The following is a 259180-nucleotide window of genomic DNA, read 5'->3' on the forward strand; positions in this document are numbered from 1 at the left end:
ATTAAAAGTAAAATTTGAATATGTAAAAATGAAGAATTGCACACAAACTTTAGGAGGATAAACCCTTCCAAATAAATGTAAAAATTGGGTACAACAAGATATATTAAAATGGGAAAACATTAAAAATTCTCAAAAATGAATATAAAATAAAAGATAAATGTAACACATGTAAAATCATTAAATTTGTTTAAAAGTTTTAAGATTTTCTCAGGTGCTACATCCTCTTCAGTTTTTTCATTAAATTTGCATCAAACTACTTTTGCCTCAGAAGGTGAAAGTTGACATGCTCAACAGAAATGTGTCCATTGTCAGTGGACACTGGCATGGTATGCTGACTGGTGAAGATTCACCCTTCAGGAGGTGTACACAAGTTAAGCATGTGTTCAATACATGATCGGCATAATGCTTCATCTCTGTAATTTGTTCCATACAAGGAATGTCACTCTCCAACAGCGGGTTTTGATGTTCTTAAATTTATTTGTGGAGTTTTTTATTCCACATATTTTGACACGGATGAAGACCATGCTGATTTATATAATAATTTAAGTCAGTATATGGAATCTTCCATTTGGAAATAGGTGACTGCAGAACAGTCTTGGTTGCTTTGTCTGCCGTTTTATTACCCTTTATATAAATGTAACTAGGCAGCTAACAGTACAGAATATGTTTAATCAGATTGTACGAGTAAATCATGTTCCTGTATGATCTGGGATATTAATGGGTTGTCATATTTAACATTTTGCAAGGCTTTCAGTGTTAAGACTCTGATTTCATTGCATTTACTCTGAAAAAGAAGAGAATCTATTAAGAACGTTTTGAAATGGTAAACATCAAATATAATTACAGGGGGTGCTGGTTCAGGTGACCATTATTGAAGCTGGATAGTATTTACAATGAACAATGTTGATGTGATTCTAACATTTTGTTGATATTCAGCTATTTTCCCAATAATGTCACTATTAAAGACTTAATGTTAGATATTTCTTTTACCAAATTTGAATTTTGTACTAAGAAGTTTCATGACTGCAATGTCAGATTAAAACTATTACTGTTAAATCAAGTCACCTGAACAAATGAAAGCTCTCACCCAACCTCCCACTGCCACCCATCTGTGATACAACACACAAGGACGTGAACATTTTGTAGCAGTAATTACTAACACAATTTATGTCCTAAATACTACAAAAATTCAATCTTTCTGTAATCCCAATACTTAAAACCAACCTGTAAACTAGACATAATGACATAAGCTGAAATCTGATGTTCAGTGTAAACAGGGACTTATTAGGTCACCAACACTAGACATCTGCCATAACTGTATGTCAGGGATGGATGTCACTGAATGACAGACATAAAAAAGGAGTTATTAATCACCTAAATTTAATAACAGACATACACTCCAAGTAATAATTTTAATGAAAAGACTATTTTAACTGAAAGAAGCCTTTTAGTTTATTTGAATGTGAAGTGAGATCTCTAAATTGTGATTTTAATTATTCCTAGATACTCATATTTACTGGCGCCAATAAATAAAAAAAACAGTTTAAATGTCATTATTCACCGATTCATTAGTGTCTTTTTTTAAATACACATGCAAAATTTATTACAATTTCTACATCTTTTCAGCAGATTTAAAATGCTAGAGTACTTATACTAAGTAAATTTTACAGTGTTTCATTTATACAAGGCTAAACATCATGACAATTACCTGTACACAATATGTTCTTGACATCATTTTTGTGGTTTTTTTAATTCCTCAGCATTCCTCATGTTCAAGTGGATTCAAAACAACTCCATCCAAATTTCCTGTCACCATGCTCTCACGACAATATCTATTCCACTAAATTGTTAATAATTTAATCAAAAGATTAAGAACCTCTAGGGTTTAGCAGTATATCAGCACAATATGGGCTATAATTCTGCCAATTAAAAAAAATGTTCTAAACTGTGAAACTTTTTAAAAAAATGAGGAAGAAAAATCTTCAAATAAATGCAAACATTAGTCCTATAAGAAAAAAGGTAAAAAGCAAAAGTGTCACAATTCTTTATAAAGGTGTATAAAATGAAGATTTTTTAAAAAAATCCTAAAACATCAAAATCTGTCATAAAAACCATATTATTTCACGAAGCCTAAGATTTTTCTCTGCTAGTACATCATCATAATGATTCTTAAGTAATTTTCACAACATGAGAAATTTTGTTTCACAAGGTCAAGCTCATACACTTGAAAAACAATGTTCCAAGAATGTGTTCCAGCATTCAACAAGAATGTAACTGAAAAAGTTGCTCCCTTTGCTCTGGATAATTCATGATTATTAGTAATTTCCCCTAGCACGTGACCATTATAAGTAATTTCCTGTATCATGTGACCATCATAAGTCTCAAGATCAACATTAGCTGCTGATGAAGGCAGTGAGATATCGAAATGCTGATGAAGGCAGTGAGATAATGAAATGCTGATGAAGGCAGTGAGATACTAAATACTGATGAAGGCAATGAGATACTGAAATGCTGATGAAGGTAATGAGATACTGAAATTTATAAATCTTAAGATACATATGCTCTGAATATGGGAAATTGCTAATTATCATCAAGAATGTGTTATGCTGTCAGTGGACACAGGTAAGGTAAGAGCTCTAGTTGAGGGCAGCTTTTTGAAGGTAAGGGTCCCACCAATGCAAACTGTAAAAATTACTTTGATTTAATAAAGATGATGATAGATATGCTCTCATTTTGTGTATTATTGACACACAAAAAAACCCAAGGAAAATAGGCCACCAACAAAAGTTTCCAGTCTCTCTCAGCTATGCTGACCGTCACATAGATCAGGATCTGTCCTCTTGTTTTTATTCTAACAATTCAAAATGAACCACAAAGACCAGGAGCAGAGCATTATGTGCCAAACAATGCAAGTCTACTTCATTGGAAGTATGAAATAAGGTACTGTATTGCTCTGACATGATTTGTATCAAGCGTAAACACTGATCCATAAAAACCTGAATGTGAATCATGGATCTGACAAACTAGGAGGTAAATTGACTCCTAATATGGAACTGCAGTTTGGAGCTCTGTGGAGGTGTAAATGAGTCGGGAATGTCGGTCTTATATGCCAGCATCACAATACCACCTCATCTTTGCGATTTGTTCTATATGACAGATGCCACGCTCCAGTGATGGTTTTGATGTTCCAAAGCTTGTTTGTGGACTTTTCAATCCATGTATTTTGCAAAGTATAATAAAGATGCTGATTGATATAAATATTTGAAGTTAGTATATGAAACCTTCCATTCAGAAATGAGAAACTGCAGGGAATCTTGGTAGTGCTATTTCCTCTTTCTTTACCCTTCATACAAATGTAAAAAGGCAGCCAATAGAACTATTTGTTTCTGATTTTATGAGCCAATCATGTTTCTGTCAGATCTGGAATATTAAAAAGTTTAATTTATGGCTTTAAAAGGCTTTCAGTGTGGAAAGGGAATATAAAAAGATGATTACATTTTGTTTGGTGAGGTTTCCATGTAGCTGAAAAAGCTGGGCTACAATTTCTGATGTGGAAATGGAGGCTTTATCCAGTAACCAGCAGCGCAGTGTGAGGTATTACAATAGCAGTTGCAACCTTGCCTCCATCTTTCAAACTGACTCTATTTCGCTTCTGTGTATACATAAAGGTTTTGCATTTTGAAGCCAAATAATGACAACATGCAGGATTAGATTGAACTGAAGATAATGTGGTACTATATCAAATTTTGATCACCTGAGATAATTGATGGTTTATTTGCTTCAACAATTAGCTATCTGAAAATAAAGTTCTTGTTACTCCCAAAGTCCGGGCTGTATATCTGATCAAGCATGTGAGGGTAAGATTTGCAAGCTGATTTGTGCCATAGTCAAGTTCAGAGCTTTCTAAAGTCCTGTATAACCTGAGGAAGATCTTCTGGTGGACTCCCCAATATGTGCTTGCCAAAAATTGTGTTAAGTCCTGTTTTTTTGGCATTTGTTCCCGAGATATCCAATATGTGGAAGGAAGGATAGTTTATAGTCAAAGATAGGTCATACAAAGTTGGTCTTCCCCATCACAGGAATAACAGAACCATCAAGATAGAGTTTGGGGTCATCATAAATTCAATATAATCTGCAGAGTTTCAGATTTGGAAAATTCAAACCTGTTTTCTTCTGGCCATTTTTTTTAACTCTACTTAAGCATATCTGTAGAAGACATTAAAAAGTGTGTGTGTGTGTGTGTGTGTTTGTGTGTGTGTGTGTGATTTTGATTTTTAACTGGGCTACCAGAATGGTTTTAAAAAGTATGCATAATCTTTGATTTATAGTAGATCAAAATGTCACAAACATATAAATGAAGAGTCAGTTCCAGGCTAAAAACATTTTATTATATTCTTAATTTTGATGCTGAAAAGGGTGACAGGCAATATGCTGCCTTGTGGTACACCAATTTTCCTGAGGACAGCTTTCAGAAATGGTTTTCCCAACCTTAACTATGAAATTCTGTATTTAAACTGGATATAAAGATAGGATGGCAGCATCTTGAACCTAGGTTGAATAAATAATTCATTTTTGCATTATTTCCTTTTGGGATTACCTTTCTGCAACTACACAATGAGGAGTACTCTACACACTTTATTAAGAAAGCTTTGAAAGGGTGCAAAATTTTAGAGATTTTGTAGTACACTTTGTTCTGATCCATGTGATACGTATCCACTAAATCTGATGTATTGGCTAGGATTTATATAGCTTGGCAACTTGTAATAATTAATCTGTTCTGTTTGGGGCAGGTACTGAATTTTAATTATGGACTGCTGGCTAATGGTTAGAGCCAAACAGATAGAGCATGATGTTAATGTAAGGTCAGAACGGTAAACTGTCCAGAGTTGATTTAAACCAAAAAGAATTATAGGAAGCTATGGTCCATTTGAAATAGGTGTCGTAAGATTATATTTTTCAGAAGAGTTATTGATAATTTCAGACTATGGAGAACTTTCCGATTTCTGTGCAACTTTAAGAATTTCTGGCAGGTAAATTAGTAATCCTGATTGGCTATGCTAAATGAGGAGGGGGGTATTCCCAGATGGAATTCAGGGTTTTTAGAACTAAACAATCCGAGACTTTCTGCCAAAAGGGTAAGCTGGCTCTGAGATCAGTAGAAAATACACGTCTTGTTAAATAACTATTCCAACAGCCAGAAAAAAAGTTCAAATTAAAACAGAATACATTGATCTATACCAAACTAAACATTGTTGTACCATTAAAAGGAGCAAGTGGAGCACATGTCAATATGGTAATCATGTGACACTAATAAAAACATCACTGACACATGATTAGTACTTCTTGAAAATGGTTTTCTCCACCCTGCTGCAATACCGACAGGTTTCTGGTCGTTGTTTTCAGAATAAGTATGCTGAGAATTAAGTGTGTATTATATTTATTTGCACACATTAAGTGACTTTTATATATTATGTCCAAATTCTATGTACAACAACTTTGAAAATTTGTTTATTGTCGATATCATGTGACTGTATGACCTCTGATATCACTGACATGTAGGTTGCAAGAGTTGTGTATTCACATCACTAAGAATGCAAAGTGCCAGATCCAGGTCAAATTTCATTCAGCAATGATGTACTTTCGTCTCATCTGTCAGCAGATTAAAGATATAATGAATCCTATGATCACAATTTCTGAGAAAATAAATCATATTCCCATCATTGTCATGCAGGTATATTTTGATGAAATGTCATTCAAGTTTGCAGGGCTGGCTAGTAATGGTGTCGGCGAATTCCAACTTTTCTATAGGGAATGGACTCTGACCCTACACCCGAACATAAATGTCCAAATATCAAAAATGGGGTGGCAAGGGTCAGAGGAAATTCAGACTAGCTTTCCACTTGCTCCTTTTAATGGTACAACGATGTTTAGTTTGGTATATACAGTATTTATTCAGATCTTTAGTTCCTAGATGGCACTTAAGTTTCCAAGGCTCCTTTTTCAGTTCCTTGATGTTTCCTGCTTTGTATGTAAAAAAAAAATTCTCATTGAGAAAGTTTTATCTGTCCAAAATCAGTGTGTAATTGCATATATTCTTCACGTAGAATCCACAATGATGGTTTATGATCCGAAGTAATGTTTCTTTGAAATATAATGTTACTCATAGACTAATCTGCTGCTGAACATCATTTTCCAAAAGGCATAAAACATAGTTCTAAGATGGTATTTATTGTCATCATTATCATGCACTTAACCTGAGTCACTCTATCATATGAAATACATCAAATTCTCATAAACTTCAGCTTTTTTCTTCTGATGCCACATTTCAGAATGATAATCATCCATACTTCAAGAAAACAAATGTAATGTAACTGGAAATATGCCTACTAACCAGCTGAGATTTAGAAATAAATCACTTGATACATTTTTGACATTTTCTTTTTCTTTTTAACAGAAAATGTTCAATACTTGGCGTACCTATATTACAGGAATTTTAAAACATTCAAATAGTAAAGTGCAAATATTTGGAGCCATGCCTAAATTAAAATAAAAAAGTTAAGTAATAACACTGCTGATGTATAAGTTTTAAACGTTTTAAATATGTATATAAAATTATTTTTCAAATATTGAGGAAATAATTAGGACAACCGTATATCTTAAAATTGGCAACACAAATCAACATTTCTGTAGCTGTCACATATCACATTTTTTTTCAGATTTTTCACACAGATCTCTAATTCTTAAATTTTAGAATATGGAAGATTTCCTGCCATTACTGTCTCATTGTCTCTTTCATACTGTGCTGAAATTTCATTAGTAAGAACTGCTCACACAAGCAAACATTGAGGCTTGACTAACACTTTTATAAGAGATCTGAAGTGAAAAGAATGTTTTGCATTAATTTACTGGTTGTTGAAAGGAAACAGTATACATGTAATAGGCACCATGCCAAACAATTTCAAACAGTTAAGATTGACCCTGCATTGAAGCAAAGTTTGACTAAGAAAATAAATTATGATGCCAGTGGGTACTTATTCTGTCAAAATAGGGCAAGGAGAGTTTCAGATAAATAAAATAGTTCCTCAAATATGCTTGTTATAGACAAGAAAAGCATCTGTCAGAAAACAGCAAAGTAATCACATCAAGGTAGTACTGAGATTCAAAATGAGTCTCCTTCAAGAATAGGAAAAGAAGTATGCATGTGTGTCACTTTGACCTATTTGTCTTAGCACTTTTGTAACATTGTAGTATCACTATGATCTATCCACATTAGTACTGCAGGTAGTTTCCATTCCAATGCATGCACAAAGCTTCACAACATTTAAAAGCAAGTCAATGGGTAATATATTCATACATAAAATTAATTTAGTCAACTGAGCATACAAAGAAGGTCACAATGTCTTATGTTTGGTACAGACCAAGTACAAATGCAATTCATCTCAGAATTGTTCATATTACTGGTAGGTTTATTAAAAGATTAGGAGTACACAAATAACAAAGCAAAGTAACAAAGTTTATCTCACCTGTACATGCATAAGCAGGTATATCCAAACTTGTACAGACATTCTATCAATCTGTATCTTAACCACTGTACACTGCTATCACCTCTTTTCATAGTAAACTGCAATATGAAATATCAAGACTGCAAGTTTTAAAACAAAAACATATGGAGAAGAGAAAAAATGACAGTAAACTTCTAAAGGATGGAATCAATTGATGAGAATACCTGAATATATCTTCAGAAGCAGGAAAATATGTCCAGAGAGGATTGTTGACTTGGACAGCTCTAGTACCAGACCCCCTGGCTGGACTTCTGGACATCCCAAGGTTATGCACCAATGCTGCTGCTGCTTACATTTCTGTCCTGTGATATATATATATATATATATATATATATATATATATATATATATATATATATATATATATATATATATATTCATTTGTGCAAGAAATGGGATAGTGATTCTGTGATGCATATAGTGTAAACATCAATTTCTTTACAAGAGTACCATCACCAGGCAATAATACGTCCTCCCAATGTTTGATACTTTATGTTTGTACTAGTATAGCATGGATGACTGGCACATGATCCTTTAAGAAACTTAATGTGCAAACCATGACCTTGATTTTTGGAAGTTAAACCCCAGAACTTAAAGATTTCAGTTTTATGCTAAGTATAAGCCATCCCATGAGTTTGGTCGAAAAACTTACTCTTGAACATAAGTTATTTTATGAAAACCCATTTTTTTAAAAAAGTTATAATTATCTTAACTTTTAACATTTTGACTCCAAAATTTAAAGGCCTCTTCTTAAGGTGCAAACCGCCTTAAAATCTAGTTAAGGTACATGGTCTTGATTGAGGTTATTATACAAACACCATTTTGCTTCTTTCAACGGTAGTGACTTTGACCTTTTAACTTTTGACCCCCAAATCTACAGACTTCTATACAAAGTTTAGTCCAGGTCTGTGGTGTAAAATCAAACAATCAGCTACCTTGACTTTTGACCTTTTGAACCCAAAATCAATACACTTCTTCCTTTCCCCAAGTACAAACAAACAACCCACAAAGTTTGGTCAAGGTAGATGGTGTAAAACTAAAACTGTTGTATAGAATTGAAAATGGTAACACTTAAGCAGATGGTGATATGGATGAACACATTGACAGATGGAAGGATGTCATAACATGATATGTTCTGCCTTTTTGCAGGATACAGCATTCATCATCAGGGACACTATGCAATGAACATCCTAAATAACAAGTTTTTATGTAGTTAGTAGTGTGATGGTATATACAATTACAGAACTACATATTTCAATGATTGGCATATACTGTCATGCATGGCTTTTGTGGTGATCTATATTTAACCTAAATCCTTAATATCAAACCAGTGGCTTGATAAACTGCGTCTGATACACCTCTAAATAACTGAAATCACTTCAACAGTGCTGATAAATGTTCACTTCCTTGAAACAGAATCCACTGTCTATGAGTGTTTCCTTAAGTTCATTATATTATTATTTGAGTGGTGCCTAAAATGGCTGACAGTACTTCCTGCATGTCCATAAGATTGTCTACCTACAGACTACACCTATTAATAACAGGAAAATATGTCTTATGATTATCAAGGTACATTTTCAATCAACCAGATACATTTACAGACCAGTTTAACCATTTCTGCCAATATGTGCATAAATTTCTATGACAAAATGTAATTTCTTCAATCAATGTGAAGGTTTCACATCTCATATGCAGAAAAAATTATGCAGAAGAAAATTTTTGTAACACAATAATCAAGTAAATCAAAATAAACCTTATCAACAGATTCAAGTCTGTATGAAGCTGATACTTCCTTCTGTGAGCTCAGTGATGCAGAGTTAGGCCAATAAATCAGCCCCTCACCTGTGATGCTATTAATCAACGGTTGAGGGACTGATATTGCCTATTCATTAAAACCTGCAAAAATCAGTAGCCAATCTTGTCTGCATATATTAGTGTACATTTTATACACTTAACAGTATTATTTGCAACTGCTGAACTACTGTCAGCTGAGGGGATCTTTTGGTGACATGTACATCATATTTCTGGAGCTAATCCAATGTTTGGAGACTTGTAAAGACTGAATGCAGCAAAATTGTACATTTTAATGAGCAGGTGACATCAGACCCACATATTGTCCATCAGTATTAACACAGATATGGGGGGTTGATCTATCAGACTAATGTAGAGTGGACTATTCTGCCTAAATTGAGGCAGCGGCCATGGTGGATTACTGGACAGTGTCAGATTTGCAACTGAAAGGATGTGGGTTAAAATCCTACGATCATATCTGTCTGGGTTGGCTAATGCAGTTTGTCCTTGGCCAAGGCACTTTATTTTAATTACCTTGGCACTATAACCTACACGTGTTGCTGTCCTGTACAACACCAAACCAATCTTCCCAACATTATCAAAATGGAGAAAACTCTTTAGTGAACTGTTCACAAAATACCTTAAGAAATATCTAGAAACTATCTAAATCTCATGACACATTTGCAAAATAAATGTCTGAAAATGTCGTACTTGGATTTGAGGTGGCATTTAAAGTCAAATCACCTGCCAGGTACAAATGAAAAACTGGAATTATACAATGAGCAATACACAAAATTATGGTTTTCCTTGTTTGATGGATGAAGGCTTTTGCATGTCTCCTGACATAGTTTTAAACTTTTGCCCAGATTTATTAGCAGCCTTGGGACTTTCCTCCTCATCCTTGAACTCAGGCTTACATTTAACTCTCAAATCAGCTCCATCATGTTTCAGTTTCATACAGGACATGCACAAATGGCCATACAAGTTGCTTCAATATGGCTAAATGTCAGTTAGGCTAGTATGCAGGTACATGGAATGAAATCAGCCTAAACAATGCAGCAAACTATGTTTCTTACCTTCATTTTGTCTTTATGGTGTAAAAAAAAAGGTCCTGATGCATAGCTGATGTTTTATCAATATTTTTGCATGCAAAACTACACTCCATATGTGGTTGTAAACATGTCTGGATTTACATGCAACAGCCTAAATGGAAGGTACTGCCAACCCAAGATCAGAAGGTCCTGGGTCAGAGTCCTGCCTTGGTCATTATTTACCATATATGCCCTGAAACAATCATGTCCTTTAGCCGAGGCAGCTGTGGTGAATGGGTAATAGCATTTGCTGGGGCAGGGGAACCAAGCTTAAACCTTTACCTTATTGCCACTAGGTCAGGCAATCTTTAACCTTGCTGATCAAACTTTTTCTAAAGTTAATAACCGTAGAGGGTGATATTCTGTTTCATGAATATTTTTTACCACTAAACTTATCCTTAGATAAATGAGTTATCATCTGACTGTCTAGAAGGTTTAAAAACATAATTTGCTATAAATTTACAATTTCAGACATTTAAGATGTTCATTGATTTGTACACAAAGATAAAGTCAAGTTTTTGGAAAAATTCTTATCCAAGCAGTGACTATATGACACCATATTGTGCAAAATGATATCCACATTTTTTAACTCAAATTGCCATTCACATTGACATGGCATTGTATGTTTTATAACAGTTACATACAACCCTATTTAGACTACTGTAATACTGTATGGGGTAATTCAAATGATAAAAATGATAAAAACATATCAAAGCTGGCACATCTTCAAAAAAGAGCATTAGGGCTAATATCAATCCAGAAAGAAAACAAAGAAAAGTTAGCTGGTAAGTTAAAAATATTACCTATTAAAGACCGAATCTGCAGGATATTCCATAATAGTGATCCTGAATATTTACAATCACTATTCCAGTATAGGCTACCTGCTAATACTCCCCACCTGCAATCCATTTTTACCAAACAGTTTAAAATTCCCAAACCAAATAAGGAGTTATTTTAAAAAAGTTTCCAATACTCTGGAACTCTGCTCTGGAATATTATTCCAACTGAGATTAGAAATGTCCACTTTATTTCCTTCTTCCGAACCCAGTATATCCAATGGCTTCAGAGACGCAGCTAAAATAAATAAATTCCTTTGTATGAGGGCCTCAAGATAGATTAGTTCTAGCTAACTGTGTTACCCTCTTTAAATAAGGTCATTATTATTATTGTTATTATTATTATTATGTTACGATGTAAGTACAAGGCTTAACAGCACATCAACACAATCCAGGTGAAACAGTGCAAAGTAAATTTTGGGTATAAAAGACAAAGGAAAAGCCCCAAAGATGCTAAACTTCTTTAAAGACAAAAAGTCCAAATTCTAATTTAAGCAGCAATCTTTAAATATTTCCAAGACCTGCTCTGAATTGGAACATCAATATAGAACACATCCTAGGGACTCTCTTGTCACCTTTAATGATATGCAGGTGGGTACACCAAGCATTCACACTGAAAGGGCGATGTTATTAACAGTAACTGATCTCAAAATTTGAAGTATATATTCTAAGCCTTCAAAGTTTTAAGAATAAAAGTAAATAATTTCAGTTTTGGGCCAGAGATAAAGTACACTATTTACAGAAGTAATTTCAAACAACAACACCTTTTATGTAAAGCCAGACGTAGTTGATTAATTTATAAGGTACGATTTATCTGTGAGTTGATTAATTTAAATGTTTGTTTTGTTCTTCTTCTTTTTAATGGGTATAATTTGTGGTGGATTAATTAAACAAGACTGTGTGCAGGTTTAAAGAGATGGTAGGCAAGTATGCAAGCATGATCACAAGCAAGCATCCATTGATCCACCTGCCACAGTTAAGTCATAAGGAATGCATTATTAAACCATGCCAGCTGTCCTAGAATTCTTAACACATTTATAACAGACACTGAGAATTACCTAGCAACTTTAAGACAAAAAAAATCTTAAAAGTTATTGATACTAACTGAACGAAAATTTCAGCCATGACTACTTTTGTCCCATGAAATATTTATCTATTTTAAATTTTTCACTTAGGTGAAATAATTTACCATAACTGAATTCCTAGTACAAGTCAACGTTTTTTACTCAGAGAATTGTATGAATTCTAGGCCTGGTTTTGCTCTTCTTAAAATTAATAATTTTGTTTGCCATGACAAAAAATTATTAAAAGCTCTCCTCCCTTTCTAAATACAAGTATGCATATGTACATTTTATTATATGCTAACATTAATGCCCCTGGTGGCTGAGTGGTCTAAGGCACTTGCCTTTACAATGAATGACATCTTACTTCTGGGTGGATTCAAGCTAAATGCAAAACCTGAATATAATCAATGGTGTGCAAAATGCAAGTCTATGTGACCTATTTTCAAATAGATTGTAACCATCAAGCAGGGCCACCATGTTTAAAGTTGCAAATGACATCATGTTTATCAAGTAAAGCTGTATTTAAAAAAAAAAAAAACAGTTTAATTAAAAAGAATAAAGCAATGGTGACCTATGGTCTGAACAAGTTTGGAATTCTGGTAAAATCAAAATAGCCAATACATAACAAGCAATCTGCAAATATTTCACAGAGTTAGGAAATAGTGGGGAAGAAGGTACAATGCAGCAGAGTTGGTTTATTCAGGTGGAAGTTCTGGCACAATACTGACTTATCTGATTAACAGATGTAAATATGATCCTTACCCCAAAACCAATTATCGCTTTCAAAACTACCATACTTTTTTCAGTGTCAAAAGTAAAATGGCAAGAGCAGGGTGTCAAGCATCTTTAAGTGATGAAAAGATTGGAATGGTGTTGAAAAAAAGGAACAATAAGCAAGAACAGAGACAAGGTAGATTTACCTTCCTCCAACACTTATCAGTTCACTCATTTTTGCTTTGAATCAGGGCCAGTGCAAGCTATGTATGAGCAGTGCACTTGCACAGGGAGCCATTTCAGATGAAAGGGGCACAAAAACACAGATAAGGGAGCTACAATTAAATAAAACAAAATCTTTGTTTTTTTCTTCATATGAAGATCTTTTTATTTCATCATAACTGTCATCAATTTCTTATGAGCTGCCTTATTCAGCAAAATTATAATGCTAGGGTGGGTGGGTACAAGACATGTTTTGACAGGGCAATGTATTGTCTTGCACCATCACTGTTTAGAATTAAAAAATTTCAAAATCAACATTCAAAACACTTTATAAAATATTAGATAATTTTCCATGACAGAAAGTAAACCAATCTGAGTACATTACTTTGATCATGTCATGCCTGGTGGTAACTATGATCACAGTGAATGCATAGGGTTAGTATTTAGCTGAGTTACATGATCACTATACATGAAAACTTTATTCTTTTCAAACTCAATGACATAAATTTAAAGCCATATGCTGAGTTTTTTTCGCCTATTTGTTACTTAATTATGCACTATTGATACCAATTATAGTAAACATCTTTCCAAATGAAAAAACGTATGGTTTGATAAAGATATCAGTTTTTAGTCTATCTGAAGCCCAACAAACGCTAAATAAACAATGCATGGCTGCTTTGCTGGTCTTGGTATATTAGTAAGCAATTCAATCTGGATCAACACTCTTACTATTTACTGTTTACTTACAGGTACTTATATTTATTAGCAGTTCTGACTGAAAAACAGCTAATAACTAAGCCTAAATTAAACAAAAAATAATATCAAATTACTGAAACACTAAATAAATGATCTGTATGCACCTGGTTCTATTGACAATAAGCATCATGTGTTTGGATTGTCCACAAGTCCATCTGTATATGAGTTGGTGGTATATCCTGGCTAAAGGAACTACTCTGATACTCTAAGAAAGTACTGTCCAACCTTTTTGACACCATGGGCCACTGAAAAATGTTTTTCTTGAAGCCAAGGGCTGCAGCAGAAAACTGAAAAGCAATGACTATATAGCTGCTCGAGCTTTGGTGGGCCATTTAAAATCAGCCCATGGGCTGTGGGTTGGACAGCACTGCTCTAAATTTTTCTTTCTTTTCAGCAGGCTGTATGTCTTCATGTTTTCTCTTTGCAGAACCATGATCTGTCCTGAAGACTTTTCTGTCCAACAGTCTTTTCAACTGTTCAATTTTTCTTGGACTATCTCTTAGATGGTCCATCTCTTTTCTTTAACTTTCAGACTTCCTTGCAGCAGTTTCAGTCATCATTTGTGCTAAACCTGCCTCCCATCATATCTTTTCCAACTGCTTTTGTTAGCTTACTGCTTCCTTCTTTCAATAATTCCTCTGTGATTACTTTTCTGCCCTAACTTCTGATCCTTTCCTCAAAAATTCTTATTCTTTATCAGTGAGAGAGGTTTATCTAATTCCTCTACTTCATCTTGTATCGTCTTTTCAAGTCTAGTCTTTCCTCCTTTTTTCTTCTTTCTTTTTTAGCCTTTTCTTCCAGCAACCTAAATATCCCTGTTTAGTGGAATTAATTTTGTTAGCTTGCTGTTTCCTTCTTTCAGCAATTTCTTTGTGCATTACAATCTTGTTTTAAGTCATAATGTTTTCCTCAACAACTGTTACTCTTTATCTCAAAAAAGTTTTTTCTGGTTTCCTTCTCATCACTGTCTTCTTTTCAAGCTGTTCTTTTCTCTTCTTTCCTGTTTTTCTTTCCAGCTTTTACAACCTCCAACCTCTGAAGTTGATTCAGGCCATTTCTGAATACATTAACAGTTCCCTGTTTATTGGATTTTCTTGGCAATCCAGACTGTACTCAGGATCACAAAGGAGCTGATACACTCCTTTCCACACAAGCAATTTGATAAGGCAGTAACAAAGCTCTAACTAACATTGGATGAAATCTGTATTTAAAGCTATCATTATGCTGCTTCTTTAAGGACACCTGTCTCCAGCAGCCATCACCTTGTTCATATTCTTGAGTTTCATCCTTATACCTTTCAATCATCAATAATATCAGTAACATCATTCGCTTCCAGATGTGTCTAGTTAAACTCTACTCTTCTGTTATAGCATTTCTCTCAAACTGTTTAACATGAGATGAGCAAGCCAGTGCTATTGACAACTTTTCTTCAGATGGAAGCCTGTTGATCCAATACTTCAATACTGTACTTTAGAATGAATGGATTCCCAGAATCTAAGCTCCTACTTTGTCTTCATTTTCAGAAGTTACCTCCTTCAAGCTTCTCCTAGTACAATGTCTTCATCCCTCAGCTGTTTTTTCTTTTGTGTCTTAAGAAGTTCATTCAAAACTTCTCCAAACAATGTCTGTCATCATTCAGTTAATTTTTATGTCAATACTGAGGTCATTCAGATCTGCTGCATTGTAATTCAATGTCTGCATTGACAAACTGCCTCCAGATGGTGTACCTCAACATGTTCATTCTGCCATAAAGGAGGTGACCATTGGTTCATGTAAAAAAGGTGTGCCATTGATAATCACGCAAGCTGCATGAGAAACTTTTCATTGGTATAACTGACAGCAGAAATAACAATTTGACTTTCATATCTGTTCTGTGTAAAGATGATACTCCTTGTCATTGCCATTAAATACTTCTCCAATCTAGTTATATACTCTAAAGCACCTGTCCTTTCCTAAACTATTGGTATATGCTGTAGTGTAGGTACAATGGCCATCCAACTAACCTGTATGTGCTTGACAAAGACTTTATCTGGAAGATCTAGTTGTATGTCCTTGCAATCATCTCTCTGACCTGATGAGATCTTGGACGATTTATTAAAGTCCAAAACTACTTCTTCCATTTCTTGTATATATTCATTTATGCCCTTACTAAAGGCGTTTTTATTTGTGTGAAGATTACATGTATCTATATCAAGAAGGGTTTTCCATTCAAATCAGTATCATTCAAAAAGCCTAGACAGTTCTCATTCAAGTTCTTATGCGAAATATGGTTCATCACTTCCTAATGTGATCCAAGATTCCAACCAACATTGATCAAAAAGATTAGCTTGATTTCTCACCAGCAATTAGTTTGTCTCAGCATACTGCAATGAGACATAATTTGAAATTCTGATATTGGTTATAGTACAAGTCACATGGGTCATGTATGTGCATTTTCTCATTTTAAATGAAATATAAATTGTTGCATTATAATTTAACACTACTTTTCTTCAACCAAAATCCTTTAAATCCTGATTTTTAAATGCTCTGTACCTTAACTGTCTTCAAGAAACTTCCAGACAAAAATTATCGATCTCTACGGTCTTTTACAATGGTGGAAATATACTATATTTCGGGTCAAGAAAAGAGCACTTCAAGTAGAATCTTCACAATATAGGCTGTACAAATTTGTTTATGAATATAGCGTTCATTGTGACATCAAAGCCCACAACATTCAATAGGGATATTATACTGGACCACACCTTAGATTCATTTTGTCCAAAAATCTCTATATACTTTAACATTGATTTTGCCATATGCACTTCTTGGGTCATCTAAATAATGACCTTCAAAAGAAAAGTGGGTGTACAAGAATCCAAATGAAGTGAATACTTGCCACTTTAAGGTGTGTAGAATCAAATTCTAAAAAATGACAGCCATTACTGAAATTGGTGTTTTATGCCTACATGACCTGTATGACTTGTACTTCAGTTTTAATCTTGCTCCTACTGAAACCCTCTGCTTATCAGGCATTTAAACATCACTTTGAAAGTCTATGGAATACCATCACTGGCCGTTATATTAATGTTGGATGATCAACATTTTGCTGCCTGTGGCATACAAGACATATGCTGGTAATATGCAGTTTAAAACTGATGATCATGCCTTTTTTTAAAAAGATTATCCTGCTCTTTAATTAGGTGATCCCGTCATTTCATCCTCTTAAAGTCTACCTTTAGTGACTGGTGCTTGATGGTGATAGCATGGATTTGCTCAGTTTCTTGTGATAATATATCTCTTGGCATGTTTAAGAACTTTTTTTTGTTCATGCAAACTACTGTCACACTTTTTTTGAATCTTGCCAACGGTGTATAATACTGTATGTGATCTAGGTCACTACTCTTCCAGCAGCATGACTACATTTCATTCCAGCAATCCATTAAATCAGATTTAATGCCATGGCACTTCTCACCTGATTTTAGAGGGGTTTTATTCATTTTTAAATATCTACAGCTACCTGAAAAAATGTTGGCAACAAATATACCAGTTTTGTGCCGTATTTTCTTTATTTTTACAGCCAAGCAATATGCATATCACTCAATGGTTTAAAAATGCTTCATACATTGTGAGAAAGCAACTGATGCTGTTGTTGTTATAGGGTTTAACGCCATTTTTCAGCACAAGATAGGCTATACATGGCGGCCAGTATTAATGGTGGAGGAAGAACCTGGGAAAACCCCGGAAAGAACCACCGACCCGCGAGAAGCTACCGGCAAGCTTTCTCACATATCCACATTGGCCGAGCCCGAGACTCGAACCCACGCAGACAGAGGTGAGATGGCAGTGATCCGTGATGGAGAGCGCTTTAGACCACTCGGCCACTCGGGGCCCCCAGCAACTGATGCAATTAACTTCATAGAAAGGTTACAATATTCACCATGCTCTAAAATATTTCAATATGTAAATGGTAATTAAGGGCAGGATTTTGTAAGTGTTATATAGTTATCAACATAATGTGTACTGACGCTATTTAAATGAATACATACAGCTCATGTCATTGGATATTAACATAGGTATCTATTTTAGTTGCAGTAGTATCCAAGTATTTTTATTTTTAATCTTATGAAATATCAAACAATATAACCTGTTAAGTGACTAGGCTGGGCAGGTGCACCACATCTGAAAGAAATATAAAATATAAAGAAAAGAGACAAGTGAATACAAATTAAAGATAAAAGAATAATTTACAATGAAAACAGATAATATATATATACACTTCATCTGAACTTTTCTTGCACCTTGTGCTTACCAAAATCTTTAAAATGTATGAATATCTTAAAAATAGGTAAAATATAGAACCAACCACCCACCCAAAAAATACAGGAAAACATAGGACACTTGACACACTGCAAAAGTACACTGGAAATCTAGCCATGATGTCCGCTTGTGACCTCAGATTTCTCACCATAGTGGAAAGTGAGGGTTTAAAAAGTCTGCACCTGGTTCTTAAATCCCTTTCCAATTCTTATTTTCATTATTCATGTTTATATCTGGTAAATTACAATATGCTTTATGTAGTGAATGTCAGTTTTGTCAGTCTTATCTACAGCAATGCCACATCCTCTAATCTTCCTGAACCATTTTTTCTAATGTGATCTGAGATGACCCCCTGCTGGTGCTGAGCAACACCATTACTGTAAATCTGTAATTAACTTATACAACCAGTGTTCTTGTGCTATGTGGTATGTATATGTATATAGATGTCAAAAGAGAAACTGAATCAATCAATTTCAAATCTAGAGTAACAATCAGCTTTTGATAAATTTAATAAACTTACTGAAATAATTCCCCTGATAAGCTGTTAACTGCTATCTAGGTGTCAAGTGAAAACTAAAGCATCAATGTATTATTCATCTAAAATCATTAAGTTTTATCTGTATGTTGCTGATGTCTGCCAAACTTGCTGGTAAAATGTAATGAACTTATAAACTCATTTTTTTAAACAAGATACTTGTGGACTTTAACAACAAAAATAATTATTCTTCAGCATAAGTGATGGAGACCGATTACCACATTCTTGTTATATAAAGCCATCTTTATCATGGGATACTAAAAACATATGAGATAACTTTTAGACATAATCATTTCTTTTCTTTAATGATGTGTAAATTGGCATAACATTTTTTTTAAGTATGACAGCCCAATATGACAAGAATGTGAGCCAAATCTATAAATTTCATGCTGATGTTAATAATGTTATCAATAACAATCCCCTGGTATAAGTGATAACTTTGTCCTGCCTATGCTTCATAAACAATAAAACTACCCCACATGTCAAATCCAACTGGAAACAACACAGATCCTGATCCCTCATTGAATAATACACCAGCAGATCAGGGTCTATGTTGTTTGTTCTACTGATTACTCCACCAAACTGCATAGAAACAGATCAGCAGGTGCATTAAGTGATGGCAGATCTGGATCTATTCAGTGTGCAACTGGATGCTGCTTATAAATGGGTACATAAGGTATCCAGTATAAGTGTAGAACAAGTAGAGCTCAATCTGGCTCATATCCCAGGTTCTAACAATGTCAACAGAAAATATCTTCATGTCATCAGGTATGGATGACATTAATCTCATCCATAGGGACAGGTAATTCAGATAATTTTCCTGTTATTCCATGCCCACCCAGTGTAATGGTCATTCTAAATCATTGGCATTGCTGGACAATTTGATCTGAGAGAAATATGGGTACTATCAATTACCATATACAATAAATCACCTTTAATTTAAACCTTCAGGTGTTCAAAATATTATGGTATGGATATTCAAAAGGATAGGAATTCATTTTGTTTTGCTGAAGAATTAAAATAATAAAAATTCTTTAAAATTGAACAGCTCTTGTTTCATTGGGTCACACAATCTTCAATAGAACAATAACTCAGAGCTGACTGTCCATATACAAGTTTCAAGTCTGACAGGTGCTGCAGCTAGAGCCTAGTCAAACCATCTTATCTTCAATGTTCCTATGGGAAATGATGTGACTTGATGAGCTTGGGAACTAGCTATGATACCCAACATGCAATAGGTTGCTACTGTACAAGATCTTAGATAAATTGATAAGTTCAACACAAAAAATCGAAATAATCCAAGTAAATGTATAATTATCTTTAAAGGATCATACATGAATGATAAAAATGAGTCTCTATCAGAGATAAATTAAACTACTGATACTACTGATGGAGTAACAAAATTACTGTCGTGCTAGCATGTGATAACAAATGTCCGACTTTCAAGTAAACAATTTAATACAATGGTTGTGAGAAAGGAAAGCTTTTGATCTGATTCTCAGAAACCGCAGATGTTCAGTCGGTGGGTGGCTAGACTTAAGACTTGTAATCCAAAGGTTATGTGATTCATACCCATGTAGACCGGCCCTTGCTGGCTGGTTCTGTGTGCCCTTAGGAAAGCATATACCTCCAACCTTGGCATGATATAGACAGTAATGTGCTGAAAGCACCATTAGAACCAACTAAACAAGTAATCTGATTCTTGGACCTCAGGTTTCTGTCATCTTTTTTGTTTAGTATGTTGTTAAATTAGTCTCTCGACTCCCACATGCTTCCCCATTCTCCTGTGTATCAAGTAATGTCTGATAATCCAAATTATGTGTGAAATTGTTTGAGTAGCAAATCCATCAGTTTATTAATTATTATTCACGCATTGTTATCCGTGAATACAGTAATTATATTACTACTGTATGTATGCACTACAGAATAAATATCCATGTATCAGCCTATGGTCATATTTCCATTCTGGCAAAACCTAGAACCACACTGCAAGTACAAAAGTTTTAAATAACTAACATTATAAAGAAATAGAATAAAGACAAAAAAGAATTTCGAAAGGTTACATGTTTAACAAACTAACACTGGCATATAAAAACAATCTACTAACACTGACTTTAAGTGAACAAGTACAGCATCTGGTCAAACTACATCAGCAGCTATTACTGAGACCATTGGAACAGAGCTGCTCACATCATATGACCTCTGCGTGGATGTGCCATAATGATGGTGTGAGAGCTTGTAAATTTCTGTGTTCCACGTATCTGATACTGTACTTACATTAAACTTTGTAAGAAAGCGCCCCACCCCTTGTAAAGGGTGAGGGTTGATTGGCGGATTGTACCTGCTTTCAAGGTGTCCACTTTATTCGGTTCACGTAATCTAGGAGATGATTGCCCTCTGTGTTATTGCCCGGATCGAGTAAACTTATAGGTAGAATAAATAGAGCTCTGAGCAGATACATAGAACAGAATGACTCGAACTCCCATACATAGAAAATCAAAATTTAATCAATTACATAACCAATGGTGATAACAGAATACATTAGAAAGATACACTTCTTTTGAAATAAATCTTTCACCGAGTTCAAAACACAAATATATTTATGAAAATAGCTGATCTGTTTTACTGATTGAATTAGTTCATCATACGATCGAGGGAACAATCAAAATCATTGCCTCGTACAATTGCATAACCTGCTTATAATCTGGTTCACTCCAATTTCACTGTAGCTGTTCTCTGTCCTTTCACCTTTCCCTTTCCTTCCTTTTCGTTTTTCTCTCCAACCTTCCTACTGTTTCGCCTCCCTTCAGCCCTCAAACTTTGTGTGGGTAGGTGGATATGTAAGCATGTAGATACATATATGCTTGGATACGTCAGTGCGTAGGTACATTTGAGGATACTTCTGGGAATACATCTGAAGAGCTATTTTTCCCTTTTAAAATAAACTGAGAACCAACCTAAATTTTCTGTCGGTTATTCTACTGGGAATAGAACATTACTCTCCTCTCGTTATCAGATCTTCCTATTGGTATTGAAACAGATACCAAAGGCTATTTAATTGAGCCAAGCATGGCAGACCAAAACAAACCTAATTTCGTAAGATTAATGTACTTCCTAATGGCTAATTCATTACTTTGCATTAACACACAAGACTTAAAAGTTCTGCTCTCATCTCAATTACACAAATGAATGAATGAAATTCACTACCTGGCTTTACGTTACGTTCAGCGAATACACACATTAAAGTCATTAGTATACATGAAATTATCTGAGATCGGTGAATTCAAACAGCAACTGGTAACTCATATTAACTAAAGTAATACATGAAATTCTTAGAACCTAATTTCTATAAAAACAAGTCAACAAATTCAAACAATCTGACAACCTTATATAAAGAAGATTATAGTACGAATTCATATATATATAAACTCAACACAGTTATACTTATATCAAGAGAATTGATCTACGAATTTTTACAAATAAATTCATGCACATATTATCAAATAATTAAAGCAAAATAGTACTGGTATCAAAGAATCTCATGAATTTGACGCAAATACTTTTTTCTAAGTGTTTCTCACTTCTACCACCAAAATTGTGTCCGTCGACCTTCCAGACATTTGGTCCCTGGGACAAATGTTTTATGAGAGAATTTCTTCCAAACTGAATCTCGGAGTCCCCTGTACCTTTACTCTTGCAGCAAAGCTTGGACTAGTTAGATTTTTCGATGGGGGAAATATTTACAGCTAGGAAATTTCGTGCAGAAAACAAGCCCCTTATTTAGCATAACCAATCAGGATGAAATATATTTACCACTTTTTCCTCTAGGCGCCAAAATTGGGGTCAACTTAACCTTCCTGGTTTCTGACCAAAAGTTTCTGGAAATTTTCAATTTCGACAGTTCCACTATGAAATCGAAGTTAGCCGTGTCCCTAATAGTCCATCTCGTGGTTAAGTAAACAAATGATTAGTTTAAAATTCATTACCACTACCTAGCAGACATTTGGAATTACTGCAGTATAGTGATTTAACAAGCGCCTGTCCCCATAAATCTAATTAATTGTTCTCTGGCCCAAACTAATGTGCTTTTCGTAGATCAACAGAAATTTGCCCCATCACAAACTGACATATTCCTAATTTGGTAATGTTGGTAGTTACAGGACAAATATATTATAATACTGGATACACTGAAATGAGAAAATTAAAATATCAGTTGTCCTGCCCCTCCCTAGTAGCAAACAAAACTTTCCTCATTTTCAACTCAAGATCAACACACACACACACACACTGACCACAAATTATACATTGTTCAGCATTATAAAGATTTTTTCCCCATTAGTTATAGATAATAAGATGGATAATCTAATACTGCAGCATCTTGTTATACAACAGAGGAAGCATATTGTTCAACTTACTAGTCTTTCACATTTCTGCATGTACTTCTTACCATATATACTCAGTTAAGTCCAACTGCAAACTATACAGACTCTGGTCTGCCACTGCATAATGCACTGGCAGATCTGGGTTTGTGCAGTTTGCTAGGAATAATCAGTACAACAAATGACATAGACCCTGATCTGCTAGTGAATCATGTGAGGTCAAATCAGGGTCTATGCTGTTTCCAGTTGGACTTGTATGCATGAATATATGTTAATTATTTTTAAAAAGATTTTTTGGTATCTGAAAATGATGGCTAATGAATGAATTATGGAAAAGTAATATGCAAAATGGTAGATATTCCCTACTTTCTGTGCATTTTCCCCAAATATATTTGATTTCATGTAATTGTTCTGTCTGCTAAAAACCAAGACAAAAGTAGCGATTTCTGCAAAATATGTGCCATCTCACATGCATTTTCAATCCAATTTAATCACATTTTATCAAATCTTTCATTTACTTTTTGACAATCAGTATATTAATTCCTAGAAACTCATTACATATTAAATGTTCAAACAATGCCAAGCTAGTTCCCTAAGTCTTCCAATGATGTCATTTCCAACAGTAAAAGTAAACTAATGGCACTTGCAGTGCACGAGCTACTGCAGCACGGACACTGTTAGTTTCTCTAAGTCAAATTTCTGTTAAAGTCTGTATGTCCCACTAAAACAAACTGTAAGCATTTACAGTGTCCGGCACAAGCATTAAATTGTGAATTTTTTTTTCTCAACATAAGTCTGAATTCACACAAATCATTTGAAATCAGTAATAAGAATGAAATTTGCTAACACTGTCCATAAGGATGTGCTTTTCAATTCACTATTTGTCCTTACATACTCATTTTTGTGGATATTATGTTCATAGCAAGTCACGTATTTTAATCTCCGACAGGTATCCTTTTGTAGAAACCACAGTATTGCATTCCCAATCCATGAATTTAAAGTTCCAAGAGTTAGCATTTTGTGGAAGCCATAGGAAACTGTCCCCAATCCATTCATCATCCAAGAGTTATCCTTTTCTGAAAACCACAGGAAACCATCCCCAATCTATGAAATGAAGCATGTACAAAAATGTAATTTTTCCATAAACAAGAAGTTATAACCATGAAAACAGATTCACAGTACATGTTGAACTCTCTGCATAAAATCATGCATCAATTATAACAGTAACAAATTCATCAACACTAAAGTGAACAGTATGAATGGAAACAATACCAAATTCATGGAGTGTGTGCGTGTGTGATTAGGATTTTTAACATAGCTTCAACAATTTTTCAGTCATATCGCTATGATGTCTGCAGTGGGGCAGTTTATAGTGATGTCTAGCACTGGAGCATCATGCTGCAGACATGTAGCATGATGTCCCACCCAGTCACATTATCCTGATACCAGGCTGACCAGTCCTAACACGAACCTCTTAATGCTGAGTGCCTAGCGAGGCAATTATTAGTACCATTTTTGTAAGCCTTTTGTATAACTCAGTATGGATTGAACCCATGACCTACCGTTTCCAAGGCAGATGCCCTAACCACTAGGCCTCCGGAGTGGTCCCAAATTCATGGAGATTATAAGTATGGTTAAATATGCCAAAACATTTTTCTCATCATCTACCAATATTTTACTGGAAAAAGCATCTACTTCAAATGTAAGCCATCCTCAAAAATAAGCTTAAGTTACTAAAAATTAATCAAATCCAAGGTTTATTTTCAAACATCAATCTTTATAACCTAATCCATTCATGAAATCATCAAATATTTTAAGTTTTGTGAATTGGTATTTTTTTTAAAAGAAAGAAATATATAAGTTGGATAGCCATTCTCCATTTTCCATGGGAATAATTGTAAAACAAATTGATGTATCAACAGACAGATTATCTATCCCAACAATATCTAACAGATGCCACAACCATATACACAGCTATATAAACAATTAACTAAAAACAATTACCAGAACACGAGTCAGCAAATAATCTGAGATTTGTGACAGGTTGTAAAACATTTTATTACATAAACCATATTAATTGCCCGTCCTATGATGAAAACGAAAAAAAATATTAAAAAGATTAAAAAATTGGGATAAGCGAGTTTAAAGCAAGTTTGAAGATGAAAAAAGAAAAAAGTAATTAAAAAATAGAAAAAAATTAGATGCCACAGCATGTTTCAAGCTCACAACCTCATTGTTGGCAGCTGGGACACACAGTAAGACAAATGTGGGTATTTATATATATAACATGTTTGATAATAACAAAGAGTGTATCATAATATAGAAGATTCACAGGAGCATATCTTGCTGAAATAAACAATATCACACCTGTAAGCTGTGTTATCATTTACAATTTATGACATTTCAAAACTTAAGAGAGAAATGTAACACAAAGGTAAAAAAATTCAAACACTGCTGATGCTGCTAGGAAAGTCTATTCATGTCATACAATCTACTAAAGGAGCAAGACAAACAGCTCCAATTAATTGGATGAACTAAATCTTTAGATCTGAGCGACCACTGACAGTATTCTACCCAAAGGCTTCTCAGTGACTCCTATTGTTATCCTAACAATACCTCCAAGTTATTGTGTCACTCACTTTCCTCTCCAATTTCACCCTTCATTTTCCCTGGTGTCATATGCCCTCTGGACAGGAGACAGTTCACATAGGGTCGCCGATTCCAATCTGACCTGTGGTTTAATGTGCCCCTCTCAGTAGGCATGCAGGTGAGAGGGAATCACTTAATTTTCATTGCTTACTGTGAAAACATATCACTGCATAGAGTTTATCATAAGGCAAATTTGTTTCCCATTAAATGTGAAAATCTTTATCAAGCCAAACTTTCAAATGACTGTGATTTGGTTCAAAATCTGGTGTTCTCAGTTCATTGTTAATAAATTAGAACTTATATCAATTTTCTCCCTCTCTCATAAAGATCACAACAGTTTTCTTCCTACATGATGGCAAATGAAATAAAAATGGAAAAGCTATTTGAACACTCTAGGACATAACTGTGATACCTGTCTGTAAAAACAAAAATTATGTCTGTCGAATGTTTAAACACTGGTGTGTAAAAATAAAAGTATGTCTGTTGAATCTTTGAAAAACCATGTTGGCTTAGTGGTTAAAAGGTCAGACTTGCAATCAGATTATCGTAGATTTCAATCCTGCCACCGTATTCAACCAGGTGAAATGCCATGGCCTTTCCCTGGGCAAGGTACTTCACTCTACTTTCCTAGTCAAGAAACATTCATGTGCTGATGTATCCTAAAACACCAAAAATAAAATCAAGCCTGCCACAGTTATGTCAATTCAATTAATGCATGAGCAGAAATGACATATTTAACCATGAAACAACACCTGCTACAAATGCATCAATTTATACTTTGGTTATTCAATCCATAACTAGGTATACCATATTAAACCTTTGTTAACAACTCTTTGGTCTTTAACTAAGTAACAGAAAAAAGGAAAACCAAGTACTTTAGTAAAATTCAACAAGTATTTTATTTCCCTAGAATACAAGGTGAAAATTTAAATGGAAATTCAGCAGTGGATTAAATCCCAAATAACTCACAACTCCAAAAGTACAGTGTTCCAAATGAATTCCAGTGGTGTTCTGAATGAATTCCAATCTTGAACATTCTAATGTACTAAGTCTTAAATGTGCCAATGTACCAATACTCTTGATGCATCACAATGATATAATCCATATCTTCAAGTCCTCAATAATCCCAACGTAGTGTTTTGTCCAAAATATCGATGAGCATCCAATGCATAATTTTTAAATAAAAGATTCCTCTCAAAGTATATCTGAACACAACAGTTAATACGTATACAGACTGACATTAAAGGAGGAATGAATAATTTTGTTGACAACAAACTTCTCTAAAAACAACAACATAAAAAAATTACCAGGATGAGGGTCAGAAGTTTCCTTCCAGAACATTCTGTTTCTAAAACAAACTAGACCTTGAACTAAAATATCAGTAAACAACCTATAAATAACTTACAAGCTTGACACACAAAAAACAGGTACACACCAAACCTCTATCCTCACTCACGGACAAAGGTCAAGCACAAAATAAATTAAATATACATAACACCATGAAACCAAACCTGCTGCAATGGCATCAGTTCATATTTTCTGGTTCATCAATTTATGACAAAGTATACCATATTTAACCACAAAACCACACCTACCACAATGGCATCAATTCATATTTTAGGTTTATCAATTTATGACAAGGTATAATATATTTACCCATTTACTTAACACACCCAACCATAAACAGCTACAACCCAGATCCTCTGTTGAATAATGCACAAACATATCTAGGTCTACTCAATTTGCTTTAAAAAATGTAGTAGTCTCAAATCTTTCACCCAACATATGGAGCTGGTCTGAGCCTAAATTGTTTACAGTTCAGTGTTACAGGTCAATGTACCAGTGTACGGCCATACAGAAAAGCACAGAGATAAAAAAGATCACTACATGAAGCTTCTGCAAAGGTGTGCTCAACAAAAGTGATTGCTAGATGGAGATTCTGCCAAAGTGTGCTTGACGGAGATGATCACTATATGGGGCATCTGCTTAGGTGTGAGCAACAAAAGTGATCACTAGATGGAGATTCTGCTAAAATATGCTTGACAGATGATCACTATAATGGGGCATCTGCTTAGGTGTGCGCAACAAAAGTGATATAATATCAAGCTTTTATCAATATTTATCTGACAAAAGTGATCATTATAGCTTCTGCTAAGGTGTGCTCAAGAAAAGTAATAGCTATACTGAGTTTCTTCCAAAGTGTGTTTGACAGAAGTGACTACCTTATCAAGCTTCTACCAGGTGTACTTAACAAAAGTGATTACCATTTTGAGCTTCTTTGAAGGTGTGCTTGGCAGAGGTGATCACTATATGGAAATTCTGCCAAGACATGTTCAACAAGTGATCATTATATACAGCTTCTGAAAAGGTGTGTTCAACAAGTGATCACTAGATGGCACTTCTGAAAATGTGATCAACAAGTGATCACTAGATTGAGTTTCTGGAAATGTGTGTTCAACAAGTGATCACTACATAGAGCTTCTGAAAATGTGTTCAATAAGTTATCACTAGATGGAGCTTCTGAAAATGTGTTCAACAAGTGATCACTAGATATAGCCTCTGACAATGTGTTCAACAAGTGATCACTAGATGGAGCTTCTGAAAATGTGTTCAACAAGTGATCACTAAATTGAGCTTCTGAAAATATGTTCAACAAGTGATCACTAGATGGAGCTTCTGAAAATGTGTTCAACAAGTGATCACTATATGGAACTTTTGAAAAGGTTTACTTGGCAAAGTTATTACCATATCAAGCTTTTGCCTTGGTGTGCTTGACAAAAGTGATTACCATATCGAACTTCAGCCAGGATGTGCTTTGAAAAAAATGGTAACTATATCAAGCTTCTGCCTAGGCATGCACAACTAAAGTGATCACTACAATGAATTTCTGCCAAAGTGTGGTCAACAAAAGTGATCTCTATCTCTAGCTTCTGCCATGGTAAGCTCAACAAAAAACTATGTAGAAAATAATATTTTATTGAAAGAAATAATGTCTTTCGCATATATAAATTTGATATACACTATATACTAAAAGATTTTAACGTATTTAAGTCTGTCTGCTAATTTTAGCACTTCAGGTAATGAATCAGTAATTGAGTATGTGGGAATGGTAGGTTTCAAAATACTGCTTGTTTCTGATGTGTATAATGTATGTAACTTGTATAGTTCCATACATACGGTAATATTTCACTGATGTTAATGCTTTCTTCATCTTGTATTAACTCTGTAAAAAAAAGTGGGCAATATACAGAATAATGATGCAGCTACATGTACAATAAGAACACAGCTGTGTAATTTTTCAAAATCACTGTCCAACTACTTGCTTAATGTAACAGATGGGGCACTTGAACAATTAGTTATGTGAGGCAACTCCTGCTAGGGGAAAATTAATGGAGCAGCCCTACCCTATCCCCATTGCATTGATTCTGGCACTCTTGTCTGTCACAAGAAGCCAATGAATGAAAACGATGTTAGAAATAGGAAAAAAATGATGAGAATTCTCATTACTGCTGTCTCAGATTATTCATGTTGGTTAACCTATGTAAGAAGTTTCATATTCTTGTAGTTTTATTCATTTGGGCATAGTGAAGAACCCGATGGTTGGAAAAATATTCTATAAACATGTCCCAACAGGCTTCTTTAATGATACAAGAGGGCCTATGGTGTACAGATTTGATAACACAATGCCACCCATGTTGTTATCATCAAAAACCTTAGCACAGAAATTTGGTCAGCAGATTGACTTGCTTTTGTCTGTTATGGTCCTAAGTTAGATCCCTGAAGCAAGCATGTGCTAACCACAGTACATGACTTTTGTCCATGAATTTATTTTGATGCTCACTGCTTGCCACCACTTAAGCTATCTGCAGTACTTAAATATATATACGTACAAAATAAGAAGGCTTTTTTAATTGTCTCTAAGTGACAAAGTTTAACTTGGCTCTGTAAGTCCCTAGTTGTCCTGATGGTGAAAACTTTAAAACTAAAGTCAAATACTTGGGCAACTGGGTTTGGTTCTGTTGTATTTTTCCTTCTATATTAATCAAATGAAAAATAATAGTGCTCTACAACCATTTTTCTACTCATTTCAAGTGACTTTAGGTACTACTGGACCAGAAACATACCATTTTGAGCCTTTCATTTTCAATTACCATCGATTTACATGTCAATCAAGGAATTCGAAATTAAAATCCCAAAGTGGTAGGTTTCTGATCATTGTCTGGTGATTCTTCTGAAAATGTCTATAAATCTGACTTTAGCTCCAAAGTCCCAACTATCAGTGTAACTAGGGACTTAACAAAGCTAAGGTAAGCCAGTATCATGTCTTTTGTTCCACCCAGTTTTATTCCATTTTTGCAAACACATTAAAAAAATCAGAATTTAAAAAGATACAATTTTATCCATTTAATCTTTTGTAACTCCAAAGATAACCTCCTGAAGTCTTGGGCAATAAATTCATGGATTTCTCAAGGACAAAAGAATTTCATTGAAAAAGAAAAACATTGAAGGCTGTACAGACTATGTAGTAGAGAATGCTTTATATTTAGTTATTCCATTACACAAAAACAGAAAGTAAGAAAGTGTAAGGCTTTCTATTAATGCAAGAAAATCAACAGCATAGTTTATTTGAATCAAAATATACTTTTAAGCAATAATTGTACATGATTGATAGTTAAACCAAAATTTATCTTCTACATTGCATCCGTTTGTTGAAATTTCCACAGAATTTAAAACCTATTGATGATGAGTGTGAAAATACGGTGCTGTAACCAAAACATTCATGTTTTCTCCTGTCCTCTGCTCTGATTCGTTATTGGCAGGAGATCATTTTATCTGCAAGAAATTTAAATGGTTCAACTTAAAGGAAAAATCCAGCCTTCACATTTAATTTGTTTTTTTATGGTTGGGATATACATGGGTCTGTACAGTCTATATTCCTCAAATTGTTTCTATATTTTTGTTTTTATTAAAGGTTTTCTGGCTATTTTTATTAAGATTTATATTAATAATTAAAACAAATATGTATGCAGAAGATTTCCATATTTTAAAAGTGATAAATCAATTCTTCATAAATAATTTCAAAACTTCCATAAAAAAATCTAATTTCTCCATGAAAATCTTGTAAATGTCAGCAACTGATTTCACAAATCTGGTCAAAAGACTGAACAAGGACAGAACAAGTCAATGTTAACTTGTCTCACAATATTTCTTTTGCTGTATGTGACAAACTCTATTTTCTAATGATCAGAGGCATCAAAAATTAAATTAAATTTGTGATTAACATTTCTTCATTGTTTCTAAATGGAACTTTCTTGATCGATTGATCATGCTCTCATTTTGTTATAGAGAGCACATCATTTGTGGTGTGTAACCAGTAAGTAGTTGCTGTTATTGCTGTGTTAATGCTGTCAGATCTTACATCTGAAGATTGGATGGAATACAAAAGATCTGACAGCATTAACACAGCAATAACAGCAACTACTTACTGGTTACACACCACAAATGATGTGCTCTCTGTAACAAAATGTAGATTATCCTGTTACAAAATAGGAAAACAATGGCAAACTAGTGGGACAAATGTGCTCAAATTTTATAGATGTAACAATTAAAGTGAGCTCTAGATATATGAAAATACATTATACCTAGACATGATATTTCCTTTAACAATCATCAATGGACTTAAATACATGTAAAATGACCAGTAAACATTACCAAAGAATGTCACTACAGATGGGTAAATATACATTTTCTATGGACGTTTCTTACTTTCATCAAGATCTCTGCACCCATGTTGACACTTGGTTACCACTGACCTGTAACCAATTAAAGTACCATATTTCCACCACCATAAAAGAAAACCAACCAGACAGAAAATTTCATTTCTCAGATGAAGGAAACTCAAAATCCATGTAATTTATTCCTTGATTTGTAAAAGGCAAATAAAACCCTCATTACTGTCAAGGTAGGTTCTATGGTGAATTATTGCTGTGAGGGAGAAATTATTTTAATGCTAGGTTAATGTTTGATAAAAGATGCTGACACACAAGAAACATGTGGACAAAAATTGAGGTTGATGATAGCAAGAGAAAAGAAGAGAGTGATTTAGTTACAAGAGCTTTATTCTTAAATATTAAAGCATTTCAAAACCAACCATGTTTCTACAATCAAAATATGCTGTAAGAAATGCAAATATACTGAACATGCCAATGAAGATATATAATTTATTTTTTAAATATGTAACTTATTTCAACCCATTTCCACAGACAAAATGGTATGAAATAAAGGTGATACTGAAATTTCTCAAGGCCTTAGTTAAGGACCATCCATTTAGTACATATGCAGAAATCTGGCAAAGTTTGACCCCTCCCCCCCCCCACATGCATAAACATGACCCCTCCCCCTGTACACATGCATACTTTTTTACACACCCACACAGAATGGTCTATATTTAATCCATGCTGAAACAAACAGTCCAAGGATGCTGAATCTCTGGCTGCATCAAAGAAATATGCTGCATAAAATTAAAAAGTTTGTCTAGTGTCCGCTAAAATTCAAACGCCAACTGAACCCAGTCAAACTGGTTATGTATTAGACAAATTATTATTGAGGTTTCACCCACCCAACCCGCAGACCTGCCAACCCTAATGAGCCTGTCTCAGTAAGGCAGTTGATATTTTTCCGTAAGATTGACTGTTTTCAGTAAGGTATATTCAACTGAAAAGTATGCATAGATTTTTGTTTATCACTAGTACAATTGCACAAACTTGACATACTTCTTGGAAATTCTTTTCCATTTCACACGATGACAGCAATCAAATTTCCACCACGAGACATACTCAAATTGGCACATGACATCCAATAAACACAATCGTGTCCTTTCCAGCTTTAATTCACACATATCTGAACATTCCTTTTTATTCTAGAAACTTATTTTCCCTTTCATCTTAAACATCGTATTCTGGATGCCATTTTTTAAAAATTCTATGTTCAACAGTTGATCATGCAGCTGCTTCGCATGAACAAATAGGTGCAGTTTAAAGCATCTGGGGTGTTGCTGTAAAGTTAGTCTGGTTCCCTAATTTTACTAATTCTAAGATGAAACCCGGATCCAAATAAAACACATGAACCAATTATCCAGATTTTTTGGCAACGATCATTTTTCCGTAGATTTTGTTAGCATGCCATAAGTCCGTATTTTAAGGGTAATTTTCGTAAGACTTATGGCAAAATTGTAAGAGTTGGCAGGTCTAAACCGTTTCCTATGCCTACGTACATTATCAGTAGACCACCCCCATACACAAGCGTATGTATTTTATTGTTTTATCAAAAATATAACCACTTACTAGTAAACCTTTTATTAAATAATGCCTGTCCACTAGATCTGAAATATGTATACAACTTCTGGAAACAATAACCAATTTCTCTCAAAAATTGCATTATTTTATGCACAACATTTAAAGTGTATAATTGTTTTTTCTTGAAAACTATCTAACCCTTCTAAATGTTTTTCTTTTACATCTGTGCAATTGTGTTAAGCAAGGTTATAATACAGTGGAACCCTGCTATAACGCGATAATTGGGGTCCACCCAATTGGATCGCATTAATATCGGGGTCGCGTTAATGCGGGGTTTTACAGTATTTTGCTTTTTTGAGAGAACATTGGCACATATATGTGTATTCATGTCTACATTATATGATGAATAGGGTGTCAACACCGTTTACTATCGTGCCGTCATGGCATTCAGTTCATTTATAATGCATGTAATTCCACTGAAAAATTGCACAGAGATTTACAAAATTCAAAAATTTTTTCCCTGATCATTGTAACTGAATTCAACGTCTAATATATAGCATGAACAGAGTATCAACACTGTTTACTTGCCATCTGATATTGTACTGTCGGGGCTTGAAATTAATCCATAAAATATGTAATTCCATTGCAAAAACTGCATACATATTTAAACTATTCAATAATTTTGTCACACATCATTACGTGTCTGAATTCAATGGAAAAAATTAACAGCAAAATTAGGTTAAGAAAGACGAAGCACGTGTACGGTTCATTACATTCCAGGGTCTATGAACGGTGTCTTTACAAATTTCATACTGCTAAAATTTTCTCATATGCGTTTCCATGTACAAGTATCCATTGCAAATTTCCTATAATTAACGCTTGTACACCTATTCATTTGAACGACTACAACAAGAATAATTACAAATCAGCACATGCTTTCAGCTTACATGTAACTTTTACTTCAGATTTTGTGAATATCGAAAGGAACGTGTGAAAACTACTATACTAATCATGGCGCAATGTGCAGAGAATGATTTGCGTTTGTGAACTTGCTTTTCCATAACAATAAAATATTTTTTTATAAAAAATAGGAAATTAATAACAAGTTTATAAACAAACACCATACCCATGTAAAACCCAAGAACTAAGTGCAGTAGGCCTGCAATGGTCACGAGTCACTTTTAAAAGAAAAATGTAAAGCTGAACGCATGTACAATTTCATACCCTTTCAATTTCTAGCTAATAAATCAGACATTATTTACTGGTCAACTGATTGTGTCTAATAACACCACCAAGCCCAGCAAACATGCTGGCGACTTTTTTTGCTGATGTTTAATAAACTACGAGAATCTTTTATCAACCACCGCTTTGTTGATGATGTTGATGTTGATGTTGTAGTGTTTAACGCCATTTTTCAGCACACGATAGGCTATACATGGCGGCCAGTATTATTGGAACCACCGCTTTGTCTGCTGTTTGGTTGTGTATGCAGTTTAAGAAGAAACACATGTTGGCTATTGTTTGAGCACCGACTGTATACAGAATTAATTGAAGACAATCACAAAGATGACTTACTGGCTTTACTCATGGATCAGTAATAAGTAACATTTCCGATAATGTTTATTTTTGGCATAACACTTTAAGAACCTGGTGATATTGTTAAATTTCAGAAACTATGCCACGACTGTATTATATTAAAATTTATATGCAAACTCTTCCCCAAAATGATAATAAACATTTTACATCCTATTTCTCATACTTTAAAACAAATTTTTTTTCCCAGTACAAGAAAAATACACATACATGTATTTAAAATTTCAGGAACCACACCAAGATCATATTAAATTAGAATTCATATGCGATCTCCTCTCCATAATGATACTAGTTTTTTTATACACTATTTCATGTACTCTGAACAAAAGATATTTTTTTCATGTGCGAATATACAAAATTTTGGGAGCCACGACCGTGTTATATGCAAATTCGCGTTAAATCAGGGCACGTTATAGCGGGGTTGCACTGTTCATCAGACATGCCAACTTTCCCAATTTAATCAGGAGTCTCCCAATTGTGTGTAGAACACCCCCCAGTCACAAGCAGGAGCGAAATTCTCCTGATTAAAACAGCATATCAAAGATAATTTTTATTAGTCCTTCCGAGTCAACAGGAAGTTACTGGGCAATAAATAGAAATATATCATGGCTTTTTTTTCTTCATATTTCCAAGTTATTCTGAGTCAATAGAAAGTAACAGCCAAACTTTGTATAAACAAATTGAAATAACTCATTTTTTATAGTTTCCCAGTCAATCCAAGATGACAGAAAGTAACAGGACATCTGCCATATAGACCAATCAAATTATCTTTATTTTTTTCATATCTTCCAAGTCTTAACACATTAACCCCTGCTGCATCGATAACTCATCATACTTTACCTTCCTCATCTCCTGAGTGCCTCGATAACATGGCTGAGTTTACCTAGCTTGTATCCTGGGCAAGTTTGAGCAGCAGTATTTGTCTAGGCCAAATCAGCACAAACCATTGGTTGACTTGAAGCCATTTCCTAATTATGCAGACAGTTTAACCAATAAAATTTTAGCTTAGAGTGAATATTACTGAACAAAGGGTAAAAAATTGACTTCGATAGCAGCAGAAATAGTGAAAATATATAGATCTGAAAGCGATGCAAATTGACGAGAATCAGAAACTGGGAGCAGACTTTTACTTGACAGACTCTGACGGAGAATTTTCAGGATTTTAATCAGACGAGATTGATAGTGACATCGAAAAAGCTACTGGAGATAACAGCGGTAGTGATGAGAATGAGAATGTTGAAGAAAATGGAAAAGAAGAAGAAAATGAAAGAAGAACTGATTGATGGCTCGTAAATGATAAAACACACATTGACAAGAGGCTATACACAGGACCAACACCAGAGCCAACAACGTATTTAGACCCTGATGCAAATGAATTTAATTTTTGGGAGCTTTTTTTTCTTATGAAAGAATCGTTAAATAAATGTTTGGGAAATAAATGTTATTTGCACGAATGTTTATAATTCAAGGTTTGTTAAAAGTTTTATTAGTTTTTAAATTTTCAGTGAGAATTCTAAGGAAGAAAGGTAAGTAAAGAGCAAGTAAAATATACCCATTTGTGTACAGTATTCACAGGATGTTAAGTTTACAAGAGAGATGACAAGTGGAATTTCTATGTACATAGAATAGAATTATTTCATGTGTTGATGGTGTTAATAATTCTGTGTGAATTCATAATGGATTTTATGGATTATTCATGGCAAGAGAAGCAAATTGGCAAGTACATCATTTGTTTTCACCTTCATGCATGAGTTTTATTTCTGCATGTGGCATGAAATTTATACCATTATGTATTTAATTTTATTGAGAACTGCTGCGCCAATTTTCAGCTTAATTAAATGAATACAAATAAAATAACAAATTTATTACAAGTAGCCCCCTCTATAAAAATCTGCAAGCCAAGTGCTGTCAGCAAGTCTCAGGGATACAGGCACTGGTAAGGCTAACACTACTCTAGGTGATCTCTGCAAGTATGCTGTAGGGGACTGTCTAGCTGTTTGGCTCAGGTGTTAATTTGTTAAAAGTGCTTTTTTAAATCATAATTCGCTTATATTGACATCTGGCCTGATTACTGTGTGCTGTGATGCACTCAAATAATCTTGCTACCTGACTAGCTACAATCGACAAACCATTGAAGGCAGGACCAGGAACTGCTACAATCAACCAAATGATGGCTAATTCTTTTTTTCTTCCTCTCTTAAATTTACTAAGAAATTGTTTTTTACTTCAACTTCAAGGAAAACTTAATTTCCTTTGAAGCACCAATTGTTCTGTATAAATACTAAGCTAAATGAAAAAAATATTCAGTATCGTTCAATGTTGTACAATTATTAGATGTTTCTGCCATAAATGAGCATTTGTTTTGTCCTCCAAAGACGTTCTTCAATAAACACATGCACCCTTCATCAATGCAAGCTGACTACAATCTTCAAAATCAAAACAAAACACCTTTCATCAAAGGAAGTCAGCACCAAACTTAAATAAAAGCAATGGAATCTAATAGATTGTTGCATTTTCCAAAGTGACTGGAACAAATTTATCATGCTGTGAAAATTTCTGTTTTGCAGGAAAAAAGTTTATGCTTACTATCGCAAACATGGGCAGCATAAAACACAAATTAAATTTTCAATCTTCTGAAACCATATATATCCGACAGTCATTTTTTAATTTGTTCATGTTTTCATTTCCCTATGAAAAGCCTCAATCCATGGGTAGCCTCAACAAGATGATAGCTTTCTCCAGCTGACCAAAGTCCAGGACAATTTAAGTACATGTAAACAACCATAGCCATGTGCGACTGGTGACAATATCATTGTGAATTGTTTAATGAAAGTGTTTATTGACAATGGGATATAGATCAAATGAGGGCCATCATTTTTTATATACGTGTTATTGGTTTTTTCTAAAGGGATACAACTGATACATGACTTTTACAGCACAACCTATACTTGAATTCATGGATCTTTTCAATACATGTACAGTACTTAATGCATTACGGACTTGACTATACAAATATAAGTTGTCAATATACAAGTGTAATTTACACTAGTTTTTTCTTTATCCAATCAAAAGCGCCTATATTTCTGCACCTGCTTTTATTCCCCATGCCACTCCCTAGCCTTTCCAGCCATTTTTTGGGAAGATGCATCATTTTCTTCAGTTAAATGACTTAGCTGACTAACATGGTTCGGTATATAGCATGGTCAAGTTCTAATAACTGGACCAGAACCATCATATTATAGCTAGGTCATTGTGTGTGCGTATGTGGTGTGTTCCAGGTTTTGTGTACTTTGGAATTTTGTACTAATCACTCAGAATACTTTATATTTCTTCAGTCTGACATCCAAAACTAATCAGGAATATACAAATTCATATATCAAACAAGTTTTTAAAATAAAAAAAACTACCTACTGACCCAACGTTTTCAAGCCTGTTGCAGATACACAATTCTTTATTTCTGGTCTTATAATTTTTTTAAAAACAACTATGTACAGATTAATTTTTTTCATCCTGCATTAAATCAAAACGTATATCAAACAGAAAATAACCCAATTTATCAACTGACAATGTGTATTTAAACAGCACAAATATTTCTGCAAATCAAAAATTTTCTGTCATGTGAAAAATAAATATGAAATAAATATTTTCAAATTATTTTTGTAAATCATGCATTTTAAGAAACATTTTTTGCAGGATGCCCTTAAATTTGTAGTCCTCTGTTCCATTATTAACATACTACAGACGTAAATAACTTTCCTACCATTTTAAAACTTGTGCAGTGACACTAATATAAAAAAAACGACCTGAACCAAAAAGTGGTTGTTAAATCTGAAATTTAATCATCAACTTCTTAGTAGCTATTTTCTCTCTGGGGCATTCACTCTTCATAAATAAGATCAAATATCTTGGTCACAAAAGTGAAGCCATTTTTATTGTTGGCAGTGAAGATGCGTGTAAAACCAATGTCACTCTAAATCTATCCTGAGGGCAGAATATACACCCAGCATTTTCCAAGTCTGCATGAAACAGTATTTGACAACCAACCCTTCCGGTCTAAGGCAGAATTCAGTCTCTTTCACAGATTCAATTTCTGAATGAAAAGGCTAGTGAAATAAAATGTAAATAATGATGAGGTATTAATTTAACTCTAGGTGAAAGACTTTTACACACATCATTTGGGCAAATCCATCCTGCAGGGCTTTAACTTCTTTTCTTGGTGCAGCCTTGTTCTACATTTCACTTCACACCTGTAAATGAAAGTTATTCTTGTGATTTTCTTTTAAATGAATGTTGATACCAATCCAAAATCCTTTTATACCAGTATTTTTCAAATAATAAAATCCAACTGCAAACTACACTGACCCAGATCTGCCACTGCATAATGCACAAGCAGGTCAGGGTCTATGTAGTTTGTTAAGAGTAATCAGTAGAATATGGACCCTGATCTACCAGTTTATAATATGATGTCAGATCAGGGTCTTTGTTGTTTGCAGTTGGACTCAGCTTATGTATGAGTATACTTTGCATTCACTAAATCAAAGACTTTAGAATTATAAGTTAGCATTTCTCATATCATGAAGTCAAGAAGGGAAAAAAAAGGAGAAAAGGTTATCTACACTATTATTCAAGAATGACATTCTTTTGAACTTAAATTGTCAAAAGTAGAGATCATGTATTTAATACCCCCATCCAAAAGCAAAGAAACAGAATTAAACACTCCTAAATTTCAACAAAAAATGACACACTGTACTTGTAAAATATGATGTTTAAAGTCATTTCTTGACTATTTTTTCTAAACTTGTTGTTAGGTAAGTCTCTAAGATTATCTACAACCTGTTTTTTTTATAGTATGTAATACCCCTCTTTCCTAATTAACACAGCATGGACCATTGACAATCATAAACAGTAATTATGCTCACAAATAAATACAAGAGTACTATATATTATTAAACACATTATTAATTTGACTACTATTTACTTTTCTCCATCATTCCTATTTCTTTGTTGTCATGATTATAATTTTCCAGTTTAAGTGAACCTGATTACCAGTGGATCCAACTAATAATTTATTTCAAAAGATTCACCCAGTAACAGATGACAGATGACCCCTAAACCCTTCTTGCCAATTAAGGACCCTTACTTTGTCTCCACTGGTGATCTCTTTGACTGCCTAATTATGACCACACATTTCTAACAACACACCAAAGAAATCAAATAAGATTCATTCTGACCTGAAGGCCAGTTCAAGAGACCATACAGAATAAAATTTCATGCCAAAGAATTATCATACAATCTGCTGTTCTAAGCTCTTCAATTTCAAGGGTCTTTTGAGTTTTGAAAATCCAATAAAATTTTCATCAAAATAGGTTGGATATTACCCATACCATTTATCTAATAACACTAAGACTCTGCAATCGAGAGATGAGCATTTTGTCAATTTTTCTATTCATTCAATGCGCTAACATACAGGTGTTTGCTATGAGTGACAGTGATGTGTGCCTCATCCTTGACAAGCAAATCTTAAATGAAAGGCCGAGTGGACTTGAAGTCACTGATGGAATGACCTCTCCTTTATATCTATCCAATTGTGAAGGGTCTGTGAAATAGCGAGGGAAGGAAACAAGAGATCTAACTCTTTGTCCATGTCCAGCATTTGGACAATTACAACTTTCATTGTGAAACTGATCTTTAACTGTCCTTTAATGTCCAACATGCCTTTTGTGTTGACTGGGCAGAGTTTTAGCCTCAGAGACACAGACAAATTTCATTTTGGCTGCAACAAAAGACATCTAGAAAAAGAGGAAAATTTTATATTCCATCCATTTGCAGCATCTTCAGCAATGTATGTGAGGTGGACAATTAGACCAAGTGATTATGAACATAATGACCGGGCCGGACACAATAATCTGCCAAGAGCTGACGATGACACACTCAGCTCTTCCCATTTATATTGTAATTGTAAACCATAAATACCAAGGTAAAACTCAATCTGTCCAATTAAATTGAGATTTCCTGGTCGTAAGATGGTTTAATCAACACAAAGAGAATTGCAGTGCCATATAGTAGGCATTGCAGATTTGAACTAACCATTGGTCAATGTTGTCTAATGATCTGCTAGATATTAGTTTGAACTCTTGCACCAAGTTCAGGAAGCATGCTGCCTGACAACAATTTGATTTTACTTCAGCTTCTACTGAGTTACTTGTTTTTGTTTCCCTTGTCAAAAACAACATTATTCTCTGCATATGATTTTTGCATAAAATTAATGAAACTTTCCTCTAACGAAGTGAGTAAATAAAACACTAACTTAGGCTAAAAAAAAATTTAAGTAAGTAGTGTTTAAAACTCTGCAAAAAATGTTTGTCCAATAGGGCATAAAGCAAAGGTAAACCAGGCTATTCATGGAAGATCAACCATAAAAAAAGTCCAAATAAGAGAAAATAGACCTTTGAAAATTATTCCCCTAACTCTGCATTATAATAATGGTCAATATAATTATCATCATAATCATCATCACCAGAAAATGAATTGTCAAAATATTTCAAGATTTCAACTGTAAACAATCAAGTTTACTTGCTGTCATTGGTCAATGGCAGTTAGGACACCTAGAAAAAAACATATAAACATAGTATATCAAGCATTCTTATTCAGTGTATCTGCACTAAAAAATAAGTTACCTGGGTACTAGGATGTAGCTCTCCTGTGTCAAACGAGAAGATTTTATCTAGTACAGTGTACAATGATAATATGATCAATATTTTCCAGCTCAAAAATATATTTGAACTCTGAAATCAAGAGATCTTTTAAAAAATCATATTTCTTATTGATTAAATAATGCAGACTGGCTACACAGATTTTTGCAAAACAATCCATTTATTTTGTGCAAGATAATCTACATATGAATAAAACTATTAAGAAAAATTAGTAGAAATCACATAAAATTAAGGAACTTATCTCTGTTATAGTATTGTATGGTTATCTATCCCTAAATTTGAAGTGTTTCACTTACCACAATTGTTCTAGGTTTTTTTTTTCTTCAATTATGCAGTAAATCCATATTTTAGGATTATTCATCAGTGTATCTGCAGCTATGATGAGAAGTGTGTATGGTGCAGAAATTTGCAACATGTGTCAGCCTGATAATGTTTAATTGGCTTACTAATTAAACAGAATGGGTTGTTTACTTTTCATTTTATATGTATATTAAAAAGGATACTCCCTTTTTATGAGTTTATCTTTATTTGCCTAAAAAGTAAAAATCTTTGAGTATATCTAAAATTCATAGTCATTGCCTGATTAAATGTTACAAAATCTACACACAGACAATTGTACAGATCAAATTGTCAAGTTTCTGCCAAGGCAGGCTTGGCAAACATTTATGATTTAAGTTTAGATCGCAACCAAATATTCATCACAAGATTTAAAAGAATTAATCTTGCAGTAAGTGTAAAGCTGACTAGTTTAATGTTCACTGTATACTCTTGTTAACTCAATTGTTAATTAGGTTGTATTTGAGATAAAGAAAACATGAAAATGTGGAATGTGCCATGCACAGAGATTAAACCCATGATTGCTGAGATGCAAAGCTAAGCACATTACTGATTTATGATCCAGGCCCACTGCATGGCTAGATCATCATGCACTTCATTCAATATCTTCTGTTGATGTTATCCCCATGCTAAAGTAGGAGATACTGCAATACCTTTCATTCATATTGTCTGTCGATATCTCTATTTCCTTCTCAACTGCTCTATTCTTCTGTGGAACTTCATACATAGGATGCCGATGTGATAACCACCTGCAAGAATAATATAGTTTTAGGGCCATATACCCTCAAGGGAGGGGAGGAGAGGGGCTCATAGGTCAAATATACAAACAATGCAGTTAGAGTGACATTGTTTTCACATTTTCTTTAATCAAACATTAAACATGCATTCAAAGCACAAGGACACGTAATAATTTTTTTAATGGACCCTGGGTTATGACTCTTTGGTCCAAGGTCAGGTGGATTAACATTAAAAAGCAAGGGGATCTGACATGACATGACATCACACAAACACATACAAAAAGCTTTAAAATATCTTTAATATGAAGTACGAAATCATAAGATTCTTGGCATGGATGAACAGATTTACTGAACAAAGCTACATAGTGTGATTCAGCTGGAACCTAGATACAACAAGCGTGTAATCTTGGTCCCAGAATCAGCAGTGCTGATAATAATAAGAAGAAGAAGAAGAATAATAATGTTACTGAAATCAAAATTCCCTGAGAGTGACATTTCTCTGACCAAAAGCAAATTTTTCTATGACAATATATACTTCATGTCTGACACAGACACACTTTCCATTGTTAAACATATAAAATAAAAGAACTGACCATACTTCTCCAATGAAAGTCCAACCATTCCCCTTCCAGACATTTCAGCAAATTTGTTAGGAAGCAATGTTCTATGAACAGACACCAAACTTTTTCAGTAAATTTATGCAGCTGGCATACTTATGATGGGAGAAATAATGTCACTAAAATTAGCCTCCACCTCTCCTACAATACAACCTACACTTACCATATATATATATATATATATATATATATATATATATATATATATATATATATATATATATATATATATATATATTCACTTATCCATCTAGTCCAATTTGTTATATATATTTAACTTGTACTGCATTGATTTTTTTCCAGGATTATATGGTTATATTGTAAGATCATTATTCCTATTTACAGATGTTGAGTCCAATTCATTTTTTTATAAATTAAGAATGTTCTAGAAGCAAGTTGTTTATGAATTTAATGGAAAATTCCATTGTAAAATGGCCTAGGTGCAGGGCATTTGGTTGTGTCACAAGTCAGGAGACAATCTGTATATTAGTTTGAAGTATATAGAATTAGTATTCCATTTTAAAATCAGTCTTAGTGGAATCAATTTAAGTTGTTTCAGTTGATAGCTGAGAGGATTTATTTATTAAAATTATTCACTGGAATTACAAAGTGCTCAATAATACTATTGGAGTTTACCACTATTTTTAATTACTATAAATACATTCAAGGGCATCTAGGATTACATCACTGTGAATACATTCAAGGACATCTAGGATTACATCACTATGAATACATTCAAGGGCATCTAGGATTACATCACTGTGAATACATTCAAGGACATCTAGGATTACATCACTATGAATACATTCAAGGACATCTAGGATTACATCACTATGAATACATTCAAGGACATCTAGGATTACATCACTGTGAATACATTCAAGGACATCTAGGATTACATCACTGTGAATACATTCAAGGACATCTAGGATTACATCACTGTGAATACATTCAAGGACATGTAGGATTACATCACTGTGAATACATTCAAGGACATCTAGGATTACATCACTGTGAATACATTCAAGGACATCTAGGATTACATCACTGTGAATACATTCAAGGACATGTAGGATTACATCACTGTGAATACATTCAAGGACATCTAGGATTACATCACTGTAATACATCAAGACTGTTGGCACATTAGCATATTTGAGACTACTGGCACAAAAGCACATTCAAAAAATTTTGAATTCATTCAGAATACCAATGGAATTCATTTGGAATACTCTATACTTTTGGATTTGTGTTAGAACTTTCAGGACTATCTGGGATTTAATTCACAATACTGTACATACTTTTGAAATTTTCACATTCTAGGGAAATAAATTATTTGTTGAATTTTACAAAAGTTGTTGGATTGCACTCATTTCTGTTACTTAGTTCAAGACCATAGGGCTGTAACAAACTGCAAACATCATAGACAGTGATCTGCCATCACAAGCATTTTTTTTTTAATTTTTTTTTTAAATGTAGCTTTAACCATTTTAGTCATATCAATATGATATCTACAGTGGCAGTTTATAGTGATGTCTAGAACTGGGGCTTCATACCCCAGACATGTAGCATCATGTGCACCCAGTCATATTATCCTGACACCAGGCCATACAAACCTAATGCTAACCTCTTAAAGATGAGCACCAAGCAAGGCAGCTGCCAGTACCATTTTACAAGTCTTTGGTATGACTCAGCTTAGGTTTGTACCAGTGAACACCAACATCCAAGGCCAACACTGTAACCACTTAGGCCACTGAAGCAGTCACAATACATGCTACATGTCTGTGGTACTGACAGACCAGGGTCTGTGGTGTTTGCTCTACTGATGATCCAGATCTTTTGATGCATCATTCAACAGCAGAACTGGGACTGTTCAGTTTGCAATTGGATTCCACTTATAAGCAAGTAGATACTGTCATTTTTTACCTGGAAAATGCTGAGCGCTGAGTAGGTATGTGGAAAAATAACTTACTTAAACTTTCTGAAAGCATGTTTTGTGTAAATCCAAAACACTTATTTATGTAAATTATAATACTAATGATTGTATAAAGTTACAAAGTGAGAATGAAATTAGTTTAACATTCTCATTTGTTGTTTAAATATAAATATATGTTCATAATAAAATCAAAATAATGATATCCTTTGAACAATAGGTCATAAAGATAGACTGCACTGATTGGTTGAGGAACTGCATCTGCATGATTGAAAAAAAACAACAATTCCAATCTTATACCAAACAATTAACACTGAAGCAAATCTGAAATCAAGGATAAAAAAAAACAGTTCTAGCCCTGCACATAAAACATTACCCCAAGGACTTATCACTATTTAAAATTTTCTGAGAGTAAATTAATTGCCCAATTTTTTCACCTTTGACTGCAATTTTAATTTTCCCATAAGTTTCTGAGACTTTCCTGGAAACTGAAAATTCTCCAACTCTTCCCTGATCTCTAGGATCTATTCTTCCAACAAAGTGTAAGATTTTTCAGAATCAGTAGCATTTAACAAATGACCAAGAGACAAATGTGTATTCTTCTACTGAACATGAAAATAGGCTCTCATGATAGGATTGTGTAGACTTTGTGTAATCACTAAGGCATTCAGCATAATTTAAGAACTTGATTTCACATCCCATTTTTTTCTTGACCCAGTTTAGTACATTGCCACCATTAAAAAAGTCCATTTTCATCTAGACATTTTTTGATGACATTTAAGATGCTGAGCATTCAACAATCAGACTGAATTGACTTTGATAAAACTACATTAGTATTAAATTTCTGATTAATATTGAGTAAATACACCTACACACCTACATTACTACAATGACACACACTTTATTATAGTATTCACATACCTTCATGTTTGTGTTTAAACCCCAACAGTGATTTTAAAAACGAAAAGCATCAAGGATGTAAAAAATGCACAAAACAATTATTTCATTCATTGAGGGGGGTTCCCTAACACTGTTGATTTATTGTCATTTTAATGCAAATGGACACTCTCAATGTAAACAAGCAGTCACAGACTGCTTGCTGTCAATTTCTGGTTTCTAGAATTGTCTATTTCAGTAAAAACTGTATCATCTGCATCCAGTATTTGCAATGTATATGGATAATATTTCTAAAACAAACGGAACAAATAATTAGGAGGAACTCTTGGTACATATTACAAGAGATTTAAATCCAAAATTTATGGAATTATTCGGATTTTAAATGATGATACACTTCATTACATCTGTTGCTTAAAGACACAGACTGATCCATGCAAATATGGCAACCGTGTTGCAAAAGAAACAAGTTTACAATCAGGTCAGAAATTATAAATCAATTTAAAAAATGACTAAGCTGGGTACATTTTTTTATATCCCTGATGCCTTCTGTTTTAAAAATCGGATGGGGGGGGGGTACAAAAGGGACAGTGTGAGAATACTTAGATGGTATCATTAATTATTATCACTTATTAAACCTGATTTAAGTATGTGGAAGCTTACATTTAAAGTACAAATATCAGTGTATGTGATAAATAGTCGGACTTTGCTGCGCTTGGGTACGACAATACTGAGCTGCAATTTTAGCATAAATGCATTAGATTATTTCATTCCCGAAATTATCCTTTTTTATAACACCGATATAGTAGGGCACTCCAAGAACTCTGATTTTCAGAAGAAAAAAAGAACTAAATATATTCATCATATTCATTTATTTGAAAAGCAAAATTTAAAATAATCTGGCAGTAAAGGAACAAAATGGCTTGAAAAAAATTCCCAGGCCAACTCCCTTCCACCGACCCTTGAAAATTAAAAGGTAGACTTCGATAGCCCTTATGAACTAAATAATTCACCTGAAATTTTATCTGCTTGCAGGACAACACTGAAAGGATGATAATTAGGTTAGTGGGGAGTTTACAATTAGTTTCAGGATAAGTTCTTTTGTCCCACACCTTCAGCTGCCACCATCTTCTATTTAGTTCAGACGACACATGGCTGACCATTCACACTTCCGGTGTGTTGTTGGACCGAACATCAGTTGCAACCAACACTAACAAATTCCTGGGGTTGTTCGTTAACCGAGCTGAAATTTATGCATTATGGGATTGCCAACTACCAGCAATATTTACTTACCTCCGAAATTGAAGAGCTTTACAACGTTCACAACTATGCACCTCTGAATGAAGATTTCACAACAGCAATGCTCCAATAAGCATCTGCAATTTTACTCTTTGCAAAAACACATATCAATACACTTGTCTTGTTTAAAAGAAGTATGCTCAGTTTAAAATTACTTCCAAGAGATTATCAGACTGACTTCAGTAAGTCATAAAAATTTAAGTAATGGGGCCATATGTTTGGAACTAATTTGCTGCTCTTAACATACAGACGTGACATCAGAGTTGGTCGGCGTAGGGATAATGTCGAAGCTTGAATAGTAAATAGCCAGATAGCAAAGTCGCTCATCTAGCGACTAAGGCGCCGAGTTTATACAGCTTCGCGGTTTGTCCTGAATCGAAACTCCATTGACCTTTTCCATCATATGCCAGAAAAACCTCGATTTGAACAGCTCTCAGGGACACACGGTACTAATTGTATGGAAAATGGGAACCATCCTGGAAACGGGTAAACATAAAATAGAGTATATATGATTAATTGATAATGAAAGTTATTTTGCAGGGAAAAGAATCTTTTGAGAGCTTATCTTAGTTGTAACTGAAAAAAATAGACACATTGTTTTCTTGATGGAATTTCAGTCCTTTAACAGTCTCGAGCTTGGAACACTCATTACTAAAATTAGCACCTGACTCTTTGGTGAGGAATTAAAAGTACATGCTTCAAAAAACATGTAAGTCCAGAAAATGCCGAGACTCATATCCTTTTCACGGAACCTGTCATCCAGATTTCATTTATACTGATACATGTATGTTTGATCATGAACACTCAGAAATTTAAAGTTATTGAATTTTTAATATCATGGTGTTTAATAGGTTTACTTCTGGAACTGAATTAGTACCGTGAGTCCACAAGCCCGTTGTTGTAATTACGTCATGATAACATATAACCATCGCAATTAATAGATGACGTTTCATCGCTAACATCAACGAAAGCAATAGCAGCAGTCTATTAAAATCGAATAATTTATTCCATTCTTTTAAATATAAAATCACAGGAATAACATTAAAAATGAAATGTGCGTGAATCTTCGATTGCTGAAACGTCGTCATGAGTTAGTATCAATATGTTTTTAAAGTCTGTTCTTTGCACGTTAGCCGGATGTTTATGTGCTAACAAAAATTACCAGTTTGGGAAGTATCAACATGAATAGCTCCGAGTCTCTTTCAGAGGTGTATTTCGACTCACTGGAAAGAGACGAGAACTGTTCTGAATGAGCCAATCATACAAATCATGCCACAAATGCATGTCGATGGTAGTCTGGCTTCCTGACCGATCTCCACTCCGTTACTCTTCGTTCACAATCGCTAGCCAAGATTCCGATATGTTACCCTATGCTAGGGGAACAAAGATCAGATGTAAATAACAACCATTTTGAACTGCTCTCAAGCCCGAGGTTGTAATTATGTCATAATAATTTAATTTACGTTCAGTGAATAGACGATAGGTAATCACGGATATCAAAGTAAACAGTAACTTCAGGTCTTTAAAACCAAATAATTTCTTCAATTACTTTATAACAAAATTTGCAGGACTAGCATTAAAAAGTAAAATTATAGGATTTCATTGACTACTGAAAATTATTTGCTTCAACTCCATGATTATATAAGAATCTGTTTTAGGCGCATATAGCCGGATGTTCGTCCGCCAAAAACTTAACAAATTGGAAAGTATTACCATGACTATACCCAAGGGATATGGTTGTTGTTGCTGTAGGGTTTAACGCCATTTTTCAGCACACGATAGGCTATACATGGCAGCTAGTATTCATGGTGGAGGAAGAACCCGGGAAAATCCCGGAAAGAATCACCGACCCACGAGAAGCTACTGACAAGCTTTCTCACATACCCACATTCGCCGAATCGGAGACTCGAACCCACGCAGACAGAGGTGAGATGGCAGTGATCCGTAACGGAGAGCGCTTTAGACCACTTGGCCACTCGGGGCCCCGAGGGCTATGGTATCGTGGGTCTTAAAGTTTGCGATCGGCGAATACGTAATAAAAACACTTACCCTAAAGATATTATTATGTCTATTTTTCTTTACTCTATATTAAAATGCATTTAATTTCCAGTTTAAATCTGATGACATCGGGACACGATCGATCAAGCAGACTCCATATAGGATCAAGGTCATGCAAGGGGAGTTACTCTGATATCGTGATAATACCGAAATAACGATAATTTACGATGGCATATACTTGTCTAATGTTGGAAACTCGATGTATATGTTGCACAAAGTGTAAATCAGCTTGAAAAACGGATGCTACTTTTATAGCATTCATTTTGCCACCAGTGCCGTCCAACAGAAACTTTTCAGAGGCAAGTCAAGAAATGCATATGTAACTACGTGAGACGGGGAGAGTAGGTCCAGGATTGTCGTAGTCCAATAAATCATCCCCCCAAATCTATGTTGATACTGATGGACGATACGTGGATATGATGTCCCCTGTTAATTAAAATATGTAATTTTGTTGCATCGAGACCTTTCCGGAACAAATCTGCGTATAATTTTGATACATACCGGTAATTGGCAATAGCCATTTCTAGCGCGAAATTCAAAAGGGCCACAGGGCAGAGGGTTATGCCATTTCACGTGGATTTACAAGTCACCAAACATAAGATTTGCTCCGAAAATATAATGAACATGTCACCAAAAGAACCCTTCAACCGACTGTAGTTCCACAGCCGCAAGAAATACCGATAAGGGAATATAATTTACACTGATGTGTGCAGCAAGATTTGCTGCATAATTTTTGCAGGTTTTAATGAATATGTTATATCAGCCCCTAAACTGCCAATCAATATCATCACTGGCGAGGGGCTGATTTATCGGCCTATGATTGTCGTTGAGAATGGACTACCAACATGAGTATGAATGAAAGTATAAGTTGATCGCAGACTGTTTAAACGACTCCCGGTGTTTCAGTGAAAAGCAATAAATGGTGTACACCAAAGTTTTAAAGTCAACACCTGTCAATTGCAAAAACCGTCAGGAGACAACAGCAGTCCATACTTCAAAGTGTGGTTCTTATTTGCTACCTTATATTCGATCTGCTTTGTTATTGACAAATACAGTAATCGTGTGATCTGGCTCTTGCAAAACATCATTTGCCATTATCAGTCGACAAATCGGTTAACCGATTTGTTACTGTGATGGCGATTTTAAGATGATAAATAAATTCTATTTGAGACCATGGGCTACGATCATTATTTGGAAACGGTGTATCTTTAAAATAAAGTACTCGTCAGCAACCCCGACATTTTCCCGAAATCAGCTGGTGATGCAGGACTAGTAACTTATGACCATGTAGTGTATACAATAAAAGTACACGATAGGTGTCCCTATGCAGACAAAAATGTCGAAAAATCCGAATGCCACGATAACATGGAAACTATAGAAGTTATTCAACTCTCATCGAAAAGAGATGGATGTTCCAAATGCACCATACTCCTCACCAGTGGACTGTTGTTGTTTTCTGGCGTTTTTTTTTTTTGCAGTTGACAGATCATACCACTGCGCAACGACGCCAGTTGTGTGGTAAAAATGACACCCGGGGAAAACCGTATGCCTTGATAACTGCATCACACCCAACTCAGACTGCATTTTCTGCGATCGACTGCCTACGGTGGCTGTAGTCCAGAATGTAAACATTTTACCTAATACCTAATTTTACCTAATACCTGTTATGTAGATGTCAGGAATTCCATAACTTGCAGAGACGGAAGACAGTACTGACAAAGTTACAAGGTAGCACGCGACAGACGTCACAATGAAGCGTATCTGAACCGTCTTACATTGTCCGGTTGTTCATACTTCGCTTTGCTTGGCTTTCAGTTGGTAATAGGACCTCTGAGTGGCCGAGTTGTCTAACTGGGTTTCAGTTGGTAATAGGGTCTCTGAGTGGCCGAGTTGTCTAAAGCGCTCACCGTTACGGATCACTGCCATCTCACCTGTCTGCGTCGGTTCGAGTCCCAGGCTCGGCTAACGTGGGTACGTGAGAAAGCTTGCCAGTAGCTTCTCGTGGGTTGGTGGTTCTTCCCGGGATTTTCCAGGGTTTTTCCTCTACCAGTTATACTAGCCGCAATGTATAGCCTATATTGTGCTGAAAATGGCATTAAATCCTACAGCAACAACAACAATAACAGTTGGTAATATTAGATAATAGATGGATCCAGTCACCGTAACTCGTATGTTAATGAGCAAAGTCTATGTACTAAGGTTTAGATTACACTGGGGTTAAAACACCCTTCAGACAGCAATACATTCTGAAATAGTACATAAGCTGCGAAGAGCGTGCAGGTCGTAGATAACTATCAACCGTTATTTTGTATAGTACAAGTAAGCTTGTAGGCATTCAAGACCGACTATTTCAGTAACGGGTGTCATTTTTTAGAATTTGATTTTGCATCCATTTATGTAGCAATTATTCACTTCATTTTAATTCGTATATATCGATATTCCTTTGGAAGGTCATTATTTAGACACACAGCAAAATCAATGTTAAAGTACGTATACATTTTTGGACAAAATTGACCTAAGGTGTGATCTAGTGCAATCCGAATTGAATGTCGCGCTCTGTGGTATCACAATGAAAGCTACGCTTATTGACGAACAAATTCGTACTACCTTCAAATGTGACGATTCCACTCGACGCTCTCTTATTTTGACCCAAGTTTATTACATGGCCTACATTGTAAAAATCCATAGCGATAGAAAATTTTCGTCTGGAAGATTCTTGGTGACAGTTAAGGTGCAGAGCATTCAATAATCAGGATTGAATAGACTTGAGTTTTAAAAAAAAAAAATTAGTGTTCAATTTTAAAAGAACAATTTCTACTTAATTTAAAATGAGTAATTGCGCATACATGACCCATGTGACTTGTACTATAACAAGGTTCAAGAATTGTGTACTTGTTACCCATCATGAATCGGCCGCAATGTGAAGCTACCAACTAAACACTACGTTTTGCGGTGGAGGGTGACGGGGAACTTTAGAGAGGGACTGTATATTATGTTAGTTTCAGTGGTTAGCCGTTATTGGGATTACGTCACTAAAAGATTGGCAGACCAAGATTAAAATGTGCGCGGGCTATGGTGGGGCTTGTTTTGTATTTCATGCGATGTTTACTGTATTATTTTCTTTCTAATAATGTCTAATATTCAAAAGTTAATATAGATACACAGATATGAATAAGTCATTAAAAATATCGAATCATCAAATAAAGGAAGGAATGACCGATGAATAAGTGTACATACGAACCTGATGATGAAGAAATATAAAAATGATATACGGGAAGAAACACAAGAAAAACCGACAAAATATCATGCGCGTTTGACCAACGGAGTATACGTTTTAGGTGATGAATGAGATAGAGAATATAGGTACTAGCTAAAGAATAGATGGAACAAAACAGTGTAGTTACTTTCAAATTAACTTTGTATCACTGATCATAACCAATAACTGATCAGTTTTACATACAATTATTTTATATATTTACTTGTCTAGTTCTTTTTTCCCTCAAACTTTATTTAAATGTATACCTTGCTTAAGCCTACCTACCATGTTGGTTTTTCCACCCAGTAGGGCAGAAATTGTCAAAAGTTTTTTGTGTTTTGTTTTGTTTTGTTATTTTTTTTTCGTGGGGGTGGGGTATGCCTTTTTTTAGGTGAAGTCAATTAAGAAACTTTATGATGATGTACTTACGGAGAAAATCGTAGACTTTTTGATGGAATACAGTTTGTATTAAAAAGATTTTACCCCGCGTGTTAAGGATTTTATATTTCCTTTATCTCTTATTTTGTTTATATTTACAGAATTGTAACATCTTTACCTTTTCTTTTATCTTACAATATTTTATGTTTACGTTTATTTGTAAGGGTTTATCTTCCTTAAGTCTAAGATGCAATTCTTTTTATTTAAATGTTGAGAAATATTCCTTTACGCAGCAACGTATAGACACTATTGTCCTTAATTGCCGTTAAAGCACAGATACATACAGTACACGTCATTATGTAACTCAGGGGAACAATTTCCAACTTTGATTAGACTGGTATTTACTAAGTAAATATGACAATCCTTGTCTCAGCCGATTGCCCCAAGCTCCTAGTCGTTTATCTTTCCGTATAGCCGATAAGTCGCTAATCCCTTCTTACTGAACAAAGGGACAATTAGAAAATTACAGCTTCGATCTTTTATTTGTGTTGTATGCTGAGAAAGTCTTGTACTTTTTGAGGGAATGCGCATTATGTGACAAGTTTTGACTGTGCACATTAGGGATGTTTCATTTGTTATCTTTGTCATATATAAAATAGAATTTTACATTGTACGTTGTGTTTATTTGGAAGGGTGTGTCTCCCAAGGGTTTTGTGGAGTCAATATTTTCTTGTTTTCAAAATTTACCGTTGGTTGGAACCACATGGTCACTATTGTGCTGATGTGCTGTAAAAGGCTACTAATACATATTATCTGTGGAACAGTCTGTACACGGTCGGAACAATAATGATTCATTAGCTGCCTGGGTTTGGGGTGGGGGTGGGGTTGGAGGGGGTCTGTTTGCTGTTGTTTTATTTATTTTTTTCTTTCTGCGTGTGTTATAATTGTTACCTGATGTAATCTTATGTAATTCTTTCTTTCATTTTTTTTTAAAAACTTTTTTTTATGATTGGACAAAAAGAAATATTTTAATTATTTCCATAAGCTTTATCAATGCATTCAAAATTCACAAGGTAAAAATATTGCCCATTATAGTATTTTCACGTCATTACATTTTCAGGGAAAAAAATTAATTAAGCATCAAATGATTTTAAATCTTCGCTAAATGAACAATAATTTGGTGCTCGCGAAGACATTTAAATTCAGTATTATCGCGATATTTCATTTTTGCAAATTTTTATTTGGCATTAGAGATATTGTATACCCATATAGTGCTAATTAAACGAATACAAATATATAAAAAAAAAAATTAAAGAAGTCGTAATTAAGACTTCGCGAAGTGCTAGTGAATAAGTGTGATTTTCAATATATGTCCTAAAATGACTTCGTTGAAATGGACCGGTCAGAAATCGTTCTGTGAATATTTTGCTGTACCGAGTAATAGCTACAATCCATCAAGCAATGTGCATTCCTATGGCAAGTGATAGTCTTGCCCCTTAATATGTTTTAATAAAATATCATTTTACACCATCAAACAAAGAACATGCAGCTACCGAAAAGTAAATCCCATTTTTAATCCCTTCCAAAAGTTAAGACTCATTTATTTTCAGCTTTTTGACACACCGTTGTCACCAATCTATAATTTGTAGCAGGCGGGCATTATTGGGGTGAGGAATCCACTACGCAGACACAAATGCGCACTCGCCTACTCGACAAGGATAAATTATGAAAATATCAAAGAAAAATATATGCTAGCATTCCACTGCCATAGATAATCTTGTTATGATTTCTACCTTGGCAGTTTTGATCCGAAAGGTATGAGTGACACTAAGAGCGTGAGTGATGTACCGTCTTCGACCCCTGTTTTCATTCTCTCTTTGTACTAACCGTAAAATATTTTATCTGATTTTAAAGTCACGCACATACATTTCGATCTTATTAGTATTGTATAATCGTGCTGGTTGGGCTGCTTTGACGACCGTTACTTAAATATATATTATGTTGTGCAAAATTTAAAAGAATATATTTTTGTACGTTGTTCACGTGCCTGTTTTGTACGAATTTACCTGTACCTTCTACCTGGCCTTTCATCGCAATTTCACTAGTATTTGCAGTTACTTTTATAAGTACTTTTTTACCTTTAGTAAAATGGTTAAATTTATTTGTCCAAATTGAGAAGAACAAAACTGTTTGTTTTCACAATTATTTGTTAATGGCTGGTTATCAACAAACATCAAAAACAAATAATAACTTAAAGTTCAAAAGATTTGCTGCGACGGTCAGAAAAGGATTTGAATTCTCAGTCTTTACCTTGGGTTCAAACCTCTTTTCTGATTTTTACGAAAAAAGTATGAATTCTGCAGCTAAATAAGATTCCTATATCGTATGACTGTGGAAAAGAGCTTAATTACGTATCAAAAAGGTGTTTTATACCGTGGAAAAGACCTTAATTACGTATTAAAAAAGGTGTTTTATACCGTGGAAAAGAGCTTAATTACGTATAAAAAATGTGTTTTATACCATGGAAAGTACCTCAATTACGAATCAAAAGGCTACCTACCTACATACATACATACATACATACATGCATTTAGAGAACATTTGAAGGGAAGAATTACCGTGTAGTAATTAAAGTTTGTATGAAAATATACAGAAGCATGAAATATTGTGTGCTTGTATACACCCCAAGCCTGAAAATTAAAATTTGGTCAATAATATTCAGATCGTTCGTGTCTGCAGTCCTTAAAATGCGGCTGCGATTCCGCAAAATGCTTGGAAATTTGTAAGTTTGGTGTTTACATTGAGGCAAGAAACGATTTTACTTTTTTATTTTACTACTTTACAGAGGTTAAAACCTATAATTTGCGTTATCGTATAGTTAGGGGTAAGGCATTATTGGTACATAATTTGTATTATGAAGTGTGATGGTGGGAAGGTTGTGCTTTGTATCTATTCATTCTAGCATATCTAACATGAGATGTCATAGCATGCTTTGGAACAAGAGTTTTCGAGTCTCAAGTGTCCTCACATAGTGCCCATTGTAATTAATACTGCAGGTGTACAGCAGGGATTAAGATACAAGGGGTGGACATAATATTCCTTCCCGACTGGACGCGAGTGCAGTTGCAGAGGAGGGGTTGGTGCTGTCAGCTCCGTCGCAGCTGCATACCCACAGGTCACTTTTTTTTCTCCCGTTCAGTGCCACGTCTGCGAAGGGGATTGGGGTCAGGGTGGAGGTGTGAGAATGGGTATAAGAACAGGAAAGAGATATATGTTAAGGGTTTGGCGGTGAAAAATGACAGTAAATCAAATTAGCATCCTAATGAACAGTATGTCTTGCAAGTAAAATGAGAACTATAATGTTTTTATATAGGTCAACGTAAGTTAATTTACTGAATTTAAACACATGTTCACTATACAAGTGTATTCATTAGCTGCTCCAAGTTCCTCGTGGATTTAAACTCCTTAATTGTGGGGGGAAATTATGGATCAGTTTATCAAGGAATACTCCTTGTCAAAACAGCATTCATAATTTCGACGTGAATCCTAAGGATTATACCTGGAATGTATGTTGCTTGCCGTCATCCTGATCAATTTAACTATTTACAACACAGGACTGACCAAGAAGCTGATCGAACTATTGTTTTCATTGATAATTTTCCAGTGGTAAAAATTGCCCAGGTGGTCCGAACAGACTGCGTCCTTTAGCGCGGAGAAATTTCTAGCGAACAAAATGTATGATTTTTGTGTAAATTACTACGCCGACATACATACGACTCACATATTTGTCTCGCAGAAATAGCCGAAGTAACTCCGAATGGTTCGGCAAGCAGATGAAAAGAACCCGACATGAAGGACAGTTAGTTTTAGATAAATTATAAATCGATGATTTTTTCATGAGTTGTGATTAATCATGATTTTAATCAATTTCAAAATCTATGTAGCTTTCTTGATGTAAAGAATGCACCGTTATTTGTTTCACTGCCGTATTCAAGGCAGCTCAAAGCTCTCATTTCGATTGTATCCCCCATTTTAAATACTTATTGGTATTTTAATAGTGTCATAATAAATGTAAGGTACATGAGTGGATTATTGGTCAAAGACCAAGATTATTTCTCAGCAGAGTGAGATATTACCTTTAATACCCGGATGTAAAATCTGTTCCATTGCAAGTGACGACTATCATAATGATTTCGTCCTTCTTGCGGACAAAAAAAAAAAAAGACACATAGCGAGGCATGATGCGATCTGTCGTCGTCAACGGCGGCAACGGCGACGACGATGTCAAAGCATGGATGATACATAATGGATTGAAACCTCCGAATGATATCGCAAGGCTCTATCAAGAAAATGCATATTTATCCAATCTCGCAAAATTAGCATGAGGGAAATCAAAGAAGAGAACTAAAAGTGCAGATCGCTTACGCCGTTAGTTTTATGACTAAATAAATATTATTTAAGTGAGCAGAACTGTGTTTATTCCTTATTTAAAAATTTAAAGGGATCGTCCGTGTAGTTACATTCATTTAAGGTTTGGTTAAAACTGGTTAAAAGTAAACGAGCTTCATATTTTGTAGGTTGGTCTTCGGTTAGCTATGATACCTTTATCCACAAGACATTTGTATTAGTCCATGTTTTAGGGCGTAATTGGTACATTGACGTAAGATATTGTTTATTAGTTGGAAGTTTGACAATTATTGGAATTGTAAAATGCATGTTATTGAGTTTTAAAGTTAAATGGTTGGTGTAGTTGACAGTTTTTAAAAAAAAATTAACCGCACCCACAAGGCACCAATCTAAAGTGGACTATATATAATCAGAAACGTGAGAGAGTTTTTCATCTCAATATGAATAAGTCACTGGTCAAATAAACATCAGTTTGTTGTGTAAGCCAAAACTCCGCAAAATTCGAGATATAGTACTGAGCCAAAACTTTTTTTCAGCTTTTCAGTTTTTCGGGTAATGTAGAACTCACACGGTTACAAAAACAATGCTCGTTGAGATAGATGCCCACCGTCCTTCTGAGAAGATGGCATTGAACTGGTGGTCAGACTGATTAATGGGCTTGCAAAACTGTATAATCAGTTAAAAGCTATGCGACAAAGGGTATTTTCCCTCGCTTTGAAATTCACTTATTTTGAAACATTGAAGAAAATTTTCTGGAATTTATTTGTTACGCTGCTGCAACATGCACACTCTAGGCACTTTTGGAAGAAGGGTTTATGTTTCAGAGCACTTGATTATTTTCATTAGTCTGTGTTGTATTTATTTTAATACAAAAAGACTAACTGCCGTATCATATAAAATAGTACAGTGATGAGGATGACAACGACAACAACAACAACAATAATAATAATAATAATAATAATAATAATAATAATAATAATAATAATGACTGGGTTTACCTCATTTTATCTGGAACAGTCTTTGGTAGAAAAATGAACATATATGAAATAAAAGAAAAAAACGATGGAAGGAAGTGTTTACTGTTGGTGTTGTTTTTGCTGATGAATCTGCTGCTGTTGTTTTTCGACAGAGACAGTGATAATATTACAGTGACGTAACCAAATACAGACTGGTCAACATTTTCGTGATGAGTTCTTCACAAAATAAGTGGTTCTGCGTTGCAATAAGGTACTGATAGCTTCGTTCTTAATTTGTTAAAGGCTAGAAGTAATCACTTCATCGTTGTTAATATTTACCCATACTGTATATTCGAGTTTGTCTGTTTCTTTTTATGCTAAACCATGAATTTAGAATAGAATTGAAATGTTGTTATTTTCCCACACATCATCAGACAACATAAAAGCTTTTTTAAAAAAAATACATCCCCAACCCCAACGCCCCATAGACCTAATTATGAATGCTGAGGGCCCTTTGAGTCTGTACTAGCAGATTTTATTTAAATAAAAGTTTTGTACTCAACGGCGAGATTTTTTTATCAAGGTTTTCACAAATATTTTTATCTCATTTGTTTCTTCTTTTAGAGGGCTTGTCCAGTCCAAATTTGCAGTGCGGATTAAACCATGTGGAGGCCCTTAGGCAGTCGAAATCTTGCCCCCCCCCCCCATCGCAAATTATCTCCTAATACGTTTTATCAATATTATTTTTATCCGTTGACGCGGGGCCCCTAGGCCGGTGCCTACTCTGCCTATTTGGTAAGCCGGCACAGCAAATTTGCAATTATCAATACTGTACGCAGTATATGAAACCTTCAGCAGTATACATTGCTATCGTTATCGTCATCGTCTTTATCAAGTTGTTTCAGGACAGGCCGCCTGTATAACTCAGTATTTTATTGCCCTCAACGTCGTATTGTTCGTTTTAAATGGCAATTGCTATTCTAAATTCAACTGATGAGTTTTAAAATGACAAAGATATTGGACAGAAGAGTTATTTTCTCTCATTTGTCTTTCAAGTTTGCTCTGCATTCATTCCCGATTCCGAGACCGTTTCACCCTCTTTCCTCCTTGCTAAACTTTTTTAAAAACGCATTTAAGAAATTTGTCTCATTTTATAATCGTATTCAGTACTTCGATTACCTTGATTTTCTTTGTCATCGGGCACAGCTTTCACATTTCTCTATCACTAAGTGACTGAAATTCCATTCAACTTTCCAACAAACTCTGACTTTTATTTCGACACTGTGACAACTATGTGTGAGAATTAATCCCAACCAACGATGTGACGGATAGAGCTGACTGACAAAACCAGCTGGGATTAACGTGGGATTTGGTTCAAGTTTAAATCCCTTCAGTGTTGTGAAGTATTTGTTCTCTATATTGATTTTAAAAGAATCAAATTAATGTGCCACAAAACAGCCTATGAAACGTGAAGATAGAATGGTATAATCATATTGTTCCCAAAGTTGCAGCGGGGAAATTTCAGGCAACCTTTGCAGAGTTATCGAAATTATAACTAAAATTCTTGTTTTTGCTATTTATTTATTTGCAGCGATATTGTACCCTGAAGGAAATACAAACGCACACACGCGCGCAAACGCGAGTTTTACGGACAGCAGAGACGCTTGTATTTGTTGATTTGCGCTTGAGAATGGAGCTTAAAATGTCCAAAGATCCGCAGACCAAGACGTCAATACTTATAGCAAACACGTCTATTATAATTAGCTATTCACCTCATTAATATAATAGTGGTTAGAGCGTTAGCCTCGGATGTAGGAGGTCGCGAGTTCGAACCCCGGCCGAGTCATACCAAAGACTTAAAAAAAAACGGTACTAACAGCTGCCTCGGCCTGGTGTCAGGATAATGTGATTGTGTGGGACATCATGCTACATGTCTTCTGCGGTATGATGCCTCAGTGCTAGACATCACGTTAAACTGCCACACTGCAGACATCGTAGCGATATGACTGAAAAATTGTTAAAGCAACGTTAAAATTCCAAAATCACACACACACACACACACACACACACACACACATATATATATATATATATATATATATATATATATATATATATATATATATATATATATATATATATATATATATATATATATATACTAAGAACGCTCATTTTGTTTTTACAAATTCAGGGATGTCGCCGCCGAATTTCGTATGATTAGTTCGGTCCCTATCCGTTGTGGTGTTTGAGGGAGGAATTCTTCGATGGAAAACAATATAGAACAAGCTGTTTCTACTACGATACATTTATAGTCTCTAAATTTTGGAACAGCCATGACCTTATCGTCCGCAACTGTAATATGAAATGGAAAGGAAAACATTTTTGATAACAGAGATGCATTACCAGATATATAGTAAATGATGACCGCTCCGGTGGCCTAGTGGTTAGAGCGTCCGCCTCGGATGCGAGAGGTCGTGGGTTCGATCCCCGGCCGAGTCATACCAAAGACTTACAAAAATGGTACTAACAGCTGCCTCGTTTGGCACTCAGCATTAAGATGTTAGTGTTAGGACTGGTCGGCCTGGTGTCAGGATAATGTGACTGGGTGGGACATCATGCTACGTGTCTGCTGCATAAAGCCCCAGTGCTAAACATCACTATAAACTGCCACACTGCAGACATCGTAGCGATATGACTGAAAAACTGTTAAAGCTACGTTAAAAATCCAAATCACTCACTCACACACAGTAAATGATGTGCTAGTCAGTCCAGACGTTTTTGTAACGGAGTCAGTCCAGACGTTTATGTAACGGAGACATAGATTTGTTACAAATATTGATTTTGTCCTATCATCTTCATTATGTAGAGCACGAGATCCTCAAAAATATGAATAACGTCCTTCCTTAATATTCCACGTACAAAATAGTTTAGGATTTCACATTTCATCATCAAAGTAATTAAAGACAAATCTTAAAAAACACATTGCAGGGGATCTGGGATTCTTTTTCTACAACTGTTCGATGTCGAGAGGGAGTACTCGTTTTTGCTTAAAATTAAAACATTTCTCTGGTTTCAGTGAAAGTTATTACGAACAATCCCCTGAGTAGTACAATGTTTCAAGGTAGCTTTTTTCATCAAGGAACATGAGCTGCGATCAGCTTTTTCTAGTACAAAATAAAAAGAAAAGAAAAAAGGTACTGAGCTGCAACTAGGTACACGGGTTTTTGGTAATCAAAACAGTTGAATCCGAGAACTGAACTCGAGATCTATCGGCCTCGAGTCTGACGTACCGACTGCTCTTTTCGCTGCTTAAACCAGATGTGTGTAGCCAAATTTAAAACAAAAAATACAATTTAAGACAAAGGAATCTTGAATCGATCTAACTGAAACTAAGATTTTGTGACCATCATGACTCTAATTTATCAAACAGAGAGTGAAACATCACTAGTCATTATTTTGGGGATTATCTTATCGGACCTCCCCGACAACCATTTCCTGTTAATGGGAGAATAGTTGAGTGCAAACCGGTAAATAAACTGTATATAACTGTAACAAAGTCATGATAACATTGAACCAACAGCCCCTTAACTCCCTAATAATACAGATAGCCGACACAACGCTGACAATATGACCAAGATAGCGGCTCGATCGGGTGGCGCGTAACCAGGCTATCTTGTGCGGGTAAAAGTATTCATCCACTTGAAAATAGCCATTCATCTTACTTTTCATGAATTTATTTACATAAGACACTATTGGTCAATTGGAAGAATGATTGATTATGACTAAGGTAACCTCGAGGTGTAAAGGCTTACGTATTAGAAAGTGTTACTGTAATGCATACCTTAGTTTTCGTGCAGGCCCACATATCTGTCCTAAACGAAAAATCAATTGCACATACAGGGTAATTCCTAATGTGAAGTTCATATTATTAAAAAAATAGAAGACCATTTCCTGTTTTTTGTTAAAGAAAACAGATTTTGTTTTTACTGGTTGCCATAATAACTTTCGATGGTTGTTAGTTATTGTTAGTTTAACTCATGATACAGTATTGTTCAATTGACACAATTAGCTATTCGGGCTAAAAGCATACGGTAATGTACTTGAGAGAAAATCCTTCGAATCATCAACATGGGGTCCTGAGATGTAAATGTTCTGTTTATACCTGCTCAATCCCAGATACAAAATAAGAATGAAACAATTTCCCTTCCCCGTAGTCACACCTGGTGTCAATTTCTATCATTGTTTTTCTCTAGGTCTTGTAAACCCATGATTAACTTAATTCCCAGCCGAGACATCAAAGACTTGAGAAAATTATAAATTGAGAACATTTTCCGCAGATACAGGTAAGCCAAACAGGTGAAATTCTTCGAGACAGAAGTAAAGGTAACAAGTGAGTTGCCGATCTATCTATTTTGACCTAATGGGGTTATGAATCGTGATCATTTACTGTCATTAATCTTTGACAGTTTGTTCACTGAAGAGAATGAAAAAGTATACAACCCTCGAAGGGGGTAAATTAATCCCCTTTTGTTCATGATTTGTGAAGGAGAGTTTGATATGCACACAGAGTTGAAAAGTAAGTGTTGATGGTGCGTGTACAGTTTAAAGTAAGTGTTTGCAAGTGCAGGTAAGGTCAGTAATAATTGCGTTAAACTTGGTTAACTGTAGGTGGAAAAAAGAGTCCCTTTGAGTGCTGTAGTATCTCAGGGGATGTTTGGTAAATATATCTGCCTAATTTACCCCCTCATGTCAAATATTTTCTCAACTGGGTGTTTCAGATATTATTTTGTGTTAAGTCATGTTGTACGATAAAATATCATTTTAATTCAGTGGATCAAAAAAGAACTAAAAAGACTGTAAAAACAAAACAAGCATAAAAAACAATAGTTTTAGTGTTGTTCTAGGGTTTAAAACCATTTTTCAGCACAAGATAGGAATAGTTTTAGTTTTAGTGAGCAGCGGGTCACAAATAAGGCTCTGGAAAGTATTTTAAGCAACACTGAAATAAAGCTTAAGAAAGTCGGTTACACTGACACGTTTTGGTTGCGCTACATTCGCTTATCCCAAAAAGCGCGCGTGCACACAGAGAGAGAGAGAGAGAGAGAGAGAGAGAGAGTTGTTGTTGTTGTTGTAGGGTTTAACGACATTTTTTAGCACACGATAGGCTATACATGGCGGCCAGTATTAATGGTTGAGGAAGAACCCTGGAAAACCCCAGAAAGAACCACCGACCCACGAGAAGCTACTGGCAAGCTTTCTCACATACCCACATTGGCCGAATCCTAGACTCGAACCCATGCAGACAAAGGTGAGATGGCAGTGATCCGTAACGGGGAGCGCTTTAGACCACTCGGCCTCTTGGGGCCCCAGAGAGAGAGAGAGAGAGAGAGAGAGAGAATATTAAAGCCCGCACACAATTTGAAACTTGAGTTTAGTTTCTGACATTATTTTTAACAACTCTGAATTGAGTTTAGTTTCTAAACTTTCACCACAAATTTGTATCACAGTGTTACAATTTGAAACTAATATCATGTTATCAGGAGCAAAATTAGTTTTTTGTGAAAACGTGATATCTCAACATTTAGGATCAAAATGTGAGGTATATTAACCCGATAAATCGTTATTGCTGTACATTTTATGAAATATGTTTATATTATACAAAAAATACATTTTGTCTATACTGGACTAAATTGATAGTCTTTTTTTTTCTTCCTTGTTTCGCTTTTTATTTTGTTACAGATTTTCTTGTTATCTAACTGAGGTTTCCCATATATGGTAATTTAAATGTAACAAAATGCGCTCCTAACTGGGTCCATATGTAGCTTATTTTTGCTCGCAGCAAAAATGTTCTGTATTATTCGTCGCCAATTATATTATCTCGTAGTAAGGTGAGGGATATTTGACCAAAGTTGGAATTTCCTTTAAGGTAGCTCTAAACAGTTTTATACGATTGGCAATGGGATAAAGTTATGTCTGAAAATATATCCATACTTTGACTCTCAGTTTCTCCTTTCTTATTTACAGTGGTGTTAAGAATGTGGGGTTTTATGTTGTATGCACAAGTGGTCGACTCAAGAGGAGAAACACATTTGTTCAAGTCGGGTTCGAGATTACGCTTTATCCTGTAATATACATCAGCGGCTACCAGTTTTCTACAAACTCTGATGTAGAAATCTGTGTTTTTAATTTTTAATTTGTTTTGTGGTTGGGGGTGTACTGAAATGTTCTTCATTAATTTGTGAGAAATCGTTCCGTTCATTGTCCACAAACTTAAAAGCAATATTTGGGATGCAAATGCCACCACCTTATATATGAAATATATCCGATTTTTGTTTAGTATTGGTCCTTTATGGGGTTGGGAATCACGATTTTCACACATTGCAGAAGGGATGTTGGCTTGATTTTATTGGGGATGATCAAATAAGGTTCAGCTTTGTCAAACCATGTTTTTACTATAAAACAAATATCATTCTCTGACGATTTCTAAAATTTGTTCATCATGATGGTCATGGAACTTTATTTTGATAGCGGGTGTCTTCAGATGTTAGAGGGTACATCCTCGACCGTTGCCGAAAACCTTTTAGTGCTACCTTAATGAGTTCGACCATTTTGTTCATGCTTTCCTAGCATGATTTTAATTTCATTCTTTAGGCTGGTTGCTATTATTCTTATTCCTAAATTAAAGCCTTCCTCGAAGAAAAGAATGATTAAAAAACTAAAATCGAACAAAACGTAACCCTTTATACACACATTGATCTATACAAAATATGAGTTCTGGTATACCCACTGCACCTTAACCGTTATATGGATACTAATGATAATATCTCTAAGATATTGTATTATAGTGTTACCGGTTGAAGCTACTATCAAAGTTACCAGGATCAAAGGCCATTCTCTATTTTCGATCAACATTTGATATATACTAATTTGATAAATCGAAAATGTTGTACAGCTTAAGAAATATGTTTATATTTTGTATATTAAATAAGAAACTTTGTGTCCTCGGGGCGGGATGATTTCTGTCAAAGCTGATCTCATTCTGTTTGGCAAAGTTTTGAGATAAAGTTACTGAAATGTTTCTGTTTTTTCTGTTATTGTAATGGCGACCGCTTGTAATAATTGATCGGCATAATTTTTAAAACATTAAAAGCCAATCTTGCTTTCCGGAATACTTTCTTTCACGTTTGGTCAAACTCTGTCAAGCAGTTTCTGAGAAGTCGCTTAAAGGTTTGTCAAGTTCTAGCAATGGCGGCCATATAACATGGTGGATCGGCAGCATTTGTACAAATTTAAGGGCACGTAATACAAAAAAGCTTCTTCCCAATTTGGTTAAATTGTGTCGAGCGGTTTATGAAAGAAGTCTTTTAAAGATTTTACTTTATTTAGCAGCGACGGACATATTTGATGGTTTATCTGCATTCCTTGCAAAATCTTTAAAGGCTTTCACACTAGAAATGGTATCCTCTAAGTTTGGTTGAAACTGGCCTAGTGGTTATTGAAATGACGCTATAAATATCCGTTGCTGTTATGACGCACGATGGATGCTGGAACAATATAATATCACTTGGTCAGGTGACCTAAAATAATGTTTGCGATATGAAAGATCGGTCTCTGTCAATAGCAAACGAAAGAATATATCAAAATAAAGCAGCTTTCGGTTGACAGCAAGTTGAGCAAAATTTACAAAAAATAAAACTATTTTTTTCAATTACCACAAAAATATCGTCAAGCAGCTTTTACATTCTCTTTCATCTGTGCTATTTACAGTCTGTCAAACTGCGAAATGTTCGTTTCTGTTCTACATTAAAAGATGGGGGTATTATCACAGCAGCTTTAAAGCTAAACCATTTAATAAGTGTAGACAAAAAGTTTGACTAAACGTAAAGATTTTACGTGAACCCATGCAAACACAAGAACTTGCATATCCTACAGTTTTTCCCCAGCTAAACTCTAACTCTCTCTCTCTCTCTCTTTCTCTCTCTCTTTCTCTCTCTCTCTAAAACACACACACACACATACACACACACACATCTACACAAACAACGTATTCCCTAATATATGCATAATATGAAAAACGTTATATATATATATATATATATATATATATATATATATATATATATATATATAGAGAGAGAGAGAGAGAGAGAGAGAGAGATAGATAGATAGATCGATAGATAGACAGATAGATAGTAGATATATATGTAGGTAGGTACATAGGTAGATACATTAATATAAAGATAGATCGATATATATATATATATATATATATATATATATATATATATATATATATATATATATATATATAGGTAGGCAGGTAGGTAGTATATAGATAGGTAGATAGACAGACAGATAGATAGATAGGTAGGTAGATAGATAAACAGAGATAGACATATATATAGATATATAGATAGATAGTTAGGTATATATATATATATATATATATATATATATATATATATATATATATATATATATATATATAGTTTACCAGTGTGACTAGGAAACCAACACAACATGATACTTTTACCAGCGTGTATAAGAAAATTATGTTTTTATACGTAAGATTTTTAAAAGGTTTTTAATATGGAAGTTGAATCCTAAGCGATGATGAAATGTGTTTATTGAAACGTTTAAATGTAGCTCAAGGATCAAAATACGGCTTTACTTTAGTAATAAAAATGGAGGCTTTCGCCGGCAATCTCCTAAAAACTGCCGTCGGGTGTTGCAACTGCAGCTACAGGCCCTGTTCCCATGTTTCTAACCATGTTGTTTCCAGGGACATACGCAGGGTCGTAGAGAGCGATCAAGGTTCCTGGGGTAAGAAACCCCCGGGCCTCTCCTAGTACATTGCTGAAACAAATTTTTTCTTTTGTAAAATTAAAAAGTGCATATCCCCGGTAGCCCCCCCCCCCCCCATGTCGACCATGGACATACGGACGATGTGGGAGGAGGCTGGCAGCCACGAGGTGATAGCTGATAGGTAAAGATATGAACCCGAGGCTGCCCAACCTTGGCGTCGCTGTTATATCTTAGGTTTAAAAAAAAAATAACTGAAACCAAAATATGTATTTTAAAAGATGTAGACTCTCATTTTACATGTGTAAATTATGTTTCATGTGTGACACGACCCATCGGAAAGCAATAGCATTTTTATATAAGGAAATTGTCACCTTAGTATAAACTGCATGGTTGAGGAGATGCACTTTCGCGTTACTGATGTGAACCACTGGTAGGTCTCGTCTTTTAAATTTTGTTGCGGTTAGTGTTGCTTCCTAGGTTGACTTCCTGCCTGCCCGGACCTATCCAACATAATTAATTAACAGACAGGTAAATAAAATCTAAAGCGTTTGGTGTACTTAGATCGCTAGCAAACAGCATCGACACTGACGGCAGATATAAGCAACAGCTCTTCGCTGTTGAATATGCATTATGATCGGGCAAAATACCAAGTGTGTCCACATTTAGTTACAAGCATTAATTTTATACTGATTGATCAGTCTTGAGATTTCTTTAGTTATACCTGGGACATCCCATAAATATGTAAAATGGAACGGACCTTCTCATCCTCTGTAAAATATAAATTAAAGAATATAAAAAAAAACAACATGTTGTTTCATTAACATAAATAATAACATGACATTCGGTAATAATCACGATTTCTTGTATGAATTAGAGCTTACTGAATTTAATGGAATATTCATAAACAAAATGCCACTGTGGTAGGTAAGGTAACTCTCAAGCCAAATACGTAAAAGTTTCATGCAAATATATCGACAAGTTTTGGTTTCAACTCCGTCAGAAACTTGCTGTAACTGGTATATTCTTGTTCACTTGGAATGCGTTTTCGGACAATGAAAACAAACATTCTATAGTAGAAAACATTCTATAGTAGAAAACATACCATGCAAGTGGAATCTTAACAAGACAAATTCACACAAGAAATTAAATGTAAAACTCTATACGAGTAGTCAAACAAAACCAAAAGTCCATTTTGGCATGTAAGAATTTGTAAAGTGACATTTAAATCTGAATTAAATACCGCAGTATCAACTGATTTGACCGTGCAGTGATTAAAGGGAAGTAACTGATACACATCATTCCACCAATTCTCGGGATTTTCGTCCTGGCGAGGGTGGTGGTGGTGCCATCTTTGGTGAAAATAAACGATGTAATGGAGGTTAAATTATCGTGAAAGTTATATATCAATTAATAAATGTGAAGTAATTATAATTATATAATAATAATAACGATACTAATAATAATACGAACAAGTAGTAGTTAAAGTAGTGCTGGTAGCTGCATGAACTGTATCGAAAACAGTGGGGGTCATAATAACAACAGACGTAGCAGCAGCAGCAATAGTAGTAGTAGTAGCAGTAAGACTGGTAGTAACTACACAGTAGCAAAAGCAGTAGTGGTCGTAACATCATTAGTGTCAGAAGTAGCAGCAGCAGCAATAGTAGTAGTAGTAGTAAGACTGGTAGTAACTACACAGTAGTAACAGCAGTACTGGTCGTATCATCATTAGTGTCAGAAGTAGCAGCAGCAGTTGTAGTGGGAGTCGTAACAGTAGTAGTAGAATAAAAGCAGCAACAACAGTAGTACTGTAGTGGTAATAGTAGCAGTAGCAGAGGACAGCACCCTTATCAGCGTTTAAACAAAGAAACAAACAAACAAATGCAGCAACATCGATAGAAAAAGACATCATACATAACCTGATAACGATTTCAATACAAATTCCAATGGTTACAAGTTTAAATTTTAAAAGAAATCTTGTGTTCGAGATTCATCATATATTTATTGTATATCAGTTACTAAATTAATTAAAACTGTGGACAATATAGAAGATTACGCATACCCGATGGCAGGTGAATTGTGTTTATCTATTTTTTTAATTTAAAAAAATTAACATCATTATAACAAGGCATGCAGACTTGCTATTGTTTTCTTTTCAAACTAATAAATTTAATAAATCACACCGAAACTGAGGTAAATGGTGATAAGTATACATGTTTTAATTCAGTTCTTTCAGTTCTGTTCCAGTCTCACGTTGGCCAGCCAGAGTAACTTAACTCATTTTAAAAATTGAAGTCTACTATAAAAAATGACATGTAACAAGACAACTTTCCCTCCATGAGATAATTTACATATCATAATTGGAAAAACAAATTCGGTAGCAATACGTGAGACACAATTGGATGATATTAGTTAAAAGCGAGACTATGAAGTTACATTCACATACAACATATAAGCACACTTACTAAACGAGACTACCGTAAAGACTGACTTAAAATGATATAAAGCATACATACTAAACAAGATTACTGTAAAGACTGACTTAAAATGATATAAAAACATACATACTAAACAAGATTACTGTAAAGACTAACTTAAAAGGTTATAAAAGCATACATACTAAACAAGATTACCGTAAAGACTGACTTAAAATGATATAAAAGCATACTTACTAAACAGGATTACTGTAAAGACTGACTTAAAATAATATAAAAGCATACTTACTAAACAGGATTACCGTAAAGACTGTGGCACAGTGGTCTAAGGCGATCGCTTTTACCGATCACTGACATCTCACCTCTATCGACGTGGGATCGAGTCTCACGATCATCCAACGTGGGCAATGTGAGAAAAGACCCAGTGGGTTGGTGGTTGTTCCCGGGGTACAAAGATGAAAATCGTCATTTACAAGCAGCACGTGGATAGCTGATCCAAGCTAGGAATATTAATAATTTTCTTACGAAGAAAGGTCCAAAGTTTTGAAGCCTTAAACGAAACATTATTTACCTTACTTTTAACTGCATCACAATTTTTTTTTTCTTCTCTTTTTGTACTGTTTATTTTGGTGGAGTTTTTTTCATGTTGATGCAGTCTTCGTTCTCAGCGGTGTGGTGATGCGGTGCTATGTCGTTGTTAACATTGTTGTTTTTGGTCGTTTGCGTTATGAAAGGGAACAAACAGCTGTGTTTTTAAGGATGCCAATGCTAGTAAGAGTTAATGCCCCTGTTGATCCAGCCTGGTGCGTTTCGGGTTACACAGGAAACACATCCACGCAAGTGTTACGTGGCGAACTATTCTTTAATGGAGTCTACGTCGTTTGAAAAAGGTCTACAAATGGAACTAGCGTTTTACAGGATTATACGTACTTTCTTGTGGAAGATGAGTAAAAAAACAAATCTTGCGTGTTTATTATATGCAAATTTACTTTAATAAAAACATTTTTGAACAAGAAAAAATATCAGTAATGATTATATCAAAAAGAATATACATATTTGCACATAAAATCACGTTTTAGGGACATTTGTCATGCAACTTTATAATAAACTTTCATTGTAAGCATCAGAAACAGTACACCAAACAGCTGTAAACTACCAGACATTACCGTTTCGTGTTTACCGTTTACTCGGTGGGGTATGAAGCTCATTACAAACGGCCACACTACAGGCATTGTAGTCTATACGACTAAAAATTTTAAAGCTACGTTAAAAATACAAGAAATGTACGAACTTTGGGTTCCAAATGCCAAAATAATTCCTTACACGTTATTTTGTTTGTTTGTTTGTTGGTTGGTTGTTAACGACACTTTCAACTAGGGGTACAAAGATAAACCGGTATATCGGTATATTAAGGTTAACGGTTCTGGCAATGTATACTGCAATATGGTTTTCTGTACCGCGATATTTTCACGTTCTTGCTTTCATCCAACAAATCTCTGTACACCGCACAATTTTTCGAATTCAATTAAAGAACTATACTTTCTTTTTCTCCAAGATGCACACTCAGCACGAGATTGCAGGAGAATATAAAACGAGATTTACAGTACCATTATTCTGTTTAAGTTGAATGTGCGGTGGGGTGGGCGTGTCGCAAGTTAATACCAGGGATATTTTTTCCAGTTATAAATAATAATTTAAAAACGTCACTTTGCCTCTGCTATTTATAACCTGTTCGTAATGACGCTAAAGAACAGTACTGACGTGTCCGTGTTCGTAAGTATATCAATTCCTCTAAAATAACTAATTTTTTTTATCCAATGCCAGGGAATGTACATCCAGCAAAGCATGCAACATATGCTGTTATAACTGATATTTTAGATTCAAAGAATAAAGAGTGCAAAACATTTAAACAAGCAGTGGCCGCATCTGATGTTTTCTGTGAAAAATACATGGTCGGTCCGCTCATGAAATTGCTTACGTCACTTTAACTTCCTTTTCTTGTTTCCAAAATATCGATGAACGTCTGCTCGTTTTTCAAGTTAGTTGACAAGCGTGTAAAAATGAATGCTTATTTTTAGAAGTTTATTTTTAAACAAGAGTGGATTTTGAAATTTTTCCCAACAAAAAGCAAAAAGTGCAGTGTGGAAATTTTAAAACACAGACATACCAGAAATGGCAGTGTGCTTTTTATTTGCTGATAATTTGCCTGCTTTCAGGTGTTTGCAGACTTGTTGCATTCCTATGCTAATTATATATGTTCGTTTGACTACCATTTGCAGTGTTACAAAGTAACATCACTTAAGCATGTTGTATTTTTCAAGTAGTAAATATCATAGTGATTACTTTGTTGTTTTCATGAAGTGTTAATTATCGTACTGCGCATTGCAGTCAGGCCCGGTCCTAGGGCAAGGCGAACGGGGCAACCGCCTTGGGCCCCGCGCTTTCAGGGTATCTATCCGCGACATATCGATTACGTGTCTGACACCCGAGGCAGCCGCCCCATCCGAGGCAACCGCCTTGGGCCCCGCGCTTTCAGGATATCTATCCGCGACATGTCGATTACGTGTCTGACACCCGAGGCAGCCGCCCCATCCGTCCCCGTTAGTAGGCTACTGAAATTAACACGTTACTTTTGCAATTTTATACCATGAACGGCCACTCAAAGTCGACCCCTGGCTAGCTATTCTGCGCGCAACCTAATAGTTTACATCAAAAGCTGAATACACTGTACTCACTCTTTCAACTATCAGTTCACCTCTCGGACAAACGCCGAATGCTCCACTTATTTACGTATCTATTGATTTCGAAAGGAAATCTGGCCTGGCGACCTATACAGACCTAGAGAGAGCAACGACTCGCAACTCGCTGTTGCAACGATCGAACGAACAGCTTCCAACGGAGTGGAGAAGTGTAGTACAGCGTGTAGAAATATGACCAGGTAAGTTTACACTTCATCGTAGATGTTTTTACAATATGCGTTGCACCCTCCATTGGGGTTGAAGGGTTTAGTTGGATTGATGTTTTATACAGAAGAAAGAGAGTTCATGCATGACAAATGCACTGCTGTACTATAACGTAGCTCCGTAGAGGAGCAAGATTGCAACTGATATACAGTGTATATAATACACGTCCGTATTATCGTGCAGAGGAATGCCAGTCTATTTATAAACATGTATGATATTGCCAGCCCTCTCTAGCAAGAATGACGCTTCTTTTAAATTTGGTTTACCGTTGCCTTTCATTTAGCTTGTAAACCAAGTTTTTAAACACGCACATCAAAGCAGCCATAACACCTCACTGATATTCTACAAAATCAACGACAGACTGACATCCATTGACAACGGTTACGTCGTAAGTTGAGATTCACGTCAGTCTTTTTCATGGACGGCGTCGAGTTAAACGCAGATACATATGGTTGGAAATCAGTCACGTGACCGGTAATTTTCTTTATGCGTTCATAGATGGCTATATAGTAGATGAATTAAAGTAAATAAAGTTTAAAATTCTGAATTGGATGTAGAATAGTGAAGTAAAACATTATTGATGGATATTATTCTAAGTAGCTTTTAAATAATAAAATATACATTTTATTGTCCAATAGTAACAAAGATATTGCACACAGAATTGCAACGGAATTATTCGCGTACCATCGTGTTTGTTCCTCAGTTGATTTATAAATTGAATACAACGTGTCAGTGTGCTCGTGTAGGCGCATTTACATATAATACATTAATTATTAATTGTTGTTCTAAAATGTAATACTAATATAGTTTAACGAAAGTCTATCCAGTCCTGGTTCAATCGTCGCTGGCCAAGGTTCCGATATGTTGACCCTATCTACACCTTGGCGGATGGAACAGATATTGTAGTGCTTTGTCCTAGTAATAACTATTGGATTTCATGGGTTGCCTCCCTTAGTATGTAATTCCAACTATAAGACTCGCGGTACTAATTCAGTTCCCGAAGTAAACCTATACAAACCCCATGATATTAAATTCAATAACTTAAAAATTTTGAGTGATTATGATCAACCCTATATTTATCAGTATAGAAAAAACCTCGATGTCAGCTTCTGTGTTGGGAAAGGATGTGAGCCACGGCATTTTCTGGACCTGCAGGTGTTCGAAACATGAGCTTTCAATTCCGCACCAAAGAGTCAGGTGCTGATCTTAGTAATGAGTATTCCAAACTCAAGACTGTTAAAGGATTGAAATTCCATAAATAAAACAATGTCTCTATTTGTTTTACTTACAACTAGGATAAGCTGTCAAAAGATTCTTTTTCATAAAACTTAACTTACACTATTAACCAATCCTGGACAGCCAAACCTATATGTACTCAATATTGTATGTTACCCATTTCCAGGCTGGTTCCCATTTTTCCATATCATTAGTACCGTGTGACAACTAACCAATAGCGCGTAACAGCGGTGCATTGTGCATCGGCCGAAAATGACTAAGGCAATTGACTTCAAAAATATACTTTGTTAAGTTTAACATCGAAAGTATGACTTCATACCAGAGAGAAGCCATTACATGTTTATTTGAGTCACAAGTATTTGCACAAACACGGATCGGCAGTGGAAAATTTCTTATCAATGAGTCCATTTTAGTTGTGTGCTCCTCGATCATGTAGGAACAGTGGTCAAATTTAAACTACTTACGTCTGATTGGATGCGGTGGCTTGCCGCCGTATCCAGTGAAATTCACAGACCCGAAGCACAGAAATATCTAAAGTGTTTCCCTTTACTGTCATTTGTGCTTCAGAGACCCCCACATTTTTCATATGACCCCCAGTTTTGATACAATTTTTTTGTTTTACTCAGTCTGACTCCCAGTTCTAACATCAGTGGGATTTTTGACTCTCAGTCGTGCACCCCTAGGGGATACACTCCATCTGCTCGATACGCCAAGGTGTAGATAGGGTTAAAATATCGGAACCTTGGCTCGCGAAGATGTCATGATTGTTGAATGATCTGCTTCTTAACTGTTATCATGAAACTTTTCGGACGACACGTTTTGATCGCTATAGAATTTTACAATGGCATATGGAGGATCTAAATTGGATGAAAAATATCAACAACCTTTAAATTGAGAAACTAAAAATGAATCAGCATGATACAGATAACATGTAGCTTAAGTTTTATAATACAAAAGTAACAGGTAGTTGAAGTTTTATACCACAAAAGTAACAGGTAGCTTAAGTTTTATACCACAAAAGTAACAGGTAGCTTACGTTTTATACCACAAAAGTAACAGGTAGCTTAAGTTTTATACCACAAAAGTAACAGGTAGCTTAAGTTTTATACCACAAAAGTAACAGGTAGCTTGAGTAAATGCATGAATATCAGTTTCTTCTTTATCTTCAAACTTGTGTAAGCTTTATTTTTTTTAGATCTTTTTTATTTTCAGGAAATACCGCCTTTCGGTCCATATTAGCCGTTAAGCCGTTAATGATCAAGTCGGTTTAATGTGATGAAATTTAGCAGTACAGTAGTAATGTCCTATCTGTATTCATTTGATTTATTTATAAGCAGTACATGATTAATTAGGATGGCTTGGATATTACCTGGGATAAGAATTAAAACCCTGTTCTGATTATTTCCAATACAATAATAGCAATGTGTGTGTGTGTGTGTGTGTGTGTGTGTGTGTGATTTGGATTTGTAACGTAGCTTCAACAATTTTTCAGTCACATCGCTACGATGTCTGTGGTATGGCAGTTTTTAGTGATGTCTAGCACTGGAGATCATGCCGCAGACATGTAAGGGGCCGTCCATTTCGTACGTACGAATATAGAGGGGGGAGGGGGTGACCCAATTGCATACGTTGCATAAGTGGGTGTGTGTCTACTGATAATGTACGTACGCATAGGAAACGGGGGTGGGTGGGTGAAACCTCGATACTAATTTGTATAATATGTAACCTGTTAGACTGGGTTCAGTCGGCGTTTTAGTTTTAGCGGACACTAGACAAAACTTTTTCAAGTTATGCAGCTTATTTCTTTGATGCAGCCAGACATTCAACGTCGGTGGACTGTTTTATTAAACACGTTAATATTATTAATCCTTGATCGTTTCTGCGTGGATTAAATATAGGCCGTTCTATATAATTGGGGTGTGTGTGTGTCGTCAAGCGTATGTGTGCGGGGGGTTGGGTTAAAAAAAGTACGCATGTGTACAGGGAAGGGGGGGGGAGTGGTCAAGCCTTGCCATAGTTTTGCGTACATACTAAATGGATGGCCCTAGCGTGATGTTCCAGTCAAATTATCCTGACACCAGGCCTACCAGTCCTAACACTGCCCTTTTAATGCTGAACGCCTAGCGAGGCAGCTGCTATTACCATTTTTTAAAGTCTTCGGTCAGGAATCGAACCCGCGACCTTCCGCATCCACGGCGGAAACTCTAACCACTTAGGCCGGAGTGGTAATAATAGCAATGTAAATTGTTGAGGAGTAAGAACAGGAAGTAAATTTATACAGAATTAAAGGGAACAAAAATGTATGGAAATAATTAAATGGTTTCTCCCACGTCTTTATAACAAAGTTTGTTGTTTATGATGATAATGATGATGATGATGATGATGGTGATTTTCATTTTCTCACCAGTAGAGAAGTGTCTTATGTACAGTATTGATTATACATCTTAATTTTCAAGTCACATGTTTATGCCTCTTTAATTCTCACTGCAACATATATCGTTCCCCGTCCGTCTGTCTGTCTGTCTGTTATACATCATATTTTGCTAAGTCTTGCACAGTGATGGCCTCCATGTTTTGTATGCACATTGGTTGATTTTTGTTCTAAATTTCTGTTTAGCTTGGTGGAAGCGGTGAAATCCAACAACAGCCGAATTTTACAGCTGCTTGTGGCTGTGCCTCGGGCTGTGAAGCAGAAGGAACTAGAAACGGCGTTTATGCATGCAGCTAAATTAGGTAACATTACAAAAGTGTGTGTGTGTGTGTGTGTGTGTGTGTGTGTGTGTGTGTCTGAGTTAGATTTTTAACGTAGCTTTAACAATTTTTCAGTCATACTGCTACGATGTCTGCAGTGTGACAGTTTATATTGATGTCTAGCACTGGGGCATCATGCAGCAGACATGTATGATGTCCCACCCAGTCACATTATCCTGACACCAGGCCGACCAGTCCTAACACTAAACTCTTAATCATACCAAAGACTTACAAAAATGGTACTAACAGCTGCCTCGCTTGGCGCTCAGCATTAAGAGGTTAGTGTTAGGACTGGTCGGTCTGGTGTCAGGATAATGTGACTGGTAGGGACATCATGCTACATGACTGCGGCATGATGCCCCATTGCAAGACATCACTATAAACTGTCACACTGCAGACATCGTAGCGAGATGCCTGAAAAATTGTTAGAGCTACGTTAAAAATCTAAATCACACACTAACCTCTTTAATGCTGAGCGCCAAGCGAGGCAACTGTTAGTACCATTTTTGTAAGTCTTTGGGATGACTCGGTCGGGGATCGAACCCATGACCTCCCGCATCCGAGGCCGACGCTCTAACCACTAGGCCACTGGAGCGGTCATTACAAGAGTAAGTGAAGAGTTTGGAGATAGATAATTCAGTTGTTGGATAAAAAGACAAAGGTTGGTTGATAAATTTAGTCGAATTTATTAATCTCAAAAGAAGGAAAAAGGGCAATATTAATTTCCATAATCTTATTTCAAGTTGTGGACTTTTACGTCAACAGAACATAATGGTACACTAGAATGATTTCTCCATCGCCTTTATATATAGGACTGTGAAACTTTTTGATGTTTTTAGAGAGATTTATGGGATAAATGCAGTACTGAAGTATGAATTTTATGTGTTCTGAAAGTTGAGTAGATTCAAGATACTACATCAAAACCTGGTTCATTGAGACCACACACATCGGTTTCACCAGAGGTAATCACATATATGAAATACATGAAACTGATGTAAAATACATATATCTGATCTCTGTACTGTATGAGCCAGGCAAACCTAGGTTGGTCATACAATTCTGGGTTGGTTTGAGCAACAAATGATGAAAGTTAAAGAAAACCAATGAGGTGGGAGAAGAAAAACTATGTGATGCGCTCATTTATTCTGAAAAATCTAACTTGCAGGTCGAATATTCGTGTTTTTAAAAAAATATATGTATATATTAGTTAACAATTCTCAAAGTAATACATCAAAACCATAACTCTTAATCACAAACATTGAAATAATTTTGTGTTTTTAACAAAATCATGCATCTTTTAGTATTTTCACAAGAAACAGTATCCCAATATTTCAAAGGCAGGACATTTCACAGAATTGAGACTTCTTGAATGATGCATTGCTATTCTCTGACAACGTGTATGCCGTTTGTCATCTCAGAATCACTGGTTGTTGGTAAAAAGGTATATTTCTGGAATGATCACAATTTGATTTTTTTTCAGCTGCAGCCATTTTATTGTCCAAAAACCAATATGGAGTCAAGCAAGCAGCCTGAATGTGTTTGGACTCCTACAGTACAGTGCATTAAGAACCTAGTCATAAATAACAGATAGTCTAGCAGGTGGTTTATGAAGACAGGTTTTCCAGTAGAATATTTTGTTTCTTTCTGTCTTGCTATCATGGCTCATCCTAGTTACTTAGTCCAAGTTGTTGATGTAACTTAGACCATGTTATCAGTGTTACTTAGTCCAAGTTGTCGATGTAACTTAGGCCAAGTTGTAGTATTACAGTGTCACTCAGACCAAGTTGTCACTGTTACGTAGGCCAAGTTGCAGTGTTACTTAGGTCAAGATGGCAGTGTTATTTAGGCTATATTGTCAAAGTTATCAAGACCAAGTTGTCAGTGTCACTTAGGCCAGGTTGTTAGTGTTAAGTAGGCCAAGTTGTCAATGTTATTTAGGCCAAGTTTTGAGTGTTAAGTAGACCAAGTTGCAGTGCTACTTAGGCCAAAATGGCAGTGTTACTTATGCTAAGTTGTCAATGTTATTTAGGCCAGATTGTAGTGTTACTTAGGTCAAGTTCTTAGTATTACTTAGGCCAAGTTGTCAGTGTTACTTAGGCCAAGTTGTCACTTGTACTTTGGGCAAGTTGCCAATATAATTTCTCTCTTCAACTGTTTTCAGGGCACATTGACTGTATGGACATTCTGCTTGCTACAGGGATCCATCCAGACACGGTAGATATAAACAACAACACAGCACTGATGTACGCAGCTCAGTTGAACCATGATATTATTTTGCAAAAACTCATATCTGCTAAGGCTTCAGTTAACTGGGTGGGATGTGGGAAAAGTACGCCACTACATATGGTAGCCAAGCATGGCTATGAGAAAACTATCACACTGCTTTTGGAGCATGGAGCAAAGTTAAATACACGTGACAGTGCAGGTAACACACCACTAATTCTTGCTGTCATGTATGGACAATACACTACAATGAAAGCACTTATTGCCAAAGGCTGTGATGTAAATATCATCAACACCAAAGGCTGGTCAGCTCTTCACTATGCAAGTCACAAGGCACGTGGTGTTAACATTTTACTGGCTGCAGGAGCAAACCCAAACTGTATGGATAAAGATGGTATCACTCCATTATTAATGGCTGCATCTGAAGGGTTTGATAATGTTGTGAAAGTGCTGGTTCAAGCCAAATGTGATGTAAACATAGCTAATAATTCTGTTAAAAGGACTGCTTTGCACATTCTGGCTTACAAAGGTCATCCTGGCTCTATAGAGGATTTGATATTGGGTGGAGCTGATATAAATTTGGTCGACTGTGAAAACCACACTCCACTTTGGTATGCAATTAAAAACCGCAAACTTGAGGTGATCAGACTTCTTCTTCGTGCAAATAGCCAGGCAGATACATATCAGTGTTCTGAAAACATCCCCAATGAAGCATGCCCTGTAAGGCTTGCCATAAGGCAGAAGATGATTAATGTTCTTAAACTGCTAATTTTAACTGGGTATGATCGACATCATTTGAGAGCTTGTTTATCCAGTCAGGAAGACTCTGATTGGTTGAGGAATGTAAAAGAATTTTCTCATTGGTTGGATCATGCTTCAGGAGCCCTGACCTTAAAACAGACCTGCAGAATGTGGATTCGTCACCATCTTGGCAGAACTTTGTACCATGATCTACAACAACTTCCTCTCCCTCAGGCTATGAAAGATTATTTATTAATGAAAGAACTGGATGACCACTGACATTTTTCCTTCCTGTTGCAATACTTATTCATGGTTAAACAAAGAATGGAGTATTTATTGTAATAGTCATGTTTGTTTCAAGTTCTTGTTTTGTCTTGCCAAATTTTATTTTTCCAGTATAAGCTGTGGTATTTACAGAAATTACCATATGCAACTGGCAACCCTTTCCCAGTTCTGATCTCCAATCATAAAAGATCTTGAAAACTTATATAACTCGTGAATTACCCCCTACTCCTGAGTTAAATACAGTATTTCTCCCATAATAAAACTTTGAGAACATCCGTGTATATTAACATAAGTGCTTAAAATGGGGTTAGTATTGCATCAGATTTGGGCTTATCATTGGATAAATATGATAAATAATCTAATAAAAAATAGAATGAACAGTGACCAAGAATGCAGTCATCTTTTTAACTTGTACTACTTGCTGTGATGATATGGTAGAGCAATGAACTTGTAATCCTAAGGTCATGGGTTCAATACACAACCATGTCAGCTGTTTTTTTGTGTGCATGTTGTTGATAAAGGCAATTCTGTGGCATGTAGCCAATAATGCATTAAAAAGTTTGTTTAAAACCAAGCAATTCTCTTGTCTCTATTGAGTTCTTTTAAAATGAATGTTTTTCCCTTGGTAAAAACTGTATTTGTATTTACCATGTACTTTTAATATACTGGTACATTTTATACTTTAAATATATGCATGCTCAGTTTATGATACATTTTTGCATTAAAATACTTCCATGACAGTGTTGTTTTTGTCTCACTTGCAAACCATAGTCAGGACCGAAGCCAGACAGTTCCGCTTGCCAAATGCATAGGGCAAGCTCATGTTTACAAGGCACTTGCCTGTGGGCAAATTCAGCAAATTGAGACATGGAGAAAGAATAGGTGTGTTCGTTCATAATACTTTATGTTCTGCAAGTTTTTCACTCCATGAACATGGTTCAGTACAAATATCGACACATTATATGGTGTTTATATTGCATGCTTGTGCTACATAAATGCCCCAAATTTCATTCATCTGCGGATCTTGTATTTCACATTAAACTGTCACTGTCAGTCACTTCCATCAGTGTCAAGGCCATTTTCACAATTCTTGAGCAGGCATGATAATCTGAATTCTTTCCATTTGATGCACATTTTGCCAAATAGGGAACAAATGTTTATATTTTAATTAATCAGTTACATTTTATTCATAACATTTGTAAGTTTATGTGATTTGCCAACTTTCCAAGTCCTAACCTAGCCACAAGAATTGAGTGAGTAGTCTCCTCTTTAATCTGTATGCTGGCCAACAAAAGTACTCGCTTGACTGATCCTCTGGTCCAACAAAATGTGCTGAACTTGATGACTCTCAAAGGTTGACTTGTCAAAGATATACCCACATGCAGTTTGTATACAGGAAGTAAATAGATTAAAGCAGTGTAATGATAGACTGGACACTTTGGTAAATAACAAAAGGATCTGAATTTGTTTTCAAATGAAGCTGGATAATCAGTTGCTTGAGTCCTGCTACAGTTATAGAAATATGTATCTCTCTTGTAAGTCAAGTCAGACTGGAAATAACACAGATCTTGACCTAACATTACACAGTGCACTGGCAGGTCATGGTCTGTGTTCTAGTAAATGCTCATAACAAACTGCATAGGACCAGATCTGCCAATGCATTATGTGATACCAGATCTGGGTCTTATAAACATGTATACTTTAGAACGGGAGTAGTAGTAAATGGCAGACAAATCGATAAAAAGAAGTCTACGTAACTCGTAACTCAAGCTCTTGGTAACATTTATTTGTCAATTTATTGCAGAATCACCAGAGTTAGATACATATAAAGACTTCTGGAGTTTTGTGCTTGTTGTGTGTGTGTTTTGGATTTTTAATATAGCTTTAACAAAGTTTCAATCATATCGCTACAATGTCTGTAGTGTATAGTGATGTCTAGCACTGGGCCATCATGCCACAGACAAGCAGCATCATGTCCCACCCAGTCGCATTATCCTGACACCAGGCCAAACAGTCCTAACACTAACCTCTTAAAGCTGAGTGCTAAGTGAGGCAGCTGTTAGTACCATTTTTGTAAGCCTTTGGTATGACTTGGCTGGGGTTCAAACCTGCAACCTTCTGCATCTGAGGCAGATGTTCTAACCACTAGGCCACTGGAGCAGTTTTGATTTTTATGCTTGGATTTTTATGCTATATTTTGGTGAACTTCTTGTGATAAGTTTTAGTAAATAAAAATTCAAACACGAAAATTAACATATACAACAAAAAAATTTAAGTACTCTAATTTGTACATGTTATACCATACTAATGGTGGTTTTAATGTCTTTAGGTATCTAGATTAAACCTTCATTGACCCCTAAAACCTATTTTAACCCTTCATTGAACCCTAAAACCCATTTTAAACATTACATATAATGGACATGTCCTGCAGAATTCTGGAGTAATAACAGACCATGCATGATCTATTGCTGGGATTTAATGCATTGCAAGTTGATTACAAGGGAAGAATGGAATGATTTAGTTTTTGTTCTTATGTATGGATGAAAGCTACCTCTCTTGGACCATTAAGAACAACTGGAATATGGAAGAACATGAAGAAAACCAGTCTTTTGTTGCAGCATGTGTTATTTAATTCCTGATTGGAACTATTTCTAGGCTGCTATGTTGCTAGAGCAGTTTTTCAATGTTCCAAACTAATGAAAAATCCCTAGGTTTGTCACAAATCCCATAAGTTTAACACACTTAACTGTTTAAGCCAGGTAATCTGATGAGACCTTGCTATATACAAAGACAGAAGATTACAGAAATGGTAGGCTGATAAATCAGTCCCTCACCCATCACGATATTGATTTTCAGTTTAGGGGCTGACATCACCTATTCATTAAAAGTTCCAAAAATTTGCAGACAATTATGGCAGCACACATCAGTTTACATTTTATACATTTACTAGTATTTCTCTAGGCTGTGCAGCTACCATTGGCTGAAGGGTTCTTTTGATGGCATGTATGTTATGTTTCTGGAGCAAATCCTATGTTAGGTGACTTGTAAATCCAAGTGGAATAGCACAACCATCTGTCATGTGGCCATTGTTAATTTCACACTATATATGGCTATTACCAATTACTGGTATGTGTTTAAAGTGTGTGCAGGTTTGTTCCAGAAAGATCTGCATACAGCAAAATTGCACATTTTAATAAACAGGTGACATCATACCCACATATCGTACATCAGTATCAACACATATTTTGGGGGTTGATTTATCTGACTAGGGTAATGGGTGATAGGGAAAATCTGCCTAGTAGAAATAAGGTAAGTTATTTTAAAAAATAAAGTGCTATAAGGATGACAGAAAGTCCTGATAATGCCATGTGCTTGATAATAAGCCCATCCAAAACTTTTACAAAATGGTACAAGTTGAGTCCGACTGCAAACAACATAACATTTTTCATCAAGTGCCAGCAAATCAGGGGCTATGCATTTTGCAGTTGGACTTGACTTGTAAGTGAGTATATACAGTTGGCAACAGTTTATCTAAGTTGAAGGCACTGGATGATGATAGAATCTTGTGAATATATTTTGTATTACAGATTTCTGTTGATTGCTATAAAGCTTGGGAAATATAATGACCATCATCTCTATATATTTTTATGGACAAGTCACTGTGCTTCTGTTATTTCTGTCCAAGTTATTTTGACTTGGAGTCTGATGTAGTGTATGGCAAAATCTCATGAACAGTTTTCAAATTGATTGCCATAAAACTTTTTATATGTTAAGGTCACCATTCAAAGATAGGTACATTAACAAATTACTGTCCTCCCACAAGTTTGTTCAAATTATTGCCCTTTTAATCCTGCAGCTTCAAGACCAAATAACTTGTCTTGCTTTTTTTTTTACAGATATCTGTGGAACTTAGTACAAATTATAGACATCATTTAAAGATGTGTATTACGGTTATCATCTAAAGATGTGTATTACGGTCATCATCTAAAGATGTGTATTACGGTCATCATCTAAAGATGTGTATTACGGTCATCATCTAAAGATATGTATTACGGTCATCATCTAAAGATGTGTATTACGGTCATCATCTAAAGATGTGTATTACAGTCATCATCTAAAGATGTGTATTACGGTCATCATCTAAAAATGTGTATTACGGTCATCATCTAAAGATGTGTATTAAGGTCATCATCTAAAGATGTGTATTATGGTCATCATCTAAAGATGTGTATTACGGTCATCATCTAAAGATGTGTATTACGGTCATCATCTAAAGATGTGTATTACAGTCATCATCTAAAGATGTGTATTACAGTCATCATCTAAAGATGTGTATTAAGGTCATCATCTAAAGATGTGTATTATGGTCATCATCTAAAGATGTGTATTACGGTCATCATCTAAAGATGTGTATTATGGTCATCATCTAAAGATGTGTATTACGGTCATCATCTAAAGATGTGTATTATGGTCATCATTTAAAGATGTGTATTACGGTCATCATCTAAAGATGTGCAAGTTGAGAAATCTTTGTGCCCCTGTAATTTTCAAAAATTGATTATAATGATGAATTTTTCAAGTTTTTGCATACAGCCTTTCTCTAGCATGTGCAGCAATGAAACTTGATAACTTCATTAACTGCAAGAACTAATATTTAAATACATTTTTAAAGAGCCATGATGACCAACCATATATACTCTCTAATAAGTCAAGTCCATCAGCTCACTGAACAGATCCAGATCTGCCTTTCCATAATGCTCCAGCAGATATGATTCGATGCAGTTAGGACTAGTCAGTAGAAAAAACAACATAGACCCTGATTGGTCAGTGCACTGTGCAACAGCAGATCAGGAATCAGGATCTATGTTGTTTGCAGTTGGACCTATAAGCAAGTACATACAGTACTATTGTTCTTCAAACATTTTTAGACTTTGAATCCTGCCAAGGTGGTGCCAATGAGACGTATGTGTTCTACAGCATTCTTATTTGTGTACAAGTCCTTTAGAAGAGCAACGATCTCTATAACCTATGCTTTACAAACGTTGGGCAATTTTTTTGTAAAGTTTTTTTTTAATGATAAGATCACTCCTTACAAAATGTACAAGATGGGCCCATGGGCTCATCAGGAAAGAGGTACTTAAAACACCACTTTAAAATAGGTTTATATAACCCTTTTTCATAGCCAGTGACATTACTTTCCAGCATTATCCTTTGATTTGTCATTGTCTTCCACATGGAAACAGCAATTAATATCAATATGCACCCTCAGTAATGCTCCAAAATCATTGGTATGATTTGAGGACAATTTCTTGAAAGAGTGACTTTATATCTGGCCACCAGATGCAAGTAAACAATTTACATACACTTTTGAAAATTATAGAATAATGAACTGGTTTTACGTTGTTTATTTCTTATTGTTCTTTCTGTTTCATAATATTTACCATTAATGGTACTCTTATATTTTTGGGGGATAATAAGTTAAAAACCAAACTCTTTTTCACCCTGAAATTCTGACACATGTTGGTACAAGTAGATAAGAAAGATTCTGTAACAAACAAGGACGGTTTTATTAAAAAAAATAATTTATTCATATTCTGAAGATACAATGAATCTGTAGTCAAAATCGAGTAATTCTCACGCCAAAAAGATATCTGCCATGTTTATCTAATAAAATAATATCTTCACTTTTGTTAAAAGATAAACAAATTGAATTTTATTATGTTACTTTTTTTAAAATTAAAATTGTCTAAATTGTGTAAAAATTATATTTTATTGGTTTATGTGAATAGACCAAGTTCTTTTGCATGAAATGTTTGCAAAATTCATTTACACTCCCTCCGATACTGATGTACTATCATCAATGAAAACTATGGGACAAATTGCTCCTGAACAAACGTATCAATTATTTCAACCATGAAAACTGACAACTACAAAAAAATATCAATGAATTCACAGAAATTAAGCTGCAATAAAAATACACAGGTTGATTCAAACTTGAAAGAACAAAAACCTTTTGAGACTGATTCACTCTTTCATCATTCTGTAACTGTTCGATTTTTTTTCCTTCTTGGCACATGTTCATCTTTAAGAAATGTTCAGCATATTTCCTGCAAATGACATGCATCAATTTAAACAGCCTAAAATTTGTGTGCAATTCTTCATTTTTGCAACTTTAATTGGCACCATTAATCCATTACTGTGCTAGGTGCCACTGATGCAAATATATATATATATATATATATATATATATATATATATATATATATATATATATATATATATATATATATATATATATACATCTTCCAACATTCGGTTTAAACTTAAATTAGTGTTCATGAAATCTGCTTTATGCTTTCAATAATGGTCTTACTGGATTTTTATTTCAGATTTTATTTCAAATTTTATTTCTGGTCCTTCTAGTCAACTTCTGTCCTTTTATTCTGTTCTTCCTGAAAAAAATGGAGAAATTTTGTCTGCTTTTGATTTTGGTTTGCAACAGATGTGGAATAACCTTTGACCTTCATCAACCTGTCCGGAACTGGAGTAATCCAGCATCCACCAGCCTCTGGATCTTCTGTCTTAATGTCACATCTGCTGCCTGCAGAATCCTAAACACAAGAAAGATCACACTAGAATGTAGAAAGCATGTTTTATAGCCTTTTTATAATGCTACTTTATAATTCATCACAGGATATCAAACCAGAATGAAGACATGTTATATGCTCCTTTTACACTGTAATTCTTACCTATACACATAGGAGATCAAGCTAGACATGTAAACTTGTTCAGTAGTCTCTTTTTATATTGCCACTTTATACCTAAACAGAGATCAGCTAGTAATGTTTACTTGTTCAACAGCATCTTTTTATACTGCTACTTTATACCTAAACACACAGGATATCAAACCAAAATTAGAACCTGTTCTATACTCTTTATATACTGTCCCTGTCTACCTAAACACATAGAAGAAATCAAACTATAAATGCAGACTTATCTCTCCTATGTTTTTATGGTAGGTGTAAAGTGGCAGTATAAAAAGAGCCTATAGAACAAGTCTACATTTCTAGTTTGATCTCTCATATAATTATAAATGTAGACTTGTTCTATAGCATCTTTTTATAATGCCACTTTATACTTACCATAAACACAGAGAAGAGATCAAACTAGAATGTAGACTTGTTCTATAGTATCTTTTTTATACTGCCACCTTATACCTACCTTAAACACAAAGAAGAGATCAAACTATAAATGAAGACTTTTCTATAGCATCTTTTTATACTGACATTTTACACCTACCATAAACACATAAAAGAGATCAAACTAGAAATGTGGACTTGTTCTATAGCATCTCTTTATACTGCCACTTTACACCTGATCACATAGGAGATCAGACTAGAATGGAGACAATATGTTCAATTGCTTCATTACACTGAGACTTTATACCTAAACCATGAAGTTATATCTGACAGTTTTTATAATTATTTGACAACGGTAACAGAAAATTTCTTGTTGTGTATAAATATTCTCAGAGGTAAAATATTTGCCTATACTAACAGCAATCTGTGCAGAATATATAATTTGAAAGTATCCCTAATTAAATCCTGGAAAGATGTTTTTAAAGTCACAGAAAGCTAAAATTATCTGGAACTTGAACTGAAAATAAGAATGCACCTATCTGGGCAATGCTAAATAATAAAGCCTATCCCACTGACCACTCCCTCCATGTATCTGGGTATAATAAAGCCTATCCCACTGACCACTCCCTCTGTGTATCTGGGTATAATATAACCTATCCCACTGACCACTCCCTCCATGTATCTGGGTATAATAAAGTCTATCCTGCTGACCACTTCCTCCATCTATCTGGGTATAATAAAACCTATCCCACTGACCACTCCCTCTGTGTATCTGGGTATAATAAAGTCTATCCTGCTGACCACTTCCTCTGTGTATCCAGGTATAATAAGTCTATCCCACTGACCACTCCCTCTGTGTATCTGGGTATAATAAAGCCTATCCTGCTGACCACTCCCTTCGTGTATCTGAGTATAATAAAACCTATCCCGCTGACCACTCCCTCTGTGTATCTGGGTATAATAAAGTCTATCCTGCTGACCAATTTCTCTGTGTATCTGGGTATAATAAAGTCTATCCTGCTGACCACTTCCTCTGTGTATCCAGGTATAATAAGTCTATCCCACTGACCACTCCCTCTGTGTATCTGGGTATAATAAAGCCTATCCTGCTGACCACTCCCTTCGTGTATCTGAGTATAATAAAACCTATCCCGCTGACCACTCCCTCTGTGTATCTGGGTATAATAAAGTCTATCCTGCTGACCAATTTCTCTGTGTATCTGGGTATAATAAAGTCTATCCTGCTGACCACTTCCTCTGTGTATCTGGGTATAATAAAGTCTATCCTGCTGACCACTTCCTCTGTGTATCTGGGTATAATCAAGTCTATCCTGCTGACCACTTCCTCTGTGTATCTGGGTATAATAAAGCATATGCCGCTGACCACTTCCTCCATGTATCTGGGTATAATAAAGCCCATCCAACTGACCACTTCCTCCGTGTATCTGGGTATAATAAAGCCTATATAGTTGACCACTCCCTCCATGTATCTGGGTATAATAAAACCTATCCTGCTGACCACTTCCTCTGTGTATCTGGGTATAATAAAGCCTATCCCGTTGACCACTCCCTCCGTGTATCTGGGTATAATAAAACCTATCCCTCTGACCAATATTAATACATGGTTCATACAACCCCAGAGAACTAATTTTCAAAGACTTTTCAAGGAGTTAATAATGCCTTCCAAAAGTTTTCAAAAGTATATTTTCTTATGAAAACCAAACTTACTCCAAATGCTACTTTGTTTATCACTGCATACTGTATAAGTATGTGTAAAAGTGGCAAACAAACCAACAACAACAACTAAATGTGTGCCAATACAGCATATCGATGCTAATCCATCTGATAATTACCCGTGTCATATGATCCACCCAATTTATTCCAGTTTATTGTTTGATTCCTTGTTTTTGGTAAAACATTTGTTTTAAATACAAGGGACATATTTAGTTTTAACATTTTAAATTCCCTCAGACAAATTCAAGGAGTTTTGTGAACAATAATTTCAAGTAGTTATTCAATAAATTCATTGACTTTTCATGGATAAAACAAACTTTTTCAAAATGCAACAAGTTTTTAAGGCACCACCCCAGATTCAAGTATTTTTTAAGGTTGTATGAACCATGTGATACATGATGATTTATCAACTCCTGATGGCAACCCCGTTAAATCAATTTTCATTTCATTCTTTTTAGAACAGCAAAGGTATCCTCTGAAGCAAGTCAACCTTTCATGTTCAGACAACATTTGCCAAGGCTGGTCAATGCCTTGGATTATTTTACTGCATAAAAAAAAAACACGAGTATCATGAATGATAGCTTATATGACTGTCTACTGTTTAAAAGTCCTATATGTAGACACTAGCAAGGCATGGCTAACTGTGTACAGTGGTGACCAATTAGTATTCAACCATCAAGATGACCTTTGATCCTTACAAGTAACAGGTTTCTTTCTTGCCCAAGAGGCAAATGATTTGCAAAATTTGCTGAAAAATGGCATAAAAAAAAAAACATTTTTATTTGGACTGTGACCCTGGTATGTAAACTGTCTAACTGAACATCTGTATCATATTTCCTTCCAATATCAGCAAACCCTCTTCAAAGTTTGATACCATTATCTGGTGTATAATCAAAGGTGTTTTGCAGGAACATTTTCTCCTGTGTCACATGGACTTTTGACCCCCAAATAAATTAGTTTTCTTTGTTGTTTCAGTAACTGGGTAAAAACCAAAACAGATGGACATCGTATCAAATCATGATGGGCTCTTCTTTATGGCAGGTGTATTAAGATGATGGTGAAGCTATAAATACAGTAACAAACCTCTGTCCCTGATCAGGATTCTGTCTTAACGTTTCAAAAAGTTTCTGTATTTGAGGGTCCTGAAGAATTTCTCTAACTTCTGGATTTGATACAATCCTGTTAATTTGCTGTATGTCCTCTTCAGTCGCCTGGTTGGGGTCAGTACTGCTTCTGACCTTGAAATCGGCACCATCTGTTGTTGATCTTGTGGCAATTTCACTGACCCTGTGCTGTGGCTGTGAAGGGGTATTCTTTGACTGTTGGTCTCCTAGTTTTGTAAAATGGCTCCCTGCCAAGATAAATTAAGTGGACAGTTTACAAAATAACAAACATCCTGGTAACATGTTGAGTACTTGTATAAAAATCCAAAGAGGCATCATGAACTTGAAGTCAAGATTCTTCGCGATTTGGAAACAATAATTATGCAAAGGATTTACAATTATGATGACCCACATATGAACTTGGTAAAAATACACAAACATTCAATCTCCCCTCTCTCACAATGTCATTACTCTGTAACAGTTTGCTTGTGTAAGAAGATAATGAACTGGAAATAGAAAGTCAGGTTTATTACTTGACATGTTTTTATTCTCCTTTCTATACAAGATGTCAGAATGTTTGCTGAAATAAATGTAAAAGAGCTTGAACTCTTGGGATTCATCTTTGGGTTCAAACTCTTTCCAAGCAATGTTCCTACAAACATTATAACTCCCTAATTTCTTGCACTTTCTGACAATCAAACAGATAATTCCCTAAAAATCCATACTTGTGAGATACTATGATGGTAACCATCACGGTATACTTTCTCTCACCCATTACTCCAATAAACTCCAATAGAAATTTCTGTACTTCAGCATTGTTCTGATATTTAGCCATGGCCTCTTTAGGGTTAGACTGCAAATCTGCTATAGCCTGTGCAAACCTGGGATCTGCCAGACATCTGGAAAGCAACTTATTGCCTTCAATCTTTTGCAGTAAATCATCAGTGACCCAGTCTGAAATAACATTATATATGTATTTTTAATAACTAATATAAGCACATGTCAGGGGCAAATCTTCAATTCAAACTGGAGCCACAACTATGAAACAATTATGAAAAAGGTGAAAATAAATCAGTTTTATTGATATACAGCCTCACATAACAATGAATCCATGAACTCATTAAAGAATCATTAAGCAGAAAAGAAAATTACGACACATGGTTCATACAAACATGCATATCAATACATATGGGTAACACTAAAAGCCATCACAGAATGTGGTCTGGGATACAGAACCACCATCATCTCATATTTACAAAAAAAATGATCAAAATGATTTGAAATTGTTTTCTTTAAAAACTTTAAATCATTCATGTCTCATTATAACTTTCAAAAGCACAGTAAACTCAGTATGTTTGCAAATGAACTCAAATAAACTACAAAAAACACTGGAATGGATATGTGCACTTGTTTTCCATATGTGCTTATTTATCCAGAGTTTACAGTGTCCAAATAAAATTTCCAGCATAACTTTTTCATGTAGTGGATGTTGTCCCCCTTTGTCCTAATGCTGAAGAGAAACAAGGGAAACAAACTGAAATTTAAATTAACTACTTTACAGAAAATCTACCACAATTTGTTGGTTTTTTTTCTTCAGTATTTGTTAATAAATTCTCATCTCAAGTCATTTCAAGTTTAAAGAATAGTGAGGTGTGTAAATAATAGTGATCAACTTTTTTTTTATATCATCAACAAGTATTTGGTATGAAAGTAAAATAATTTTCTGTAAAAGGAATAGAGAATTTGTTTGAAATTTATGAGACTTCTGTTTCTTTTTTATTTTTATCTTTTCTCATTGCTGAATATTAAAATTATCTCAGATATTCTTGAGAAACTCTAACATTTAGTTTTGGTGGGTAAAACGAGTTTTAATTACACAATACTTGCCTGTTATTATTAAATTGCTATCACTTTTCCTAGTGCTAGTTCCCAGTCCAAGGTGAATTCCCTCCTCCAATTAGTAACTGGAGGTCTAGAACAAACAAAAAACATTGTCCCAGTCTCATACCATAGTCACTTAGGTCATTAGGAATCTTGTTCTTCTCTGATTCGGAATCAGAGTGAAAGGACATCGGAGTGGGATGGAACGAGGGAATCTGGTAATAATAACCAGAGGTAAGTGTTACATAATTAAAATTAATTTATCACCTCCAACCCCACTACATCGCTGAATTTTCCAGCCAAAAGGGAGGCTGAGGCCCCATTATTAGCTGTCAGAGTGAAAATGTCATCTGCTGTCAGTGGGATGTCCAACCTCAGTCTGGAGGATAGCCTGACAACTTGCTTTTCTAAGACAATCAGGCCTAATTTGCAAATGCCTGTACTATGGTGCGATACTGAACATGGGTAGGATGAAGAGAAGGTAGATTCAAACTGCCAGAATGTGGTTTTCATGACATCATCCAGAGAAGAATGATTAAGAAAGGCCCAATATGCAGCAATAACCCTAACCTCATGTAATTTGATCCTCATGATGGAAAGATATCTCTCAAGTGACAGAATAATTTACTTCAAGAAAGTGGATTCCAAAATATCATTAAGATGGAAAAAGATATCATTCTGATCATTTCTTTTCCCTTTAAATTTAGACAAATAGAAACATCACTCTAAGCTTCCTTCAGCTATAGAAAAGAAGTGACTGAAGCTAAGAATTCTAATTCATTCAGGGCCTACCAAAGGTAAATAATTCTTGGCCAGAAAGCCAGGCTGGAAAAGAAGGGAGAACAAACCATTGTCTCCATTGCAGGCAACCATTTTCAATCTTTCTCACTGTTGTTTCAATAATGACTAAAGTATCACATGAAAGGTTCCAGCAGGGCATTAAAGAGTGAGACTCTTCTTTGAAACTAAAAAAATTTCAGTTCTGAAGGATGATGTTCTGACCCAGTGGTGGAGACCATTAAGAATTTAATGGTCATAAAATAGGGCTGCTCTGTAACCATTCATGGGGAACAATGAACTATCTGTGTCTTCAAGACACCACAGGAGAAAATCCACAACTGCAGTCAAATGAAAGGGGTATTGGACATCATATCAATGCATCACCCACTGCATCAGTTGTATAATATTCTCCACTTGGCAACATTATTCAAAGTGGTCAACTACCTTCTGACCTAGGCAATGTAGTCGGTAACCCTGCTTGAAAACTGACCTAAGCTTGCTGGCTAGAGCATTTGACATAAGCCAGGCATGAAGGTGATGAATATATTGATTGTTGTGAAGGTAGGACACTATGTGCTGTGACAGCTGATCCCTCCTCAGCAGGAATTCCCTGTGGGCAAATACCAACAAGTCAAGGAGACTGCAGAACCTAGACTGTTGGGTGGACAGAAACCTATCAGAATAAGCCATGAGACTGAAGTCCTGACTATGTGAAGACTGGAGTCCTGACTATGTGAAGAACCTAAGAGATTAAGGCATACAGCTGATCCCACATCAGGTTGAGGGCATTTACTATTCTGCTCTGGAACAAGAGCGACATAAAGTTGTAACTTGCTGTTCAATTTCCCTGCAAGCAAGTCTACCATTCACCTTCCCCACTGCCGAAAATATCTCTGCCAATGACGTGAAGAGACCATTCTGTGAGAAGTATTCCTATCTAGACAGGCTGTCTGCCAATATTTTTCTCTTGCCTGGAATGTGATATTTTGAACAGGAGGCTGATCTTACTATTCCTTGTTGGAAATAAACTTCAGACAAGTCACTGCCTGCCAGGTCTCTTTGTGAGGCACATCAGAGAACATTGTGTATCAACCAATATCGAAATAATGAATGATGGAGATCCCTAAAGATCTAAAGTGCATTCAAATTTGGTATTACTCCCATCACCCTTGTATAGACCTCGGAGTGGAGCCTAGGCCAAAGGGAACAATCTGAAACTGAAAGACATTATGGCCCAGATGAAAGACATCATGGCCCAGACCAAACCTAAGGGACAGGAAAATGGGATTGTGTAAGTCAATAGAGACCATCCAGTCATTCTCCCTTATGATATTACTTAACTGAGGCTGATGGCTCTGCCTTTAACTTCTCTTCTTGAAAATTTCATTGGAAAGATCAATGATTAGATGACATTTTCTCCCCTTCTTTGAACCAGGAAGATCTGGAAATAGAACTTTTATTTTGTTTTATGCTCTCACTGCACCTTTAAAATGGTGATTTCTTCTTATCTTAGGGATGCCAGTTTGGTGAAATCAAATTTGACAGAGGTGGAGGGTCCTGGAAGTAAAGCAGGTAACCCTCCTATTTATCAGAGGACCATGTATGATACTGGTATGTTAGGTCCAACCTGACTTCTTAAAAAAGGCCTAGTCTGGCACCTACTGCGACATTGGGAAGAAGGGGACTTTGGCAGGAGTGTGACTCCCTAGAACTATGCAACTGCCTCTCTTTTATGGGAGGAGGGCAGAAGACTTGTTACCCTGGTCCTTCCAGCTAACCTATTTAACGAAAGAAGGACAAGAAGTATATTTAAAGGGGGTTTGGAAGTTCTGATCGGAATCCTATTAAAAATATTTAGGCAGGACACACATAGAGCTCCTGGTCTGAAGATGCCAGTATAGCTAGGTCTTGGGCAACCAATGACCAATGCTGTTGATTCTTGTGATCTTGGAAAAGACACCACAGAGAATAAACCACCAAACAAGAACTTCACATCAAGCAGGGCCACCTATAACATATTCTTGCTGTGTTCCAGCAAATGCCTTCAAGGTGTCTAACATCTTATCATTACAGAGATTCCTCTCTCAAAAGAATATGTTGTTGTTGTTGTAGGGTTTAATGCCATTTTTCAGCACACGATAGGCTATACATGGCGGCCAGTATTAATGGTGGAGGAAGAACCCTGGAAAACCCCAGAAAGAACCACTGACCCACGAGAAGCTACTGGCAAGCTTTCTCACATACCCACATTAGCCGAATCCGAGACTCGAACCCACACAGGCAGAGGTGAGATGGCAGTGATCCGTAACGGAAAGCGCTTTAGACCACTCGGCCACTCTGGGTCCCTCTCAAAAGAATAAAGGAGGCCACCACAAAAAGACTGGCATTTGAAGCAGTTGCAACCAGGGTTCAAGCTTTATGTTCAAGCCACTTGATGGGCATGCAAATCCAGGTCCATACTAATTCCCTACCTGACTGTAGAATATGAAGCTCAAGTGGCAAAGCTGAAAAAAACACCCTGTAGCTGGAGTTTGAACAAAGAAATGCATGCTGGAAAAGGGGAGCCAGCCAACCCCTCTAGTGTCTGACTGCCCTTCACTATAGCAGAGTGGGAAAGGAGCAGACCCAGATGGTATTTACTCAAATCTCTTCATCTTCCCATACCTGACGGTAAGGAGGGAAAGAGATTAAGACACTAGAGGAGGAGAACAAACATGCAATTGGTTCTAACCGAAAGTCATTCATTTCACTTGTATGGAAAGTGCATCATCCAGTCGCTGCTGATGGAAAGAGACAGGATTACCCTTTCCTTCTCTCTCCTTGAAGAAGGGAACTGGTGATTTCTTCTCAATGTAGGAAGAAAAGAGTGGTGGCCTGTCTCCTTTTTCTTCATTAATGAACCCACAAAAGAGAACAGAGAGGTATTATGTCCTGCTCAGTCTACTTAAAGATGAGGCCATGAAAAATCATCTTGCCATGTGGGGAAAAGAGTAGACATTCCATACTCTTCACTGGATGATGGGAGTCCCCAAGCCCCATAAGGAATGAACAGGAACCAAGGGAAAGGGTGAGTCTGACCAGTACTAGATGACTTCTGAAAAATGCCTGGTGACTGATTTTCACGATGATGCCCGGTACCTGGTAATGCCAGGTGACTGTTATTCACGATGATATCCAGTACCTGGTAATGCCTGGTGACTGATATTCACCATCAAGCTCAACAACATATGTCTAGACCCAGTGCTCTGGAAACTTCTTCGGCAATCTAGACTGTCTTGTTTTAGGTGTGGGTTTATCAAAGACAGTTAAAAATGACGATGCTTTACTGGCACTGGCTGGAAAGGCAGAATTTTCTCTTGTGTGATGGCAACTTGCTTGAACCAGGAAATGCCACTTATCCATCTGGGGATCAGTGCGGGTCTACCAGAGAAGAGGGGGATTCTTTCTGCTAGATGCCACACCTCATCTAGGTACAAGGCACAAGAATGGACATGCCAAGAAGGTGGAGTGAGTGTCCCAAGCAGCCTTCTTATGGCTGCATTTGCCAACTCCTTGTGACATGATGAAATGGTAGATGAAATATACAATAACAACAAACACATTTTATGGAGTAGGATTGTGGAACACTACTGAACCACCTGTCTGTACACCAGTACCCCACATATTCATCTACTCCATGACAATGCACTGACACATGAATTCTACTCCATGACAATGCACAGACACATGAATTATACTCCATGACAATGCACAGACACATGAATTGTACTCCATGACAATGCACAGACACATGAATTGTACTCCATGACAATGCACAGACACATGAATTGTACTCCATGACAATGCACAGACACATGAATTCTACTCCATGACAATGTACAGATGCATGAATTCTGTTGTCATTGTTGTTGTTGGGTTTAATGCCATTTTCAGCACAAGATAAGCTATATATGGAGGCCAGTATAACTGGTGGAGGAAGAACCCTGGAAAACACCAGAAAGAACCACCGACCCATGAGAAGCTAGTGGCAAGCTTTCTCACTTACCCATGTTCACCGAGCCTGAGTCTTGAACCCATGCAGACAGAGGTGAGATGGCAGTGATCCAGGACGGTAATCACTTAAGACCACTAGGTCACTCAGGGCCCGCTGTATGAATTCTACTCCATGACAATGCACAAACATATGAATTATACTCCATGACAATGCACAGATGCATGAATCTGCCATGGCTCCAAGTTATATTTTACTTGTCTATGATTTGCTGAGGGGCAGACAATTTGAAAGCTGCTATGTAACTGGAAGTGCAGGTTTTTTAAAAATAAAATGTATATGTGTGTAAAGGTAGAAATTAAGGTAAGTGGTAGAATTTTTGACATTGTGGAGCAGAAGTTGTGTCTATCATATGCCTGGACATTCATTAATAGAAACCCTGAAGGTCAGTTCTGTACCATTTTCATCCAAGGCTGACTACATAATATAAAATGTCTTTAGTGAAAATTCCATGTAAATATGAAGATCCGTTCAGAAGGAACAATATCAAGATTTTCGAGATGTCTGCATCTGCTGCTATTTTAGACACCAGACTGACTCCATTTTCATTTCAGATCATCTACATGTCTAAAAAAAACTGTTAGTGAAACCCATGTCAGCTGGATCATTTATTCAGAAAAAGCAATAACAATATATTCAAGATGGCAGCCATGTTTGGCTGTCAAACTGGCACCATTCTCAATTAGGACCATATATATGTCCTAAGAAGACTTTTCGTGGAAACCTAATGTCAATATCTCTATGCAGGGTTGGTGTTCACTGCTGGCTTTAAAAAAATTTGTTACCAAAAATGTCACCAACCTCAATATGTTGTCGCGAAGTTTTTAAAAATGTCACTATTTTCATAATACAGTACTATCCTTTTATGTCAACATCCTTGGGACCAAAGTAATATTGTCCGCATAACGGATGTTTAGGTAAGTAAGGGGGGAGGGGCTCAAAATAAATTGAAATTTCGCATACAAGTGAATTTTTTTTAGGTGACCTATTGTTGTCAGTGATGGGGATTTACGCAGGGAGAGAATAAGAAAACAAAAATAATGGAAATTTTGTTTAAATGAAGACAACTAGACTGAAATGGACTTGTATATTGCCAACTTACAATTATGTAGTACAATTATGTAGTACACTCCACAATGTGTTAAATAATGTACATGTACATGAAAAATCAATGAATTCGAGTATTAGATCATATGTTAGAAAAATTTTGTATCTGTCAAATCTCATTAGAAAATACAACTAACGCATATATATATATATATATATATATATATATATATATATATATATATATATATATATAAAATGGTAGTCCTCGTTTAGTCTATAACCCATTCTCAACAAACACATTTCACAAAACAATTCACTAAGATATTCATTTTTCTAGTAGCACGTGGTTGTATAGTTGTTTATATGCTTCATGTACATGTACTTAAATTGTCTTAGATTTTGGTCAGCCAGAGACAACTACCATGATGCAGAGGGGATGAGGCTGTTCATAGAGAAATGAAAACATATGAGCAAATGAATAAGTTTAACAAACATTCTTGTGGAATGTCCCACTTCCATTTAACTTGATGGCCAGATATCTTTTGTTTCAAAATATTGGAACTTTAATTTGGATTTTACACCGCCATTGGTAGCGATCATAAGCATGAACTTTTTGTTGCAAACAGGAAACTTTCATGGTACAATAAATATGTTCCAGTCACAATGGAAAATGAAACAATGCTTTTACTTAAGTTTGTTGCTGACTTCCTTTGATCAAAGGTCTCTGGCTTGCTTTGAGGAACTTCAAAGTGCATGTGTTATTGAAGGCACCACTAAAGGCCTTTTCTGAAGGACCAAACAAATGCCCGTTTGTTATTGCTGTGGCAATATCAAATAACTATAGAAAATTGACTGAGACAGAATTTTGTTTTCATTTGCTTAGCATATACACAGAATGATCTGTGCTTCAAAGGTGATCCGTTTTCTTTGAAGTTTCAGCAAAACTATTTTTACTGAAATATATTTCATAAAGAAAAAAATATTGCCATCGTCTGGTCGATTGTATTGTAGCTAGTCATGTAGTACAACTATTTTGGTTATATTACGGCATACAGTACTAAGGCCAGACATCAGCATATTAAGCGGATTATGATATAACAATGCTGTGTTAGGGTGGTTAGTCAATATGAACAAGGGATTTGTTTATGTAACATTAGATTCCAGTGCAATTTTATATCCAAGTTTGCAGCTTCCCAGCATGATGCCTTTGAATTTCTCCACTCCAAAGCCAAGACTGTAATATACAATTTTTAACAGCCAAAAATGTTGTTGCCAAAATATCTCCACATAGTATATTTTGTCACCAATAAGGAAAAAGAAAATCTCAATTGGTGACATTGGCGAAGCCTAGCACGATCCCCGCTATGTATTCATGAGAAGTGGTAATAACATTATGATACAATGGCTGGCAAGTTGAATCAATACCATCTGCATTTAATACAATATTCAAGCCATAAGAAGTCTTTTAGTGAAAACCCCATGTCCATAATGATAATCGGTTTAAGGACAGCAGCAAAGATAGCCATCATGGTGGCCATATTGAATGTTCAAGAAGCATCATCTTCATGTAGTTTAGCAAGACTTCAGGACAAAACTGTATGCCAAGTTATATTACTTTCATCCAAGTGGTTTAAGAGAAGAAGTAGTAACAAATTTGACAAGCCATCATATAAATTCTCTTTATCTTTTCCTGGTACCGAAACTACTCGTCATAACAAGGTCTATAGAGTCTAAATGTTTAGTCATAAGGTCTACAGGGTCTAAACAATCTTCAGTGACTAGGTCTACAGAGACTAACCTAACTTCTGTGGCAAGGTCTAGAGAGTCTAAACAAAATTCAGTGATGAAGTCTAGAGAGTCTAACCAATCTTCTCTAAGGTCTACAGAGACTAACCTATCTTCTGTGACAAGGCCTAGAGAGTCTAAACAATCTTCTGTGACAAGGTCTACAAAGGCTAAGCAATCATCAGTGACAAGATCTATAGAGTCTAAACAATATACAGTGTCAAAGTCTACAGAGTCTAAACAATCTTCAGTGACAAGGTCTACAAAGTCTAAACAATCTTCAGTAACAAGGTCTACAGAGTCTAACCAATCTTCAGTGACATGGTCTTGAGAGTCTAAACAATCTTCTGTGTCAAAGTCTAGAGAGTCTAAACAATCTTCTGTGTCAAAGTCTAGAGAGTCTAAACAATCTTCAGTGTCAAAATCTAGAGAGTCTAAACAATCTTCTGTGACAAGGTCTACAAAGACTAAGCAATCATCAGTGACAAGGTCTACAAAGTACAAAGTCTAAACAATCTTCAGTGACAAGGTCTACAAAGTCTAAACAATCTTCAGTGACAAGGTCTACAAAGTCCAAACAATCATCAGTAACAAGGTCTACAGAGTCTAACCAATCTTCAGTGTCATGGTCTAGAGAGTCTAAACAATCTTCAGTGTCAAAGTCTAGAGAGTCTAAACAATCTTCTGTGTCAAAGTCTAGAGAGTCTAAACAATCTTCAATGTCAAAGTCTAGAGAGTCTAAACAATCTTCTGTGCCAAAGTCTAGAGTCTAAACAATCTTCAGTGTCAAAGTCTAGAGAGTCTAAGCAATCTTCAGTACCAAAGTCTAGAGTCTAAACAATCTTCAGTGTCAAAGTCTAGAGTCTAAACAATCTTAGTGTCAAAGTCTAGAGTCTAAACAATCTTCAGTGTCAAAGTCTAGAGAGTCTAAACAATCTTCAATGTCAAAGTCTAGAGAGTCTAAACAATCTTCAGTGTCAAAGTCTAAAGAGTCTAAGCAATTTTCAGTGCCAAAGTCTAGAGTCTAAACAATCTTCAGTGTCAAAATCTAGAGTCTAAACAATCTTCAGTGTCAAAGTCTAGAGAGTCTAAACAATCTTCAATGTCAAAGTCTAGAGAGTCTAAACAATCTTCAATGTCAAAGTCTAGAGAGTCTAAGCAATCTTCAATGTCAAAGTCTAGAGTCTAAACAATCTTCAGTGTCAAAGTCTAAAGAGTCTAAGCAATCTTCAGTGCCAAAGTCTACAGTCTAAACAATCTTCAATGTCAAAGTCTAGAGAGTCTAAATAATCTTCAGTGTCAGTCTAGTCTAAATAATCTTCAGTGTCAAAGTCTAGAGTCTAAACAATCTTCAGTGTCAAAGTCTAAAGAGTCTAAGCAATCTTCAGTGCCAAAGTCTACAGTCTAACCAATCTTCAATGTCAAAGTCTAGAGAGTCTAAATATTCTTCAGAGTCAAAGTCTAGAGTCTAAACAATCTTCAGTGTCAAAGTCTAGAGAGTCTAAACAATCTTTAATGTCAAAGTCTAGAGAGTCTAAACAATCTTCAATGTCAAAGTCTAGAGAGTCTAAACAATCTTCAGTGCCAAAGTCTAAAGTCTAAACAATCTTCAGTGTCAAAGTCTAGAGAGTCTAAACAATCTTCTGTGACAAGGTTTACAGAGTCTAAAGAATCTTCAGTGACAAGGTCTACAGAGACTAACCAATCTTCAGTGACTAAATTAAAAAATGAGTTTTGAGGAATTTACCTGTGTCTTGTTGTAACACATCAGTGGCATTTTTCATTGCCTGAATAAGTTCTGGAAGTTTTAGATTGTCTTGTGTATCCTTTTTCTGAAGGAAAGGTATGTCCTCTTCCTTTTGCTTTTCCTCAGATTTCTTATTCTGAATTCCACTCTGAGTTATATTTGACAGGTTTTGTGTTTTACTGTCCCCAGTACCATCTTTATTAGAATGGCTCTCAGATTTACCATCATTTTTACTAGCCTGGAATTTAGATGACCCTCCAAAAAGAAATCCCTTTTTGAATCCTCCAAATCCTGTATTTGTGGATGAAGAAGTGGCCTGATTGTCCCCTGAGTTGGGCTGGTTTAACGAGGTGTCTTTTAGCTGAGAAGTACCATGCACACCATTACTGAGCTTGGATCTAAAGGCCTGTTCCTTAGTCTGCAAAAGAATTTTAGATGCAAATGTTCATTAATACATGTAGTAACTTTTTGACAGAATTATGCTTAATTCAGAACTATCATATGGAATTAAAGACAGGTTCTATTGATTGTTATGCCTGGTTACAAAAAAATGAAACAAAACAAGAAAATAAACTTAATGATAAAGCTACTCCCCTATCCCCTCTTTACTAATAAGAATCAGTTATAATGTGACTTTACATCGTTAAATACCCAAATTTTGTGTTTTTATGTTCTATCAGGACACATCCTTGTTGGAACATCCCCACTATAAGGATACCTCATTTATAAAAATGTGGATAGTGTGGGTCCCATGAACAGCATTTTGTAGTCTAGGCATTGCACATACAATCCTTCTCAGACATTTTCATTGTGGTAAATTAATGTATCGGATGAACATTGATGAATCTAATTTTAAAAAGTTAAATGAAGATCGTATTTATCATAAATAATAAAACAAATATGGATATAACTCATGCACTGGAAAATGGGACAGCGTTCCATTTCAGATTGGATGTTGTTCCAGTTTAAGTTTTATCCATTCCTTATATCTTTTATAATATTTTTTCTTTCATATGAATTTTGTATACATTTTACAATAGCAATTTATGCTTTTATTATGATTTAAAAGAGTCTGATAAATTTTTTATCAATTAACAGATGCAAGGCTCCAAAATTAAAATAACACGCACATTGACATATTTCGTAGAATGTGACATCACACATGCTGCTAAAAATAATATTTGGTGGGTGAAAATAAATTGGTAATTTTGTTGCCTCTATCTTTTCCTTTGGTTCTAATTATGGTAAGACCATTGTATACTGCTTTAAAGTCTTGTATGTGCCAAATCATCGCCACACATCACTTGGTATGAGGGACTGACATTATGACTAACACTGTCAAACTAAAGAGCATGAGGGATTCAATCAATTGTAGACCTGACATTTTTTTTAACGAAGTATAGAGATTGGAGATTAGAAGATGGGTTGTCTTATGGTTTGGGACTAATGATGTTCATATAATTAGGAAAACATAATTACTGAATAATTGCATTACTAATTATGGGCACCTGATGTCAAATGGCTGACTTTCTAAATTAGCAACCATTCATTTCAGATTGTATATACTATGTTAATAGCCTCATGTAAATTATATCAGAATACTGTGGCATAGCATAGTCCATTCCTGGTTGTGTTCTGTGGTGCCATGTGCTTCAAAATTATTCCTTGTGTGTTGAAGAACATCATGCATGTAACCTTTCCAGCAGATTTGGAATGATGTACTCTTACAGCTGATGTCAAACAAGAGTGCTTCCATCACTTTGTCTTGTACTCTTGGATTCAAATTTAAGTTTCATCACATGTAATGATCTTATTTTAAAAACTGTAGCCTTCTACTTTCTGTTTAATAATTCCCTGCAGATCTTTACTCTTAAACCTGTTTGTTCTATTTTAAGCAATCTAGATTGGAATAAACCATATGCATTCCTAATTCCTTGGTCAGAATTTCCTCTACATTTCCATATGAAATATCAAAATTGTCTGCTACCTCTTAAACATGTCTGTCTTCCTTCACATACACTTCCACAGAATCTGCTATATACATTGGTTTCATTGCTGATGATTTAAGTTTGTAAAATCATACATATACAAATATCAATGTGGATTTAACATACAATTTCTTGTCAACTTCCCAATCAGATACACCTTTCAAGTTTTTCATATCTGAAAATTTAATTTTTGTTCAGAATCCCTACTGGGAGTTATACATATCTATTTTCTGTTGCAGACAAAATTTCTCTTTGAATGACCAACAATTTTTCCAAATGCTGCAAATTTAAAAAACAAACTATTTGTGTATTGGGATGAGCTACAAAGTGTAACTGTTGCTGTCAGGAATCAAACCCAGCTCAAATGTCTAATACAGTCGGGTGCACATACCACTTTACTGAAAGGTCTAGTTAGTAAGTGACCTTGTATACCTCAACCACTAAACTACTCGCCACTTACTTTGATATTCATTCTGGAATGTCACCCATATTCACTGCTGTAAGCAGCTAAACTGTACCCTGTAGTTCATAACTAGCTACTGATCTGGAATGTCACCCATATTCACTGCTGTAAGCAGATGAACTGTACCCTCTAGTTCATAACTAGCTACTGATCTGGAATGTCACCCATATTCACTGCTGTAAGCAGATGAACTGTACCCTCTAGTTCATAACTAGCTACTGATCTGGAATGTCACCCATATTCACTGCTGTAAGCAGACGAACTGCACCCTCTCGTTCATAACTAGCTACTGATCTGGAATGTCACCCATATTCACTGCTGTAAGCAGCTGAACTGCACCCTCTAGTTCATAACTAGCTACTGAAAGCTGCTTGAACCACCTCCATGGGTGACAGAAAGAAAGTGAAACTGTTACCATTGAGAAATGAACTCAGTTTATCTGTCTCACAGTCAGGTGAACATACCATTTCACTAAGGTCCTGACAACTTAGCTGACAGGGTACAATTTCGTAAATTGGCCCCTGGCAAATTTTTTAACTCAAGGCTATGGTGTGACTTTTTCAGCTATTATTGTTTACTATTTAAAGATATGGATATATTTGTGAACTTGGTGTTTTGAGCTTGTGTTGTTCTTGAAAGTGATGACAGGCATGTACACCTTCCATAGTTACTCTGCAGTATGTTGATAGTGAAATACCAATAGTCGGCTAGGAAGAAGAGCTAGCCTCCCATAGCAGTAAACACATGGGTTTGGGGCAAGCAGAATATCTCAAAAAGGGCTTGGATGACAACTATTTTCAATTGCATCAGCCTGTTTAGTGCACACTGTTTTGCAGAACTGTCATCTAGGAAAAGGGCTTGTGTTTGCACCGTGAGCATCACATGGTGTCAAAAATTACCTTCGGACACGAAAATTGCAGGTAGAAATTTGGGATTGGGGTGCATAAACTTCTTCTGCTATGAACTGCCATTGACTTCTTTGGTCAAGTGGATAATATTCTTATGCTTTGTTTTAATATAGGTATCCAAAAAAATAGACCTTTTTGACCTCACTTGTGTATTTTATTTTTATGATTTTTTTATACTAGGTCACTGATTGTAGCAATAATTTTGTACATAAAAACTGGCCCCTGCCCCTTTAAGGACAACTGACAATTTGTATTGGTGCAGTCCGCCACAGCTATTATACTTTTCTGTTTCTTTGTGTATACTGAAATAATTTGTATGCCTTAGCTTCTTTATATTACCTTCCTTTATCCATATATCTCTTAGTGTTGTATGTAATGCTCTTTGGAGAGGGAGGTAACTGTGTTTTGTACCTCAATGTGAGATCTGTTTACAGCATGACAAAGTAGCATATTTTGGACTAAACTTACTAAATATGGGCACAAAATGGTAACCATAATGTATTGTCTTGCACTTTCTGTAGCTGTCAAGGTTTGCACCCCTATTTCTATGAATATTATTCACATTTCAATACAGACACAGAAACAATTGCATAACATGTCAGCATGCATTTTTAATAGTAATTTAACTCCACAGGAGCATATAGACTTCAGAGGAATCATACATACACATACTGTTGTGAATGTTGAATGTCACCAGTGGAATGGTCTTAGAAATAGTGATGCATATAGCATATTGCTTGCTATATTTTGGTGAGAAGAATGAAAGTTTTAACACACCGACATAATTTCTACCTTCATGACCCCACTGTGAAGTTGACATAAGAGATTCACATCTCACACTTGGGTGATAATAGGAAATGTTTCAATGTTATGTATACATCTTGAAATTTCTAGGTTCAGTTAACATAGGGGGAAAAGCTAAAATTAAGTGGCAGTTTCATGCATTTGACAATACACATACAGTTTCTCCTCTGAAATCCTTATGTTTTCACTGAATGTTAAAAGTACATCAATATCATTTGTTTCTTTTCTTTTTGCAGGTCTCAGTTTGCATGGTAAAAGATTAGGATTAATCGGTTAGTCATGCTGAAAGAAGCAATAGTTTGAATCTCATCCGGATACTCATTCTGATCTAAGTACACAAGAGAGTGACTTTGAGAGACAGATTTAGCCACCACAGGAGTTGCTTTATGCAGGGATCGTCCTGGGCTTCGCCAATGTCGCAAATTGCGATTTATTTCCTTATTGGTGACGAAAATACCCCATCTGGCGATTTTTTGGGCGACAGACTTTTTGGTTATTTAATTTGTACATACAATCATGGATTTGGACTGGATACATTAAAAGGGAGAATGAAAGGAAGCCACAAACTTGACTAAGCAATGCATTGAAATCAATCTGTTACACAAACGATCCTTTGTTCGTATTGACAACCCCATCTTTACAGTGTATTGTTACATCATAATCTGCTTATGCGGACATCTGGGCTGAGTACTGTATGCTGTGATACTGTCAGTCATGCTACTGAACTATACCTACAACTGACCGACTTCTGAAGACGCGAATAGAACAGATACAATTAATTGAATGGCTAATCCTTCTGTTGTTTTTTTTTTTTTTTTTTTACATATACCAATATAATTGTTTTGCTGAACCTTCATAGAAAACTGATAACCTTTGAAGTACCGACTACTGCGTATAAATACAAAGCAAATGGAAAAAAATCTCAGTCACAATTATATCTGTCGCCAGTGCAGCATTTTACTCATTGATCTTTTCCTTTTGCCATCAATCCATGTTACTGCTGCAGAGACTTAAACTCCGCAACAAGAAATAGCACAAAAAAACAGTTTTGCATAATTAATAACAATTATTTATTTCTCAAAATACAGGAGTGAAAGAATCCCTAAATTGGGTGTGAATTTATGCTTATATATACGGTCCAATATTGCCAGGTGTTGACTCCTGTAAGTTTCATTCGTGGGAATGGAGATCATATTTTGCTTGTCGAGAAAATTTATACAGCATTCAGTGATCATTCTTGGGAATTAGGAAGCAATTCACTACAAGCTTTGTGAAGCTAGCCATAAGGGGAGGAGGGCTGCTGAGAGACTACTGGTGTCACCTGTCAGCACTGTAGACTGTGAACGTGGATTCAGTAAGATGAACCTCATAAAAACTGACATCAGAAATAAACTCTGCATCTCATCTCTCGAGAATTTAATGAGAATCAGCATGTACAGGTGTGAAAAATTAGACTTTGAAACTGCATTCAACAAGTGGGCAGCCCTAAAATCGCGACGGATCTTCATGTAACACTGTGTAACATTTTGTTAATGCTTGTTGTAATTAGAGTATTAACTACCCATCTTTTGTAATTTTCATTGCCTGTTACATTAATAGACTAAATTAACACTTGAAAAAATGTACACTACTTGATCTGGCGACACTTTTTGAAAATTGGCGACCAAATATTGAGGTTGGCGATTTTTTTGGCGACAGCTTTTTAAAAGCCAGGACCATCCCTGTTTATGGACTTGCTTATTAAAGCCAAGCAGGTGAAATGCTTTTTACCCTGAACTGAATTTTCTACTGTAAATATTTGTTCTATACCTTATCTTATTATTTACTATGATTTTGTAAATTTCAGAAATCATAAAAGTCAGTTGTAAGTGAATTGGTATCTGAGAAGAAATTTCTCTGTTAAATTGTATTGAATAATTGTATATATGTGGTCAATTTCAGTGGCTTTGTATCAATGAATTTATCCGTAAGTTTAACAAGGTGCCACACATCAGTATATCAATATTCCAGCCTGGTCTAATGTTAACTGATTAAACTTTGATCTCTCCAGATTAGCTAGACTGTTGTTGTGATTACCCCCCCCCCCCCAACAACACACACCCACACAACAAGACTGCTGCTATTAGCATCTCCAGAATGATAATGAAAGGTTTGGAACTGCTTGTTTTATATTGGTCTAAAAGTACTTCTAAAGCACATTATTTAATTAAATGTGTGATTTTTTTAAGTCTGCTAGAAGAGTGTGTGTGTGTATGATTTGGATTTTTAATGTAGCTTTAACAATTTTTCAGTCATATCACTATGATGTCTGCAGTGTGGTAGTTTATAGTGATGTCTAGCACTGGGGCATCATGCCACAGACATGTAGCATGATGTCCCACACAGTCAAATTATCCTGGCACTTGGCTGACCAGTCCTAACACTAACCTCTTAATGCTGAGCACCAAGTGAGGCAGCTGTTAGTACCATTTTCGTAAGTCTCTGGTATGACTTGGCCGGGGATCGAACCCACAATCTTCCGCATCCAAGGCGGGCGCTCTAACCACTAGGCCACTGAAGCGGTAGTTTGCCAGAAGAGTTTATAGAAACTTTTCACTTCTGTCACTGACAACTAACATAGCATTTCTGTTATTCCCTCTTAAAATTTATAACTTCCAAATCTCTTATTCACATTTATGAAACATTATAAAGGAATTTTGATTCTGTCCTGATGCTATGGTGGTAAACAAAGTCCAAAAGCATTATAGGTTGCAAACAATTTGAAATCTTTCAAGAACTGCAGTCAGTCATAATTCACAATGTAAATAATGCAGTGGTTTTTGCCGCAAAGTAGTCACTTTTCTAAAAGCATATTACCATTTTTAGTTTTGTGCACAAAACGTTTTCCTTTTACCATTTTAATAGATAATGTCTAAATATGTGATATGTATGCAACTTTTGATATAAACATTTTCAGCAAAATTCTTAGGGTGGCAGGGTACAGTGTCATAAATTGGCACCTAGCAAATTTCTTAACTTAAGGCTATGGTGTGACTTTTTCAGCTATTATTACTGTTTAAAGATACGGATATATTTGTGAACTAGGTGTTTTGGACTTGTGTTGTTCTTGAAATTAAATCAGGCATGTACACCTTCCATAGTTATTCTGCAGTATGTTGATAGTGAAATACCAATAGTCAGCTAGGAAGAAGAATTTGCCTCCATAGCAGTAAATACATGGGTTTGAAGCAAGTAGAATATTTAAAAAATGGCTTGGATGACAACTATTTTCAATTGCATCAGCCTGTTTAGTGCACACAGTTTTGCAGAGCTGTCATCTTGGAAAAGGGCTTGTATTTGCACAGTGAGCATTACATGGTGTCAAATATGACCTTCTGACATGAAAATTGCAGGTAGAAATTTGGAGTTGGGGTGAATAAACTTCTTCTGCTATGAACTGCCATTGACTTCTTTGGTCAAGTGGATAATATTCTTATGCTTTGTTTTAAAATATAGGTATCCAAAAATATGGACCTTTTTGACCTCACTTGTGTACCGTATTTGATTTTTTATGATTTTTTTATACTAGGTCACTGATTGCATCATTAAATTATTTGTACATAAAAACTGGCCCCTGCCCCCTTAGGCTGCATGGCTGATAAGGGGTCTTATAAACCTCAAGAGTGTCTTGATTTAAAGGTTAAAGGTCAAAATGAAAATTATGAACCAATGCAAGTGATAGCTAAGTTATAAACCAGTTGCCTTAGTCTCTTGCTTTGTGGCTTTTTCTTGATCTCCAGCTGCCATGGTAGTTTTCTTTTTCTGTTTTATCTCCCGCAAGGCGTCCACCTGCTTTATCAGGCCTGACATGTCCTCCAGAGGAGGAACATCTGAAATTAGATAATATTTCTAATCATACACCATCATCAACTTTTTCTGCATGGGGATATTTCCATACTTTTATAACAGATGGTACCATTTTGGGGTAACTGATAACAAAAGAAATTAGGTTGTGCATAAAATCATGATTCAGTAAACACTCTCTAGTCCAAATTTAGTTGCATCTTTATTCTTACTCTGCAATCAACTAGTTTGTGCCTGTAAAAAGTATTTTGTCCATCTGCTTCCAAAAGATGTATATCAGAATCATACATACATGTACATGAATTTGAATTATATGAAACCTAGAGCTATGACTTCATACATATTACAAATCTGGCATGCAAAAATTTATTTCCAGATTATAATTTGAATCTATTTTTATGATGAGAACAGGGTTGATGTTTGTTCTTCCATAATTTTTCCACTCAATCTAGCAGCCTTTCTGTGCAAAATACTACTGGTGCAGGAAACTGCTACTCCAGCTGCCAAAGATGGCACAATTTAACACAGTTTATGTCATTCATTACATGTTCCTCAGAGATAAGGTGTTTGTACAGATTATATGGCCCATCCATGGAATAAATCACTCAAAGATAACTTTTAATAAAATCAGTCATTGTAACCTTTACTGACTTAAGTATTCAGCATGAAAAAGTCAGACACAAACAAAACTTTATGCCTGGACACTTTCAAGAAAATTTGGTAGAATTCTATCAAGCAGTTTTTCAGAAGTCATTTAAAGTTTTAATTCTTATTGTACATGTAAGTAACAGCAACTAAATTTGATAGCAGACTGGCATCATTTGTACAAATTTAAAAGCGATTTGTGTCACGATGCTTTCTGTCAAACTCTTTTGAGTGTTGTTTTTTTAGAAAAAGATTTATTTCTATTTTTAGTAACATCATCCATATTTACGGCACATCAGCATTATTTGTAAATATCTGAAAACTCTTTATGTCATTGATAACTGGACACTTTCAGTAAAATTTTGACAAATTCTCTTCAGCAGTTTATGTGATGTCATTTAAATATTTTTCATTTTTTAGTATTGGTAACCATATTTGATGGTAAGTCTGCATAAATTTCACAAACTTGAAAGTCCAAATACCATAATATTTTGTTACCAGTTTGGTTAAATTCTAAATTCAGTTCAGCAGTTTTTGAGAAGTAATTTAAAGGCTTTTCTGTTTTAAGTAACAGTGGCCATATTTAATTGCAGAATGGCATCACTTCTAGCAAATGTGAAATCCTTACAAACCAGGATGCTTTCTGTCAAAATTCCTCAAACTTGGTTGAGCTTATTTTTGAGAAGAATTTGTTTAATGGTTTGTTTTTTCTACTGTAAGTAATGGTGGCAACATTTTATCACAAATCAGCATCATTTACAAGTTCAATTGTGAAAGGTCTTAATTGTGCCAGGTTCCACTCTGCCAAGTTTGGTTGAAACTGGTTTGGTGGCAGGTGGGTTTTTGTAGAAGTAGCAATTGTTGATGGATGCACTAAAGATGATGTATGACAGTACAATGGCCAATATACAATAAGCTCACCTGTGTTAAGACCAGGTATTAATACTAAGCTAAAAATGGTAAATCATATCATCCCTGATTGAAATGAAGATGTATTACAGCATCTCTTTAATTTCATTTACTGCATGCAACAACTTGGGCCCTGTCATATCCTGAGATCATAACTTTGGATTGGGGTTGGGATTGGGATGGGAACACACATCTTAACACGAAGTCAAAGTGAGCCTGATACAACTTAATTGGCATCCATTGGTCTAAAATACAAATGTAATAATAAGGCAGGTGAGTTGGGCTGAAGACACCCATATCATGGTACATTCCAGCTACAAGTATTTAGAAGATATTGACATACTGTTTAACTGTGTTTCTACTTTGATTATTTTTAGCTGGGCTAGGTAGTCCTAAAGGAAATGTTCATACATAGATAAATCAAAGATGCTGAAAATAGATTTTCAAATGTTTGCTATGGAAGATAAGCCATTGTTATGGGAGACATGTCAGAGACACATTTTGATAGGTCAAGTACTAAAAACAATCTTACAAATTTGATAAATTTGGCCTGGTCATGCTTGAGAAGAGGTCAAAAATAGGTTTTCCAGCTGGATGCTGTGGCAGGCACAGAACTGCTATGTGAGCCATCATATAACAATTCTGAAAGGGCGTGTCTTAAGGTACATTCCTACAATACTGATCAAAATTGCCTCAGCTGCTCTGGAGATGTTAAAATTAATTCTCTATGTGGTTGCTATGAAAATCACACTATTGGTAATGAAGCCACCACCACCAACAGAAATTCTGTCAGAGAATGTCCTAGCAAACATTCCAGCAAGGCTTGATCAAAATGGTCTCAACAGTTCTAACAACAAAGTAAAAAATAGATTGTTCACCTCACTGCTAAGGAAGGCAAATTATTGCTATAATGGCCACCCAAGCAATTTTTTTTGCAAACCAAAAATGTTTAACATGAAGTTTGGTGTATAAGAATGCCTGGTATTCTCAAATGAAGCATACTGTCTCCTTTTGGTGGCGCTCTACAGTTTCATATTTTGCATAGGGTTAGAATTTTAAAGAAAAAGAATTTCCCTGGTTTTCCTCACTGGTTACACTATTTAAAAAAGACCTTGTATATCTTAGGTATAGTTCAAAGAACCTTTAATTCCCTTTATTCTGATGAATGATTGATGGGTGTAATATGGGTTATAGAGTATACAGCTTCGCCTTACTCCAGATGTGCACCTTTCAAAAAAGTGTTAGCTCCACTTGGTCATTTTCACTTCCTGAACTTGAAAGGCAAATTGTATATAACAGAGCCAATAACATTTTTTTTACATTTTATATATATATCTGGTAATTCATTCATTGCACTTTCAGAAGCTGGTATTGTCTAGTCTGGCAAAATTCATTTTCCCAGACTAATTCAGGCTGATTTTTTTAGCACAAGGGAGCAGTCATTTTACTAGTAGTTAGCAGTGTGGCATGATTAGATCATGTACAATTTCCAAAAGTACAGTATCTAAAGAAATGTCAGCCACATTACATCAACATAGAGGTATGCCAACATTCTCTCCAGTGTGCATGTGTTAAATGCAAACAACTGATAAAATGTCAGTAGCAATGATAAAGGAAAGGTGTGTCATTCTAAATTATACTCAAATTGAGTTCCCAGGATGCATAGTCCTAATTTTGGTTTGAATGATCTTGTGTTGAATCCTAGTGAGCAGAAATGATGTGATTAAGTTCCAAAACAAAGACATGAACATTTATGAGATATTTGTAAATTTGTATGCTTCTTACATGACGACTTGTGTTTAAGTGAAGGTAAAAAAAAGTTTTACTAATTTTGAAATCTTTATTTATCACCTACATTTAGTATATACAACCAATTTGCTTACTATCTCTAATTGTTTACAGATCATTCTTAATTACATGTATTATGATCTTATTACTATTAAAAAAAATGTATTCATCAGAATAAGTGGCTTTTAAAATCCAGGTACAATATATAAAGAGTAGATTCTACTTATTGGAACTAGTAGTGTAATCACAGAGAGCAAAACCATGTAAAAGTGAGTTCAAGACCTACTGAAAGTGTTTTATTCCATAACAGTACAGGAATTGTTATGACACTGTTAATTTAAAAAATAAATATATTCATGAGAAAATATGGCTTGTAATAACCCTGGTTATAACATGAGTAGATTCACCTTATTAGAAGTGTTGTAGTGATTTTCCCTAGCATCTTCAGTTAGCTGTTTTCATAACTACGTGTATCCAAATATTAAGATGGGATGATCGAGTTATGAATAGACTTGTCAGGTAACACGATATGTCAGAGTTTATATAAAGGCAGAAGGTGAGCTGAATTGCTTTCCAATGCATACGGTCATAAGAGAATCAAGACAATAGAGAAGAGAGAAATCAAGAAAATAATAATGAAGAAATTACTGTCATAAGTAAGCTAGAGGTGAAGTGTCTGAAGAAGGCTTTGCACAACTCTAGCATTAATAAGGTGACAAAGGGAATCAATGTTCTATCTTCTTCACTTAGGCAAGCATCAGAGTTTCAGAAGATTAATGAGGCATTGATACCAATCTATGAGTAAAAACAGAGTATGAAAAGCAAGGGGGAAGGTTCACTACCAAAGCTGTAAATATTGATTGATGCATGCCCCCTTACACGTCACGGTGTAATGACAGAAACTGGCAACACCTGACAAACTGATAAATTAAAATGTTTTTGTTCCTATGAGATTATACAGGACCATTTTTTAATTGTGTAAATAGTAAAAGAATGCCTATTGTTACTCAGTACAGCATTTTAGTCACTTAAAACAATACATTTTTGGTGTACGTGACATAAACACAAACACGTGACCCCCCTTTCAATTTCACAATTCTGGTTTTTCCATTACCACGCATTTGTTAGTTTTAATAGAGATGCTTTGAGAGAGATTTCTCAGTTTTGGGCTTTTTACACTGATGTCAAGTTATTTAGTTGTAGCCAGATTTTGAGTTATAATTTTCTTTAGATCAGTTGGATTTCAAAAGGATTAATTCTTTTTTCTCTGGAAATATTTTGTGGAGTGCTAACACAGAAATTTTGGAAAGAGATTGCTTACAAATTTAATTTGGGTTTCCAACACTGGAGTGTCATTATTTGTATTTCTACAAGGAACTGTAGATAAGCACAGTACTGACTACAGCATATGTCATCATCATCCATCTTAGATTTTTCATCAGGATTCAAACTTGAAATTATTAGAACATTTATTACTAGGACTTTTGCAATTTAATTTGTGGATTATTCTTAGATTATTTTTGGATTTGATTCTTGAAACTGTAAGTTCTTCTCCTTTTTTCATTTTTACAGAATATTTCCATGGAAATAAATTATTTGTTAAATTGTAAAAAAAGCTTGTTGTTTTCACTCTTTCTGTGTTACTGTTTATTCGAGCCTAAACATGTAACAATATATATATATATATATATATATATATATATAGATAGATAGATAGATAGATTACTGTTGTACACATTTACCATCATGAGCAGTTCCTATGTTTATTCTGAAAAAATTTGTAAAGCATTTAAGAAGTATCAATGTAGTGAAAAAAAGAGACCAGATCTATCATACCAGATTTTGTCATTAAAAGTTCAAGAACAGGTTTATAAAATAAAATAAAATAAAATAAATGAAAAATTTAATGTTGCATCCTGCGATTCTGACTGTTTTGCGTACCGCCTCTAGTCATATAAAAAGATTTAACATATATTCTATGAAGAATTTAAGAAATATTGAGCCCTTATCAGAGATCTGTGAGATATCAGGCATGAACATTAATCGTGTTTCTATGTGATTTTTTTAATAAAAAAAAATTCTTTAAATTTCTCACATCTCCTACCTGGCCTGTAGTTAAGAGCAGAAGATTTTATTTTCCCTTGGCGATTAACGACAAGGTAAAAACTCTACATGATAATTATAAAATAACGCATGTTACTAATTTTTTTGATTTTATTCAATTTTATACATGTATCCTGTGCAGCTCACATTTTTGTGATGTTTTGGGGCAGTCTAGGGTGTCTTGGGGTCTTTAGTCGGACCGCCCTACTGACGTAACTCGGTACTGATTTAAAAAAAAAAAAACGAAAAACATCAAGACTATGAACAAAAATGTGAATTCCACCGTGTCACTTACGCCATTCATACAACCTCAAAAACACAAATCATGCTGAGTGATTATACTTGAGGAAAACATTTTGTATTAATGTAAGATTAGTTACAAGACTTGATATAGCGTCATTAGAAACGTTTCTTACCATCAGCGTCAGCCATCATTAAATACTTTGACTGGTTGGTTTTTTTTTTTCAAATGTCCTTTATTGATGTTTGAAACCAGTTTCAATTAGACTGATTTTCAGAAGCTTAAATTCAAACCAGTTTTATCAGAAGGGGGAGAGAAATATATAATTATTGTACCATTCAGATATTTGGAATGGTTGTCGAACATATTTATTATATTAATGACATTGAAGAATAAAATTTTACACCAATCCACGCAATTGGTAAAATGGCTGATATTGCGAAAGGTGGTAATCACGTGTAAAAAGAAAAAGCAATAGACTACCTTTAAAAACTGATTTATTTACGGAATATTCATTCACATAGTTAGAGCAGAAATAGTGTATTCTTTTCTACGTTTATATATTTCAATTCTACATATGCTTTCGACACGACTGATGGGGAAACAGGCTGTTATTGTTGCTTACAAGTTGTAGTATTTTGCATAACCTCCCGTTTGCTTCTACCCCCTTACTAGTCCTACAATATAAGACATAGCGCATGTTATTTTTTTGTTTTAGTGCTATATTTTACTATCCAAATAACGGGCTTTTATAGCGTGTTCCGATATCGGTTGACATCTAAACGAGTAAAAGTTTCAGGAATATCTCACACTTTGCATCCCATATCAACACTTTCCCTAGTCCTACAATGTAAGACACGGCCTATGTTGGTTTTGTTTAAGTGCTATGTCTTACTATCCAAATAACGGCCTTGTATAGCATGTTCTGATGTTGACATCGGTGTTCCGATGTTGACATCGGAATGAGTAATCAAAGTTTCGAAACATCTCACACACATATCGACACTCTTCTACTAATTTATGTGTAATTAACATACTTACTGTGCTGTCTCTGCCCTGGCGGATTGAAAATATGATACTAGCAAATGGACACATTTTCACGTTCCGTTGACATACATTTGAATTTGTTGCAATGCGACAGTAGTCGAGGTATGCCAAAGTAAGTTCAAGTAGATACATGTTGGGGATATGTTTCTTGAACGAAATGAACCAGTGCGTACAGTTCCAATAAGCGTAATATGTTTTTATTCGTTTCGTTAAAGAATAATATTTCACCATAATCCGATTTCGGCATTCCCAGCTTTCATCACTTTCCAGCCAACTGAAATGTAGGCCAACAAAACTTGAAAACAAGTCCATTTCTTTTGTGAGAATTTGAATTTATTAGAGAAAAGACATCAGAGTAAATAAAGTCTGACTAAAACATTACGAATATACTTTGTAGAAAAGCATAGTTATTTTAGTTGTCAGTTGTGTGAAATATTCCTGAAAATTTGACTTTCGTAACGATGTTAGTCGACATCAAAACACGCTACACAGTGCTGTTTGTTAGGCAGTAAGACCCTGACGCCCAAAACATAAATATCAGCATCATGGTCTTACCTGTAGGACTACACTTTTCCACAAATCGTTAGGTAATTAATATACTTACTGTGCTGTTTTTATCCTGGTGGAATCAATATCTGACTCTAGTAAATGGACGCATTTTCATGTTCCATTGACACACATTTGAATTTGTTGAAATGCAACGATAGTCGGGTATGCCAAAATATATTCAAGTAGGTTCATGCGGGGGATATGTTTCTTGAACGAAATGAAACATTGCTTACAGTTCCAATAGGCATAATATATTTTTATTCATTATGTTAAAGAATAACATTTCAACTTAACCCAACTTCGGCATTCCGTGCTTTCATTGCTTTATAGCCAACTGAAATGTAGACCAACAAAACCTGAAAACAGGTCCATTTCTTTTGTGAGAATTTGAATTTATTTGAGAAAGGGCATCAGGGTAAGTCAAGTGTGACAAAAACATTATGACTTTACTTTATAGAAAAGCGTCATTATTTTACTTGCCAATTTGTGATATATTCCTGGAAATTTTACTTTCATTATGATGTTTGTTGACATCAAAACACACTACACAGTGCCATTAGTTAGGCAGTAAGACCCTGACACCCAAAACATAAATATCAGTGTCGAGGTTTTAGATGCAGGACAACCCCCTTACCACAGACAAGGTATCCCTGTGTCTAGATATGGTGCTAAGTTTTGGTACATGGAGAACTTGCCTTGGGAGAAATAGCCCCATGGTGAACTTGCCCCATCATATCTGGAGAAGTCTCCCCAGGATGGTTGAAGAAGTCGCCCAAGATTTATATACAATGCTGTCGGGCATTTCTGCACACCTAAGGATTCCATCACCAATATTGAAGCAAAACACATATCGAATTCAACCAATTGACAAAAATAAAATACTGCAATGCTTCCCATTTGAAAAGAAGCAATTGTCACCAGAATATTCTGTTCAAAATCATATTAATTTTTGGACACACGGGATACCACCCCGTGTTTTCATGACTTGTGATATGTTGGCCTATTCTGCACACATATTTGAAAAGATGTAATGTTTATCCATCAGGCTATAGAAACGGAAATACATTACTTTGGACTGTTTCTGTCAGCACTGTCGGGGCCCCGAGTGGTCTAAAGCGCTGTCCGTTACGGATTACTGCCATCTCAACTCTGTCTGCGTGGGTTCGAGTCTCGGATTTTATAGGTGTTGTCTAATGTTGTAAAGCGCTTAGAGCTTCTAAAGATTAGGCGCTATACAAAGTCCTCATTATTATTATTATTATTATACTGTGGGAAATTTCTTGAGAAACCCATTCTAGCGGCAAGCTGACACATTGGGTAGCAGATGATTTTGTATGTGTGGGACAGCTTCTTGGAAACTTGGATTAAGATGCCGAATTTTTTAAGGTATACATTTCCATCTTTTAAATAATATCTTTATTGCATGATTCTAAAAGATACATAGCAAATAGGATTTTCTGGGTTGCAGGTTCAAGACAGTCATGAAATGGGTCTTCCTGTTGACATTTAGAAATCACATTTTCGTATGCATTTCGAGTCAAAATTTGTTATATTTTTGTACAGTTTATGAATATCACTTTTCTTAATTAAAGTACAATCGTTTGTTCTCAATACAAAATGGATTTTTGACCCAAAATAGCACGTGATCCAATTTTTGTAGAATTACCCAATGCGCAGAATTGGCCAGCATGGTGGTATATATATATATATATATATATATATATATATATATATATATATATATATAACTTTTCTGTGCAATGATACATCATTTCTATAAACATTGGATCACGTATGTTTTTGGGGGGTTTGAAAATCCAATTTGTATAAAGAAAGAATGATCATCCTTTAATCTAGAGTAGGTAATATTCATAACATGTACAAAAATATCCCACATTTCTATTTTAAATACATATGTAAATGTAATTTCTCACTGTCAACATGAATACACACCCCATGACCTTCTTGAACTTGTAACCCGGAAAACCTATTTAATATTTATAATTTAGAATCATCCAGATAAATTAATTATTTAAAAGATAAGAAATGTTTACCTGGAAACAATACTGGATCTTAATCAAAGTTTATAATTTTACAATAAGTTGCCCTCGTCTACTTTATGGTCTGCTAATTAACTTGTCAGCCAGCTGTTCAAGCGAGATTGTAAAGAAAACCCAGGATGTATATTCTGCTCAAATTTTGCAGTAATTTTTTGTTGTCGTAAAGGAGATGTTATAAACACTGCATACTATTCATTATTCTTTCTTTTCAACTTATTAACTTATTAACTGTATAAAATGTTGAACTTTTCCCATTATTTAAAAATTGGTTTAGTTTTGCTGGATATCTCTTGTCATTGTTACTATGAATTTCTAAAAATAACTTTAAGCTTGATCTAGTTCCTCATTTAAAATGCTGACAGAATGTGTCTAAAGTAAAAGTAATGTATTCTGTTTTCATATGCATAAACAATACTTTTCTCTTCCCAATTCTGGTAGAGTCCATTTTTGATACTTCAAAAAAATCAAAGAGAGGCAACTACATTATGGCCAAATAGGAAGGCTGTTTGCTCCTTATGAAACAAATTGATTCTTCCATAGGTCAGGGCTGCTCAGAAAAATTTGATGTAAACAGACCACCTTGTTAGCATGTATTTAGTGTGTTGAATTAAAAATTAGTTTTACCTACATTTAATGATGCTAACCTGAATATTCATAGAGCTATGGGCATTGATATCATTCACAATGCAGAACTGTGTTATATTGTGTAATTTGTGCTTTGTGACAAATACAGAATCTTATAAAAATTAATTTCCAACAAATATGAAGTCATAAAACACTGAATAACTGCTGAAGGGTCAGTTCTCAGAATGCCAGTGGTTAGCATTTCTGTTAATCTGAAGAATGTGGGTTTTTTTAATTGCAGAATTTGTGAGGAAGAAAAAGCTCAAAATGTTAACCAAAAAAGAAAAATTGAAGCAGAAGCAGATGCAAGCTAAAGCACAAAAAGGTATGAACCATCTGCTGAAAATCTGGATTGAGTCATTGGAAAAAAACAAGTTTGAGTAGCTATATTAAGATAAAAGAATCTGTCAGTTTACATCTAGCCTTAAATAACTTTTTAATTTCAGCAAATGTTTTAGAACTCCTCGATTTAAGACAGAATGGCTCAATAAAGATAATTACACCTCTTGTTTCAGGCCTGCCAACACTTATGATTTTACTATAAGGTCTACCAAAATGACTATTAAACTATGCACTACAAAAGTTGAATCATTTGGTCCAATCCTGATAGTGGCATGTGAGGCTGCAATGTTTAACAAAATTTGTACAACTTGTTAACCATAACCGAAATGATGCTATTTACTTGAAGCAATTAGAAGCTCAACATTATCCCCTACTTACCCTTTTGATGCTTAGGCGTACTGGACAGCTGACTGTTATTGTAATATGCCGTACCTTGCTAAACTTGCTTTTTTTACCTCTTAATATGACAGGATATTATCTGACAATTTAGGTAGAACATTTCTGGGATTTTTGTGGTATTGTTTTCTACTGATACATTATGAATGTGGTTTTACCTTATCTTGTAAACATTTAAACTATGACATAAAAGAAAATATATTTGTTACCAGCTTTTAGTTTATTGTGGTTTCTCAAGAACATGTACAATTTCAGCACTCGAGCAGTTAAAAGAGGAAATAGCTTTTTACTTGGATTCCTCTAAATTCTTTTTAACCACTAGAATGTCAGCCCCTTTAGGGACTCTTGTTTTAATCATATATCCAAGTTATTTACTCTTATTCACAAGTTTTGTAGCTTGATTCATGCAACATACACCCAGATTTGTACCATTTTGTAAAGCTAATAGGATATATATATATTCCATTAACATTCCAATAGGATATATATATATTCTATTAACATTCCAATAGGATATATATATATATATATATTCCATTAACATTCCAATAGGATATATATATATTCCATTAACATTCCAATAGGATATATATATATTCCATTAACTGGAGGAGTTGAATTATAATTGAGGTTATATGGTACTACCACCGAAAAGATAGCTTGGTTCACTGACCAATTTTTATATGTGCAAACTTCACCAAGTCAGAACCCAGATACAGACCAGACCCAGACATGCCAATATGACTGCAATTTATACTGCATAGTTTCATTTACTGCCTATACTTATTTACAAAATTGGTACTTGTGTAAATGAACATGCACGTGACTGAGTGATGCAGGACATTCCAGTTGAATGATTCGTTTGCTTAAAAGAACTGTTAAGAATATTTCTGTAAATTTTGTCTGAAACTATATACGATTTTCCAGTTGTGTAAAGCCAGAGAGTTTACACAAATTGGTTGTAACACACATTAAACAACATCAGGTAATGCTAACACAGTTTTATAAAACTACATTACCTACTTTGAAAAATGTCTTTGGTAATGGAACTTATGATCAGTAGCATTTTATTTTAAAGAAACTGTTTCTAAGTTTATAAGCAAGCATACAATTTCTTAATCACTGTTGATCATGAATGACCATATTACATATGGTTGCATTTAATGATTTCTTTCAAAAGTTATATTCTTATATAATAGGTTTCAAAATTTACTTTTTTGTGACTATGTCAGCATTATTTTTTTTACCAGGAATTTATATCTTTACAATACTTAGGTTCAAGAACTGAGACAAATGTTGAACAGTTAGAGATGGCAAGCATCATGAAGAAGAAGAAGAAAAAGAAGGTTATGATGAAAGGTACTAAAAGCAATATATATATATATATATATATATATATATATATATATATATATATATATATATATATATATATATTATTGTTGTATAACATCATTTTTCAACACATGATAGGCTATGCATGGCGGCCAGTATTATTGGTGGAGGAAGAACCACTGACCCACGAGAAGCTTCTGGCAAGCTTTCTCACATACCCACGCAGATGATGGTGAGATGGCAGTGATCCGTAATGGAGAGTGCTTTAGACCACTCGGCCACTCAGGGCCCATATATATATATATATATATATATATATATATATATATATATATATATATATAGACAATTAAATTTATTACTGGGAGGAAAATTACATCAACAGAGTGGCAATACCACTTTTTCCAATTAGGAAGTATATCTGCACTTATATGTGTTATTCAGACCCATATTTCATATTTAGGCCTAGTTCAGTTTTCTTCTGCTCCTTATCTCTCTCCATTCTTTCTACTCTCGCTCTCCCTCCACATGATGCTGTGCAGATCTTAAAATGTGTCATCTGTGGGCGCTATAGCTTACAGTTATGCAGTCAAAGAATTGCAATCAAGAAATGCCAAAAAATGAACTCCAGTGAGCAGTAAGTTGTAGGGTTTAATGCCATTTTTCAACACAATATAGGCTATACATGGCAGCCAGTATAAATGGTGGAGGAAGAACCTGGGAAAACCCTAGAAAGAACCACCGACCCTCAAGAAGCTACTGGCAAGCTTTCTCACTTACCCACGTTGGCCAAACCCCGAGACTTGAACCCATGCAGTACTCGCTGACAAATGAAAGAAAAAACTTGTTTTAATTATTCATCATTAAATACAGTAACACAAGTTTTTAAGTTACAGTCTTAACTCGCATCAGAATCGTGTTGGAAAAAGATGGATAAATCGGGTGTTGATTAGTGTTGATTGTAAACCAAAACTAAGTGACAATCGAAAATTGAATATTGCATCTGCTTCCAAGCTAGACTCCAAACTTGCCATTGCCACTTAAAAATGTATGTTTGAATGCAGAAATAGACAACATGGAGAACAAAAATCATTACAAGTAAACTTTTTTTTAAAGATATTACACTCCAGGGATGGTACTGGCTTTAAAAAAGTTACTGCCAAAAATATCGCCAACCTCAATATTTTGTCACCAATTTTCAAAATATGCCACCATTTTCAGAATAGAGTACTATCCATTTATCAAAACATCCTCGAGACCAAGGTAATATAGTCGACATAAGCGAATGTTTAGATAAGTAAGGGGGAGGGCTGAAAATAAATTGAAATTTCACATACAAGTGAAATTTTTAAGAGATGACCTGTCATCAGTGACTAGGATTACGCAGAGAAAAAATGAAAATTTTAATTAAATGAAGACAATTAGTCTGAAATGCACTTGCATATTGACAACTTACATTTGTGTAGTACATATGTTAGAAAATTCATGTATCAGTCAAATCCCATTAGAAACACAACTAAAATGAATATGTAAAAAAAGGTTGTCCTCATTTGATCTATATCCCATTATCAGCAAACATGTTTTGCGAAACAGTTCACTCTGATATTTATTATTCTAGTAGGATTTAGCAGTGTAGTTGTTTATATGCTACATGTACTTAAACTGGCCTAGATTTTGGTCAGCCAGAGGAAACTACCATGATGCCAAGGCTACCAAAGGGATGAGGCTGTACATAGGAAAATGAAAACATGTGAACAAATTAAAAAGTTTAACATTTTTGTGAGATGTCTTACTTTCATTTAACTTGACAGCCAGATATCTATTGTTTCAAAATATTGGAGCTTTAATTGGGGTTTTAAACCACCATTGGTAGCGATCGTAAGCATGAACTTTTTTGTTGCTAACAGGAAACTTTCACAGTACAATATGTTCCAGTGACTATGAAAAATGAAACAATGCTTTTAAGTTTGTTGCTGACTTTCAGCTTGCTTTGATGAAGGTTCATGTGTTATTGAAGGCGATGTTTGAAAAACCACAGTGCCAGTTTGTTATTGATGCAGCAAAATCAAATAATTGTAAAACATTGATGGAGGATTTTTTTTCTTCTTTCCTTTGCTTAGTATATATACAGCATGATCAATTCTTCAAAGGTAATCAGTTTTCTTTGAAGTTTCAGCAAAACTTTTTTCTGGTACATTTTTCAAAAAGGAAAAAAATTGCCATCGCCTGGTAGATTGTAGTCATTCTTGTTCCTGATTTCAGAGGCAGTTGATTGTAGCTAGTCAGGTAGCATGCCTATTTGTGTTATATTACAGCACAGAGTACTAGGCCTAAGGCCAGACATCAGCGTCAGTGGATTATGATATAACATTGCCAAGTTAGGGCGATTTGTGGGTATGAATAAAGGATTTGTTTATGTAACGATAGATTCCAGTGCAATTTTATATCCAAGTTTGTGGCTTCCTGTCATGGTGCCTTTGAATTTCTCAGCTCCAAACCCAAGACTGTATATACAGTTTTTAACAGCCAAAAAGTTTGCCAGATGGTATATTTTTTTGCCAGTAAGGAAAAAAAATCTCAATTTGTGACATCAGACATTGGCAAAGCCCAGCACAATCCCTGACATTCTGAAAGTGTCTGATACAACAGCTCTGTTATGTTCCTTGTTACACCATCCCAGTAGTGTCAATCCATGCATGAAATGTGTTTTTAAAAAAGTCTTCATTTTCATATGAATACAGTCGTTCTGTTTTGCCAAAATACACAATTTTGAAGTATGATCTGTACAAGCTAAAAAAAATTAACTGTTGCTGTTCCAAAATTATTGTTGAATTTAGGAACTTCTGTTCATCAGTTATTCCTTACATAAGCATATACTAGAGAAAATGCATGTAAATTAATGGCTTTTGCCTTTACAAATATTAAATTAAAAAGTTGTGTGATTTGACCTGAAAATTGAAGTGAAAATGTTAATACAGTGTTTCCACTTCAGTTATGAAGTTGTGAAAAATTGCATTATATCTGCTAACAAACTTAGATATCCTCTCTATTTTGGACATAAAAAAGGGAAGTAATCTCATTACATTGATTTTTGCACACATCCCAGGATGCTATTGTACGTATAATAAAAGTCATGCTTCTGATCAGTTCTTGTAAATTGTCAAAAGTATACTTTTAAGTTGCTCTTGTGTGAAAATTGGAATCGGGGAAAATGGTCATTTTGAAGAAAGTATTTATTTACTTGACGAGCATGTCCAGCTAGCAAAACATTTATACTAAAAACTATACTGATAAAACTTCTTTGCACAGTTGAGCAGCCAACGGTGAGCTCTACTGAAAATATTCACATATTTATTTTGGGGCCCCGAGTGGCCAAGTGGTCTAAAGCGCTGTCCGTTACGGATAACTGCCATCTCACCTCTGTCTGTGGGGGTTCGATTCTAGGATTCAGCCAATGTGGGTATGTGAGAAAGCTTGCCAGTAGCTTCTCGTGGGTCGGTGGTTCTTCCCGGGGTTTTCCCGGGTTCTTCCTCCACCATTAATGCTGGCCGCCATGCATAGCCTATCGTGTGCTGAAATATGGCGTTAAACCCCACAGCAACAACAACAACAAATATTTATTGGAAATAATTCCAAGCAAGAGTTTCCAGCAGTTTTTGGTGTTTGCCTTGGAAAATTAGCCTGACTTTTATCAATTCATGCATACAGATAGTCCCTGTTCACCAAGGCCAACATTTAGAAGGAAGGAATATATGACATTTACATATATGTAACTTATAATGTCCTGGGCTTGTTGGGTTTTTGTTACATGTTGACTCACAAGTCCAAGTGTGTTACATGTTATCTGTCCACAATCGCTATTTACTGCTTCTCAAAACCACATAATAGAATTAATTAAATTTGAAAGAAAGATCTTTTAAATTGGTTCAACTGATCTACTATCAATAATGGCTGCCAGTACCAAAAGTAGAAGACTTGAAACAACTTATTAAAAAAACCTGCAAAGAAGAATTATTTGATGGAAAGCATCCTGGTATGGTATTTTTAATTTATACAGATACAGTAAAAACTGTTATGAGTGACCACCTGTCATTTCCGACCACAATCATAATTCACGGATCGATTATGTTATATAAACGCTCTGTTATGAGTGACCACCTGCTAAACGCGACCAGTGACTGTGATGTCTTGGCAGAGTATGCATTTCGACACTGCTATGAACAACCACATCGCATAAAAACAGGTTGACATCACTGACTTTGACTTAATCCTTTGTAAACACGAGAGCTTAGGATACACGAAGTATGCAAACAAAGTTCAAAATTAAATAACACTACAGTTGAACAACCATATAACGAGATAATCACCACTAACCATCATTCAATCTTTTGTAATGATGACTGCATAAAAAGTAAAGATTGTTCTAATAAAGTATTTTAAATAAAAAATGATTAATTAGCTACCAGTTTTGTGAAATTTACAAATCCAGCATATGGTGTCATTTGTAAACTGCAGTAAACCAGACTAAAGTACATGTCACTAACTGCCATTGTAGTGCTGAAGTCATGTGAATTGCCTGTAAGATTAACCATTTTTTCATCAAAGGGAGTAATGATGGACATACGCAGTCAATTTAAAGGTTTGTATTTTTTCTTTATCTTTGTAAAAACCCACACAACGCCAGAAGTCTGAATGTCTCAGTGAGAAATCTTTTGAAATGGCTTCAGTGTAGGGTTGAGTATATCGTTTGTCTTTCCAGTTATTCCGTAATGAGCTCTTTGTCTTTATTAGTAGTAAGTGAGAACTATTTCTGGATTCTTTTTTTAAATTTCTTTTGTTAGTGTTTCACCAAGCCACCATCTGTTTACCCGGGTGCAGATGGTCACAACCTTTGTTTGTCGAGATATAACGCTGATTTAAACTTCATCTCAAAATAAATGTATTGTTTCTTGATGAGTTAATTATGTCTTTTGGTTTCATTCATTGGTACATAATATATATTTACTCCACATTTCCCCAAAACCTGATCAAAACCAAAATACATCTGGTCATTATTATGTCAACACTTATAACAATGGCAGAACCGTTGATGAAAAAAAATTAAAAATTCTAACAATGGAAGAAAGAACAATAAACATATTCATGTGATGTTCAAATATAAATTTGATTCATATTGTTTGAAAATGTATATCTTTATTATATAAAGTTATTTTGAGAGGAATGCATGCAATATTTAACAAGATTTATGAATGAAGGATATGATACATGTACAGTGAGTACGGGTATTTTTTCTTCTTCAACAGTGCTATTGATCCTGGAAACCAGTCCATTTTCACACACCTTATGAGAGACCACCTGTCTTGAGAGACTGCTTTTGGTTGGCAGAAGGGGTGGTCTCTCATAACAGGTTTTACTGTAATGCCAGTCTGCCAAAAGCTGTAAAATATATTACTAAAAGAAAGAAAAATATTTTTGCTGAACTGCTAAACAAAGTTTGACCAAATTTGACAAATCATTTGTGCACCAATATCTTTCAGTTTTGACAAATGCCAATTTGCTATCAAATATGGCCATTATTACTAAAACGCTTTAAATGACTTATCTGCAATGACTGCTGGATCTAGAAAAGCTTTAATTGACTTATTTGAAATGACTGCTAGACCTAAAAAGCTTTAAATGACTTATTTGCAATGACTGCTGGACCCAAAAAAAACTTTAAATGACTTATTTGCACTGACTGCTAGACCAAAAAATCTTTAAATGACTTATTTGCACTGACTGCTAGACCTAAAAGCTTTAATTGACTTATTTGCAATGACTGCTAAACCTAAAAATCTTTAAATGACTTATTTGCAATGACTGCTGGATCTAAAAAGCTTTAATTGACTTATTTGCAATGACTGCTAGACTTAAAAAGCTTTAATTGACTTATTTGCAATGACTGCTGGACCTAAAAATCTTTAAATGACTTATTTGCAATGACTGCTAGATCTAAAAAGCTTTAAATGACTTATTTGCAATGACTGCTGGACAGTATATTAAACCAGATTTGACATGAAACATTCTACATGGTCATCATAGCCATGTACATTTTTTTTTTACAAATAATACAGATCTGCCATTAATTACAAATAACATGATAAAAAAATACTGGGGAATTTTTTTAATGGCTCACAAATTGCTGAACAATCTGGTTTGGTAGGAAGACCTTGTTAGTTCTTATAAAATTTATGCAGATCCAATGTCCATTATTGCCATCCATCCTTACTGAAAACAGATTAACCATTTGATGGCTTCTAAAATTAGCCAAAAGAATTAGCAATATTTCACAAAAAGCGTAGTGGCATAAGGCCTTTGAAGTTTTCACAAAAGATGCTGATCTGCCTTCCAGTATGGATGATATTATGGAGAGAAATATAAAGCCTTTGTATATCTAACCCAGATTTATTTGCCATTATGTTTGGCTTTTAAGAAGCTGTCAGCCAGATGAGTGATTTCAGGCCCACTTGGACCTCATGTAGTTTAGGGCAAGAAAATGGGTACTCTTCTTATTTCAGATAATGCTTGTTTAATTGCACAAGAACTTGTTTTCATACCTAGAGACTTAAACATGACATTCATTATGCCTGTAGAATAACCTTTGATAGATGTTTGCTATACTGAGAGAAATGGAATTTTTCAAAAGATAAAGTATGCTTCTTACCTTTTTTTACTTCTGTTTCTAAGTTTCCATTACATTTGCAAATTTTCCTACCTGCTCACTGCTGAAAGAAGTTACTAACATCAACATTCCGAAAACAAATTATTTTTGTGAATAAAATGTATACACATTATTTGTGTCATTGGATTGAGAAAATGGGTCCTTCTGTAGGTTAATGACAACAAAGTATTTCTATTTCTACATATCTGGTAATGTGACTACCAGGTTTTTGCTGACACTATACAATCTGCTTGCATGAGTTAACTCTTGCAATGCTTGCAGGTTCTTCTAGAGTGATTCAGGAGCCACTCTAGCTTAGTTGCAAGTGTCAGACTTGTAATCCAAAGGTTCAGTATCCACCCCAGACAGCCTAGGTCACCTGTAATGTCATGTCTTTGGAAAAGCCATTTCCTTGACACATAACCACTCCAGTGGCCTAGTGGTTTGAGTGTCCACCTCGGATGATGGAGGTCATGGGTTCAAACCCCAGCCAAGTCATACCAGAGACTTATAAAAATGGTACTGACAGCTGTCTCGCTAGGCACTCAACATTAAGAGGTTAGTGTTAGGACTGGTCGGCCTGGTGTCAGGATAATGTTCCTAGGTGAGACATGATGCTACATATCTGCGGCATGATGCCCCAGTGCTAGACATCACTATCAACTGTCACACTGCAGATATCTTAGCGATATGACTGAAATGTTTTTTTGAAGCTATATTAAAAATCCAAAACACACATACTTGTTGATCTGTTATAGCCAATAATGATTTGAAAGTGCAGTTAAAAACAACCAACACAGCAACAACAGAAGTGATCCAAAAGTCTGAGGTGAAGCTTATTGGGTAGGAAATAAAAGAGAGTTGATGTATGTTGTGGCCAATACCATATAATTTTTATGTGCATTTCTTATCTGTGGCTTAATATTTCAGCCCCAAGTAAATTGGAGCAAGTGAGAGAAGGGTCAGACACAGACGAATCACTTGGTTGCTCTGATGCTGAGGAAGATGCTACAGGTATGTTGGAGGAGGAAGAAAGTGCAGAAAGAAATTGTATTACTGCTTTTTTTACAGAGCTCTTGGTAATACAGGAATCCTTCTTTCAAACTCCACTCTCTGTTCCTAGACTGTTGAATTTCATGTTTGCTTTCCTTTTCTCGTAAAGGAAAGCATGTCTATAACCTCTGCGTACTACACACATGGCAGATCACAGTAACACATATTTCAAGCTTACTGACTTTGGTTAAATATTATATTCTAATGCTACAATCATGAAACCGTATGATCGTATACTACTCTGTTAGTACCTCACTTTTTATATTTCACTTGCAGATATTAATTTTTTTAATTTAGCTATGTTCACGTTTTTTTTGCATGCCATCCTATCTTGAATTATGATACATGGTGAGGGGATGCATCTTGATAGCTCTGAGCTCTTCTTCCTCATTACAGAAATAGGTCAGTATGGCCCATATTTGTTGTGCTGAAAGGACTTGGATTAAATTTTGTATTTGATGTTTATTTCTCGGGCATTGTTCATACTAGAATCATGAAAAATAGATGATAATATGTATGTATATAACTACCAACCTGTATTACAATAGAAGCTCATTGTTACCTGTATTTCAGCTTCTGCTGACTTGGGTTAAGCATTTAACTTTAGCCCATGAGTTTTGGCATGCTCTGTTTTACCAGAATATTGAAACTTCGTGAGTGGATGCATCTTGAAAAGTGCTTCACCCTTATTAGAATAAGGTGTCTGTGACTTGAATTTCATGCTTCATTGATTTGGTTGCAATTTTGTGTTTGAAGTTCATTGTGCTTCTCATGTTCAAATCATGAAACTTTATAATAATATTCTTCTCTGTGAGTACTGCACACTTATTTATAATAATATTGCACACTCGCAACATGGAAGACCTTTTAGTTAGAAGTAGGAATAAATGATAGCCTTTTCATGCCATACTTTTCTCATATTTTCCTAAAACATACAAAAATATTTTATTCATTGTCCAAAAATGAATGAATCTATGCCAAAACAACCAAACTCACATGTATGATGTTTGACTGTCCCTTAAGTCATGCAGGGAAGTTATAACACTTTATTAATGAATGAGAACCTACGTCACTTTTTTATTTATTTTATTTCAGTCCATACAAAATACAAAGAATGTGCTGTGCTTTAATTTCCTTTAAAATGGTTTAAAAGTAAGAGAAGATAAATGAATCAGTTTCCAAGGTGAACAATGTCAGGCATGCTTTGGCCAAGAATCTTGTTAGAATGTGCCATTAAACCCAACTATTATTACATTTTATGGTGTATGTATGTATGACTGACTGACTTTTTTATTTCCTCTTCAGAAAAGATTTCATTCAGTTAAGTTTTCATTAGTACAAAAAAGAGATAGGAACATAGCTGTAACCCAGCTATTATTAGATATTATGTTCCTTTATGGTATTATGTATGTATGTATCTATGTGTGTGTGTGTATGTATGTATTTATTTATTGCAAATTGCCAGTGAAGGAGTAAGTTGGTGTAAAATGTCAGAAATTCTCAGTTTAGAATGAAAAGCAGGGTTCCCGCACAGGTCTGCAATTCTGGAAAGAGTCTTAAATTTGAAAATTACTTTTCCAGGCCTTGAAAAAGTCTGGAATTTTTTTTTTTCAATGACTAAAAAGTCTGGGAAAAGTCATGAATTTGTGTTGTTCCCTTTCACACGATGTCATTAACACTCTTTCCCTTCAGTGAGAATAATTTTTTCTTAATGAATGGCATGGGAATAATTTTATCTTAATGAATGGCATGGGAATAATTTTATCTTAATGAATGGCATGGGAATGGTTTTGTCTAATGAATGGCATGGGAATAATTTTATCTTAATGAATGGCATGGGAATAAGTTTGTCTTAATGAATGGCATGGGAATAAGTTTGTCTTAATGAATGGCATGGGAATAAGTTTATCTTAATGAATGGCATGGGAATAAGTTTGTCTTAATGAATGGCATGGGAATAATTTTGTCTTAATGAATGGCATGGGAATAATTTTATCTTAATGAATGGCATGGGAATAAGTTTGTCTTAATGAATGGCATGGGAATAATTTTGTCTTAATGAATGGCATGGGAATGGTTTTGTCTAATGAATGGCATGGGAATAAGTTTGTCTTAATGAATGGCATGGGAATAATTTTGTCTTAATGAATGGCATGGGAATGGTTTTGTCTAATGAATGGCATGGGAATAATTTTATCTTAATGAATGGCATGGGAATAAGTTTGTCTTAATAAATGGCATGGGAATAATTTTATCTTAATGATTGGCATGGGAATAAGTTTGTCTTAATGAATGGCATGGGAATAATTGTATCTTAATGAATGGCATGGGAATAAGTTTGTCTTAATAAATGGCATGGGAATAATTGTATCTTAATGAATGGTATGGGAATAAGTTTGTCTTAATGAATGGCATGGGAATAAGTTTGTCTTAATGAATGGCATGGGAATAAGTTTATCTTAATGAATGGCATGGGAATAAGTTTGTCTTAATGAATGGCATGGGAATAATTTTGTCTTAATGAATGGCATGGGAATAATTTTATCTTAATGAATGGCATGGGAATAAGTTTGTCTTAATGAATGGCATGGGAATAATTTTGTCTTAATGAATGGCATGGGAATGGTTTTGTCTAATGAATGGCATGGGAATAAGTTTGTCTTAATGAATGGCATGGGAATAATTTTGTCTTAATGAATGGCATGGGAATGGTTTTGTCTAATGAATGGCATGGGAATAATTTTATCTTAATGAATGGCATGGGAATAAGTTTGTCTTAATAAATGGCATGGGAATAATTTTATCTTAATGAATGGCATGGGAATAAGTTTGTCTTAATGAATGGCATGGGAATAATTGTATCTTAATGAATGGCATGGGAATAAGTTTGTCTTAATAAATGGCATGGGAATAATTGTATCTTAATGAATGGTATGGGAATAAGTTTGTCTTAATGAATGGCATGGGAATAAGTTTGTCTTAATGAATGGCATGGGAATAAGTTTATCTTAATGAATGGCATGGGAATAAGTTTGTCTTAATGAATGGCATGGGAATAATTTTGTCTTAATGAATGGCATGGGAATAATTTTATCTTAATGAATGGCATGGGAATAAGTTTGTCTTAATGAATGGCATGGGAATAATTTTGTCTTAATGAATGGCATGGGAATGGTTTTGTCTAATGAATGGCATGGGAATAAGTTTGTCTTAATGAATGGCATGGGAATAAGTTTGTCTTAATGAATGGCATGGGAATGGTTTTGTCTAATGAATGGCATGGGAATAATTTTATCTTAATGAATGGCATGGGAATAAGTTTGTCTTAATAAATGGCATGGGAATAATTTTATCTTAATGAATGGCATGGGAATAAGTTTGTCTTAATGAATGGCATGGGAATAATTTTATCTTAATGAATGGCATGGGAATAAGTTTGTCTTAATAAATGGCATGGGAATAATTTTATCTTAATGAATGGCATGGGAATAAGTTTGTCTTAATGAATGGCATGGGAATAATTTTGTCTTAATGAATGGCATGGGAATGGTTTTGTCTAATGAATGGCATGGGAATAATTTTATCTTAATGAATGGCATGGGAATAAGTTTGTCTTAATAAATGGCATGGGAATAATTTTATCTTAATGAATGGCATGGGAATAAGTTTGTCTTAATGAATGGCATGGGAATAATTTTGTCTTAATGAATGGCATGGGAATGGTTTTGTCTAATGAATGGCATGGGAATAATTTTATCTTAATGAATGGCATGGGAATAAGTTTGTCTTAATAAATGGCATGGGAATAATTTTATCTTAATGAATGGCATGGGAATAAGTTTGTCTTAATGAATGGAATGGGAATAATTTTATCTTAATGAATGGCATGGGAATAAGTTTGTCTTAATAAATGGCATGGGAATAATTTTATCTTAATGAATGGCATGGGAATAAGTTTGTCTTAATGAATGGCGTGGGAACAATTTTGTCTTGATGAATGGTGTGGGAATAAGTTTGTCTTAATGAATGGCGTGGGAATAAGTTTGTCTTAATGAATGGCGTGGGAATAAGTTTGTCTTAATGAATGGCATGGGAATAATTTTATCTTAATGAATGGCATGGGAATAATTTTATCTTAATGAATGGCATGGGAATAAGTTTGTCTTAATGAATGGCATGGGAATAATTTTGTCTTGATGAATGGCGTGGGAATAAGTTTGTCTTAATGAATGGCATGGGAATAATTTTGTCTTAATGAATGGCATGGGAATAATTTTGTCTTAATACATGACATGGGAATAATTTTGTCTTTATAAATGGCATGGGAATAATTTTGTCTTAATCAATGGCATGGGAATAATTTTGCCTTAATCAATGGCATGGGAATAATTTTGTCTTAATCAATGGCATGGGAATAATTTTGTCTTAATAATGGCATGGGAATAATTTTGTCTTAATAATTGACATGGGAATAATTTTGTCTTAATGAATGACATTGCCTTTTTCAGTTTTAGAAGTGTTAATTGTTGATTATTTTCACAAGCAGCATTAACAGATTACTAAATTAAACATGTAATGTTGATTTTATTTTGGTCAATCCTAGAATCACAAGACATGAGTTTAGAGGTACAAGATGTTGCTGACACTACAGGCCAACTCATTTTAGACAAAAAGAAGAAAAAGAAAAAGAAGAAAGTAATATTGGGAATGCAAAACAAAGGTAAAAATCTTGTCACAGACATTACATATACATTAGTGTGTGTTCATTATTAATATACATTATCTTTCTAAATAACATCACAGTATATGCTTTATCCATGACTTGTTAACAGTGATTTTGCCCAGTTGCCAACATATTAAATTATTCTAGCTTTGCACAGTATCTTAAGCTATAGGGAAGTAATCCTCTGAAGCCATGCCTCTTTGTATTTCTGTTACTGTGTTTTATAATTGACCTAGGAATTTCTTCTTATTCTGTGTGTGCTTTGAAATGCCTAGTATAGATAATGCAGCAAGATCAACAAATGGAGTTTTGCATGAAACAACACTAAAGTTAGCCCAGACTAACTGCACTGATTCTAGCTAACAAAATGTTGTTCAAAACTGCAGCTTAGATTTTATTTTAGACAGACATTTTCACCTGAAAATATATGATATCAGTTTCAGCATAAAGGTATTGTGTTTAAATTCAAAGAGAGGGAGGTATGTAATTACATGGGTTTACCAGCTTTTGATGTGTACATTGCCTCTTGACACTTCACAGTTCATGGGTTTACCAGCTTTTGATGTGTACATTGCCTCTTGACACTTCACAGTTCATGGGTTTACCAGCTTTTGATGTGTATATTGCCTCTTGACACATCATAGTTCATGGGTTTACCAGCTTTTGATGTGTATATTGCCTTTTGACAGATCACAGTTCATGGGTTTACCAGCTCTTGATGTATATATTGCCTCTTGACAGATCACAGTTCATGGGTTTACCAGCTTTTGATGTATATATTGCCTCTTGACACATCATAGTTCATGGGTTTACCAGCTTTTGATGTGTATATTGCCTCTTGACAGATCACAGTTCATGGGTTTACCAGCTCTTAATGTGTATATTGCCTCTTGACATATCCCATTACATGGATTTACCAGCTTCTGATGTGTATATTGCCTCTTGACACATCCCATATCATGGGTTTACCAGCTTTTTATGTGTATATTACCTCTTGACACATCCCATTTCATGGGTTTACCAGCTTTTGATGTGTATATTACCTCTTGACACATCCCATTACATGGATTTACCAGCTTTTGATGTGTATATTGCCTCTTGACACATCACATTTCATGGGTTTACCACCTTTTTGATGTGTATATTGCCTTTTGACAGTCGGCCAAAAAATTGCCAACCTCAATATTTTGTCGCCAATTTTCAAAAAATGTCGCCAAAACAAGTCGTGAATATTTTTCCAAGTCTGTTAATGTAATAGGCAATGAAAAGTCTATTAGTGTAATAGGCAATGAATATTGCAAAAGATGGAATAGTTATTACTTTATTAACAACAAGCAATACAGTTATAATATTACAAAATAAATCATTACATGACTGTTTTGCACCATTAAAATGTTGTAGAATCTCACATGATGATCCGTCACGATTTTAGGACTGCCCACTTGTTGAATGCATACGATGTGTGCATATCTGCTTTAAGGTCTGAGAGTTGGGTGTTGCCTTGAAATGGAAATAGTCATTAATTTTTTATGCCATAAATATTTAATTTATAATTATACCTGTTCTGATATAATATATATATATATATATATATATATATATATATATATATATATATATATATATATATATATAATTAGCAAGAAGTTGGCATTAATGCAGCAATCACAGTGTACTACAGATGTAACATCACAATAAATATTTTAAGGTTGTACACGTTTTTTGCCATGTTACTGTAATTTAAATCCATAGAATATTACAGTTAACAAGCTGTATAATATTCTCAGTACCTGTGTGATACGCAGCTGGTGCAGCTTTGGAATAATTGTGGTGGTAGTAAGCCGAAAAGAAAGTGTTCCTCATGGCACTGATAATGGCATTTATACTTTTACTAATAACAGCGATCTTCGCTACTTCCATGGTCTTTGCATCCCGCATCACCGTTAGTGCATAGGCATGACTGTTGTCACCTGAAAAAAATGCATTATCAAATGTAAAATATCTACTTTCCTGACATCTACGGTATCTCATTTTTTAAAATAGAAACATCGGATATTAATCAAATCTATATTGTGTTTGTTATTTTCCAAATAATATTTTTGTAAGGAACTTTAGTTAATGACATGTTAATTATAAAAACCTATGATCGTACTTCGCAATGTAAGATAAGCGACATATAATTCAACTTCGATTTCATGCATTCAGTAATTAAATGCCCCACCCCCTTTATGGCTAGCATCACAAAGTACATCTCTGTCAAGCAGGAGTTTCTGAAATTTATTTTTGCTGCGCTTTACATGCTTTGCTTGTAGTAAATTGCTTCCTAAATCCCAAGAATGATCACTGAATGCTGTAGAATTTTTCTCGACAGGCAAATATGATCTCCATTCCCACCAATGAAACTTACACGAGTCAACACCTGGCATTAATGTACTGTATATATAAGCATAAATTCATACCCATTTTAGGGATTTTTAGATTTAACAAAAAAGGGCATGGTTTGTTTATCAATCAGTTGCAAATGCTTTCACTCATTGTAGAACAGGCGGTTTCTTTGAAGTATGTCGAATAGGCCAAGTCTTACCTTCAGCTGTTGTAAAGCATATGAAATGGAGATATGTTGTTGGGGAATAAGGCTCTCCACAGAGAGAAACAGCATGTCCTTTTTGAAAGTTTCACATGTATTGGGAAAATGGAGAATATTTAGTGAAAATGATGCTTAAATATGCCTCAGAAAAAATTCCCGCTGGTAGGTCCCAATCTGCCTGTTTTCGGATTCAATCTCCTGAATTGGTTTTTGAAAAGATTAATTTTTTTGCATGACATGCTAGAATAACTGTGCAGTATGGTATTAACTAAATTTATTCAACGACTATTTGAATTCTTTGGAAATTAATTAATTCTTTAATGTACATTTGAAACTTCAACACAGAAGAGTCATTTTTCATTCATTGGAATGTATTCGGATTTCTTGCAACTATTGGAATTGATAGGACTTTTAGGAACTTGAAATTCATTCACCATGCTGTAAGTTAATTTAATTCTTTTGCTCTTGTATTTTGAGAAATACATTATTTTTAATTATGCAAAACTTGTTTGTTTTGCTATTTCTTATTGCGTAGTTTAAGTCTTTTCAGTCGTAACACGGGATTGGCTGTAACATTGAAATATCAATGAGCGAAATTACTATATATTACTTACACCGCCTGGATTCATGTTTGGTGACACACTCCTTCTTCAAAAGATGACAAGGGGCCCCGAGTGGCAGAGTGGTCTAAAGCACTGTCCCTTACGGATCACTGCCATCTCATCTCTGTCTGCATGGGTTCGAGTCTCAGATTCGGCCAATGTGGGTATGTGAGAAAGCCTGCCACTAGCTTCTCATGGGTCGATGGTTCTTTCCGGGGGTTTTCCCGGGTTCTTCCTCCACCATTAATACTGGCCGCCATGTATAGCCTATCGTGTGCTGAAAATTGGCATAAAACCCTACAACAACAACAACAACAAAATATGACAGCCAGTTGTAAATAAATAGAACATCTGCTTTGACTTTGTATCATATCTCAGCCACAGACACCCAAGTTTCCAGCTGTCTAGAAATTTTCGGGAACTTTTGACCCGTTCATCATGATGTGGTGTTGCACTTGAAGCATTACTACCATCACTACATGTAGATGATGTTGGACTGCCAGGTTTAATATCAGGTTCAGTGACTGTGTTGTCTGATGAATTTGCACTAAATCCAAATGCTTTAATTTTTTTAACTTACTGTTAGGATGAGATGATTAACATGCAATGTCTAACTTTTGTTTACTCATGTTAATGTTGCACTGTTGACAGTATATAATTGTGATTGAGATTTTTTTCCATTTGCTTTATATTTATACACAGCAATTGGAACTTCAAAGGTAATCAGTTTTCTCTGAAGTTTCAGCAAAACTATTTTATTGGTATATTTAAACAAAAAAACAGAAGGATTAGCCATTCAGTTAATTGTAGCTGTGTCTGTACCAGTTTTCAGAGGTCGGTCGATTGTAGATAAAGTCTGGTAGCATGATTGAGTGTATCACAACATACAGTACTCGAGCCAGGTGTCAACATAAGCGGATTATGATGTAACAATGCACTGTAAAGATGGGTTTCTCAATACGAACAAAGGATTTGTTTATGTAACAGATTCCAGTGCATTGTGTAGCCAAGTTTGTGGCTTTTATTCGTTGTCCCTTTGAATTTCTCCACTCCATATCCATGAGTGAATGTGCAAATTAAAGAACCAAAAAAGCTGTCGCCAAAAAACAAACACCAAATAGAATATTTTGTAGCCAATAAGGAAAATAAATCGCAATTTGCAACATTGGCGAAGCCCAGGACAATCCCTGATGTTGCCTCTTGACACATCACGGTTCATTAGTTTACTAGCTTTTGTTGTGTATATTGCCACTTGAAACATCACATTTCATTGGTTTACGAGCTTTTGTTGTGTATATTGCCTCTTGACACATCACATTTCATTGGTTTACGAGCTTTTGTTGTGTATATTGCCTCCTGACACATCACATTTCATTGGTTTACGAGCTTTTGATGTGTATATTGCCTCTTGACACATCACATTTCATTGGTTTACGAGCTTTTGTTTTTGTATATTGCCTCTTGACACATCACATTTCATTGATTTACGAGCTTTTGATGTGTATATTGCCTCATGACACATCACATTTCATTGGTTTACGAGCTTTTGATGTGTTTATTGCCTCTTGACACATCACATTTCATTGGTTTACAAGCTTTTGATGTGTATATTGCCTCTTGAAACATCACATTTCATTGGTTTACAAGCTTTTGATGTGTATATTGCCTCTTGACACATCACATTTCATTGGTTTACGAGCTTTTGATGTGTATATTGCCACTTGACACATCACAATGCATTGGTTTACCATCTTTTGTTGTGACTCTTCTGGTGGCCTTGTAGTTAGAGCGTTCGTCTCAGATGCGGGACATTGCAGGTTTGAACCCTGGCCAGGTCATACCAAAAACTTATAAAAATAGTACTAACAGTTGCCTCACTTGGTGCTCAGCATTTAGAGGTTTAGTTTTAGGACTGGTCAGCTTCTTGTCATGATAATGTGACTGGGTGGGACATCATGCTTCAAGTCTGTGGCATGATGCCCCAGTGCTATACATCACTATAAACTGCCATACTGCAGACATAGTAGCAATATGACTGAAGAATTGTTAAAGGTACATTACAAATCCAAATCAGTAAAAATTTATTGTGTATATTGCCTCATGACTTAACACAGTTCATTGGTTTAGCAGCACTTTCCTTCTGCCATGTGCCGACTAAACTTTGTTTTAAGTAGCCATGTTTACCAGTTATGTTATTTTGTTTTAGTGATAATGTCCATTACTCATGTCTTTTATGATTTCTTAAGTGAAACTCTTTGCTGTGATGCATCCTGGGTAAATCAGGTGTAATAGTGACACCCAAATGGCAGTACATTAGCTTTTAAGCTCTACTGGTTATTGAATAGAACAAAAGGTACCAAATACGTACTTAAAAATCACTTCCCAAAAACACAGATTTATTACACTGTGTATAATGTGCCAGCAGATATGGGCCTATGCATTTTTTTCTACTGTTTATTCCTGACAAATTACATAGACCCTGATCTGCTGGCATGTTATGCAGAGGCAGATCTGTGTCTCTAGTTTGCAGTTGGACTCTACTACAAGTATATAAAATAAATATTTTTGTGTATGTTGTTAGTAAACTTCTCGAATGACAAAACCAGTGTGCTTTATTACAAACTGATCATCATTACATAGGTCACATTTCATGGCATGGAAAAGATTATATTAACTATATAAGGAAATACTTAGTGTAGTTAAACTTTTAATTTTACAGTCTCTGTCCATTTCGTTTTGTTAAGTGTTTTCAGCATCAAGAAATAGATGGTGGATAAACACCTAACAGCCCTCTCTCTCAATATTATGTCATACTTTGTTTTTGGTTATTGACTTACAGAGTCAACTGATGTAGGAATCATGGATGATAGTACAGATAAAGATGACCTTGATAGCCAATCACATACAGCGAAAGAGAATCCTAGCACTTATCCTGCACAAAAGATTGCCAAGAAGAAAAAGGAAAAGAGGAAGATGGTGGATGCAGAATCTGAAGGTATTCATTCACAGATACTTCCAGACTGCCAACTCTTATGATTTTGCCATTAAGTCATGCAGAATTGACCTTCAAATATGGATTTAATATTAAAAGCACAAATTATGGAAATACAATTGTTTGCAGTAAAATCTGGATACTGGCTTGTCTGTATTTGATTCAGATCTGGGTTTCACATTACATTAAGTGGATTTGGTCACGGAACCAGGCCATCTGTACAGGAATACCTCAGATGCTTTAAATTGCATGTATATTGTGATGCAAAACATCTGTATGATCAAGCTGTTGCTTATTTGTTTGAAAAATGACACCCATCAAGCGATACATTTTAAGAATGAAAGACACAATAAACCTCCAAAAAAAGTTTTAAGAGTACAGAAGAATAAAATGGAATATTCAGATTCTTGGGGGGAAAAGCAATAAGGATAACAGTGCATTAATATGAGTATGGCACATGGCTGGAAAGATGGTTGCCATTGCCATGGCTCACATGAAATTGAATTTATTTTTAAAGGATTACATCAAGTTGAGAGATTGCAAGAGGCCATTGAGCTCCTTAGGGTTTGGAACTGCAATATGTGAAACTGTATGGGAGTTAATTAAGGTTCAGATTAACTTTACAGATTTTTAGGCCTATTTGAACACAATGTAAACATAGCTTTATCAGTCTTTAGTCACACTTCTGGACTTATAAATGAATGTATTCCAGCTTGACAATAGAAGTAAATGTTATTCTGTTCCATCTTACTGAAAACTGGTTTAACTTATGGAAAAAATCAGCAACCTTTCTGAGGTCTTGTTAGGGTTGGCAGGTCTGCACTTGTATTAAACTGTATGTGTAAGTACTATTGAATGGATAGAAGAAAGCAGCAGCTGATACTTGCATGGATGCCATCCATTCTGGACCTGGATGAATTGTTACCCATTTCTGTATAACATTTTCCTTTCCTCATTGAGTTCATTGATTCCTCAGCAATGTCATTTTATTACTGGATTTCTGTGTTACTTGGTGCATGTTATGGTCGTCATAGAAAAAGTGCATATTGACCAATCACTATACTCCTGCAGTTTGTAGCTCTACTGGTATTAGACCAGAAGAGCATTTGAGATGACCTGTTGTCCATCATCTGTCAATCTGTTAACACAGATTGGTTATCACTACTCCTATTAAAGCTACATGGTGGATTGCCATGAAACATTACATAAGATTTATCCCAAAAGCCTAGTTGGTCCTGATTTAAATAGATACCACTTGGACATCCAATATGGCCGCCACAGTGTTCATGGTGAATATCTTGTTAATGCAACTCCAACATGGATGGTCGTATTAACATGGCGTTTTCACTAGAAGCCTTCCTAACATCTTTAGTTGGTCCTCACTGAAAATGGTGCTGATCTGGAATCCACATGTGGCTGCTATGGGAGCCATTGTAAAAAAGATTGTATTGCTTTTTGTGGATGGATGTCATATCAACATAGGTTTTTCACCAGAAGAATTCAGATTCTGCCTTGTTGGTCCGAAATGAAAATTGTGCTGATTTGACATCCAATATGGCAAACATTTCAACCATCTTGAAAATTTTGTTATTGCTACTTCTTCTGAAATGAAAAACATACTGACATAGGAGTTCTCAACAAAAGACTTCTTGTGAAGATCAGTTTGGTGTTAATGAAAATGTTACCAGACTGAAATCCAATATGGACAATCTTGAAAATATTAACACTAGTCCAAAATGCCCTATTGACATTTGATTTTCACCAGTAGTCTTATGATGGTGTCTGGTTGGTCCTAAATGATAATTTTACTATTCTGAAATACAGTACAGCCAAGAGATTTCTTGTAATATCTAGTTTATCCTGAATGAAAATGATGCCGATCTTGCATCTAATCTGAATATCAAGCTGGCGGCCAGCTGGAAAATTTTATCATTTCTCCTGCTGATTGGATGGTCACATCTACATGGGACTATCACCAGAGGACTTCTTATAATGTCTAATTGACCCTAAATGAAAATGGTGTTGATCTTGTGTCCAATATGGCCATCTTTAAAATCTTGTTATTGCTTAAAAATATGAAGCTGATTTCAAAACATGGCAATCCAAATAAAAGAGATTCATTGTGGGTTCCTCAACACTTTTTTACAGCCAAGAAAAGTAAGTCCCTTAGAAGGACTTTTGTTACAGATATTGTGTCGATGTTGGCTTGCAGGCAACTGTTTTATTGTGTTTTATAGACAGTACTATAGATTCATTTCTACTTTGGATGTCATGGTGGATTGCAGGAGAATTGGAGGTATATATATATATATATTTATATATATATATATATATATATACACACACACACACACACACATATATATATATATATATATATATATATATATATATATATATATATATATATACACACACACACACACATATATATATATGTTTAAAAATAGTAAGGCTATCGTTTGTTCTTCTTTTAGGGTTGTACACTTTTCACATTGCACTATAGATATTGACTTATAGCAGTTGGACCATAATTTGTTACTTTCAGACTCCCCAAAGAGAAAGAAGATAGAGGAAATGGCAGATTCAGAGATGAAAAATGGTACAGATGACATAAAGCCTTTTGAGGAGCAAAAATGTGAGTTGCTTTGCTTAGGGCTCTTATAGGACAAAAGGTGGTGGGGGTGATTGAATGGCACTTGTTTTTGTCTCCAGCAAAGATATAAAGGACCACTATTGTTATGGCATTATTGTCATAGGTATCGACATGAAAAAGTCTTTGCATATAGCTCAGTTTCTCAGACACTGATGAATGTGTAGTCATGAAACTTGTTTTATATATTTTTCTTGGAGGGTGGTTCCCATGATGGTCATAACTAGGTCATAGGGGCCTTTAATAACTAGGTCATATGGATCTTTTCATGCTCGGGGCCATGAGTGGCCTTGTGGTCTAAAGCGCTCACCGTTCCGGATCACTGCCATCTCACCTCTGTCTGTGTGGGTTCGAGTCCAAGGCTCGGCTAGCGTGGGTACGTAGGAAAGCCTGCCAGTAGCTTCTCATTGATCAGTGGTTCTTCCCTGGGTTGTCCAGGGTTCTTCCTCCACCAGTTATACTGGCCGCCATGTATAGCCTATCTTGGGCTGAAAAATGGCGTTAAACCCCAGAACAACAACAACAACTTTTCATGCTCCAGCAATTAGGTAAATGTTTTGCATTTTAACTCACTTTTCTCTGACATTGTACAGTCAAGAAACTTCATGGTAACATCATGGGGGTTATTACTTACCAAGGGCAAAAGCAGGTCCGAGTGATCTACTTTTTGTGTTCAGGTGATTATGTTCAGTTGTTGAATTTGCCTCAGTTTCTCTGATACCGTTTTATGTATAGTCATGAACTTTAATGAATATTCACCTTGGAGGGTAATACTTATCATGAGCAAAAGTAGATCACAGTAACATACTTTCATACTCGCACAATTATATTTATTTTTTACACTGAACTCAGTTCCTTACATACAGTTGTGTGTATAGTCATGAAATTTGATTGGTGTATTTATATTAGGGATATTGAACACCACATTCACCCACTGTTCAGGTCAACCTAAAGAGCTTTATGAATCTTTGGCACAAAAAGAATTGATAAAATTCTCTTTTATCAATACAGATTAATTATTTTGCTCTTATTTAAATTTCTCATCTCATTGACAACTACAGTGGAAGTTTTGTATTTAGACTGACTTTGTAAATTGTAATTTTTAGTTTACCTGGCCAAACATTAAGTCAGTTTGTGGTATGTCCCTTTATGTGTTGATCAGGTAACCAGACTTACTTTATAGGAGTACCTCAGACATTTTAATTTGCCCATTTGTTTTATGCTTAACATCTGCATGATCAAGATGATTCTTACAGCATTATTTCAGAATGTCATCCGACAAACAAAAATATGTTCCATGTGAAACAGAAAATCAGTCTCTAAAGTTAAAACAGTGAGTACAGGAGTATAAAAAGAATTGTTGTGAGAAAGTAGAAAAGGCATCAGTTACTTTATTGGACAACCTGTCGTGTTTTTGTGAGTACGTGTTATTTCGGGAGATTTGCCATTAGATATTTTAGGAAAATAAAACGCATCAAGTTGAGAGATCTTGCAAGAAGCCATTTAACTCCATGGAGTTTGGAGAAGCAGTTTCCGAAACTGTACTGGAGGTAATTAAGGTCTGAATGTAGTTTGAAAACTTTTTCTTTAAACGTACAGAAAATATTGACCATTACTTGAACAAAAATCTTATTAGGGTTAACAGATCTTCCATGCACAAGCACTTTACCCAAATTGCCTTGGACAATAACCTACTTTAATTGCTGTGCCATATTACACCAACCAAACTTAACATGTATTTTGCATTTTTGTGTGGTATTTGATGTATTCATTACCATTACTTGCAAATTATTTTATTATATTTGGTATTTTTTGCATCTAAAAAATATAACTGAATATGCTTTTCTCCTGAAACACTTTCAGATTTTGTTACTAAGAGCCAAGATAAACATGATCATTGAAACATTTGGCTGTCAATCCAGGTTGTTCATGTAGTGGGAAGCAAACCCACAATGTTTGGATCAGAAGTCCAACGCCATGAATACTGGGCCACCACAGCTCCCTTGAATATGGATCTCAGTGGCTTCCATGTTTTGACTCAAGGGCAATGGTCCCAGGTTGGTTAGGACAAACCCAGGAATCCATGCTGACTCCCCATGTAATGCCAAAATAGTGTGTGTACTTTCAGGGTAAGGTTATTAAGTTTCTGAGTTATGAATTAGGGCCTAGTTCCCAGGAAACAAAGAGAAATCTGGGGGACAGTGCTAATTATATAAAAGACTTGCTATTTTATATGTGAAAGGGATCTTATATGTATGTTTCAGAAAAGACTAAATGACACCAAGATTAGTAGACACTATAGCAAGTATGTGTGCCAAGCTTTTCTACAGTTTGACTAAAGTGAAGTGTAAACTACCCAGATAAGTGATATCAGGACACTTGGGCCTTTTGTTTATGTTTTAAGCTGTCATGTTCACTGTCAGTACAGCCATTAATATATTTTTTTCATTAGAACACTTTACTTCTGGCAGTTATATTATAAAATTTGTGAATCTTTTACAAGAACACCCCTAACTGTTGTATAACACTTAATGCGATATTTACAGCTTTGAAGAAAATTGTATGAGCTGATCAGCCATTGTTCTTGTTGACATGTTCTGCTGCTCATAGCCTGTTGCCTTCATCAGTCTTGATCTCTGTAGTTGGGTTTATAGAGCCTAGTTGGCGAGGAAGAATTACATTAGTTATTCAGATTGCTATTAATTTCTTTTATTTGTTTCATTTTAGATATTTTACCTGAGGGTACTGAAGATAAGAGGTTCGCCATATTGTTTATTATAAAATGACTGTTGACAAGAATGTATAAACATTTTTTATTTCAGTACCTGGTAGTACCCTTGGGGCTGGTATCCTGACAGACAAATCCTTCAAATCCTTAGAGGAGTTGGTTTCCTCCAGCACCTTAAAAGGGATAGCTGATATGGGACTCACTCACATGACTGAAATACAGGCTAAGACCATCCCCTATCTCCTTGAAGGGAGGTGAGTTATTTTGTCATTGCTAAATATTATAGCCAGAATTGTGCTAATGTGCTCTTAAACCCTGTACATACATAACAGACAGACATAAATACATACATGTAAACATGCATACATACCTTCTGGACATGCTTGTTAATGCTGAACATATCCAAAGGTGAAAATATTTGACTGATAGCAAAAGCCTTATATTGGACTTTTGTTGTTATGAAATGTAAATCTTATTCTTTTTTGTATATTTATCTTCACAACTATAAAATTGAATGATATTGCAATAACAGAAAAGAATCTTACAAAATAAGCACATGATGGCAAATCTTCACATGACGGATGTCAAGCTGCCTTGATCATTGATCGTAATTGCTTCATAATTTGACACACATTTCCAACAACAAACCAGATTTAGGCATACACTGGCATTGATCCCATCTGTACTGCTAGGCATACACTGGCATTCCAGATTGATCCCATCTGTACTGCTAGGCATATTGTCGGGTATCACACGGAATCTTCACATGACATTGTCGGCATTGCTGTAAAAATAGATACTGTATCGGCTTTGTTCCTCCATCATATACATTATCAAATCACGTTAACAATAGGAAATAACCTATGCTACAAATCCTGCACTTTATGAAAGACAAAAAAACTGTTTCATTTCATGGAGACAAAGTAAAGTAACTCTTACAGATTAACTCCCTTTGCTCCCACTAGTTGGCTATATGTATGCAAGGCATTTACCAGTTTATACTTTTGTTCAAACTGCTAACAGTGCTTCAGAGATTTCAATGCATTTATAATTTTGACCATCCAGTCTTCTCAGTGATATAGTAAGGTTGATATACCTACTGCATACAACAGTTGTGACTTTTCAAGTGAATTTATTTATATTTTTTGCAGGTCAGTATCAGTGTTCTCCATAGGGTTTTTAAACTTTCAGTTCAGGACTCCTTCCTTGAAAAAAGTTGAAGGCCCAGGCTTGAAAGTAGGATTCCCAATTACATTATTTCAGAACATTACATATATAATGTTGGGTAACCAATATCTCATCGGGTTGCAAATGATTGTTCATTGTGAAATATTTAGTATTACAATAAAAGAAGGAAAAACTTGTTCAGTTGAGAACAGTGATAATTGTGAGTGTATGTGATATGGTAACTATAACAATTCTCAATGACTTTACCTTGCCATTTTTTTTTTTTTTACTTTGCTTGAAGCTAGAAGGAATTAAGGAAGAGATTACACTTTCTTTTCTACCATAATGTATTTAATCATCTTAATGCCATTCCAGATCGACAAATTTGCAAAGACACTTGAAGAGGAAACAAATTACCATATTCCATTCATTTTTAGCTTCATTTCATCGTTAAGCAACACTGTACAGCAAGCATACTCTATCACTTCCTTTTGAAATAGACTTGAACAGTTTGTGGACCTTCCTTCGTCAATCTCATTTTTTAAATAGACTTTAACAGTTTGTGGACCTTCCTTCGTCGATCTCAGTTTTTAAATAGACTTTAACGGTTTGTGGACCATCCTTCATCAATCTCATTTTTTAAATACACTTTAACAGTTTGTGGACCTTCCTTCATCGATCTCATTTTTTAAATACATTTTAACAGCAGGTGGACCTTCCTTCATCGATCTCATTTTTTAAATACACTTTTACAGTTTTTGGACCTTCCTTCATCGATCTCATTTTTTAAATACACTTTAACAGTTTGTAGACCTTCCTTCATCAATCTCATTTTTTAAATACACTTTAAAAGCAGGTGGACCTTCCTTCATCAATCTCATTTTTTAAATACACTTTAACAGTTTGTGGACCTTCCTTCATTGATCTCATTTTCTAAATACACTTTAACAGTTTGTGGACCTTCCTTCATCAGTCTCATTTTATAAATAGACAGCAGGCAGACCTCATCACCCTCATAAATTTCATTACAGTTTGTTGTTTTAAATGTCCACACTTTTTGTCTTAATAAGATTAAGTGCTGAAAAACCTCACTCACAAGCCATTAATGGTATCAGTGAAACTAGCAACATAAAACAGGAAAGTCTGGAAACAAGTCTGAGTGTATAAAGCTAATATTATTTCTTTGTTTTCTTGTTTTGCAGCCCATGGAAATGTCCTATTCCATGGTTCATTTCACATATCCCTCCGTCTCTTTCATGTTCTGTTTTCTTTGTCAAAACTTAATGTAGTAGCTATTGTCTTCTGTCAAACCACTAAAAAAATCAGGCACATCTGATGCCAAAGAAGTCTGTTGATTTTGTGACCAATTTTGGAATTTAACATGGGAGTTCTTATTCTTGCTACAAACAAATCAGATCCCAAAATCTTGGCACTATTTTTCAGATAAGGTGTACATAAAATGGAAGTGTTCCAAACATTACAGAAGGATTTAAAACATGATGGGAAAGCAAGTGCATGCAATTAGTCTTTTGATAAAATTAATCATTTGGCACCTGCAATTAATTAAAATGGCATCTAAATCTCGTCTGCTAAGATCTAACCTTTGCAACTTAATACCATTACAATTGCTTGAACTTTGTAAGCCAACACATTACATGATTGATACTTGCTGTGTATAAATAGCTCATATATATAACGAAAATTTTCCTAAAGTGTACTGTAGACTCAGCTGTTGAATTTTTGTGCATCCAAAATTAAAAGTACTTGGACATTTAAGCAGACTTTTGCATCTCAGAGAAACCGTATTATTGTCCATTTTGATAATGATCTGTAATAATCTCATTTAGTTTTTACTAGTGTATTCGTATCTTCTGATCGTGTCAAGTTGGTCTTAAACAAAAATTATGCCAATGTGATTTCCAATATGGCCATCACTGTGGCAATCGTTGAAATCTTATCAGTACTCCGGGATGATGTCTAGTATCACTACCATGGCAGCCATCTTGACAATGATTTTATTGCTACTCCAAGCCTATGTTATACAAGCTGGCCTACCAAAGAGTCAGTTCTTCACTTTACAGCCATATGTAAGCTGTCAGTCAGTAGTGGAATTAATGTTTCTTTCATATTGTACAAAACAAACCAATATTGGTGATAATTGTAAGTTGTTGATTTATTTTGTAGGTTGGATTAAAGTGATCAGTAGGGTTTTCACCAGTAGTTGAATATTAGTGTCTAGTTTGTCCTAAATGAAAATGGTGCCAATCTAACATCCAGTATGGTTGCCACAGTAGCTAATTTTAAAAAATTTGTTGTTCAAAAATATCAAAGACGGTTCAGCATTCAAAAGTTAATGAAATGTTCTTATCTTAAATTCCTGGACATTCTGTCTGGGCATTTGAGCATCAGTTTTCTCAACGGAATCTTATTAATGTTTATCCTGCTTTCATTAACAGTGGAAACAGTGAGCAGCATTGAACACTGGTCACTAGATCCAGCACTTGTTCATTGAAATGTACTAAATTAAAACAGATGAAATAAAGTGATGATAGCTGTTACTTGATATTAAATAATAATAATAACTATCTGAAATCATGTTTAACTCATTAAGCCCTGGAGGTCTTTATTGTTTTTGCCTGAAATGCGAGTAGGAAACACATTTGGGGGTGGGGGCTATTTCTGAATACATCGAATTCCAAGCGATTTCCCTCTAGCCTAATGCCAAGTTGTGTTAGAAACATTGTTTTCCATTGGTTAGTTTGCCCGTGCAATAGCAGAAAGATAAAAGTTGGAGTTTTTTTTTTTGTTTTTTTTTTTTGCTTAATGACCCATCATTTTTGTATCGAGACCACTCTTTATTCCAAAAGCCCACCTTATCCTTCCTTTTGCAAAGGTTCACCTGTATGTGTGCAGTTCAGACTATTCTGCCTTAGATCTGAGGCCAAAAAGTCTAAAATCCAGACAGAAAATTGGATTCTGACCACAAGTGAATTTTGGGTGAAAAAAACAGGTCCAGAAAATTTGGTTTTTTCCCATGTATTTTGTAGTGCAACTAAAATGTCCAGATTATTTGGTATCATTGTAGAGCTACATCTGTCTAGCTTTCTGTAATGCCATCCACTTTAGTGCATCGTACATGACCTTGACGCTACAGAGCTTGGCAGTAGGCTACTACCTCCTGCCACGTACACATGGCGCCAGGGGTTAATGAGTTAAGATGTATTCAGATAATTCATGCAACAAGAGCAAAATAGTAACTCACACATGGGTGGTAGTTGGATGACATTGGCAGTTTACAAGTCATATTTACCACAAAATGTTATGGTAGGAATTCTCTGCAGGCATTGGATCACATTATAAGAGGTCTACAAGTAAATAATATTTCATTTCTTGCAGGGATCTCTTGGGAGCTGCCAAGACAGGAAGTGGGAAAACATTGGCTTTTCTAATCCCTGCCATTGAGCTCATGTACAAGCTAAAATTCATGCCAAGGAATGGTAGGTTTATCAAACGCAGGTCATCAATACTTTATTCTTTGTTATAATAGTATTTTAGTTCACCTGACTAAAGTCCAAGTGACCTAATGGTGTGTCCCTGTGCCCATCATGCATCATGTCATCCATCAACAATTGTCTGTGAATATGCAAGATGCATCATTTCTGGTCAGATTTTGATAAGACTTGGCATGTAAGTTATTTCTGAGTTTTATCTCAGGTGGGTTCTTTAATGAGTGACATCCATGCATATTAATGACTTGATCTTGAATGTGACTGGTTGAAATCGTACACACTAGAGGCCTTATTTTTGATGAATACTCTTGAGGCCTTATTATTGATCATGTTTTCCACGTAAACTTGCATCATCAGGACCTCAGATGAGACCAATTATAAGCATGCATATTAATGAGGTGATCTTGCATCTGATTGGCTGAGCTTGTGAACACTCTAGAGACCATACTTTTGATCAGATTTGTTATGTAAACTTTTATCTTGTATCAGATCAGTTAAGCATGAAATCTATTCACATTCAAACAGTCACTGGTCACAATGGTCATTTTAATTTCACCAACAGCAGATTTCCTAGATAAATGTCATGTAATCAGTGGTCACTTGTCTTAAGCAACCAGCGGCCGTGTTCTTAACCAAGCAGTGGTTTCACCCTGCCTTCTGTGGTCATTAGAGCAAATCAGCTGTGACCACTCCAAGTATGCAAATTAAACTTTGTTTCAGATGAAGGAATGGTATATAGGATGGTGCATTATGTGAATTGATGTTTAAACATATCATATTTCAATTGTACTTACCCTAATTCACTGAAACTTAAAGTCCACATTCATCAGAGAATACATGTCACAGAGGTAAACTTGTGATACAAGAAAACCAAAGTTGACACATGCTTTAATCTGGATGAATCTTGACTTTCTCCAACTTGCTGTGACAACAACAGGTTTCTAGTCATTCTCAGAATATGTTGAGAATTGTGTCCTTTCATTGTTTTACAATCTGTATGTGACTTTAATATTTTCATATTTTTTTTACAACAGCATTGGAAATGGGTTTTATTATTTATATTATGTGCCTATTGGACCTCTGATGTCATTTACATGTAGGTTACAAGATTTTTGTATTCATATGACTCGAAATACAAATGGCGAGTACCAGATCAAATTTCATCAACGCCTGTAGTTTCATCTTGTTTTCACCGGATTAAACACATAATGATTATAATACTCAAATTTTCTCAGCAAAAAAATTGTTTTCTTATCAATTTCATGCAGTTATGATTTGATATAACATTGTTTAAGTTTGCTTGGCCCGTTTGTAAGTGGCTATCCTATGATGCCACCACACTGAGGCAGCAAATTCCAACTTTTTGACAGGCAGTTGACTCTGACCCTACATTCAACGTATTTGTTGAAATATCAAAAATGTTATGGGAAGGGTCAGAGGAAACTCAGACTAAAGGTGTAGTTGTTAGTTGATATTAACAGTAGGCCCAGGAAGGTTCTTTTCATTGTCTAATCATCAAATGTCGCAAACAGAAGCCCACTTTTTTTGATCTCAGTGAGTTTGCACAACTGCATAATCCATCAGTTTAATAAAGTATGAATATCTGTTTTCATGCCTGATTATACAAACTGCCTTGACAAAATATCAGTTGTGTGTTTCACAATTACATGTAAGCTGTCAATTTGTAATTTTGTTTTTGGAACCATTTCTACTGATAATGAGAATGTGTGTGTGTGTCTGTGTGTCAGATTGAGAGAGATATATAAACAAGTGCATGTACACAATTGTTGTTTTCTTCACTTGATGGGTGTAAATTTAAATTATCAGATTGGTTTTATGAGACATTAAATGACAAGCTGAGTCGTGTGCTGTTAAATGCAGTTATTTCTCTACAGGAGAGAACATAACACCTCTTGTCATTGGCAAGTCAGTGTGTGAGGAATGGAACTTATTTTATTATATTTTGTTATTTTTCCTTTTTGCTAAACTAAATGCATGTATCATGGTAGCATACTACTACTGCTAATAATAATACATGTACATTTGAATTATGATAATATTTCTGATAATAATCCTAATGCTAATGCTGTTCAGTTCATAATCCATAAATTTGTCGTGAATCAGGCTTAAGAGCTAAACCTGCATTCAGAGGTCACCTGTCTACAAAGACCACTTTTGCTAGGTGGCTGCTTTTGACAGATTTGACTGTATATTAATGCAGTGATTTTACATCTGATCAGCAGAGCTTGTAAACACTGTGCGGGCCATGTTTCTGAACAGATTTTTATCAGACTTGGTATGTGAGATAATTTCATCACGATGTCGGACGAATTTAATTGTGATCAAGATCCATGCATATTAATGTTGTGATCTTGTACTTGATTGGCTGAGATTGTGAACACTTTTCAGACAAATTTTGATTAAACTTGCTACTCAAGCTTTTGTAAAGATCTTAATTGAGACCCGCATGTCATTGATGATCAACACTGATCATATGGTAGGAAAACAGAACCCACAACCCTCTGGTTGAAAGTCCAGTGTCTTACCCACTGAGCCATTGCAGCTTCCTAGGATGTGGATCTCAGTGGCTTCCAAATTACAACTCCAGTTGCACCAGAGGATAAATAATCCATGCTGACCAGATAGATTAACTCCCCTTGTAAGCGTATACTTTAAGGGTCAGGTTATGAGAAGTTTCTGAGTTATAATTCGGTGTCTAATCCCTAGGGGAAGGGAGAAACCCAGGTGATAATGCTGGTCATATCAATGACATGTCCTTGTTATGTGAAGAAAATCATCTTTTATACATGGTCTTGTAAGGAAGATATTTGACACCAGCAATAATAGGAATTGGTAACTATGTGCTCCAGATTACTCTTTCCATGGTACATATGTATTTCTTGTTTTAATTTACCTTTAGTTTTGGAAACTTCATAGTTTTGCTTGTGTAAATTAAGCAGAGGTGTTTTTTGCTTGCTTCAACCAAAACAAATTTAACTTTCTCCATATTTTTTATAGTCATTGCTGAATACTCATATAAATTAAACAAATTTATTTAATGTATACTTTTATCCTCACTTTATATTTAAAGTAGTTAAGTGCAAATATAAGAAAAATGTTGAAAAAAGATTTTTTCTGAAATATTCTCTGATTGGGATTTGTCTCTCTTACATTAGCTCAGTTTCAGTCTCATTGGGTTTGGTACCCATCCTAGGTCAGCTGCCTTGTTATGTCCTTGGAAAGGTCACTTAGTTCCCATTTCCTTGACCAGATATAGCCAATAATGTGTTATAACTGCCATTAAAACAAACATCCTGCCAAACACGTGTCTGTCCATTTGTCATTAGATCCATTAACATATATGGGGTTAGAGTGTCCACCTCTGATGCGACATGTCATGGGTTTTGAAACTTGACTGATTCATACAAGACTTAAAAAATGGTACTAACAGCTGCCTCGCTAGGCGCGCTTAGCATTAGTTAAGATGTTAATGTTAGGACTGATTGGCCTGGTGTCAGGATAATGTGACTGGGTGGGAGATCATGCTACATGTCTGCAGCATGATGTCCCAGTGCTAGACATCACTATAAGCTGCCACACTGCAGACATCGTAGTGATATGACTGAAACTTGTTAAATTCTACATTAAAAATCTAATCACACACACCCCCACCATTAACATTATGCTTGTCAATGTTTGGAGAGATTTTCATGAGTCCTTGCACAAATATTATATTATGACTTTTAAGAGTGTTGCACACCATAGCTAGAGTCCTTCATCATGGTCAAGGTCACATCACCGGCAGTATAATTCTTTCAGCTTGTATCATTATCTCGAGTACAAGTTTTAAATAACTGCAGGTTTTGATATTTTAACGAAGCTTCAGCCATCATAGATTGTTTCTAACATTCCTCATGGTGAAGGTCACAGAAAAAAAAAATATAACTTGACTTTAATCCTTTTCAGGAACATACGTTTTGTCCCTCTGATGATGTTTTAATGAAACTTTCAACCTGTTATATATCGTAACTAGACAGTCACATGCCCTGTGCTTCAAGGACAGGGTGAAGAAAACGGAAAATATTAGTATCCTCTATTTGTATTACCTTTAAACGCATGGAGATATTTTAATGATACATTAATGTTTTATTTCTTCAAAATTTATGGCGTATTCATTGACATCCTGTCAATCAAATTCAGTCACAACAAAGACTAATCTAAATCAGTATTTATGAATTGACCATATTTTCGACATTTTGATTGAATGTAAACGGTCACTTGTTACTAATCTGGAATTCTTTACACATCAGTAAATTCTGCGGACTACTTCCCATGTCATTTTATGTGAAGTTTTATCTATATCAACGCCTTGCACCATAATAATAACAACAAGAAGCTTGTCACCAAACCACCCCTGTGATTTCCGATCAAAAGTTACAATCCCCACATTAAAATCATATATTAAGGTTAAAAATTTGTACTTGCACAGACTTCCTGCACTTAAATACTCCTTCCTTTTGCCAAAGAAGGCATACAGCAGGCTTTACAAGCTAATCTTCAGAATTTATTGCATTTCGCATTGATAATATGTTTCAGCAGCTTTTAAAGGTCAGGGTCATATCACAAATTGGGGATCTCGCTAAAATCTATTCAACTTTTGTCTGCTACAAATGTTTCAGCCTGATGCATGGAGCTGGAAACCAGTCTGTACTCTTTAGATAGTACAAGTCTTTAGTTTAAGTCTCATATTTTTTGTATATTTCTTAGGCACTGGCTGCATAATTATTGCTCCAACACGCGAGTTGGCGATGCAGATATTTGGTGTTCTGAAAGAAGTATTGAAGTACCACTGTCACACTTATGGATTGATCATGGGGGGCACCAACCGGCAAGAAGAGGCAAAGAAACTCAGCAAGGGCATCAACATACTGGTGTCCACTCCTGGCAGACTTCTGGATCATCTTCAGGTAGATGGAGATTGCACACTTGGACTGGGTTGCTGTGAATTTTTTGTGGGTTCATTCATTATTGCTATTTCTGAACCCCAGTTCTAATACTTCCCAGATTGAAACATTTGTAATGTAGGTGCATCTTGGGATAAATGTGTTGTGCTTCAGAACTGTGTCTCTGAGACTGTTTCCATGTGGGGTTTTTTTAATTTTGACAAAAATCATCAACTCGTGCCAGAAAGGCAGTATCAGCTTGATAGCTGCTTTTCACTAACAGATCTGTTAAAATAACGTTTTAGAAAAGTTTGGTGCCAGGTCTTTAGAATCATTAACACAGAAGGGGATTATGTTCCAAGGCTGGCTATAATAGAGGTGGATATCACCTGTCAAGAGTTGATGCTTGAAAAGTACTAACTCACAAAAGTTGAATACAGTAGCTGTTTTTTTAACCCTTGTTAACTCACAAAAGTTTTATTAACTATACATTTTTATTTTGCAGATCTTTGCAGTTGTATATTTTGTTTTTTTGGGGGAAGTGTAACACCTCTGCATTATTTCATTATTGCTCAGACTGTAACATAAAAGACTTGTGGAACAAAGTTATCAAACATGGCTCTATTTTGACCTCTGTTGTTTTTTTCTTTCATTTTCAGAACACCCCAGACTTTATGTTCAAAAATTTGCAGTGCCTGATCATTGATGAGGCAGACAGAATTCTGGACATTGGTTTTGAGGAAGAGATGAAGCAGATTATTCAACTTCTCCCAAGTAGGTTCAGTGGAAGACATGTTTTTAACACTCACTTGCACAGTTTCAAAAACATGTACCTATCAGACAGTTTGAGAAAGAAAATGCCATCTAAATATCAATTTAAACTCTAAAGCATATAGCAAAAAACATTGAAAAGTAGTATGTAGTGTTTACATCCCTCCATGAGGCAGAGCTCAAGGTCATGTCCATCCATCCATTTGCATTTTGTTTTCAAAAAACACCTCGGAGTTCAGCTTCACAACATCAGAATTTGCAAGTAATTTGTCGTTTACAATAAGAAACGTCAGAGCCACTGGCTAGAGAGATAAAATCTGTTTTATTTATGATCACTTGAGCCCAACAATTACAGACATGTTTTGAGTTGCATTCTTCTGCCTAATTAAAGTAAGATCACTACTGCAAAGTATGATCACTACTGCAAAGTAAGATTACTACTGCAAAGTATGATCAATACTGCAAAGTATGATCACTACTGCAAAGTATGATTACTGCTGCAAAGTATGATCAATGCTGCAAAGTATGATCAGTACTGCAAAGTATGATCACTACTGCAAAGTATGATCACTACTGCAAAGTATGATTAATACTGCAAAGTATGATCACTACTGCAAAGTATGATCACTACTGCAAAGTATGATCAGTACTGCAAAGTATGATCAATACTGCAAAGTATGATCAGTACTGCAAAGTTTGATTACTACTGCAAAGTATGATCAGTACTGCAAAGCATGATCACTACTGCAAAGTAAGATCACTACTGCAAAGTATGATCAGTACTGCAAAGTATGATCACTACTGCAAAGTATGGTTACTACTGCAAAATATGATCAATACTGCAAAGTGTGATCAATACTGCAAAGTAAGTATGATCAATACTGCAAAGTATGATCAATACTGCAAAGTATGATCATTACTGCAAAGTATGATCACTACTGTAAAGTATGATCAGTACTGCAAAGTATGATTACTACTGTAAAGTATGATCACTAAAATCACTTACTAGGAGGGATATAATCATATCCAGGTTACACTTATTTGCATTTTCAAATGCTATTTGAATCGATTTTGAACTCTACTCGTCATAGACCAAAATGCTTATGTGATAGTCTGTTGTCTGATTTTCATCCATCCGTTTGTTGCTGCTACTTCTAAACTAGTTGGTGGATTGCCTTGAAACATTATACACGTTCATCCCATGGTGTAGTTGGTCCTCAGTGAAAATGGTAGTCTTGTTATTGCTACTCCTCTTGATGTTGTTGTTGTTGTGGGGTTTAACGGCATTTTTCAGCACGATGGGCTATACATGGCGGCCAGTATTAATGGTGGAGGAAGAACCCGGAAAGAACCACCGACCCACGAGAAGCTACTGGCAAGCTTTCTCACATGCCCACATTGGCTGAATCTTAGACTCGAACCGCCGCAGACAGAGGTGAGATGGCAGTGATCCGTAACGAAGAGCGCTTTAGACCACTTGGCCACTCGGGGCCCCGCTACTCCTCTTGAATGGATGGTCATGTCAACATGTGGTTCTCACCAAATGACTTATTGTCATATCTTGTTCATGCTAAATGAAAATGTTGCTTATCTGATGTCCAATATGGCTGCCACAGTTGCCATCTTGAAAATCTTATTATCACTACGACTAAATGGATGCTCATATAACGTGGTTTTCACTAAAAGACTTCTCATGGTCACTAGTTTATCCTGAATGAAAATGTTGCTGATCTGATGTCAATTATGGCCACCATTGGAATCATCTTGTAAATCTTCTTGTTGCCACTTCTCAAGGGATGATCATATTGACATTGGGTTTTCACTGAAAGATTTCTTATGATGTCTGATTGGTCCAAAATAAAAATAGTTCTGATCTGACATCCAATATAGCCACTATGTTGGCCATTTGAAATCTTGCCATCACTATTTCTCGTAAATAGATAGTCCTGTACACAATGAGTTTTCACCAAAAGACTTCTTATGATGGCTAGCTAGTCCAAAATAAAAATGGTGCCAATTTAACATCCAATATGACCACCATGGCACCTATCTTAAAATCTTGTTATCACAGCTTTGTTTGAACAGAAAGTCATCTTGACAGATGTTTTCATCTGAATGCTTACATATATGTACAGTCTCAGTGTATCTCAACCGTTCATACTTTCTAGGTCCTGTGCATCTGTTTGGAGTGGGTTTTATAGCACTCTCCCCCACCTTAGTGGCCTCAGGGGATAACATTTTACTTGTACATTATTGATACATTCTTTATTATGATTTTGCCTGTAGATCACATTTTTGCACCCATATGCATGCTGTTATAGATGGAATCATTAAATTTGGTAATGGGATGCTTCTTGATTACTAGTACACACAAAAATGGGCCATTGTGATTCATATTTCACTCTTCTGACTGGTGAAATTTTGTGTTATAAATTTATTTATCAAGTTCTGTTTATGCTAGAATCATCAGACTTGAGGTTTATATGCCTCTGTTAATATCACATTTTTACAACAAGGTCACTGTGACCTACATTTGTTGTTGTTGTAGGGTTTAACGTCATTTTTCAGCACAAGTTAGGCTATACATGGCAGCCAGTATAACTGGTGGAGGAAGAACCCTAGAAAACCCTGGGAAGAACCACCAACCCACGAGAAGCTACTGGCAGGCTTTCTCACATACTCACATTAGCCATGGACCTACATTTGACATTTTGCTTGCTTCGGTTAGTTCTTTTTGTGTTCAGGTATTGACCACATAGTTTTTTTTTGGTACCCTGTATACATATACATGCCTTGAATGAATCATTAAAGTTAGCAAGGACATGCATCTTCATGAGTATTACATCATCATTAACTATGTTACTCCAAGGATACTCTTAAGCATGTGACTTCCTCCGTTAATATCTGGCTTTTGGGTAACTATTGATGCATGTACTGTCATGTACTGCTGACTTATTCCAAGGATACTCAAAGCATGTGACTTCACTCATTAAAATCTGGCTTTTGGGTAACTATTGATGCATGTACTTTCATGTACTGCGGACTTACTCCAAGGATACTCTTAAGCATGTGACTTCCTCCATTAATATCTGGCTTTTGGGTAACTATTGATGTGTGTACTGGCATGTACTGCTGGTTCTTACTTCAAGGATACTCAATGCATGTGACTTTCACCAGACCTGCCAACTCTTACGATTTTGCCATAAGTCTTACGAAAATTACCCTTAAAATACAGACTTACGGCATACTAGCAAAAACTACGGAAAAATGATCGTTGCTGAGAAATCTGGATAATAGGTCCATCTGTGTTTTACTTGGATCCGGGTTTCATCTTGGAATTAATGAAATTAGGGAACCAGACTAACTTTACAGCGGCACCTAGACGCTTTAAACTGCACCTATTTGTTCATGCGAAGCGTGCGCATGACCAAACTGTTGATTATAGAATTTTTTAAAATGACGTCCAGAAAGCAATGCATGTTTAAGTCGAAAGGGAAAATAAGCTTCTTGAAAAGTGTTAATAATCAACACAGAAGAAGAAAAAGGAGTATTCAGATTCTTGTGAATAAAAGCTGGAAAGGACACAATTACGTTTATTGGACATCACGTGCCAATTTGAGTATGTCTCGTGGCGGGAGATATGATTGCTGTCGTCATGTGAAATGGAAAAGAATTTCCAAGAATTATGTCAAGTTGAGAGATAGCAACATGCCACTGAGCTGCATAGGGTTTGGAACTAGAGTTTGTGCAACTGTACTAGTGGTAAATAAAGTCTACAAGTACTTTACAAACTTTTCAGTTGAACATGATGTTTATCGTCAATGCGTCGAACTTTTAATTATGTTTTCCAGCTTTACAATAGCAGTTAATTGATATTTTGTTACACCTTACTGAAAATTAGTAAACTTACGGTAAAAAATCAACTGCCTTACTGAGACGGACTCGTCAGGGTTGGCAGGTCTGTTTCACCCATCAATATCGGGATTTTGGGTAATTGTTGATGCATGAACCTCTCGCTGTCACCCTAAAGTTACACAGTCTGTGACCCTTATACAGCAATATCTAGTTTGTAGGGGTGGACAATGAAAAATCATTTCTCAAGCTGATTTTAAGAAAAGTGATTTTAAAAAAATAATCTGTTAAACTGTTTAATATCAGTTTATTGCCTACACTTTGATATGATAGATAAAAGTTTGGTTTTTAATATTCTTTTGTCTTTTACACCCAGTTGCAGTAAATAGGTAGGTGGTTGGGTGGGTGGGTGGGAAGGTAGATTGTGATTTCACAATATATCCACACAATGAACCCTGTAAAATTAAGTAGGTAGGTGGGTGGATGGGTGGGTAGGTAGGTATGTGGTTTCACAATATATCCACACAATGAAGACCCCAAAAGTGCCAATGGAGAGTACAGATTTCAAATTTTAAGATGATTAAAAATTCAGATGTAAAGTGAACACGATATAGCTAAAAAAATCTTTACTTGACAAAGGATCCAAGATTACTTTAGTCTTGACTTTATTTTCTGCATCATAATGCGAATGAATAGCAAAATTTTAAAATCCAACATTAAACCCTCGATTTACACATGTGTATGTCTACTTCACAAGACTCAGGTTCATCCATGAATGTAGAGTCTAATCTTCATGTAAAATTGGTTGTTCCTGTTTGGGAACCATGCTATGCATTTGTGTATATACCTGAATGACATACATATCTGTGTGTAATTTTCTGCTTGGGTATTTTTATTAATTTGTGCGAGACACTGGTTAATTGAATGCCCTTCAATCAAGACTTTGCATGCATCATACAATACCTGTAACTCTTGATCATGCCTGCTTTGGAAGTGTCGCACATGTTGACGCACTTATTTAATCTGTTGTAGCTCAACAGATGTAAGATATTCGAACCATTTCCCTTTTTTTATATGGTGTTTTGTAGTTCACTAAATTAGTCTTCAGATTTGATTGGTAACCAATCTTGATGACATGTTTCCCATTAGTTTTGTAGTCGTTTTCAGTCCCTGTATGTTGGTGTGTTAACAAAAGACTAGCATATACTGCTGTTGTTTCTTTAAGGGTTCACACTGAGGATTTAGTAGCATGGACTGTGATTTGAGTAAGCGACACATGTTGATTATTGTGGTTTCTTACAAATAGAAATTACCCAAGACTCAATCACGGAATAAGATGGAGTCAGTTCAGGCACCCTTTTGAACATATTTGGAGGGACATTTTGACAATCAAATATTTTTGTTGAAATAATATAAAATTCAATTATATTTTTTAACATGATGATTTTAAAAAATTTATTTTGTTTTTCCAACTGGGCATTCACACTGAGAAAAATGTTTGCCTGGCATTAATTTTTTATTGTCCCAGGTGCAGGCAATGGATTTTTTTTTTTACCCCTGCAATGGCTACAACAGACTAGGAAAAGTAGAGTTGAGCCGTGTAGTCACTGATTTCATTCAGGTTTCGATAAAAAACAATTAATTTCTGCTTTCTGTCAACTCATTACAGTGCCCTATTACAGAATATGTGTATGTTTATATTTACATATGAATGTATATATATAAAGTGTAAAAGGATGCTGGCTGTATAGAACTAATTTAAAGTTAAGTTCTGACAGTGTCAGAGTAAAAATTTCCAAAAATATGTATCGTTATAAAAGGGTGAATATTTCATTGCCAGAATTCATTTTCTGCATGAGCCACTCCGGTGGCCTAGTGGTTAGAACATTTGCCTCGGATGCGGGAGGTCATAGGTTTGATCCCCAGCCAAGTCATACCAAAGACTTATAAAAATGGTACTAACAGCTGCCTCACTTGGCACTCAGCATTAAGAGGGTAGTGTTAGGACTGGTTGGCCTGGTGTCAGGATAATGTGACTAGATGGGAAATCATGCTGCATGTCTACGGCATGATGCCCCAGTGCTAGACATCGCTATAAACTGTCACACTGCAGACATCGTAGCGATATGACTGAAAAATTGTTAAAGCTACGTTAAAATCCAGATCACACACAGATTTTCTGCATGATGGAGTCGAAAAGCTTTGTCAAGGCAAGTTGTATAATCATTGAATACATTCTGGTTTACAGAGAGGAGACAAACAATGTTGTTCTCAGCAACCCAGACACGGAAAACAGAAGATTTGGCCAGGATTTCTCTCAAGAAAGAGCCGCTGTACATTGGAGTGGATGACAAGAAGGAAATGGCTACTGTAGAGGGTCTCCAACAGGTAGGTTTAGTTTCCAATTTAACATTTATTATACAAGGTAACTTAGATTAGGTAGTTTTAATTGCTGATATGTTTGATTAGTTGTTGAGGCTGAGAGAACTGGGGAACCCTCAGAAAACTGCTGATATTTGATGGATGACCCCAGACCACTTACACATACAGGAAACAGATGTCGAACATGTGACCATAGAGTTGAAAAACAAGTTGTGACCATTCCATCTTGGTTTTGCTGTTGAGTACATTTATGGTATATTTTAGAACAGCATTTAGTTGCAATAATTATATTTGTATCCCAAAAATCCCATAGACTTATATCGTAAAATAATACTGTTTTTTATTGTTGTTGTGGGGTTTAACGCCATTTCTCAGCACACAATAGGCTATGCATGGTGGCCAGTATTAATGGTGGAGGAAGAACCCAGGAAAACCCTGAAAAGAACCACCGACCCACGAGAAGCTACTGGCAAGCTTTCTCACATACCCACATTGGCCGAATCCTAGACTCAAACCCACACAGGCAGAGGTGAGATGGCAGTGATCCGTAACAGAGAGCGCTTTAGACCACTCAGCCACTTAGGGGCCCAATACTGTTTTTGAAAAGGTTGCAGAAATTACGAATTTTTGTTTTGACTGATTCAGTCTCATTAAGAGAAATTTATGTATGATCACATACTGGTAAATGAAAAACTTTGTTGTGTGATATAATAGAGGTATAATGGGCAGTAAAAATTAACAAGTTCTTATTCCAAATTTTAAAATATTTATTTTTGGGACAGAAATTTATTTATTGCAATGTTCATTTTTGTTTTAATGATATGTATAACAGCTCTTTTACCTCAATGGCAGACAGGCAATTGTTGTGAACAGCTATTGCTGGCAGCAGAACCCTGATGTTGCCATTACTGATGTTGTTATGAAGATCTGATTATGGAGGTGTGAACTGCCCAACATTGCTTTTTTACACACCCTCCATAAAGCAGTGTATCATGTTGTGATATGTGTCTGTCTCTTCCCTATTTTGTTTCTGCACAATAACTTCTGTTGACCACCATCTGCTGTTGTTAAGTTTTGAAAGCAGCATTCATTTGGAACAAGAAAGAAACCTGTCATTTTTGGGGTCAGTGGTCGTGGTCATGAGGTCTGAAAGAACAACTGTTTCGCACAATAATTTGACTCTTATAGCACGTATCTTAACCAAACTTCGTAAATGACTTACATTTGACATAGGAAAAACACCTATTGGTTTTGGGATCCAGAGACCAAATATCAAGGCCACAATGTTTCTCAATGTTTTCTGAATGATATCTTGCATTTAAGACAAGGACGAGATCTATTAATTTTGGGCCAAAAAAAACAAAGCAAAGTCTTAAGAAAAAAATAATGTTTTTCTGCTTAGTAATTGTAGCTCACAGACATGTAAGAGTTCTGCTTTTTAGTGGAAATCTGCTTTTTTTCATGCTTAATAGATAACAACAGAAATCGATGTCCATTGGGTACAAAGTAATTTGTTTTTGGATTGGTCAAAGCACACTGAATGGTCATATAGAATTGGCCGTAAAAATAGTTTTTCCTTCAAAGCGCTTATTTGATTGGATAGTATCCTGTTACGTGTTTAGGCTCTCATAAACAGTAACAAGGAAAAAGTGAAGACAACAAGCTTTGTAAAATTTAACAAATAATTTTTTTCACTAAAAAAAACAAGGTAAAAATGAGGAAAAAAACTTATGGTTTTAAGAGTCAAATCCAAAAATAATCTGAGAATAATCCAAGAATTAAAAATTAGAAGTCCTAGTAATTAAATGTTTTAATGAATTTGAATTTGAGTTCCGACGAAAATCCAAAATGAAAGGCGATGACGTATACTGTAGCCACTACAGTATTGACATGTCAACAGTTCTTTGTTGATCCACAAACATTTATTTTCTGGTGTTTGAATTCCGAATAAAATTTCAATAAATGTCTTTATCCAAGAATTCTGTGTGAGCACTTAAATATTCCCAGGGAAAAGAATTAATCTCTTAGAATCCAAATAATTTGAAGAAAAATTAAATATTAAATTCCAACTAGTCACAACAAAAAAAAACACTTTGATGTCTAAGTGTCGAAAAGTCCAACTGAGATTATTTCTCGATACATCACTGTCATATCTGGGTTCTTCCTCCACCATTAATACTGGCCACCATGTATAGCCTATCGTGTGCCGAAAAATGGCATTAAAACCCAACAACAACAACTGTTATATCTGACTACTGTGCACTTCCGGTAAAAACAGAATTTTGAAATAGAGGCTATTCACATGTGTAAAGTCACATACACCTAGTACAGCCTCGATTCCACCCTATAAATGCACACTAAGAATGAATTTTAGAAAAAGAAAAAAGTTCTTTACTTCAGCTCTTACTAATTCTTTTTCAATGTCAGGAACTAGGTCAGCTTTTAGATACAAAGTTCTGTTATTAGGTATTTATGGAAAAAAACAGGTCAAACAAATTTCTGGAAAATGTCAAATTCCAGTAAACAAAATTACATTACTATAACGTGTAATGGAATTAAAAAAATTAAAACTAACAAACAAGCAATCAAATCAAATATAAATTAAATATACATAACAATCCCTAAATTTGTCAGTGGAATCTACTGTTGCATGTATTTAAGGTCATGTGGCATAGCTTTTCTGAAAATGCACTGAAGAGTATATAGTTTGAAATGAATGTGGATTGAGTAAGATTAAATACGGTAAAAATGCTTGACAGGAAAGATGATCATCAGTTAAAAGAAATGAAAAAGAACATACAAAAGTAAGTGTAGATGGCACTAGATAGATTGATCAGTTACAATTACCAAAAAGTACTTGATTCTATGGGGCCCCGAGTGGCCGAGTGGTCTAAAGCGCTCTCCGTTACGGATCACTGCCATCTCACCTCTGTCTGCATGGGTTCGACTCTCGGATTCGGCTAATGTGGGTATGTGAGAAAGCTTGCCAGTAGCTTCTTGTGGGTCGGTGGTTATGTATAGCCCGTCGTGTGCTGAAAAATGGCGTTAAACTCCACAACAACAACTTGATTCTATAGTGCTGTCATAATGAATGCATTTGAAAAGTGAATTTTCCATGGAATATTTTGTGCAGTTTCCTATGAGAATTACCGGGTGGTAGGTTGGAATGCTAAATAAGTCTCAGGAAAAGTTGGATTTGGGCCTTCAGAATTCTTCAGGTTTTATTTTGAAGGTGGGGGAGTACCACCTTTGGCCCAATCACCCCACTCCACTTCACCCCAGGACCCTGACTGGAAGACCTAGGAGGCCCCATAATACCCAGCCTATTTCTGCTTTTTTCATTTGTTGTGTCTTTTATGTCTGAGTTGGGATGGGCATATAATATACCATTGATGTTACTCTTCTTTAATTTGAAAAATTTGCCACTCAGATCACAGAGCATGAAATAATGCATTGTAGTTGTCAGAATGTAATGACGTTACACAATGAAGAATGTACAAATTTAAATTTTTATTTTGCCTTCGATAGTGTTTTTTTTTTTTTTATCTTAAACCTATATCTGTTTGGAAATGCAAAAAATATTGACTAATTAAAAATTGAAACCAAGTGCTAATCAATACAATTTTCAATTGTTTCCATTTCAGGGCTATGTTGTTTGTCCAGCAGAGAAAAGATTCCTGTTGTTGTTTACATTTTTAAAGAAGAACAGAAAAAAGAAAGTCATGGTGTTTCTTAGCAGCTGTCTGGCAGTCAAATTTTACCATGAGCTTCTGAACTACATTGATCTGACAGTCATGTGTATACATGTAAGTAACAAGTTACATATATCCTAAGTCTTACAGTTTGATATGATTAATATCATACCACTTTTAAAAACTTTTGTGGAGGATATTTTGTGAATGAGTACAGCATCCCCCTCCCATTTCCTTCATTTGGTCACTATCATACTTAAATAACTTTGCTTAACTTGACTGTTAAATATTAATTCACAAGCAACATAGGTTACAAACTATGGACCTCAGTGAGTTTGACATCACTGCTAGATCTCAGTAACTAGTTTGTCACATCAGTTTTCACTGGAATTTCAGTGAAATTTATAGCCAGTAGAGAGATTTCATCCCATAGGATATAACGCATGTAAAAGTATGTACTTAATAATGTGCTGTATGTACTCACTTATAAGATGAATCAAATTGCAAAAACTGCACAGACCCAGATGTACCGCTGCATTTTGTGCCGACAGATCTGATTCTGTGCAGTATGTTAGGAGTAATCAGTGAAACAAACAAGATAGTCCCTGATCTGTAGGTGTATTGTGCTAAGGCAGATCAAGATCTTTGTTGTTTACAGTTTGACTTGACTTATAAGTGAGTATATATGGTAATTGTCAATTAAAATGTTTTGTTTGTCTCATAGGATTAAGATAGATCCAAGAACTAATTCACTAGTCATCTAGTATTTCTAGATTGATAGAAGTCACTAGTAAATTAGCAGTGTCATCTAGTATTTCTAGATTGATAGAAGTCACTAGTAAATTAGCAGTGTCATCTAGTATTTCTAGATTGATAGAAGTCACTAGTAAATTAGCAGTGTCATCTAGTATTTCTAGATTGATAGAAGTCACTAGTAAATTAGCAGTGTCATCTAGTATTTCTAGATTGATAGAAGTCACCTCTTTCCCTTTAAAATGCACTACTGTAGAGCATGATTACTTCTTTTTAAAACAGATATATAGGTGGTTGGTGGAATATTACTATTGTATTGCTTATAATTGTTTGATTTATAATTGACTTTGACATATTTCCCAACTCATTTACTTCCTCTCATGTCAACACTCCTCTCCAATCCTCAGTCATCGGTCTTCAGGCATTCTTAAATGAACAGACAAAATTATTATGAAACTACCTTTATAGGTAGCACTAGTAGTTGGTATTAAATCAGTCTTGCACATTCATATAAATCAAAGTCTCTTTTCAACTGTCTGCACTAGATCAGTTAACTTTACAGAAGCATTGGTTATTTCCCTTAAACTGGAAATAAATCATTAGATAACATAGCAGGTTCTCCCAATCAAAGCAGTTTTTCCCTCATCACCTATCTCCATTAGGTCAAGTACTTGACCAAGCTTTTAATTTTGTTGGATTTAAACACTTTGAACACATTATAGGGCCTTATGTTAAACTTAAAGTTGGAGGGTAGTTGCCGAAGGAGGATGGGGGTTAAGGGACCTTCCCCAACTGGTAATCAGATTTTTTTTTTTAATACCCAGGTGTAAAGTAAAAAGTAGCAAGGTAAATTACCCAGCTCCTGGCAGGTAAAGAAAGTCCTGCATTATTGGATATATCATGACTAGGGAGCTAGATGTCTTTCCTAAAGGACACATCGAAGCGGTCAACCATTTGGGATACAACTTTCACGTAAATTTTTCCTGCCTTGTTTATAAGTATGTATCTTAAGTTTAAATTTGGTGCAACTGCAAACAGCATCGACCTAGTATAAATATCGGTACCCCTACTTTGTAAGTGGGGTACTAAAACGTTCCTATATTTATCAACGAAGCATTTTGTCAGAAAGTTGGAAGATAGTGCATACATATCCTTAAACAGATCAAGTAGTCTTCTTATTTGGTACCAGTATTGCCAAAGTTTACACGGAAACATACATAGTATTTATATTCTTTATAGAAATTTTATTTTGGATTGTCCATAATATTAGTTCATCTAAGAAATACCTCTGGTTTTGGCCTGGGGGGGTGTCATGTAAGGACATTGACATTTGAAATGTAAACAGATAGTGGTAAGAATGGTGCATATTGAATAATGTATCATAGAATATCCAGATACGGTATAGCAAGCCTTTTTCGGAAAGCAAACTAGTGCAAGAATCTCATGTTTGCAGATGTTGACCAGTAACACTGTTCAGACATCAAACAAACATAACTTCCCATGATAGTAAGTGTTTCTCTTGTTTGTCCTTTGGCTTTTCTGGAGTTTTAAGTACAGGTTTGTAGAGATTACTAGTGACAATTTTATTATTGGTTTTCCTTTTCCTTTTCCTTTTCCTTTCTTAAATAGAGATTGTGTCTAAACCTGACATGCTCAAGATGAAATGCCAAACTGGCATTGAATTCAATCTTCAGACCAAACTTGAAAACCTTTCATGAAAGATCATGGATATAACATTCAAACTTGAAAATCTTTCATGACAGGTTATAGATATAATATTTATGAAACAATTGTTTGAGATGCTTCCAGTAAGTCTTATATTGTGTTCTTAAAGTTTTATAATTTTAAGTCAGTTTAATACATGTTCAAGATTTTATTGGTCACATTGGTGGAATGATTTTTTGCACTTTTGTTATTTGACATGACAAGGTGTTACAACTAACCTTGACTTACATGATAGTTGCATTCACAAGAGTGGTTATGTAACTTGAAATCAAGTAACTCAAAATGTTTCCTTTCACTGAAAAATATGTAATTCATTTAACCATAATACCCGTTATTTTAGCTGTTTATTAATCCTGTTGTTTCTTTTTTCGTTACACAAATAATTATTCTTTAGTTGTAACTAAAACAAAACTATTTGTAGGAAATCACATTAATGGGAAATTTGCACATGACAGGGCCATGCAAGTCCGATGATGCCAGTACATGATAAACTGGCATTCGTTTTTGGTATGTGACATGGCAAGGTGCTGTGTGACAGTCTGGTGTACAGTTGCTATAATGTGACATTGCAAGGCGTTACATGACAATCTAGTGACATCACAAGGTGTTACAAGGTGTTACATGACAATCTAGTGTCATGGCAAGGTGTTACATGACATGGCAAGGTGCTTTTTGACAGTCTGGTGTACAGATGACAATCTAGTGACATGGCAAGGTGTTAGATGACATGGAAAGGTGCTTTGTGACAGTCTGTTGTACAGTTGCTATTATGTGACTTGGCAAGGTATTACATGACAATCTAATGATTGGCAACATGTTATGTGGCGTTCTGGCCTGCTGTTGTTATTATTATGCAACATAGAAAGGTGCTGTATGACTGTCTGGTATATGGTTGTTATTATTATGTGACATGACAATGTGCTATATGACCGTCTGGCATACAGTTGTTATTTTGTCAGATGAGAGTGGTCTCCCCATGGAGTAAGGGCTTGGTTCAAGATTCTGTTTGTTTGCCAGTTACTGCATTCACTCATGACTGGTCAGCAAGCTTTTTATGAGAGGGATATGATTTATTTTGTGCCTTTTCATCACTTTGAACACTAATTCTGACTTTTCTCACCTTATGTAAGTATAATCCATCTCGAGTTCTATCTCAATTTTTTTTTTTATCACTGACAAATATTTTTTACATCAGTTGTCTAATAAGGGGCCCAGAGTGGCTAAGTGGTCTAAAGTGCTTACTGTTACGGATCACTGCCATCTCACCTTTTTCAGCATGGGTTCAAGTCTAGGATTCAACCAATGTGGGTATGTGAGAAGCTTGCCAATAGCTTCTCATGGGTCTGTGGTTCTTTCTGGGGTGATCCCATGTTCTTCCTCCACCATTTATACTGGCCGCCACGTTTAGCCTATTGTGTGCTGAAAAATGGCGTTAAACCCTACAAAAACTACATCAGTTTTCTAAATTTGATCAACGATGAGTTGGTCAGCACTATTTTAATTGTTTGCCCAGTGGTCTATAGTCATTTCAATAAGATTATTTTTGTAATTTTGTTTATTATTAATCATAATTCATAGTATGGTAGCCTGCTAGGTCCAGTTCTGGACATGTCATTACATGCCCACCCTTGTTCTGTCATTGGTGATCTTTCCCTCAATATCAGGAACCAGACTTTGGTACCAGATCTGAGCAACCTTGTACTAGTTTTGTGTTAGCAGTATTGACCTATGCCCTCCTGACAGGGATAGGGGACAGCAACATATCAGTACACCCAGTCCTGAGCTCACAATGCAGGGATAGGGGACAGCAACATATCAGTACACCCAGTCCTGAGCTCACAATGCAGTTTCAGCCTGGTTCTGTTACATTTGCCCATTGTAACCAGCACTGGATTTGGTGAACCTGCCACCCACAGTATCCAGATTCAGGACATAGACCATAAAAACGATATCATACACCATCTAGCCAATTTCAGCTTGTCTCAGCTAAAGTCTTTCATCCAGTGCCTGCAGTGGAAGATACTGTAGGTCTTGACATGGCTTCAACAAAAATCATCATTTGAACAACTATCTTGAGCCTCTCGGAATCCTGTTTTGTAAAGAAATGCTTCAGCAGTTGAATGAAATAAATAATAAACCAAATCAAGTATGTTTCATGAGACTTGAGGCTGCATCACACAGTACATTAGGATACTGGATCCAGGGCCATCTCTTGGGTTGGGTAATGTAACTCCTATTTTAGGATACTGGGTGCAGGGCCATCTCTTGGGTTGGGTAATGTAACTCCTATATTAGGATACTGGGTCAACAGAGATGTAATGGAAAGAAAAGTTTCACTAAATAGTATTTGATTTCCTTAAATTTTACCATATTTTATCGTATTGTTTTATTCATGTTTGATACTATGTCTGGAGAAAGCTCAGACTTTCCAAGGGCAAGTTAAATTTTCCAGTTAGCTTACCCCATGCAAGCTGACTGTTTGTAAAATTTGTAAATCCCTGATCCATCTCCCGACCTCCATCACACAAATCAGGTGACTTTTGTAGTTGTTTTGCTTGTCTCATTTAGCTTGTTAGGCCTGGATTTGTGAATTAGTGTCTGTACTTCTAACATGCTATGATCAGGTAGATGTTATCAATGAAACCGGCTTAACTACCAGACTTGGCTTCATTTTCATTTTACATCAAACTTGACTGTATCTTGTCACACTGATAGGATATGGAGCTAAATGCAGATATACTTCAAGTTTAATTCATGTTTGAGAGTTTAAGGTGATTTATCAAATGAATGATCAAAATTTTTGTCAGGATGCATTATAAATATCATTTTCAGAATATTAGCAATGTTAAAGTTTGTTGTTTCAAGTCAGATAAATGGGGAGGCAAGGGATACACCTTGACTTAGATACAGGTGAAACACTGCATTCTGCAGAACACTTCTATGTAATTACAAAATGATTTTTTGAAACAAAACAACAGAATAGTTTAGAAAAGAACATAATTTGCAGTACTGTCAAATCCATAGATGTGATTTAGTGTAGTCTTTGAAAACTATTCCTCATTGTTCAGTTTGATTTGGGGGGTTTCAGCACAGTAACCCAAGTAGGTTATTTTGTGCCAAGGTGATTGGAGTAAAGTGCCTTTCCCAAAGACACATCACAGTGATCAACCTATCAGATCCAGTTGTAGAATTAGAACCCATATCCTTTCAGTTGCAAGTTTTAGCATGCTACGCCATTGCAGATAGATATGTCTTGTGACATGCAGGAGAGAGAGCATCATCAGTATCGTATATCCCCAAGCCTGAAGGAGAGAGAAAGAGAGCATCATCACTGTTATATATCCCCAGGCCTGCAGGAAATAGAGATTTGTCACTATTATATATCCACAGGCCTGCAGGAGAGAGAAAGAGAGCATCGTCACTGTTATATATCCCCAGGCCTGCAGGAAGGAGAGCATTGTCACTATTATATATCCACAGGCCTGCAGGAGAGAGAAACAGAGCATCGTCACTATTATATATCCCTAGGCCTGCAGGAAAGAGAGCATTGTCATTATTATATATCCCCAGGCTTACCAGAAAGAGAACATTGTCAATAGTATATATCCCCAGGCCTGCAGGAAAGAGAACATTGTCACTATTAGATTATCCCCAGGCCTGCAGGAAAGAGAGCATTGTCACTATTATATATCCCCAGGCCTGCAGGAGAGAATGTAGATGCTATTATATATCCCCTGGCCTGCAGGAAAGAGAGCATCGTCACTATTATATATTCCCAGGCGTGCAGGAGAGAATGTAGACACTATTATATATCCCCAGGCCTGCAGGAAAGAGAGCATTGTCATTATTATATATCCCCATTCCTACCAGAAAGAGAACATTGTCACTAGTATATATCCCCAGACGTGCAGGAAAGAGAGCATTGTCACTATTAGATATCCCCAGGCCTGCAGGAGAGAGAGCATCATCACTATTATATATCCCCAGGCCTGCAAGAGAGAATGTAGTTGCTATTATATATCCCCAGGCCTGCAGGAAAGAGAGCATTGTCACTATTATATATCCCCAGGCTTGCAGGAAAGAGAGCATTGTCACTATTATATATGCCCAAGCCTGCAGAAAAAGAGCATTTTCACTATTATAAATCCCCAGGCTTGCAGGACAGAATATACTCACTATTATATATCCCTAGGGCTGCAGGAAAGAGAACATTATCATTGTTATGTATCCCCCAGGCCTGCAGGAAAGACAACGTTATCATTATTATATATCCCCAGGCCTGCAGGAAAGAGAACATTGTCACTATTATATATCGCCAGGTCTGCAGGAAAGATAACATTGTCACTATTATATATCCCCAGGCATGTAGGAAAGAGAGTATCATCACCATTATATATCCCCAGGCATGCAGGAAAGAGAGTATCATCACTATTATATATCCCCAGGCCTGGAGGAGGCAATTACTGTAAGGAAAACATGACATATGGATGGTCATAATCAGTACATGGCACATAAAGACTTTGGATTAAACCTTAATCCTCATCGTTCCAATTATGAGTAATTTCTCCTTTTGCACTGTATGTAAATTCTGTGTTGTATGTGTTCCTCTCTTCTGTAGCAGCACATCACTTCATCGCTGAAATACTCATGAATAATAGCAATGGTGACCTTGTTATATTTATTACACAGCATGTCAGAAATTTAAATTGGAAATTTTATTGAACTAATTGATTGAGAAAGAAATAAGATTTCCAGTTATATCAAAGCCGTACTGCTTTTAAAAACTCACCAACCATAGATGCAGCTATTGCATTATCATTACCTGGGATTGAACATGGAACAAAAGGTTACAAATGTACTCATTGCTACATTGCATTCTCTGCTATTTGAGTTGAACTGTACATATTTGCTGTAGCTACACATCACATTAGTGCGAAGTACACCAAGAGGAAAAATCTGTTCAGAGAAATCCTTGACAAGCTGGTTACAGTTTAAGTTATTACACTGCAAGTTACATCTTCTTCAGGGATCACTTACTTGTTTTGTTTCTGTTTAATTAATCTCTGCTTGAGTCTAATTGTTACAACTTGCAAGGTGCTGTAATAGCGAATCCCCCCAATTTGGCTAACTTAGAATAATCAATCATTCCATGTTGACAGAACTGTCACAAAATGGGACAGAAATAGAAAGTGATATGCAAGTCTAGAACAAACAAAACTCAAGTCATAAATTCTCCATATGTAATACACATTGGCATTGGACGAAAATATTATAGAAATAATTCTCTTACCAGATCGGGGAATATATTCTGAAGAAAAAAAACCAAGCTTTCAGTTAGGAACTAATCATGAAATGTATGGGAGGGTGAGGGCTGGTATTTTCTGTTTTTGTGGTTTTAATTTGATTCTCTTTTTCTTATTTTTTTGTCTTGATTGATTATGATCATGAAATATTTTTTAACCAGAAGGTGTGGACAAATGAGAGAAAACAATTTTAATGCACAGGGGTGGGGTGGGGGGTTCATATCCAAGCACATCTCTCCTTCCTGCCCTCATCCAACACCACCAATATTACAGTGCCCTTGTTTCTGAGGGGCAAGTTGAAACTGAGCCATGAAGGTGCAGCTGTTTTCCTAGATCTTGCATACTGGGTCTGCATGGGAAAAATGATTATTGTTAAGGCCCATTACATTACAGAAGTAGAAAGGGGAGGAAAAGATGTAAGGCTATGTTCAGGTTTTGGTTGCCAAAATCCACTGCTTTATGTTACCAGCTGACTGACAGCTGACAGTTACACATGAAAAGTCTACAGTATTTATGCAGCAAGAACTGACCCAGCCACTAATTATAGGAAACTTGTACTCCAGATTAGTTGGAGCATAATCCTATAAAACACTTTCATCTGCCTGACTGTGTTCATAAAGCTTACAATAAAAGGCGAAGTATTCTTGGGCCTTAAAGTGGTTCATTGAGATGGTTTAAACTTTAATAATTTCTGTATTTTCAAAATCCATCAAGAAAATAATAAACAGTTATTTGAAAATTTTCATGAAAGAGAGCAATCGTAAGATTATATTATGACATGACAATAATTACTAACTGTACTCAATAAAATGCAAACAAAAAAGCGATTGAAATACATTGTGGTGCTTTGGACGTCATGTCTTTCCTTTGCATGACATCTTGGTATCATTTTTGATGCCTTCAGATAATATTACATATAAAGGTCATCCCGGTTTCCTTGCAATCAGATGCCAAAGTACTTTGTGACAGTGTGCCAGTCCATTATAGGTTAATGGCCTGGGTACTATTTGTACCATCTTTAATCTGAGACAAGTGAATAAAGTGATCTTTTCCAGGTTAATTGCTGTATTTATTTGATAATAGTCTGTCGGCCTTTTTCAGAGTTTTGGCAGATTTTTATTAAGTATTTCATTGAATATATGACCTTTAACTAATGACTACTGTATATACTTGCCTATAAAGTCAAGTTCAACTGCAAACTGTACAGACCCAGATCTGCTGTCGCATAATGTGCAGGCAGATTTAGGTCTTTGAAGTTTTTTAGGAGTAGTCAGTGGAAGAAACAGCATAAACCTTTATCTGCCAGCACATGATACAATGACAAATCAGGGTCTATGTTGTTTTCATTTGGATTTAACTTACAAGTGAGTATATATGGTACATTGAATAAGGGCCAATTTCTACCCTAATTTTTATAATTTTTTTAATAAATTTCAGCACGATGTTAATGTGTTATTCAATATGCAGGTTAAACTGTTGTGCAGTCATTTTTTTAATGGATTTCTTTGTCATACAAGAGTAGCCATTGAAGATGGACTGGTATATTAGAATACATGTATATACTTTTTTCAGCATCGTACAAACTTAAGTGCAGGCTTGTTCCCACAAAATAGTTTTAATGTGTTATGGACAAGCTTGTGTTTAAATAATTCTGATACAAGATGGCATTGCTGACTGACATTTTTATGCATTCAGACTTGCTGTCGGTTAATGCCAACATTGCCAGTAGAAAATGTTTGATCCCAGTTAAACATAGATGTCCAATTAAGACCAGAAATTACGGAGATTACTGTTACATAAATACTATTGAAAGATCGGTTACAACAATGAGCAATGCTTTAATGTATACCATTGTAAAACTGGTTAGCTGAACAATTCATTTTGAAAACATTGGAATAGAACCATCTGGATAATTATTTAGCACCTGTGTAGATGGTACAGCTCTTCTCTATACATGAAGTGTAACAGTCCTCTCTTCTGGTGTGATCATGCCCAAAAGGCCATGCGCTGTATCAAATACAGATACAGACATACATGTAAAACATAGTGGAAGCAGAACCAGGGAAAAGCCCAGAAAGAACCACTGACCCACGAGAAGCTACTGGTAAGCTTTTTTCTCATGTACCCACTTTGGCTGAGCCAAAGACTCAACCCACTCAGACATATGTGAGATGGCAATGATCCTTAACAGTGAGTGCTTTAGACCACTAGGCCACTCAGGGCCCTGAAGACATGGGTTAACAGTGCCTGTATTTCAGAGAACTTGGGAAGAAATTTTAAGAATGATTGATATTACCAGTAGCACAAGGAGCAAAAAACACATCTTTAAGTACTTTCTGCCGCATCTGTTTTATTTCTGTGCACAAGATTGGATAAAGAAAGCAAACCTTGCAAAGAGATTCAAAATTTTATGAAGATCAGGGTAAATTTAAAAATCTTTGAAATCTCTTTCAGAAAATCTAAATATAGTTTGTTGGCATGTCTTTTGACAAAATTTTGAGATAGAAATTATCAAGATATACATTACTGCAGTGATGCAGCTAGATAGAAATAGAAACACCCTCACCTCTGACATTTCACCTGATCACTTAATGTACTCAACTAAATACACTCTTTCAAACTCAAATCCCGTCCATTAATTTCGAGTATATTTATATTTTGCTGTTACATTTTTGTAAGGGTACAAATTTGAATGTTCTTTCGTCTCATTTTTTTAACTAAAAAAAGATGGCAGAATCATAAGATTTTGTCAGCAGCAGCAGGCGTCATGGTGACAAATATGACCTTTTGTCTGAAACAGTGCGTCTGCTACAAGAGGCACCCTCTTTGCCATTTTCACTTTAACAAATTTCCAGCTAGAGCACTATGTGTCAACTTTCTAAAATCCATGTGACTATTGAAGAACTAAGTGCTTTTATTCATTCTCATTGTTTTTGGTATTATTAATTATTTTAATGTTATTGGAAATCTGATCACAATCCATGTAGCTGTAAATAATAGTATATATGTTTGTATGCATTAGCATTTGATGGCACCTTGGCACAATAATGGATATATGGTGCCAATTAAAAGTAGAAGTTATAAATATGTAATATTAAGGATCCATAGAAAAATAGGAAAGTAAACCGTTCCAAATAAATGTGAACAGGAAATACAAGATAAAAGGTAAAGCTGTTAAAATAGGTACCTGGTACATAAAAAAAGATAAAGATAACACATGTAAAATTACTTATGACTGTAATTGTCAAATATACTGTTTTTCTCTCTATAGTGGTTGGAACAGGAGTAAATTTGTTGTTTTTTTTGTGTATAATATTTGCTTATTTACAGAATAATAATGTTTCTACTGCTTTTCTCCGTTAATTTACAAGTAAATATGTTAAGTTTTTGCTAATTAAAGAATAATAACAACAACAACTTTATGGTAGAATGATGGACATCAAAAATTTCTGATGATAATGCCAGCAGTGAAGTTCCACTTACTTAGAGCCAAAATCTTGATTAACAAACATCTGGCAATTCTAACAGAAGAATTTTCAGAGACATAAATGCCTGTTGCATATGCTGTGTAGTTAGTTCCCTAGACTAACCTTCTATTTATACAAGCTGCTAGGCAGGTCATTGAGAACCAAGGGTGGGTGTGATTGTTGTTGTCATTATTGTTGCTGGAGTTTGTTTTGGTTTTTTTTTTTTGGGTTGTTGATCCATTCTCAGTAGGGTTTTGATTAAAGCTTCCTCATTTAGTTCAGGAATTGTTGTAGGTTGGTTGGGAATGGGGGCCCGAGCCCATCATTTTGGGAAAAATTTGACCAGATTTCCACAGGTAAATTGGTAAAATTGCAAATTCTGCATAAATCAATATATTTCCTTGGAACATTGTATTTTTGGTCTGAGCACTCATACAACAAATATCTCAGCCAGGCAGGTCTTTGAGAACCAAGGGTGGTAGATGTTCTTGTTCTTTTTGTTGATCTCAGAAATCAAGTTTCAGTAAGGTTTTGATAACAAAAATTCCCTCTGTGTGGACCCATGGATGTAAAATTCAGAGATTCATGTCTAAAACCAGACACTCAAGTATATCAAGCCATGACTCTTTACACTGCAAGGAGGGGCTTTTTTTGTTCCTATCAAGGTTTCAGGTGTGTGCAATTTGTACTTGTTTATTCTCTTACAAAGCATTGACCAAATGGCACAGTTCAGACCCATTTCTGCTATTGCTTGCAACACCAGACGGTTAAGGTCAGTGCTGCTAATTTGAAACCAGAAGTCTAGGTCAAAGGACTTCAAATCTGATTTGACGGTATGCTGTACGGTATGCTGTATGATATGCTGTACAGTATGCTGTATGGGCAGATCTTGGCTTAAGCTGTTTGTTGTTTGATTTACATTGTACAAAAATATGGTAGCTCCAGTTTGTTATTAGCTATTGTGCAAACAGAATATATGCAGTATGCAAAGACAGCAGGTGAATGAGGTGAAAATTTGACTGCACCATGGTAACTAAAATACTAAGTATACCTAATCCCAGAAGTAACCTTTTTATAATATGCACCATAGTAACCTACCCCTGTATAGAGCTTACCATAGTAACCCCTGTATAAAATGTACCATAGTTACCCCAGCAAAAATTGTACCATAGTTACCCCTATATAAAAATGTACCATAGTAATACCTGTATAAAGTGTACCCTTGTTACCCCAGTATAAATTGTACCATAGTTACCCCTATATAAAATGTACCATAGTAATACTTGTATAAAGTGTACCATAGTTACCCTAGTATAAATTGTACCATAGGAACCCCTGTATTAAGGGTAACCAACTACCATACTAACCTCTGTATAAAGTATACCATAGTAACGAAACAAATGTATAAAGTATACCATAGGAACTACAGTATAATGTGTATCCAGCTACCTTACTGACCACTGTATAAAGGTGTACCATAGTAATAGCAGAATATAGTGTACTGTAGTAACACCCGTGTAAATTGTACAATGAATAAAGTCCATCATCAAAAGTTACCAACTTGGTGGATGGCTTGCACTTGATGTAAGGAAAAAAACCTGTACATTTCGGGGTCAGAGGTCTAGGTCTGAGTGACTGAAAGAACAAAAATGGTTCCACACACTGTCATTAGTTCCATATCACAGACCTGGTTCAACATTGTGGATGATATATATTTAGGGTAAAAAAGAACTCAAGTTGATTTGGGCTTGAAAAGGTTAGTGAACAGGGTCTGTAACTAAAGGAAGGAAAGTGGTTTCAGCATACCAATTTCAGTTATCTACTTTCAGGAGTATTAGACATGAGGTTGGCATATAATGGTCTGTTTAGGCTTACTTACCACTCTAATACCCAGAATGGTCTATTTAGACTTATTTGCCACTGTAATACCCAGAATGGTCTATACCCAGAATGGTCTATTTAGACTTATTTGCCACTGTAATACCCAGAATGGTCTATTTAGACTTATTTGCCACTGTAATACCCAGAATGGTCTATTTAGACTTATTTGCCACTGTAATACCCAGAATGGTCTATTTAGGCTTATTTGCCACTGTAATACCCAGAATGGTCTATTTTTTGCCTTTGCCTGGTTTGCATGCCTTTCTTTCTGATGACCCAATTTGCCACTGTATAACCCAGACTGTGCTGCTGTGCCAGAAAACACATAAATACATACTTTATCTTAAGCTTCTCTCATTTTTTGTTTTGATAATTCAGCAATTGCTTTTTTAAAAAAATCCTGATTATGAGATATGAAAGGTCACTGGGTGTGATAAAATGGACCAACTTGTTTCATACTTCGTATTTTGATTTATTTTAAGCTCATTGATACCATGCACTGAAAGAAATGCTAAAAATCCTCTATTTTACATTTGCCTTGAAAACGGAATAAAAATGGTTGTTAATGAAGGCAAAAACGATGCGTGATGTCACTCTCACTTGAAAGAACTGTGGATGGTATTTAATGTTCTTGTGGTTAAATGGCTACAGACTTTTTTGATGAGCATTCACAGCAGGTCAGCCTATTTGGAAACTTTATGAGCCCAACTTAAGCTACCAGCTTTATGGAAACTGCCTTGTACTGGATGTTACCACTGCCTTAGTGTTGTTTTTCTTTGGGCTACACCAAATTGTTTTGTGCCTCTGTAAAGGTTCCATTTCACTCACTGAAAGATTCATCTATTGGGCTCAGTCTGGGTCACGGTAATGACTTGAATGTTGTCTTTCTAATAATTGAAAGTGAATGACCACACTTGGGTCTAAATTTACAGAAAAAATTAAAGTTACCATCCCTGTTTGCATATCAGAAAATGTTGGACATAATTCTATGTAAACTGATTGGTCCAGACCAATCAATTCAGTCTGAACCATCCTTGTCCCTGCTTAGAGGGAAGTAGCTGAAAATTGGTACACAACTAATTCTTGTTTTGTATTGCTCACTGTAGGTGCAATTATTCCATTGGCCAGTGTAGTTTAGTCCAAATCAGGTTTATTAGATATAAGCAGTAGAGTTTACCTTTATGGTACAAGTTTAGTATACCTGATTATTTGTTGCTGATAGATATACATACATACAGACATACATACATACATGAATGCATACAAACACACACACACACACACAGAGGGGCCCCAATTTGTCTAAAGCACTCTCCATTTACGGATCACTGCCATTTCAACTCTGTCTGCGCTGGTTCAAGTCTCGGATTCAGCCAATGTGGCCACCATGTATAGCCTATCATGTGCTGAAAAATGGCATTAAACCCCACAACAACATACACACACACACACATACACATATATATAGATAGATATACATACACACACACACTTGGGAGTACATGTTTCATCTTCCTGTCATCAGGAAATGAGGTTACGCATGTATTATCGATGACACATTAATTTTTGTCATTTATTGGATAAATATGAACGGGACCCAGGTCTGTCATTTTGGGAAAATAAATGATTAGTTTGGAATAATATATTTAGGAATAAAATGCTGATATTCGGAATTCTACATTATATTGAAATATTTTTTTACATCAAGATAGGGGCCCATTTATATGTACGTTGGGGTTTGGTCCAGTTTTAGGTTCTGGAGACCCCTACAACAACCTGAAATTAACATCTGTAACTTGGGTAATGTACTTTAGAGTCTGGTATTATGGTGACCCCTGAAATGAGACTACCAGTATTCTCTACTAAGTCACTTTGGGTAATTCCAGTTTAATTTGTAATGCAGTAGAAATTAAACCATTTCTGAATACAGACCTCATTGATTTTATTGAAGATGTGAAATTATATATTTTCTTCTCAAACTTCTAACCTTTATCAGTCCCCTTCTGTGTGTGGGGATCTGTTGAGTGCAATACAAAATACTGATGGGACTATCTGTCAGTTGGTATGAATACATTTGTATACCGTATCTACTTGCTTTGAAGTTGGATCCAACTGCAAACAACATAGACCTTAATCTGCAATCACATATTGCACCAGAATATCAGGTCTGTATTGTTTGTTATACTGATTATTCTTAACAAACTGCACATACCCAGATCTGCTGGTGCATTATGCAATGACAGATCTGCAGTTTCCTGTTGGAGTACATACTGTAAAACCATGAACAGTCTGCCAAGGAGTTCAAGCAAGGTTCACCAATGTGAGGAAAGTGTTCTTGCTTGTAGGATGATGTACCACAAGAGATAACTGGACATTTTATTTGAGGGAAAGCAGTATTACAGAACATAAATTTGGAACTGATTTTTTGAGGATTTTATATTTTTCTTTTTACCTTTTGATTTTATTTTTATGTCATTGACAGAATTTTAAGGTCATAACTTTTAGATTCATTTTATATGCCATTTACAGAATTTTAAAGACCTTACCTTTTTCAGAGTTCCTTATGCTGATACTTATTTTGGAATATTTTGATAATTAGTTCTTTTTCAAATTTGTATGCTTTTAATTAGCATCATATAGTTAGTATTGTGCTGATATGCCCTGTACATACATATATATTCTTCTTGGAGGTTGAAAGGTCAAGGTCATATAACAGAAGATAGGACATATATCGCAGGCAAGGCGTTGGATGCCATTTACCCACGGACCTGGGTTCGAATCTCCATAGAGTATGAATTAGAAAATCTCTAACCTGTATGATAGTATTATTTGTATTAAAATATTAATTCTGCCTGCTATTATCAAGCATTCTTCTATAGAATCCATGGATAGCACTTTCCATTTTGTCTGGTGTGTGTGTGTGTGTGTGTGTGTATATATATATATATATATATATATATATATATATATATATATATATATATATTTGTTTTTATGAGATTAAAATTGGTTTTGGTAGGAGTACAGCTTGATTGTCATACAGAAGTTGACTTATCCATTCATTTTGGCAGGAGACAAATCTTGACCAAAAGTGAAGAAACTTGTTTAAAAGCTGTCATTCAAACTGCTATACTAATATTTGGAATTGGAGTTGAATTGCTTCTTTTCTCAATTATCCAGATACTGATAAGGTTGAAGCAGACCATGCATATGCAGTCTGATTGTGATTTTTTTCTTCACAGTATCTGTGTCGTTGTCTGATCTTGCGTGTTTATGAAATGGAGTACAAGATTAGGGGGTCTCAAGAATTGATAATTGAGCTATATCGAGGGTGGAGGTAACAAATCCTACTTTTACAATCATTTATGAATTATTCAGACTTCCTGGAAGACATGGATTTTGTCTGGATAAAAGTAAAATAATGTAAAGAAGAAATTGGTATTTTCTAGCGGTCCACATGAATGAGAGATCCAGATAATTCATGTATAGATTCATCTGCCTTTATGTATATCAAGACTACTAAATCAAGCATATAAATGGACACTAAATCCACTTTCATTATACTCATCAGGTTTCCTCATGCATGCAACAAATAAAGACCAGAAAAGCTTATGGGTGTGACCATCAAAAGGAGGGATTGACCATAAGAAATGACCCTCTGCATGGTCTTTAAGCTTATTGGTGTTGTTGGCTGGCCTAGCCAGTGTGTACCTGCTTGAAGGCTGTATCCCTATCCACAGTAAACTGAAAAATGTGTTTCTGACAGACATAATGTTGAATGGACAGTCAATTCCAGGGTTAGATAAATAATAAACCATTGTTTAATCTAGAGTTTGTTATTTAACTTGTAATACATTTTAACATTTAAATTTACAAGAACCATTTGGTTAAAATATATACATTCATTGTTATTTATTTAAAGAAGAAACATAAATTATCACCAAGTGGATAAATATAAGGTATTTTGTGGTTTTATTAGCTCATGTAACCATTAGGCAAAGTGGAATTTATGGCATAGGCCTGCATCGTTTTTGCAATTTTGTACATCCATCAACGGTTGTCTATTACCGCTACAGAGTCCATATTACTGATCTGATTTTGATTAAAGTTGGAATGCGGGCTTATATCATCAAGCTCTCAAATGAGATTGATAATGAGCGAGGTCAAAACATATTATTGAGGTGATGTTGTATGTGATTGGTTGACCTTATTTTTGCTCTGATTTGATCCAACTGGAATATATGCATAGGTCATTAAGATCTCAGATGGGTTCACTGCTGTGCATATTAACAAGGTGATCTTGCATCTGATTGGCTGAACCTGTTACACTCAGGAAGTCCCATTTGTGGTCTAGCTTGGAATATAAATGTATATTGAGTGAGTTTGATAATGAGCAAGGTCCATGCATATTAATAAGGTAATCTTGCATCTGATTGGCTGAAGCAGTCTGAAAACCATATTTCTGTTTTTTTGTCAAACCTGGAATAAATTTATTCTTGTGTCATCAAGAGGTGGTGCTCTTTAGTTTTGTGTTTTGCATAGGGTTAGAATTTTAAAGAAAAAGAATTTCCCTGGGTTTCCTCACTGTTATACTGGCTATTTAAGAAAGACCTTGTATATCTTAGGTATTGTTCAAAGGACCTTTAATTCCCTTTATTTTGGTATATGATTGTATGATTGATGGGTTATAGAGTATACACCTTGGCCTTATTCCAGATGTGCACCTTTAAAAAAACAAACTGCTAGCTCCACTTGGTCATTTTCACTTCCTGAACTTCAGAGTTAATTGTAAAAAAAAAAAAGAGCTGATAACTTTTTTTTCATTTTATATATTTGGTAATTAATTCATTTCACTTTCAGAAGCTGGTATTGTCTGACAAAATTCATTTTCCCAATTTTAAATAGCTGCTGAAGTTAGTGTACTTTAAACAAATTCAGGCTGACTTTTTTTAGCATAAGGGAGCAGTCATTTGGTTAACAGTGTGCTTAGATCATGTACAGATTCCACAAGTACAGTATCCAAAGAAATGTGAACCACATTACATCAAAGTAGCGTAGAGTTATGCTGACATTCTCTCCACCGCTACAGTTGCTTAGTGGTTAGAGTGTCCGTCTCAGATACAGGAGGTCATGGGATTGATCCCCGGCCGAGTTTATAGCAAAGACATAAAATGGTACTAACCGCTACCTCGCTTGGCACTCATCATCAAGAGGTTAGTGTTAGGACTGGTCGGCCTGGTGTAAGGATAATGTGACTGGGTGGGACATCATGTTACATGTCTGCGGCATGATGCCCCAGTGCTAGACATCACTATAAACTGTCACACTGCAGACATCATAGCGATATGACTGAATTCTTTTTAAAGCTACATTAAAAATCAGATCACACATACACACCAACATTCTCTCCCCTGTGCATGTTTTAAATGCATACAATTTCACCTTACATATGTCACTCTTTCAAAAGTACATAATAACTGGTAAGCGCCCCAACATCTTGGATTAGTGCAATAATGAGCATGATAACATGCATATTAATCTGATGATGATCATGCATCTGAATGATTGAGCTTGTTTGCTTATTAACCCTTTAAGCCCCGATCCCGTCTGTAGGCGTGATCTGGTTTCTGCATTCAATGGCCGATCCCGCCTGTAGTCGTGATCTTTTTACTGCATTCAATGGCCGATCCCGTCTCCAAGCGTGATGAATGTGTGTTAGATTCAACGTCTCTGATTGGTTAGAAATGGGTTTATTCCAAGAACTAACAACTATTAAACCAATCAGAAATGATTTTACTTTCATTTGCGGAAATTTGAATTGTTCAGAAGCTAAGGGCTCCTGTTTTGAAAGCGGTTTAACTACACGTGTTCTGGTGATGAAAAATCATAAATGATGGCGGACGTAAGAGTGATTTTTGATGAGAGCAAAAATGAGGAGTTTCTCGGGTTTGATCTTGAAAATACTGAGCAAGCTGAGGAAAGATATGTTCGGCAGTTGGATATTTTGTGAGATTTCGATTCGGACATAGAAGTTTCTGAGATTGAATCGTCCGAAGATGAGGATGCTGACAGCGATGATGATCGAGTTCTTGCGGATAAACGTTGCACATAATTTTGTAAATTCTCTATAAATAAGTCGTGAAAGACTTGGACAAATAGGGAAAAAAAATACATCACTGTGTAGACAAATTCATTTGCAATAAATGGTGAAACTTTCTTGGATTTTAATTGGATATAAGCAGAGAAATTAAGGTAAGAGTGAATGCATGTGCACGATGTTTACAAAATTTTTCAAACAGGTAAAAACTCTGGGGCACACGCAGCTAGACACAGCTTAGCGCTGCTGGGGCATAGCAGCAGTGATACTGATAATGGGTCTGGGGCTGAATGAGTTAATGGTATGATCATGCGTCACAGTGATTGAGCTTGTTTGCATAATAGGTGGCGCTCTACAGTTTCATATTTTTCATAGGGTTAGAATTTTAAAGAAAAAGAATTTCCCCAGGTTTCCTCACTGGTTATTCTGGCTGTTTAAAAAAGACATTGTTTATCTTGGGTAGTTATCAAAGAACCTTTATTTCCCTTTATTTTTGTGTATGATTGATGGGTATAATATATGTTATAGAGTATTTGGTTTGGCCTTATTCCAGATGTGCACCTTTGAAAAAACTGCTAGCTCTGTTTGGTCATTTTCACTTCCTGAACTTAGAGGTAATTGTAAAAAAAGAGCTGATAACTTTTTATTAGATTTTATATATGTAGTAATTCATCCATTGCACTTTCAGAGGCTGGTATTTTCTAGTTGGGCAAAATTAAGTTTCTCTATTTTAATAAGTGCTAAAGTTAGTGCATTTTAGACTAATTCAGGTTGATTTTTTTTTTGCACAAGGGAGCAGTCATTTTAGTTAGCAGTGTGGTTAGATCATGTACAATTTTCTTAAGTACAATATCCAAAAAAATGTCAGCCACATTACATTAAAGTAGCATAGAGGTATGTCAACATTCTCTCCACTGTGCATGTTTCAAATGCAAACAACTTCACCTTACATACTTCACTCTCTCAAAAGTACATATTAACTGGTGAGCGCCCCCAATAATGGGATGATCATGCATCTGATTGATTGATTGAGCTTGTTTGCATATTAATGGTATGATAAAGCATCTGAGTGATTGAACTTGTTTGCATATTAATGGGACGATCATGCATCTGAGTGTTTAAGTTTGTTTGCTTATTAATAGGATGATAAAGCATCTGAGTGATTGAACTTGTTTCCATATTAATGGGACGATCATGCAACTGAATATTTGAGTTTGTTTGCATATTAATGGGATGATCATGCATCTGAGTGATTGAGCTTGTTTGCATATTAATGGGGCGATCATGCAGCTGAGTGTTTGAGTTTGCATATTAATGGCATGATCATGCATCTAAGTGATTGAACTTGTTTGCATATTAAGGTGGCGCTATACAGTTTCACATTTTCTATAGGGTTAAGATTTTAAAGAAAAAGAATTTCCCCGTCTTTCCTCATTGGTTATACTGGCTATTTAAAAAAGACCTTGTATATCTTAGGTATAATTAAAAAAACCTTTAATTCCCTTTATTTTGATGTATGATTGATGGGTGTACTATGGGTTATAGAGTATACAGCTTGGCCTTACTTCAAATGTGAACCTTTCAAAAAAGTGCTAGCTCTACTTGGTCATTTTCACTTCCTGAACTTCAGAGGTAAATTGTATAATAAAGAGCTGATAACTTTTTTTACATTTTATATATTTGGTAATTCTCTCATTGCACTTTCAGAAGCTCGTATTGTCTAGTCTGGCAAAATTCATTTTCCCTATTTTAATAGCTCCTATGTATAGTGTACTTTAGACTAATTCAGGCTGATTTTTTAACACAAGGGAGCAGTCATTTTAGTTAGCAGTGTGCTTAAATCATGTAAAATTTCCAAAAGTACAATATCCAAAGAAATATCATCCACGTTACATTACTGTAGCATATAGGTATGCCAACATTCTCTCCATTGTGCATGTTTTAAATGCAAACTACTTCACCTTACATACGTCACTCTCTCTAAAGTACATATTAATTGGTGAGCGCCCCCTAATAGGATGATCATGCATTTGAGTGATTGAGCTTGTTTCCACTCTGCAATTTTGTCTCATTTGATCAGACTTGAAATTTGAGTTTGTATCATCAAGATCTTGGATGACCTCAATACTAAGCAAGGGCCATGCATAAAGTATTCTTGCATCTGACTGGCTGACCTTTCAACAGCTGTGGAGACCATAGTTTTGATACAGTTAAGATTAATCTTGAAATACATGCTAATATATTTAAGGTCTTGGGTAAGTTCATAACAAGTGAGTTGTACACATGTTAATGAGGTGATCTTGCATCTGATTGCCTGATCTTGTTACTACCCAGGAAGCCAACTATTTTTTATCCAGTTCTGGTCAAACTTGAAAAATCTGCTTACATAATCAAGCTCTTGTTTGACAATGAGTGAGATCCATACATACTTAGTAACTGAGCTTGCATCAGATTAGTTGAGCTTGTTACCATTCCTTAAGTCATAATTTTGATCTATTTCGATTGAACTTGGAATTTGGACTTATAGCTTCAGGATCTTGAATGAGTTTGAGAATGAGTGAGATTGATACATATTAATGAGATGATCGTGCATCTGATTGGCTGAACATAATGCATATTAATGAGATGGTCATGCATCGGAATGGCTGAACATGATGCATATTAATGAGATGGTCATGCATCAGAATGGCGGAACATGATGCATTTTAATGAGATGATCATGCATCTGATTGGCTGAACATGATGCATATTAATGAGATCATGCATCTGATTGGCTGAACATGGTACCACTCAGGAAGCCATATTTGTTTTCTTTATTATATAGGCTTATGAGATCTTGAATGTGTTTGATAATGAACTGAAAATTATTTTGCCAATAGGTTTCTATAATTCACATTTCAATATATAATAAATAAAATATTTTAAATAAGAGACATAAATCATTTGATGATTATATCATCATGGGCAGGCTTGATAGTTGATCACGTCATGCTAAAATATTAAACAAGTGTTGCTATTCAACATAACTTTGACAATATATGGAAAGTTATTGAAAACATTTGGTCTTTCACAAAATCTTGTATAAAAGTACCTATTTATGTATGCATATGCATACATTGTGAGGAAAGAACTAGACAGCTCAGGTAATTATTAACTGAGTTGTTGAAATTGAAGCATATGGCAGTGTTGTGAGATGATCCAGACTTGTGTGTTTATATCAGTTAATCAGTAACAAAGAAAGCAAGTGAACTTAGTGCAATTATCAGAACATCCACACCTTCTCACATGAAAATGGCCAGTGTTTCAAATTTCTGTAGGTGAGACTATCTAGTTGGACTGAGGGTGTCAATTCAAACAAAACACTGCTCCAGTGGCCTAAGTGGTTAGAGCATCAGCCTCTGATGCATGAGGTTGTGAGTTTGAACCCCAGCTGAGTCATACCAAAGACTTCCAAAAATGGTACTAACAGCTGTCTAGCTTGTTACTCGGCATTAAGAGGTTACTATCAGGACTGCTATGCCTGGTGTCAGGATAGTGTGACTGGGTGGGACATGATACATGTCTGAGGCATGATGCCCAGCACTAGACATCAGTATAAACTGCCAAACTGCAGACATCATAGCGATATGCCTGGACAGTTGTTAAAGCTACATTAAAAATCCAAATCTCTCACACACACACACACACAACTCACAAAACTGCCTCCATAGGAAACATCCATGAAATTCACCATAGCTAATAATATCACTTAAATAGAGAAGATATTTGACTTCCTGGCATCTTTTTTTAAAATCATTAATATGTCCAGTACCTTGATCTATATCTTCAAATATTTGCATGTTCTCGAAGACCTGTGTTGGAGCTTACAAAATGTTTGTTTAGAATTGCCAGTTAAACACTTTAAGACTGTTGCAATAAAAACAAAAAATTTAATTGATCCATGAAATGATTCCAGAACACCTATATTTTGAGAAAGATTAATGTTAGGCATTATACCCTAGTTTGTAGATTCCTTGTGTACAGCATCCACATTAGCCCATCGATTGGAGATGCTCTAGAAAGAGTGCTTGATTTTTATGGTGTGAAGATCAGCAACAAACCTGCTGTATCTGTCATCCCAGTTTGCTATATACATGTAAATAAATTTACTTTGTTGCAAAGTACTTTATTTGCATGAATGAAGACTATGCAGAATAATTGGGAGGCAAAAGAGGTTGCTGTCTTTCAAACCTCCAACCTCCAACAGAGCCTTGTACAGTGTCTGAATTCAAATTTACAACATATAGGTATCATTGTTCTTTTCTCTGAGTACTTGTTGCTATGTATATCTATATAAAAGATTGTAATTTTACTTTAAGATAATGGTCATTTGTAAACATGTTGACATAGCTATCTGAGTTTAAAATGTTCTAGAAGTGAAATTATTGAGAGCTTTGATGGAATTTTCCATTATGAAATGACCCACGTTAAGGTCATTCCAGGGCATTATGTTGCATCATAGATCAGGTGACAGTTTGTATATAAATAGAGGTTTTGCCAATAAAGTCTTCTTTCCTGTTTTATGATCAGCCTCAGGAATCAATTATTGTTGAATTCAGATATAATTTGAGAGGGATCATTTATTTAAATTATTTGTTGGAAATGCTAAGCACTTTTTGGACTGAAACACTACTTTTGGATTATTGAGGACTCAAAGACATTCAGGAGTATATCATTGTGGTACATCAAGACTATTGGTACATCAGCATATTCAAGTCTATTGGTACATCAGCACATTCAGGACTATTGGAATTCTATCCTTTTGGACTTGTGATGGGACGTTCAGGATTATTTTGGATTTAATTCACAATACTTTTTAAATTTCACCCTGTAACTTGGAGAAATAAATTAGTTTTTGACTTTGCTAAACTTGTTGTACTGAGTATTCAACGTCTAGCTATACAACTGTTGGCTAGTGACTAGGTTATGACCCTGGATAAGGATGCTCACCATCTTCCATTCACCAAACTGAGCTAAATATGAGTTTGTAGACAGAATTCAGATTTTATTTTATGGCTAAAGTTCATGTATGTCTTGGATTGAGTTCATGTACACCTTGGATTGAGTTTGTGTATGCATGGTTTAATCTGTATATGATCAAGAACATTTGGGATGATTTTCAAGGAAATCTTATGTAGGTCATTTGTAATTTTCAAACTTTGTACATGACTGTCTTGGCGTCTGTTTGGTATGCTATTGTGTTGCAGAACGTTTCTGGGTGGGCCTACTTTTACACCCAGACCCCAGCCTTTAATGCATTTCCTTTGTTGTGCTGTGTGTCATGTTTGGTTGGGTCTGTCTATCAACATTTAGTATTCCACTTCTCAAAGGCTGCATACTCAGCATAGTTTAACACTTCAGAGAGAGAATCCTGGGAACAGGGCTGCATACTCAGCATAGTTTAACACTTCAGAGAGAGAATCCTGGGAACAGGGCTGCATACTCAGCATAGTTTAACACTTCAGAGAGAGAATCCTGGGAACAGGGCTGCATACTCAGCATAGTTTAACACTTCAGAGAGAGAATCCTGGGAACAGGGCTGCATACTCAGCATAGTTTAACACTTCAGAGAGAGAATCCTGGGAACAGGGCTGCATACTCAGCATAGCTTAACACTTCAGAGAGAGAATCCTGGGAACAGGGCTGCATACTCAGCATAGCTTAACACTTCAGAGAGAGAATCCTGGGAACAGGGCTGTTCAGTTTTATACAGTTGATGTGGGGTTGATTTTCCCGATAGGACTTCTGTATTTGGCGCCAAAAAAAACTTCTGTTAAGTTGTCTACATACCTCAAATTTACAGATTGTGTTTATTTTTTAGGGAAAACAGAAACAAGCCAAGAGAACCCAGACTTTCTTCCAGTTCTGTAATGCAAAGGAGGCCATCATGCTTTGTACTGATGTGGCAGCCAGGGGATTGGACATTCCAGCTGTGGACTGGATTGTCCAGTTTGATCCACCAGATGACCCAAAGGTTGGTATCTGACTGCTTGCTATAGCACAATCTGTACTGTTTTTATTCCTGTTGTTTTTTTTTTGGGGGGGTAATACAAAAAAGGCATGGATTAATAGCGTTCTTCATATGCATCAGTGTATAATAGGAAACTTGGCATCCCGATGGTGTAATTTTCCCATCCCTTGAAAAAAAATTTGTTGACTTTGAATGACCATTAAACGAGTATTAGCATTTAAAGAACAGTGGTTGAGACTACTAAGATAATGATGGTACACAGCATCAGAACTGTACACTGTAGATAGCTTGTGCAGTGATTCAAATGCAAACAGATAAACAAATAAAGTCCACTCTAATCCTGAAGATTCAGTAAGACAAACCAAACGCAGTGATAGTCTTCAGTTTATTGTTGATCCTGAATCATTTTCCCTTTCATGAACAATAATGAGGATATTCCTTTTTTTTCTCAAAATAAGTTAACAATAATGGCTTTTTCAAATTGCAATCAAACTACAGAAACTGTACAAAGCCATGTAGCTGGGTTGGGCAGTGCAAATGCACCTGTATGTGGGAGAATGCTTCACCTGCTGCTTATTTTTGGTTATAAATCTGGTGTAATTAATATTTATCTTGATCATGTGAAAGAATGCTCAAGTGAAGATGAAAATCTGAGACTTGTACCAGTTTTTGTGTACAATGATCTCACTAGGTCAAATGATGAAAGACACCAGTCAGTTGAGGAAAGATGAAGATATTCTCCACAGGTGTTCTGCACTGGAAAACACTGTAATTCAAACAAAGGGATGTGAAAATATGTTATCGCTTCTATTTATATATGCATATACAACTCCTCCTGCACTATTCACTATGAGTCTCCAAACCTTGGGATGTGATCAGTCTTCATGATAGAGACTTCAACCCTTGGGATATGATCAGTGTTCCAGATAGAGACTTCAGATCTGGGATATGATCAGTTTTTAGGATAGAGACTTCAAACCTTGGGATGTGATCAGGATAGAGACTTCTGTCCTTGGGATGTGATCAGTGATCAGGATAGCGACTTAAAACCTTGCAATGTTTCCTGTGTTCATGATAGAGACTTCAGACCTTGTGATGTGATCAGTGTTCATGATAGAGGCTTAAAACCTTGGGATGTAATCAGTGTTCATGATAGAGACTTCAAACCTTGGGATGTGATCAGTGTTCATGATAGAGACTTCAAACCTTGGGATATGATCAGTGTTCCAGATAGAGACTTCAGATCTGGGATATGATCAGTCTTTAGGATAGAGACTTCAACCCTTGGGATGTTATCAGCATAGAGACTTCAGTCCTTGGGATGTGATCAGTGTTCATGATAGAGACTTTAAACCTTGGGATGTGGTCAGTGTTCATGATAGAGACTTCAAACCTTGGAATGTGATCAGTGTTCCAGATAGAGACTTCAGATCTAGGATATGATCAGTCTTTAGGATAGAGACTTCAAACCTTGGGATGTTATCAGCATAGAGACTTCAGTCCTTGGGATGTGATCAGTGTTCATGATAAAGACTTCAAACCTTGGAATGTGATCAGTGTTCATGATAGAGATTTCAAACCTTTGGATGTGATCGGTGTTCCAGATAGAGACTTCAAACTATGGGATGTGATTAGCATTCATGATAGAGACATTAAACCTTGGGATGTGATCAGCATTCGTGATAGAGACTTCAAACACTGGGATGTGATCATTGTTCTGGATAGAGACTACAAACACCGGGATGTGATCATTGTTTTGGATAGAGACTTCAAACACTGGGATGTGATCATTGTTCTGGATAGAGACATCAAACACAGGGATGTGATCAGTGATCTTTCTATGTGTAGCATGGTTTTAAAATTTGAAATGGCTCCATTTGTGGGGTTTGTTGTACATAAATTAAATATGAATTCCAAAATAAGAGATGGACATTTCTGAGAATTGGTCTCTGTGTGTGATTGTTGACCTGAGTGTGAATATCTGCTGGATGGTTATTTGAATGGGATGTCTGAGTCATGCCCTGGGTGCATACAGTTGTTGCGCTGGGTCATACAACTTATATATGCCCTATCCTCACCCTATAACCATATATATATAGACACACACACACATAATTATTGCAAAAAGAAAGACAAAATTGGATGTGCACATGACATTGATCAGAGGTTGCATGCTTACCTTCAGGGACTGAACCCCTGGATCATAACTTGAAAACTGTTGAGATCTATGGCTTAGAAAAATTATATATGCACTAGCTAGGCATGAATTTAGATGTGCAACTAAAATTGGTCCCTGCAGTCTAATCTTACCATGTGAGACTTGATCCTAGGGTCACAGATCTGTTGGGGTCGGGGAGCATAGGAATATGTATTTTACAAAACAGCCTAGTCTCAATTTTGTTTTGCTTGTCAGTACACCATCTGATAAATGCAGTTATAAGCTTTTTTTTGTAATGTATCGTCAGACAATGCAATTTAGCATATACCAAATATAATTTGAGTGTTTCATTTAAAATGAGAAATAAAATCTAATGTGAGTTTTGCAATAAGAAAACGACTCTGTGTCCTTATTTCCCCTACTGTCAGAGGGGCTGAGGTACATTCAGTTACAGCCCAGTTTCCAGTTAGTGAGAAGCACATGGGAAAAGTGTACCTATCAGCCATCTATATTTTTCGGTGGACTACCTAGCTGCATATACAGTAATCTGACTTGCACATATTTGACTTACAACATCTCAAATTTACCCAAAGTAATTTTAATTCCCAAGCAGAAAAATATTTATTAGATATGCGTTATTCATGTAAATATATGAACATGCAGCTTGCATTTCCAAGCAGGAACCACCTTTTTTTTATGCACTCAACAGGGATGAAGATTCGGCTCTCCAATAATGGATTGATTTGAGTTGTCCGAATTCACATGTTTCTCAGGAATGCAATATACATGTAAATCGGTGGTTTACTGTATTAAGAACAATCCACCAAATGTGCAGAGGCACAAAATTCTGGACAAGATCCCAGCGCTCCTTTACTATTGTCCTCACTTGCCAGAAATATTGCAAAGTATAAAGAAAGGAAACTGAAGATTACTGTCCTCATATTGTAGACTTTTCCTGTACCATGTCGTTTATTCTTGAAAAAATTTATGCTTGAAGGCAAGACTTAAGATCAGAATAAGAAAGTTTCCAGAGCTCTGTACACCGAAACATTACATTTAAGCATTACCACATTAAAGTTGTAACTTTTCCCATGTGCTGAAGATTTTATTGCTAAAATTTGCACATGTGAATATCAATTAGACCCTCAAATTAATGTGAGTACTCTTTGTTCTAGGAATACATTCACCGGGTTGGTCGGACAGCTCGTGGTGAAGGAGGTATTGGCCATGCCTTGCTGATCTTGCAGCCTGATGAGCTGGGCTTTTTACGATACCTCAAACAAGCCAAGGTCCCTCTCAATGAGTTTGAGTTTTCCTGGAGCAAGGTCTCAGACATTCAGATACAGGTAGGTGTTTTATTTTTTTAACATGATCTGTATACCTTTCAAAAAGATGTCAGACATTGAAATACAGGTAGGTATTGTTATTGTACAACATAATCTGCATCCTGGGGAAAGATCTCAGACATTGAGATACAGGTAGGTGTTTTATATTTTATAACATAATCTGTATACCTTTTAGAAAGATGTCAGACATTGAGATGCTGCCAGTAGGTGTTGTATGTCAGATAACATAATCAACATACCTGGAATAAGATCTCAGACATTAAGGTACAGGTAGGTGTTGACATAATCTTCGAACAAAATCTCAGACATTAAGATATAAAGTGACAAATGCCAAGATGTTGTTGTTGTAGGGTTTAACGCCATTTTTCAGCACACGATAGGCTATACATGGCAGCCAGTATTAATGGTGGTGGAAGAACCCGGGAAAACCCTGGGAAGAACCACCGACCCGCGAGAAGCTACTGGCAAGGTTTCTCACATACCAACTTTGGCTGAATCCGAAACTCGAACCCATGCAGACAGAGGTGAGATGGTAGTGATCCGTAATGGACAGCGCTTTAGACCACTCGGCCACTCAGGGCCCCTGCCAGGATATAGGGAACTTTGGACTGTTTTCTGTTATCAACCACTGATGGAGCTTTTTACTAGAAATGGGTGTTATGTTCTGCAAGCTTCAGCCATTGTACCTGTGTTAATCATTGAGTATTGAAGACATATGTTTTCCATAGGACATAAAAACAAAACCCGGTTCAGGGGATGATAATTCTCCTTGCCCAGCCAGCCAGGCAACCAAACATCAATGATGGGCAAGTGAAATTTCATGTTATATTCTACATTTTTACCTTGCCACCTTGCAGGCTTTGAACACTTAGGTTCAGAATCGGACATAGGAAACTTGCCACACCATAGGATGTTGAATACATGTTCTCAGTGGTTAAAAAACATGGCTTCGTCACAAGACTGGACATGTGTTTACCTTGGGAATGTGGAATGCTGGGATATATAGACACTGGTCCACCCACACTCCTTACAGCTCATACTGTTTCAGAATATATCACTGTCATTAGGGACCGCTCCGGTGGCCTAGTTATAAGGGTTCGATCCCCAGCAGTCATACCAAAGACTTATAAAAATGGTACTGACAGTTGCCTCGCTTGATGCTCAGCATTAAGAGGTTAGTGCTAGGACTGGTCGGCCTGTTGTCAGGATAATGTGACTGGGTGGGACATCATGCTACATGTCTGTGGCATGATGCCTTAGTGCTAGACATCACTATAAACTGCCACACTGCAGACATCGTAGCGATATGACTGAAAAATTGTTAAAGTTATGTTAAAAATCCAAATTACACACACAACACACACTCACATTGTCATTAGGCTGTTTTGACCTCTGGGTCGTCTACAACATAGTCTATCATCTTGTTGCAGTAGTACACTAGTGTATTGGTCAGATCCTACCTTTGTTCTCCTTGAAATTCCCCCAAAAATAACCAGACTATCTATGGAGGTCCAGATACACTTGATTCTGATGTTATTGGTATATTGTGATGTCTGCTAAATGGAGTCTTGCCCCTGTGCTACATCTCTGCGAGTAAAGAATTCCTCATTTTTTATTAGCTCTACTGGTCATAGACCAGATGAGCTTTATGGGATGGTCTTTTGCCTATCATCTGTCCATCCATTAGCACAAGTTTTGTTACCTCTGTTCATCTAAACTACTTGGAGGAATGACTTGAAACTTTACTCACACATTCATCCTATGGTCTACATGGTCCTACCAGATCTGAAATCCAATGTGACTACAACAGTGGCTACTTAAAATGTTGTTATTGCTACTTTGTATAAATGGATGGTGATATCAGCATTGTGTTTTTACTAGTTGGTCCAGTAGAACAAGTGTTATCTCTCCTCCTCCTAAACTACTTGGAGGATTGCTCTGAAACTTCACATACGCATTCATCCCATGGATCATTTGGTCCTAAATGAAAATGGTGCTGATCCAAAGTCTGATATGTTAACATTGCTATTTCTCATGAATGGATGGTCCTGTTAACATGGGGGTGTTCACTGAAAGGTTTCTTATTGTCTATTTGGTGGTAAATGAAGATGGTGCCAATCTGATGTCCATCATGAAACCCTTGTTACTTTTCCACCTGAATCAATGGTCAACATGGAGTTTTCACCAAAAGGTTTTTTTATGATGTTTAGATGGTCCTAGATAAAAATGTTGCCAATCTGGCCACCATGGCACCCATCTTAAAAGTCTTATCACAGCTCTACTGGAACAGTAAGTCATATCAATGGAAAATTTCACCAGAACGCTTCTAATGATGTCTAGTTGGTCTTTAATGAAAATGGTGCAGATCTGATGTCTAGTACGGCCCCCACAGCAGCCTTCTTGAAAATCTAGCTATTACAACTCCTGAATGGAAGTCATATCTTAAAAATAGTGTTATCTCTACTCATTTCCAAATAAATGGCTATATCAACTTTGTGTTATCTCTACTCATTTTCAAATAAATGGCTATATCAACTTAGTGTTATCTCTACTCATTTCCAAATAAATGGCTATATCAACTTAGTGTTATCTCTACTCATTTCCAAATAAATGGCTATATCAACTTAGTGTTATCTCTACTCATTTCCAAATAAATGGCTATATCAACTTGAGGTTTTCATCATTTGACTTCTTATGACATCTAGTTGGTTCTAAATGAAAATGGTTCCAGTTGTACATCCTATATATCTTTTGGAGTAATAATTGTCACCCTGTCTGTCAAGGAACACTCTGGTGGCCTAGTGGTTAGAGCATCTGTCTCAAATGCAGGAGGTCTTGGGTTCAATCCCTGGCCAAGTCATACCAACGACTTACAAAAATGGTACTAATAGCTGCCTCGCTTGGCACTCAGCATTAAGAGGTTAGTGTTAGGACTGGTCGGCCTGGTATCAGGATAATGTAACTGGGTGGGACATCATGCTACATGTCTGCAGCATGATGCCCCAGTGCTAGGCATCACTATAAACTGCCACACTGCAGACATCATAGCGATATGACTGAAATTTTTTTAAAGCTACATTAAAAATAATAAACAAATCACACACACACACACACAATATGGTTGCCATGATGACCATCTTGTTGTCTCTACTCCCACTAAGTGGACTTGCTTGATTACATGAGGGTTTCACCAAAAGACTTCCAATGATGTCCACTTTGTCCTAAATGAAAATGGTGCAACACTGACATCTAGTATATGTACCAAAGCAGCTAATTTGAAAATATTGTTTTTGCTGAAGAATATCAGAGATGGTTGCAACACTCATGATCTAAAAGGAAGAAAAAATGGCCTGTTGAATTCCTTGAAATTCGTTTCACCCAGTAGAGTGCCATTCCCTTTTGTATGATTCTTTTTTTTCTTTTTTTTTTTTTCTCCTACATGTTGGGAAAAATCTTCACCTTCTGCACTAAAGCCATTGTAGAGAAAATATTAAAGAAAGTGCTATCAAATGTGAGTGTGATGTAATTATCCAAACAGTTTTCTCCATGTGGCATTTTCCACCAAATTCAAATCATTATGGCAGTCCTACAGAAGCGAAGTAACCCACTGTGAATAGACTGAAGTTCGTCTTAGACACCATGAATAGCAGGGTATGCCATAGCATATTGAGCACAGGTTTATCATGGGAATTAAACACATGTACCACAAGACATTAAGTTATCAAACAATGAAGAAGTCAGGAGTTTTAGACATGTATAGAAGGATGACTTAATTTCATTTCACTCAGAACAGTAACGTTTTCTTTTTTTGTTGTATATTTTGATAAATATTTTCATCATGAATCACAATATTGAAGCTTTGAATTATTAAATTGCAGTATAAATTGTATGTACTGTCCTTAAGATTGCAGTGATTTTCACAATTTTATCTTTGACATGAGTGGCTTTTCATTCCAGATTGGTTAGCATCATAAAAGGCAGCCATTGTGTTTAACGACTTTTTTTCTATTTAAGATTCTTCTGATCCTTTGTCTCGCTTAAGATGTTTAGTTTAATTCTTGCTGGTGTAAAACTTCTTAAAACTGGATAAATTGATTTAGGGTTTGTCCATCTTTCATCCTTTTATCAAATTTTTTCCATCCTTGCCTTGTGTCTTTCTCTTGTCATACACCTTTGCTGCATGCAGTATCATTTATTATATGCACCATAGATTTACTGTTTATTAGAACTAGCTGTCATGGTCCTCTAGCTCCAATGACTTATGCAACATTTCATTAATTGGATTGTTTTGGCAGAAGTTGAATTAATGCTTTTTTATGCATCCTTTATAAGGTTGGGCATATTGTGTTATGATGTCCATCTGTCTGTATGTTATGAATTTCGTTTCTGCACAGTAACTAGTTTTCCACTATCTACAGTTACCAGACTTTGTGGATAGCTTACACTTGGGGTAAGGAAGAACTTTTTGATTTCACGGTAAAAGTGTCAAGGTCACTGTGACTGAAAAAAAGCAAAATATTTTCTTCACAACCACGTGAGTTCTGCAAAACATACCGGGACAAACCTTTGTGGACAACATGTAATTGGGATAAAGAAAAAAATATCAGTTTTGTAGTTTAAAGGTCAAAGATGAAGGCCACTGACTAAAAAAATGAAAAATGGTTTCTGCACAGGAACATTAGTTTACATAATATTCTGGGATCAAACTTTTTTGAATGCTTGCATTTAGAGTAAGGAACAAGCCTATAAAATTGTTGGGTCAAATATAAGAGGTCAGGGATGCCATGGCTGAAAGAATACTGTTTTCTGCATGATAACTTGGGTTCTACATCACATAACTGGACAGAACGTTTTGGATGCTTGCCCTTTGGTTAGGTAAAACATTACTCATTACTCAGTTTTAGGGTCAAAGGTCAAGGGTAATGTGACTGAAAAAAAATGGGGAAAAATGGTCTCTGCACAATAACAATAGCTCTTCATCACTTACTTGGTTCAGACTGTGTCTGTAGCTTGGGATATGGGGAAGCCTGTTAATTCTGGGTTTCAAAGGTCCGGGTTACTGTGATGAAAAGATGTAAATGGGTTCCACACAGTGAAATTAGTTCTACATTTTAAAATAACCTGGACAGACTTTTTGGAAGGCTTGTACTTGCAGATAGGAAGAAGGTGAAGAAATGAGGGTACATGTGAGGGATTACATCTTCATATGTTGCACTCTACAGATTTGTCATTTGAACATGGTTTAATTTTTAAAGAAAAGGCATTTTCCAGATTAAGAACAAAGCCTGTTGAATTTTACTTGGAAAGGTAAAGGTCAAGGTCATCAGCAAAAAGAAAAACTGTTGTGTGCATAATAACTTTAGTTTTAGGCCACACAACTTTACTTATGGTATAGAGGAGACCGAGTGATTTTGTTGGCAAGAGATCAAAGATCAGGGTCATTGTGTACAAGAGACAAATGGGTTTTTGCAGAGCAACTTTTGTTCTAGAATAAGTCTCTAGACCAAGCTTTGTATCTGGCTTACAATTTGGGTAAGGAAGAAACCTGTTAATTCTAGGGTCTAGAGGTTCAAGAGTCATGGTTGTCAAATAAGAAAATAATAGTTTCTGTTCAATAACTTTACTTCAAGACTACTTACCTTAACTAAAGACCCGGGTCATCAAGATCTGTTGATCCAGTCATCCATGCCATACCAGTTCCTGCACAGAGGTCCATGAGCATGACTTAGGCATATAATGTACCATTTTCATGAGTCTTTATGACTTAGGCATATAATGTACCATTTTCATGAGTCTTTTTGACTTAGGCATATAATGTACCGTTTTTCACGAGTCTTGTTTCTGTACTAGTAAGCTATTAAACAAAGGGGATGCATTCACAGTATTATAATATGTTTTTGTTTAGAGTTAAGACATTGATACATTATCCATGATCAAGGGTAAATGATATAATTTGGTCTGCATATTACACTAGGTTTTGTTATTGTTCAGCTAATGTTCATGAGAAGTAACACATAGCATTAACGTTTCCACCAGTAGCAAGTTTTTCAGGTTTTAGACCAGTTTTTAATTTTTGAATATATTTCTTAAACTCCATGATAGATTTATATCATACTTGGCATGAGTATTCTAAGGCTAACATGATTAATTCTACAACACACTTGTTCATCCTTTTTTACATTGGGGTCAAAGTCATGGAAAATATGCATTAAAGCTTTACTTATAATTTTTCATTTGCTTATATTTTTTTATTCCATTGATAGGTTCTTATCATACTTGGAATGAATCACTATAACGCTTGGGCAGTTCATTCTGTGACATGCTCCATTTCCCCATGACCTTTGAGTCATAGTCACAAACAAATTTGTGTTAAGGTTTTGATTAAAGTTCTTTCATTTGTTTATATTTCTTAAGCCCCAACAAGGAATTTATTCATACTTTGGATGAATCTTTATGAAGCTAAGGTAATTCACTCTGTGACACAAGCACTTGCCCCTTTGACCTTGAGGTCAAGGTCAGATTTGTATCAAACCTTTTAAGGGTATTGGTTAAAAACAATTTCATTTGCTTATATTTTCTAAACCTCATTGATGGATTATTTCATTCAATGAATGGATCATTTTGAAGCTAAAAAAACCATTCTCTAACATGCTTGCTCAGCCTTCAAACTTTAAGGTCAAGGTCACACATTTTACAGCACTGCTATAATTGTGGGCTCAAGACACGTCTTGGTCTTCGTGTAAGTCACTCTCCTCTGTCACAGTGATAATATGTTAAAGTAAAGTAATATTAGTGGTAACATGCCCATTTTACTTGCCACTCTGATGTGTAATGTTCTCACCACTTTGAACTCAATCATATGTGTGCATGCATGCATGTGTGTTGGTAATGGTGGGTAGCTACTCTAAAAACATTTCTTCTAAGAAGAAATATCTAACATTGTGGGGAATAGTAGCTCTAACATCAGCTTGGAAAGTTGAAACCAGAACTGCATAGGTACAAAATGTGCTTCTTCAAATATGCCAAATAAGGTACTAAATCACAGTTAGGTTATATCTATTTGTTGAAGGAATGTCATTTGCGCTTGTTATTTTTTAATGATACCTATTTTAATGAATTGCATAGTTGCTAAAAAGACCCCCAAAATATTCAAGTCGTAAACAAATTAGACCCCTTCACAAATCCACAGAATTAGATACTGATGAAAACCTCATTTTTTTTTACCAGATCATACAAATTTATAACTATGATAATAAATGAATTCCCTGTTGATCAAATTCTGTTAATGCATTTTTCTTTCATGTTGCAAAATTGTATAGACTTTAATATAAAAATATCAGCTGGAAATGGATTTATGTCATTAACCTCAGAGCACCTGTACCGATAACACATAGTTGAGGGGCCCGAGTGGTCTAAAACGCTCTCCATTACGGATCATTGCCATCTCACCTATGTATGCGTGGGCTCGAGTCTCGGATTCAGCCAATGTGGGTATGTGAGAAAGCTTGCCAGTAGCTTCTCGTGGGTCAGTGGTTCTTTCTGGGGTTTTGCCAGGTTCTTCCTCCACCATTAATACTGGCCGCCATGTATAGCCTATCATGTGCTGAAAAATGGCATTAAACTCTACAACAATAAAAATAACACATTGATGTGGATCAACTGTATCACCAGAATATGTTTGTTTTTGATCATTACCCATATAAGTAAATGAGGAAGCATCAAGTATACAAAAAGACAAGTATACAGCCATGAGGTATCTGTGGAATGTTACACAAAATATTACATAAACCTTTACGATTTTTAAAAGCGGCAGACTTGAGATAAATAAATGCAAGCTGATACTTGTTGTCTCCGACCACAGCTATGATGTGTATTGTGCTGTTGAGGAAAAACTTTGTGAAAGAAGATAAAGAAATACCAACGATGAAATTTTTATCTTCCATCAGTGCTTTTGTAATTGTTTTACCTTGTATAAACATTAGTATGAACCAGATTTTGTTTCACTACCTTAAATCTCTGGTGAGCATACCAGAATTTCTAATTGAAAGACAGAATATGTGCATTGTCATAGTCACTATCATACATCCCTGGTGAGCATGCCAGCCTTACTAATTGAAAAAATGTATATGCATTGTCACAGTTGCTATCTTACATCCCTGGTGAGCATACCAGTCTCTCTAATTGAAAGAAGAATATGCATTGTCAGAAGAGAAGAAAGACATGGACTAATAGAATTTGTCACATTTGTCCCTAGTAATAGTAAACATGCTGCTGAAATTGCAGATTTGTTGATAAAAGAACAAAAACAATTATACCAATGATATATTATGCTAATATAACACTTGGTTATAATAAACTCTTCACATTTTAAGGAAAGCTGTTATTATTATTATTATTATTATTATTATTATTGTTATTATTATATACATTAGTATTATTATATAAATTATTATTGTTATTATTTATTATTATTATTATTATTATTATTATTATTATTATTATTATTATTATTATTATGGCCTGCCTATTGAGGTGGTAAAGCCCTATAGTAATCAATGTCTTTCCAGCCATCAATAAATATTTTATGGTTTGGACAAGACAACTTTTCTGGAAAGCGTTGGGGGATTTTACTAAAATTGGGAATGCTGTGGGCCTTCTCTGTCGTCTTTTAGAGTTTGAAATATCTTACTCCTTGACTTTTGGTTCCACATGTGACCTTGTCCAAGGATTTTTGTAAATTATGCAAGATTCATCATCTAGCTTGATGTTGATCTGACCTTGAACAAGTTCTATTTCATTTACAAGAGTTACACCCTATGATGACTTGGGTTTCTGTAGCATAACTAATGAAAGTTTGCTGGATTTCAACCAAATTTGATATGTGATTTTTATTGATGAGACCTTGTTAGATTTCCTGCATTCCATAACATCATTTATAGGAATTATGCCCTCAGATTTGGCTTAATGCAACATTGCTTCACCAACTCAACCAGATTTGTCAGGCACCATTATACTGACAAGGCCATGAATGATTTAATTTCAAGCAATCCACAAGATTCTTTAGGAATGTTATTCCTCTATATAGAGAGAGCCCTGCTGGGCAAATTTATATGAGCATGGGTGTGTGGAATGCACCTATCAATAATAAGATCCCAAGTTTGGCATGCATGGTCACTCTTCCATTCACAGTTACTCAACAAATTTGACCAAAGTTGAAAAGAAAGCACCCTGGAATGAAGATCTTTCAGATTTGTTCAGATCATTACAATATATCGTCAAATATGGCCATCATTACTATAATTAGAAAAAAAACTTGAAATGACTTTTTAAACCTGCAAATATAAATTTGATTAAATCTAACAGAACTATTGTAGATGAATGTCTTTCATATTGTTTCAGATTATGTTTATCCACCATCAGATATGGCCACCATTACCAAAACAAAAATTCTTTAAATAACTTTAAAAAAATCGTTCACCGATTTGATCAAGTTTTGACATAATCATTGAGGCATAAGGCACATTCAAATTTTCTCAAGTGTTGACACGACACCATCAAATATGCCCACTGTTATTAAAAATAGAAAAGCAATATAAGCAATTTATTCTCACAGAGCATTAAATGTATGCAATTAAATTTGGCTATAATTACATGTGCTAAAAATAGAAAAACCTTTAAGCGACATCTGCAAACCTGCTCGCTACAGTTGGAGCAAATTTGATAGAAATGTTCCTGGCACAAATGCATTGTATATATTTAATGACATTACTCAAGTTTTTTTAAATGTATAATTTGTGTTTTATAATCTCAACTATGTGATCCAGACATTTTGTTTCACTATACAGTTTCATTATATATGTAAATATGCAGTCATATATTAGGCTCAAATGAGCCTCTTTTTTATTTTTAGTAGTAGAAGTATCAGCAACAGTAGTAGTAGTAGTAGTAGTAATAGCAGACACAAAATATACTACCTTGTTTTTATCTTTTATTATCATACAGTCCTTTGTTTAACTAGAATTATCACAGTGAAATTTTAAAAATATCTCAATCCATTTTCAATGATCATGAAATTTGCCCCAAGCATCAAGTAGACAGTATGATTGAACTGAAGTATTTATGCTTGAATTCTTCAGAAATCTTGTATGGTGGCCTGACCTTGTTCTAGTAAAATACATTCAGTACACATATGATTATACAAGTATGCCTGTTTCTCAGTTTGGTTTGGTTTGGTTTTTACTTGGTGGGCTCACACATGAGAAAAGGAAGAACCTTATCTACTTCAGACTCAGAAGGTCAAAGGTTAAGGTCACACTTGCTGAAAGGGAAACAAAATGGTTTCCATGCAAGAACTGCAGTTTTCTATCATCTACAGTCATCAGACTGTGTAAATGGTTTGCACTTTGGGGTAGGAAGAATACTTTTGAGCTTGGAATGAGAAGTTCAAAATTCATGGTCACTTTGAATGAAAGAATAATTTTATTAAAAGGATTCTGGTCAATAACATTTAGTTATATATGACATGCCTCACAAAAACTTTATATATGGTTTGTACTTAGGATCAAAAAGAAGACTGTTGATTTTGACATCAAAAAGTCAAAGGTCAGGGTCAGTCTGAAAGAAGGAAAATGACAGTGCTCTACCAAGACTACTGTCTAAAAGGTGGTGGAATTGTAATATTCCATTCACAGTACCAGTGTTTTATGGTAAAACAACACTGGAAGGTTATATTGTTTTGAGTCATGTGTAAAATGCCTTTCCTGAGGGCACACAACAGTAGACAATGGACAGCTATCCAATGGTGGGAATCAAACACATACCCTTCCAATCATCAATCCAGTGCTTTAATCTCTGAACCTCAGCAGCTTCTCGGTATGGACTAGGTCATAAGTTCTCAGACTGTGCTATGCAGACCACTGGTAGATCTGTGAGCTCTGTTCAGGTGATCTGTAGAAAGGCTGTGGAACAATCAAGAACCTGAACTTTGCTTTAAAAAAAACTCATCAATTGCATTTCTTATGTTACATGTTTAGGCTCTAATAAACAGTAACTAAGAAAGAGTTAAAACAACAAGCTTTGAAAAATCTAACAAATAATTTATTTCTCAGGAAAAACAATGTAAAAATGAAAAAATAAGAACTTACTGTTTTAAGAAAACAAATCCAAAAATAATCCCCGTATTAAATTTAGAAGTCCTAGTAATGAAATGTTCTAATGAATTCAAGTTCAAGTCCTGACAAAAATTCCAAAATGGAAGGCGATGATGTATACTGTAGCTAGTATTGTGCTGTTGTGTTTCAGTTCTTTGTTGATTCACAAACAATATTCCGGTGTTTGAATTTCCGAATAAAATTTCAAGAAATGTCTTTGTCCAAGAATTTTGTATGAGCACTTAAATATTTCCAGGAAAAGAATTAGAATTTTAGAATCCAAATAATTTGAATAAAAATTAAAATGTAACTCCAAACTGGTCACAAACAAACACTTTCCAGTGTAATGGCCCAGCTGAGAAATGTCTCTCTAAACATCACTATTAAATCTTAACTACTGCGCAATTTTGGACACCCAGAATTGCGAAATAGAGACTGTTTACATATCTAAGATCATGTCTTCCCAGGTCATCTTGATAAAAATCAATCATTTTGCTCAGAATAAAATAAAAATAGTAGGGTTTTTTTTAGTCTCTGTGATTTCAGAACCATGGTCTGGAACTAAGTCAAAAATAGAAAGTGTTTCTATTATTAGGTGTTTATGAAAAGAGCCAGGTCAAACTGAATGTTTGGAAAGTATCAAATTCCAGTAAACAAAATTACATTACTTAATTTGTAATGAATTTTGTTTTTAAATTTTAAACTTACAGACAGTTAAATTAAATCAAATATAAATTAAATCAAATATACATAACACTTCCCCCAAAAAGAAAAAGAAAGATTTATATGGTAAAGCTTTCTTTTTACCATAGATTAATTATACAGGAGGTTAAAAAGAACTCTAAAAATTATATAAAGTGTACATGAAATAATACATTTCTATACATGGGAAAGTGCATCTGCTATTAAATTATCTTTCCCCTTGATATGCCTGATGTCAATATCATATTCCTGTAACAACAAACTCCATCTTAGTAGTCATTGATTTTTATTTTTCATCTTGCCAATTGAAAGTAAGGGGATTGCGGTCACTAGCAGAATAATTGAAGGAGCTGAATTAATGTAAACTTCAAAATGTTTATGTGGCAGAGTTGTTTTTGTTTTCACCTTCCAGGAGTATTTATGATGTAATATAAATCATTTACTTTCCTGTCAGCTGTGTAGGGACCATACTACTTGGCCTGAAGAGGATTTTGTGGTATGGGCAAGAAAGCCAGAACTCTATCACCAGGCTGAAAACTCTTTCCTTCTAGTTTTTATCATATCTTGACTTCATTTTGAATTGAATAGAGTGCAGATTTGCTCTTGCAACCTCGCAAGCCTTTGACAACTTATACTTAAAATTAGAAACATAATCAAGAAGATTCATTTCAGTATCTTCATTAAAAAGAAGTTTCTCTTTCAACAACTTCAATGGTCCATGCACAGTGTGTCCAAAAACCAGTTCAAAGGGACTGAAGCATACAGATTCTTGAACTGATCCCCTAACAGCAAACAATTGTAAATTAAAGCCTTTATCCCAATCATTACCCGTATCAAAACAATATAATCGAATCATATTTTTTAAAGTCTGATGAAATCTTTCTAATGCCTCTTTGCTGTTTAGGGTGATAGGCAGAAGATTTGAATTGTTGGATGCCTAATTTATACATAACTTAATGGAAAATTCCAGACATGAAATTTGAGCCTTGATCAGATTGGACAGATTTGGGAAGGCCAAATTGAATAAAAACATATCAAAGCTTTTACTATTGTTTTAGATTTAATATTCCTCAAAGGAATTGCCTCTGGAAACCTTGTTGATGCACATGTAATGGTAAACAGGTATTGGTTACCTGACTTGGTCTTAGGTAAGGGACCAACACAATCTACCATAATTCTACTAAATGGTTCATCGGTTGTAGGTGAGTCTTAGGTATTTTCTGATTGGGTTTTCCTACCATTTGACAAGTATGACAGATCTACAGTATTTACACACATTACTTTTGATTTTTGGCCAATAAAAGTGAGTCAAGATCTTGTGATAAGTTTATTAATCCCTAAATGATCAGCCAAACAAGTTTCATGGGCCAGACTAAGTATTTTCTGTCTGAAAGGTTTTGGAACTACAATTTGATAGTTCACTGACCACCTGTCATCAGCAGGTACCTTGAGAGGTCTCCATTTTCTCATAAGAATTCCATTTTTAATGAAATAACAGACAGGTACTTCAGTGGCTTCAGTTTCACTAATGGCCCTTTGAAACAAACAGGAGTTCTCAGAATCCTTTTCCTGCTTGACAACAGGTTATTGTCAGTGATCACCCTGATTAGAATAAAGAGAATGAGTTGTTAAAAGAGAATCACTTTGATCAATACCTTCTGATTGCTCCAAACAAGGAGTGAAAGTGACTTCATCAAAAGCCTGACCAATTTATGTGTCAGCTAAAGGAATACTTTCCTTATCACCATCATTCTCAAAAGCTTTCTTTGCCATAGCTCTGGTAACTGCACAAGCTGGGAATAAATCAGGGAACTCTTTTTCAATTGGATCGACTTTCTGATCCAAACAAGGCTTGTCAGTTACAAATGGATTAACCACAACCTTATCTCCAGGTAGGTCATTGCCTAGTAATAAATGAATGCCCTTAACAGGTAAAGCATACACTGTTCCGACTGTCACTGGTTCTGAGACTAAGTCTTGATGACAAATTTACACACTGGAGAGGAACAGTAACAAAGCCGCACTCTACTCCCTGAATAAAAGCATTCTCATTAGAAGAAGACGTCTCAAGAAAAGGCAAAGTACCTGACAATAAAAGACTCTGAGAAGCTCCCATGTCCCTTAAAATTTTAATAGAGATAGGATTGGCCGAATCACCCATGAGTGATATAGAACTCTTCGATATGAATGGTTCATAATTCTCCATAATAAAATCAGACGGGTTTATTAGACCCAACAAATGTATTGCTTTCAATACATGACCTTGACCTTTTGGTATAGGTCTGTCATAATACTAATGCCTATTTCTCAATTTGTAGCAATCAGAAATCCTTTATTCTTGCAATAGATAATATAAGAAGAGACAAGGATCTTTGGTCAGGTTCATCTGAAGCTAGATTTTTAAAAGTTGTGCCAGACGTTGTGCCAGCTTGAGATTTAGAAGGGCTTGTATTAGGCTGAAATACTGTTCTGCCAAAGGACTGTTGTCTTAAGTTTTTTTACAAAAGGAACTTTATGAGTTAAAGAATACTCATCAGCAGCATGAGCAGCATTTTCCAAGGTTTCAATTAGATGCTCGTCAAGATAAATCTTAATGTCACTATGGACATAGTTCCAGAACTATTTAAGTAATACAAGTTGATTGAGACTTTCATAATCTTATTCAACTTTCTTGGCTAAGCACCATCTATCAAATAACTGCTCTTTTTCTCTAGCAAATTCAGCATGAGTTTGTCCAGCATCTTTTTTATAGTTTCTGAATTTATGTCGATAAGCTTTCAGGGACTAACTCATACTCCCTTAAGATGAATTCTTTAACCGTATCATAGTTACCACTTTGTTTAACTGACAGTGAATTGTAGATATCACTAGCTTTACCAGTGAGTACACATTGTCCCTTGGCTATTTCAAATTTTCAGCAACTTTGTAAAAACAAGTAAAATATTTGTCTACTTCTCTTTCTCTGAGGGGGGCACTAACCTAATATTCTTTGCAACATCAAAACTTAAATTTGTATTTGAAGTGGGAATGTGCTTTCCACTTGCCAGCTCCATTTCTTTTATTATACATTGGTATTCCCTCTCTTCTCACTTTTCATCGGCATTTGTCTCTCTCTCTGTTTTCTCAAATTGTAAATGCATTTGTTTTTCTTGTAACTGCATTTGTCTGTCTTTCTCTTTTTCTTTCGCTTGTAAATGCATTTGTTTTTCTTTCTCTTTCCTCTCTCTCTCTCTCCTCTTTCTCAAACTGTAACTGCATTTGTTTTTCTTCTTTCTGTAATAACATTTGTTCTTTTTCTTTCTCCAATTTCATTTTTTTCTCTTTCTCCAATTGCAACTGCTTTTGTTTTTCTTCTTTATCTTTATGAAGTTCCAGCTTCCTCAATTCCAATTCCATCTTGTATTTTAATTCTAATTCTTTTACTTTTATGTCAGAATCTGATACAGACTTACTAAGTGAAACCAAACCACTTTTATCTAAAACATTCTTTTCTGCCAAATACTGCACCAATTATTTTATATATATTTCTTGCTTTGTTAAGGAAGACCGCTCCAGTGGCCTAGTGGTTAGAGTGTCCGTCTTGGAAGCGGGAGGTCGTGGGTTTGATCCCCAGCTGAATCATACCAAAGACAAAAAATAGTACTAATAGCTGCCTCACTTGGCGCTCAGCATTAAGAGGTTAGTGTTAGGACTGGTCGGCCTGGTATTAAGAAATTGTGACTGGGTGGGACATCATGCGGCATGATGCCCCAGTGCTGGATATCACCATAAACTGCCATACAGTACTACAGACATCGTAGCAATATGACTGAAAAATTGTTAAAGCTATGTTAAAAATCCTAATCACACACACTTGTTATGGAAGTTTTGCCTCAGAAAGATAATATTTTCTGGCTAGTTGAATCAATTCATCTTTTTTGAAAAGATCCAACTGTTCCTGGGTAGGATTTGATTTAATATTTAATGAGAAAAAAAATTTAAAATTTAAAACTTACAAGCAAACAATTAAGTTAAATGAAATCACAAAACACATTAAAAAGGTAGGACTGCTGATATTAAAATACAAGTTGTGTGCTTTTATTCGTATAACAAAAATGTTAATTTCTGTTCTTAATTTTTTATACATAGTATTTTACAGTAGTTAGCTAACAGTGCAATTAACATTAGGCAAGATCATTAAGTAGTTGTCCGAGTCCCTCAGTAATTATCAAATGGTCTGTCATGACCCTCAGCAATGTTCAAGTGGTCTGCAGAAAAAAGTTTGAGAACCACTGGACTAAGTCATGATAGCTGTTGTAATCAGACATAAAACTTTACTAATACAGTCAGACAGTAAAGAATGTGATAGTTTCCTCAATTGAAGATCAATTACCACACAAATGAGATTAGAGTCTATTTAAAATAGATAACATTCATGTTTATTGGTGGTTATTTTCCTGTTTTGTTGGGGATTTTTTCATTATAATGAGGTTGTGAAAAGAATGTTTAGTCATTCTTAGGCATTGTGGAAATATTTAACAGTTAAAACTGTCTTTATTGGAACTCATGCACATGATGTTATCAGTCATAGATGATGGTATTTAACACCATGTCAGCAAGGAAGCACCTTTTCAGATTAAAAGACAGATATGGATTATCTTCAACAAGGAAGTTAAAAAGTCCTCAAGGAAGCAAATGACAAAGAAAGGAAACTGCCTGTTAAAGTGAATAAGAGATGACTTCATACTTCACTCAAGATATTATCCCAAATGTTCTTTTGGAATTCAGGTTGTACCATCTATATTCACTTTGAAGTGGAGGCAGCTGCAAACTGCACAGACCGAAATCTGCCATTGCATAATGTGACAGAATTTTTTTTGGTCTATGCAGTTTGCTAGGAGTACAGTAATTATTAGAACAAAACAACATAGACCCCGAGCTACCATCACATTATGTGAAGGCGGATCAAGATCTATGTTGTTTGCAATGGGACTTGATTTATAAGGAAGTACATATGGTACAAGTGTGTAAATTTTAGTCTTTAGATTGCATGTGTGCAAAATAGGGAAATTATCTCCAGAATTTGATTTGCAAGACCAGAAATGGGGAACATTTTTCAGTAATAATATTATGGGTCTTGTAAAGGTACTATTAAACTGAATGGGTTTTCTTCAATTCTGTGGCTGTTTCCTGAACAAATTTCTAGTAATAAAATTGAATTTCAGGAACTTTCTCTCTGTATTGATCCTCTTTGAAGCTAAATTTACGTAGACTGTTTGTAACGATAATGTCTTCCTTTATCACCTTTTTAACTTGGTGGAAAAGTTTATTTCTCACATCCATCACAATTTAGCTTGATTCTTTATCTTTACGTGCAATACCTCAGGCAAATGAAGATGTTCCTCTGTAATCCCATCATGTTTTTGCTAGGTAGAAATCCACTCACTTTCAGCATTGCATGGTTATGAAGACTTAATGAGGTAGTGTTCTCTAAAGAATTGTTATGTTTTGTTTGTTTTTCACAAAGGAGTTTGAATTTCTGTAAAGCTCTGAGGAACAAAAAAATCTGTGTATCTGTGTCAGGGAATTAGGTTAGTTGCCTTAATAGATATATATGTAAAGATTTCATGTTTAAACAAGATAATTAGAAAGACATGTCAGAGTTTGTCTTTAAGAGCAATACAGTTAGGAATCAAAAAATTTATTGAGTCCTTTTTCTTCCATGTGGTTGGTGGATAAAAACAAATGGATATTTCCTATTTTAAAAAAAGCACACAGTTATAGTCACATAAGAATGTCATATTATGCAGTATGGGTACAGTGTACCATATATTTTTATGCAGTATGGGTACAGTGTACCATATATACTTATGCAGTATGGGTACAGTGTACCATATATACTTATGCAGTATGGGTACAGTGTACCATATATATTTATGCAGTATGGGTACAGTGTACCATATATACTTATGCAGTATGGGTACAGTGTACCATATATACTTATGCAGTATGGGTACAGTGTACCATATATACTTATGCAGTATGGGTACAGTGTACCATTTATACTTATGCAGTATGAGTACAGTGTACCATATATACTTATGCAGTATGGGTACAGTGTACCATATATACTAAGTCAGGTCAAACTGCAGACAACAAAGATATTGATCTGCTGTAGAACAATGTGTCTGCAGATCAGGATCATTGTTCTTTTTGTCCTTACAAAGAGCACAGACCCATTTCTGTCAGTGTTCTTTTTGTTCTACTGATTACTCCTAACAAACATTACAGACCCAGATCTGTCAGTGCATTATGCAATAGCCAATCTGGGTCTGTTCAGTTTGCAGTTGGACTCGTATGCAAGTGTATATGGTAACATTTTTATCGGCTTGAGAATTATGAACAGCAGATATGATACCTTATGACTGAAATGTATATTTATAACAGTTGACTTTTGCCAACTCCCTGCATGGTGATGTATAGGTTTTTGCAGGAAGGGACTCAATGTTAGCTCTTGGTTATTGTTCACGTACTTGTTGTGTGGTTATCTGGGTTTAAGGGTGTTTGCTTTGTAAAATGAGCAGTTACGTTGCATCTCAGAATCATTGTATTATGACATCACTGATATTATATACTGTGTATATACGTTTAAGTCACATCCAACTATAAACTGCACTGGCCCAGATCTGCCGTAGCAGTACCCACCAGTAGAGCTGGGTCTTTGCAGTTTGTTTAGGAATAATGAGGTAGAACAAACAATATATAGAGCATGACCTGTTTAAGTATGATGGCAGATCAGGGTCTGTGTTTTCCTATCATGGATTCAAAGGAAATTCTTTTTGTATGCTTGAGTGTGATCCCCTTCAAGGCTTTTTCTTATTTCCAGTGTGCCTAGTTATGACAGCATTTTTGAACTCTAAGAGAGTCTTGAAGTAGAATGATCGAGGTGCACCTTCTCTTATTAAATAATGGGGAGAAGAAAAAAATTCTTTGAAAGAAAATGAAAGTACACTGGACCATGGGAAATCTTTCATTATGACCTATTTGCAAAGGGGTCCCAAGTGGCCTAGTGGTCTAAAGCACTCACCGTTACAGATCACTGCCATCTCACCTCTGCGTCGGTTTGAGTCTCGGGCCACCATGTATAGCCTATCTTGTGCTGAAAAATGGCGTTAAACCCTACAACAACAACAACCTGTGCAGATTCAATGAATTTTTAGGTGCTTATTCAGGTATTATTTTATTGACAGTTAATTAATAGTTTATTAATTAATTTTTCCCATTCTTTTCTCTGTATTGTCCTTACATGGAAGACAGATATTCGGTTGAGACTAGTGCAAGAAGATGCATTTTTTTTATGATTTTGAATTGGACTCTTAGCTGTATAAAAATCTCAACAGTTAGATATTTTAACATTTAAAAGAAATCATCTTTAAGCCAGGACTGGATTGTTATACTGATAAAATGGAATGGATTATAATAGGTCACACTGATACAAAAAACAATAACTGATTTTAGTGATAAGACTCGGTAAGAAATTTTTACAATCTATATGTGAAACTAATTTGTTGATCATGACACCAACATAGAACAGAGTAACAGACATTAGGAACTAGTAGACAAATATAATCAAGTACAGTTTAATTAAGCTACCCACAATGATGTTGTGGATAGCTTAATTAAGTTTTAAAGTAAAAACAAATGTAAAAGATAAAGACAGAAATGGAGAGGGAAATGCAAATGGAAAAAGTTTAACGTTACACCCAATTTTTGCTCAGTGGGTACCACAGTTGAAATCTGAAATTTGCCTTGCACAATTCCCAAGCTAATAATGCATGATTAAAAACTCATAACAGGCCAGTCAAAGGCATCTTGTAACAAGCCAGGCATTCTTTGACAGGTCAATTAAAGGCACTCTGTAACATGCCAATCAAAGGCATCTTGTAACAAGCCAATCAAAGGCATCTTGTAACAAGCCAGGCATTTTTTGACAGGTCAATTAAAGGCACTTTGTGACAGCCCAGGCATTCTGTAACAGGCCAATCAAAGGCATTCTGTGACAGGCTAGGCATTCTGTGACAGGCCAATCAAAGGCATTATGTAACAGGCCAATCAAAGGCAATCCTAAACACGCCAGTCAAAGGCATTCCATAACAGGCCAATAAAAGGCATTCATAGTCCAAACTTAAATAATTAACTGTTGAACATTTATCAGGTGATAAAATTAAATGTCTACCAGAACAGGTGTGAATAGAGGCCATATCATCTAAAGTTTACCATGATCAAAGTCCTTAAGCACTTGTGTTCACAAACTCACAGTGATTGTCCAACATGTTATCACTCTATTATGGACAGTACAAGTAGATCTCCAAGAGGTGTGAAGTGCCAGCATAAATTCTTATCATGAATTTTAGTATTTTATTAAAGTATCTTAATAATATTTCTTATTGTTCTACTTTTTCTTCTTGTAATATTTCAAGTGTCTTCTGAATGCTAATATTTATGTAGTTCGATTTATGGTTATTGGTGATGTTTAATCCAGATACTTCCATCCATATTTGTACTTTTTCATCAAAATTTGATCATCTGGATAATCGATTATTCCATCAGAATCTGTTTGTCCCATTGTGTCCACCTAAGCAACATTTTACTGTATCGATAAAACAACTATTTTCCATTACTTAATCACACATGATAAGATGTAAGCAAAAGCAGCTATGCGGAGCTACATGCTTTAACCTTAGTTTCTTATTCTTCTGCACAACTAATGGTACCACATTGAAAAAAGCACATTCTCATTTACCTTTCCTTTAACATTAAGTCAACAATTCTATTGTTTGCTTGTTTTGTTTTTTTGTTTATTCTGACAAAAATGGCAGAGCATTTTCCCATTTAGTTTTTAATCCTGTGTTTTAGATGCCTATGTTTTGTTGGACCAGATGTATGTATGGTTCTGTTAAATCTCCATCATTCAAGGGTCTGGCATAAAAATGATTGGAGGTATGTTGTAATACAGCTGTGGTATGCTGTTCTACAGGTTAAAGTCAAGCTGATTAAGATCTGATAGTAATTATACCTGACCTTTGAAGAATGAAGCGAGAGCTTTTATTTTTTAAAAGGAACATAATTGGGCAATAAAAATTAATTTTCATTATATCCTGTGTCAATTTGAGTTCGCTTTCTATAGTTGTTTAACATTTCTGGACTAGACCACCAAAGAACTGTTACAGTGCCAAATCATCTTGATACAGCAAATTTCTGATCTGACTAATTGCAATGTTTACTTTTTCATAGCAAGCTTTGTTACTTCGCAGCAAGGAACAGTTACAAGAACCATGTAATGTCTTACTTTTCCAGGTACAAGATTGAAATGTATTGCTGTCACCCCCATAATAAAAATTGCATATTCATCAAGATCCCATTTTCCTTCTTTATCCCCACTCTTTAATGAGGGGACACACACACCCTCATAAAAATTTCCTGACCAGCAAGGTATGATTTTCCCTTTATCCTCACTCTTTGTTGAGGGAACACCCCCCACATTAAAGATTTCCTATCCTGTGAGGCCTGATTTTCTCTTCTGTAATCCCACATTTTAATGAGGGGATACCCTCCCAATAAAAATTTCATATCCAGCGAGGCCTAATTTTGCCTTCTTTACCCCACATTGTAATGAGGGGATATTGTGATGGTCTCGATGTATCCATCGTTCCATAACCAAATCTCCTCAGCTGCTGGGTGGAAATTCACCAAACTTAGTACATGGGTTGCACATATTATCAGAGTGGTATATTTTTGGGGCTGCATCCTCATAGTTTGGTAGGGAACCAGAACAAAAATATATAAAACTACATTTACATTGGTATTTTGTAAATATCACTTTGCCAGTTTCTTTTTATATGTATTTGTTGAAGAAGGACTAAGCTGTGTGCGCTGATTGCTGATTCATTCCTGGCCAAATTTGTATGTGCCCAATGATCCACCCATAGGAACTTTAATGCCCCATCTATGATATTTATGTGTTTGTGGTGCAATGGCACATCCTTGGCAGAACACAGCATACATGCATTACATACCAGTCACAGGGGTATTAAGAGTAATGACTGCAGCTAAAGCCGTCTGCAGTCACTCATTTCTGTATGGAGCGTCATATATATTGGAACTAGAACTAACATGTATATTCTCTTAAAAGCTGAGTCTAACTGCAAACTTCAATGTCCCAGATTTTGTTTTGTTTTAAATACTCTTTTGTTTTGTAAGAAAAAATATATTTACTTGTAGGAATTTATCTTCCTGATAATACAGAATTAGCCATTTTTAACCTTTTTGCCTTTATCTTGAAGGCTTGCATCAGTGTTTCCCTTTACCCTCATTTGCTATTCAGAGACCCCCAAATTCTCAATTTGACCCCTAGTTTTGATACCAAAGTATGTTTTTTACTCAGTTTGACCCCCAATTTTGACACCAAGGAGATTTTTGAATCTCAGTCTTGCACCCCCAGGGGATACACTGATTGCATGTTTGATCTCATTTGGAAGGGTCATCTTCTTAGCATTCTTTGTAAGTGTTCCCTTTATATATTTTAGATCCACATGTATATTTAATCAGCAGTGTATAGCCAGGATTATTCTGATATGCTGTTAAACACAATATATAAATATTCTAAGAATTTGCAAACCAGGCACAGTCATAACTCAATAGTAATCCACAGTGATAATGCATGAAGTAAACCAGCCCCTGTCATCTCCCACAATGATCAACCCCCATTATATCCCATTATTATAATTCATGTAGTACTCCAGCTACAGTCATATCACACACTGAGACAGCCCCAGTAATATCACACAGTGATAATGCATGTAATAAACCAGCCCCAGTTATATCAAGACAGTGATCATCTCCCATTATATCACATGATTATAATTTATGTAGTACACCAGCCCCAGTCATAACACACACTGATCAGATTCAGTTACATCACAGTGAGTAGCCCCAGTAATAACACAGAATTATAATACATGTAGTGAACCAGTCCCAGTCATATCAGACAGTGATCATCTCCCATTATATTACATGATTATAATTCATGTAGTATACCAGCCCCAGTAATAACACTGATCAGCTCCAATTAATCACAGTGATTAGCCCCAGTAATAACACAGAGTTGTAATGCACGTAGTGAACCAGCCCCAGTCATATCAATTAGTGATAAGCCCCAATTATAATTATATCAAACAGTGATCAGCCCCAGTTATATCACACAGTAATCAACCCCCAGTCAAATCACAGTGATAATGCATTTATTCAACCAGTTCCAGTCATTTCACATATTGATCATGCATGTAGTAATCAAGCCCTAATTGTACAACCAGTGATCATGATGTAGGAAATCAGCCCTATTGGTATCCCATAATAATTATGCACATGGTAAACCAGTCCTTGTTGTATCCCACTGTGATTGTACAACATAGTAAACCAGCCCCAGTTGTATCCTACTATGATCATGCATGTAGTAACCCAGCCATACTTGCGTCCCACTGTGACTGTGCATCTAGTAAACCAGTCATATCCCACAGTGATCATGCATGCAGTAAACCAGCCCTAGGTGTATCGTACTGTGATCATGCAAGTTGTAAACCAACCATAGTTTTATCCCACTATAATTGTGCATGTAGTAAACCAGCCCTAGTTGTATCCCACTGTGATTGTTCATGTTGTAAATCAGCACTAGTTGTATCCCACTGTCATCATGCATGTTGTAAATCAGTCCTAGCTGTATCCCACTATAATAATGCATGTAGTAAACCAGCCCTAGTTGTATCCCACTGTGATTGTACAACATAGTAAACCAGCCCTAGTTGTATCCCACTGTGATTGTGCATGTTGTAAATCATCCCTAGTTGTATCCCACTGTCATCATGCATGTTGTAAACCAGCCCTAGTTGTATCTGCAGTAAACCATCCCCAGTCATGTCCCATGGTGAGAATTCTTATATACCTGTTGCATGGCATATTACGCACAAAAACATACACAAATGGACAGGTGTTGCATGGCATATTACACACAAAAACATACACAAATGGACAGGATGACATATCCCTAAGATTTCTTTACAGAGCATGAGGAAAAGTTGAATAGCAATACATTTTAATGAAGCTGACAATATATGCAGCATTCAAATATAGCAGAAGCAATGTTTATGCTAGGTTTGTTGGCTGTATGTGTCTTAGATTATGGACCACTTGTTTCTTCTCCCACCTACATTGATTTGAATATTCAGCATGAAGATCTGTAGTATTGTTGTTGTTGTTGGGTTTAACGCCATTTTTCAGCACACGATAGGCTATACATGGCAGCCAGTATTTATGGTGGAGGAAAAACCCGGGAAAATCCCAAAAAGAACCACCAACCCATGAGAAGCTACTGGCAAGCTTTCTCACATACCCACACTGGCCGAATCCAAGACTCAGACCCACGCAGACAGAGATGAGATGACAGTGATCTGTGACTGAGAGCGCTTTAGACCACTTGGCCACTCGGGGCCCCTCTACAGTATTGTAGCATATCTGTGACAGGAAATGATGCCTGGTAATGTCTTGCAAATTTACTTTCCCACCTCCACCCCAATTTTAAGCTTATGTCAGGTACAGTCTTCTTTGTTAGAAAGTACATGGTATATAATTTAGTTGACCAAGAAGATAAAAGTCAGTGGGATAAGAGAGGGAGGGAGGAAATAAAATGATTTAATGTACAAGCCTGATGCTTCTACAGCAGTATAGATTACTTATATGTACCTGATGCTGGTTGTCTGGACACCGTGGTATATTGTGTCAGGAGATCATATAGCTTAGCACTACCACCTGTGGCACAGATAAGTCATGCGTAATAGGATATCTTGGTAACTAGAATCAGATCTGGCAAATTCTGAATTTTTTCTTGAAGAAATAAGTTTTTATATTGGCCCTGACTTGTTGAAGTAGTCTGTTAGTTGGGTGTGGTGAAATAGAAGATCCTATACAAGTGATTATTTTATATAAAATTGTTAAAAGTCTAATAATTTCACTCTTTTGTAAAAGTTTGGCTAGCAAGAGATTGAAATTGTTTTTCGAGCTGCAGCAATGGCTTGGGCCGTCTGCATCGTCCTTTGTCTGAAACTCGCAGTCCAGTGAAATTTGCAAAGTTTGGAAAGTCACCTGCCAATGAAAAGATGCACCCCAGTCAGTGAAACAAATTGCTTACAAATGGAGAAAAAAACGATAACTGCAACATTTTTATGCAGAAAATCATAAACTATGCTAAATATTTGGTATTTTGTTGTTTTTTTTTAAATTTGCTTCCAAATTGATGACATGAATGTAACCATGGTTATGATGGGTCATGTGACCATTCTCATGGGATCACAAGGTTCTTATGGGGAAAATGAAATTCAGTTGAAATGAGTCAGATGGACAATTCTACTATTGCATGACAAAAATACCTATTTTATTTGACAATACAAAAGAATATGTGTAGTAAAATGACATTGAAATATATTTATATGCCTTGATTATTTACACCTGTCCTCTGCCTGGCATTATGATGTCATTTTTGATGTTGTGATGCCATGATGTGTTTTACTACACAAGTTACATGTATGGAAATTATTATATGAGTATTTAACAAAAATGCAGTGGTCATGTGACAAATAACACAGTAATCATGTGATAAATAAAGATTTTCAAGGCAAGAAAATTAATTATTTTGGGGTTGGGGGTCTTTCTTTAATTGTGATGCTTGATAATCTCCCTTAAAATCTTTAAAAGAAGACTTTCAGAACCCATACTGTTTGGAAGCATGGTTTTAAGCTTACTACACTGACTTGGAAATCATCAACTTCAGGGCTTTAAATTGTGCTGGAGATTTTGTGTCAGTCTTTTAATGCCATTTTTAACTGGTTGAGAGTGGAAACTCAATCTCAAACTCTAGCTAAGAGTTACATCATCTACTGCCCAGGGGCAGTATTGTAAGCCAGGGGAGACAATCTGGTATGCTCTTTTTATCATCTGTGGCTGCCTCTGTACATACTTCCTCGTTTCACATAAATATGCTGAACCAGTCATTGTAAGTGTGATATGACCTTTTATGCTACGTAAATGAACCAAAGTTTTTCTTTGAAATGCAGTCAGTAAAATGGCGCATTTATTTATGTTTTGGAGACTTGCATTGTTTTGTTGTTGATGTATTTTTGTTTAGCACTGCTCCAGTGGCCTGTTGGTTAGAGCATCCACCTCTGATGTGGGAGGTTGTGGTTTTGGCTGAGTCATACCAAAGACTAATAAAAGTAGTACTAGTAGCTGCCTTGCTTGGTGACTGGGTGGAACATAATGTTACATGTCTGTGGCATGATGCCCTTGTGTTAGACATCACTATAAACTGCCATGCTGCAGACGTTGTAGTGATATGACTGAAAAATTGTTAAAAGCTATGTAAATAATCCAAATTGCACGCACAGATCTGCCATTCCATAATGCACCAGCAGATCTGGGCCTGTGCAGTTTTGTTGTGAGTTGTGAATAATCAGTAGAACAAATAACAAACCCAGTCCTGCTAGTGCATTATGTGATAGCAGATCTGGGTCTATGCAGTTGGACTTGGCTTGTAAACTTTTATATATGTATATATATTTGTTATACAATTTTACTACCTCTTAATGAAATGGCATACATAGCCACAATGGCCTTATGACAAGAACTGCATTACAATGAATGGATTTATACTGAGGGTGGACTGTATTCAGTTTTGAATTTCATGTTGTAAAGACAATTTGAAGTGAGTTAGACAAAGCAATCTCTGGCACTTTTATGCAACTTCAAAAGTCTGCTTAAGTCATGAAGCAAATAGAAGTTTAATGAAAAGTGTTGCTGCATTCTTTTTAGATAGTTTTAATAGGTTTGTTAGCACATTATTTTGCCTTACACACAGAATTGCAGAGCTGCTCATTAAAACTAGAAATGGGAAGCAGATGCTGTGTGGATTTAATGGCAAATACTTTAGGATGGTAAATTTCTTAGTTTTGCTATTTCAGTGGAAGACATGACATGATGCAGATTGCCAGATTGAATACTTTATACTCCCTCGCAAACATTTCTCATCACGATGCACTCGGAGATTGCTGCAGTTTTTAGACATTAGCCTAAAGGAGGTGGAAAGAGAAAACTAATGCCGTACCCCCAGTGCCATAATCTGTACAGCAGAAGCAGAGAATATGCACCTCTTGTGCTAAAAAGTGCAATCAAGCTTCGCTATCTTGTGACAACTCTATTCCGTGTTATAAGTTTGATTCATAGATTATAATACATACCCACTTCTACCTCTCTTATAACATATCTGAAAGACTCAAAACATTTTCTTCTTTTTTTTGTGTATGTGTGTATGAATAGTGGACGAGAGAGGAGTATGCATAGTCTGAGGTTACCCAGTATATTTTTATTCGGTTTTGATTGATGCTGGTGGAGTTTCTATCACTGGCCAACATATTGTCTTCTGATTAGCTCACTTTTACCAAGTAAAAAAGAGTTATGGTTTCGGTGTTGGCATCCATACTTACAAAAACGTGTACATACATACAGCCACATTGCATCTAAACCAGTTTCTTCCTAAATCCTAGGCAGACTGTTTGGAGTGGATTTCAAAGTAACAACAGTTGAAAATATGTTTTATGTAACTGTAATTGTATTTTTAACTTTGATCACTTTTAATTTTAGCAGTAATGGTATTTTTAGATTTTCTTGTATTAATTACAAATAATAATGGTGATATTATGATTTAACATTAAGATGTGTGTTTATCTTGAAAGAGGTTTTGTACAAGATGGAAAGCTCTGGAATAGCAGTTACGATGAACTTTAGGTCTATAATGTGAGTCAGTTTTTATATGTCCTTTTGAGGCTTTTCTGAGCACTCCGGTGGCCTCAGTGGTTAAAGCATTCGCTGCAGTTGGGGGAGGTCATGGTTTCGAACCCTGGCTGAGTCATACCAAAGACTTATAAAAATGGTACTAGCAGCTGTCTCACCTGGTGCTCAGCATCAAGAGGTTAGTGTTGGAACTTTAGCCTGGTGTCAGGATAATGTGACTGGGTGGCACATGATGCTGCATGTCTGTGGCATGATGTCTCAGTACCAGACATCACTAAAAACTGCCACACAGCAGACATTGTAGCAGCATGACTGAAAAATTGTTACAATTATGTTAAAATCCAAATCACACATACACACTCAAGCTTTTCTGTGTGTGCCTGCTTTTTAGTCTTGGGTGCAATATGGCAAACAGTTCCCTGCCAAGCCTTTCAACTGCTGTACACTGTTACCAGGTAATACTCCACGGAACCAATTAGCCTTGCCAACTTATAACATATTGCCTCACCAGGGAGGGTCACTGTAACTGTTGGTGATGAAACAAGCAAAAACACAAGCAATTAGGCAGGTAATAGATGGATTGTATCACTAATTAGTCCAATTTTAATACTTGCTGGGCTACAGTACTTTGCCTGTCTCTTCCACTTTCAAGTTTGTGTGGTACACTAACAGAAGCAGCCTTTGGTACAATGGAAAAGGATTTACCAGATAACAAACATTTTGATATAAACTTCAAATCAGTTTGCTTAAGGACATATCCTTTGCATTCAGGGTTCATCCTTGATACATTTGAACTTGGTAGATAATGATTCCAGTCATAAATAAAAGCAAATGTTTAAGTCAAGGAACTTGTGGAAATCAAATTGATGATTCTGCTCCCAATAAAAGAAAATAACGAAAAGAAAATATAAAAATGACACAGGCCATGATGTAATACAGGATTCAGACACAGTTTGCTAGTCTCAGACATTTTACATAAGCCATGATGTAATACAGGATTCAGACACAGTTTGCTAGTCTCAAACATTTTACATGAGCCATGATGTAATACAGGATTCAGACAGTTTGATTGTCATAAACATTTTATATGAGCCGTGATGTAATACAGGATTCAGACACAGTTTGATGGTCTCAAACATTGTACATGAACCATGATGTAATACAGAATTCAGACAGTTTGCTAGTCTCAGACATTTTACATGAGCCGTGAGACAGGATTCAGACACAGTTTGATTGTCTCAAACATTTTACATGAGTTGTGATGTTACAAGAATCTGACAGTTTGTTGGCTGAAACATTTGACATGGGATCAAACATTTGACATGGAATCAAACATTTGACATGGGTTCAGACGTTTGACATGGGATCAAACATTTGATATGGGATCAAACATTCGACATGGGTTCAAACATTTGACATCTACCATGATGTAATACAGTGAAACCCATCAAAACTGAAAACCCACAGGACCCTTATTTGGTGGGGGGTGAGCTTTAAGTTTACTGAGGCTGAAATATTTGACATGGAATCAAACAGTTGACCAATTTGCATTTGATTTTACAGGGAGCATTCTGACATGTCTTTTCAGATTTGTTCAGTGGATGCTAATATGTTAGGCAGCTTGGCTGCCATTACTAAAATAATGAAATGAGAAAAATCATTAAACCATGTCTAGAAGTGCTTAACAGAATTTGACTAATTTGATAGAAGGCAGGTCATATATATATATATATATATATATATATATATATATATATATTGTTGTTGTTGTTGTAGGGTTTAACGCCATTTTTCAGCACAAGATAGGCTATACATGGCAGCCAGTATAACTGATGGAGGAAGAACCCTGGAAAACCCCAGGAAGAACCACCGACCCACGAGAAGCTACTGGCAGGCTTTCTCACATACCCACGTTAACCGAGCCTGAGACTCGAACTCACGCAGACAGAGGTGAGATGGCAGTGATCCGTAATGGTGAGCGCTTTAGACCACTCGGCCACTCGGAGCCCCCTATATATATATATATATATATATATATATATATATATATATATATATATATATATATGACAATCTGCCATCAAATATTGTGGCCATTACTAAAAATAAAAATGACTTTTACTGAGGAAAACTTTGACATAAAGAATCCTTGCAAGAAAACCTTTCAGATTTATCCAACTGATGATTATCCACCATCAAATATAGCTGCTATCCTGATAATACAACCAACCAAAATTTCAGACCAATCCCTTGCTCTTGAATGCTTATGTAGAACCTTTTTGTTTGATTGTTACATAGCCACCTTATGAATTCTTGGGTGAGGCTTCATTTAGGAACCTTTCCCTTCAGTCTTCCTTCTTTCCCAAGCATCAATAATGAGAGGACGCAAAAGACATGCCTTATTGCTGAAAATGGTTGGTTACAATTTAGCAGCAGCTATGATCTGGTTTCATTTCTTTGGCAACTGAGGTTTCTGGCCAAGAATATGCTGCCTTGGGTAGCCCCTAATCCATTTTTGAAATACCTTGTCTCAGTTGTGTCTGTGCAGTGGATGATTAAGATAGGCTCCTTTGCGCAGTTTATGTTTCAGTTTTAATAAACCAAATAGGGGAAAGAAACCATCTCTTTCTGGGTCTCAGTGCTACCTCATATTTCAGCAGCTCTCATCTCTAGGTGGAATATTCTGACCATCAGAAGGGCTTATCAGTCTCTCACGAAAAAAAAAAATCTTTCTTTCATGAGAATTAAAGTTCATGAGGTTAGGGCTGTTTTGCTGCCTTTCTTGATCATTCTTTAATTAATGAAAGTGGCCTTCCGTAACTCTCACTTCTCCATGTCTTCATTCTGTGTTCATCCAGTATCACTGCAGAGTGAAGGCATTTAAGCTTTAGGCTCAATTGTTTCAGCACAGAAAAATTGTCAAAAGATCCTCCAGTCAACATCAGAGCACCCTGCCGACAGCAAATTGTAGGTTTACATTGACAGCTTATATTGTGGCTGTCAGCCTCCCGATTGGCTGGTCTAGTCTGTGATGCAATAAATAGTGACTAATGCTTTACTGCTATTAAAATTTAGTTTCATGTGGAAAATGAATTATAATTCTAATATTTAACCTGCTGTTTTGCCAATTTCCCTCCTCCCACCTTACTGTGATGACCTTTTAGTCTCTGTCCATCTCAAAGCAAGACCATATTCTGAACAATGGAAATAACTAAGGCATTGGACTGGGATCATGTTCAGTTTGATGTCTTTTTTATTTTTTTTATCTAAGACATACAACTGCTAATTGGTGGAGGGATTTCAGACTGGATTGGGGAATAGTTCAAAAGAAAGAGCAATGTGATAACAATACTAAAAGAAGTTATTGACATAATATTTAAACCATGAAATTTACTCCGTCTAATACAGATATTTAATTTATCCTTCTAGATTTTCCCTGATAGATTCATTTGACTTTTGTTTGTGGCATAGCTCCAGATCAATCAGTTTGGTACAAGGACTAAGAATTGTGGTACAGATAAGATTTCTTGTGTAACAGGGAAGGAATAAATGCTGTAGCCTTCGTTTTTCAGCCAGTGCTGTATCCAATAATTAATTTTTTTTATATAGCCATTATGCATACACTGCCTTTTCTATTAGTGCAGGGAATTGTGGTATTTTGGCTGGTAGAGCTTTGGACTATAATTCTAGGATCACAGGTTTGATACCTGCCCAGGCCAGCACAGGTTGGCTGCCTTAGCATGTCATTTCGACAGGCACTTAGCTACTATTTCCTCAGCATGATGTATATGTTGAAAGTGCCATTACAGTCCATCCAGCCCAACCAACTGTTAGTGCAGAATAATTTAGAGTAAAGTAGTAAAAATCTTGTCTTTAAAAGATTAGGCGATGAAACCCAAATCTTCTAAAGATTAGGTGATGAAATCCAAGTGAATCAATATCTCACGGGTTATATAGATACCAGTTCTTGCTGGAAAGAGAGTATAATCAGTGATCTGCAACATATGCCGTTCCCTCAAATTTAGAGCACTCTATGTCTCTCTTTCTCTTCACCAAATTGTCTCATTAAAACCTGTGTACTTTCATGTCCTGTATTTTTAAAAAATTGATATTCCAGTTAATCACCGGCAGTAAATACTTCTATAACTGTAAAGAAAATGTCACAAATTTTTTTTTTAAAGGTGCAATTCTGATGAAAAGCCTTCCATTTGTAAATTGTGCCCTCGTGCCCCTATTAAAAAAATCATTGCTGGAGCACTATTATCTTGTATTATGCAGTTGAAATGAAAAATGAATGCCCATCAGGCACGCATGCTTCATGTCTGATGCATTTGTCAACACTTGCTACTTGGCTTTAAACTACTTAATGGACTTGGACCAATATTCACAGACATCAGGCTGATATCAGTAAGTCTCAGGTTCTTACAAGCAATCAAATACATCAAATACAGCAGCTTTTAAAAAAAAATGGAAATCCTTTAAATATCTTATGAACAAGTGGTTAACCAAATGTAAAAAAAAAAAACACCATTGAAATAGATAAAAATTATGCAGATTTGCCATCCAATATGGCTGTTACTACTAAAATAAAATTATAATACAATAAATGACTTCATTTTAAAAATAAATGTGACAAGATGTGACATTAATTGTTATGATATTCCACTATTATTAGAGATAAAACAAACTTGTAAAATTTTCAAAATATTTGAACCCTTTCTTAGCGGTTTAGGACCAGATTTGATACATGTATAAAGCATCCGGGTAACTCATTCGGCCCCAGAGGTTTTTGTCTTTTTTGCCTGAAATGTGCGTAGGAAATTTGGGGGGCTATTACTGAATACATCATAATACATAGGCTTTCCATGAGACTAATAACTAGTTGTATTAGAAACATCATTTTCCATTGGTTATTTTGCTTGCACATGAGCAGAAGGGTTAAGTTTTTTTTTTTTTTTTGCTTAATGGACCCATCATTTTCGTATGGAGACCGCAATTTATTCCAAATGCCCACCTTATCCTAGTTTTTGCAACGGTTCACCTGTCTGTGTGCAGTTAAGACCGGTATGCCTTAGATCTGAGGCCAAAAGGTCTCAAATCCGGACACAAAATCGCATTCCGATCTCGAGCGAATTTTGGGTGAGAAAAAAAAACCAGGTCCAAAAAATGAGGTTTTTCTTTCTCTATTTTGTAGTGCAACTAGAACTTCCAGATTATTTGATATCATTTTAGAGCTATATCTGTCTGCTTTTTTTTTTTAATACCACCCATGTTGGTGTATCTTAAATGACCTTGATGCTGCAGAGCTTGGAAGTAGGGTACAGCCTCATCACGCCTACAGACAGGATTGGGGCCGAATCAGTTAAAGTGTGTGTGGATAGTGCTGGTTCACAATCCAATATGGCCACTGTTACTTAAAATAGAAAAACCTTTTCACAGCTTCTCAGTAATGACTTAACAGAATTTGATAGACAGAAAGCATACATTTGAAGGCCTTTTTCCCATTATGTAATTATAATCTGCCATAAAAATAAAAAACCTGTCAATGAAATTATTGGCATAACTGTTGAAAAGAATTGAAGAAATCTTGAGAGAAGTATTCCTCAAAGTTTTTTTTCTTTCTTTTATTCAGCAACTCTTTTATTTGTCTATTAAGGGCAGATGTGAGCCAGATGATCACTCTCAGGCCTACTTGGGCACCATGTTATTGTTAATGTTCACTTTTTACAGCTTAGATGTAAATAAATAACACAAAATTTCATGTTTTGTTCAGAGTGGGTGGAAAGAACACGTTTGATAAGGCATTAGGGTACAAATGACCGTTTGGCTGAGACATATTCATAAACCTTATCATAGGAGTTATTTACCCTGACTTGGAATAATACTCAAGAAGCATTGTTTAGTACATACCCCCTCTGTTGTGCTTTTTTAAATACTTTTAGTTTTATGGTGTGAATGAAATTCAGACTGAATTGGGGCATGTACAGGTTTGATCCACTGCATCCAAATATATCAATGCACATAAATATGTGAAGACACCAATTTGTTCCAGTATGGGAATGTGATACATAGATACTGATTGAATGGCTGTATTAAAAACATGATCAACCATGCAAGATTAAATTGGCATGTAGTAATATACAAAATTATATAGCGGAATCCATTGCAAATTCTGGTTTTGTAAATTGCCACATTTAACACAATTCTGATACACATCTAGATCGTTGTATATCTTCTATCATTAGACCAGGATACCAGTCTAATAAATTTATAAATGAATAGGTCTGGGCTTATTATTAGACACAATTTATATTTTCTCCAAATATTTGTCACAGTTTTGTAAAAGTTGTTTTGTGCTTGTCATAAAGCATTGGATTATCATCAGATAAATATGGTAATTGCTGCATTTCTGTATATATTTATTTCAGAGTGAAGTTTTTAATTAACCGATTTTACTGGTTGTTGCCTTTGTTGTACTTCAACTTCAAAGTATTCTGTTCTGGGATTGCTGACTACCGTTCTTTCTTAAATAATAATTTTACCAGGTTTAAAATGATAAGACTTCCACTTTAGATCTAAGGCGTTTTTTATCAGTAGTAGTTATTTAATCTTTTCTACCAGTGCAGATTTGGAACACAAAATAGTAACAAGTACATAACAACACCAGATTCAATCACACTGGGCCAAAATAGACTGGTAGATTGCAAGTTTCCATGCATTTTATGTCAGAATTTTGTGTTGTAATGTAATAATGAAGATACAGTCTAGAATGGAGAGGCAGGGTAATCAGTGTCCAAACACTGATAAATAATCAGTGTTAGCACTGATAAGTTGCAGAAGAGGCTATAAATAATGTTTAAAACTCAAATTTTCTGGCAGTAAAAAAGCCTAATGTGCTGGGTTTTATATGATCTTGCATGAAATGTGGGGATATCAAATGATAAAGTACCTGTAAAGAGAAATAAATCACTTTGATTTACTAGATTTCTATGAGGTGTAATGTGTGCAGCATGTCACATAATGTAGGTTGGGGTCTACACTGGTGTTCTGCTTCTTTTTTCCATCAAAGAACATAGACACCAATCTGCTGTATATGAACCAGCAGATCAGGTTACATTGGTATTATCCATCTTGTTTCCAGCAAAGAGCATAGACACTGACCTGCCATTCACAGTGTACCAGCAGATCAGTGTCTATATTGATTATTCAACTTCATATTTCCATTAAATAGTTTTGACACTGAAATCCCATATATAGTACACTGTCAGTTCAAGTCTACGTTGGTGTTTCCATTTCTTATTTCCATTAAATATAAATGCTGAGCTGCCATACATAATGTTCCTTCACATGTCAGTGATACCGTTTCGGTGGCTTAGTGGTTAGAGCATCTGCCTCGGATGCGGGAGGTCGTGGGTTCGATCCCTGGCCGAGTCATACCAAAGACTTGCAAGAATGGTACTAACAGCTGCGGGGCCCCGAGTGGCCACGTGGTCAAAAGCGCTCTCTGTTACGGATCACTGCATCTCACCTCTGTCTGCGTGGGTTTGAGTCTCGGATTCAGCTAATGTGGGTATGTGAGAAAGCTTGCCAATAGCTTCCCATGAGTTGGTGGTTCTCTCTGGTGTTCTTCCTCCACCATTAATACTGGCCGACTTGTATAGCCTATTGCGTGCTGAAAAATGGCATTAAACCCTACAACAGCAACAACTAACAGCTGCCTCGCTTGGTGCTCAGCATTAAGAGGTTAGTGTTTGGACTGGTCGACCTGGTGTCAGGATAATGTGACTGGGTAGGACATTGTGTTACATGTCTGCGTCTTGATGCCCCAGTGCTAGATATCACTATAAACTGTCACACTGCAGACGTCGTAGTGATATGACTGAAAAATTGTAAAGCGTTAAAAATCCAAATCACACACATCATTGATCCTACTTGTTTCTGTCAAGGAGCATAGACACTGTTCTGCACTGGCAGCTCAGGATCTTCACTGGTGATTCTACTTCCTCTTTCCATCATACAGCATTGATACTGGTTTACAAAACCTAATGCACAAGCAGGTCATAATATATGATGGTGATTGTCATTTCCATCAAACAGCATAAACACTGAACTGCCATATATAATGCACTGGCATGTCAGGATCTAGATCAAATGGTGTACAACGGATACTGAATTTGTATATATAATACACTGGAAGTTCAGGGTCTAGATTAGTAATTATATTTCTTTTTTCAATTGAACAGCATAGATATTGATATGCCTTAAGTAATGTATTGTCAGATCTGTGTCTAAATTTACAATTATGTTTCTCCATCAAACAACATAGAAGCTGATCAGCCATACATAATACACTGGCAGCTCAGGGCCAACACTGGTGAGACTATTTTTAATTTCACTCAAACATCATAGACACGGAGCAGCCATATATAATGGACTTGCAGCTTAGGGTCTACAATTGTGTTCAACTTCACATTTCTATAAGACGTCTTAGACACTGATTTGCTTTTAATAAGGCATGTTCATATTGGGTTCTGTGCTTGTGGTTCTACTTGTTTCCTGAATGAAATATAGACACTGTTCTGCCATGCATGATGCACTGGTGGTTCAGTGTCTACATTGGTCATTATACTTCTCTTTTCCCTCAAATAGCATAGATACTGATTTTGACATGCATAATTCACCAGCAGGCCGTGGTGTATGTGGGTAATTCATATTTTCATCAAAACAACAGATGCAGATCTGCCATATATATTGCACTGGTGGGTCAGGGTCTACATTGATGTTATGATTCTCACTTCCATCAAACAGTATTGACACTGATCTGGCATATATAATACACTAGCAGGTCTGACTTGGACACTACTATGCTGGCAGTTGAGTATTATAGACTGGTGAATACACTATAAAGATTGATTGAAATCTGTGTGATGGGTCTGTTCTTAGATTTTTCTTCCAATATTTCCATCAGTACATTATACCACCAGGTATTCTGCTCAGTGAAATAATGTGCAGTTTCTCATGATAAGTTTTAAGTGTTGAAGCTTTATCATGTTGGCAGAAAGTAATCTCAAAATAGCAACTTTACATGGAATTTGTATTTCTTGATCTAACAGCTTAGTTAGATTGACATATATCTTGGGTTAATTAAAAAGAAAAAACTTTCAAACATGCATTGTATTAGTTTGATCAGATTAAAACTAAAATTGGTTGTGTGTGTTGTGGTTTTGTGGGTTTACCACCATTTTTCAACACGGCTATACATGGCAATTGGCATATTTGGTGGAAGAAGAATCCGAAAAGTCCCCAGGAAGAACCACTGACCCATGGGAAGCTAATGGCAAGCTTTCTCACATGCCCATGTTGGCCAAGTTAACCCACATGGACAGGGTGTAGGGTCAGAGTCCATTCCCTATCGAAAAGTTGGAATTCACCGACACCATTTAGTGTCGGCATGGGGTATAGCCTCTTACTAGTCGGCCCAGCAAACTTGAACGATCTTTCATCAAGATACACCTGCATGAAATCGACAGGAATATGTTTTATTTTCTCAGAAATTGCGATCATAGCATTAGTCATGTCTTTAATCCACTTACAAACGAGACGAAAGTAAGTCTTTGCTGAAATTTGACCTGGATATGACCATTTGCATTCCTAGTCACGTGACTAAATAACTCTCGCAACCTATATGTCAATGACATCAGAGGTCATACAGTCACGTGACATCAACAATAAACCATTTCTATTGTTACTGTAGGTAAAGGCAAGTACCTGTGACTACTCGTCGGCCTGGGGCCCCTGAGTGTATGTGTGTGAATTTGATAGTATGAAAACCCGGGAGTCCTTTGAAATGTAGCACAATTCATTTTGAGATTGAATTAAATTATGTTACAGACCTTGCAGTTCATTTGTCTTTGTCTTTTACCCACTGCCATGAAAGTGTCACCAGCATATTGTACTTCGAGACTTTTCCATTTGTCTCATATGTTCGCATGTAATATATATGTATAGCTTCCGAAATTCTCATATACTGCATCTCTCCATGGACTGTTTGGAAGTTTCAAAGATAATGACTGGAGGACAAGATATGTATCTTGTTCTGTCATCATCATCTTTATGCACTTTTCCATAGTATTGCTCCTTTTTTATGTTAATTTCTTGTGTATGTAACTAGTCCTCAGTTTCTGACAAATTGCTCCTAAACTTGGCAACGTTACTGACATGAGGTCATCATACACACATTATTCTATTATTATGCAGTAATGAATTTTTAGCTCACCTGGATGTTAGGTTAACTGAGACCACCCTGGTGGCCTAGTGGTTAGAGCGTCCATCTCGGATGCAGGAGGTCGCAGGTTTGAACCCCAGCCGAGTCATACCACATACTTATAAAAAATACACAGCTGCCACACAGTGCTCAGCATCAAGAGGTTAGTGTTAGGACTAGTCAGCTTAGTGATAAACTGCCACACAGCAAACATCATAGCGATATGACTGAAATTTTTTTAAAGCTATGTTAAAAATCCAAACCACACACACACACACACATGCACACACACAGGCTAACTGAGTTTATGGCATGGTTCTGTTGTCCACTGTATGTAATCTGTTGTTTATTTATAAATTTGCCTTAAAATCCTTCTGACCATTCTGTACAAGATTTTACACAAAGCATTCTAGCATCAAAGCCTTTCAATGTTATTCAGTGGATGCGATTCTGTTCACCAATATGGCCACCATTACTACATATAAACAAACTTTAAATGAGTTCTTCAGCATTTTACTAAATTTATTTGAAAGAAAGCATCCTGGAATGGAGGTCTTCAGATCATACCAGTCCAATCAAATATGGGGCCCAGAGTGGCCGAGTGGTCTAAAGCGCTCTCCGTTACGGATCACTGCCATCTCACCTCTGTCTGCGGCAGTTCGAGTCTAGGATTCAGCCAATGTGGGTATGTGAGAAAGCTTGCCAGTAGCTTCTCGTGGGTCGGTGGTTCTTTCCGGGGTTTTCCCGGGTTCTTCCTCCACCATTAATACTGGCCGCCATGTATAGCCTATTGTGTGCTGAAAAATGGCGTTAAGCCCCAAAACAACAACAACATCAACCAATCAAATATGACCACCATGACCAAAACAGAAAAACTTCTAAATGATTTCAGTCGAAAGAATTTCACAAATTTTGACGAAAAAAACATCCTGGTATGCATGAATTTCATGGATGGTCCTCTCAGAGAAATTCTGGCTCTTTTTAAATTACAGTTAAGCCCTGTTTTTAAAAAACACTAAGATGGAACAATTGACTCGTTCACGCTTGTTAACATATTACTCTCTTTAAGATGAAATACAGTCTTCTTAAAATTGTATCATTTTATAATGATGGATGTTTCACTTTATTGTGAAAATCAGATGAAAAATAATAAAGTAATGATGACTTGAATTTATACATGCTCTGTAGCACTGTTGCCGCCATCAGTTAAACACGTAGCAGCAACACCTTTCAAGCCTGTTGCCCAGTGATAATTGCACATCATTTCACATGTAACCAGCTCTGTGGTCTTTGTAGAATGCAGAACAAAAAACAACTTATTGACTGACAGTTGGAGGTAATGGGTAGAATTTGTAAATTCTTCAGATGTGATCTTTGTGAAAGTTAGCTTTTAAATGGAAGTTGGTAAAATTGTTAAATGGGTTACATGAAACTTCTTGTATTTTGCTGACAAGTAGGGTAAGCCCTACCATATCAGCAAACTAGGCAGTCACATAGGACACCAGACTTTATGGGCCATCAAATTAGAAGGAAGTGATAACATTTTATCTTATGCAAGGCAGCCAGAGTCGCAGGATACAATGAGTGCAATCAGCCCAGGAAGCAAACAAGTCCTATGTTAGACAACAACGATATTGCATGCTTATGAGCTATAACAATAAGTCCTAATAAGTCTTATAAGGAATCGACCTTTAAAATGTCAGAAAAGGTGTTCCAATGAAAATTTGTCAGGATAATGACCCTCTGACTAGTGTTCTTCAGTTAGCCATTTGAAAGGAGGAGACTGTTTTTGAGGCCGGAATGTGTTTAGAATTTTTCATTATCAACATTTCTTGTTCCTTCTATTTGCAGTTGGAGCTGTTGATAGAGAAGAACTATTTCCTACACAAATCAGCCCAGGAAGCATACAAGTCCTATGTTAGAGCCTACGCTTCCCATAGTCTCAAAAGCATCTTCAACGTGGAGAAGCTAGACCTTCAGAAGGTGGCCAAGTCATTTGGCTTCCGAGTTCCTCCTTATGTAGACTTGAGTATCCTTTTGCTAGATAACAGGGATAATGTTAAACCTGTAAAGGGTGATATATTTATGAATGTCAGAATTATATCATGTGAGCTTATAAAAAGAAAAGAATGACATATCCATCTGCTTTAGGGTTTATTAATTTTTACACACCAACCTGAAGGTGTATGGGGTATATTACATTAGCGATATCCATCCATCTGTAGACAAAGTGTTTATGTTATGTTAGTTTGATGTAGTCTTTTTTTCTCATTTTCAAACTTCATTTGTGGCTCAGCTAAGAGGAAAATAACTTACTGATTTGACACTCTCAGTCAAAGGTCCAAGGTCACTGGAGCTAAAAATGTGATTTTCCTTTCTGCATGATAAGTCAAGTTTCCTTTGTCTAAATTTTGTCAAACTTCATGGATAGACTAAACTTGTTCAGGTCACTCTTTGATTCAGAAGCCAAGATGTGAACGGCCAGGGTCACTAGAGTCGACATTAAATTTGTTAGTTCCGCATTAAAAGTTTCCTATATTCATTTTTCATTAGACTTCATAAATAGTCTACACTTGGTCAGAGGTACCTCCCATATTGATTTCCAAGATCAGAGGTCAATGGTTAAGGTCACAGGAGCAAAATCTGACATCTTGTGTTCAGTATGAAAAACTTCCAAACACTGTGGTGCTTATGGCAACTTTATGGTTTAATTACATTTTAGGAATGGCTGCTCCCATATGAATCTGTGATTGGTATATCAAAGGTCAAGGTCACTGAATGTGAAATTGCTAAATTATGTTAATTTAATTTTCTTCTTTTGGCTAGTTTTATGTATATTCATGTGATTGCATCCAGTGTATAATTAGTCATTCTAACACATCAACAAATGTATGACACTTTCTGATTGGATAAATGTCAAAACGTACAGCAGCAGATCTGTGATACACCAGTGGAAGCTTTGATTCTATTGTGATGTCAGGATTCTCTCAGCAACATAGTGTGATGTCAGGATTCTCCTTGTGGCATAGGATGACATCGTGATTCCCCCTGTGACATAGTGCCACAGAGAAATAAAATTTCTGCATGTTTTTGACAGACTTTACCAGATGAGTTTTATTGTAATAAGAAAAGTAATGCTGGAGGCTTTAAAGATTTTATGATTTTGATATATTTCCAAAGTTGTAAGTGTATTGACAGTTCTAGCAAGTAGTAATTTTTTTACACCAACCCACTCTATAGGACTACCACAACACCAAAATTCAAAAAATTCTTGCTGGCAGTTCTAGTGAGCAGTAATTTGTACATGCCGTCTTATGTAGGGATATGGCAAAACTAAAAATAACAAATCCAGTTGACAGATTTAGCACGTGGTCAATTTTTGCACTGACTTGCACACAAAATATAAAATAATACTAAATTCAAATACTCAATATTTACTGGTGCAGCTTCTGAACCTTGAGGAAAACAATTCAAGTGCATTGAAAAAACAACAGTGTTATTGGTACTCTTTCTGAACAGAAAGTTATTCCAACATGGGGTTTTCACCAGAAGACTTTTTATGATGCTTGTTGGTCCTAAATGGAAATGGCACCAATCTGACTCCATCATGGCCACCACAGCAGCCATCTTTAAAATCTTATCATTGCTACTCATCCCAAATAGAAATTCACATCAGCATGGGGTTTTCATTGGAAGACCTCTTGTGGTGTCAAGTTGGACTTGAATAAAATAAATTTGCATATCTGATTATCCAGTATGGCCATAACAGCTTGATCCTGGATTAATGGTCATAAATGATAATGGCACCGATTTGACATCCAGTATGGACACCATGGCAGCCATCTTAAAAATCTTGATATTGCTACTCTTCCTCAGTGGAAACTTATTTTCGCATATGGTTTTCACTAGAAGAATATGATTATTGTATCTGGTATGCATCCTGAATGAAAATTATGCTGATCTGACCTGAAAAATACGGCTGTCATAATGTATATATTGGAAATCTTAACACCAATTCTCCTGAATGTATGGTCATATCAACATGGAGTGTTCACCTATAGTCTTCTAAGAGTGTCTAGCTTGTCATAAATGAAATTGGTACTAATCTTAAATCCAGTATGGCTGCCACTTTGGTTAATTTGAAAATCTAATTGCTCAAGAATATTAAAGATGCAATCGGCAAGAAACAGTCTTGTCTTGAATTCCTGAAAATTCATTTTTGTCCATTGGAGCATAAGCCCCTTCCATGAACTCTTGATTAGGAAGTAAAAGACCACAAAATATGATTTACAAATTGGATTCATTGTCAAAACCAGTGGAATAATGCAAAAGACAATATGGAAAAACCTATGCAAGTTGTGTCTTTGGCACACAGCGTCCAGAAATATGGCAAAACCTGGACTACATAAAGTATTACAGACCATGGAAAGCAAACCAATCTAACAGCATCTATTACATCCCTCAGCTGTTGGAAAGCTTTGTATTTTTTTAATGTCCAAGACAAACATTGTAATTTTAGTTTCGCACACACCATCAGGCAGTTTTAAATAAAATTAGCTGGTTACAAGAGAGAGCCACCATCTGAATTATCTGGTAATGAGATGTTTACATTGCTTGTATTATGCTGTCTGATCATACACTAGACTATTTAATTGTGCACAGACTATTGTCAGATACATTTCGCTTTATGATTTATTCTTTTAAAATCTTTCTGTATGCAACATTTAATGCCTTGTGAGAGGTTAGTATTTTGTTCTACATATGATTTTTTTATAGCTTCATGTACGATGTTGACTTGATGCAGGCCAAGCCAATTGCAATTTTGTACATTTTTTTATAGATCCTGTCCAAACTATTATGTGCACTTATTACTGTACTATTTTAAATGAACGTGGTAATGTGGATGGTTGGCATCCATTAGTCTCGAGAGACGATGGAAGTGTGCCCGTGAGAGATGTCCTGGTTGGTGGTTGTGCAGCATCTGCTGTGGCTATGGAGCCCAAAACAGGAGTGGCAGTCCTTGCTGCACTTGAAGGTAGAGTCTGTTGTGGGTTGGAGCTGCTGCTTCCTCTGAGATCGCTTTTCATCAGCTAGCAAGCATAGCTTGTCCTCACCAGCTTTCATGCCAGTGGTCAGAGCATGTCGCCAGCTGGACCTGGTGTTGACATCGATGTAAAGGGTTTTCTTGTTGTTGCGCTTGCAGACATCCTTGAAGAGGGGATGTGGCCATCCGATCAACCTTTTGCTAGAGGCAAGTTTCGAATAAAGAAGGTCTTTGGGTGATCCCGAGTATGCGTTGGAGGCTTCGCATGTGAAAGGTGCTCAGTCTTTTCTCTTGTGAGGCATAATGTGGTAATGTGGATACCTTTATTGAAATCATATACTAATTGTCATTCTCAAATGTAATGCTAATGTAGTCTTTTCATTGCTGAGGTTGATTGCTTTAAATGTAATCACAAAACTTCAAAATTTATTTTTATTGCTATGGACTTCAAAAAATGACAGCCTGGCATTAAAATGGGCTTTAAAATATGTGGATGTTGGGTCTAAGCAGTACCAGTGCAGGAAAGTTGTACAGGTTTTTTTCCTCCAGAATGTGTTGTTTTATCATAATAAGACATCTCTTGAGTGTCCACATCTAACATTGGGCTGATGTTGTTTTTTTAAATGGTACAACATCTAAATTGCAGTTTAGCATGGGTACCCATATACTTTTACATGGATTTTGTTAGATGTAATAGTTGTATGAGAAGGAATATTGATTAGCGAGCAGCAGAAGAAACTAGATAGCTACCTTTTAAAGGTTACTTATCACATGTGTAATCATATTCTTGAAAATGTCGTCTGTTGCTGAAATACACACCTACCTTTCCTGTATGACTTACTTCAGGAGTTGTGTACTTGAGGGTATTTTCCTTTTTTTTTAAAAAACATGTAGATAAAATACTTTATCCATAGGTATGTCCCCCTCATGGGTCACTCAGTATAACACCAACACAAGTTAGGCCTTACACTCTGTCAGGGATTTCAAAAAGAAATTAAACAAACAGATTTGAAAAATAGAAATAGTCAAAGCCTTCCTCTGACAATCAGGGGGCAGTCACCTTCATAGAGCAGATGGGCCAGTCTGTTTGAAAATATAGAATTTTGTGTAAAATTCATATTGGTTATTTAAATCATTTTTTTCCTGAAGGGTTCTATCCCATTAGGACAAAATTTATCATGCAGAATCGTCAGGTTGATATCAAACCATAGTTCTTGCAATGAATTGCAATTTCTTAGGTGATACAAAAATCTTCATTAAAACAAGGTGTTAGAAAAGAACCAGGAGTAAATTCATTTGCCCGGTGGTAGAATAATATTTTTAAAAAAGTATAATCAAGGTCTTAAAACAATTATACACACACTGAAATCAGCAGTACAGATGTGAGAATGTATTGTGGTATGGGCCGAAGATACTGTAGGCGAACTATCTACCTACCTACCCACCCACCCACCCACCTACCTACCTACCTACTAGATTGCAAATAAATGACAGATTTGTTTCTAAATTGAAGGAAGTACACTTCTCTTTCAAAAAATGTTTAATATACGTCACAATCAGACATTTAATTGCCAGTGGCATTAGCAGTGTTAATGTGACCATATTCAAGTTCACGGAAACTGTTCAATCACATATACTTGCAGTCATTTCACTCTGTCATGAAACTAAAATTACTACGATAAATCGGTAAACAACTATTCTACTCTGATAAGTTTTGAATTTGAGATCACTGCATACATTGGAGATAGACTTTTCATGCATTGAAAAGGACAAGGAAGGATAAAGATGAAATGCTTATATTTATACTAAATAGTGTACACGAGGTAATCTAAGGCCTGTCATGTGTACATAAAAATAATACAATATTGTAATAATATTAAAGAGTGAAGTGTGGTCCAATGATGTGCTTTAATTTCAATTTATATAAGGTTCAGGTTACAACTAAATCCAAATGACAGGTTTATTACATACCTAGTACGTTTGTAACTCTGATATATTCATTCGATTTTTGTACATAAAACTTAAATAATTCAAATTGTACAAGAGTTTGTATACTTCACATCACATTAAAGTTTACAGAGTTCTATCATAAAGCCTTTCGTTGCCTGCAACCCTAAAAACTAAACACTCAAACAACATCAAAATGGAACAAAATTGTTGGTCCCATAGCATTCTAAGGTTATGAAATTCTACTATTATAAAGATGAGGGGGTAATACGGTATGATAAACTGGTAAAAATGCATTTGTGCCTGTCATGCATGATTGCTTGTAAGTCCAGTTCTTCCAAACTACGAAGACTCAGATCTACTGTCACATAATGTGCTGGTAGATCTAGATCTGTGCAGTTTTTTAGGCATAATCAGTTGAACAAACAGTGTAAACCCTGATCTGCCTGGTCATTATACAATGGTAGATCAGTCAGCATTGTCTGCTGTTGGATTCAATCTGTAAGCAAGTATATACAGTATATCTCTTTATTGTAAATTAGTTTTTGCAATAAAATAATGGAATCTATAAAGTAATGTTGAAAAGATCACTTATCATGTATGAGTATAGTAGAATCTCCAATTCTTGTCTAGTCTTTAAGTGGTGCTCATTTTTATTGCTATTGACATACAAGAAACAAAACCAAGTGATTCTAATTTTGCCTGTCTGGCCTCCATCCAGTTGTATAAAATACATCTCCAGTTTCTTAATTCAAACATATCTGATGAACATAAAACTCACTGGCATGGTGGGTGAAGGGTGCGTTAGAGTTGCTTGCCTTGCTCACTGCTTCTACTACCATGAAGCCAGTTTCTGAGGTGGCGCTCACCAGATAATATGTACTTTTGAGAGAGTAACGTATGTAAAGTGAAGTAGTTCGCATTTAAAACATGCACAGTGGAGAGAATGTTTGCATACCTCTTTGCTACATTAATGTAATGTGGATGATATTTCTTTTGGATATTGTACTTTTGGAAATTTTACATGATTTAAGCACACTGCTAACTAAAATGACTGCTCCCTTGTGTTAAAAAATCAGTCTGAATTAGTCTAAATTACACTATACATAGCAGCTATTAAAATAGGGAAAATGAATTTTGCCAGACTAGACAATACCAGCTTCTGAAAGTGCAATGAATGAATTACCAAATATATAAAATGTAAAAAAAGTTACCGGCTCTTTTTTATACAATTTACCTCTGATGTTCAGGAAGTGAAAATGACCAAGTAGAGCTAGCACTTTTTTGAAAGGTGCACATTTGAAGTAAGGCCAAGCTGTATACTCTATAACCCATAGTACACCCATCAATCGTACACCAAAATAAAGGGAATTAAAGGTTCTTTGCATTATACCTAAGATATACAAGGTCTTTTTTAAACAGCCAGTATAACCAGTGAGGAAAGCCAGGGAAATTCTTTTTCTTTAAAATCCTAACCCTATGCAAAATACGAAACTGTAGAGCGCCACCTGAGGTTTCACTCGGAATTAAGTTTGATGTATGATACAAGTCAATTTTATAAACCCTCTTTTGGTGAGTACTTTGGTTTTATGTGTTTGATAGGAAGGAAATCAGGGAGAAAACATCAAGTGTCTATAAGACATTATTACCCTACCAGAATGCATGGCTAGAAAAACATGTACATTTACCATGGTCCAGTTGAGTCCACTGATTGCTTTCTAATTATTAAGAAACTTTTTTTGGACTATTTTTAAAAGATTTATTACCGCTCCAGTGGCCTAGTGGTTAGAGCGTCCGCCTTGGGTGCGGGATGTCGTGGGTTTGAACCCTGGCCAAGTCATACCAAAGACTTACACAAATGGTACGAACAGCTGCCTCGCTTAGCGCTCAGCCTTAAGAGGTTAGTGATAGGACTGGTCGGCCTGGTGTCAGGATAATGACTAGGTGGGACATCATGCTACATGTCTGTGGCATGATGCCCCAGTGTTAGACATCTCTATAAACTGTCACACTGCAGACATCATAGTGATATGACTGAAAAATTTTGAAAGCGACGTTAAAAATCTAAATCACACACACACAAAGAATTTGTTTGTCAGATAACAAGCCAACTCGCAACATTTTACAAAATGGTGGGCATAACCTTTCAAAAGATGAGCATAACCCAACTAGAAAAATAGGTAGACCTGCCAAAAGGGGACATAACCCTGCTGAAAGGTGGGCGTAAGCCTGCAAAAAAGGGTCATAACCATGCAGAAAGGTGGACATGTACATGAAATAATTGACCAGTTATCTGGGTTCCTGGTAAAAGCTGATCAAAAGAGGCAATCTTAAGATGAAGTGTCATGACTCAACCAGTATTTTAGACGGAGAAACTCAGCACATCACAAATAAGATCATTATGCTTATACATAAAAGAATACCAATATACATGTTATCTATAATCATTATTGTATTCAAATGTAAATTTTTTATATATAATATCAAAAGCCATAGTTCTTTTGGAAATGGCAGCAAACGTGCACACCTAAAATTTCACATCTGCATTTTAAAGGCATGTGATGTACAATACACATTGGCCCAGATTGTACACCAGTTCATGGTATACTACATAAAACACAAGCATCTTCCCATTTGAAGATCCAGAATCGATCAATAGAGATGATCCCTTAAGGCACACGACCATGAGGTGGAAATACTAAATTACTTGAAAATATGTACAATGCATAGTTACTGAGATTTGCTGCTAACAAAATTTGTGGTGGAATAAATACATGGACCAGGAAGCAAATGGACAGATGGACAGACAGAAGAACATACAAGACTTACTCATCTTATGGAGCACATCTTGAGAAACCACAAACAAATAAAATTCAAATCTGTATTAATTTAGTCAAAACTCTTATAGCGAGATTTACAATTTTGAAATGTTCAAATTTGTATATTATTAGCAACTTTACTTTAGAATATTACAATGAACAATTTTGTTATGAGTAGTTTGTAGTAATTGTCCTAAACCAGTTTTGTTTATGTCAGATTATGTTTGAAAAATGTATTTGAACAGAGTTTATATGCAGCCAGTTTAAGAAAAATACATTTTATTCCATATTTACTCACTTGTGCCGAATCCAGCTGCCAACTGCACAGACCCCAATCTGATAATGCAAGGGCAGATCAAGGTCTCAGCAGTTTGTTAGCAGTAATCAGTTAAACAAAATAGACCCTGATCTTCTGGCACAATATGCACTGGCAGATCAGGGTCTATGCTGTTTGAAATTGGACTTGTTAGCAATTATATATATATATATATATATATATATATATATATATATATATATATATATATATATATATATATATATATATATATATATATATATGTTACATTTATTACTTGAAAGGGTTGGTTATTTGGGGCTGATTGTGAAGTCAGGATGCTGTTCAGGTTGAGTTTTTCTTAACATATGATCCAGATGTACACAGTAGCAAAGGAAACAAGATACAAAGAAGAGGAGGTGGTGGAGGATTTGGTTTTCATAGGGACAAGAATCAACACAAAACAAAAGTTTTCAAAACTTTTGGAAAGAAAAAGACTGGAGACAAAAGGCAGTTCAGTCGGTGACCAGAACTAACCTTTGATGGACATGGCAGGGGGCATTCTTTTAAAAGATTCAAGCATGGGAAATGCTACCATCCAATGATAGTGATGCAAAATATCTACTGTGGTCACCATGAAAACAAATAATGGAGAACAGATTGAGATGTTTTATGTGACAAAAGCAAATCACTCCACATTTTCAGTGAACACATTCTAAATTTCGCAATTATCAGTGCAGATTTAATAAGACTAATTGTATAACAGTTTCACATTTAGCATTATTAATTGGACAAGTTTGCCTTATTTTTTTATTGCTGAATAATGGAACTAGGGACAAAATATATTATGTTCTCCTGTTTTGTTAATAATTTTATTAAAGCTGTGACCTACATATATCTGGCATGTATATAAAGGCTTAGTTAGGAAGCATTATTTCCAGACTTAACCTGTACTATGAATTCAGTCCCTTTTCTCCAAAATGTCTGCCGTATTCTTCCTGATTTACTGTAAAATCTTGTTTCACATATGAGGAGTCTTTTGTGTTATTGCAATATCATTTGTAGTCATTAAAACATTCATGAACAATGTGCTATCTTCAGTTTCTATATACTTGCAAAATTTGCAGATGATTCCAAAACTATTCCCTTGAGAGATTGTGAACAAATTTGAAAGAAAATATCCTGGCATAAAGATCTTTTCAATTCAAACAGATGATTACCCACTGACATGATGACCCACTGACATGATGACCTACTGACATCAAATTTGGTTACCATTATTAAATATATATAAATTTTGAAGCAGTGACTTCTTTTAAACAATGGCTCAAGAGAATATGACCAAATTTGACTGCAAGGGTCCAGATGAGAACTGGATGCTTTAAGTGACACTTCATAAGAGTGGCTTTAACTGAACTGAATTTGACAGAAATTATTTTTGCATAAAAGACTTTACTAGTCTCTGAAATAGTATACTGATCTGCCATCAGATACAATTAAGGTTACCAAAATAGGAAAACCTGAAAGCAGTTTCTTATTTCTTAAAAAATATTATGAATAGAATTTGACCAAATTTAATTGAGAGCATCTGGGCATAAAGGGTTCATGGATTTGTACAAAAGTTGCCAATCAGAAATGAAATATGACTAGAAAGAAAATCTTTCAACTCTCTACGTTCTGCAAGTGCTGTGTGCCTTGACTACTCAGCCTGCTAAGCAAACTGCCTCCTAGCAACTGTTGCTAGGCTGAACCCCAGATTGACATAATGGCTGCCTGAGTGAGAGCTACTTGAGTTAGAGCACAGCTGTTTATATTTTTATACCACAATCTTGTCCATGCAAACTACTTACTTGAATGAGAAATAAAATTTAAAGCACTTAAGTTTTGTGCCACTCGTTTCCACCAACAAATACATATAATCATCAGGAATCGATGTTTATATTCACATATTGTTCATATTGGGATCAGGCTTCTCACTAATTTTGTTTTTGGCATATCGGTTTATTATTGTTTCAGTTACCAATGACAAGAATATTTGTTCAGGAAATTTGTTAAAAGAAATCTATCAGATTTGCATTTTCATCTAAATGAAATGTTTGTCCTGAATCTGTTTTAAAGTCATCCACATGTACTGGCACGTGTTCCAACCAAACATTGTCACATGTTCCAACCAAACATTGTCACATGTACTGGCACGTATTCTAACCAAACATTGTAGCATGTTCCAACCAAACATTGTCACATGTACTGGCACATGTTCCAACCAAACATTGTCACATGTACTGGCATGTGTTCCAACCAAACAGTGTCATGTGTTCCAACCAAAATATTGTCACATGTACTGTCACGTGTTCCAACCATTGTCACATGTTTCATTCTAGATTCAGATAAGTTTTAAAGGTCATTTGTAGAAACAGGACTGGTACTAATGTCGGATCATTTATCTTAAATCTGATCATTAAAATTGATGTCATTTGCATTGTCATCACTTTTAAATTCTTCAAAACTTGCATTGGAATAGTCCAAATATACATGAGTGTTGCCATTTTGTTTACTATCTTCAGTTGACCTTGTTTCAGTGGTAATTCCTGCTTAAACTACAAATAGAACAGTTTCATTATTTTATGTCAGGACTACTTTCATTGGCTAAATATTTTTAAAGTGGCCAAATGTGTGCAATGTGTGCAACTTCATCAGATGCAGAGCTTTAATATGGAATGCATATATGCATCTCAGAGGGTTTCCCAACCCTTGGCTAGAAATGCCAATAGAGTCAGCAAGAACAGAGGGTTTCCCAACCCTTGGCTAGAAATGCCTATAGAGTCAGCAAGAACAGAGGGTTTCCCAACCCTTGGCTAGAAATGCCAATAGAGTCAGCAAGAACAGGGAGAGTATTGCTAGCAACACGCGTGTCGGGGGAGGGGGAGGGGGAAGCAAGCCATTTTAGATGAAGGTAAAGAGTTAAATGACTTTTCAACTGATTTTAACCTAATTATTCAGATAGAAGATAGGTATTAAGAACTTTAAAGCTTGTACAATTAATGTTGATCCACCATCAGAATTGGCCACTGTTACCAAAACTAGAAGAACCTTCAGACAAGTTCTTGACAAACTCATCTTAAAAGAATTTATTCATATTTAACAGAAGCAATCCAAACACAAAAGTCTTAAAATCTATACAAAGATGTGACCCACCTTCAAATGTGGCCACATTTAATAAATTGGGAAAAGCATTGAACAAATATTTCTCAAAAGTGGTTTTTCAGAAATTGACAAAATTTGACAATGCATCCCTGCATAAAGGCCTTTTAAATTGTTGTACAAATTACTTTGATTGACAGTAAGATGTGCCTTGTTTTGGTTAAAAATAGACAAACTAGCAAACAACTTGTGTAAATATAAAATTGCCCAAACAGAATTTGACCAGATTTGACATCATTTATCCAATTAATAAAGACCACGTTTTTTTATTAAAAACAAATAATTACTACCCACCATCAATAAAGACCATTACTAAAAACAGAATAACCATTTAAATGACATTCACAGTGCATTTTAGGACACAGATGTTTACTAAAAAAAAAAAAACATGAAATAACTTCTTTATCACCATAGAATTTGACCATATTTAACATATTTAGCAGAAAGCATCATAGCATAAGGAGTTTTTAAGTTTGTACAAATGACCTTGACATTATGAATAAATGATCATGAAACTTATCATGGATATTGTCAACATATACCGACATGCTAATTTTGATTAAACCTATAATTAGGATTTATATGGGAAAAAATTTGAAGTGGAATCATTTTAGGTAGTCTGCAAATATATCCACAGAGTTTGATGAAATTTCATTCATACTTATTTTTGGTATCATCCTAACAAGCCAGTAGTGCTAAAATTGGGTGTCATGACCTTTGAACTTAAAATTAGTGTTGGAGTGCTATCAACTTGCTATTTGGAATGTAACTAAATACAATAAACATAAAGTTAAATGAACTTGGACTAGTCTATGTTCATAGGCTTCATTAAGTGCCAAAATGCAAGCAGTGACATTTGACTTGACCCCAAGGTCATTTAGATCTCACCTTGGTTTCAACCAGTTAAATCAACTGATTCTAAATTTTAACAGTAGAATCCAGTTGATAAAATCGACGCCTGATTTGATTATGTGTTGGAGCTCAATCTGCAATTTTTTTTATCAAAAGCAATTAAACTGCGCCATGTTAGAAGAGTCAGCACCATAATTATGCGGTGTAAATATTAAAAATTCCATGTTGATATGGCAAAGTCACTCAGAAAAAGTAACCATATAAAGATTTAGGTATAGTCGCAAGGTAGCCATTTTTAGAGGTTGCATCAGCAAGACCAATGTTTTGGGTTTTCTTTTAAATGTCATTATGGGCGTCTGTTAAAAAATAACTGTTACGAGATCTGTCGAATTTTGAAATGTTACATTGGTACCGTTAGGACCAATTACATGTGCATATACTGAGAAATAATAAAAATAATTTTAAGTACGATCAACACATAACACAAACAGTAACACATAGTAGATTGAGCAAAGTCATGTTGTTGTTGTTGTTGTAGGGTTTAACGCCATTTTTCAGCACACGATAGGGGGCCCCGAGTGGCCGAGTGGTCTAAAGCGCTCACCGTTCCGGATCACTGCCGTCTCACCTCTGTCTGCGTGGGTTCGAGTCCAAGGCTCGGCTAGCGTGGGTATGTGGGAAAGCCTGCCAGTAGCTTCTCGTGGGTCGGTGGTTCTTCCCTGGGTTTTCCAGGGCTCTTCCTCCACCATTAATACTGGCCGCCATGTATAGCCTATCGTGTGCTGATGTTGTTCTTGGGTTTAACGCCATTTTTCAGCACAAGATAGGCTATACATGGCGGCCAGTATTAATGGTGGAGGAAGAACCCGGGAAAGAAGCACCGACCCACGAGAAGCTACTGGCAAGCTTTCTCACATACCTACATAGGCTGAATCCGTGACTCGAACCCACGCATAGAGGTGAGATGGCAATGATCCGTAACGGAGAGCGCTTTAGACTACTCGGCCACTCGGGGCCCCGCAAAGTCATGTAACATGTGACACAGCACCCACATACAATAACTAAAATGCAGAACGAAAACACATCCAAGTCTAAAGCATTATGTTGCAGAACACCACCAATATGGCAACATAACACCTAATGTATACATTTGTCAATACTACACACTGTCCACCTTTTAACTCATTAACCCCTGGAGCCACGTTTGTGCGTCAGGAGATAGTACCCTACTTCCGAGCTCTGAGCCGTCAAGGTCATTTAAGATGCACCAAAATGGGTGGTATTACAGAAAAGTAGACCGACGTAGCTCTACTAGGATACCAAATAATCTGGACTTTCTACTCGCATCACAAAATACAGAGGGAAAAACGTAGTTTTTGAGACACGATTTTATTACACCAAAAATTCGCCCGTCGTCGGAATCGGATTTAGTGTCTGGAATTTAGATTTGTTGGCCTCATTTGGAAGGCAGACCAGTTTGAAATGCACACAGACTGGCGAACCTTTGCAAAACGTAGGCTAACTTAGGGATTTCAAGTAAAAAGTGGCCAGGACACGAAAATGATGAAAAACGACGTTTCTCACACAACTAGACATCAAAACAAACGGAAATCACCTGGACGCAGATTTTTTTGGTATGTATTCTAAAGCAGTCCCCAAAATGTTTCTTACACTAATTTAGGCGAAAATGACAAAAATCTCCAGGGGCTAATGACTTAATGGGTGAAGTTTGATGACGTCACCAAATTGGAATATTCCTTGCGCATTTATTTATTTGTGCATCAACGTTGCACATAAATCACAAAATTAGCAATTCCTTGATAATTTGTATAATACAAGTCACATGGGTCATGTATGCGCATTTACCCATTTAAAAACGAATATAAATTGTTCTTTTAAAATTGAACACTAATTTTCTAACCAAAGTCTATTCAGTCTTGATTATTGAATGCTCTGCACCTTAACTGTCACCAAGAAACTTCCAGACGAAAATTATCAATCGCTATGGACTTTTACAATGGTGGCCATGCATTAAACTTGGGTCAAATTAAGAGTGCGTCGAGTGGAATCGTCACAACTGAAGGTAGTACGAATTTATTTATCAATATGCGTAGCTTTCATTGCGACATCACAGTGCGCGTCAGTCAATCCGGATTGTACTGGATCACACCTTAGGTTCATTTCGGCAAAAAATGTATACGTACTTTAACATTGATTTTGCCGTATGCATCTATCGGGGCGTCCAAATAACGATTTCTAAAGGAATATATAACGACTACTAAAGGAATATGGATGTATACGAATCCAAATGAAGTGAATACTTGCCACTTAAAGGCGTTTTGAATCAAATTCTTTAAATAAAAAAAATGACTGAAATAATTGGTATTGAATGCCTGCATGACCCTTGTGACTTGTACTATAAGAAATTTCCAAAACCCTTGTTAATCAATATTTAATAAAAACATTTTCATCCCCCCTAAGATAACCGATGAAAGTATAAAAGTTAACTTCCAATTGAACATATTCTTGATAAAACTGAGTAATGGATTGCAATCTCTTATGGTGTTACAAAAGAAAGTCCTTGCAGGTACACCATAAAATAAAGGTGTAACAAACATAAATCATTATTCCTAGTGTCAAAATGATGTCCAATCAAAATTTTTGCACAAATCTCGTGTAAGATAAATAGTTCCTATTAAAACAAAATGTATGAGCATGATTGAATCCTAAATTTTTCACGGTATCCTCTACTTTTAGCATCCCCACACTTTCCGTTTCATTGATTCCCCAAAATTTCACTGTATCCTCTACTTTTAGCATTCCCACACTTTCCGTTTCATTGAATCCAAAATTGTTCAGTGTATCCTCTACTTTAAGCATCCCCACACTTTCCGTTTCATTGAATCCAACAATTTTCACTGTATCCTCTACTTTTAGCATTCCCACGCTTTCCGTTTCATTGAATCCAAAAATTTTCACTGTATCCTCTACTTTTAGCATCCCCACACTTTCCGTTTCATTGAATCCAAACAATTTCACTGTATCCTCTACTTCTAGCATCCCCACACTTTCCGTTTCATACTGTCTTATGCTTGATCTGGGTTTAGTATTATTTATAAATCTTAGTTTTATTCTTTGCTATTTGGAGTTTGTTTCTGCAATTTTTTCATGTTCTGGCATACCACAAAGAACCTATAATTAAAGCTAAATTGGTTTATAGTACAACATAATGTTTTTCTTGTTTTCAGTGATAAACATTGACTTTGTGTATACAAAAACTTGAACATTTTCAGTGTACTGTTGGCTGTACTGTTTTAAGACATGCTTGTGTAACCACTGTATGTTATTTTGAATTCTCTGAGCTTGTTTACTTTTCGTTTTGGGATACATTCTATCTGCCCCAAATGTAATGATAGCTTGTTGACACTGAGCCATTGATTGCAGGCTTCTTTTTTTTTTTTCTCTTTCAGAAGCTTTTTTTTAAATGTAATCTGGATCCATTGCTTTTCTACAAAATTCTTGCCGAAAATTCATACACGATCCATGAAAAACGTGAAAAATTGAATTTGTGTAGTCCTGTCTGCAGCAATTTATAACTAAGTGTATGTATCTAGGTCCATTAGTAGTAAACATAAATTTATCATTTTATTCAATAGTTATCGTTCAGACGTGTGAAAATGGGCTTTTTGGTATGGAAACTGTTGCAGAATCTTCACTGTAACCATTTTTTGAGGTGTCTGTTTGATGTTATCCAACAACTGTAGTGAAACAATGCAAGAAGTGTTACTATTTTTTAAATAAATCTTTAATAGTATTTCACCAGCATTTTAACCGCCTGACATGCAAAAACAGTAGTCTATATGCAAAAATCCCTCGTCCCCCCCCCCAAAAAAAAATAAATAATCGCAGAATTGTTAAAAAATCTATGAGGGAATCTAAAAAAACATGCTGCTGAATCCTGAAAATTAGCTTTCGGGATCGATTCCAGCTTAGTTTTTATCCCAAATAACTATAGACAATGTTACCTATGAGCAATGTGAAAGACTTGTTTGCAAAAATGGGGAAAAGCGAGTGAACGTTGGTGAGGTTGAAGAAAGCATGCGTGAAATCACTCAGATTTTCATAAAGCAGTCATATTAATTTAAAGAAGATGTGGGTTGATTTCAAGAGCAACACAAAGCCCTTCAACGATCTGAAAAGTGATCGTCCTGGGAACCATATCATTGTAAAGATGGATTTCTCACAAAACTTTTCATGTAGTCTGCAGATGACCATTCTACGCCTAGTGATTAGTCATCAGAGAGTAAATTATGGCATCATAATTGTGTTCTTGTACAGATGACCTTGGGCCAATGCGTTCCTCAAGGAACTTGTCGCACTTATTGAAGCTGACATCGGCGAAAGATAGTGGATCAACTACTTGACAGACAGGTCTTCGTCTCTATAAATAAACAAAAGTATATTTTACATTGTTTCCGATCACATGAATTGATTTTGAGCTTCGGTATCTTATTTGTTCGACAAAAGATATGTTGAATGCATGATGATGAAGAATTTGCCAAATGGGGACAGAAAACATCACTCAAGTAGACAGTATGTAATTGGTGGCAATTAATCATTATCACCGCTAGAAAGAAACTGGAGAAGGAAACTAATAAAAACGCACCTCAGAAAAGTTGCATCGAAAATACGTGCTGCTTTGCCTGTGTCGAAAGGCACTGTGTGTACTACAAGTTGTTAAGCCGGCACATACCACTGTGACTTATTAGAATTAGACGCATGGAAATTTGTACTCAGCGATACAGAACGGTCAGCTATGGTGTCGATAGTAACTCCATTATCTAAAGATGTTGCTCAGCTTGGAGAATATGAGCCTCTTTCCACATCCTTTGCCAATCAAAAAGTACCTGTTACTCCCAACGGCCAATCGATTAGTAGCAGCTACTCCCGAAGGCCAATCAAGAAGTTGCAGCTACCCCCGAAGGCCAATCAAGAAGTTGAAGCTACTCCCGAAGGCCAATAAAGAAGTTGCAGCTACTCCCGACGGCCAATCAAGAAGTCAGGGAGTATTAGCTACTCCCGACGGCCAATGAAAAATTAGCAGCTACTCCCGAAGGCCAATCAAGAAGTCAGGAAGTAGTAGCTACTGCCGAAGGCCAATCAAGAAGTCAGGAAGTAGTAGCTACTGCCAAAAGCCAATCAAGAAATAGTAGCTACTCCCGAAGGCCAATGAAGAATCAGCAGCTACTCCCGAAGGCCAATTAAGAAGTCAGGAAGTAGTAGCTTCTGCCGAAGGCCAATCAAGAAATAGCGGGTTACTCCTGAAGGCCAATCAAGAAGCAGCAGCTACTCCCGAAGGCCAATCAAGAAATAGCGGCTAATCCTGAAGGCCAATCAAGAAATAGCGGCTACTCCTGAAGGCCAATCAAGAAGTAGCAGCTACTCTGGGGACCAAAAATCATCTTTTCTAGGTCGATCAGAACAAACGGAAAACCAACCTGTTGGAGATTACGTCCAGTAGGATATCAACAATGGTTATATGTCGGCAAATAGAAAAAGTGGATCCAGATGAGATCGATGGTCTAATTTTCTCCTTGCAGAAGTGTACAGGAAAAGGTACACGTAATTACAAGTGACTGCAAACGCCAGATGCATCACGGGTATCTTTTACAGATATAATTTGCACAATGAAAGAACATGTTCATGCAGGATGATATGTGCGCAGTTTCAAAGTATCGCCTGAAAATGAATCAAAGATTAACACATTGTTTCACAGATTGTAATCTACGCTACAAATTTACGAATTACGAAATTGTTCTTGGATGGGCTAGCATTTAGCCTTGCACGTGTTGTAGCCGAATCCGCAAATAAAAAGAGGATTTGGGGATTTATTAATTTTAAAGCTGTAATAAAGCTCAGATATTCCTTTTACATTTCTAACTTGACCGCTCCGGTGGTAAGAGCGTCCGCCTCGGATGAAGGAGGTCGCGGGTTCAAACTCCGGCCGAGTCATACCAAAGACCTATAAAAATGGTACTAGAGGTTATTGTTAGGAGTGGTCGTCCTGGTGCCAGGACAATGTGACTGGGTGGGTCATGATGCTATATGTCTGCGCATGATGCTCTAGTGACCGACATCACTCTAAACTTCTCCACTGCAGATATCGTAGCGATATGACTAACATTTTTTAAAGCTACGTTAAAAATCCAAATCACACACACACACACATACACACATTTCTATCTTATAAATTTGATGTTTAATATGATCTACTATATAGTTGTATATTTATCAGCGGAAGAATGAACGCCATTACCTCGAAATTTGTATTTGAAACGAACTTTTTCTACTTTGTATAACGTTCTATGCTCTGTTACAAGTTTGGTCCAACTGAAAACAACATAGACATGATCTATGCTGTTTATTCTACTAATTGCTCCTCACAAACTGCACAGACCCAGATCTACCGGAGCTTTGTACCACGGCACATCGGGGTTAGTGCAGGTTGCAATCGGCTAGACTTTACAAGCGATTACATACGGTATAGGTAGCTTTGATTGATTATATAACCTTTTTTTATCACTTTTAGTGATAAACAACTGAATATGTTTTAATACCGCAAAACTTGGAGTTTTTAACCCACTGTTTGCAGCGGTGGCATCTTGATTATATACTGTCCGTTCGTCCGTCCTTAAGTAGGTAGGTCTATCCATCTGTCTTGAGATGCTTGTTGGTAATATAAAAATTAAAAAATCAGCCAGCATGGAGAAAGAGCATGTGTCAAACATATCTGTATCCAAATGTCGAGTACTTGATCAGGGTTTCAAATGTTTTTAGGATTTTTCAAAATATTTTACACATTTTATAACTCGTTGCACTAACCATGTTTGCACTATTTTAAGCAAAAATGCTCAACGTAGATAAATGTCAGTTAATGTTGGCAACTTTGTGTCGATGTGTAGATGGTCTGATGAAATTCCCATGCCGATACAGGAACCGTTTTGTGTTTTTTGTTTTAAAATTTAAACAAATTTGTTGTAACCTTTGGGATTTTGATCTGTTTCACGAAATTGATAGTAAACCTTTTTAGAGCCATCACGGAAAAACAACTCATTTGGTAGACTAAATTAATTATGGAACGTGTGTATGTATACATGCACAGATGACCCGATTTTTGCATGCAAAATAGCAATATATCAATGTTGTTCTAAAAGTTTAACAAAACTTTCTTGAGATGTTGACTTCTTTGCTCAGCAAATGGTGGGGGGGGGGGCAGAGGCTGACCTGTTTTACCAACTACAAATATAGTTTCATACCGTAACATTGTTTCGTTCTCTTTCGTTTTTATCTAAATTGGCAATACAAAATGTGCTACATGTAAACTCGTATTTTTCATGGAAACCAAATTTGACCTGGTATGTGTATACAGAAGAAATATTGTTATGTACTAACGTTCACCCACTGAAGTTGCGATTAGCGATCGGAATCGTTAATTTCCCCCTTGACGGAAAGGTAAGTTCAGAACAACCTCTAATCCACAGTAAATATGATACACTGTAATTAAGGTATAAATTTTGGTGAATTTATTTCCGTCAAAGGTGAAATCAAAGACTATCCGAAACCTAACCTCATCTTCCGTCTCACGTGCATCTCGTTCTTAGAATTCGGTCGACGAATATCGAATTTTCTCCAGTATATCATGAACTGAACGAGGTATATTGAGATGTTTTGAAAATTGGTTCATCTTTTATTACACCTGGCATAGGTTTCCCATTACTAGACGAAAACAAAACAAGCTAGCAGTGTTGGAAATGCAGAGGGATGCGGATGCGTGTCTTCCCTTGTGTTGTACTGTTAGAGGTTTGGAAACCAACCCCACCCCATCCTCGCCATAAGCCCTCTATCCATTGACCGATACTTTTAATTTCTTTTGTAACGAGCCCCTGTTGCAAAATCTACGCACATCAGAAACGGGATATTTTACAACGAAAGTGCTCCCGAGAGCATGGCCAGTGTTGCATTTAGCAAAAACACTTAACAGATTTTTAAGAAGGCATATTTGATTTCCTTTAGCAAGTCGTCAAACAAACAAAAAATTACGAATTACAAATATCGTCAGGAATTACTGTCTCTCGTTTTACGAGTTTTGACTGCATTACCAAGGAGATATTGCATCAATCAGCCATGAACTGATACGTAGCTTCAAACACGTGGGAAGTGAGCAAAGTATGATCGCATACATGGGTAAATTTGACCGCGACACTTGCTAAAGATGAGAAATAACAGGCGTTACGACTCTATGGAATTAACTAAGTAACAGAAAAGAGGGAAAAACAACAAGTTTTGTAAACTCAGCAAAAAATCTATTTCCCTAAAATGTAAGTAAAAATTTAATAAAGAACTTACAGTTTTGTGAATTAAATCCCAAATAGTTCTAACAGTTCTAATTAGTCCAAAAGTTCTATCAGAAGTCTAAATGTAGTGTGTTCCATTGGAATTCCAGTGGTGTTCCAAATAAATTCCAATATTGAATGTGCTGATGTGTCTGTAGTCTCGATTTTGCTAATGTGTCAATAGCCTGGAATGTGGCGATGTGTTAACAGTCGCTTGATGTTTCATAATAATATGATACAAAATGCCATTGACTGAACTCACTATTAATCCAAATTAATGTTTCAGTCTGAGGATATTACCGAGCACCTTGTAATTCCAGTGAATAATTTAAATAAAAAATTCTACCCAAATTAAAACTGAAAACAACATTAAGACCCAATGCGCTTCGAATGTTAATGCAGGAGTGAATAATCCTTAAGTAATCAAGTTTATATATCCCTGCACTTGACCTAGGTCACAATCATCATTTTCTGTCAAATTAATGGAAAATGTCTTTTCTGGAACTTTCTAACGTCAGATTCAAGACTGTATATATAACTCAAACTGATGTTTACAATTAATAATGACCTGAATATTTAATCTATAATCATATAAAAATATTAGCTATTATTGTGTTGTTTACAAAATAAATGTCACTAGTAAGGCATACTATTAACTTCATTTTGGACTAAGGTCAATTATAAAAATATAGATATACATAATATATACTCATTGAATAACCCCCCCCCCAAAAAAAATCCAAATTAAATATAAATAACACACGACACCCTCTTTCATATGCATCGTGTATTAACCACAAAATCATATGTAATCAAACCATTCATTTATGCTATTTTTATCGGAATTATTGTATTATAAGTGACTTGGGTATGTACAATTCGCTGCGATGTTCACTTATGCCTTATCAAAGAATTACACTTGAAAGGAAAAGAACTACGAAGTAGTCATAGAAGTTAGTTGATTCCTATCGCAGTTACTTACATTTATCATTCATGATTGACTGAGGACTTGCAGATGAAAATATGCGAACATAATTGTGCGCACATGCAATGAACAGATATGTCGGCCTGTGTAAACCCAGAAAATAGCGAATAGAGGAAACTCAAGACAGAGATGTATTTGCATATGTGGACTTGGTGTTCTTGAAAATCAGTTGATTATTTTCTAACGCCTACATAAACGAGAAGATCAATTGGCAATTTAATCATTATCGAATATGTGCCTCAATTCTGTTTATTTAAATGATTTTCTTCGAAGCAGAAGTCATGTCCAATTCACATTAATAGTTTTGGTAAAAAGCTATTTGCGTTTATCCTTAGATATTGATTTAGATGCATTGCATTTTATTATTATTAGCATAAATCTGTCCAAACGCAATTTATTACCCACGAATGGCTCCCGTGTCAACAGTCAGTTTGGATTAAATATTGTTTCAATCTTGTTAAATTATATTGACATGGTTTTAAGCAAAAGAACTTTGTAGCTAAATGACACTTAATAGCCATCAATGTATCTCACGTTGATGATCTGATATATTTCCATGCCGTTAAGGTGTTTGTTTTTTGCTTCTTTTTTTTAAAAAAATTAAACTTAGAAACATATTCTTTTAACTGTTTGGACTTCGGCCTCTTTGAAAAAATGCATCGAACCCTTGTCATAATCATTATGGACAAAATCCTCATTTAGGTCGACTAATTAAATTCTGGTATGTTTTTATGTATGCACGTGTAGTGACCCGATTTGTCCCTGCTATTATAGCAACATTTCAGTGTTGATCTCAACCCTCATCAAATTTGTTTAGCTCTAGACTTATCTGCTCAGCAGAGGGGGTGGGGCGAGGGCAAACCAGTTTAACAAACTAAATATTTAGTTTCATGTCATAACATTTTTTTTTTAATTCTATGTAATTTATATATAAATTGGCAAGATTTTTTTATTTTTATGTCAACGTGATATGAGGAGGCCTACTCTTAATTAAAACCCGATCTGACCTGGCATTTGTATACAGACATACTGCAAAAGGGGTAGAGGTGGCGGGGTCAGACCTGTTTTACCAGCTACAAATAAAATTTCATGGGGTAACATTTTTTTCCATTCCTATCATTTATGTCTTAAATTGACAACACAAAATACGCTTCTTGTAAACGTGAGTTGAGTATTCTTCATGAATGCCATATTTAACATGGTATTTGTATGCAGAAATAGCATGTACTAACCTTCATCCACGGAATTTGCGATTAGCGATAGAGCTGTCTTTGATTTCACGCTTGACGGAAAGGTAAGTTCAGAACAACCTCTCATCCGCAGTAAATATTACACATTGTAAGACATTATAAATTTTGATGAATTTACCTTTCCGCCAAGGTTGAAATGAAAGACTATCCAAACACTAACCGCAACTTCCGACCCAGGTGCATCTCATTCTTCGATATCGGCGAATACATGTAGAATTTGCTCCATTATGTCATAAACTGAACGATGTTTGTTCAGATGTTTTGAGCATTTATCAATTTTTTATTTCAGTTGGCTTAAGTTTTCCATTTGGAGACGTAAAAAGGACAAACTGTCAGTGTAGGAAATATCGAAGGGTGAGGATTCGTGTCTTCCCTTGTATTCTATTGGTACAGTTTGTTTTGCCCCCCACCCCCACCCCACCCCTGCCCTCAATCTGATGATCGATACTTTTAATTTCCTTTGTAACGAGCCCCACTTTCAAAATCGATGTACATTTGAAACGGGAGATTTTCCAAAAAGAATACTTCAGTAAGCATGGTAAATATTATGTTTTGCAAAAACAAATAATAGCACATTTTTTACGAAGAACTTTATTTGGTTAAACTTGCAACAAAACCATATATTATATTTCCTCTAGCAAGTCATGACAGCAAAAAGACGTTAGGAATTACAAATGCCTTTTCTAATGAACAAGCTCTCGTTTTGCGTGCCTTAATTGCATTATCAAGGAGTTGCACCAAACAATTATGAACTAATCTGCTGTTCTCCAGAGCCTCAAACGCGTGGGAAGTGAGAAAAGCAAGATATCAAACTCTGGCAGATTTGACCACAATACTTGCCAAAGATGAAAAATGACCGCACATCCTCTTGCAGACGTATAGTGTTTTGACCACAGAATCTTGTGTATTCAAAACACTAATTTACGCTTTTTTCATCAGAATTATTGTATTATAAGTAAAATGAGTATATTCAATTCGTTGCAATGTTGATTTATGCGTGATCACAGAAACAGAAAAATCAAAAGAAAGAAACTACTATGTTAGTGTATTTATTCCTTGCATTGATCATTCAAGTTCGATTGAGCACATGCAAACGAAAATATGCGAACATAATTATGCGCACAAACAGATATGTCGCTGTCTGTGGACCCGGAAAATAGCGAAAAGAGAGACAAAAATTGGTTGCGTTAAAAATGACAGAACGATGCAAAAACACATCCCTGCATTTCAATGCATGTATAAGTAGACATGCTTTTATCAAACATCAGTTGGTTATTTTCAAATGCCTACATAAATGGGAAGATCGATCGGCAGATTAATCACTTTCGAATATGTGTACCAATTTTGTTTATCTAAACGATTTTGTTTGAAGCAGATGTCATGTCCAATTCACATTAAATAGTTGTGGTAAAGCGTTAATGTCTTTTCTCCATGGTTATTGATTCAGACGCAGGCAGAATACATCGCATTTTTATTATTGTTGGCATAAATCTATCCAAGCACAATTTATTACCCACAAATGGTTCCCGTGCGAACAGTCAGTTTGGATGAAATATTGTTCGGCTTTAATCTCTCAAAAAATTTCGTGGCAACCCTCTAGGTAATTTAGGAACGGTGAAAAATTGTGGTAACATGCTGACGGACGACAGGCCATCCAAATAGCGATCTGTTCTATGGCCAGAAGAGGTAAAAATCAGTTTTCTCGAAGTCGTGATGGTCCAGTTGTAAGCGAGCCTGACTTGCAATCACAATCTCACAATCCTACGTCACAGTTGTTTGGATCGCTTCGGGTTTTTAGCATTAACTGAGCCGATCCAAACAAAACCAAAATCAGCTGTCCAGACAAGGAACTATGTGATATAAATAAGCCGCTTCGGTAGTTTATGTTGTGCTGTACAACGTGTTCACATAAAACTGCTAATAGCAAAATTAGAGCAAAAACACTTGCCATGCATCGGTCTATTTTTTAAAAATGGTGGCTTTCAATTCAAAGCAAGTTTTTTGCCCGTAATTCTAGTTGAAGCAATGTTTCGCGGAAACGATATGGTGCACCAAAGACATTTAAGTAGTGGCTATTAACTTCACATGGTTTTCTTGTGGAACATTTAGACCCATGGCTGCAATTGGCTCCTTCTTAAAGCCGCTGTAAAAAAAGGTCGAAGTATTCTGCATGCTCGTGACATAGTATGGTTATAATGAATCAGTAGG

The 259180-nt window shown here is 35.6% G+C and overlaps 4 protein-coding genes across 7 annotated transcripts in view; 2 read left to right on the forward strand and 2 right to left on the reverse strand.

Moving 5' to 3' along the window:
- LOC149797222 (PR domain zinc finger protein 1-like) overlaps window positions 1-47163 on the reverse strand; it is a 168990-nt gene extending 121827 nt beyond the window's left edge. The window contains exons 1-5 of one of the 2 annotated variants that reach the window (XM_089961906.1): window positions 47027-47163; window positions 42486-42581; window positions 38954-39030; window positions 18160-18194; window positions 7727-7864 (exon numbers count right to left, since the gene is read on the reverse strand). In XM_089961906.1, the coding sequence (XP_089818032.1) occupies window positions 7727-7864; window positions 18160-18194; window positions 38954-38958 (178 nt within the window). In that variant the 5' untranslated portion in view covers window positions 38959-39030; window positions 42486-42581; window positions 47027-47163. Of the gene's footprint in view, window positions 1-7726; window positions 7865-18159; window positions 18195-38953; window positions 39031-42382; window positions 42582-47026 lie in introns of both variants that reach the window. The other variant, XM_089961905.1, reaches the window with a different exon arrangement.
- Window positions 47164-72453: 25290 nt separating this feature from the next.
- Window positions 72454-80546, forward strand: LOC149797223 (ankyrin repeat and SOCS box protein 16-like). Of its 2 annotated transcripts, XM_089961909.1 has the most exons (3): window positions 72454-72545; window positions 76424-76539; window positions 78719-80546. In XM_089961909.1, exons 1-3 carry the CDS (start codon window positions 72538-72540, stop codon window positions 79798-79800), a joined length of 1206 nt encoding a protein of 401 aa, XP_089818035.1. In that variant the 5' UTR covers window positions 72454-72537; the 3' UTR covers window positions 79801-80546. The 2 variants fall into 2 exon arrangements, with proteins under 2 accessions (XP_089818035.1, XP_089818036.1); XM_089961910.1 differs by lacking the exons at window positions 72454-72545; window positions 76424-76539 and adding an exon at window positions 77017-77165.
- A 4824-nt stretch (window positions 80547-85370) lies between these two features.
- On the reverse strand, window positions 85371-115049 carry LOC149797224 (uncharacterized). Its single transcript, XM_089961911.1, has 6 exons — window positions 114944-115049; window positions 108981-109108; window positions 101077-101494; window positions 90554-90736; window positions 89763-90030; window positions 85371-86417 (listed from the first exon to the last, which is right to left on the reverse strand). The coding sequence occupies exons 1-6, from the start codon at window positions 114960-114962 to the stop codon at window positions 86333-86335; spliced, it is 1101 nt and encodes a 366-aa protein (XP_089818037.1). The 5' UTR covers window positions 114963-115049; the 3' UTR covers window positions 85371-86332.
- A 36-nt stretch (window positions 115050-115085) lies between these two features.
- On the forward strand, window positions 115086-243378 carry LOC149797225 (uncharacterized). Of its 2 annotated transcripts, none has more exons than XM_089961914.1 (17): window positions 115086-115213; window positions 119290-119373; window positions 121062-121145; window positions 128752-128835; window positions 133478-133594; window positions 139626-139781; window positions 142327-142416; window positions 145254-145413; window positions 149723-149823; window positions 154603-154802; window positions 155438-155552; window positions 161650-161789; window positions 165428-165589; window positions 190562-190714; window positions 194045-194215; window positions 234056-234233; window positions 242669-243378. In XM_089961914.1, the coding sequence occupies exons 1-17, from the start codon at window positions 115195-115197 to the stop codon at window positions 242815-242817; spliced, it is 2163 nt and encodes a 720-aa protein (XP_089818040.1). In that variant the 5' UTR covers window positions 115086-115194; the 3' UTR covers window positions 242818-243378. The 2 variants fall into 2 exon arrangements, with proteins under 2 accessions (XP_089818040.1, XP_089818039.1); XM_089961913.1 differs by lacking the exon at window positions 115086-115213 and adding an exon at window positions 118529-118568.
- Window positions 243379-259180: the final 15802 nt, after the last annotated feature.

The sequence above is a fragment of the Sinohyriopsis cumingii genome, chromosome 6, assembly GCF_028554795.1.
Source record: "Sinohyriopsis cumingii isolate HCF-2022 chromosome 6, ASM2855479v2, whole genome shotgun sequence".
In the NCBI taxonomy this organism is placed as follows: Eukaryota; Metazoa; Mollusca; class Bivalvia; order Unionida; family Unionidae; genus Sinohyriopsis; species Sinohyriopsis cumingii.

Excerpts from the sequence above, each read along its gene's own strand:
- LOC149797223 (XM_089961909.1), top strand. Across the intron at positions 76,540-78,718 it reads TATGCATGCAGCTAAATTAG|GGCACATTGACTGTATGGAC; the intron begins GTAACATTACAA and ends AACTGTTTTCAG.
- LOC149797224 (XM_089961911.1), bottom strand. Across the intron at positions 101,495-108,980 it reads CCACAAAGCAAGAGACTAAG|ACTAAGGAACAGGCCTTTAG; the intron begins GCAACTGGTTTA and ends ATTCTTTTGCAG. Across the intron at positions 90,737-101,076 it reads TGTGTTACAACAAGACACAG|ACTGGGTCACTGATGATTTA; the intron begins GTAAATTCCTCA and ends ATGTTATTTCAG.
- LOC149797225 (XM_089961913.1), top strand. The coding sequence starts at position 118,544 with ATGTATATTCTGCTCAAATTTTGCA. Across the intron at positions 128,836-133,477 it reads TGCTGAGGAAGATGCTACAG|AATCACAAGACATGAGTTTA; the intron begins GTATGTTGGAGG and ends GGTCAATCCTAG. Across the intron at positions 142,417-145,253 it reads GCCTTTTGAGGAGCAAAAAT|TACCTGGTAGTACCCTTGGG; the intron begins GTGAGTTGCTTT and ends TTTTTATTTCAG.